The following is a 226,656-nucleotide window of genomic DNA, read 5'->3' on the forward strand; positions in this document are numbered from 1 at the left end:
ATGCACTTGGTAACTCACCATGGTCTGTACCTCCAGTCCCAGGGATTCAATCTCTTTAGCCCCTCTGCAGCTACTGCTCACATGGGGTGCTCAGCCATGCATGCAGGCAAAAGACCCATATACTTGAAATAACAATACAGTTAAATTTTTAAACGAACAATGCCCAAATTTTGATGCCTCCACATTTCTGCCGACTGAGAATACACATTTTTGAAAGGTCTACAATGTAAAATAACACCCAAACAACTCAGATCATCGTGGAACTACAAATCGCCTCCTCACACAGTATTCTTTCTTGTCACCTTCAGTTGTTAAAGGTATTAGGCAGTTTCAAGAACTTGAGTTTTGATCTGGGTAACTGGTTGCTATTAACAATGGATATATTAGTAGATGCCAATTTTCCCAGTTTCCCATCTTTATTTATCATGATTCAGAAATATAGCTTTTTCCCTGAGCAAAAGGATACTTATTTATTTTTATTTTTTTTAAAAAGAAACAAACTATCTTTTTTCATTTTACATATCAATACCAGTTCCCACTCCCTCCTGTCCTCCCATTTCTACTCCCCATCCACTCCTCAGAGAGGGTAAGGCACATTGCTTTGAGGAAGGACCAAGGCCCTCGCTACTATATCTAGGCTGAGCAAGGTATCCATCCAAAAGGAATGGATTACCAAAAAGTCAGTACAAGCAGTAGGGATAAATCCTAGTGTCATTGCCAGTAGCCTCTCAGTCTGCCCCAGCCATATAACTGTCACCCATACTCAGAGGATCTAGCTTGATCCTCTGCTGGTTCCTTCCCTGTCTGGCTGGAGTTGGTGAGCTCCCATTAGTTCAGGTAAACTGTTTCAGTGGGTGTCCCCATCATGGTCTAGACCTCTTTGCTCATATTCTCACTCCTTGCATTCTTCAACTGGATTTTGGGAGCTCAGTCCAGTTCTCTGACGTGGGTCTCTGCCTCTGTTTCCATCAGTTGCTGGATGAAGCTTCTATGATGACATTTAAGATATTCATCAATATGCCTATAGGGCAAGGTCAGCTTGGGCACCCTCTCCTCTGTTGCTTAGAGTCTTAGCTGAGGTCATCCTTGTGGATTCCTGGTAATTTCTCTAGTGCCTGGTTTCTTGCTAGCCCCACAATGCCTCCCTCAATCAAGATATCTCTTTCCTTGCTCTCGGTCTCTGTCCTTCCCCCATCTCCACTATCCCATTCCCTCAAGTTCTCCTTACTCCTCCTTTTCTCCCCTCCTCTTCCCCTTCCACCCTTCCTTCTCCCGCAATCCCAATGCTCCCAATTTTGTCAGGTGAAAAGATACTTATTTTAACACACAGATATTGCTATAAAACATATGACCACCCAGGCAAACTATTTCACTTTTGCTAAAGTGAATGTTCAGTTGAACATATTTGTATGCCTCTTTCATATGTAATTGTGCTAAATGCAGCACAGATAAAATTACAAGAAGCATTTAGTTCATGTTTACAAGAAGCAAACAAATGGAGAATAGTAAATGAATGAGTCCATCTGAGCAAGTCATGAAATAATGCCTTCAACTAGCACTGAGAAAGATAAGAGGGACGTGGCAATGAATGCCTGCATTGGGAATATGAACAGTGTAGTTCAGCAAGCAACAGAAGACCAGGCCTTATTGCTCCAATCCAATTGCAGCTTTGTGAGTCACGTCGTACACCTCTGGGCATAATCCAACTTAAATCTAGATCAGTGGTTCTTATCCCATGGGTCGCAACCCTCAACCCTTTCACGGGGGTTGCTAAAGACCATCAGAAATCACAGATATTTACAATGCAATTCATAAAAGTTGCAAAATTATAGCGATGAAGTAGCAATGAGAATAATTTTATGGTTGGGCTCACCACAACTTGAGGAATTGTATTAAAGGGTCACAGCAAGAAAGTTGAGAACCTCTGGTCTAGACAGAGATGATATAGCAGGAAATGTATCTTTTGTAATTCAAGTTCAACAGGCCATGAGGGGTTATAAAACAAATCAGTGATATTATCAGAGCTACGAATGAGGAGCATAAATATGACAACAAACTATAGAATTTACAAGGTAAACAATATGCTTTGTTTAGGACCAAACATATTTTGAAAGAAGCAGCAAAGAATAGAACGAATAATTAACTAGGTATCTGCATACAAAGGGTGGCACTGACCATGTGATGCAATCTAATTACGTAGATGATCACAGACAATACCCAGGAGCATCTGTTTTGAGGATGGGTTTAGTGTCCATGTGAATGTACTAAGTTCAGGCCAGTAAGAACAGAGGTGTAATCATCTACCTGATGGGTCTTAATGGAATACAGCAGGATATGGTCAAAACAATGGCCTCCTGTGACCCAGGAGCCTTTTAGGAGTCTGTAAAAGGCCAATAATAGCATCACATCCTAAGAATTGTCACAAGTCAAATGAATTCATAAAAATGTCCGAGAAAACTTCCTGGGACTTGGTATTGGTTCAGTAATGTTACTTAAAGCAAATAGTCTGTTTTATGCATAGTTGCTTATCAACACCTAAGTATATTCTTTAAAAATACACAATTTCTGATCTAACAGATCAGGGCATCAGTAATAATCTTCCTACTGTCCATTAACTTTATAAGTAAACTACATTCTGATTCAACTCTGTTTGTGAGAGTCCAGCAAGCAAATGTTCAGTCTCAGCCATGGAAACTCAGACTTTCTAGATATTCTGTAGCAGTCGAATGGTCTCTCTGTAAAGTATGTGGACTATGTCAAGCACTGTATTTAATATTTAAAATATCAGTTGTTTAGCAGACATTTGTATGGGAGGAATAAGTAAATAACAAATGCAAGTTAATAATTGTCTTTGTATTTAACTTATGTAAGCAGGTGAGGATGAAACGATAATAGGTTTGTGGAAATAAATCCACAGATATTTCATATAGCTTATTCCAAAAAGTTAATAAGGTAGAAATTCTATTCATTTTGATAATTATAAGGTAGTTCTATTACTTGAAATTTTCTAAAACAATACCTTTATTAACTGAAAAATAAAATTGTGTGAAATCAAATTGCACACAATGTTCTTGGATACGTGTACACTGTAAAATGCTTACATAGAATTAATTACCAAACACAATACCTCGCATGGCTACTTTTGTGGTGATAATAGCAAACCTTTCCCTGTAAGGAGGAGGTGGGTATGGTGGGAGACGTGAGTGCAATCAGAATTCACTCTATACACATGTAAATTGACAAGGAACAAATTAAATCAATAAAAAGGAAAAAAAATACTAACTGTACAAAAAGAGTCTCCTCATAGTATTTTTGCATTTCCAATCACATTTATCTTCACTGTCCTCTAACATCACATTTAATCACATTTTATCTTAACTATACATCTTTGATCATTGGCATTAGAACTTTACAGGATCTAAAATCACCTAGGAACAAGCCTCTAGCCACCGTCTTCGTCAGTTCTCCATTGCTGTGAAGAGACACCATAACCAAGGTAACTCTTACAAAGGAAAATATTTAGGCTGGGCTGTGGTAGTGCACACCTTTAATCCCAGCACTCGGGAGGCAGAGGCAGGTGGATCTTTGTGAATTTGAGGTCAGCTTGGTCTGCAAGAGCTAGTTCCAGGACAGGCATCAAAGCTACAGAGAAACCCTATCTCAAAAAACAAAACAAAACAAACAAAAACCAACTAAAACAAAATCAAAACAAACACAAACAAAAAAACAACCAAACGAAAAACAAAATCAAAGGAAAATGTTTAATTGGGGCTGGCTTACAGTTCAGAGGTTCACTCCACTATCATCATGGCAGGGACATGGCGGCATGCAGGAAGACATGATACTGGAAAGGTAACTGAGAGTTCTACATCTGGATCCACAAGCAACAAGAAACGACCGAGCTATTGGGCCTAGCTTGAACTTCTGAGACCTCGTAACTCCCACCCCTAGTAACCCACTTCCTCCAACCTACTCCAACAAGGCCGTATATCCTAATGGTGCCACTTCCCTATGAGCCTATGGGGCCATTGTCTTTCAAACCACAACAATCATATTTTTGAGTAGGTTCATGGAAGTGGGAAGATTAATCCTAAAAGTGGGCATTATCATTCTTGGGCCCTGGACTGAATACCAAAGTCAATCGAGTATTCACCATTCTTTGCTTCCTTTGGGTGCAATGTCACCAACTGACTTCTCAAGTTCTTGCTGCCATGATTTAACCCACTGAGATTGACTGTCCCCTCAAACTGTAAGCCAAAGCAAGTTCTTTCTCCCTAAAATTGTGTGTCGTGGTATTTTATCACAGAAAAGGAAAAGTAGCTAATATAGCATGTTCTCTTTAAGACTTATTATTTTTATGTATGTGTATGCATGCTTGTCTCTCTGTAGATGTGTGCACATGAATACAGGTGCTAAGAGATGCCTGAGGCATTGGGTTCCTCAAGCCAAAGGATTATGAGTCTCCTTATAATAAAGGTTCTGGCAATCAAACTCAGATCCTCTGCAAGACAAACAAGCATTCTTATTAAGAATTCTCAGCGATATTATAGGCAGGCCTGCAGCACCTGTTTTATTAATGTGTCTTAATTCTGGTTATGGGTGACATGAATTTTCATATGCTCAGTAATTCATAGTTAGATGCGGTGTGTTGTGAATGAGACATTTGAAAGCGTGCTTCCGTGGCTTCTTAATTTAAAAGGGATTGAGGGGTTTTCAGTGCAATGCATTTTGTTGAGATATTTCAAACCTTATAGTTTTGTTGGGGAAGTCTGGCTAACTAAGGGCTCTGGAGATTTCTAGTCAAGCCTCTGGTGACTTCTACTCTTTCATTTAAGCAACAATCTTGGAATTATTTGGAAAACAACTATAATATTTCCCAAATTAATTTAGAAGGAATTGTTATATTTCTATTATAGTCTTTTCCCCTAAAATATGATATAATTTTTCATTAACATGGATGTTATGTTTTATCCTAGAGTGATATATTTTCTCAAAAAAATGACTCATGACCACAATTATTCTTGTGTTGTTTGGCTGCGATTAGCAGAAAGTCTCTAGCTAATTGGAAACTGGGAAAGAGCATAGTTATGGTTTTCCTTTATGAAGAACATGTCATACCATTCAAAGCATCCCATCTATGTGACTCAAGGGGATACTTGCATAGGGCAACAGAACATTTTTTCATCTTTGAGAGAAACTTGGCTTTAAATTTAATGCTTACACTTACCTGTAAATTAAGGCACAACAATTAATATTTTATTTTCTTTAACTATTGCAGAGGGAGTCAGGCGATGGTGGTACACACCTTTAATCCCAGCACTCGGGAGGCAGAGGCAGGCGGATCTCTGTAAATTTAAGGCCAGCCTGGACTATAAAAGCTAGTACAGGCTCCAAAGTTACTAGAGAAACCCTGTCTCCAAAAAGAAATACAAATACAAAAACAAAAACTATTGCGTAGGACCTTGAAACATTTAAACGATTTTGTAAGGATTAAGTAGAATGACAGCATAAATATGGTAAGAAGACCTGTAACACCATCCAAATGACTTTTTAATCTACAAATAACTTCAGTGAATATGAAGCTAAATTAAATAGGATGTGTCTTTACAAACATAATCTTATTAATAGAGAAATAATATACTTTGAGACTTTCTACTACATTAGTTTTCTTTTCAAAGGACAATATTTCAGGCATTGTTCAGCATGTCAAGTTGAGTCATCTAAAATAAAAATTTTCTCAACTTCTTTTCCTAATCACGTTTTATGCTGTGTATTTATCTATATCAACATTTAAATCCAAACATTCCTTTAGCATGTTTTTTGACTTCTCTTTGACAAAGGTACCCATGATTTTATGTAGCAGAAGTAAATATAGCAGATAATGTCTTTTCTTCAGTGTGTCCATGTGAAACATACAAACAAATATAAAACCATGATCATAAAATTCAATGAAGTCCTTAAATGGGATATTTAGGCTTATTGATTACATTTGCAGTTTCTGTTGATGGATAATTTTCCTGGTTATGGGTTATAAACATGTTACATGTTCATCATTTTGTGTTTCTACATTAGCTATTGTCAATGTGACATTGTTAAACTTTTTCTTGGCTTATTAATTAAAATAAATGATGAAAGTTTTATTTTGTCCATTATACCTTGCTTTATTTTTATATTACATCTAGGTAGAAGCCTGGATATAAGACCATTCTAACTCTATCAGGTTTATTTTACTTTTCAAAACATTTTTTATATGTGTGATCCTAAGTGTTTCTTAGAATATCTCCAGTAGTAGATACGTTAAACTGGACTCCACCTAGGAACTCTGTCCACATTCATGAAATCATTTGTCTTGAAATGTTATTTATTCTAAGAAGACAAGCTGTTTTGCTGAGATTAAGCATAATAACCTTCAGTTTTCAAATATCAGTATCATTCAGTTGAATAATTCAAGTTATTGTGTGTTCCAAGTCTCTTAAAAATATTTACTAGGAAGTTTCTGATAGACCTTGGAAATAGACTTAGTTATCCCAATGACTGCATCGGTTTAGAGAATACTCAGTTGAACATAAATTCCATTTTAAAATTCAAGGTTTTGGTATAGTATGTGGAGTGTGATACACTCTTCTATCTAGAGGTCAAAGTTAAATTAATGTTTTTGCAAACGATTGACACACATTTCCTATAAAGCTCCAGAAGCTGCGTGTGCACTAAAGTGCAGCATGAAAGAAGAGGCCGTGCCCACAGCTGCTCTGGTCTCTGGCGAACTATTCAGAGAGGCTCCAGTTTCATTTGGCTCCTCCAAAACACATGTTGCTCATTTATTGTACATGGGCTCCAATGAACTTTGACAAATTGGATCTGAGAAGCTACAGGTGTTCTTCATTTTAATTCTCACTTATTAGCCACCAGCAGAACTTAAATAGACATGGGTCCTTTCATAATCTCATTAGGAGTCCATTTGCCTAACATTAATCTGAGAGTTTCTATCCACGTTCAGTTAAGGTTTCTTGATACATCACAATGCTGTGCATATTTAACAATGGACATATCGCTTTCTGATGAAGAATTCAAGTTCTTTTGAAAACTTGTCTTCATTTGTTTCTGAGCTAAAACTTTTCTGACCCCAATGTCTTCTATAGATTCAATATTATTTAGCATATAGTTTGATATCAGACAGTGATATAATTGGAGTATATGCACACATGTTTCTCAAGGCTATCCTACTTCCATCAAAGCAGCTTTTTTATTTTAAAGTAATCTGTAGGTGACTTAATTTTTTTAAAAAAGCAGAACAAAAAACCAAACCAAAAAAAAAAAAAAAAAAAAAAAAACCACTAGAGCTCGGTCAGGGCTGTCTTACAACGGAGCTGACATTATTCATTTGCATTACAGACATTTACATGTAAACACCCTGGGCAACCCTGAAAAACTCTTTTCTGTGAATGTAATATCTCCAGTGCAGATATTAGAGACAATGATCTTCCCTTTGAATCAAACTATAGTTTTGTCTTTATTTTTATGTACTATGATAAAAAGTAAATCCAATCAGCACTTTCCAGAGACTGTTTTCTGTCTTCCAGGAACACAAAATCCTGCTGGCTGCCAAACATTTTCAATAAAGAGTGGTTAGCTAAAACCCGAGCCTATTAGACTTCTCATCTGTTGTTACTGGTGTTTTTAGTACTCGCGATAGCATAAATATGCTGATTGGATTTGTAGATGGTATTTTTTATATATCCTTCCTATAAAAAATGATATGCAGCCTTTAAACTCTTTCTGAGACTGTGTTTAAGAATAAAAGATTTCAATTTTTTGGCTAGTGTGTTCCATATGAATACTAACTTTTGAGGATGCTTTTGGAAATAATCTTGAATGAATTATATATAGCATATAAATTACAACTGTTACACAAATATAGAAAAGGTTTTATACTAGCATTTATTATCTATGATATAATTAATATACTTGTTGGTATCTTAATATATATAACATCTAATTAATATTTCAATCATGTTTCAATTTAACTCAATTCCTTAATATTCACTTTTACCAGCCATCACATTTTATACATGTATACTTCGACAGAAATAAGCATAATCTATAGTTCCTATCATAGAAGCAAAATAATGAATACTATTCATTTGTTATGACTTTGACTCTGTGAAAAACAATTTCATACAGTTCAGTTAATTACTCAGAGAAAAAGGAGTTAAACTGATTTTACTTCTTTAAAAGTAATCTCTTATTTGCTCAAACTTGTTAATTTTTTTTTTTGCTGTTGTTGTTTTTTCTTTTCTGTTTTTTTTTTTTCCAAGATAGGTTTTCTCTGTAGCTTTGGAGCCTGTCCTGGAACGAGCTCTTGTAGACCAGGCTGGCCTTGAATTTACAGAGATCCACCTGCTTCTGTCTCTCTAGTGCTGGGATTAAAGGTGTGTGCCACTACCACCCGACATTGTTAATTCCTTTAAATTCTATTAATTGCTATTCTATATACTCAACCCTTGGGCATGAAGTCAAGGCTGTGCAATGTCATCTACATAGAAGGTTCTGTTGGCACCACGGTAGCATGTCGCTCACCAGTTTGCAAGATTGCAACACACCATATGCTTTTATTGTCATCTTTATTCATTTATATTCAGAAAGTCTTTAAAACTGTTAGTGTTGAGTGTAAACCTAGTGGACAAATACTCTAATTCTCTTAATTATGTATTTCAAAATAACAGAGGGACACAACCTATGCCTGGTGGTCTGCCTGGCCTGGCCAATGTAGACAGGCTAGAAAGAGTCCCTATAACTTCACATGGGAACATGCACTTTGCAATCTTCCTTTTATTTTTGCAAACTGAAGAACACAGTGCAGTTTCAATAGCCTGACGTTTTCTCAGAGTGCTACTGTGTGCTGAATGACCACTGCAGTGTCAGGGGGTTACTGTTCAGCTGTTCGGGCTCAAGAGATGGTATCTTCACACTCATAAAACAGGAGATTCAAAACATGGGGCCGTGCATGGAAGTACAGATCATTATGACAGTCTTGGAAGTCATCCACAAGAAACGTCAGCCCCCGGAGGCCAAAATAACACTGCCAAATTAACATTTACAGCTTTTGTTCAAAATGAAATCCAATACGTAGGGGAAAAGCACACTGAAACACGTACGCTAACCTAATAAGAATTTTATATTTGGCTTGTTCCAAAAAGTATTGAGGACCTCAAAAAACTTGCAGTATGTGTTTTCTTAAACATTTTAATTCCATAATATTTAATTTTATACAGAACAAATAGCTATCTTATGCGAGCATTTCCTACAACGGTCCCCAAAATGGTCAATCCAGTTAGGAAAGTTAGGGAAGCATGAAGATTTCCTCTGCCCAGTTCAATTCCAAAGCAGGGGGAATAATTTTGGCTGCTGGGATCTGCAAGGTGTATCTTCCAGCTGCAACTCTGGTCAAAATTTTACATGGTAGTTTCTTCCCACTCAAGTTCAACATCACCTATAGAAGATAGCAAGATACCAAAGACTATTGAAGTGAACAGTCTAAAAGGTTTAAATCCTTTTTTTAAATTTTTGACATAATATACTTATACCATCTCCCCCTTCTCTATCCTCCATCAAAACCCTCCCACATATTCTTCCCTGTTCTTTTTAAAATTTATGGCCTCATTTCCCTCCTCTTAATTATTGTTGAGTTTTTAATGAAAAAACATGATCAAGACAGGAAGGCTATTATCCCAACTTAGATAACAGAGAAATGAAATATACAGTATAGGCACTATACTAGCCTCTCTGGCATTTTGAAATTATAATTATCATGAGGTTAATCGTCCTGCAGTAGATAGTAAGCTAATGAATTGGGTGTGAATTGTGTCTGCTTACCTTCCATGGCATCCAAAGAGTCCATCTTCTGGAGTGTGGAGTAGTTAACAAAGCAGATAGGTTGGTGATTTCCTTTATTTGATAAAAGATCCAGAATGCACTGGTGTAAGAAGACATACTGTGCCTAGGCAGCAAAGGAAGAAAGTTGAAACAAATGGCAGGGTGGGTATTTTTCTTGTAAAGAGGATTATTTCGTTACTGAGAAAGATGCATTGACTCTTGACAAATATGAATTATCTAACTTAGAGAAAGAATATAGTTTCTTTCTGTAGTTTATCAGTGATTTTCTCCCATTTCCATCGTAAGATTTGCTAAACTCTTGTGGTTTCTTGCTGGTTTAAGGGCTCGCTTTACAAAATATTTGCCATTAAGTGACAAATATTAATATATTCTTACTTGTATAAAAAGTAGCAAATACTACTGAATGTATACGTGAGCTTCCTTTTTTCTGCATGACATAATTCAGGAATTTCTACTTATTAAAGATAACCTTTCAAAAACACAGATGCTATATATATATATATATATATATATATATGTGTGTGTGTGTGTGTGTGTGTGTGTGTGATATTTATGAGTGAGCATGTTAATATAACAAGTAGCACTTTTTGAATATATTTAGCAATTTTGCTAATCACTGGGACATTTGACTAATTCAGTGTCAAAGATCTGCTCTTAGTTTGTCAACAAAATTAGTTGCTATTGAGGTATCTTAACATGCAAGTGCTGAGCAAAGACTTCTAATATTCCATCTACATATTTAAATTGAACTAGTACCATCCACATTGCTAATGTTAATGCCAACCTGCATGCATTGCTGGAAAGTTTTTCAGACTATGAAAATGTCTATTTTTAACCATCCTTTTTCACGCCTCCAGAACATACCTGGCTTTAAAGGAATATCATTGAATGGTTTATATAAACATATGTATGTAATGGGTTTTAAGAAAATTCTGAAGAATGGCCATATTAAATGGTTATGTTTATAGTTATTAGTATAATGCTTTTAGACTTTTTTGAGAATTCTCCGACTGAAATTGTCTCCTGGGACAGCTTATCATTACTAGCAGGATTTATTTCTTTTTGGGCTCAAAAACCTTTCCTGTCATGCTTCACCATGAGAGTTGAACTCTTTCCTATTCAGCGCTACATTCCAATTGGCCAAAACAGGGCCCGACACACAGCAATTGCATAATAAATATTTGTTTACTTCACTTCGTTTAATTTTCACAACTACCCAGCCTTTCCCAATTGAGGGAAGATGTAAATAGAGAGCATGAACAAGTCACCAGAGAACAGGCTTTGTGTTCAGCTTTAGTACTCACAGATGATCAAATTACAGCCTTTGCGTCTGTTAAAACATGAAGTGGAGTCAGGAAATAGCAATTCTATGGAAATTTCCAATATGTTCCTTGTCACAATAACTGTGTTTCCTCTAATTCACATCATGCGGTCAACAACATTATTAATAGAAATACACTCAATTATTGGAAAATAATTTACACTTAGGAATTTTGGTGTCTTTCAAAAACACATTTGAACTTGAAGTCACATTTGATATTTGAGGCTTTGAGCTGAGGATCTCATCCTCCCTGTTGGAAAGAATGACGGGTATAAAATCTGCCAGGAGTGCAAGCTGAGCTGTGAGAGATAGCCTGTGGGCTCCAAGATCCTTCTGCCATCATGTGTTATTGCCAAGCAGGCTGTAGGATGTCATGAAAACTGCAGTTTCTACCTTAGACAAGCATACCACCTTCAGAATTCATTTCTTTTTCTGATGCTTACTTCCCTGGTCCCGGAAAACCCAAGACTTGTGCTGGGAGATTTAAAGGATATAATATACATAAAATATGTGGCAAAATATGATTAGTTATTTTTCTTCTACCACGTGAGCTTATGCCAGCTGACTTCCAGCAGAACCCAAAGCAGGACAGGAACTAATCCAGACCATAATCAAAGCATCAGTTATATTTCACGATGTAATAGCACTTCGGAGCTTTCTCTCAGAATGGCCATTCAGATCTCTCTTCCTCCTAGTTATGATCTGTGTCCCCTTGATGTCTTCCAGCAGCAGGATGGTGCTGGGCTTCCTGCCTTCTCACTCTTGTTTTGTTACTGCAGCAGGAGCTGAGACAGGGACATTCCTCATAGAAACTGAAATCATGCCTCTGTGTAACTGAAGAAAATAAGCCATGCCTCGTCTGCAGGACAACACCAGTTTATAAGGACTGGATTCAGGATATAGTCATTTTTCCTTATTATTATTATTATTATTATTATTATTACATAGAAACACTAGATAGGGCAGAATGTCGTGGAACTAAGACAGAAAAAAGAGCTTCAGAACACTTGTTTTCTTGCAAAAGAGGGGATGCAGGGAAACCTTGTGGGACACGTACAGTATCCTGGACATGATTCTTGGTTTTCTTTAACATTTGCTTTTCTTTAACGCTGATAACATGCTTGCGTAAATGATAAAGTTCACTAAAGAAAAATAGTCCGAAGTTTCATAGCCAAAAATAATCAGATCTTGATACTTATTTCAGTTCTGACTTTGGATCCTTGAACATGGCAGTCCCCTATCCAACCTGAAATATTTTGCTCCAGCTGGCTAACATATATGTTATAAGAAGTTTGTAACAAATATCAAGTACTAAGCTGGGCACATTTATTAATTGGTGCTGCTGAATTATAAATGTCTTTATACATATCACTTCTACAAAGTTGCAAAGCCTCACAAGTGATTCAACTTTTCTTATTTGAAGATGGAATTTGAACTCTAAGACACCATCAGTTCTGTTTTGTCTTAGATAAGAGAGCCAAATCTAATTCTGTGGATGCTACTGGAAGTCAGTGTTTATCCTTAAGGTTTTGAGAAGAAAATGTTAGCTTTCCTTTTATCCTTATTTCTATTTTAAACTAAAATTAGGAAGGAATTTGAATTTTTCTAATGTTTAAGAGTTGGATAGATAGTGGAGTTCTTGTAAGACCCCAGGATAAGAAGCAGCTATCTGATTTGCAGAACCTACCACAGAAGGCAGATGTGGTCTTTTATCATGCTATCATGGATGCAGGAAATGGCCCAGAAGGCCCCACCTCTGCTTCAGGAGCTACAGACAGTCAATAACTGCAGAGGGAAGGACAGCCTGTTTTCTTAAGGACTACCAAAGTTTGAGTGGTTAGCCCTAAACCCATGTACATACAGACAACACTAATTGGACTCAGTAGTGTATATGTGTGCATGAATAATAATTATAGCAAAAGAGGACATAAATTTAAGAGGAGGATATCGTGGTGGGAATTTTGTATATTTAATATATTAAAATTTATAATAATGATGACTTTAGATTAAGCTTGGCAAAAGTTTCTTTATCAAAAATAATGAAATGAGTGATGTAAAAATTAAATTAAGCTCAAAAGCAGTAGGTTGCTTTTGAGTTTAGGGATATGTAAACTACTTAGGTTGTATATCTGTGAAGGACACACGTCATATTCCATTTCTGAAGCACTTTGAGGGAAGAGTGATACTTCACCCACTTGTTCCTGTCAGCACGGAAGGGAATGGTCATGGACGTGATATAGCTAGATAATCCTTCTAGAACTGGAGGGGCTGTGAAAGATTCCTACAAAGAAACTAGAGGTTGAAAGTCTACATGCAAGCTGCAATGAATGAGAAGAAATTGGTATGCTTAGCAATCTTCATGCTTCTAAAGTAAGATTCTATCAAATCATAAGGTAAAAAGTAACAACATTATTAATAATTATGTTATAATAAGACATGACAAAAAACTTATTACTCTTTTTTAAGCCTTTATTTTATTTGATGTGTGTGTGTGTGTGATTGTGACTTCTTGCCTGAATGTCTGCACAGCATGGCTTGTAGTGCCTGTGGAAGACAGAATAAGGTGTTGGGTTCTCTGGAACTGGAATTACAAAAGATTGTGGGTGCTTAGAACTGAGTTGATGTTTTCTGGAAGAGCAGTCAATGCTCTTAACTGCTGAGCTACCTCATCTTAAAAATTATAACTAATTTAAAATATGCTTAAACAATTTTATCCTCCATGTAGCTTCTTTTAAGGAAACATGTAATAATATGAAGTCCAAACAATTGCCACAAGCTTTAAATAAGTGTCCCTTACTTATTCTTCCATGTTTTCTATTTTCTCACTTTGCTTATGTTTCATAATTTACATACTCATATGATATGGAATTTCAGTCTGTATTCTGTGAATATTTTTATTATCATTGGTTAATTAAGAAGGGCAGAATATAAGTGATGGAGGTGGGTCTTCTATCAATCTGTTGATTTCATTGGTTAATTAATAAAGAAAACTGCTTGGCCTAATAGGTTAGAAAATAGGTGGGTGGAGTAGACAGAACAGGAAGAAAGAAGTGAGGTAGATGGCTCAGACAATTGCCCTGCCTCTGCAACCAGATGCGATGAAGCTCCAGCCCAAGATGGACGTACGCTAGAAACTTCCCGGTAAGACACCGCTCATGGTGTTACATATATTATTAGATACAGGTCAGTCAAGATGTGAATAAGAGGCTGAAAATAATGGGCCAGGCAGTGTTTAAAAGAATACAATTTGTGTGTTGTTATTTTGGATAAAGCTAGCTGGGCGGCCAGGAGCCAGGCAGCGGGAAGCCGGCCCACAGCTCATCACTACATATAAGTAGGTGGGACAACTAAAATGAATGAAGGGAGAAAGAAGGAGGAGTCAGGCAGATGCCATTTGTTGCTGAAAAAGAAAGATGCCAGAAACTTACTGGTAAATTACAGCCTTGTAGCAATACATAGGTTAATAGAAATGGGTTAATTTAAGATGTAAGAGCTAGAAAGAAATACTCCTAAGCCATTGGTCAAACAATGTTGCAACTAATATCGTTTCTGTGTGATTATTCCTGTCTGGGTAGTTGGAAAACAAAGCATAGTCACTGCTTACACTCATACAATTTATTGGCAAAAAATAAATAATTTGTGTTGGAGTTAAATACTTAAATATTTTTCTCAATAAGATTGGACATCTGAAGCCTGTAGCATCATATACTTAAGATGGTATCACAGATTTGGAGTGCAAAATATTGAGAGACTCCTCAAGTGTGAAACACGCTACTGAGAGATACACTATTTGTTATTGTTATTGTCAATGCACAATCACTTAAGGGTTCAAAGAAATGCCACATTCAAAAGGTGGTTTCTTTCTCACGTGAAGCACCAGTTCTGCTTTCTCAGATTTTAATAAGTGTAGACAGAGACTTTGATGAAAGTTTCTGTCCTACCTGGTCCTACTGTCATTCAGTCTTAAAGAAACACACAGAGGCTTATATTAATTATAAACTGTTTGATCTATTAGCTCAGGCTAATTATTAACTATCTCTTACAACTCAAATTAACCCATAATTCTTATCTATGATTAGCCACATGACTTGGTACTTTTTCTCACTGCAGCATTTCCTTCTTCCTTCCTCTGAATCTGGCTGGTGCCTACAGACTGAGGCTTTACTCTTCCCAGAATTCTTCCAGTTTGGTTGCCCTGTCTATACTTCCTGCCTGGCTACTGGCCAATCAGCATTTTATTAAATCAATACAAGTGAAAAATCTTTATGGAGTACAAAATCATTACCCCACAGCAACGGTGCCACTTGGATTTCAGAGTATACTTGGGAAAATGCTAATGCAACAGATCTTTGTGTTTGCTGGAAGACAATCTGTATTTTTATAGTGCACAGAGCTCTTGAAAAGAAATAGACAGGAAGAACTTATATATTTTAGTTAAAGAGATGAGAGTTTTTGGCTCTTACCCTATAAAATATCCTTTCTATCTGGGAACGTCTGATTCTTTTCTGGTAAAGTAGAGCCAGTAAGACCTAGATGGATGCTTGGTTTCCTGGCCCCTGATCTACCAGTAAGAATTATACCAGGACTACACAAGACAACATATGTAAAGGAACTGATATTTTACTAGGACACAGTAAACATCAGATGACTGTTAGTCTCATTTCCATTGTACTGTATAGTTTATTAACAAAGAAGAAATATATATAACCCAAAGTAATAAATAAAAATTTTTAGTTATTTAGCTAATAACATGCTGCAATAATCATTGATAGTAATATATAATAGACATACATTCAGACAAAGTAAATACACAGAAACTCATTAAAGTCAATATTTTAGTCAGTTTTTTCCAACTACAGCTTTTAACACATTCTATAGAGGTGGCTTTGAATTTATTTTCTGTGTTTTTCAAAGTTGCTAAATATTAAATGCTAATCTGTGTTGTAAATTGTCTTCTACATGTCCACAAGAAACAATTAATAGGATGAACAGTCTGTGTCCGCACTCAGTTATATCTTTAGTCCTCCCACAATCTGCATGTGTTTCCCCTGGCTCAATATTTATCATAAAGCAAAACAGGTTTCTCACACTGCAGGCTGCGGCACCAAGATGTTCCCATGGAGAAATTCTGGAGCTGGCAAAAATGAATTGAGTGTAAGCTCAGATATCTTACCAGGTTCTGCACCATACACATTCTCTCACTCCTTAGTTCAGCCACCAGTCCATATATGTCCACAAAGTCATGGTCATTTACATGTTGTGTTAAGTGGTCCAGAGCAATGAACACTCCAGTTCTTCCAACCCCAGCGCTGGAACGAAGATGAAATCACAGGGGCTGTTTTCAGTGAAGGTTTAGTTGTGTTGAGGATGATGACAGTGAAGTATGGTACAGACATATTCTGAGAAGTTTCTTGTGCTTAGCTGGAGATAGATTCTCTTTTTATTTGGAGACTCTCTGCATATTGATTTTACCAAAACTGTGTATAAACACAGAAGGATGCTTTGCCTTATTACTATTCTACTTTTATCAGAAATAAACACAAAGGGCAAGTGTTGGGCTGTGATTTTTAAATGATTTAGGAGCCTCTGAGAAGTATCATCCAACCAAGAGATTAAAATCGCAAAGCCTGTGCTGATCAAGATTTTTTTAATTTTTTTAGAGTTTTAATTAAATTAACATTTTTCATTTATTTTACATACCAACTGCAGGTTCCCCTCCCTCCTCTCATCCTGTTCCCCCAATTCCCATCTACCCCTCGTCCCAATCTATTCCTCCTCCATCTCCATTCAGAAAGGGTCAGGCAACCTCTTTATAACGTGTTAAAAGCTGTAGTTGGAAAAAACTGACTAAAATATTGACTTTAATGAATTTCTGTGTATTTAATTTGTCTGAATTTATGTCTATGACATATTACTATCAGTGATTATTGCAGGATGTTATTAGCTAAATAACTAGGAATTTTTATTTATTACTTTGGATTATACATATTTTCTTTGTTAGTAAATGGGCTTGAACAAAGCATGGCACACGAAACTGAGATGATTTAACTTTGTGTTGTCACACATTGACTCAGCAGCCACCTATCTTTGCCATTTAGACTTTTCGAAATCTACCTTCTGGTTTATCACAACCAATAAAATTCTTAGAAATGATGAGCTGAAATGAATCTAAATCCATCTTCTATAAGAAAATAAAATACTCATCGTGATTTTAACAAGTCCTCATCAGATTAAAGGCCATCTCAAGCGTATCATGGGCTCTACAGTCACCTTACTCACCTGCAGTGTACAACCATAGGGGTCGTGTCGTGGGCTCTGCTTGTTCGCACCAACTTCACAAAGTGAATCAGAGGGGTGGTGTTCTCAGGAACCCCATGCTCAGGCCAGCCAGTGAAGTTACACTGTCGGACAGTCATGCAGTCTCCATGCTAGACAAAGTGGCAGATTAGAAGTGATAAAATTCCTTAGAAGGATATGCTGGGCAAAGATAACTGATGTCTTAGCTTTCACCAGTGACTTTAGAAAGATATCTTCTACCAGGCAAAACAAATTTTGTTTATATAACTACTAATGAAATCTTTTACTGCTACAACTAACAGGATTGAGGCCGCCAATGAAGATCAGGGGCAGAGCTTTTGCTTAGCACACAGAAATCTCTGTTCAAAGCCCAACACAAAGCAAAAGGAGAAGGGAACTTGCATGTCATTGTGAATGGTATCAATAAAAGATAGATCTTCAAATATATCTGAAGGTGAATCACAAAATATATTGTAATGTAGCGGGACATTCTGCAGAGCTTAGGTTTTGAAACGATTTGACATAAAACAAAATACTTGAATTCCTTATCTATAGAAAACAAGGGTATTGAGTATCTAGTATATCAGAGAGGGAAAAGACCATACAAAAAGGGGAAGCTATATAATAATATAGTGGTAGCCAGTACTGTCTCTTCTGTGGAAGTTCTGGATTCAAATGAAAATGCAGGGGAAGGAGATATGGCTGCCGTGAGAACCAGCTTTCAGATCCCCACACCTATGAGACAGCTGTAAACCCTATGCTGTACCGGAGAGGCAGGGTCAAAGCCAAGTGGACCATTGAAACTCATTGGCCATCCAGCATAAACAGTATACTGAGCCGGAACCTATATGCTTCCGGTTCAGTGTGAGTGTCTGGGAATGCAAAGGTGATGAACAATCAAAGAAAGACTTCCAACATTGACCATCAACCGCCACATGCATACGTACCCGCATGTACAGATGAACCTGTGCTCACACCACACATAAACCTGCACATAAATATATGAAGCACACATGACACACACATACATACACATCAGATCTTCAGGACTCAGGGATGAATGGTGTTGAAACCACTGTCTTAAAATAGTTTCTTCACATAGAATAAACACAGTGGTTCTTGTGTGGTACCTTGATCCCATTGTAACAGAAAGTTTGCTTTGGATCAGAGGGTGGAGCTAGATATTGGTTGACCAAAATTAACCACAGAGGTTTTGGAGGACTGAGGACAGTAGAGAGCTAGGAATTAGTAGGGCGGGGTCTAGAGGGGATCTCAGCCTTTTGAATGGAGACACAAAAGGGACAGTAGGTCACTGGTTGCTTCTCTGCTGCTTGTCTTATTGTTCAGGTTTCTTACTGTAATATCTGATTCCCGAGTTTCTATTCATAAAGAATAATTAGTTAATGTATCAAGTGCTCTAGTAATTTCTTTTTTCTTCTATTTATTTTTTAGCCCATGAGTTTCATGACAATTGAGTAATATATACTGTAATCACATGATTTGGAATGAGACAGTTACATGCATACCTCAGTTTACATTTACAAAACAGTGCAAAAACATGGTCAAATACATAGCCTATGTACAAGGGATAATTCTGGTATTAATTTCACTTTATGCATTTAAGCCAGTCATATTTTATACCATATTCACTTTCCCTCTTTTTTTCCTTTATTTTACCCTTTCGATTTTCAGATCCCTGATGGTCCAGTCGATCTGAATGTCTTCCATAAGCTTTGTAATCACGATGTCTCCAAAGACAGTCACAGGCTTGTTGTCCTCTGGCCAGTACTGATGGCACCTGATCTGCATCCAGAGAAAAATCAGCAGTCATGAACCGTCATAGCGCTGCTCTTTAGAACCATCAGTGCCACTAAGGCAAAGCTACTTTATAGATCGCAACCTCTTTGATGATCTATACACAGCACCAGTTGGAACATTCATGAATATCAATATCATTATAAAAAGAACACACTGTTGGGGGTATTTCATATAACTCACCCGCCCTTTTTCGAAACACTGTGTGAGCATTACTAATGTTTTTGCTCTGGTTTCCCATACCATTCTCCAAAAATCTCCAACTGTTCCTGGTAATGGGCCTTGGGTAGCAATAAACTCATTTGGACATAAGTATCCCTAGAAGGAAGCAATTTCGTACACAGCATCAGCAAATTTTTATTTCTGATCAATAGTGGGAATGTATTAGCTGTAAATGATGGGATTATTTAAAAATATTGCCTACTTTTGAGTAGTAAATAATCTTAGACACTGCAAACTTCCAACATCAACTCGAAACCACACAATCCAATGAAGTTTAGTGGAATTTGATAATGGGGGAACATAATAAATGTGTAGAGGGCATGAGGTATACAGATGGAACAACAATGACTCCAAAGGAAGAAGACAAAGTCTTAAAGATAAGGGAATTTGTATGGAAAATTAGGGACTCAAATTGTTATGTGTTGAATGTGAACTATTAGCTATCCCAGTTGAAGTGTTATACAACCAGGCATGTGCATTTGGATTAAAGGGAAGAAGCTCTATGTAGAAAGATAATTTGACATAAAGCCACCAGATCACCAGGAACATGAATTTAGGAGGAGGCTGTAAGCTCAAGGATTATGATTTAGATCATTTCAAGACTCACAGGTCAAACTAATGAGCGACAATCAGTGCAGTACAGATGAAAAAAATCCGAACTTCATATCCGATGAAAAGGCAGAGGGGCTGATATTTGATTCAAATTTCCTAAGTGGTTAACCAGTCATCTCAAAAGGAAAAAGGAGCAGTGTGTGCGTGCTTGTGTGTGTGTGTGTGTGTGTGTGTGTGTGTGTTTAGTTTCAAATCAAAGCATGATTTGAACAGTCTGAATAACAGATAAGGAAGGAGAAGAATAGAAGGTGAGCACAGAGAGTTTCTTAAGGGACTTCAGTGTGCATGGGTCATGGTACTGCAGGGAAAAGTTGGGTGTGATGGTATTGGCAGCAGTTGAGGTATAGAGGCAGGAGGATGAGGAGTTCAAGGTCATCCTCAGTTACACAGGGAGTTCCAGGCCATCTTGAAGTTCAAGAAACCCTGTCTCAAAAAATTGGATAGGGAAGAAGGTTGGAGAGATGTCTCAACAGTTAAGAGAGCTTTAATCTCTCCCAGAGAGACAGAGTTTAGTTTCTAACACCCACATCAGGCTTCTCACAGGCATCTGTAATTCTAGCTCTAGGGTATTCTAGGCTCCTTTTCTAACCACCATGGGCAGACCCCAAATCCCAACTCAGGCACACGTGGTCATACACACATACATATAAAATTAAAAAAAAAATCTTTAATAACAGAAGAAAGCTACATTAGGATGAGCATGTAGATAGTTAAAAAGTGCTAATGTAATATTATGATATTTGGTTTTGTAAGATGAAGGAAATTAAAATATGTTTGCTTGTTTTTTTCAAAGACTAACACTAATGGGGCAGAAGAGAGAAAAAAGTCCCCAGCCAATGCTCTTAGAGAGGAGGGAATAGCTACTTAGGGACCAGGAGAATTTGTCTTGGACACAGAAGGAAGAGTGAGTCAGACTATGGCTGCAGTTGAAGATGAACAGGAGGTCTTCCCACTGCATTCACTGTATCAGTGAGGTGGTACAGACATCAGATACAGGTGGACATGTGGGACAGGACTTGGGGCTGGGAGAAAGAATGAAATAATTCCCATAGCAGGCACTCAAATGGATTACGGGACTGTGATATGATCAAAAATCTCTGGTTAGGGGCAGAAGTTAAGTGAGTAGTCAACAGATGACTGGCCCAACTTGAGACCCATACCATGAGTGGGAGCCCACCCCTGACACTGCCTGGAGGGCCAGGACTCAGAGGCTGCATAGCCCAGCGACCTAGGATAGAACTAAACATGGCTGGCAAAAAAGTCAATGAAATAAATCCTAATGATATCCTGCTATACTCATAGATTGTCACTTATCCCAATTGTCATCAGAGAGCCTTCACCCCATAACTGATGGAAACAGATGCAAAGATCCACAGCCAAACATTAGGCATAGTTAGGAGAATCCTGTTGAAGAGAGGGATTGCAGGAGCCAGAGGGATTAAGGATACCACAGCGAAACCCACAGAATCAACTACCTTGGGCTCCTAGGGGCTCACAGAGACTGAACCACCAACCGGAGAGCCTGCATGGGACTGAGCTAGTCCCTCTGCACATATGTTACAGTTGTATAGCTTGGACTTCTAGTGACAGTCCTAACTATAGCAACAGGGGCTGTCTCTGACTCTGCTATCTGCTTTTAGGACCCTTCCTTCCTGCTGGGTTGCCTTGTCCAGCCTTAATAGCAGAAGTGCCTCTTACTCCAGTTTGATGTGCCATGTCTGACTGATATGCCATGGGAGGTCTGCCCTTTTCTGAAGAGAAAGGAAGGGGAGTGGATGGGGGTGGGGTTTGGGCAGAGGGACTAGAAGAAGAGGAGGGAAGGAGGAAAAACTGTGATCAGGATAGAATTAATTAGTTCAAAAAATTCTGGTTAGCAAAGCTGAGTGCAAAGTAGCATACATTGGTGTGGTTAAGCATATTTCTCCAATCATATCTAGGGGAACAGAGAATTCATTGAGTTTTCTGTAAACAAGATGGGATAGTCATAAAAGCTACAGACTGAGAGAAGAAAAAAATCATTAAAGAAATCGAAAACGAAAGAAACAAAAAAATGGACTATGAAATAGAAACTATGGGAGAAGCTGAAGTATCGATCGGAATGGAAGACTCAAATTCTGAAAAGGTTTTCGGCTACAGGTTACAGCAGAGAGGGAGAACTGTCAGATTCCAGGGATCCGGGAAGAGAGATTTTGAAGACTGTGGAGAGGCTGCAAGGCTTCACTGCAAGTGATGACGAGGTCTGTGCTGTGAACCCTGCGATGATGTCAAGCAGAGGGCTAGTAACCAGAAGAGATCAATAAAATAGTGAGAATAGCAGCAAATCCACATTCTAAACGGATTTTGACATCATCAGGAGTTAGGAGAGAGGTAATGTTGAGTGAGCAGTAGTGACCCTGGAGTTAAAGCTAAGAACATTTGAAACAGTAGTTAAAACACAAAAGGACAGGTAATGTGTTCTGTACTTAATACCATGAACTCAATTTGGTGGCTTCAGTGAGGAGGGAGAGAGATGGGCAAGGAGGAACAAGGAAGCTTTGCCCTTCTTTAGGTTTAATGTCTATGGTCGATGATGCAGACTCAGTGGTGAGCCAGGTTTGGAAGAAAGCATTCAGGCTTAGAAAGGAACCAGTTTGGATGCTAATTAATATCACACATGATCAACTATACTTCATTCTGCAAGGAACTTGAGCATAAACACATAAAATATTATTTCTTTGAAACCTTTAGCAAGTATTTATAAAAATAACATTAAATGATCCTTATTTTACTGGATGATAAATACACTTTGTACAGCATTATTTTTGTTGTCTTCTTTCTCTTCTTCTTTGGTCAAAGAGTAAATGTAATTAATTATTTTTCTTTTTAAAAAAGAAAAGTGTTAGAGAAGGCAAAGTCCTATGCTGATCCATGAAAGCTTTGTATTCAAATGACCCATGTTCTAAATGGTTCTCCATTGCCAGGATGAGTTTTAAATGTATAAACCTTGTTTTAAATTCTTCCTTAATACACATAATATACAGCCCCATTACACTTTGCTTTTCATATAGAGAGGACAATTAGATTTAAGCTTTTCTCTGGGTAAGGTGACTCGATTTTAAAGGAAGGCTAAGGAACAGTGAAATGTCTCACAGGAGGAAAGGCTGGAGACACTTCCTCCATATTTTCTTAGAGCTGGGGAAGCACGCCATTTCTTTTTACTACTTAGCCTCTAGTAGTGAGTATCGGCATATAAAATTCACTTCCTCCAAGAAGAGACCTACCAGCTAGAAAGCTTTCCCTGAATTGAAATATGCAATTTAAATGGTTTTAAAGCTCTATAATAGTTAGGAAAAAAAAGTGTGAGTTTCATGGCACGTTTCAAGTCTGATCATCATCACTGAGCCTACATGGCAGTTTTTACAGCTATCCTTAAGTTAGTTTCTAAGATTTGCCTCTGGGTTACTAGCCAAGAAGTATAAAATCTACTCTAGCTAAACACCCATTACAATAAAAGTAACATGCATTCATTGGGTGCTTCTGAGGTGACATAAAGTGTGATTAGCTGCTTGCACACATTGGCCTCTTTAAGCCTGCTGCAGCCTTTAGGGAAGGTGTTTTTGTTCCTCATTCATAGAGTTAGAAACTTGGAATACCTAGGGTCACAGACACAAAAGGGCAGAGAAAGTAGGCACACCCAAGTTTTGAATCATTAAAAGTACTTCTCTTAGTGAACCCATTTGCTTACTTAGTGCTATGTCCCAGACATTGTAGAACATGTAAAAAAAATAATTTGTTGCCAACAAGACAGTATTTTTTCTATCGAATTCCAATACATAATTGTTTAATTATTCATATTAGTAATTCCCAGCCTGGCTAACTCTGAGGTTATTGTTAATATTTCACACAAACGCACACGGGGTGAAAAGCTGTTGATAGAGAATTTCTAGTGTTCATGCTTGGTGACAGAGTCTTTCTCTTGTCCATAAAATCTCAGTTCCACTGTTGGTTCTGAATTCTTCGAGATATTCAACTTGCTACCTCTGAGACTACAACCTCTCATCTTCTTTCTTTCTCATGGTACATCCTTTATCAAAATGTTATAGCCTCTCACTAAGTGCTGGCTAAAGAAATACAATTTGATGGGGTAGCTGACCAATTCCTTGTCTGAGGGGCATGACCCCTCCAGGGCACAAAATACCTTTAAAAGATCTGTATTTTAAAGGACATCGAGCCTATACTTCGTGATCCTAGAGAAGCTAAATAAGAAGGTGAATCCAAAGAAAAACATATAGTTATCCTCCTGGATATTGGAAGTAGACAAGATTTCCAGGCAAAAATGGGAACTTGGGGGTGGGGTGGGATGGGGAGATGGGGGGATGGGGAGAGAAAAGCGTGAAGTGGAGGATGGGGAGAGCTTGGGGGAATAGAATGGTTGGGATACAGGAAGGGTGGATGTGGGAACAGGGAATTATATATCTTAATTAAGGGAGCCATTTAGGGTTGGCAGAGACTTGACTCTAGAGGGGTTCCCAGGTGTCCAGGAAGATGCCCCCAGCTAGTTCCTTGGACAGCTGAGGAGAGGGAGCCAGAAATGTCCAGATTCTATTGCCATACTCATGAATATCTTGTATATCACCATAGAACCTTCACCTGGCGATGGATGGAGAAAATGACAGAGCCCCACATTGGAGCACCGGACTGAGCTCCCAAGGTCCTGATGAGGAGCAAAAGAAGGGAGATCATGAGCAAGGAAGTCAGGACCGTGAGGGGTGTGTTCACCCATTGAGACGGTCGGACAGAACTAACTGGAGACCACCAAGTCCAGTTGGAATGGGACTGATGGAACAGGGGACCAAACTGGACTCTCTGAATGTGGCTGACGGTGGAGGAGGACTGAGAAACCAAGGACAATGGTGATGGGCTTGGACTCTACAGCATGGACAGGCTCACTGTGAGCCTTGTCAGTTTGGTTGCTCACCTTCCTGGACTTAGGGGGAGTCGGGAGGACCTTGGACTTAACATAGTTAAGGGAACCCTGATGGCTCTTTGGCCTGGAGAGGGAGGGAGTGGAAGGTATGGGTGGAAGGGAGGGGAGGAAAGGGGGAGGAGGAGGGGAGGAGATGGAAATTTTTAATAAAAAAAGAAAAAAAAAGATAAAAAAGATCCGTATTTTGATGATTTGCTCTCTTCGTTCCCTGCTCTTTGCTGGAACTCTGGCTCTGTAAGTTTTTTCCATTTTCTCCTTTTATTAAAGCAGAGTATTTCATATAAGGCTAGTTTTGTTATTTCCCATTGCTGGCCGACCACGCCTGCTACAACAATTCCCCAGCCTGGTCCAGGACAGAGAAACATAGGTACGTACTATCACACAAGCCTAGTGGTAGGTCCTGTTTTCAGTAACTCCTGACTGCCACCCTCTTCTATTTCCCTTTCCTGGAGCTTGCTTTTCTTCACACAGAAAAACTCTTTTAATACCTCCTTTTAGTTCTCTTCCCTTTGCTCCCAGATTCAAAGAAATAAGAACCCCAGTGCCACTCTAGCCTCTGTCTTTTGCTTTTGGGGATACTTCATCAACTTTCCACTGAAAGTCAGCTGGGTGATAATAATGTTGCATACCTTTAATCCCAGTACTCAAGCAACACCCAGGCAGAGGCAGCAGAAATTCTGAGTTCAAGACCAACCTGGTCTACAAAGTGAGTTCCAGGACAGCCAGGTCTACACAGAGAAACCCTGTCTCCAAGGGAAAAACAAAACAAAACAAAAACCCTCCAAACAAAACAAAACTAAAAGAAGGTGTCACATAACAAAACTGGTAAATTGGGGGGAACTGAAGGGTCACATGTGTTTTCTGATGTAAAGCATACGCCAGTTAGAGATAGAGAAGTAAAGAACACTATGGTATCATCGCTATATGTTTCCCTCTTGTTTTTGGTTTCTACAGTAAGGGATCTTTCCTGACGAGTATTAGCAATGCAGAACACTGCTCACAGTGCTGCACAAACCTGCTTCCACACGGAGTTCCTTCTCCTATTCCTGCTTACCATGTAAATCACAGGATTTTTTTTTAAAAAAAAAGATTTCATACATTTTAACATCACTTGATTGTAACAGAATATATGTCCCCAGGCTTCCTACTTTATTGCATGAAGTACCTTGTTTTAAGTATGTGCTTATGTATGTAAGTGTTTTGTTTGAATGCGTAAATGTGCACCATGTGTACAGCTGGTGCCCTCTGAGCCAAACGAGAGTGTCAGATAATTATGAGGTACCCTGTGGGTGCTGGAATAGAACCTGAGTCTTCTACAAGTGCCACAGGTGCTCTTAACTAATGAGCCATCAGCCCAATCCCTGCTTAAACTACCTCATCCCTTGCAATATTGCCTTCTTGCCTGCTGACAACTTTAACATTTAGAGAGACCACTTAGAGGTTCATAGATAATACTTTGCTGTCTCATCTGTTTGCTCGTCATGCTTACTAGAATGAACTGCTTTCCTTTTTTTTAAAACCGAAAATAGATTCTCCACTCATCCAAAACATTCCAACCACACTTTCCCCTCCCTGCACTCCTCCAGCTTCCTCCTTCAACCTCCCCTTCTCTCACAGATCCACTCAAAAAAGAGCTTGACTCTAAGAGACAACACAAACCAAACAAAACAAACAAAAAATAAAGATATAATAACACAAGGCAAAAGCCCCCATATCAAGACTGAACAATGCAACCCGATAGTAGGAAGAGTCCCAAGAGCAGGCAAAAGAGTCAGAGACACACCTGCTCCTACTGCTAGGAGTTCCACAAAAACATCAAACTAACAGTCATAAAATATATGCAGAGGACCAGGAGCAGACCCCTGCGGGCCCTGTGCTTGCTGCTTTAGTCTCTGTGAGCCTATATCCTATCCTATTTGACCATTTGTCCCACATTTGATACCACATTGCAGAAATTAGGTATTGATTTGAATCTACTTATCAGGCATTGAAAATAGTACAATAATTTAACTTTGTCACATTCTGTAACATTGCAAGAAATTTGAATAATTGGACAGTGTATATATTTAAAATCTAGATATCTAGGAATTATTGCAAAAGTGGGACTTCAACAGGCTCTAAGACCTAGCCTACTGTTAAAATTAGTACGTATAAAACTCCTGTATATTTAGAGATGAATGGCATACCCCAAGGACTCAATCATTTGGTGGATGAATAAAACCTTACAATAGTAAATTCATATGGTCAATTCAATAAAGACCTACAGATATAGCGTCAAAATGGGATAAAATCCATATCATCTTTAGACCATCCCTAATATGATATGTGAAGGAGTTTTCACTTCTCCATTATCTATGCCACTGAACTGACAATAAGACCCAATAAGGGACTGTAATTTCAGAGTAATATTGACTAGTAAGGAATAATAATGAAGTCTACACATACAGCACTTCACAGAAGCGTGGAAAAAATGAATACAATGTTTGTATGTAGGAAATGTTTGATATAGGAAAAAGGATGAGGAATCATAGAAGGACCTCAAATCAATTGAAATAAACTGAAGGAAGTGGCAAGTCAGTGAGTAGGAAAATACCTAAGAATAAGAAAATAATGGAAAACTGGAGAATGTGCTCAGCAGCAGAAATCTTTGAGTGTCATAAGATGACAATGATTAATCTCCCCACTCCAGCTGAAGCCAGTAGGAAAAAAATGCATAATAGAGTTGTTTAGAGATAAAGCCATCTACGCTGGGAGAAAATTAATGAGTTGATGCCTGGAAACACTACAAATTAATTCTCAAGGCTATTTAGAAAACATTCCAAGATGATTGTCACATTAAATGACCAAAGGGGCTTTCTTCCCACTATAAAGTTGTAAGAATGTGTCAGCCAAGCTGTGGCCCTGGATGAATAGAGGTTTCTAAGTATCGGGATGGGGAAGAATATTGGCAGAACAAAGAAACAAAGAGAAAAAGAGGGATAGAGACCAAATTGGCTTCATTCGGTTTTCCGTTTGACTCAGTAAGATTGATTATCTCTGATACACCAGAGACTACACTGAGTACATCACAATTATCTCCATGTTGACTCATTGATGTGTGCCGAGTGGCTAGATGGAGTACACATTTTACATCAACATCATCCCTTTGATGGACTCCATATCTCAAAGGGAAAGGCATGTAACAAGTTTTTACATTGTATGAACATGACTGTCATTTTGACTGATACTCCACTGATGGAGAGATTAGTTGACCTTGTGTTCAGAGAATATATTAACAAAGGCTGTGAAATGGTGCAAAGGTCAGGGATAGTGAGAAGAAATGTTCTATCTGCACAAGCCGGTAAAATAAATAATGAATTAAAAGCTGACATATTCCTATCTCTGAAATATGCGTGCATCAAGTTGTTATTGGGAGAAATGGCATTTTCTATTCCATAGTGTTTGGGTGAGTTTGTTGTTTTCAGTATTTGAAAATTATAGTATTCGTGCTCTATCAAAATATGCTATCTATGAAATTAGTAACTTACAGAAACATAGCTGGCATTGATGTAATCTGATCCTGGAATGCTGACATCAGCTATCAGCTTCACTCTGTTATTATTATCTGAGAAAAGAAGAAATCATAATAGGATTTTCAAATTGCTAGGACCTCTGGACTATGAAAGTACTATAAAAGTTCATGATCTAAGAATCCCAATCTATATATGAGTATAACACTTAAAAGCATTCCCTCATTTCCCATATTTCTACTCTGCAAAATACCAATTAATATGATCTTGCACATATTTCTAAAATTCTTACACTTATCATTACAAAACTAGCTACAAATGTTGTGCCAAACACTCTCTTCTGAAAATTGTTTTTATTTATTTAATCTTTCGACACAATCTTAAGTATATATCTAGCATGTGTTCTTAAGAAGAAATACAGCATTTTTAATATAGCATATTCTCTTTAATTATGGATTGAACTGATACCACTTACTATTCAACATGCTGGAAAACATAATAGGGCTAATCACATAGCTGGAAAACTGCATTTGTACAGCATATTACTAGAAGTAAGAATCCCCAAATCACAGGCCCACCTTTCATGTCTTGAAGATACTGTCTAATTATCTCATAATTTTATCAGGACACACAGTGCACACTCTGAGGATTAGTTGAACATTTCTTAGGGCATTCTTTATATGAATATTCTCATTTTTCACAAGTTTATCCATAGACTCCTCTGAAACTTGATTTTTTTAAAGAAGTGAGATGTAAGTTTACCTTTCTTTATTTATTGTTACCTGAAACATAATAGTTCCATTTAAAAATATTCCACTCTTTTTCCCTTGATTTAAAATATTACTTTTCTCATATACTAGATTATCCATATATTTAGGTCCAGTTTTAAGCCATTTATTCTTTTCCATTACCTATTCTTTCTTTAATATAAAATTCCTAGTTATTCTTCTTGAACACCATCATCAAGTAGATATTCTGTGCCCAGTAATTTTTTTTTCAAGAAGTAGTGCCAAAAAAGTTCTTGGGAATTTCTACCAAGTTTATTTTATTACTGTCTTCTGCTAACTTTTAACACAGGAATCACTAAAGATCTTTGACTGAATAATTCAGAGGTTTGGCTGGCTTGTGTGCCTAAGTGGTTTCTGGACATGGTTAGCCTTTGCAGAGATCTGGGTTGTCAGCACAGGGAAAAAAGAAAGGCTCACTGTTTTCCGAAAAGATACATAAGAAGAGGCCTGACTGTGAATTCTAACACAATCCTGAGTGAACCACTTAGCTTCTCTTCTTTTTTTTTTTTTGGTTTTTTGAGACAGGGTTTCTCTGTGGCTTTGGAGCCTGTCCTGGAACTAGCTCTTGTAGACCAGGCTGGTCTCGAACTCACAGAGATCCGCCTGCCTCTGCCTCCCGAGTGCTGGGATTAAAGGCGTGCGCCACCACTGCCCGGCTTAGCTTCTCTTCTTATACTCTTCTCAACTCTACCATGCAATTATAATATTTATTTTGCATAAATCGTGAAAAAAAATATGAAAGCTTACAGGAAGTATTCAATACTGTTCTCTGGTTCTCCAAGTTATTAATCTTCAATTAATATATCAATATTAATTATTTAAGATGTTTTAATTATTTTGTGGGAAATTATGATCAATGCATGGAAACTTAGAGATTCCTAGTGTTTAAATAAATTTTTACAAATTCTTTGTGTCCGCTATTGAGACTTTTAAGATCTGCCTAATGACATTGTAGCTGGTCTTTTAGTTCAGGAGGGGAAGCAGTCAGACTGCCATTCACTCAGTATGCCTGTTTATAACAGGCCGAGTCAGCAACACCCTAAACTTTTTCTCATGGTGCTGGGATGTTAAGGTCATCATGTCTTGACAGACCCAGATTTGGAAATCACTTCTGCAAGTATTTGCTGCTAATTCTACTATCCTAAAGCCCTGTAAGCTAATATCTTTCAAAAGCCTCTGTGATATTTGAAATCTTTCTGACATTACTCAGGAGAAATACAGCACTACTCAAACCTGGCTTAAGCAAAACTTCAGTCTATTGAAATTTATTTATTCGCTATGACAAAAGACTCAGTTTCTCAGTTTTATGGGTCCTGTTCAAGCATAATGGCAACACACAGTCACAAAATCTTGGTTGTTCTCCTAGTGTTTATATCTCTGTTTCTGTGTGGGTCTGTATATGAAAATATGTTGTCTTTCCTACAGACACAGCTATGGCATAACAGATGGAATTCTAGTCTTCACTAGGGATGGGGTCTTGCCACCTTCAGAATTTAGTTCTGGAATGGATCACAGTCTTATCCATTCAGAAAGTTATCAGCATTTAAAAGGAAATGATCTGTTGGTTACTAACTATGAGGGATAACGTTTGCTGAGTGGTTTCTGTGTCCCTGTACTGGCAAAGTGATTTACGTGACTACTTTACCAAATCCTCCTGTGAGCTTTACGAGGAATGGGCAGACAAATAGTGTGTTGGAAATCAAAGACAGATAGCAACAAAACAGAACTGGGTCTCAGAGAGTCTCATTATTTTTTGTCTTAATTTCAGTATGAAGGTTTCAGACATTTATTCTCCTTGCTCCTTTTGATAGTTTCAAGTCTGATCATTTACTCCCATTAACCACTCTTGTTCCCTTCTCAGAATAAAAGCAATAAGCTGATGATGTGTGCTTTCTTTCAGTCAAAACGGGGACTATTATTAACGAAGATCTTCATTAGAAAAGAAGAAAATTTTGCAACAAACCATCAAAGAACTCAAATTTTTCATACTTTAATCATCTTAGAATTAGTTAGACTTATTTGAGCTACTTTATATGTGTTGGTATATTATAATTACTCCAAACTTTATAATGTAACTAGAACTAAATATTAATGATTTCATGGTAGTTGCCTTTTGATAAGAGAAGAGTATACTTATTTACACAGAATGCCGCTTAAATAAGCATGTTGCAAGCAGTATAGGAGAAACGAAGTGCAAATACATCCCACAACATGGGCGTTCCAACTTAAACTTAAGTTGTATCCAATTTAAGTTAATTTTCTTAAAGTTAGAATAAAGAGCATGTCAAAAAAGTTCTGACTGGAGACAGGTAGAGATTATCAGTTATCTTCTTCATACATCACAGATTGGTCATCTTACTGCTGAAGTCATTTTCTTTTGATGTCATTTTGTTGCAGAATGACTCTCCAGGAGATAATGCTGTTTCTTTCTCACTATGTTCTACTTCCTAGACTCTGCAGATTGTATGGATTATAACCTCTGATATCACAACCTTCTAAATTCGGCTTCATTCGGCTTCCTTTGTGAATAATTAATGCTCTAATATCAGCCTGTGTGCTGCTTCTTCCTATTTAAATTCTTTATGGGATTATGGTCTGCTCTAAATTAACACATCCCTGGCTGAAAGGGCTGTAGGAATTTCCTCAATATGTTTATTTATTTGTTTACTTGTTTATCGCAACACTAAGCATGTGCCCATTGGGAAGCATTTTATCAAATGAACTAAATTCCCAGCTCTTAGCAAAACCCTTTTAAAGATCTAGGCAGGGTCTCATTGTGTTGCTCAGGTGGATCTTGAATTCCTTAGGTAGAGAGAGCTGTTCTTGAACTTTCAGTCTCCCTGCTCAAGGCTCCTTTTTACTTGAGATTACAGGGCTGTGTCGCCTGTCCTGCTTTCTGGTATATAGTGGAACAAAGTTTCAGGGCATCAGAAGTTTCAGTTTCTTAATAGAAAATGCCTTGGCTCAAAATTCTATTAAGCAGGGACATGTATTCAAAGACTATAATAACAGACATGTTAGCAACATAGGGCTATCAAATCATCAATATTTCTTAAAACAGTAACACTTTATATCCCTTGAATCGAAAAATGGAGTTGACCTACAGCAAGGTACACTTCTACCTCTCTGCAGAAACAATTCCAGTGGTGGAGGGGGGAACATGGACTCTGATCATCAACTACTATTTTGCAAGGCATTTTAATGTTCCATAAGACTACTATACTCTTAAGGAAATCTAATACACAAAGCTAAGTGTGAATTTCCCTTCCCTTTGAGACATGCTCAGTAGGAAGATGTTAAAAGAGTTAAATTACAAAGCTGAGAAGCAGGTCAAGCTACAGTTTCTTGCACCTGCATAAATGAACCTTGTGTGAGCAAACTGAAAAGCCATCTAAATTAACTTCAGTAATTAGGAACAAAGCAAATGCGATACAGCTTGAAAGCCACCATTAATGAAGTGTATTATTGCCATTCAGTTAATGCGGAAGGAAACCTTCAACAAATGCAAAAAGTTGAGATGATGGGCATTTAAAAACACTTCACAGTTAGAACAGAGATGGAAATGGAACATACATGGTTTTATGTTTGGAAAGCGATTTTTTGCTCTATTCCATGGGAGGTCAGCATCTGTTGAAGAAAGATCTTGAAGAAATTTTGGTAATTCCTGTGGGGGAAAAAAGTTGTTGAGAAGTTTAACTTTGGTAAATATGAAATTCTGCTTAGTAAAGCACAATTCTTTATTCTAAACACTTCATTTGTTTGGTGTGTGTGTGTCTATTCATTCACACGTGTATGTACATCTACATGTTGGAGGATAAGGGGCCTTGAGTATTATTCCTCAGTGCCACAGGCCAATTTAATTTTATTTCTTTTTCAAAAAACAAAACAAAACAAAGCATCTTTTATTGGCCTGGGGCTTAGCAAGTAGGTTATACTGTCTGGTCAACTAGCCTCAGTAGTCTATCTGGGCCCATGTCCCTGATGCTGGTCTAACAAATGCCTGCCACCATAGGCAGCTTTTATATATGTTCCAGGTATCCAATTTGTGTTTTCAGGCTTTCAGGGTTGGCCTACTGAGCTATCATTCCAGTCGTAAATGTTTTTGGTTTTTATTTATTTATTTGCAATTTATCTATTGCAGAGCTATTCTTCCAGGCCATACTTTCTTATTATTTTTAACTAAAAATTCCCATCATAGATATGGGAACAAGGTCAAATGAATAGCAATGATTTTCCCTGAATGTCCCCATTACTATTCTGAATGATTTTGATCGGCCAGATTATGGCTTTCCCTTGAGATAATTTCATTGACCTCTGGAGAGCACTAAGGTGCCACATGCTACCCATGGCTTCATCAGGCGCACACAACTGTTATTTAATATGTTAATGCCTCTTTAGAGGGAAGAAGGGAGTTGAATGATTTATTTTTTGTTTTTTCTCCCCAGACAGTGTGATTTCATGCCTATTAATTGGCACAACCCTGGTCATTTTGAGAAGATGTCAAAGGTCAATACCGCACTCCGTGGGCCTTGTTAAATTGATAGTGGAATGCGAAGGTATGATTTAGAATGATCTGGCACAGCTGAAGAGTGGGGAAGAAAAAGGCTGCATCTGTCTGTCTTGCTCTTTCTAATGCATCTTTAAGGAAGCTGGTGGAAGAAAATGTATTGATTGTTTGGTTGGGCCAAATGAATGATTGCCATTCATGAAATTATTTCACCTTCTGTAAAGATAATAGACTCTATTTTCCATTTTAATGTAATTATAAATTATTTCTTTTAATTCAACACTTCTCCTTTCTCCCTTCTACTAAAAATAAAACAGATACTGAAGAGTTCTTTTCATATATGTATATATTATGGGCAAGTTAGGGTATAAGCAACAAGGCTTATTAAAGAAATGAACAAAATTAGAAAACCCAAAATAGCTTCACTGTGTCAATGTTTTAGAAGAACTGAAAGGGGAGGGGGAAGAAAAGATGTTGGAAATTGACTTGAAAATGATACAGTTTGGAATTAATCCACATACAAGTTTCCATTTATAGTCTTAAATGACTGTGGCTTTGTTAACCCACATTCAGTCACCAGGATGGTAGTTTGAATAGCATCTTGATACTGGGGGTTCTTATTCGTATTAGGCCATAGAGCCTCAGTGGTCTTCCCTAGGTGGGTCTTTCTGCACTATTTGATGTCCTCTCCCTGGGAACAAGATGAACAGATTCCTTGGCCCTCCTCCTGCTTTTGTATTTATTCTCCCTCTCTGGAGTACTTCCCTCTTTATCTTCTCATTGGGATTCGGCTCATGCTACTGTTTGTTTGAGACATCACCATGTGTATTCATCTTTCCTAACCTGCATTTAACGTGAATTCCCACATCTTTATGCACATTTCAATTACGATCCATTCGTCCTGTTTGAAACATGCCTCTCATGGCTACAGATCCTACTCTAATCTGAGTTTATGTGTGGTAGAAATGGTTCAGCTTTTAAAGGCTCACAACCAAAAATCTAAGAGATTATCATCCGTGATATTTGTGACAAGCCCTTTCTACACATTCTGTACATAGTAACTTTAGTATTCCCAGTTCAATGAGTTAGATATTATCCTTTTATGGATGAAGACATTGGGGGCAGAGAAATTAGGCAATTTGTCGGAAGTCATTCAGCTTGTAAAGGCTAAACTGTAAATGTGCATTGCATGCCATACAACAAAACCTAATAAATAAGGAAAAGATAAGAAAATAAAACATGAGGTCAAAGACTAGAAAAATTTGTGCATTCAATATATATGTTTATTATGATGTAATAATTTTGATTTTTTAAAAGACTTCATAAAGCCTTAGGATAAGAATGATTTGAGTTTTTTGTTTGTTTGTTTTTACAAAAGAATAACATGGCCCCCCTTCCCCCAAAGCTAAAACTTTTCTGAATACATGAAGATGTATTTGCTAATAAAACTGTTTATCTACTTAGTCATGAATAATTAATATATGCTTGCTACTAGTCTAATAAAATTACATTTTTGCTTGTGAAAAATTAAAATTTCTTTCTGTGTAAATGCTAAGGGAACTTCATGGCTCCTGTGGTCTTGCTAAGCCCAGCCCAGTATTACTTCAGAAGCATAACCAACAAGCAGCAGGGGACTCCATTCATCTTCTCACATTCTTGTTATTCTTGTTATTGCTCCCTGAGAAACTGAAATTTTATAATCCTGAATTATTTAAGCCAATTGTCTGCCTCTTTGTTTCAGAAGTTCACACACTAAGAAATTCATGAATAAAAGGTAAAAGTAGAGTTTTGGGGTACAATATAAAATCTGCTTCACAATGTAAAATAATCATGTCAACTAGATAAGGTACTTATGACTCTTAAAATAGATTGTTTACAGCTCTAACCTTTATGTGTTTAAACAATTTCAATTTTATTGATACATGATACTTGGCTAATTAATAAAAATACTATATCAAAGAAACATGATAAAACTGTTTAAAAAGTAAAATGATTTTCAACTTTAGAATAACCTAAGCAAGGAGGTCTTAGTTTGACAACTCTCCATGTAAGATAGAGCATTTAATTAATAATAACTTAGAAACAGACCATATTGAATGTAGGTATTACTTATCTGTATTGTGGTTGTTCTAGAAGTCATAGTATCTGCAGTGTCTACAAATGTCCAGCTCTGTTCCCTGATCATTTTACACCACAAATGCACTTTAAGTTACCCTCATTATTCAATGTCCTTATAATAAATGCAACATGTAATCAGTAAGCACCTAAATCTAACACAAATATTTCAGTGTCAACCTACATTTACAGCACAATCTAAAGCTCACCCACAAATATAAACTAAGGAATCCATCACTCTGCGTTTCCAGCTCCAGCAGGGTGAACGAGCAGGGAGCTGGGCCAGCCTGCCGTTGCAGGGAGGCCCAAAGAAGATCACCTTCTCCTAACGCAGTAGGTGAATCCTCCGAGGAGGTTGCACCAAAGGCCACCCAGGGTAACATTACTATCTAAACAATCAACCTGGTAATTGGGTATTGATTATCAAGGCCAGAGTCCTTCAGGGCCTGGCATGCTTAAAATGGACATGAAATGTGACACGGGAAACTACCGGAGGTCTGGCAATGTTGTGACAACTGCTGGCAACATACCGAAAATTCCTCCTGAAACTTTAGGTTGTTGTTTGTGCAGAGCTCCTCGACGTGTTGCAGGAAGGATTTCTTGCTTATTGGCCTCCAAGGAAAGAAAGGTATTGAACGGAACCATGTTAGCTTGTGCTCTGTAGCTGAAGGGAAAGCATGGGCACTGCTTGCCCTGCTAACATCTAAGCAACAAGGACACTGGAAAACCCTTCACACCGTCCTTCAAAGTCACCCTGTCCTGTTTACGAAGGAGCTCTTCCTCACTTTAAACTTTCTTTGCATTCATCACACAAAATTCTTTCAATGTCTCAGTGACTTCAAAGGAAAGAGTTAGCGTTTTCATGAACAAAGGCTTTCACATAAATGTGAGGGCATAAAGTTATCATTGACTTAAATGCACATAATAGCTCTTTGTCATACGGAAGAATTTTACACATTACAAGGTTTTAGAAGATATAAAATATTGCAATGACCTCATTCTCATAATGATATGGCTTTTAAGCCCAAAGGGGTTTAAATATCCCCCATATTACTTGCCAAGTTAAAATACAGACATGCAGGCTTCACCCCAGAGAGAGAGAAAGCATTTCTCCAGTTACCATGCAATTAGTCATGCTTTTATGATTTATATCCAGCTTTAAGGTTTTCCAACAAGCATTTAGAAAGAGAGCCACACATTAAGAGTCATCGAGTCAGTGAATCTAAAGCTGATATTCAGAAGGTAGGGGAAAGACTTACTTGATGGATTTTCTATAACTAAGTAACCTGCAACAGAGACCATGTTAGATGCATTGTGAGTGGGAGTGGATGGCTCATTCTGAAAGAGTTCTAGATTAAAATCAGAAAATCATCGTAAATCAATAATGTATAAGTACATTATGGTTTCAACAAACATGCAAGTATTAATTTCATTTTCAAAAATTATATTAATTGAAACTATTTTAGCTTCTCTTCCAAGCTATAAAGGTAACATTATCATTTGAGACAGATCACTAAAAGCAGGCCAACTTTAAATATATTGCATAGAAGAAAGAGTTAATACAGATTCAAGAAACATTTTCTTTATTTATAAAGAGTGGCAAATATGGGAAACAGAAGTTGTTCAGAATTATACTATGTTGCTCAAATCTTGTTTCATGACCGAGTTTTGGTTAATATACAGTCATAACAATCACATTTCAGGCATTTCAACAACTTTATGTACATTTTTGTGATATGTTATTGACAAAGTTAAACTCTGAAGCATGAAATATTTTAACAGAAAAAATAGATAATGCAACACACACTTAGAGATATGTTCCCTGTTAAAAAATATCATGCACAACAAATTTGCACTGCAAAAAAGCACAAAAGGCACAAATATATACACAAACAAAATGCAGAAGGGAGCTTTTTCAAAGTTTTACAATTTGGATGATATTACAAATTATTTTACAATAAACTTCAAGAAAAATTTTAAATATGTATTTTTAAAGTTACAAATACATGAAATGAAATAATTAGATTGAAGTACAAGACATGATGATTAACTATTATGAAAAGGATTCCAATGATGTATGTCTAATGGAGAATACTTGAATCAAAAAGGAATATATTTTATGACAGAAAAAGATTATTGGAACTTTTGGGGATGAAGCATCAGGTATTATGAACCCGGATATTAGAATTCTAAGTCGGTTATGCCAAAGAGAAAATAGCCTGCTACTTTTCCCAGTGCTAGCTGGTAGAACATTCTATCGTCATCCTAGCATCAAACGTGGAAGAGACAAAGCTGCAAGGGCTGAGCTGTGAGTAGCAGGATAAGCTCAAGAGTTTCCTACAGCAGCCTAAAGTGCGTCCAAGACGCCAACAGAGAGCTTCCTACCATAGCTCCAGGGATTCAGAAACAGCTGATCTGGTTGTTCAATCAGAAAAGCTTTGGTTTAAATGGAGAATGCAACACAAAAACTGTGAGGCACTGGAGCCAATAGATATATGCTATAGAGACAGGCACAATAATCCATGCCTGTTGGAAATGCCTACCATCAGCAAAGACCAGCAAGAAGAACAGAGAGAAATGACCTTGCCTCAGATAAGTGCCTCGGCTCCCGGGACTACAGTTGGCACACCTTCCGAGCTGCCTGGTTCTTTAAAAATAGCGAAAGGAAAATGTGTTAGGCTAGGCAAATCTTGATTACCTGTGCTTGAGAAATGACTTGGATCTTTGCATTTTGAGACACCATTTCACGCGACTGCGTGGAAATGAAAGGTTTTGATCTCGGTGTAGATGACAGATGATCTACCTGGCAGATTCAGGATTACTAAGGCTGTACTAGAGAAATTTATTTTACTTGGATAATTGAACTCTGAGATGGACGCTTCTTTTTGGGAAGTCATGAACAAGGGATTATCAAACTCAATGCATGTTTGTGAAAGAGATGTAAAATATGAATAACATTAAGTGCAAATAAGTAAGACCTAGAAAAATGTCATATTATTCACATTTTGACTTTTTCAGTAATGAACTCTGTCCTTCACTTACAACTTATAAATAGTAAAAATATTATTTTTCTAAGATCATTTTTCCTCGGTGAAAAATTAGAAATTTGTCTTAATTTTACTTTTTTAATATTTTACTCTTTATTTTACAAGAAATATTCCTCTATAGATTCTAATTAAAAATTTCAGCTACCTAACTATGAGAGTGGTTAGATATTTGTGCATTCATGCCTCATAAAGTAAGATGGCCTTACTGACTTGAAATATTCTCCATTATCAGCTATGCTATTGTGAGCAGGTTTCTTCCTCACCCCTCAGCCCCCATTTCTCTCTTCGGTTTTTTTGAAACAGCATTTCTCTGTGTTTCCCTGGCTGTCCTGGGAATCACTCTGTAGAGCAGGCTGCCCTTGAACTCAGAGATCCTCCTGCCTCTGCCTCCCCAGTGCAGGGATTAAAGGTGTAATAGATCACCACTCCATTAGCAGATTTCTAAAAATATTTGCTACTGACCTTAACTACAGAGCCCCTCACATGCCCTCCTCTGATCCTCATATTCTTCTAAGGGCCCTTCATTTTAATTCTATGCATTTGATCTACATCCAATTTCTACTTATTTCTTTTAATTGATTTCTATTGAGCTCTACAATTTTTCTTTGCTCCCTCCTTGCCTCTCCCCTCCCCTTCAGCCCTCTTAATCCTATTCAAAAGTTAACTCCCAGTGAGCCTCACCTAATGGCATAGACAAGAAAATAATGTCTTCTTTCTGTTTAAATTGATTTCTAAGAATAAAAAACGTTCGACGGTGTGACATAGATATTTCAATTTATATACTAAGCATGCATTTTTATGTTTATATATATATATATTTGTCATTCATGAAAGGACTAACGCTCTTCACAATCTTATAATAATAATGAATTCTTTATTAATATTATTGTGGAATGATACTGAAATTAAGTGGGTTTTCTCACCCAGTTCTTAGGAAACTATGAATTTTTAGGAGGCCAAAAACTAACACATGAAATAAGTGCAATCATTAGATTTACTAATAAAAAATAATCAATTCTAAATAAAGCCCTTATATTTTTATATTAAGTCTCCTAATGTATACAGTGTAACAACTGCTAGCCACTTAGAAAGTTAGACATGGAGCAACAAATTGTGTTTGCCTTCTCAAATAAAAAGAAAAGGAAAGAAAAGAAAAGAAAATTTCCCAGGTATGGTGGAACACCCCTGCCATAACAGCACTTCGGAGGCTGCTGCAGGAGAATCTCAGGAAACTTCCACAGCCCCACAAATGAAAGAAAGGAAGAAAGAAAGGAAAGAAGAAAGAAAGAAAGAAAAAAAAAAAGAAAGAAAGAAAAAAAAAAAAAAAGAAAGAAAAAAAAAAAGAAAGAAAGAAAGAAAGGGAGGGAGGGAAAAGAAAAAGGGAAGAAGGAAAGAAGGAAGGTAGGGAAAGGAAAGGAGGAGGGAGGGAGAAAGGAAAATAAGAAAGGAAAAAAATGAAGGAAGAAAGAAAAGGGAAGGGATAAAAGGGAAGGGAGGGAGGGAGGGAAGAAAGAAGGGAAAAAGGGAGAAGAGAAGGAAGAAAGGAAGCAAGGAAGAAAAAAAGAGGGGGAGGGAAGGAAGGAAAGAAAGAAAGAGGGAGAGAGGGAGGAAGGGAGGAAGGAAGGAAGGAAGGAAGGAAGGAAGGGAGAAAGGAAGGAAGACGATGGGCTTTTATCTGTCTTTATTTCCTTTTCTATCACTTTATCTAAAGTCAAACTTTCTGTAATTATTTTTCATAATTATCTTTATGTAACATAAGAAATAAAGGTTCTAAACTCCTAAATTTTGGTATATTTTAGCCTATGTTTATATCATACTTATGTATAAATTAAATTTTGAAATCTTTTTATATGACAACAGAAATGGAGATGGTATTTTAGAATATGTTTCCAGCTATCTCAAGTAGAAATCTAAGTTCTCCCTCTTTTGCTTGTGTTCTTCCCACCCCATTGCTCTGATTCCTTAGCTTCATGCCATATGGCTGTATTTGATTCTTGTGGGCTGTATAGCTATATTCCTAAGTCACATGCCATTTACATAATAAATCATGTTAATAATACTAATTATTAATAAATAATCAAAATAAGTGAATAATTTATTTCTTTTTAAAATTCTGAACTTTTATGTTTACTCAAAAACATTAAATTGGAAAATGCATGGCCAGAAAAGGAGGTGTGACCCACTGTGAGAACAATGCTCTCAGATGTTTGTCACTGGGAGAACAGTTGAATTCCTTGAAGGGAAGACTAGTTATATATATATTCCCTAAGCAACTCACTGATGGGCTGGGGAGATGGCTCAGTGGTTAAGAGTACTGGTTGCTCTTCCAGATGTTCGATTCCCAGCAACCACATGATGGCTAGTAACCATCTAGAATTGGATCTGATGCTCAGAAAGACAGACCACTCATACATAGAAATTAAAAAATTAAAAAAAAAAACTCACCGAATTGATGAGCAAAAACCAAGAAAGTCAGTTCAGTAGTAATGCTTTCAAATAACGTGATCTAAGGGGGCATCCACCCGCAATCAAAAAGTTTCTTTCCATTAAAAAATTTAAAACTTTTTAAACACTGTTGAGTGGAACTCATTTTCACATTGGGACAGCACTCGTATTCACTTCTGACAATGAAGATAACTGTCAAATTATATTCAGCTCATTTAGCTGATAAATCAAGTTTGGAATTGACCGTATTTTTGTAAGATTACTGACCAGTTTTCAATATAAAGGGCTAAATACTTTTATTACATAAATCTCTTCATTACATAAATTCTAGTTGGCTTAAATCCTGCGTCTTTGGGTAGAAAGAGTATTATTTCACTGCTGAACTCATTGCTTGAAAGTCTATCAAAAACTTAAATTCCACTCAGATGACTCCTATGGACCCAGGGAGGAACCATTTATTTACGTTGGCAGAGGTGATGAAAGACCATATTGTCAGGGAGTCTGCTTTCCCCCAAGGCCAATTAGAGGGAATCTACAGGGAATTAAAATATCATCTTTATAGAGATAAGTCCACAGTGGAAGTAGAGAGGCAGCTCAAATCAGCATTAACAGTGGTACAGGACAAACAGAGTAACTTTGTCTTTTCCCCTTAAACAGCTCGATAAGGTTAAAATAAAGTAAAATAAAATACTGATTTGATAAAATACATGGATTGTACACCAGATCATGTCCTGGCTATTCAAATAATGAATCAGAGAAGACTCTTCCCAGTAAAATGTGCAAGTTAATTTTTTTAGGTTTTGAGAAATACAAAGTTTTTGTGAAATAATAAGTTTTTTGAATAAGTTTTTATATTATGTATTTGACCATTCCTAGTTATTCCTAGGGTTTTATCTGCCTCATTAATGATATTTGGTCACCTGTCCACCGTCAGTCATAATTATAGATATTTCTTAATTCCTTCCTACCCTAATGTTTTAAATCTGCTTTGGGCATTGAAACTGTTCTTTCAAATCCCTTCCGTCTTTTGTCACATCAACCCAGTAATTGTTCTGTGGGTCCCAACAAAAATTAAAAAGATTCTAAAAGAGTAATTCTGATTCTAAAGCATCATTTCCTAAGGGAGACATAGCCGTAATCACGGAGCAATCAGTGACAGACAGGTTCCTCTCATTCAGGCAAGGGGAATAGCTTCCAGATGAGATAAGAAGGCAGTATTCACCCTGCTGCCAACCAGTGAAGTGGAGACTCCCTGCGTGGCAGGCATTGCATTTTCCTTGTTACAAAGCCTCTCTCCATTAGCACAGTTGCAAACAAACCCTTGACAGATGTTTTATTTCACTAACTGTGGGCACAGATTATTTATCTCAGGGGCAACTAGACAGGAACAGAGAGTTGTGAGGCTGCAGACAGCTGTGTTAAGAGGTGTGAGTGCCCTCGGTGCAGATGTATTGGAAAGGCCTCACATGCTGTATGGGAAATCTGGCCTGAGCTATCTGTGAAGGTTGCAAGCAAGCGATGGAAGCCCTGTGTAAGAACTTAGGAAGCACCACAGAAATCATATGTAGGTCAGGTCAGCTAGCATCACATATGGATGGGAAGGAGTTAGGTGAAAACTGATACCCAAATATCAAGCTCATCTTTTTGATGGGCAGGCCAAGTCTTCACCGATTCTGGGAGAACCCGTGAGGCACTTATTGCAAGAAAGGAAAACAACATTAAAACTATTCTATTTTATGCTGATGGCAAACATTAACTGGAGTTAAATTAAGCAACCAATACACCAGGAATCAACAATTCCCAAAGGTCAGCTTATAATGCTGGCTGGAAATGGATGGTTTATGTGTAAGAAAATCAATAAAATCTTTAGTCTAAGGGCTTCCTACATTGACAGGTATTATGCCATCAGGGAAGTTCTCTGAAAATAAAGTGTTTCATAAAATTTCTAATTCTGTCCATGTTAATCTGCTCTCTGTTTAAACTAAAATAAAACAGGGTTAGTTTTAATTATAAAATATCAAGTGTGCCTAGAATAGAAAATGCATATTCCCTTTTACTTTAATCACTAGGTGTATTATACACTGTCAAATAGAATGGTAGGAATCCTAGCTCATATTGCCCTGTGGGTTATGGATACTAGCTCCTCTTTAATAGGTTTGTGATTTTGAAATCAAATGCTGTTTCATCCACTGCCTCCATCCAAACGATTTACCTCTAAACATTTATTATCTTTAGACCTCTAATTTAGATGTGGGCCATCCCTGCTATTATTAATAATATTATTAATCACTTCACACTGCTATACTTGTGCCATGATGCAAATGGAATCGCCAAGCATTAGGGTAGTTCCTGGAAGGGCACAGTTGGCTACCTACTGGTCAGGACAGAAATTTAAGTTTCATAAATCATAGTTAAAAACAGAAGACAGGAAAAGCCATTGCGTTGCTTCTTACAGATTGACACCTGCACTCGGAGAAACGGGCTTTTGTGAATTATTCTCCATCATCATATGGAAAATTAAACTCTTGTGTCACAGAGGGTGGTTGGTAAAAATGGTAAGCTTGTGAAAAAAATCTAGATGAGAACCCAATTTACGATCAAAACTATACCAACGTAAGAACACAACATAGTCTCAATACACACACATTGTAAGTCAATGTGCATTTTGGTAAAAGTTTACCATAGCAACAGCATGCAGTCGAAGAGAGAACACAGCACAGGAAGAAAATGCTTTCTTTTCTTTCTGGCCTTGGAAAGAATGGCATACTAAGCAACAAAATGCTCAATATCATGTATTGTAAAATAGACAGCACAGCACCTGGCAAAATCAAAATAATCACAGCAGAACTCTGCATTCCCACGCCACTTACTGGATGACAAAAATCTCCTTGCGTCTAAAGAAAAATGAAGAGTATCTGGAAGCAAAGATTCATTATTCATTGAGTGCACAATACCACATTATCTTCTATTTGCCACTATGGGAACATGAGCATTGTTGTCTTACAGTTCATTCTGCTGGCGAGGAATTGTACTACAGATTCAGATATTTTCTGCCACTGTTTACAAAGAGATCGTAAATTTAGAAGAGATGTAAAATTAATAATCAGAATCTATCAAGCAGTGAACGCAATCTATGTGCAAATGATCCTACATTTAGTTTCTTGTGTCAATTATTGTTTATTTTATTTTTAAGTGGCATCCAACTATGTAGGTCTAGCTCACATCGAATGCACTATGTAGACTGGATTAGCTTCCGATTCAGAGGTTTGCCTGGTCTGGCCTCACAGGTCCCAGGATTAAAGGCTTGCACCACCAAACCCAACAGAGACTTACTCAAGCCAGAATGAGAACTGCACTTCCACAGTTTTCTAGGTTCTAGTTTCTGCAAGTAATAATAAGTAAAACTTGCTTGTAATACTAGTAACTATTATGTTGTTAATTTCTATGTATGATAGTGAAGAGGAATAGTTTTTAATTTTACAAATACAAATAACAGTAATAATACCCCATGCATGTTGATATACAGCTTGCAAAGCATACTCATACAATTACATTATTTATTAAATTATATTTTTAAGTAATGGAGGAGACTTCAAGATAGGTTAGATACGCAGTATTTGACTTAGTTATTTGTCCAGAAGTTTTACTTTCTTCTACTTTTTCCCTTTCTTTCTTTCTTTCTTTCTTTCTTTCTTTCTTTCTTTCTTTCTTTCTTCTTTCCTTCCTTCCTTCCTTCATTCATTCTTTGTTGTCTTCCTTCCTTCCTTTCTTTTTTTTCCTTCTATTTTTTGTTTTTTGTTTGTTTGTTGGTTTTGTTTCGAGACAAGATCTTAGTAAGCTGTACTTGCTGGCCTTGGATTCTGACTAAGGATTTAAAACATTTTCTTGGCACATCTCCTAAAATTCTCATAGAATTGGTAAGAACTATTTGTATATTTTTTTTGACTTCTTTGGGAAAGAAATGTACAGTGTGGAGAATGAATCCTCAAACTCGTTGCAATGCAGAGTGGAATGTAATTAAAGAATGAACATTTATACAACGAGTTTTCAAACAGCAGTCCACAGTAGAATGCATAAATATTAAATGACTTCATAATATAAACACTCAAGCCTACAGCATTATGCACTACTAAGCATCTTGACTTTGTTTATATCAACCATGTAACTCCTTAGAATTAATGCAATCTTTACTAACTAGTGCTTTCTCTTGCACAGGTGAAGAGATAACAGCACAAAGGGTAGGTGCAAACTCATATGAACAAGAAAATTCTGGCAGTTTGGAAGGATGCACCCATGACCTGACAGCAAACCCATGAGAACTGGATAGGTTTCAAGGAAACCTGAGTTCCTTCCTGCACACAGTTGGCAATTGGTATAAGGTAGTCAGCAATTTTGGGAGAAAACCTAATCTCTTTGACTCTTCATTTCCAGAATGAAACTTGCATTTCTGACTTGGAATATACTTAGATTGTGAAGCCCCTCAAAGACTGCCAAGGTTATCAGCCCTCCACTGATGACCAGCGCCCACACAAATGTGTCTAAGCCACTCATTTTCTGTTATGATTTTTAACCTTGTCTAATGTATTAGTGACTTTACTAACATGAAAATTTTAATGATTTTCTGTACTAAATCCAGCAAATCATATGTGTTATAGGTCTTTAGTACATATAACTCAGAATGGAAGAGACCCAACCCTGTGAAGGACACACAGCAATGAATAAAGGAAAAGAAGATGGTAATTACAGAAGCTCAGTTGATCCCCAGGGAGGATTTTTATAAGATAAACTCTGTAGTTCTACACACAATATGGTAAAATGGGATGAATGGAAATTAATATTTTCAATTTCATTATTATTCAAATAATGATTTTTCTGTGATGCAGAAATCAAACACACTTAAAATATTATTTTGATCTTTTATGTCGTAACAAATAGCATGATATATAGATAAAATAGCAGGAAGCAGGAAGATCAATAAAGAACCAGAGGAAAATAAGCAGACACTTGAATTAAAAATGCCCACTAACAAAGAACTGGTAGAGACCTGGCCTACATTTTTATGACTCAAAACCTCTCTGTAACTTCCAAGTAGGTCCTTACCAGAATAAAAAGTCAACAAGAAAACCACACAGTGTTCTAGCTGTGTTGAATGCTAAGAAGTAGAGAATAGTTATGCTCTGCAAACACACCACGTTCAGGAAAGCAACCCCAGCACCCACATCCATGAGGAAAAGTCACCTCAATGGTGCTTTTTCTCATGTTAACTTTGCCCCACGCCACACTTGGTACTGTACTGAACATCTCCAGATCTGCCTAACTGTGGATTTCTACCGGTTCAATAAAGATGCTTCAGGACAAAATAAAACTGGTCATAAACAATTGTTGTGGCATTCCTGTGATTCACAGCAGGATGGCAGGATTCCCCTATATATTTTCAAGCCACTCTAATTAATATCTCTGAGAGACTTGAGGTTATTCCTTTATACACATTCAGAAGGACTGTGGCCAGCCTGGCTTCGTGGGAGAGACACAGGAATTGAGAAAAGAGTGCAGGAAGAAAGAGAACAACTGTTGAAGTTTGGTTGGTCCTCAAGAGAGCCAGGAGGTGAGCTGGAGCTGAGGATGCTCTAGCGTTCTGATAATACGGTTTACTGTGGCGGCTGTGTTGGGAATCCATTGTTCTTCCACATACAGTTTTGTTTATATAAAAGCAAACAAACCAGCTACATACTACTAGGTAATACACAGTTCCATACATAAGTCTTTAGAGCGCCCTACTTTGATTGTAGTAGAATACAAAGAGTGATCAGTATCTAAAAGTTAAAAGGTTATCACACACACGAGCAGTGATACCCAATAACTTTCATTTCCTAGGGTTTTGGAGGACCTCCCAAGGTAGCACACCTTCTAGACATGAGAACCGTATGATCACATAAATGAAGACCAAGTTTGAAAGGTAGTAACCACACATTGCTTTTGGTGCTCAACATTTCAATGCTCCCTTGTAAAAATTAACTATAACTTTTAAAATGTCAAGAGGGCTTTGCCAAGGCCTTGGAACAATCATGTCCTTATAAGAACCTCGTCGTATTGGAGCTCACATTAGTATACATTTAAGAAAGTCTCATGACAGTTTTTGTTAAGTACTTGGGGAATTGTCTTGTTAGATAAGTTTTTTAAATGTGCTAATATTTATGAACAGGATGAATGCTTTTTAAAAGGTTTAAACTTACCATTATTTTTTAAAAAGTTAAGCTACAATGTCACTCATTCAGCACACATGTTGACATTTCTTTTTTCTAAAAGTAATATGCTTTTATTTTTCATTGGTTTCTAAATTCTAAAAAGGTTTAGAAATATAAATGGCATGTGCAGTTTGGACATTCATATAGTTTTATGCTGAAATAAGGCACTATGAGTAGAGCTCTCGTGAATGGAATTAAATGGTATAAACAGCAGCAAGCTTTTAGAAAGCATAATTAAATTAAGCTTATGGTAAATATTTGTGGACATTTCTAGAAAAAAATCCAAGCTAGAAAATCTTTTATATGAGAAGAATTATGAAATAAAATGTTAAAGATTTAAAGCATAGAATAGTTCATCTCAGGGAAAACGTCTCGTTTCAGTACCATAGTCCAAGCAAGGTTCACACTGAACTCAAATAAAACTGAGTCTCTGCATAGCAGGGAGAAGTGTGTAGAAGATGGAGGTTAGCCTTTGAAAGAAGATCTCTGTGACCTGTGTAAACTGGAGCCCCACAAACACTTCCAACAAGCATAGGTCAGAAGAGGGTCATGGCTCCAGGCCCTCTGAACCACGGCTTGCCCAGAGGAGTGTGCTCACCGCGTTAATCTCTCGTCCTTCAGTTCCAAGTCTGCCACCGTGATGAGCTGGTCCAGCTTGAATTTAGTATCAATGATCTCTGCCTCCCGAGGAGAGTATGTACCACCTTCTTTCTGCTTCTGTCTAATTCTGAAACAAGGGCAGGGCTATCAGTGCAGGAACTATCACAGAAAGCACGGCAGATTAGGTACAGTGTTTTCTTTCCTTCTTTCCTTCTTTCTTTCTTTCTTTCTTTCTTTCTTTCTTTCTTCTTTCTCTCTTTTTTTGTTTTTTTAACAAAACCATTTAGGCAAATAATTCTTTTGCTCCCTATAACCTACCCCTTCCCTCTTTATTTTCTCCTCATTTTGTCACAAAAGGAAAATAAAATGGAAATATATAAGACTCTACCAGTACTAAAAATCAGTTAGCTATTGTTTCTTATAATGGAATATTTACATGCATCAAATATATAAATTGGCTTTTAAATTGTCTCATTTAATTTTTATGGGAATATGAGGTGCAAAATATTATCTCTATTTTATAATCAGAAAACTCAAGTTTAGGTTCAGAACTGGGTAATATGACCCTGAACACCTAAATGAATCATGGATTTTTTGTTTGTTTGCTTGTTCTGGGTTTTTTTTTTAAGACAGAGTTTTATTTTATTATATAATTCTGCCTGGTTTGAAACTCTCTATTTAAACCCAACTGGCCTTGAACTCCAAGAAGTCTTCCTGTGTCTGCATCAAGAGTGCTAGGATTAAAGCAATGAGCTCCCTCCAGCCCAAAGTCTTTTTAATTTAAGGGCTTTCGCTATTCATTTGTCTAAGGTGTAGTGTGATACATTACAAGACACTATTTTGGATCTGTGTTAATCATTAATATTTTCATGGGTTGTGTATGAAAAATATTGATATCTAAGATAATATCAAGAGCATAAAATGTAGTCCTATCCTCAAAGGCACTATATATTTGAGAAGTAAGTTCAAAATGTATAAAGAGTGAAGAAAAAATATTGAAAACTCATGAGGCAGTGCTTGACTCCTTGATAAGGTATTTTGCGTGATTATTATTAGTAATATTTGGAGAACATAGAGAAATCCAGTTTGACTGAGATGCTCTGGAGCCAGAGGGGGGGGAAGAGAGCACACTTCAGATGAGATGAACTAAAACAGAGTTTCAGAAATTGTAACACTTGGTGTTCACCCAAGAACAGATGCCCTTTGGCTGAAAGAAGATGCTGGGAAGCTGTATTGAATAGGAGAACCCTTTCTGCCCATACAAGGGTTCACCTTGTAAGAAGTCAGGAGGTCAAATGAAGTTTTGGAGCAAATGATTTGAACACTGACGATGAGTACTTCTTATTGGCAAGGCCCATAACTTGTACAACATACTTTCTGCGTTTTCCTGTTGTCTGAAGGTTTTCCTTCATATTGAGGCATTTGATAATGTTCCAAAACTCTTACTAAAATGTAAATTCTTTCTAATTGTCTAGAATAATGGCTTCCCCTTGTTATCATCTGGAAGAATCAAAAACCAGCCTCTGTTACAAAGAAGATACTTTTTAAAGGAGATTTTAAAATCATACATTAAAATGCTGACTTGACTCAAGGTGAAAATGATGTTAGTGTGTGACTCCCAAACTACATGGGCAATGTCTTTAGTTAAAAATTAAGCCCATGGAGCTATTTAGAAAGGTAGTAGGCTAGTTATTTTCACAAATAAAAACTCTTATCTTGGCAGTTTCTCGGATGAACCTCCATTGTAGGGGACTGAAGAGAGATCGCCCCTGAGGTTTTATGGGAGAAGGATGGCGCTAAAAGTGCTGAGAATCGGAAGAGAGACATTGAAAAGCAAATATAGGCATGCAGCTTAAGAGAAGGGAAGGATGTGAAAAAAAACCTAATAGGAAAGGACGTCTTTAACAGTTGTTTCTTAGGTTTATAACGTATGCACCTGATTGAAACACCTTAACCCTACTCGGACTCACTTTGTGAGTCTCTCTCTCTCTCTCTCTCTCTCTCTCTGTGTGTGTGTGTGTGTGTGTGTGTGTGTGTCTGTGTGTGTGTGTCTGTGTGTGTGTGTCTGTGTGTGTGTGTCTGTGTGTGTGTCTGTCTGTGTGTGTGTGTCTGTGTGTGTGTCTGTCTGTGTGTGTGTCTGTGTGTGTGTATCTGTGTGTGTGTGTCTGTGTGTGTGTCTGTGTGTGTGTCTGTGTGTGTGTTTGTGTGTGTGTTTGTGTGTGTGTGTGTCTGTGTGTGTATCTGTGTGTGTGTCTGTGTGTGTGTGTTTGTGTGTGTGTGTCTGTGTGTGTGTGTCTGTGTGTGTGTCTGTGTGTGTGTGTCTGTGTGTGTGTGTCTGTGTGTGTGTGTCTGTGTGTGTGTGTCTGTGTGTGTGTGTGTGTGTGTGTGTGTGGCCTGAAACCACCACGTTGTTTCATTTACCTTATAGTCTCCAAATTACAAACTGACCTGCTGTGGAATAATTCTCCTGTACACTGTGAAGATGTGCTGCTCTCATTGTTAATAAAAAGGCTGGTTGGTCGATAGCTAGACAGGATTTTCAGGGCAGAGAGAACGCTCAGAAGAAGGAGTGAGGATCAGGGGAGATTTGAGTCGGAGGGGGAAGAAACACCGTGGAAAGTTCATAGATGAGGTCAGCAAGTCTTAGGGCAGCGGAGAGATGAGTAGAAATGCGTTCATTTAGGTTATAAGAGCGGACTGGAAACAAGCCTAAGCTAGCTGAGCTTTTACAATTAACAATAAGTCTCTGTGTGGTTACTTGGGGGAGCGTCTGGTGGGACAAAGCTGATTCGTGGTCTAGATGGAAAACTTCACCTTTGCCAACCTCCATTTGCCTTCTGTGATAACCGACTGGACCTTGATTGCTTTTTCTTCTTTGCCACCTGCCAGGATGCTAAACTTTGTCCAGAGTGGCAAAGTAAACTGAACAGGCAATGGGTCGGGGAGTTGCTGTTTTTCTGGCCCCTAGTACTAAATGTTTTATTTGATTTGATTTGATTTGATTTTTGAGACAGGGTTTCACGTTTCAGCCTTCGTTTGCTTAGAATTCACTATATAGATCAGGTTGGTTTCAAACAAACAAAGATCGCCTCTGCTTCGCAAGTGCTCAGATTAAAGGCGCGCACCAACATACCTGACAGGTGCTGAAATTTTAATGCTCCATGTGGGGACCCAGCAGCCCAGCTGAGGAGTTCTCAATGCCCCTCTGCCCATCTCATTAGTCAATCATTCCACAAAGCCCTCGTCTGCCCAAACCATTCTGTATAAATGAGGTATGTTGATAACCAGTTCTAACCTTCCCGCCCTTCAATAAGGAGGGGTAACTTCTGCAAAGAGCCACTTTCCCTCTGACATGCTTCTTTACCACGGAAAGGTTGCATATGCTTGTAATAGTCATCCCATGACAACGTTGGAAGAAGACCTCATGGCTCTTAGTTTCCCCGTTCTGTCTCCCTAGTCTAACGAGACTCACTACTCAACTGTGCTTTCAGCTCTTGATTCCTTTTAGTTCTCTTTCACTCCTGTTCTCAGGCATTTATATCGAACATTTCCTATCAAGATAGCAGAATTTACTTCTTTAAGGCTAGATGTGTTTAATTCATAATGCATTGCATACTTCAAAACATTGTAATATATATTCCAGGCAGGTTGGGTGCTTTATAAATTTAAGAAAAATTAAACGTAAGTGTTTCCCATTTGGATAATTGCTGTGGTTCCTTGATTGGACTGTGACAGATATAATGCCCACGGAGCATTTGGGACACATCTCACCTTGCAAAGGCAAAAATAGCTGTTCCAAGGAGGATTATTGAAAGGATACACAAGGTGACTGACAGGATGATCTCGACAGTTCTTTCTGAAAGTCCTTCACCTGTAAAAGATCAAACACGATGGTTAACACTATACTGGAGTTCTATCTTGAGTCTCAAACCATACGGACTGCTTCTCAGCCTAGTACTTAAGAGAACCAACGAAACAAATTGCAATGGCTGTCTCCTCCTTTCCTTTCCCTCTTCTTCCTTTTAATTTGGAGGGTCAATTCTTAAAATTTTTCTTTCCCCATACAATGGTTTGTTTTACCTCTGTGAGCTCAGACAGGCTCATGGATTTATAATTTCATCTAAATTATAATTGCTTATTTTTTTACTAATAAACTCCAGACTTCTATTTACCTACCAGATTTTTTTTTTACTGAGACTTATGGTTATAATTTCAACATCAGTACGTACACACTGTGCTATTTTCTCTTTTTAACTGAATCCTACCCTCAGTTGAAGAAAACTCCATTACTGTAGTTGCTCTGATAAAAAAGAAACCTTCATGTCACATTTGACTCTCTTGCCTTGATAATTTACTTCCCATTGGTACTGTCGTGTGTGTGTGTGTGTGTGTGTGTGTGTGTGTGTGTGTGTGTGTGTATGTATGTATGTATGGTAACACGTGTGCTTTTTAATAAATAAAATCATAGTCTCAATGTGAGAGAAAGAAAAATAAAGTAATTTCCAAGAATCATTGGAATGGAATTATAGGCACTGTAAGCATCCTGATGCATTTGCTGGTTATCTAATTCTTCTCTATAATGTAGCAGGCACTTTAAAAACCACCGAACCTACTCTACAGCCCCTGGACACATCATTTTTTTTGCAGGGGATTGTTCAATAATATCTCTATGGTTCATTATAGAATGAATACATATATCTCTCTCACTCATATGGGAAAGTTTTTACATTCATATGCTGTATTGGGGGAAATTTTAATTGATATGATTTATAATTTTGCTATAAAAATGTTTCAGTTCAATGACAAAATAAGTTCAAGATCTTTAAAATAAACCAAGATTCATGTTTTATCTCTCTCCTCTAAACTGGTGATTATAAAATGCTGATAAGTTCCTATGGCTACTGGTAGAGTTGAATGAATACTGAGTTTTAAATAGTCATCAGAATTTCATAGTCCCTAGTATATCAAGCTCCATTTAAAGGATGCTATAAGAGAAAGTGTTTCATATGATATTAACTGTACCTCCTCATTTATTAAAGCCCCAGTGCTTTGTTTTATGAATTTTTAGCATGCTACATATAACGAGATATTTTTTTAAAATTTATTTATTTATTCTTTAAAAACTATTTTTTTTCTCATTTTACACGCCAATCCCAGTTCCCACTCCCTCCCCTCCTCCCATACCCTCCACTTTCCTCCCAACCCCTCACTCCACCTACTACTCAGAGAGGGTAAGGCTTCTTATGGAGCTATTCTTGTCAAAGGAAACAAGAAGGTAAATAAGGAACCTCGTTGATCGGGTGATGGTAAGACACGGAGCCTTAGGACAGTTTTCAGAAAACACAAAATGAAATTTCAGACTAGATTGCCATTTCAAAGCACTGGCCTAAGGGAGGAAATGACATGTAATATATTAATAAACAGCATGTAATCCTCTGAGCACATGTAGCAAGTGCCCTCAGGAGGAGACACAATGTACCGTGATTGTAGGGCACACTTTCTGATTCACCGCTATGCAGGAATGAGGTCATTTCTCCAAATCCTGTCATACAAAGTGGGATTCTTTTATGTGGTATTACTCATAATGTGGTATTACTCATAATATACAAAAGCCATTTCCTCCCTCATCTTGGCCTCTGTTAATTAAATGCTTCATATCAGTAATATATTCTTCCACTGTAGTTTAGCAATGTTTAATAAAAAGCGCACATTTTTCATAACTTATTTTCTGACTTAAATTAGTATCACTTAATTTTAGCACAGGGATTCAACGTTTTAAAATGAAGACTTTGAGTTAAATGAAAGGTATTACTCTCACGCTTCCATATTGGCTTTGTCATTCTAGGCTCTTCATTCTGTGTATATGCTCTGAGAGTTAACATTCGGGGAGACTGTCCTTTCTCTTAAGAAATGACTAGTCTTTTAGGATATTAAAAAAACAACATGAAGAATTAGCTACAGTTAATTTTATTATTTTATAATTTTTAAAGCACGTGCCCACAGTGTGTGTGTGTGTGTGTGTGTGTGTGTGTGTGTATGTGTGTGTAAGAATGGGCAAGTGTGAAGACAAGCCAGCAGAAGTAGGAGGACAGTTTCTGAAAATTGACCCTACTGTGGGTTATGTATCACACTGAGGTAGTCAGGCTTGCCCAGTAAGCTAATATACTCAGACCTATCTTGCCCAAACTAATATCAATATTTTTGAAATATGGTTATATAGGAGGGAAACATGATAAGGGTTTGAGGTGATGCATCTGTTAATTGGCATGATTCAGAATCCTATTCAGTATTCTCTACATACACCATGGCATCATTGTAAAGCACAAATAGGTATTGTTCTAATGGTCAATCAATTCATTTAAAAATAAGAATGCCCTAAAATGCTCTACAAGAACATGTTCCTCCAGTCAGACAGACAAAATTTTGAAAGGAGATAAACAGTGCCCACCAGAATGTGAGAAAACAGTCATTTATTCATTGTTGAAAAAATTAAAAGCTATTGTCAAATCTTTGTTCAGAAACCAAAAAAGAATGAAACTCACTTCCAAAACATGCTTACTCCTGAAATGCTAACCTTAAAAGCCAAGACACAATGGTAAAGAAACGAGAACAGCTAGAAATATCTTAAAACGCTGAGATGAGAAAGTGGCCCAGCACAGCAAGCAAGCAGATGCATCCATCTCTGGCACAAGGAAATTGGAGGCAGCATCAGGACGTGTTGGGTTTTTTGTGTTTGTTTATTTTGTCTTCCCCCGTGATGTTGTACAGTAGTTAGTAGCATGACACTGGCCAGAGTCACACTGCCTGGATCGGACAGCTGATGCCGCCTATGCCTTTGCCTGGTTAAAACCTACTGCATCAGGTTTCTTGCTTATGGGTTAGTATTATCTGTAACAACGCATGCTACAGAGTTCAGAGTGGACACAGGGTTTGATTTCTAAGGCCACTTCCCAGGTTTTAATTTAAGCAACAGTGTCAGGTTTCCTCACTAGTAATCATTTCGTACTCACACAGCCATTCCTTAATCTGAACAAATCTCTTGGTTGATTTATAAAGTAGGTGTTAATTAGCATTGCCATTGTAGAAATAGGATTTCCAAAGTTAAATACTTTAAGCATGTTCATAGCTGTCTTGGTGTATCTAAAGTCAACATACCAACAACATGAAAAGCATAGTAAATATATCTGTTTGACTGCAGAGTTTGTGAGGTTTGTCCCACATCAACACTGTCTTACTAAGTAGATAAACATTCCCTCTGCTTATCGGTGACCTTGGAAAATGTGATCAATGGTTCAGATGGCATAGTAATTCTCTCTTTCTCTCTTACACACACACACACACACACACACACACACACAATCTCCCTCCGCCTTCTTTCTCAGCTTGAATACACCATGGCATGTTTTGCACAGTAATTAAATGGGAAGCGTTATGACAGCAGAAAGCCACCAGAGAGTCCCTTTGCCATGGGCTTTAGGGTGTCTTCTTGCTCTGCTCTGACAAGGGCCCTGCTAGGTACAGAAAGGGATGTCTGGTTTTCAAGTCACAGAAATCTTCTGCTATTAAATCTTAGAAACCACACATTTGCCTACACACAGTCTCCCCAAACTCATATGCCTTAGGAAGAAAATTGAAAAAGCTGGAGAGAGTACATGATGTAAAAGTAAAATCATGTAAACGTTGAAAATGAGAATTCTAGCACTCAATCTAAAGTAAAATCAAAATCAATTAAGTACAATTAAAGTAAGGTGTATGTCATTTCCCAGTTACTACTACATGTTATAAAAAGTTCTCTCAATGCAAGATTTTCACTAAGTTTTAACCCTTTTAGTAGGTTGGTATAACATGATTTTTCTTGGCCCTTATTGTCAGTCCTATATGCTAACACCCATGAGAAGGACAACTACCTCAAGGGTGATCTGCTGAAGCACAGCCTTGGCAAATCTTTCAAAATTGAATTATTAGTTGATAGGCTATTCAGTTCAGCGTTTGTTGCCAACGGTATGCAAATATTACTAAATGAATGCTTATCTGCCCATGATTGGACAACCTTGATGGGACCTATCCTCCCTCCATGAAGTCTAGAATTACATTCATGCGCACATCTTCAGCAGGCTTGTCGGCAGCACTGGGTTCCACTGGTCTGCTGTAAGTGATGCCATCTGTCCTGACTGACACGGCATACCTGGGAAAGAAAATGACTCATGCTTCCGTTGTCATAATCTGGTGACACAAAGATATTCTTGCAAGTCCATGTCTCTTTGCTTGCCCCCAGGTGCTCAGGGATCCATTCCATTCGTGGGCATTTTCTTACCACTGAGACAATCAATGTTATTTCCATTCCGAGTCCTTCTACTTCATCTTCTCTGCCGGGCTCTTTTGCCAGGCATCCTTTTTCTATTCCATGGCCTCTGTTAATGGCCTCCTCTCGCATCTGTCACTGTTCCGATAGCCATTTAAACATTACAGGGCAAAAGCCAATTACAAAACCACTATTCATCAAGAGGGAGTCCCCAAAAAGGTCAGTCTAAGAAAGCATCCAAAAGGCTTTCCTTACATGGCTGATATATGAATATTACACTGAACTTTGAGTTAGTGGATAATGGGACCCTTCTTGGACACTGCCAGCCCATTGGGACTCAGTTTGCTCTGTCTGGTCTGCTTTTGTGGCCTTTGTGAAAGCCTCATCTTTCATCCCGTATCATTCACAGGCTGAAGGTGCCCTCCATTTACAGGGCACAGAGGAATTAGTTCTGAATGATTTGGTGATAGCAGTCACCTTTCCAAACACAAACAGTATGTGTTTCTAAAACTGGGGCTTGTTTAGTCTCTTCCTTTGGTTGCAAGTATAGGAAATGAAGAGAAAGCCATCACTGACAAGTATTTTTTTAATTTTAATTGTTTTTATGGAGTTATACATTTTTCTCTGCTCCCTCCCTTCCTCTCTTCTCTCCTTCTGCCCTCTCCCATTGTCCCCATGCTCCCAATTTACTCAGGAAATCTTGTCTTTTCCTACTTTCCATGTAGATTAGATCCATGTATATCTCTCTTAGGGTCCTCATTATTGTCTAGGTTCTCTGGGATTGTGAATTATACACTGGGTTTTTTTTTTTTTTGCTTTATGTCTAAAAACCAAATATGAGTGAGTACATATGATATTTGTCTTTCTGGGTCTGGGTTAACTCACTCAATATGATGTTTTCTAGATCCATCCATTTGCCCATATATTTCAAGATGTCATTATTTTTTTCTGCTGTGAGGTACTCCATTGGGCAAATATACCACATTTTCCTTATCCATTTTTTGGTCAAGGGGCATTTAGGTTGTTTCCTGGTTCTGGCTATGACAAACAATGCTGCTATGAACATAGTTGAGCATATGTCCTTGTGGCACAATTGAGCATCCTTTGGATATATGCCCAAAAGTGGTATTGCTGGGTCTTAAGGAAGGTTGTTTCCTAATTTTCAGAGAAATCGTCATACTGATATCCAAAGGTGGTGTACCAGTTTACACTCCCACCAGCAATGCAGGTGGTGTTCCCTTTACTCCACATCCTCTACAGTATAAATTGTCATCAGTGTTTTTGATCTTAGCCATTCTTACAGGTGTAAGATGGAATCCCCAGCAAAATTCTTCACAGACCTCGAAAGAACAGTACTTAACTTCTAACGAAAAGCAAAAAAACCTAGGATAGCCAAAACAATCCTATACAATAAAGGAACTTCTGGAGGCATCACAATCCTTGACTTCAAACTCTACTATAGAGCTACAGTACTGAAAACAGCCTGGTATTGGCATAAAAATAGACAGGAGGACTAATAGAACTAAATCAAAGACACAGATATTAATTCATACATCTATGAACACCTGATTTTTTACAAAGAAGCAAAAAATATAAAATAGAAAAAAGAAAGCTTATTTAACAAATTGTGCTGGCATAACTGGATATCAACATGTAGAAGAATGAAAATAGACCCGTATCTATCACCATGCACAGAACTCAAGTCCAAGTGGATCAAAGACCTCAACATAAGGCCAGCCACACTGAACTTCATAAAAGAGAAAGTGGGAAGTACACTTGAACACATTCGTACAACAGACCACTTCCTAAATATAACCCCCAATAGCACAGACACTGAGATAAATAATTAATAAATAGGACCTCCTGAAGCTGAAAAACCTCTGTAAAGCAAAGGACATGGTCAACAAGACAAAACGGCAGCCTACAAAATGGGAATAGATCTCCACCAATCCCACATCAGAGCAAGGGCTGTTTTCCAAAATATACAAAGGACTCAAGAAACTGGTCATCAAAAGAACAAATAAAAAAATAAACAGAGAACTCTCAACAGAAGCATCCATAATGGCTAAAAGATACTTAAGGAAAAGCTCAACGTCCTTAGCCATCAGAGAAATGCAAATCAAAAGACTGCCAAGTATCTTGAAACTGTGTTCTATATTACGTCTTTTAGAAAAATGTAAGAAACCATGTCTTCGGACTCCATGGTTCCTGATTTTTTGACTGCCCCCCTTTGTGGGGCAGCTCTTATCCATGATGATGTAACTTTTCCTTACAGCCAGACAGTAAACCTAGCTCCCCTCATCTCTTCTTCATAAAGAATGCTTTTGAGTTCTGCATCTTGTCTATCGTCTATCTTCCATCAAAAAATACACCAGAACCATTAAATTTTAGCTGCCAGAATTGCTGCTAAATTCTGATTATGTTGCTGTTCACAGTGCACACAGTTTGCTTTTTGTGATATCAGGGCACGATAAGATTAGCTCTCAAGTGAGGAAATGCTCACACAATTTCATATCCACAAGTCCAATCATCTTGTTTCTCATGATTGTATTTATTAGGTACAGTTAACCGAAACGATGGCTTTATACCCAAACTCTCTAACATAACACATTTGTTATTCAAACAAGCCTGTCAGTAGCACATCTCTTGGTTGAATTATTCAGTATGCATTTTTTTCTACATAGAAGTGACAGAGGCTGGCTCTTTAGCCAGGGAATACTCCCATACCTGAGTCAGACTGAAAGGTGTGGAACAATCCACTGTTACACACCGACAGTTCTCACTGAACTGTGTTGTATCTCATGATGTGTTGATAGATCAAGATCAGCACCATACATAAACTTCATGCATTTTCCAGTAATTTTCCAGAGATAAACCTACCTGAGTATTTTGTTAGGTAATGTATAAATTTTAAGCCTTGCTACAATAATTTAAAAATTTGTGATTCTTTCTGTGAAATTCTAGGGAGTTGATGAAGTAAAAATCCTTTAAAAGTCTTTGATTATGACCCATCAAAAGAAGCCATTAGGGGCTAGAGCGACAGCTCAGTGGCCAAGACCTTTTTTTTAACTGCAGAGAACCCTGGTTTGGTTCCCTGCACCCGCATAATGGTGCACAGGCATCTGCAATGCCAATTCCATCAAGTCTGATTTTCTCTTTTGATCTCCCTGGGCACCAGGCACGCATGTTGTACACATACATACATGTAGATGAAACACTCTCTCACACACACATAAAAAAAAATCTAAAATTTTATAAGTCATTAAACTTTGAATAACTTAAGAATTACAATTGTAATCTCTACACTTTTTTTGAATTTTTAAAAAATCTTCATATATCCTCAGAATTTTTTTAACCAAAAACATACTTACAAAAGTTATTAAATCAAGTCTCGGAGCTAAGATTTAAATTCAGGTCTTAAACCTACTTTCATCACCTGGGAGTTATGGAATGCTGAGCTGAAACACTGGAATTCTGGCCAAACACCTAATGACTTAAGCAATGTGAGCTTTGGTTTCCTCATATGTAAATTGGAGTGAAGGTTGACACTTAAACCAGGGCATCTTATTCTGGATACAATTGACATCGTGGATTGCTTTGGGCAGTGTGCAAATTCAGATGCCATGAATAGCAACACTGTGTATGCAACAGCAACAGCAGCAACAGCACCGCCACCTACCACCCTTCCCAGTTCCTTATTTCAACGCAAAGTGCTTCCAAACATTGTTAAATATCTCTTAAGATATATAATCACACTGATAGAGAAACACAAATCCAAACTGAAACATAATTTTGAAGGATTTGACAGCTATTGCATGAAATGAGTCTAGGAGGTATGCTTGATACAGAATCTCTAAGTTGGGATATCATTATTGTAATGATCCAGAGGGGTTCATATAACTGAACTGTGTTTGTTAGGTCCAGTTTGTGTGGATGTGATTGAGGGCACTAATGAAAATACAATGAATAAAAAGAAAAGCTTGTAGTTTTGAGAATTTTTCAAGGTAAAACATTATTATGTGATTTCTCTCTTATGAAGAACTTTACAGTGTAAGCTATATATTTAAAGAACAAAATGCTTTTTTATTTAGAATATCATCAAGAAATGAACACTTTGGCCTGGCGGTGGTGGCTCACGCCTTTAATCCCAGCACTCGGGAGGCAGAGGCAGACAGATCTCTGTGAGTTCGAGGCCAGCCTGGTCTACAAGAGCTAGCTCCAGGACAGGCTTCAAAGCCACAGAGAAACTCTGTCTCGAAAAACCAAAAAAAAAATAAAAATAATAATAAAAAAGAAATGAACACTTTAACAAAATTTATAACCATATTTGAATAGTTGAAGCATCTATAGTTTAAAAGGATGTTGTAAATATTAGTTTTCCTTAAAAAAGGTTAATTATCTTTAAGATGCATTTGTAACCAAAGACTCTGCAGCCACGGATTAGTTATTTACCAAACATTTAATAACTGTTACCATCATATAAATACATTGAAATCATAGGTAAAGCCTAGAAGGATAGCTTGGTGGATAATGTGTCTGACTTGCATGGAAGAGAACCAGATTTCAGATCCCAGAGTTTATATTAAAAGATTAGTGGGCATGGTGACGGTCTGTAATCCCAACAAAAGACCCCTGGAGGTAACAAGATAGCTACTATCGGCAAAATCTATAGGCTCTGAATTCATCAAGAGGTTCTTTCTCAATAAATAGAGCAGATAATGATGGAAAGAGACAAGACATCAACTTCCAGCCTGCACATGCAAATGAACACAAATGCATGCTCACCTGCATATACATTTGCACCCCCACACAAGCAAACATGCATATCTGCATGCACAGATGCTACACATGTATACCCATAAAAAAGAAAAACTAGCGATAAGTTAAACTACAAAATCTTACCTAAAGTTTTAATAGGGTCAGAGTAATCCGAGTCAGTAAATTGTCCCATGACATTTGTGGCTCTAAATTTAAACCTATAAAAGAAAAAGATTCATTCTAAGATAATTTTCAGGCAATAGTGAGTGGTATTGTTTTTAGATTTCTTTATGAACATGTTTGTCATTTGTATATAGAAAAGCTACTAATTTACACGTGCTAATTTTATATTCTGGTACTTTGATGATGTTTTTGCTGGTGTGTACCAGACTTAGGAGTTTTCTAGAGGAGCAGTAAAGGTTACATACATATATACATACATACATACATATCATATTATATGCAAATTATGATACTTTGACGTCTTTTCCGATTTTTATTCCTTTTAACACCTTCACTTGTCTTATTGTATGAGCTAAGACATTAAGCACTTTGTTGAATAGGTATGGAGAAAGTGGAAAACCTTGTCATAGTCCTAATTTTGATGAAAATGCTTTGAGTTTTGTTTTGGATGACATTGGTTGTAGGTTTCTTGTATATTGCTTTTATTATGCTGAAGTTTATCTCTTGTACCTCTAGTTCCACTAGAACTTTAACATGAATGGATGCTTGATTTTGTCAAAGGTCTTTTTCTATAACAAATGAGATGACAATGTGGTTTCTATGCTGAATCTATGTTTTAAATTATGTTTATTGATTTACCTATGTTGAACTTCTCCTACATTTCTGGGATGAAGCCTATTTCATCAGGGGAGATAACATCTTTGATGTTTTATTTAACTCATTTTGAAAGTATTCTATTGAGAACTTTTGTGTTTATGTTCATCAAAGATATTGTTCTAAAATTATACAAGAAAAACAATTTTCATATCCCATTATCTTTTTAAGGAATTATTTTGACAAATAATTATTGAAAATTAATAGTTTATTCATAAAAAATAAATTACAAGACATGAGCTTAAGACTAAGTTATAATAAGGAAAAGTCTATACTTTAATCTAATCAAATAAATAATTATCTTGCTCTCAGGCTCATTGACTTTGATGGGACAATGAGTTGTGATTTGACCAAATTCATGAAGCAGCAGTAGTCGAAGACCATTAAGCTGATAATCTCACTCACAGATATGTTTAGGTGGAACAATTTAATATGAGTAACAATGTGGCTACTGTAATTAAAATATAAAGCATAGTAACTTGTGTATCTTATTTTTGGAAATACTGCAGAGTCAAAGAACAAAGATTAAGTAGAATTGTCTTGTTCACATATACACAAATTAAAAACAATAATTGCTATTTTCATTATGTGTCTAATTGTGCTTACCCATTTTTTACAAATATAAAAGACAAACAATGCAGATGATCTTCCTTGAAAACACCTGAAATTACCTAACTTGAAAACTAAAACACACCAGCCATTAAAGTTTATAAAAGAAATTACAGTGCATGACTTTTTTCTAGCATGATCAAACTCGTATGATAGCATCTGTTATGAAAGGAATCTGTTTAGAAAACAATATGCAGAAAACCATTGAATAAGAGTAAATATGAAATTTTATCATTTTAAAAATTATGTTTAGTTCAAATAACAACCAAAATTTAAACTAATTGCCTTTGATAATAAAAGATAGATCATTATTTCTCCTTTTTATTTTAATTTTAAAACAATCTTATTTTACATACAAGTCTCAGTTCCCTCTCTCTCCCATCCTCCCACTCCCCGACCTTCTCTCCACCCCACACTCAGAGAGGGTGAGGCCTCCCATGGGGAATTAGCAAAGTCTGTCACATCACTCAAGGCAGCACCAGAGCCCTCCCCTCTGTATCTAGGCTAAGCACAGTATTCCTCTATAGGGAATGGGTTCCAAAGAGCCAGTTCATGCACTAAGGATAAATAAACTGGTTCTACTGCTAGTCGCCCCACAAACTGTTCAAGACACAAAACTGTCCCCCACGTTTGGAGGGTCTAGTTCAGTCTTTTGCAAGTTCCCCAGCTGTCAGTTCCACTAGCTTGGGTCAGCTGTTTCTGTGGGTTTACCCATCATGTTCTTGGCCCCTTTGTTTTTAATATTGCTCCTCCCTTTCTATGAATAGACTCCAGGAGTTTGGCCCAGTGTGTAGCTGTGAATCTCTGCATCTGCTTCCATCAGATACTGGATGAAGGTTCTATGATTACAATTAAGGTATTCATCAATCTGATTACAGAAAAAGCATATTTTGGGTACCCTCTCTACTATTGCTTAGATTCTTAGCTGGGGTCATCCTTGTAGGTTCCTGGGAAGTTCCCTAGTACTGGTTTCCCGCTAATCCCATAATGGCTCCCTTTTATAAGGTATCTGTTCCCTTGTTCTCCCTTTCGGTCCTTCACACAACTGGATTTTCATAATCTCTCATGTTTTCCCTCCACTCCCATTCTTTCTTCCCCACTCCCCTACCATCCTTTCCCGACACAGAAAGACACAGAAAGACAAACACAGTATGTACTAACTCATAAGTGGATATTAGAGATAAAACAAAGGATAACCAGCCTACAGTCCACACCCCCAGAGAAGACAGGAAATAAAAAGAACCCTAAGAGAGATATATGAATTACCCTGGGAAGAGGAAATAAACAAGATATCTTCAGTAATGTGGCATGGGGGGGAGAATATATTTTTCACTTGCCAAATTATTCTAAATTTTCTAATTCTAATTCAGTCAAAAGCATTCATAAGGAATTTAATATCATTTTAACTAGCATGCTGAAGTGTGAGCACCTACTTTTAAAAATTAGTAATAACAATAAGATTTGGAAAAATCAAGGCTAAGATAATTATCTTCTAAACTGCCAAATTTTATAAAATAATATCTACATTAAATAGCAAATAATATCAACGAATTCAACAAAAATTAATAAAGCAATCATTCATATGTTGGATGGTTTGATGGGATAAAAGAGAGAGATTGGTATTCATATCATAAAAGGAAACCTTAATTAATTGAAAGACCACAAGACTGTTTCTAAAAGCCTATATACATCATTGTCTATGGTTAAAAAAAAAAGCAAAACACTGAGTTCCAACACACCAACCACACTATTAATTACAGAGATAACTAACTTCTCCCACATTGTGTGTTCTCTAGTGCCATATGCTTCAAACTGATTTTAGACAACTTATCACATCTAATCATACTTTCTTTCAGGATTGTGTATCTTTCCCGTAAATCTGTATGTCTTTGCAATGAATAGACAATGCCTCGACTGGCTCTTCATTTCCAGTGCATGCACAATCAGGCCCAGTATCCAAGGGAGATTCCATCACTCATCAGAAGGATGAGAGGATGGATGGGTTGACAGATAGGTGACATACATTAATGAACTTGTAGTGTAGTGCACAGTTGATATAAACTATACTTACAAATATTGCTTTTTCGGTTTCAGAGGGCCATTGCAAATCTTCTCTTCATTGCCAGGGATCATACAGGCATTATCAGCGCCTATCACATAGATGTCTTCATTACCGCTGAACTTCGTCTTTCCCTCTATACACGGGGGATTAGGGAATCCTTCGTTTGTAAAATACGGCCTCGCTTTGTTGAAGTATGCATCATACCATTTTGTCACGTTTCCATCTTGCTGAGCTAGTAGAAAGGAAAAAAAGAACGCCCACCACAAGTGACACTGAAGGTATCTTCACATCAACACAGCATTTTACGATTCCATTAGAGAATTCTAGATGCAGCAAGAGTCATGCCATGAACCATCGGGACCATTCAGTTTATGAACTTGGGCAGTCCTCCATCACACAGGGATCTGAAGTGCTATAGTTGTGCTGATGTAGCAAGTAGAACAGTGGTTCCTAACCTATGAGTTGAGAAGCCCATGGAGGTTGAATGACCCTTTAACAGGGGTCGCATATCAGATATCCCACACCTTGGATATTAATATCACTATTCATAACAGTAGCAAAATTACAATTATTATGTAGCAGCAAAAGTAATTTTATGATGGGGCGTGTTCTCTGACACATAAAAATGATATTAAAGGGTCACAACATTAAGAAGGGTGAGAATCACTAAAGTACAAAAAAAAGTTCATCAGTCATGTGTCACTAATGTTCATATTTCTAAAGAAACTATCAAGATTCTCTCTTGGCTCCATCCATTTTTCTGCAAATTTCAAGATGTCATTTTTATTATTATTTTGGCTATTTGTACTACATTGTGTAAATGCATCACATTTTCTTTCCCCATTCTTTGGTTGAGGGGCATTTGGGTTGAGTGAGGTAACCCAGATCCAGAAAGATAAATATAATATATACTTACTCATAAGTGGCTTTTAGACCTAAAGCAAAGAAAAGCCAGCCTACAATTTATAACCCCTGAGAACCTAGATAACAAAGAGGACTCTAAGAGAGACATACATGGGTCTAATCTACATAGGAAGTAGAAAAGGCCAGATCTCCTGAGTAAATTGGAAGCATGGGGAACACGGGAGATGGTAGAAGGGGAGGGCTGAGGAAGAATGGGGAGCAGAGAAAAATATGTAACTCGATAAAAATTATATATATAAAAAAATGACAGGCAAAAGCTAAAAATAAAAGGTTCTATCTTGGCCAGATCAAATTACTCCAACCAATATGCACAATAAATAGATCACATATCATAATTAGGCCTTTTCTCGTTTGAGAACAGCATTTTTGATGTTAAGTTATTAATATAATTACTGATAATATTAATAGTCTATTTATAACCTTAAATTAGTTAGATTATTGATAACTTTAAATTACTTAGAATCCTGAGTCAACTTTACTTGATAATTTTGAGTCAAACTTCCTTAGCATTTAGAAATTCACATTCCCCAGTCTCCCAAGGTAGACTGAATCTAAGCTACCTCCTGTTTCGGCCACAAGCACTTGGACATTTTTGATTGGCCCATGATCATCATTGTAGTAGCATATCGGCATTCTGATTGTAATTGTTGTTGACGTCACGAGCAGTTTTCCTGTGGCATCATGAATAGGGATTGGCTTGGTCTTGGGTCGTGCTGGAGCTAAAAACAGTAAAATATGATTAATATTTTTTCTGAACATAAAAGAATAAACTTCACATTCTCATTTCATGCAAGTATCTGACAGAGAAAGTGACAGCACCTGCAAACTACACAGTTGTCTTTGGGTACAGTAGATAAACAATAATTATTATCTCATAAAGGTGTAATTATGTATTTGAGACTTTTCTCAGAAACTGGAGTCCAGGTGCAATTTTCCAGACATGCAACTCTTCTTCAAGCGATAAAAACAATCCATAAATGCTGTCACAAATAATTTTCAAAAATTATTTATATCTCAATAACATTTTTGTGTGTTTTTTTCTTCACTTTTGTTATTTGGTTGATTAATCTCTACCCTCTTCATAGTAACTTCTTTTTTACTGGTAATCCATGTCAAAACCTGGCTAACAGACTCCCTTCTTTTTGGTAATGTCCATATTATCTGGTACAATTTCAGATTGATATGTAACAGACTGTTTACTATTGAGTTTTTTTTAATACAATTACACCAGGCATTAGACTTACCCTGCAAATTGATTTCTTGTGTGAGTCTTACCCAGACAGAGATACAATGCTAACTCTTGCTTCTTAATGGCTATAGTATGTGGTACACCTGTATAGTATTTCTTCAATATTATTTCTTCAATAAGATTTCTTTATCCAAGAGCAAAAATTTACTTTTTAAAAATTGTTTTCAGCATTTTCTATAATAATTAACCTCAAACAGTTGACTTTAGTTGCCCTATTATTTTTATAGAAAATATTCCAAATCGTAGAATTAAAGAAATGTGCATTTTATGGGTGTATTGATGTGGTATATATGTAATGCATTGCATAGGTGCACAGCTGTACAGATGGGTACACATAAGTATGTACACTCTTGAGGTGGACTGAATTTGATATTTCATGTCTGTTTTGATCACTCTTGACTTTATTTCACTTGAACCATAAAGAATCCAGCTAGTGTAGGTAGCCAGCTTATGCTAGAGATCCTGAACCTCTGCCACCATAGTGCTGGCTGACAAGCAATCACTATGCCTGCTTCAGTTTTACATGAGATCTGGGAGTTTGAACCCTGGTCATCACATTTGTGTGATAAAACATTTTATCTTTAACATTAGTAGATATTTTAGGATCGCTTAAAAGATACCATAATATTTAATATTTTGCCATCAATAAACACAAAAATTCCCAAACCAATATTTTTTGGGTTTTTGCTGTTTTCAGTTCTTCTAACAGCTGTGTATGTGCTTACATGTGTGTATACATATGCATATTTAGTGTATGAAAGTTACATACCCAGACTTCAATCTTTAAAAAAACTGAAGTAAAGAATCTCTGAACATTTTCACAATATTTGCAATATTTTTTTCCTTTTAATAGGTGAGAATTGAGCTAACAGATGTAAAATCTGAATATCAAGGTTTGAATAAAACCTTTTGAGTTGAGTATTTGACTCACTCTTTCTTGTGCATTGGGTTCAAAAGCAAATCTCTTATGTGATACACCACTTTGTTATTCTGACAAGTCAAGGTTGGAATGAGACTGAGTACGTGTGCGGTTCATTGAGAGTAAAATCTGTGACAAACGAAGAGGCAAAGCACAGGAGTAGGTTGCAAGAGCCTTCAGATACAAATGCCTGATGTAGCAGTCACAGAATAGAGAGAGGGGTTTAGTAGGAAGAGGCCTGGGGCTTTTTCTTGTCTGAACTCTCAATGAGGTCACCAGCAGTCCTCAAGGACCATTATCAGGGTGCCACAATCCAACTGTGTATTATCTGTCAGATAAAAATATCATGACTGCTACTAATTCAATGCACCATGTAGCTAAAAATCACAGGTAGCTCTAAAGACAAGTTTTCTCTAGAGGACTCCAACACAGCCCCACACCCTTGCATCTCTCTGCGGGCTTTAGATGAAGATGGCGGCCAGAAGCATTTTGGCATGGAGATGGGTGAAACATGCAAAATGGGAAATTTTGGTAAAACAAAAAAATTGTATACACTGTGTTTGTATATATGTGTGTATATACAAAGGGATGCAAAAAATTCTGATGGTATGGTTCCACCTCTCCTTTGTGCTCTCTAAAGTCATTCTGTGAAAAAATTACAGCTGAAACAACTCATGTGCTTGTATATTCCAAGATGGAGAGTTACTGATCAAAAAACTTAATGTGTATGTGTATATGTGCCCGCCTGTCTGTATATGCACAGTGTGCATGAAGGGGCCTGCCCAGTTCGAAGAGAGCAAGGGCTTTGGAACCCAGAACTGAAGTGAATAGGCCATTGTCTGTCACCCAAAGCAGGTGCTGAGACCTGAATCTAAGGGCTTTGACGGAGCATCAAGTACTTTTAACTACTGAAACACTCCTCCAGAATTTATCAAATAAAATAAATGAGGCTTATAAATAAGAACATACCTATACTTATTAGTCATTATTAAAAGATTAATTATAAAATTGCAACTGACAATAACTATCTCATACTCTTGATAATAACAATTTTCAGGTATTGTTTACAGGATTTTTTCAAATGCTCTTACTCTTAATCCTTAGAATTAGCAATCTACAAGGTAAAAAATAATAGCATCTGCACTTTCTAGAGTTATGTATACTGAGAAGATCTTCCAAAGTCAAACGGCTATCAAATGACCAATCCAGGATTCAGTCTCAAGAGTTACCTAAATAGCCCGTAAGGCTTGTACACCAGCCACTGTACTCTGCTGTTCCTTCCAAAGAAGGGGACATTATACATCCATTAGAAAGACATGCTTGGTGGGATTCTACTACAGGTACCCTGGAACAAATTCTTATGGGTTTTTTTTGTTTTTGCTTTCATTTTCTTTCCTCTGCCCACTCCTCCCAACCTCCACTCCACTCCCCTCTTCCCTAGATCCATTCCTCTTATATTTCCCTTCAGGAAAAAAGCAGGCCTCCCAGGGATACCAACTGAACACAGCATAGTAAGTTACAAGAAGACTAGGCACAGACCCTCTTATTAGGGCTAGACAAAGGTTTTCTTAAACATCTTGGGACCTTTTGTTTTCTTTCATTATTAGTATTCCCTTATGTGATAGAGGTAGCAAAAAACACTTGATTTCAATATCTAGGCAGGCATTTTCTCGTCAAATGGACTTAAATTCCTCTTTGGGATCTTATGGTTATTTACTAGAGGAGAACTTTACTAAAATACCTCCCAAAATAATAAAATGGTAGATCTAGGTTAAAGTTAATATTACAAGGTTGGTTATGTGGGAGTTTGTTAATCACCTGAGCAGAATCCAACTCCTAACACAAACAGAGATTTAAAAAACTCTCTTTCCAATAAAAAAAAGTTTAGGTGACAACCTTTAAGACAGACATTCTCTTCAACAGTAATTCATGTCTTCATTTTGATGTTTAAACCATACTTTTAATATGCACACACTATTGCTTAATATACATGCACATCACATGCATACGCATCAAGCGAAGGTTAGCCTCCTGCATGTGATTCAGATTACAATCACCATCTGGTTAAAAAAAAAAAACAACAGTTTAATGGAAGGCAGTTCATTTGTACCTTTAATATCCATGGTTATTCGCATCTGCACTTTTGGCCCAGCGCCAGCACTGTTGATAGCATAAACCTGAAACAAAGAAAGGCTTTATCACGACTCCAAGCCTTCTGTCTATGCATGTGCGAGTGAGCATGGCTAAAAACAATTAAAAAAATGATCCCCTTTAAAAAGAAAAACAATTGTTTCTGCCTGTGGATTATATTTTCTCAAACCTGCTTACTACCATAAAGATCAGAAGAACATGAACGATCAAGAGTTTCTTACAATTAATATTCTGGAACTAAATCGTGAGACTAAATGCTGACACAAAGGTCTCAGCACCAAGACCAGGATGGCTGGCTGCCATTTGAACCCATGGGAGGAAAAGAGTAGACAACCCCTGTGCTTATCCTACCTCGCCCTCGACTCTAACATCTGTTACTTCTCTCTGTAGCTAGCACATTTTGCCCTCCTTTAAATCCATATTCAAGATCTTCTTCTTGTGTTGGAGATGAAACCCAACCCCTCCCGCCTCCCCATTTTCCTGTATTAAATCATCCTCCTGAAAGTTGGCCTTTATGCCCTTCTTCACCCCTGCCCCAAAGTATCCGATGCATAGCCTACATAATGCAGCATATACTCATAAAACATTTCTGTTTGTGTACACAGAGGGTGATTTACACAAATGGGAATCCTTTCAATTAGCTTTGCGCTCAGGAAGCTGAAGACCCAGAGTCCCTGCTTTCACCTCATCTAGCTGAAGAAAACAAAGACCACAAGAGTAGTCCAACTTCCTTGAAATTAGTAAATACAATTTGGCATATGTAATATAATCTCTGGAATGAACTCATTATATATATTAATGGTCCATCCTTTCCCTATGTCAATATTTTGGAAATATTTTTGTGAAAATGAACTTATAATAATACATGGTATATGGTAACTATATTAAAGAGATCAATCCTGTGAACTTCGGTTACAATAACTGAAAAAAAATTAGGATCATTTGTAACTTTCAATAAGGAACTATTCAAAATAAATGATTTATTTCTTTATATGACTTAAACTCTGGTGATGAGTAAAAGAATGGTGAGAAAAGAGAAAGCACTTCTTACATGGTAGGATGCATAGAAGTTACTTAGAAATCGTTTTAAATACATTATTGATGATAAACCTCAATATCCTAAGATGCTAACATTGAAATTTGCCAAGAGATACATTTTTTCCTTTAGAATCCAGCTGTGTTTTGTTTTATTTCTTCTTTGCTATTCTTTTCAGCAGCCACATTGGTATAGAATTTCTTTCTCTACTATCACTGCAAATATCGGTTCCTCTCAACATCTTCTGCAAAAGTTTCCATTCCTATCCCCAAGTTTTAACGTGTAAAAGGGGACTGTGAATCAACTTTTGAAGAAGTTTCCCAGATGGATATAGAAACCAGGATTTGAACTTGGGTTCAAATGACCACTCATTTTTCTAATAGATATTTCATTGAACTTAACTGGAATTGCAACGAGAACCTCAGGAAGATACATAATTATCTATTACGTACAATATTCTTATAACTAAATTGATAATTACTAAGAATTGCTTTGATGGAGGGAAACTATCCTAGGGACTGTTCTAATGGATGATAGGTTACTGAAATGTGATGTTTCTTAACCAAAACAATTCTGCTGACAATCCCTAAGGGGTGACACAAAATAAGTCTAGGCAAAAGTGATTTGGGTATATGCTCATACATGTGAACTTGCACACATGTTTGTGCATGTTTCACATCCTTTGTAAAATTATTATTAACATACAGCAGAATCAAAGGCTTTAGAGAAAGGAAATGACAAAAATGGCCTGTTCCAGCGATTTTCCTCAAAATTCCCTTTTACGTGTTCCATTTCTAGTTTTCTTTAGGGCAGCTGTCATTCTGCATGTCACTACTCCTTTATGTTTAATGTTCACTTCCTTTCTTTATTTTGCATCTTCACTATTCCTAGAAAAGGTTCTTAGCTAATAGTATGTTCTGTATTTTATAAGGAAATAGGCTGAAATGTGGTATGCAGACATATTTTACAGTGCTGACTTTACAAACTGGCTAGGCAGCGCCAAGCTGTGGCTGCTTACGCTGATGTTGTACGTATGTCCACCTTTGAGCCCTTCTAACACTGCAATGACAGACGTGTCTGTCTTCTGGATAATGCTGAGGTTATGAATCTGGACAGCAGTAGGGTCATCTTCTCTGTAAACCAATGCTTGGTATACTTGGATATTTCCGTTGGGTTGAGAAGGCGGAAGGAATGTTAACTGAAACTTTGTTACTTCATCTGGTATCTTCTGAAATGTCATATTGTTAGGTGGGTCCTTGGGCACTAGAAATGAGAAGTTGACAATTATAATTTTTAAGTCTCAATATAAAAAGTATTTTCTTCACACTTCTGTTTAGAAAGACAAATTACACATATTACCAATGTCATGTATTCTGGAAACTAGAAAAATGACCAGGCACACTGACTTTATTTCCTAGAAATTCCACTGGTACTTCGTTTGTTTATTTGCCTTGTGCAGGCGGTCTATGTGTACTACTGGAGATTAAAGCCAGAACCCCCTATTTCATCAGCAGGCCAACTTCCACAGGGCATCCCTCCTCAACTCTTCAATCACTTTATTCAAAAATAAAACAGATTCATAGGAAGTTGTCACCAAGAGGATCAGAGCCCTGTGTAACCTTCCTGCAGTTCCCCGTGGTGACACTGCTTATGGCTCTATTCAGCTTTATTTATATATGCCAGAGAAGGGCATATATGTAATACTATTACCTAGATGACAGTCCTTGTGCTATTATCATCAATGTTTTCATGGGTTTGTGTGTGATTCACTTTTATGGAATTGTAAGCCATATAGAGATTCCTGCAATTACTAACATGGAAAAGATAGAACTAGCCCATCACTTAAGAACTCTTACCTTGCATGCCTTTGTATTTTAGTAGATGCCTAGCTGTAATAGCAATCATCCGTCTCTCATGTCTTGTCATTCAGCATATCAATACTGTGATGCTTTGAGGTTCACTGGGATTTATATATCCCAGCTTTTTCAAAAAGCTATTTGATATGGGATTTCCCTCTATATGCTGTAAATGTGTTTTATTACCAATGGTTAATAAGGAATCTACTTTGGCCTATGGCAGGGCAGACTATAGCAAGGTGGGAAATCCAAGCAGAGATGGAGGAAGAAAGAAGGCAGAGTCATGCAGATGCCACTTTGCTGCCGAAGTGGAGAGACATAGCCAACCACCAAAGAAACAGGATGTACAAAATGAGGTAACACCACAGTCACATAGCAATACATAGACTACTAAAAGTGGGTTAATTCAATATGTAAGAGATAGCTAGAAATACTCCTGAGCCATCGGCCAAATAGTGTAATTTGTAATTAATATAGTTTTCATGTGATTATTCGGGTCTGGGTGGCTGGGAAAAAAGGCATAGTCTCCCCCTATAGTTATTTCTCTATTTTTTTTGGATGGGGGATCACATGGGTGCTATGTTGAGCATGTGGAAGGCAGAAAACAGCTTACAGGATTTTGTTCACTCCTTGCAACACGTGGATCCCTGGGATGGAGTTCTGGTCATTAGTCTTGGTGACAAATATCTGTACCCTCTGAGTCATCTTCTCAGATGTAGTCTCCAACAATAGGAGAAAGGAAGTGTTCCATTTTGTGGCTTAATTGATTTGTTTAACAATGGAAAGACATCTGCACTGTTTGTAGCTTTTGTCATTCCTAGTAAGGCTGACATTACTACCCATGCATATATAAACAGAAGTTTTAGATTCTTTCTGATCATTGTTGACTATTAATTGCTTGACCATATGGGAAGTACATGTTTAGTTTTACAAGAGATTGCCAAATATTTTTCCATGTGTTTTTCACGCTTTATATTCTCGCTGACAAGTGTCAGAGTTCAGCTTACATATTTGCCATCATTTGATATTATCACTACTTTTAAAATTATTATGCAATTCCGTTTCAGTAGATACATAGTTCATGATGTCGGTTTAATTTGCCTTTATGCTAGGGCTAATGGTCTGGAAATTTTATCTTACTATGTGTTTATTTCCTAACCATACCTTCTGATGGATGAAATATCTTTTTATGTCTTTTAACATGTTTGTAATTGGATTTTTTAATTGCTAGAATTTATAAAATTCCAGTTCATTATACTAAAATAAAAACACAGCAGGACAGTTGCACATATAAATGTGTTCTAGCTGTGATAGCGTGCACAATGCTTGTGAAAGCCCAAGTCAGACAAAATTTCAGCATGAAACGGGATTGGGCACAACGTCCCATTCCTAGCCAAGGGGCTATCGACAACAATTAGCTGCTCAGAAAGAAAGGATCAGTTTTCTGTAAAGTTGAGGGCCATGATAAGTTGAACGCATTCCTGTAGAAGGACTGACAATCCAAGAATATTTGTGCAACATAAATTGGCGTTGATAAGATGGGGACAGAAGAATGGCGTCCAAGGGAAAGAGGTGTGCCTAGGAAGAGTTGAGGTATGGAATCAAATATGATCAAAACTCATTGCTTGGAATCGTTAAAGAAATAATTAAAATTTAAAGATGCTTTTCTTTTAGAAGACTATTATAGAAAGGAGGACCATCATGAAGAGGAGTAGTAGATGACCAATGTATAAACATGTGAGAAACTGTCACCATGACACTCATTACTCTGTATAATTGATACACCATGCCAATAAAACACTCCCTTATTAAAACAAAGCAAATCACCCTCAAAAAACAGTTTAGTATGTCACCAGTCATAATAAATTATAAAATAAAAAGATCCATGAAAAAACATTAGGATTACAGAGTACTGTTCTATACATCACATCATCAAAATGAATTTCTACATCTACTGTCATCTGAATGATATGGAAATGTTTCCTTTCAGCCAAAGCTGCCTGTGAGGAAGGCATAAGATGTGGCCTCACAGTCCAGACGCTCAAACTTTGTCAACTTGACATTTCTTTGTAGATAGAATCTTGTAGCACCCCTCAAATGAGGACAAATAAAAGAGAGTAAAAAAGACAAGCAGGAAAATTCAACACTTTGTGAAATATCCCATGTTAAGTAGAAAGCTTTACAGACAAACTAAAGCTTAGTTTGCTTTAAACGGATATTTTTTTGTACTTGTTTTTACATATTTACATTACTTAAGAATTTTATCCTTTTTTATATAGAAAGTGTTTCTGCAAATTGAGAATCAGGCTTAAAGCTAGATGAGGCATGGAATTCTCTCAATGTTGGCAACACTTTCTTATCCCAAAACTACTCAAGACTTTACATCATAAATTCTATTCTCAGACGCTTAGCTTTGCTTTTTTTTTTTTTTCTGGTAGTGGCACTATTAACTACCTCCTGGTGCAGTGGATCTCAACCTTCCTAACGCTTTGAGCCTTTAATGTGGTTCCTCGTGTTGTGGTGACCACCAACGATAACATAATTTTGTTGCTATTTCATAGCTACAATTTTGCTACTGTTATGAATCATAATGTAAATATCTGATATGCAACCTGTGGGGATCGTGACCCACAGGTTGAGAACCACTGTTAGGATAAGATTGATGAGCCCTATTTTGTGGTATACATGTGAGTGTATTCACCAGCTTTGCTCACAAAGAAACATGAGGAAGAAACGTGAAAAGACACAATCAAAATATAGATCCAAATATAGACAGTTGGCAGTAAAACAGAAACACATGGGATCTTAGCACGAGAGAAGAGAAAGGACCTTGCAAATTAGAGTCCTCGCTTTGCAGGAACTATTGGAAAACAGCATAGTAAAGAAACAAGCAAAAAATATTTTTACCTCCTCTGTGTACCTTAGAGACAGCAACAAATAGACCATAGTGACACAATACTTCACCTGATATTTCCCAAGATATATCTAGTGGCAAAGAACCTCGGGAGTCTGGAGAAGGTGGGCAAGCAGGCCCTGGGAGATTCACTCTTCACATTCAATTCCTACTGACTTTTATGGTCTTTTTATTCATTCAGACCCTGATTACAGAACTAGAGGAAATCATCATGGATTTTAACATTTATAAAACAATCACATAATAAGGTACGTCACTTGACTAAGAAAATGATTATATGTGACCTAATTCTAATATCAGATTATTTAATAGTATCAGTCAATTTTCATTAAAAAATCAGAACCAACATAATCAAAGTGAAATTTTTAGATGGAACGCTGCTAGCTCAAACATTTAGATGGTAGGTACAATAATTCAATTTCTAAAACAGTAGATTTGATAAATATAAAAAAACTACAGAGGGAACGCATTTAATTTGGTTCCATATTTACAAGGACTGAATCTTCTACATATCCCGCTTTGCCTCCAAAGTGTAAACAAACTTTACTTTTCTCCATTACAACATCATTGATTTTGATTTTCTTAGGCTCTGCCAGTGTCTCGTAGCACATATCTTTTCTCCAGAAGAGTGAGAGGAACTGTAAGAAAGACCAGCAGCCAATCCACAGTTAACTGTTAGGAATGGTGAGAAATATTCCTTACCCGATTCGAGAGTAGTAACGATCACTTCCGCGCTTGGCTTCCCTTCTGCATATGCCTCACTAATGTTTCCAACAAATGCTGTGATCACCACGGAATACCTCGTGAATACTTGTAAGTCATTTATTTCTATTGTTTTGTTTTCGTCATTTGATTTCACGAAGGAAATATTAAAGTCATCATTATCTACCTATGGACAAAAGTAGTTAGTGATTAAGATAGATAACAGTCCAAAGGTACAGGTATATATTAATCTGGCCAATATTTATTCATTCGCTTTGAAATCAGATCACTCTCAGGAATCCAAAGTACTATGACAACAGTTAATCCATTTGCAATTATTTTAATAGTTGAAAGTCAGAGAATGTAATCAACCCACCACAGTCAACCGACCTACCAATTGAATAAGCAAAAGTTACTTTTAGAGCCAATGAAACTGTTGTCTGCTTCAATAGTGTATGGAAGAAAACATGTAGGTTTTGGTGCCCAATTATTACCCAGCATTCAAATTCCAAATTGGTCAGTTAACTCCATTTGGGAAGCTACTCGTGCACTTTCACTTCCTACTGGGGTTATTCTATCTTCTTGAGAATTTATAAAGATCAGATATAAAATGGTTGGCATGGGGATTTTGATGTTTGTTTAATTACTCTGTAAATTATGCTTTGAACAAAAGAAGGTATGGATAGTAAAATCACATTCATTTACTTTCCAACTGAATAATAACTGTGAGAGGACAACTTTCTGAAATACTCATTGACATTTTCTGCCCTTTTAACGCTTTCTTTTTCTTATTTTACTTTTTAAATATTTAAATATTGTAAGATTATAATATAATTACAACAGTTCTCCCTTGCCTTCCCTTCCACATACCCCTCCCTCATGCTCAAGATTCGTGCTCCTGCACCTCTTTTTTTTTTCAGTAATTGCATGCATATTCATTTAAAAAATTGTGGTCATAATTACAGATCGAAAAGCTTCTAGCCTACCACTGTTAGATATAACAGTGGTGATGGAACACAGCTAACTATAAATACAATAAATGAAGCATGCACAAATGTGGTATCTTTAGGTATATTAAGTGTGGCTACATGCTTTTTTCTAATATAGTTTCTCTTTGATGGAAGTTTTTGCCCATCACTCTGGATATTAAACATGGCTAAAGCTTTTAGTACTATATAGGAAGTCTTTGGGTAAATGGTTTAGTATGTAAGTGCTTGCTATACAATCATGGGAACCTGAGTGTGGATCCATAGCATCTATATAAAAGGCAGATGGGGGAACCACATCTGTTCTTCTACCACTGGGGTAGAGGAGCAAACATAGATCTCTATAGTCCATTTGCCAGCCAGTCCAACCACACTGCAAGATGCAAGTTCAGTGCAATATGTCTCAAATGATAAGGTGGAAAGCGGCTAAAGAAGACACTAACCAATGTAGATCTATGACCTCCACAAATGTATACATACGTACGTAGACATGCACGCACACAAACACACACACACGGAGCCGGGAGGACACACACACACACACACACACACACACACACACCATGTACACATATAACAAATTTAGAAGGGATTTTCCTGACACAAATTTGAGAAAATGCATAACCCATTAAGGCATATTATTCATAGGTAGCCACACTGAGTATTTCAGGTTTTAAGTATAGTTATGGATATAGAGATACTTTTTAACTTGCCCATCCTTTGAAACACTGGGAAACGAATTTTGGAATTACTCAATCATTTCTTTAAATTTTGGTTTGTAAGAGCTTTTAACTTAAAGAAGATGCTGCTATGATAAACACACTAAAAGGCTAATAAATAACCAGCATCACAGTCAAAAAGTTCATTTACTACACAAAGCAGAGGAGGGAGATAGCCCACTTCTCTAAAACGATAGAAAAACCTTTCAACATACAAATTCTATTGGTCAAGCACAAGAACCATGGCACAAAATATTTGAGAATTTCATTAGTTATCAACACTTATTCTCATAAAATATGGATTTTTATTTTTTCCTTACGATTAGGCTCATTCATGTTGAATAATAATTACCTAGAGATAACAGTCAATCATTGTGTGGAATAATAACTATCTAGAGATAACAGTCAATCACTGCATTGAATAATAACTATCTAGAGATAACAGTCAATCACTGTGAAGGAGTATGAGGCTCCCATACTCCTGCTTACTACAGAGTGAATTTTCTAGCACTAGGTAAATTCACTGAGTTCCAGTGACTCCCTCAATCTCTATAGCCACAGGGCCAATGAGATAGAATTTCAGTTTAGGTCCCTTATGAATACAAAACTATCTATCATGGAATATGATGAGGGAGCTCTGATCATATAAAATACTTTCTTTATATCATAAACTATGCAATGTTTCCACAATATCAGCTAGTAGGAGCATATCATGACGTATGTGTCCTACTGCCTATTTATGTTCCACTTCTGGATCCACTGCTGCCCTTCCTTTTTGCTGTAATGCTGTCCAATCCCCCAGTTTCTCCATGGGTTTGATTTGCTCTGTAGAACCTCCACTATATTCTGTTCTCACCACGGAAGTTATAATTACCTCATTCTCTCCCCCACAGCTTCAAGCCTTTCCCTATTATTGTTTATACTGCCGTGTGGACTGCTAGAGTGTGAGCTGTGTGAAGCTAAATTTTCATTCCCTGTTCTTCTCCTAGTGTATAAAACACGGAGAATAAAGGTACTAAGAAATCACAATATACATTAACTTCTAGTGGAATTAGCCGAGTTGCTCTCTGTGCCTCTCCATCTTCCTACCCTTCTTTCCCTTATCCTACTTGCTTGCTTTTAAAGTCAGGAAGAAGGCTGTAGCAATGAGATCATAAAATCCTCCTCAAACGTCTTTCTTTTCTTTAAGCACAACCAAATTCTAAAGGATAATTTCCCTCTTTAATGAGGAGTCTTTCATAATTATCTTTTTATAATTTGCATTAAATAAATACTCCCAGGGCACTGACATTATTTGTTTTTATCTATTAGTGCACCAAGATGTTCCTAAATGTACAATTTTAAAAAAGGAAGAAACAGAAGAATGTGTGGGAGAAGACACTAAAATCTCATTTGATTTTGACATTAGCAGGGCTTTTGAGACAGAAGTATCTCCTTTAAAGAATTAATATATTTACCTGTTCCCCAGCTAGGCTTTTCTGCCCCTAGAGTATAAGCTACACTTATAATACTTATAATAAGTAACAATCATTTCTCTCCCATGAGCTCCACACATGTATGCAGCTAATGCAGCTGCAGGCAGAAGATTCGCTCCCAGGCTTCTCAAACTCATATCTATGCTCACTCATTGCGTCCCTTCTCAGATTGGTTCCTCTTGTTTCCAAGTAATACCGCCCCATCATCCTTGAATCATGTTCTCACTCACCACCATGAGCTTAGTTGAGTTTTCAACAATAGCACACATACTTACAATTATTTCTCATCTGGCTCCTTTGCTGTACTTCCTCCTCTGTTTATCTTTTATCTTTATTTTTCCTATTTATTCTTACAGTTTCCTGACCCTGACCTAGACTGCATCCCAAATACAGACAGAATACAAAATCTCTAAACAAGCAACCAGCCTGCCAGTGTGATAAAAATCTTATCACGTCACTGTTTTAGTTCTGCAAGCGGCACTAAGACCATGAAAGTCAGTATCTACAAATTGGGTCTAGGTTCATGTCTCAGTACACCAAGTTTTAAATGCCGGGCCATGGAATGGTTGTATTATTTGTTTTTGAAAGTGATTCTTTTTCTTTGGCATCTCTCTTCTCAGTTCCCTTTCGTGCTCTCCAAAAGTCTTCCAGGATACACCTCTTTATACCTTAATCTGGAGATTGTTTCTTGAATGCCTCTTCCTTCTCATTCTATCCTAAAAGACCCCCTTTTACTGTATTTTAAATGTCACCACTTTTCAATATATGCACAGTCTTTACCCTGAGAAAATATGCAACAAACATTGAACTAAAGCAATGGTTTTTTGAGCAGTTGGTAACTACAGAGTCAGTGCCTACACTAATAAAATCTATGAAGGTCTAAGAACCATGGTGCAAAATCAAAAACTCTGAATAAATAATCTGCATCACGAACTGTGTTTTATATGGTCTTTCAGAGTAAGTAAGACAAGCCTTACCGATTTGACATCAATCAAGTAGAGCGTTGGTCCAGTTATGACAGCAGGTTCACTCCAACTGATACTGATACCAAAGGGGGATGTTGCAACCACATGCACATTTTCAGGAGGACCATCGGGAGCTGCAACAATAGGAAATCAATTACTCTGGCACATTAGTTAGTGCTTGCTACAGTATAAAAGGAAAGACCATGGAAAATGGATAGTCACAATGAATTAATTTTACATTCATTTACAGATCACAAGCATGCCAAAGGTTAACTACAAGACCAGATTTGTAAAAACTAGTTACCATACATAAATTACTTCCACATAAAATAAAGTTATAATACATGATATTTAAATTTGGCATAATGTGTTTAAAAGAAAGCATAATTATGTCATTTGTATAAAGAAATATTTCATTTAAAAGTAAATAACTTGGCACAATAGTCTTAAGATGACTCAGAAATATTTGATTATCGAAAGAGGCCAAAGTCATAGTTGAAGATGGGAACTAGTATAAAATGCTGGTGTTGTTTAAAATATCATCATGTGATTGGGTCAGGTTTATGTTTTCACTGAGGGGTAGAGTAATATATAATTATGCAGTCATTCTGGTCTTTATTAGACATGTAAGCATCAGTTATATTCATGATCAACCATGATTTAGGAAATTTATTGAAAGCCATGTGGGTTTTCAGTTTGTGGAAAAACTAAAATTAGAAGGATGTTGATGTAGACGCCATGGAGGGGTGTTGTTTATTGTCTGGTTCCTTGTGGCTTCTCAGCCTGCTTTCTTATAGAACCCAAGACCACCAGTCCAGGGATGGCACTACCCAAAATGGGCTTCACTACCTGTAAATCACTAACTAAGAAAATGTCCTACAGCAGGAACTTATAAAAGCCTTTTCTTAACTGACATTCCCTCCTCGCAGATGATGTCATCCTATGCCAAGCTGACATGAAATTAGCCAACACATTAAATATGATTTAATATTCTTCTCCATTCCTGTACAGTACAAGAGCAAAATGTTGTTTTTGTGAGGAGATGGCTTCTTGGTTCCTGGCTGCTCAGCCCTGAAATAATCACACAGAAACTATATTATTTAAATCACTGTTGGGCCCATTAGCTCTAGCTTCTTACTGGCTAACTCTTATATCTTAATTAAACCCATTTCCATTAATCTGTGTATCACCACAAAGTCGTGGCCTACCAGCAAAGTTTCAACACATCTGTCTCTGGCAGCAGCTTCATGGCTTCCCCTTGACTCCATCTCCTTTCTCTTAGCGTTCAATTTCGTTTTCCAGGCCTACCTATCCTTTCTGGCCAAACCAGTTTCTTTATTAAGCAGTGGTATTCACCGCATATAGAGGGGAATCCTACATCATGTTGTTGATCAGGATCTCGTTCTAAAGACTACAGAGCTATAACTCTGGAAATTAGCTCCCAAAGGCTACCAGGCTGCCGGAGGGTCACACAGTACAGAAACAATCCAGAACCTCTAAATTCAGTAAATATAGATATCACAGGAAGAACAATGCTCATGAAATTAAATAGCAGAAATAATGCTCAAAGAGTAACTTTGGAATCTAGTTATCTAGTTATGATCTCTATGCTAAAGAATGCAGAGCTCATTCCTTAAATATCGGGATGGCACAGCCGAGAAAAGGAGCGTTTGCTCAGCATTTAGGAAGAAGACTCACGTAGCTGAGGAACAAGTAGATATTTTTATATGAATTAAATCAAGGCACTATTAACTGCCAAAAAATCTAGTTATTGTCATGATGCTGGATTTCACAACCTCTGAAAATGACTTAAAATTTCGGAAATTCATTATGTATTGAGATGCCATCAATAAAGCCGGGGCATGTCATATAAATAGATAGATAGATAGATAGATAGATAGATAGATAGATAGATAGATAGATAGATAGATAGATAAATCATGCCCTGAAGAAACCCACATTTATTTCACTAGATAAGTATTTATAACATTGCTATTCTTTTTATGTGTCCCCCTTAAATTTAGGTGTTGAAATATTACATTCAAAACGATGATATTAAGGTGCATGCCCTTAAGAGGTGATGAGGTCATGAGAAATCCGCATACAGGGAGTAAGTTTAAGGACCATATACAAGTTTAATAGGGTATTCAGTTAATTTGCCCTTCAGCCTTCCGTCTTGTGAGGATATAGCATGTCTCCTCCTCAGGGACTGCAATCCTCACATGGTGACCAAATATTCTGGTGCTTTTATCTTTCACTTCCTATCTTCTAGATTACTATAAGTAAACAAATACAAATTATTTATTAGTTATCTAGTCTCAGAGACAGCAACATACAGCATAGTGTGGAATTTGAGTGGCAAATTTAGTCCATGTATATATCATAAATATATTGATATAATTTAATAATACCATGGAAATGCAAATTTATTTCTGCTTATACATTGAGTAGAAAATGAAAGAAAGTGAGGCAATGAAGATTCAGTGTCTTCAAGGCTAATGCTAGAGTCTCCTGGGCAAAAAAATCCTGGGCAAAAATAATAACAATAAATTATTATCATGAAGGAGAAAGGGCCACTGTAGATTAAGGCTCCTGATGCCTACTTCATACTTGAAGTGTTCTATCATTACATGCTAGGAAGCAGAAGGGCAAGCTAGCCAAATGCTCTATGAGGTCTCCTTTATGGGAACCTTAATCTCACTTAGGAAGGGAGAAGCCTTCATGTCCCGCTTACCCCATGAATCACCTAGATGGAAGGAGAAAAGAATCTCTCGAACCTAGCTGATTCTTCTCCATGAAATGATCAAGCTCAGAGCTGCTGGGATTGCAGTTAAAGACAAATTCTTCTTCCTGCTATTGTCCTGACACCATGAACAATTATTGAGAATTGTTCTGACTCAAGAGTGGCAAACTGAGCCGGGCAGTGGTGGCGCACGCCTTTAATCCCAGCACTCGGGACACAGAGGCAGGCGGATCTCTGAGTTTGAGGCCAGCCTGGTCTACAAGAGCTAGTTCCAGGACAGGCTCTAGAAACTACAGGGAAACCCTGTCTCGAAAAAGCAAAAAAAAAAAAAAAATTAATTAATTAATTAATTAATTAATTAAAAATAAAAAAAAGAGTGGCAAATTGAGTTTTGTGTCTTTATTGAGGGTAGTTTGGTTTGGGAAATCTTTTCAAGAGACTACATCTACACCTTCTTGGTCTTGAGTATGCATCTTTAAATCTCAGCTGAGGACAGATCCCCATCTCTCTCCCAGGAAGACCTGGATTTGCCAGTACATCTGTATACCAGCTCAGAAAGAAGCAAAATGCCTTGCTTAACTTTTTTTTTATCTCTTACTGTAAAATGCCAACCCTGCAAGCATTCCTTCAATGCAAGCAATCAAAGCACCCATCGGGGAGTGCCAGCTACCCCAAGCAGAGCGGAGAGAAACATGACATTCAGAAATCACTCGTGATACATCCACCCTCCCAGGCAACTAAATATTTTATGTTCCATACACTGATCAAACATTTTTTTCTTTAAAGCAAGCTATCCAGCCCCTTGCTGATTTGTGCAAAATGTCATTTCTGAGCTCTCTGCAGTTGTTCTTCTTTCATAGTTTCTTTCTTTTAAGAAATAATCTCTCTAAACTACATTTTCATTTTCAGCAAATTTAATGATCGAATTGCCCGCTTTACAAAAAAGTAGCCTGTGTCAACTGCTTCTGTGAAAAATTTCATATTTCATCAACTAGAGCTACAAAAGATTAGACCTCCTAAATTGAGACTATGAAAAGCAGATAAATATACTAACAAATATAAGTATAGTATTTGTGCATGACAATATGCATTCTATCTGAAGAAATGAAAAATAATTATCTCAATCATAGTAAATTTAAAAGAAATATTTAAAATATCAAAAGACCATCCTTTATGATTAAGCATTTAATTATTTCACCACCTTTAAAATTATGTAAGCACTCAGGCATCTCAGAGGCTTCTGGGTAACTTTTGTGTGGAAATTATCAAAATTCCAAGAATGCCTAATAAAGTATGCCAGCATTATCTTCTTACTTGGCTACAGTGTGTGATAATCTATTACTACAAACACATAAAAAGAAAATACAAAAATATTTAGCTAAATTCTAAAATAAAGGAAGCTAAGGGAAGCAAACCTACGAGGCGCTCAGACTTTAACAGTTTCAAAGCTCAGTAAGCTCTAAGCATCTTTGGGAGACATTCATTGTTTGTCTCCCCGTCAACTGTCACATTCTGATTTAGGATTGTTTGTGAAATGAATCTAGTCACTAATGGGCCAAGATACCGCTATACCCTTTTCTTATAAATCACAGCAATTTTCTCAGTAGGCATGATCTATCCTTATTCTCTCATTCCCCATAATCCAATCACTTCCTCTCGTGAGCACTTCCCCCCCCCCCCGGCTTTCACAATAATGCATTTTCTGCAGCTAATAACCATCATTTCCTGATTTTCATGCTTCTATCCTTGCACAGGAATGCGGGTCTCATGCGGGTCAGGGTCATCTTTCCCATCCATCTGTGTCTCCATGCTAAGTGTGTTAGCTGAAAGGTGAGTCTGGATACGCCATCATTTTGCCTGGTCCATATAAAAGTTTGACTACCCCCAAGCCTGATCCACTTTAAGAACCAATGTGCATTGGTGTGTCTGATATTACACTATCAGTAGTGTAACATTCAAAGACTTGTTTGGAGTGTTACTGTTTACCCATCCCTGTAAATTAAGGTTGAAACCTTTATACTAAATATTCAATAATTTTTAAGTGTATCACTCTGTGGGTGGATTTCCTAAATAAATACATGTTAAATAAAAATAAGAAGTGATAGCAATTCACAAGGTTGAAAATCCTGAGATCTATGAATAGTAACTTAATTTTTCTGTATGTGTATTTTCATTCAAGTTCGGTTTAAACGTTATTTAAAAATACCTCCTAGTCAGGTTATGGGAATTCAGAACCTGACACACTGGATCAAGTGATTTCTAACAACCATCATCACTAAGTGAAGGGTTCTATGATTTCTGTGTTGCAAAGTCATTAACAACCCCTAGAATTGTGAGCTGGACCTGGAGGAATTAGCTTTATGCTTCAGGTATCTCTAAAGACTAGAGAAAATCTAGTCCAGGCTGGGTATCTTAAAGGACCTGAGGCATCAAAGGCTTCTAAAGAAACACAGCATTAGATTTACAATGTTTCCACACAGGGAGAGCATCTCAGTGCATGCCTTCTTCCAGTAGTGCAGGAATGTGATAATTGGTTGTCTTTCCCTGGTTTCCTTGGCTGGATTGTTAGTACACTATTAGTACATAACATATTTCTACAATTTTACAAACCATAATCTTGCTCTATAGTTATCACAACAACATATTAGCACCATGAAGAGCAGGTAATGCGAACCTAAATGTCAAATTACACCATATAATAAGTAGGAAAAATGATTAATGGATGCTCACACCATTAGACTTTATCATGTAGTTAGTTCATTTGATTCTTAAAGGCATCATCTATTATTATTTCAGACAAGTTTACTATAGAAATGTAATGAAAGAAATACAAAATATGAACAAAATCCCTTCTAACACTAGCACTGCCAGATTAGAATTAAAACATTCCAATATTGTATTAATTTAGAATGACATATCGTTTTCTAAAATTGTATCATAGTTTCAAAATAACTTTGCAGTAGCTACTATATCATCCTCAATATTTATAAGAGTGCGACTACCATACTTCATACTCAATGATTTGAACCCTGGGGAAAGGCACAATTAATTAATATGCACCCAGGACAGCTATTTATTGTACACGTGTAAGCAACATTGCTTTCTAATGTCAGCATACCTTTGGAAATGTGGTAACAGCGGTAGACAAGGGGATAGATTAGTTGTTTCCTGCTTCTGTGAAGGCTGGGAAGATAGCTATGCAGGTTTATGGGAGCTAGTGATCACCTGGGGATGCACACCCCTGGACAGTCACTCCGCCAACTGATCTACTGCCATGTTGTCTTGGTTCTCGATAAACTATGAAGTAAACTTACTGCTACCATTGCTTCTTCCAGTCTCCAAAGTTTCTAGAGCATAATTGGTCATCATGTTCCATAAAGGCATCAAGAAATATAGCGAAGTCCATCTTGTCTTTGAAAGGGACACATAAAGAATGAAAAACAGCTCAAGTAAGACCAGAAGCAGAATCGAACATTAGGAGAAAAATAAACATGGCTGTTTTGCTCTGTTCCTCATTTGTTAAAGGGCATAATTTAGGTAATATAATTATTTGGACATCATTAAGGATAACTCAAAAACAAAGGATTAAAATAACCTCCAAAGTATTCTTTGAGGGTGTGGTGTTACAGAAAGCCCCAACCCATTCATTCGTGATTGGATATGCTTGGATTATTTGCTAAAAATGTGAATAAATATATTCAGATATTTATTATATCAATTAGTTAAAGCTAATAATATCACACACTGATATTTCTTATAATTTCATGTAAATTTTATTTCTAATATTGTAGAAAAAGGCATACAATTTGCTCATACATATATAAGATTTTTTTTTTTTTTTTGGTTTTTCGAGACAGGGTTTCTCTGTAGCTTTTTTAGAGCCTGTCCTGGAACTAGCTCTTGTAGACCAGGCTGGTCTCGAACTCACAGAGATCCGCCTGCCTCTGCCTCCCGAGTGCTGGGATTAAAGGCGTGCGCCACCACCGCCCGGCTCATATATAAGATTTTAAAAACACTTTTAGTTATATTTTGAAAACATTAAAACTGTAAAAATCCTTTTCTAACAATATATTTGAATGTTTTTAATGGATTAATTTTATAACCTTGCTGATATTTCTTGTCAATTATCATCTTGGCAGATGTTCTTGGCAATAATACTTGGCACTATTCCACTCTTGATAATGCCTATACTGTTACTGAACTGCCTTCCCCACTCTAGAAAATGTCCCTCAGTGCATTACAGGCTGCTTTGGAAGTCAGTGTAGGGCCTAGAATGACCTCAAACTCATTGTCTCTCACCTCTACTTCCAAGTGCGGAAATTTCACATGTCCACAGCCATGCTTGGTCTACTAGTACATTTATACCCACTCAGAGGATTTTCCCAGTCCTGCTAAGGTATGAGAATCCAGGCTCAATGCTACAGATGAACACGGTACATGACTGTACAGGTGTGCAGTCATTAGGGCTGTATGAGTACAACACATGACCATCCCTTAAGATTACTGCTGCTGCCGGGTGGTGGTGGTGGTGCACGCCTTTAAATCCCATCACTTGGAGGTAGAGGCAGGTGGATCTCTGTGAGTTTGAGGCCGCCTGGTCTAGAAGAGCTAGTTCCAGGACAGCTAGGACTGTTACACAGAGAAACACTGTATCTAAAAAGAAAAAGAAAAGATTACTGTTGCTATCATTGTTCTGAATAATGGATAATGGAGCCTACAGCTCTCCATTCAGTTACCAGCCTGAGAAAAGTAATTATTTATATTGCCCAACTAGAAACCCTGAAACCCATAACTGAGACCACACTGTAAGATACACTGATGCAACCATAGCACAAATGTTATGATTTCATTTAAGGCCATTCCATAAGACGGAACCCATACCTCACATTGTTACACTGGCAAAGAACCTGAGACAACATAGGGCAGGGGTCCTAAAGGAAAATCTGCTACTGTTATTCTGTTAAAGGGTCACAGCAATAAAAATGACTCTTAATAGCATAATGCTATACCTGTAGATCAATACACCACTCAACTCTCATCAGAAGAGCTTCTTCTTGGAGTAGGCAGGAATTAACAGAGGCACCCAAGTGGACAATGTGCCGAGACATTTTGAATATCTTTATCAAACTTTTCCTCGCAAAGCACAGATATTTATATGAGCAATGAGCCAAAGGATTGTAAGAGTCAGAGGTCAGAATGAGTCTCAGAATCTGTCCCATCCAGACACAGCAGGGCTGGTGGACATGTGATCTCACAGAGTCTTGGAGAGTAGGCTCAAGGCCTGCACATGTTCAAACCAGATAACAATACCAACAAGGAGAAGGGGAAGTGTGTGCAAAATCACACCCCTAACCATGAAGCTAGTTGCCATTTATAACTGTGAGAAAAAGGAAAATCCCTTTTCTCCAATGGGGTGTCACTGGCACACCAACTATACTTAGAGGGTGGGCCCTATTCCCAAAAGTACTTGGTCAACACAAAATAGATTCCATATCCTTTGTGTGCCCTTTACTTTGTTTTAGAATTTTTTTGTTTTATTAATTTTTGCCTGTTTATTCTAATTTTTGACTTTTATTCTTTGTGTGGTTTTTCTTTTTCCTTTGAGAGAAAGAGAGGAAGAAAGAAAGAGAGAGAGAATGGAACTGTGGGTAAGGAGGTAGAGAGGGAGGATCTGATCACAGTCGAGAGAGAGAAGAAAGAATATTATCAAGATATATTTGATGAAAATAAATAAAAAACATTTTCATTAACACTCCAGAGGTACAGCAACCATGTTTTTTATTTACAGTTTTCCATAGTCAACTATGAGTTTTTATTATATCTTAAAGATGAAAAAATACCTGAATTTTTGATGATTTAGTTACTGAGGCTGCTGAGGTAGTTACAAACCCAAACTCCCAACATACTAATCTTCCTTTATAGATCCTTCTAAATCAAATGAAAGATTATTCTCTGTAGAGTGAAAGCAAATCCAACTAGAAATGAGATTTGAAGTTTGTGCTGAGAAAGGAGGCGATTGTTTTAATTATGAAAAGAGAAACTAGGGTTGAACCATAAATAGGACAGTAGGAGTCTCCTTCCTACTCTGTGAAGAGTGGCCTAAAAGCCAAATTTTTTTTTAAAAAAAAAAAAAACATGGTGATAACCTTTATAATTTATTTTGTAGGATTTAATAAATTTATTGCAAAACAGTCTTTTTGTTTATGTTAATGAAATTTCAATAAAATATATTTTGAATTCTGGGACATTGGTTTAATAATCTGAAACAGCTCATTTGACACTATTTATTAAATGATATCATGAAACGTTATATGTTTACTGTCTGTCTCTTCAGACTACCAACTATCTTTTACTTGTGCGGTAGCACCCTAGGTGTAACACAGTGTACTTCCCTTTTGTGCCCTATGTGAGTAATTTTCCTTCACACTGTACATTTATTATATCTCATTATTTCAACAAGTTGTTTATGTACTTTGAATTATTCAGTCATTCTAAAATGTATGAAATATGATGAATGTTTAGATTCATTTTAGAAAGTTATTTCTTCACTGTTTGAAGCCCTGACAGAAATATTAGGTACATACTTCTTTCCTGTAAAAAAATTCAGATATATGCTTATTATTAAAAAGAAAACTCAAAATTCTAAAAAGTATTAAGTAGACCAATTCTTAAAAAGAAGCTAAATCTATTCAACATGAACAGTAACTCGCTGGATGGATTTTACTTATAACAACACCTATACAAATATTTCAAGGACAAAATTCAAAAAACTAAGAAAATTTACATGAATTATTTTGAAACATAGATTTGGATTTGAAATGTTTGTTCATCAAATCACATCTTTCTTCAATATCTATAGTACATCATAGGTACTAATGCATAAAGGATGGAAGAATTAATGAGTAATGGTTACCTGATTATTTCTGCCTTTAAGGTACTCAAAGTCCCATCAAAGAACAAAATAAATTATGATGTAATTTGTTTAATATTTTAGAAACACATTTTTGGAGGCAAAAGCAAAAAGGGAAATGTCTAGAAGTTTTTTTTTTTTAAATACAAATTGAAAAGAAAAGGTAGCTGGTCTTCACAAGAGTATGGAAAGGACACTAAGAACAGAAGAAATACAGGAGTACAAAGGAGCAAATGGTTGTCTAAAGAATACTGAAGGGTATGGTTTACACATACACATACAAAAGCATCAAAAAATTTTCATCATAGAAATGGTGTGGTTAAAAATTAGAAAACAGAACAGATGTTAAAGTATTTTTTGTTCTAATCCAGAAGACAGATATGAAGAATATTCTTGGAAACTTTAACAAAAGAAAAATAAATACAAAAACAAGAACGATTTAAACAGAAAATTTCATGGATGGTGCAAATAGACAAAAACAAGAACTAGGAATGATTCCTCTGTTGCTACATTGACAACTACACAATTAGTTGCTTAGTATGTTGAGCCAGGAAACAAAAGGAAGGAAAAGACTGACCATGGCACAGAGGGGTCTGGCAATTGAATCTTTGGAAATCTAAAATGGTGGGCCAACAACATCAACATACAGGTCTAAAGGAGAAATGTTATTAAGAGGCAGATTTGATAGTTCTAGGCAACTAATATAGAGAAGTTTCAACAGCGTCTGGCTGATTTCATATAGAATGAATTATAATTGGTCTATTTTCCCTAGTGACAGGAGGGTAGAACTATTCTAACAGAGTATTTCTTGTATCCAGGCAGTGGATTTTTGTGTGTCCTGGATTCAATTTCCTATTTATGGCTAACATCACTTTGACATTGTCTCTCTATAATTGTGTTGCTCTAACATTGCTTGTAAGTGTATTTTACAAATTTAATTAAGAAAAGACAAGACATGGCAATGCATTAACAACTTTTAAAAACACGTTAAGCTGCACTCAGTCCTCTGCTTGTCTTTTCTTCTTTTTTAGTTTGTTAAAGTTACATTCCTTAGAAACTTCTTTGATGAGGCATGTTTTGTTGAATTTTTTTAACCTGACAGATGTTTGGGTAGTTAAAATTCCTCATGAGTATGGTATCCTGTGGTTTTCACAACCTAAGCTCTACCCCAGGAATTTTCCTTTCTTACAGTCCCTCTGTCCTGGTGGTCTATACGAGATGCACGTAATGAGATTCCCTCTTCATTCCATACTAATTTCACACCCACACTTCTTTAATGTTATCTGTTTCCTTATTATTATGCATGCCTGTTGTACAACACAAAGATTTAACCAATTTCTATGCTATACTCTCAGACCACACAGCGCAAACTGAGGCTAAGGATAATTAGAAACAAAAGGATGGATATAATAATCTGTAAGTTGATGCTTTAAGTTAAATCACTCTCTCTGCCTTGTAATTTTGTGCTTTGTGTCTATATCCATACAGAACAAAATACAGATATAATTTCTATAGAGCTGATTTAAGGAGAAAACATTTTGCTTCAGTTATGGAGACCACAGAACAAGGGAGAAAGAAGCATAGTTTGAATTGCCTGGGTATCATTTCTTCTCTTCATTCTGGTTTATATTTGCAGATTCACATTCAAAGACAATTTAGCTCCCAACTTGCATTCTAACCCAGAGAGATTCTGTCCTGTTGCTCTTCTTTATGAGCGCAGAGAGATTCAATAATAAAACTTTCTGATGCTGTAAACCAGCCTTTACACTTGTGAGTCACACTTTGACATTTTTTGATGTTCAACTTTTGAACAGTTTAATTTCAGACTAATCATCAAGCACGATCCCTGTCTTAAAGGCACCCAAGTGCTAGTAAGTTGTTGTATTAATAGATGCTTAGGGACAACTTCTCACAAGCTAAACAAAACACACACTTACATGAAACATTATTTTATTTCATTGCTTCAGTTTTCTTCTCATATAATGCAGGTATGTGATTAAATACTTTGTCTTAAATTGTATGATGAAACAGCACACCATTTTCCAATTGTAGAGAGTAATCTAAAACATTAACTATTTTCATCTGGAGTATAAGATTTTATAAAATGTTTATTAATTTTTGACATAAGGAAACCTGTGCATTATTTAAGTGCTGAAAACATGACTGTTTTTAAAGAGATTTTTGTTTGGTTATTTTAATTCATTTTCATTGTCTGTTTTCTCTGATTGTCCTGGAACTCACTATATAGACCTCACTGGCCTTGATCTCATAGAGATCCACCTGCCTCTCCCTCCCAGATGCTGGGATTAAAGTGTGCACCACATGTCCACCTATAATTACTTTTTATTTTAAATGTCAGTTCACCATGCAAGCATACATGTAGCACATGTATACATATGTTTATTATCATATAATAATATATGTAGCATCTTTTAGTCTTTTATATAAAATAAAATCAGGTTTCATAAAATTAACAAAATAGTGTTTTACTGCACATATATGTAGTTCAGAAATTAAAATATTTATCATTAGAAAAAATGTTTCTTCTATTAGATTAAGAAGTTGCCATACTCCTTAGAATAAAAGATAAGTAAACAAACTCTTCATTAGTTAAAGAATTAATTTATTATACTCACACAAAAGACTCCTGCTTTTAAGAGGTATGGCTTTATGAATGCTAAAAACATAATATACTTTCATAAAGCTAAAATATGCACCGATACACATATATAAATGATTATTTGCAAAAAATAATCTATCTCCAGTTTTGAGTTAACTGACTAGACTAGTTAAACATAACTGCTCTTTAAGAATTTTAATATTTGACTGTTTGAATGCTTTTTATTTTTAAATATCATTTCATGTATGTATGACACATGTAGCAAAGGTACACATGTGCTAAATATATAATACATGAAGTATATTTTCATTTTCTATACCATATATGTATATGTTATTATATGTATATTATATATCATTACACTATAACTGGAAAAATAGTTGCATAGCAAACAGAACAATATATATAATTTTTAAATGACCTATTAATATATTATTGTATAGTATATGATGTAATAATATACAATAAACATATATAATATATACACACATATATTTTCTATTCACTATGCAACTATTTTTTCCCAGTTATTAAGATTAGAATAGTTATTTCTTTTCCACCCCAGAAGGGGTTGAAAATACCCATGCATCTTGACTGACTGATCTCAAACTGAATGTAATTTAGTCATCTGTTTCTGCAAACAATATGATAGTAAAGTCTTAACAATGGGTAAGAAGTGTCAGAAAGCAGTGTAAGGAATAGTGTTCAACTAGCAATTCAAGCACATGACATGTCAAGAATCCAACTTCTTCACTTTATTTGTTAGATTCTGAATTGATGTGATACGTTGTTATGCTAATTAAACAAATCTATGGTAGCCTTAAGTGTCTCTTTAAGAGTCAGCGCATTTAGAGAGCTTACTTCCTGAGGCAGTGTGTGGGTAGAAGTAGACACTTCATGAGCAAGCCCCTCACAGGATGCAGGATGGAACTCTTCATAGAAGACACTGAGAAACAGGCATATCCTATCCCAAAGTTGCAAATGAACAGGCCAGATGTGATGTGTTTGAGATACACAACCAAACATGTTTTTTTTTTCATTGCAGAATTCTTTTTTTTCCCCATGGTTTATTTTTTTTATATTTAAAAATTTCCATCTCCTCCACTCCTCCTCCCCCTTCCCTCCCCTCCCGTCTACCCATACCCCCCTCCCTCCCTCCCTCTCTCTTGCATATCACCATAGAAACATGTTTTTTTTTAATTTTTAAAAATTACCTGCAAGTTAAAAGGTAAGTGTGTTCACTTAAAAATACCTAACCTTGCTGTTTTCTACCAAACATCAAATTTTTTCATTTGTATTTTAGTAAATAAAGCTTGCCTGAAAATCAGAGAGTAAAACAGCCCCACTGGTCAGCCTTACAGACCAGGCAATGGTGACACACACTTTAATCCCAATAGCCACACTAGTTTGTCACAGAAACCTTTAATCCCAGCCCTAGAGAGGAATGTAAGGCAGGAGGGGACAGCTCTCACACACAGTCTCATTCTGAGATTCCTGGAGGCAGGATCGCCATTACGTACTGAAGTCGAGGTAAGAGCCAGTGGCTGGCTGCTTTGCTTTTCTGACCTTCAAGTTGAACCCCAATTTCTGTCTCTGGGTTTTTATTAACCATGCTACACAAGAAAACCAAATAGTTGGGCAGGAGGAAACTGGCCTGTAGATAATACATTATCTGTTAATTTTCCATTGTTCCTATCATTCAATTGTCTCATATCAGTCAGCTTTATTCATTGTGATACTCTTTCCAATCACATATAGATTCCTGGGCTTTAAAGTTTGTTCTTTTAGTTACAAGTCCCACTTTGTCATTTTGCCTACTGCTGTCAGGAGCCCCTCCTGCCCCTCCTGCCCCTCCTGCCCCTCCTGCCCCTCCTGCCCCTCCTGCCCCTCCTGCCCCTCCTGCCCCTCCTGCCCCTCCTGCTTTGCCCACGCTTTCATATTTACATGTCAGTTTCTTTACGGTTTCAGCTTCCTGTGCCTGCAGAGGACATAGACCTGAGAGGGGAGCCCACTGTTGCCGTTTTCCTAAGCCAAAAGACCTTCTAACAGTATTTTGAACACTGATCCCTATACCCATAGTCGCTGTACTTCTCCTCTCAAAAAAAAAGAAGTTTCTTTTTGCCCCAGATGGAGATTATTACAGACATCCAAAACTAGCCCAAATGCTAAGAACAGGTGAGAATGGGCTGCCCAAACCCAACGGGTTAAATTTACAGTGCAACCCTAAACTCGCGGGTCAAGAAACACCACGAGAGAGGGGTGGGAAAGGTTGTAAGAGCCAGTGGACTAGGATGCCTTATAGGTGTGATAGCGCCTTGTAGGTGTGATAGGAAGGCTACGTCAATGATCTCAGCAATATGGTTGTCTAAGCAAGATTTGGCAACCAGTGGGCCTGCCAATGAGGATGGGGGAGTTTCACCAGGTGTCACCTCTAAATAAAGAACTATAGGCAATCAACAACTGCTCAGAGAGAGTTAATCAGTTTTCTCCAGAGATGAGCATTTTGATAGGTTATCTAATCCCAAGAGGTCAACCCTAAACACATAAGAGCAACTGCAAATGGAATCAGCGGTGTGTGTGTGTGTGTGTGTGTGTGTGTGTGTGTGTGTGTGTGTGTTACAATAATTATGGAAGAAGAGGCCATGGATTTGAAAGGAAATTAGGCAGAATGCTGCAGGAGCTGAAGGGAGAAGAAGGAGGAGTAAAAGTGACACAAATTTAGTACTTGTATACAAAATTTTCCAAAAAAATAAAAAGAATAGCAATGTTTTCTCAAATAATAGCATTTAAAATGACTATCCTTATTGACTTATCCCAACTGAATCAAATGTTTTTTTTTTACATTTTCTCTCTCTCTCTCTCTCTCTCTCTCTCTCTCTCTCTCTCTCTCTCTCTCTCTCTCTCTCTCAGCATTGGCATCCTAATTGTCACCCACACTGGAAAACAACTCCTTCTCCCTTATCAACTATAGTTCTATAGTTTATTCAGTCAACTTTTCATTTATTTGAGAAATTCCTATAGAGTATCCACTATTATCAGAAATTATCCCAGCTAATTAGGTTCCAGTAACAACCAACAAAAACTTTAAAAATAACTAGGTAATTATTTATTCACTGTAAGATGGTGTTATAAAAATAACTACACGGCTATTTTAGATGGAGATGTCATAAATGATTCTAAACATAAATCATTAAATAGAAGGTTATATAAATACTTTCTTCTGATCAGGCTAAGAAAGACAGGGTATAACATTTCAGCCAAAAAAAAAAGCAGGAATTTTAGCACTAAAAATACTATAGCATAAACAGGAGGTGGAAGTAAGGAAAAGGTGGTTACAAGTCAGCAATAAAAAGTCAAGTTAATTCACTTAGTTGAAGCTAATCCTAGACATATAGAAGAGGAAAAGAACACTGTCTATATTTTCTTTTTCTGTAAGTAAATAATAGTGTATACAAAGATAACTAAGGGAAGGCTATGGGGAGATTTTGTGTTTAGATTTTACTTATTTCAAAAGGTTTATCAGACATACCTGTCTAATGCTATCAAGTCATATAGATATACAGTTCCTGGGAGCACTGAGCATTTGGGACTATACAGATTCAAGTATAATCAATATGTAAGTAGACATAAAGTCAGAGGACAGAAGAAATCTAATTAATGTAAGATCTCCTGATGCTATGCAATATTAAAGAAAAAGACATGTATGAGTTTCTGGATATTCCAACATTTAGAATTAAAAAAAAAACAGGGCAGGAAAAATAAGCAAGAGTAACTAAGAAAGGACTGACCGGAAAGTCAGGGGGGGGGGACAAGAAAACTAAGGGGGAATATTTTCCAGAAAAGCCAAAGTATTAAAGAAAAGGACTCGGATAAGCAATGTGCTGAAAACTGAATGTGGGGGATTCTATGTTCAGTATAGAATTACACTAAACGACATTTGTTAATCGCTATGATAAAAATGACCCAGGCACTCCAGGGAACGGCAACAAAAGATATGGTCAAGGGACCAGACAAAGCGTCTAGATGAAAGCTTATTTTATTAGCTAGTAGGTCCCACAACAGAATCCATTTGTCAATAAAAATCGTGTGTGTGTGTGTGTGTGTGTGTGTGTGTGTGTGTGTGTGTGTGTGTGTGTCAGTCAGTCTTTGTCTGTCTGCTAATAAGAACAAAATTTTTTTTTGGAAAATATTATTTTAATTTGAAAGGAATCTCTGAATAAGAGCCTTGATTAAGAGAGGACCAGTTTAAACTCTGTACTCAGAGGGTGTTGTCTTTTATATAAAATGTCCCCGACAGGTTCGTGTTTGAATATTTCACCCCCAGCTACTGGAAATTTGGGGAAGATTGTGGAATTTTTAGTGGAAGGAGGCTTTCTGGAGGAAGCACCCCACTGAAGGGCCGGTGGAGAGGTTTTATAGACTGGTCTACTTCTGGTTCTTGCTCTGCTTCATGACTACGGGTGCAAAGTGTCGAGTGGTGGGCATGCTCCCGATACCATGCCCTCCCCCCCAATTGTGGACTAATCTCTGTGGAATTATAAGATAAAATAAGTCCCTCTTTCTTAAGTCCCTTTGACCAGGTATTTGTATTTTGTTGTTGTGTATAAGTTAACACAGAAGGGGGGTAGTGCTGGCATGAGCAGCTATGTTGACTCAGAAGGGTTAGGCCTGGGTCAAAGATGGGTTTTCAGAGACCATCTACATAAATCTGGCATTCAGAATTTGACTTGCAAATCATTTACATTTCATGGAAATTCCCACACTTCTATGAAGACAGGACCCAAACATGGCTATTAATGTTTCTTAAGTAAATGGGGAGACCAGTTATTTTAAATTATGAAACTTAAACTTAAGAGTAATCTTTACCTATACTCAATTATTTCCAAAAAGAAATGTATTTTCAGGACTTTTCCCTAAATTTGAACTGTAAATATTATTATGACAGATTATGCTTCTTTATATTATTTTTTCTTCTCCCTATCTTAAGGTGTTTATCAGATGCTTAGTAATAATTTTCCCAGGAACTGACATCTATTAGGGTCATCACATTTACAGTGTTTGTGTTATGTATGCTTGTGTGGGTTTCAATAAAAAAAAAAGTTGAAAATTCTACATAAAAGTCACAAAACTGACAGACGGTGGTGGTACACAATTTGATCCCTGCACTTGGGAGGCAGAGGCAAGTGGATCTCTGTGAGTTCAAGGCCAGCCTGGTCTACCAGAGCTAGTTCCAGGACAGGATCCAAAACTGGAGAGAAACCCCATTTCAGAAAACCAAAAAAAAGTCACGAAAACAATATATATGAAGTGAATGTTCAGGTATCGTTCTAGGTCAGCATATGGCTAATCAATATGGCTTAATGGTATTCCATAAGAGAGTGTCCCCATAATTCCTTGTTGTAATATAAGACTCTAAGATGTTGACACAGTTCTAGGTGTATATAAAAAGTTCTAACAATCACTGCAATTTAGTTTTACACTTAGTTTTGTTTAAATTAAAAGCAAATATGTTGCTGCATACGTTAGTTTGCATAATAACTCATTTTCACATTTGGTGATTTTGTACACAGTAAAAACCATTAGCATAACAGAAGCAGTAGGAATAAATATGTCAAGACAATACTCACGGCCCGGCAGGGTTTGTGTAGAAATCCAACTGGAAGCATTTCCATAACCAGCGTTGGTGCTGGCAGCCACTTGGAATCTGTACCACCTAAATTTCTTTAGTCCATACACCGTTTCTTCTGTTATGTTCACTTCATAGAGGAATTGAACCTTCTGGTGTTCAACACACTCGTCAGATGACCATTCACTGCATCTTTGAACACGGAGCTGAGTGGTGATCTTGTAGTTTTGGAAGTAGCCAAGGATAGTGTCGGGTTTAATCCATGTTAGCGTTGCACTAGTTGACTGAACATTAGTAAAAGCTATATTTGTGGGAACACTGGGAACTGAAACGTAAAGGGAAAAGTTACAAACACTATAATGCAACCTGCGAAGACAAGTCACATGATAACGCTCAACTCGTTATTGTCACCCTTAATGAGCAGAATCTCATGTTGATCCTTTGGGGGCCATCATTTCCAACATTTTGGTTATTCTTCATTTCTAATGTGACTGTAAACCCCACTCTGAAGTGGTTGTAGAGAAACACTCTGGATTTGCATAGAAAAATTTATGGAGACAAAGATAATCATATGCTTACATCATCCTTAGAACTTCCCTAGATACAGCCTGAATTTTTATTGTTCTGTTCCTAAGGAGGATTTTAATTATTTAGGTATCTAGTAAGCAATAAGCACATTCTTTTTATTAGAAGTTTTGATTAAAAACTGTTTTAAGTAAGCAAGCTTACTTAATAAATTCATGTAATTAATTGAACTCCATTGATATTGTGTATAATGAAAGTTAACCCTTTCTGAAACATCCCCAGCCACACTAGTATTACCATACAGACTAACATAACAATATATTGTCACAACCGTGTGCTTTTAGTAGGAGCCCTACAACACTTTACTTTAATAACTGGGAACTTTCTATCAGACTCTGAGCCCACTGTTGGGCAGTCAGTATACACTAAAGCTCATGTTTTTAAAGAAAATTTAAAGTAATAAAAGCATATTATAGTTAGAAATATGAAAGATCAATAGGCTAAGTAGTATTGAAACTGTACTCAACCATGAATGCTTATCCATACCTTTAATGCCCTTTTTTAAATGACATAAAAATGATTTTGACTTTTAAAAATTGAAATATTAATGAAAATTATGCCAATACTCAGATTAACAGTGAAGTTAATAAATGTTCAGAAAACTCACTCATTCCTAAATATGTGAAATTAGTAAAATCCTTAATAAATATGTAAAGATCATCTACTAGTATGGATAATACTGTAGGTACCAAATCTACAGTAAACAAATCCAGATCTTTGCTTGGTGAAATTTATATTTTAAAAAATTATTTAATTAAATAAATTTATATTAAAGTATAATAAAAATATACATAATATGGGCAATGGAGAGACGGCTCCATGGTTAAAAGACCTTGCTTTCCCCACAGAAGACCCTAAGCTCTCTTCCCAGCACCCACAGGGTTGCTTACCACCTTCCCTGACTACAGTTCCTGGAGATCTGGTGCCCTCTCCTGGTCTCTGTACACACAAGAGACACATGCAGTGTACATAAAACATGCACACAAAACATTCATACACATAGAAAAGCTTAAAATATACAGATAGTGTTGTATATAGTGAATTGGAAGGTAATTGTTGATGTAGAAGAAAAGGTAAAGTGGGAATGGAAGAAGGGCTTCTTGGAAAATAATACCTTAAATGAGAAGACATTAACTTCCTGATAAAGGAGAGGGAGGAAGCTGTATAAATACTTCCAAGAGGTCTAACTCTGGTAGAGGAAACCGTAATTCAAGTGACGATTATAGGATGATGCTTTGCTTTGCTGCAAAATAACAAGGAGTGAGGAGTGATTAGCAGGAGCGGAGGCTCGAGAGTTGCAGCCCAGATTGTGCGCATTATCAGAGTGTTGTTATGGCTGTCCCATCAGCAAAGGTAAGGCGGGCTCCAGCATGAGTCTGCAGAACCATTCCTGCTACTGAGTTAAGACAGACTGAAGGGAGACAAGGATGAGAATGGGGAAAGGAATGTGTAGGGTTTGTCATGTCAGTGCGAAGGGCCCCAGTGGTCTGGACTCAGATGGTGGCAAGAGAAGGGAAAAGACCTTTCAAACCCCAAATATGTCTTGTAGAGGAGATGGCAGGGTTAACTTCTGTGCTACTTGGAGGGTGAGAGGAAGGGGAGGGGAACTGAATGTGCCCAGGCCATGAGACTGAGCAAACTGAAAGATGAGAACCAATCAAAAGATCGGAGCTCTGTGGATGGAGAGGAAGGTCTGGAAGAAAGGATAAGGTTTTATTTTTAGTATGGTAATTCTGAAATGCCTTTCAGATACTCAGTAGAAATTAGAAATAATAGATGTCTATGTGTGCCTGGAATTCTGTGGAAGAGGTAGGCTTCATGTCTTAAAATTTTGAATTACCCCTGGGAATTTCTCTAATGCTGGGTTTCTTACTAGCCCCACAATGGCTCCCTCAATCAGGATATCTCCTTCCTTGCTCTGTCCTTCTCCATCTTGACCATCCATCCCCTCATGTTCTCCTCCTCCCTCCCCATATCCTCTCCTCATCCTTTTCTACCATCCCCACCACCACACTCCCATTTTTTTCAGGAGATCTTGTCTAGTTCCCCTTTCCAGGGGGATGGATATATATATATATATATATATATATATATATATATATATATATATATATATATATATATGTCTCTCTTAGGGTTCTCCTTCTTACCTAGATTCTCTAGGATCATGTACTATAGACTCGTTTCCTTTGCTTTGCAGCTAGTATCCACAAGGATGACCCTAAGCAACAGAGGAGAGGGTGCCTGAACTGGCCTTGTCCTGTAGTCAGATTGATGACTCTTAAATGCCATCATAGAACTTTCATCCAGCAACTGATGGCAGCAGAGACAGAGATTCATAGCGGAACTCTGGGCTGAGCTACCAAAGTCCAGTCAAAGAGAGGGAGGAGTGAGAATAAGAACAAAGAGGTCAAGACCGTGATGGGGATACCCACGGAAACAGTGATACCTGACCTAATGGGAGCTCACTGACTCTGGACTGGCAAAGGGGGAACGAGCATAGGACTAAATTAGGACCTCTGAATGTGGGTGACAGTTGTATGACTGGGGCAGACTGTGAGGCCCCTGGCAGTGAGACCAGGATTCATCCCTACTGCATGTACTGGCATTTTGGAACCAATTCTCTTTGGGGGGATACTTTGTTCAGCCTAGATATAGTGGAGAGGGACTTGATCCTGCCTCAAAGCAATGTGCTAGACTTTGTTGACACCCTGGTTTGAATTCACAACTAAATGAATACATACCATGGGGTTTTATTTAGATGACTCGAGCAAGCTCTGCAGCTGAGAGAGCAGACAATGAGAAATAGCTAGTCAGATGAACAACCTCAACTTAGAGTCAGACCAAAAGGAACAGGGTGGTGGTGGGGAGGGGAACAGAATCACCTGTGACACCATCTAGACTGATTTAAGATTTTAGTTTTAGCCTAAGTGCAGTGAAGAGATGACGTTTTGTTTTTATTTAATTCATTCAGATTTACTTTGTTCTTTTTCAAATTCATTGCCTCTTTCCCTTGAGAGCCAAGTAGGCCAGGACACTTTTCTTTTAAGTATACCTCCACTCCTTCCATCTTATGACCCCAAGTTTTTCAAACCACCAGGGGTGAAGCCAACCAAGAAGGTGGAGCCTTGCAAGGACCAAGTAGCTGCAGCCTTCCAGCGCAAGAAATTAAACTCTGCCACAACTGTGTGTTTTGCGGGAGGATGTTGAGGTGTGTATAAAACCATACACGGGAGAGCAGATGCTAGTTAATGAACTACAAAAGGCAGAGGTACTGGTTCTTCCTCATCTTATCAGGAGACACAATTGTTATCTGTGGCTGGGGGAGCAACGTTGTCTTTCAACTATGATATTAGCAAATGAGACTTCAATAAAAAATTGATGCAGAATAATTTTTCAGTCAATTACTGGTTCACAGAATCCAGTTTTTCCCAAGTAAGTATTCCAAAGAAGGAAACTGTAAATAAAGTCATACTTTTGCCTGAGAAAGCCAGATATACAATTTCCTTACTGTTGATAGTGGAAACATATGCTTATGTGCAGCAAACTCTTCTGTTTCATACCATGGGACAAACACACAAAATCAACAATTGGAGACTGTGGTTCCCCAGCAAGTATTTGTGTGAATGAATTCTAATTCAGTGAAACAGACCTTTGATTTTGATGTGGCATCAAATACAGCACACATTTTTCCATTCAACGTATCTAGAAAGATGAACTAGAAATGATGAGACCCCCCAATAGATGCTGTTATGCATGGATAATCTATAACAGGGCAACTTCACAAGTATTCCTAAGTGACCAGCAATAACCCTCATCTAGACCCAATATCTTCACTTTTGATGAACTGTATGCGGAACTGGACCATTTCAAGTCAACCGCCCTATTGAATTACAGATACAAAGAGGATTACTCCCACTTTAGCATGGAGAATCAGATTTCCATTCTTTAAGAATGACTAAAAATTTCAAACTTTTTTTTTAACCCACAGATGGTACTAATTTGAACACATCATTCCATGTTTCCTGGAGTAATCACACAGCTTGCTTGAATTTTCTAAACATGACTGAACTATGATGAAGCGATCAACATTAATGGCCAAAGCATTTAGGAAATTACATTTTTATTCATAAATTATTTGTATCAGCAAAAACATGCTCATCACAGTTGAACTCAAGAGCCTGTAGTACTATGTTAAACTTGCTAGAGATTTAAATATTCCCCAATTTCCATGGACTAAATTACAGTATCTACTTTGAAGATGGATATATATATATATATATATATATATAATTTAAATATTATGTTAATTTATGAGCGTCACGTTTTAGAAATTGCCGGCCCTTTACCACAGGAGGCTGATGGGTCACATGGTTTGCTTTCTCACCTCACCTGGTTAAGTACACAAATATGCAAAACAAGTTTTGAAACTTCTTTTCTTGTAACTAAGCATTTCAGATACATTGTGTGTCTTCTTGCATGGATGTTTAGCCATCTGATAATTTTTAATTATATTTACAAAAACTAAAAATAATCAAAACAATTTTTCAGACTTTGTTAGAAAACGTTTAGTATTTAAAACGTTTGTGTGATCTATTTTTAAAAAGTGTTACAGAAATATAAGCACACACAAGTATCATGTAGCTTGGTCCTCTTGTGGGACTCCTAACAGTGGGAACAGAGGCTATGTCTTACTCCTTTGCTGGATTTTGGGACCCTATTCCTCATACTAGACTGCTTTGTCCACAAAGTGAAGTGCTTATTCTTACTTTAACTTGGTATGCTATGTTTTGTTGATATCCTTCAGGGTCATGCCCTTTTCTGAATAGAAATAGAGGATGAGTGGATGGGTAGGGGAGACAGAGGAGAGGTGGTAGAGAGGGTCTGGGAAGACAGGAAGGAGCAGAAATTGTAGTCAAAATGTAAATAAATAAATAATACATATACATGCATATATGTATACATACAAATATATGTATGTAAGTATGTGTACATATGTGTCATGCCTCCTTACATGACTGACTCAACCTGAAGCTGGAATAAGATCTTCCTTCTGTATGTTTCCTTGGTCCTGGTGCTTTATCATAATAATAGAAAAGTGACAAAAACAGACAGTTAAAATTATTATAAAAAATGCAGTAAAGATCAAAGGTCAGTTATAGTTATCTCCATTTACTACTTAAGTTCCCTTTTTTTGGTGGCCAGGGATATCTTTAATCCTAGCACTCTGTTAACAGAGAAAGTGAATGTCTGTGAGTTCAAGGCTGGCTTATTCTACACAAAGAGTTCAAAGTTAGCCATGGTTATATAGTATATACTGCAAGGGCTATATAATAAGAGTCTTTTTAAAAAGAAAGACTACAAAACATTGAGGACAGCCTGGTCCAAGTATCAAGTTAAGGCCAATCAGAGTAACAGTGACCCTATCTCAGACAAGGAATCAAGCAAAGCTATAATATATATTAGAAAGAAAAATATCTACAACTATTTGATTTAAGATTCCCCTTTGTATGCTGTGAATATCATTGATGAATAAAGAAACTGCTTTGGGTTGTTGATAGCAAAGAACTTAGGTAAGTGGGAAAACTAAACTGAATGCTGGGAGAAAAAAGGAGTCAGGGAGAAGCCATGTAACCCCACCTGAGACAGATGTCAGAACTTTACCTGGTAAGCCACAGCCTGTGGCAATGCACAGATTAATGGGTTAAGTTAATAGGTAAGAGCTAGCCAATAAGAAACTAGAGCTAATAGGTCAATCTTTATTTTAAATAATACAGTTTTGTTTGATTATTTCAGGGCTGAGCTGCCAGTCAGCTCGGAAACAAACAAGCAGCCTTCCTTACTACAAATTGGTACCCAAAGTAGGACAACTAAATCAACTTAAAACCTGAGAGAGCTTAAAAAGGAATCCTTGACACAAAAGAACAGAGTTAAACATGGTTTGGTAGTGACATTTTTGGGGTGGGCTCTGTTTGCCAGAAGCAAGCAGAGGCATGGGTTCTTTTATGAGAGGTTTTCCTGATTCAGCAGTAGCATAAAAAAAAAAAAAAGCCATGCCATTTTTTTAAATGCCGGCTTTCTGGGCATGTTGCCAGTGTGAACTCTGACTCTTTCTGGAAGTATGGATATGGAGCATTTAAATGGGGTTTGTGAACAGAGGGCTACAACTTGCTTAATGGCAACATAGACTGACTGTGTGCTTAAAAATGGGGCTGTGAGCATGGTTCTAGAAGCAGCAAACATTTCTGTCATGCTGGACTTGATGGGGCAAGCAGGCAGGGCCATATTTCCCCTAGCAATGGAACTGCTTAAGTTCATAAGAAGGGTTTAACATTTTAAGAAAAACATTTGATCAGAAATGAATTACAGATATACAATAAAGACAAATTCAGATGAAAAAGACCTCTAAATGAAACACAATGTATGTAGGCTTGGGAGAGAGAAAAAGAATATAGAGAGTTATTAAATGTCCAGTTTCTATTGCCATACTCATGAATATCTTGCATATCACCATAGAACCTTCACCTGGCATTAGATGGAGAAAATGACAGAGCCCCACATAGAAGCACCGGATTGAGCTCCCAAGGTCCTGATGAGGAGCAAAAGAAGGGAAATCATGAGCAAGGAAGTCAGGACCGTGAGGAGTGTGTTTACTCATTGAGACGGTGGGACAGATCTAACGGGAGACCACCAAGTCCAGTTGGAATGGGACTGATGGAACAGGGACCAAACCGGACTCTCTGAATGTGGCTGACGGTGGAGGAGGACTGAGAAACCAAGGACAACGGCGATGAGCATGAACTCTACAGCGTGGACGGGCTCACTGTGAGCCTTGTCAGTTTGGTTGCTCAACTTCCTGGACTTAGGGGGAGCTGGGAGGACCTTGGACTTAACATAGTGAAGGGAACCCTGATGGCTCTTTGGCTTGGAGAGGGGCGGAGTGGGGGTATGGGTGGAAGGGAGGAGAGGGAAGGGGGAGGAGGAGGGGAGGAGATGGAAATTTTTAATAAAAAAATGAGGAAAAAAAAGAATTAAATGGTTTATTAGAAAAACAAAGTCTGTAAAGAGTCAGAGTACAGACAGTCATAGATTAAAGGAGTATAATAAGCCACATAAAAATGAAAAATATAAAGAAAGTCTGAATAATGCATATTATTGTGTTTTCTTTGAATTTTTATGACTGTGAAGGAGCTAAGTATAGACATTTCATTGTATGGGCTGCTAAGCTAAACCAGCTTGTATATTATAAAGATATCTTGACTTCAGAATTTGGGTCTAAGACTATGTTTCTTTGGAAAAGAGGTCTTCTTTTGTTTCCACAGAGGATGAGAACCTGTGGATTCATTCCAGGCTAATATGGTTTGATGGATGAAGAGTCCCTGAAGGTAGCCATGAACACTCCCAAAAAATTGCTTCGCCCAACAAAACGCAGGAAGTAGTTTGAAGAGAACTATGCCCATACTCCCAAATATTGTTTATAAATGTTTGTTTACAAATTTAAGGTCAATTTTATTAGATGTCTATTTCTGATCTTGAGTAAGGTATTGTGTTTGTGTAGCTCATTTGAAAATGTAATATATAATTAAAAAATATAGGTAAATAGAGAGTCATCTATAATAGCCAAGCTTGTAGTCATGTTGTTTGGATTTTCTACATTACAGAGATGTATTTCAGATGGATAGGGATTCTTCAAATCTTTCAAAGGCTACAGAATACAGTATTTAAAATATTTTAAGATGATAGGACTTTCCATGACAGTAAAAGACATCTGTTTCTGTCAGGACCAATTACTTAAAGAAGGTGATGGGCATTTAAAAAGTAAGCTCCTTTTGGACTTTGTTAGCCATTTGGGCAAGAAACTGTTCTTGCCTGGACTACTTGATGGTATGCTATGTGAACTGGACATGCAAGACCCACAGAGAAATGACTGCTAAACTTGTCTCAGGGTCAGATGATACTTCGGGTTTCTGCTTCATGAAAGAGTCTGCTAGACATTCTTCAGGACACAGAAAGAAAGTGACTGAAAAACTGCTAAAATAGGTAGAATTGTCTTTGAAATTTCCTGCTTCATAAAAAAGTCTGGATACTATGGGCCTATAGGCTGAAGATGGATGCCCCAATGTTACAGAAGAACTTTGGGTGACTGTCCAGGTAGTGATATGTCTCTGTCATTTCTAGAGTTTTGGAAGTTGCTTACAATTCACTTCCTGTTTACTTAGATAATATTATCTCCTTCTGGAATCTTTGATGGAGTTGAAGATTTTATAGTTATAGTCATAGTCTTCCTTAGTTGGAATAAAACATAAAGTAGATATAAATATTGTAACTATAATTCTTACTTGATAACTGTTTTTATATGCAATTTTACTATGTTAAAGTTAAAATCTTCCTCTTCATTTAAACAGAAAAGGGGAGGTATGTGGGATTCCCCTCTCTATGCTGTGAATACCATTGGTGAATAAAGAAACTGTCTTGGCCTATTGATAGGGAAGAACTTAGGTAGGTGGGGAAAACTAAACTGCAAGTTTTAATGTAGTAACTCTTTATAACAAGATATCTAATCACAGAACTAATACAAGATTTATTCAACATTGTGGTAAATATATGGTGAAATTCATATTACAATTATAATTCACTAATATACTAAGAAATGAGATTTTATTCTATTTGAATTCCAAAAGAACCTTATTGTGAATAGTATTTATTGTCTTATTAAAAAATAAGATTCTTCCTCAAATTTGTATTTTTATAAGCCAAGGAGCTTTAGTGTTTTAAATTTACTAAGTTGTGATTAATAGTATTTGTATGACATATACAATCAAAAATTTATAAAGCATTGATTTTAAATTAAGTCAAAATTAATATATTCCTTTTGAAACATGGTTTTTCTCAATTCATTTATTGAATATTTCAGAGTATTTATACTTCTGTTAAGTGTTGTCTACACAGTTTACAATCTCATAAAAACAAGTACTAAATTTACTAGAAAGAAAAAGAACAATTTTGCACATACACATAACTTCCTTAACACTGGAAAGAAAAAGAACAAGGGGAAAATGAGGGAGGCGGTTATTATGTCAAGGCTGTTCCAAAGAGAATCAGCTACATAGAGGAGGAATGGAATAAAAGGTAATAAGATATGCCCTGATTCCTAAATACATCTTAAAAAACTGTGTGAGGAACAGCTGGCTTTAGCTGGAGCTTGGGTGAAGCCAAGAATGCCTGCCTAGAGGTCACTTAATGAAAGATATTAGAGCAACAAGGAGGTCAAGGAGAATTATACATGGAAACCCAAATTCATTTTTTTAAAAAATGTGTCTAAAAGAACTTTTAAATTTAGAATTTGATACCTAAGACTGTTTGAATATACCAAACATTACCTTTTTGGAACTGGTCCAAGCTAAAGATAATGCAAAACAAGTTTAGGAATGTTAAAAACATTTCCCACAATGCCTCTGTGGTTTATAGCTTTCAGCATGCCAGCTTGTAGCACTTTTTCTTTTGTAAATCAAGCACAGGTTTGAGGTTATAAATTGTTTTCCTACATTTTTCAATCCATGTTTTTGCAACATTTTATTTACCCCCATCTGTATAACGATTATTATAGATTTTTAATGATAAAATTCTCATGATAGGACCAAAGTTTTCTATTTTATTTTGTTAAATGGTGAGTGGAAAAATTCCAATAAATACAGATAATATTCTTAATTTCTAAAGCGGGGAAATCACGAGGCAGGAGGGGCATTCTGGACCAGATACTATCTCTGCTCAGAATCAGTCACAGAAAGCCAATATACATCAAACCTCCTTCCCTTGGCTTTGTTTCTCATGCTTTGAAAGCAAAATTGTTGAAGTTCTTCTTAAGATCCATTGATGGTCAAGTCTTGTATCATTAAACCTTAAAGCATAATAAATATATATGCTTTTTCATTCTTCTCTATAGACCCTGATACTGTACCATATGCCCTTAAGCTAAGTAGACATGCTCATTTCAGGGCATAAAGAGGAACACGAATGAGTTTAAAAGGACACACTTGACCAAACATGAAAGATGGAAGATTTGTACTTTTTCATTTTCCCCACTACCTACAACTGCAAACAGTGAAGAAGAACAGAGTTGACAAAAGGCTACATGGACATTTATGAAGAAAAGGGGCTGGGAAATCAAGGAGATGGGAAGACTGGGGTAGTCTAAACAGCAATTTTTGAAATAAAATTCCATACTGATATAACTTATATGCTACTTTAAAACCTCAGTAAAAACATGCTCTGCCAAAACAGGGTGGTCTTATAATCATAGCACCGAGAGACAGGGACAGGAAGATGGACACACTAGATAGTTAACCTGGTCTACTGGGAAATTTCCATACTAGTAAGTAGTCCTGGCTCATAAAATAAAGTAGATATCATCTGCTGAATGATACCCGAGATTGCCCAATGTTGACTTATACAAATGCATGTGTGTTTATGTATACACACACAAACACACACACAGAGAGAGAGAGAGGAGAAAGAGAGAGACAAAGAGGAGAGAGAAGAGAGAGAGAGAGAGAGAGAGAGAGGGGAGAGAGAGGAGAGAGGAGAGGAGAAAGAGGAGAGAGGAGAGGAGAGGAGAGGAGAGGAGGGAGAGGAGAGGAGAGGAGAGGAGAGGAGAGGAGAGGAGAGAAGAGAAGAGAGAAGAGATCCCTGAAAGTGCATATGTCAAGGTCAAACACCAGACTGTAGGAGTGTGAGCCAAATTTGATTTCTTCTTAGGACAGGAATAAGAGCACTGTCTATGACTCAGGGCTAGCTTGTACACCATGACTAATTTTCCACCATAAATTAGAAGCTTGCGGCAGCTATAAAACTGCTTCCATCTGAACAATGAGTTCCCAACTCTCACTACCATTTCATCAACAAGCAATTTGTGTGAATCCTGATAAAAAATTAGATACCTAATGAGGATTGTAATCATAAAAATAATTATATACTAGACTCAACACCTAATTTTAAAGATGAAAAATACTTCTGAAGCAGAAATTAATATTTCATCTGAATGATTCATTTTAATTAAAAGAAATTTTATATTTGACTGGGAGGAGAAAACAGGTCTACTTTTGTCTGATGGGTATGTGGAAATAATATACAGAAATGGAGAAAAAGCCCTGATATAAAATAGCTACCAGGAAAGATGAATCTTCTCTTACTTCGACAAACTTGTGAGTGCCCCGAATGACAAATTCCTTCTGACTTGGAACTTTCTGCCAGGAATTTTAAGTAAACAGAAACAAAACTACATGGTCACTCTAAGAGCAAAAGTAGAATTAAGTATATTTTATCCATATCATCTCATTTAAAGAAAATGATGTGGTAATATATAGAATTCTGACTCTGGAAATCTAGACTAAGGCTATTTGGTTGTTCATTCTGAGACAGAAGTCCAGAAGAGCAAAACTGTGTGGGTACACAAGAAGCCATCCAAAGTGTCAACAACTAACTAAGTCTTATTTTCCTATCCCTCCACTAACCATCTAGGTAGACCCCCAAACTGAATTAAGATCCATTCAAACTCTTGAACAAATAATTGTGACAAAGATCTGGACTCTGAAGTCAGGTGGCTGCATATCTAATGTACTATGAACTCATGCTCTATCTTGGCTCTATTAACTGAATTTCTGCTTTGTTCTCTTGACTGGACTTCAACTCAAAGCACAACGTATACTTAAAATAGTAACACGTACTCTATCTTCTTTTTTAGAAGTCTGAACTTCTCCACTTATTTGAAGTTATTATCCTGTGTGGCCCGCTTATGACTTTTTTTTTTTAAACCTTGTGCTCCCTGACAAAGACCAACCTCTGTGGAATTGAAAATAGTTCCTTCTAGTAATGATCTGCTTTCCTCCACTGATTAAATTAGGTTGTCACCCTTGTTGGTCCTGTATGAAGCTATTCATTTGTCCCAGACACACCTGTATGCTCTAGTCTGATACTTCAACAAGTTACAGGTGTTGGGACATGTCTGTGGTGTGCTTCAATGTACGGAGTAGCAGGCACTTCCCCACTTGAGGCTTTGAGGAAACAAGATTGGATGATAGTTCAGGAATCTGTGGCCATCAAACTTGGGGTGTTGGTGCCATTGAAGCTCTACTACAGATCCCACATTGGAACTGAACTTACTAGTCGTGTAGGGCGGTGCTGCTGTCATGTACTGTCTCCTAGGCTTGAATAGATGAAGTCTATTGTGCTGAATAATAAAGTTAGGCTGGAGACAGCCACTAATGAGGAGGAATGGGGAAGCATATAGGTAATAGTACAAGTAGAGATGACAAATTCTAACTGTGATAAGTTCTGGGTAGAGTTTCTGGAGTGGGAGATAGATGAAGCACTTGGAAAAGGGGGGTTACTGACACAGGTTACCACCACACCCCTGTGCCTTCAATATCACCTCTATGTTTCAAATAGCCAAGTCTGTTCTTCAGAGAACAGATCTAAACTGGCAGAACATAGGAGATCTAAAGAGTATCCTAGAGCTGATTCAACTGAAGTCCTTACTTGGAAAGACAAGACTGAAGAGCAGGCTGGATAACTGTGGGCAGTAAGACCTCTGCAGAGACACTACAGGAAGCAGTAAAAAACACAGCATAAAGAACTATTTGTTTTGTTTTGCTGTTTTTCTTTTTTTGGAACCTGACTGCTGCCATTGATCCTCATTCCTACCTCTCCTATAGGTAAATATGTTCCTCCATAGCAAAACTGCTATGTTTCAACCCAAGACGTATCAAAGATGACAAAGCAGCTGCCACCTTCATCAAAGGGGAATTTATAGCCAGACATCTATTATTCCCAACAGTGTTCATCAATTTGAATGTTGGGTAAGTTTTCAGACTTCAGGATTTTCCTGGGAGAAAGATCACAACATGGTTTGAAAGCTACAAAGCAATTGCAATACGGCCATTCTAACCGACAAAGGAAGAATATTGCGAGCTCGGGGGAACATTGAATTAGAAAGATGAGTGGGAACTGAATGGATGCTGACACCAAAGAGGAAGGTAGACCTTTCAAATTTCTAAACTTTGTATCCTCAGGGACATAAATATGAAGTTAAATTAGGTGGTGTGACTTTCACCGGGGGCTGGAACTCAGAAGATAGTCCGCTGAAGAGGAAAAACGTGTGAAGTGGTACAGAGTTATGGCTCGACCACGGATCTCATTAGGGCTGACAGCCAGGGAAGTGGTGTTATCAAGAGTGAGTCCAGGCTTTCTTATGTAACCGGTAGAATGTGGGAAAAGGTAGAAAAAAGGCAACAACCCAAAGAAACACCGCTGAGAGGTTGTGACGCCTCTTCTTATAGACTGAAGCTGAGTGACCTTTTTCTTCTACTCGGATGGTCTAAAAGACAGTTCTGAGGGTTTAGAAAAGAAAATGGATGCACAGGGCTCTGATACTGCAAGTCTTAAGACTCCACAGAGGCAACCAGAATGCAAAAAAAAAAACAATTATTAAGAAAATATAGTCTGAAAGGTTTGTATGTTAATTAGTTCCTTTAAGTAATGATAAAATACAGTCAATACGTTAGAGGATTTTATATTTGTATAACCGTCTTTGTTTCTTCTTTTCAATCTCCCATCAAAGCAAAGAAGGTTAAATATGCACTCAGTTGGTGCTCAGGGATCACATGCGTATGCTAAGGAAGCACTTGTTGCCTTTCCGAACTAAACTTTAGTATCTTCATATAAGTGTGCTATTGTGATTGTGGAGTAGCTGAGGGTGTAAATCACCTATCATTCAAGTGTTAGGAGCAAACTTTCGATCCCTTGAACCTACATAAATGCTGGCTGGCTGTGCAGCCTACTTGTAACTCCAGAGCTTGGAAGGAGGAGGAGATGTGGGATCCCTAGGGCAAGCTGGTTAGCTACAGTAGCCATATCAATGAGTTCTTCGTTCAACTGAGAGACTCAACTTTGACTCAACTTAGAAGGTGGACATGGGTCAAAAAGACTCTCAGGTTGGCTTCAGTTGTCCATAACCAAACATAAATGTGCATGTATATGTTTGAACTCATACACACATCCCCAGACACATACAAACACACATACACATTGGCACATACCTACTACATACATACATATACCAATAAAAACAAGTGTCATGTAAGTACTATGATAAATGTACAATATTATTTATGAATAACTAAATGTTTGAGATTAGTTATCTGCTTCATACTAGTTGCCATTAGATCTATCAGGCTAGTTATCAGGTTAGTCTCATACCAATGAACTACTCACATTAGTTACCTATTTTACACTACTTACCTGAAGCTTAGATACCTGTTTCAGGTTATTTTCCCATTTCATACTAGCTATTGGTTTAAAACTAGTAAACTGTTTTATATTACTAATAGTCACCTGTTTCATATTTATTACTCCATACAAGTTACTGCATTTAAGTTAGTCATCTACTCGAGGTCAGCTACCCATTTTGTAATACTTCATGCTATTGACAACCTATTTCGGCTTAGTTAATTATGTTACACCCATTACCTGCTTCAGGTCAGTTGTGTGCTCCATACTAGTTACCTGTCTCGGGGAGTGTGCTGACATTACACGTGCTTTCCTTCCCTTCACCAGCTGACGTTGATGCTCTTACTTCAAAGACGTATGATGTATTGGCAAGAAGTTTTGTGAAAGCATACATGTGGTTTTGGGGAGAAAGTTTTGTAGAATTCCTTTCAACTGTTATCACATAGTGGATAATTATTCCGTTCGTTTTCCTGGGCGGATCCCACATCACTACCACAGACTGCCAGTTACGTGCCATACACTCTATATTCTGTACGACATCTGGAACTTAAGAGAAGAATATTTGCTCCAAGTTAACATTTTTACACACATAGTAAATTATTAAACTATGCGACCAAGACCTAAGGTGAGATTTCACAAAGATAAAATAAAAATTTAATATGTCAACTTTTCTAATATGTGTGCAACAAGTTCTTAACATAAATGGCTAATGCAAACTTTTGTCTCCTATCTTGCTAACGCTTACAAGTTTGAGCCGTTAATGGAATGTCTTTCTAGGCCCAAGCAGCAAATGCGTTCTCACATAGTATCAGAAATGCACTGGCCGCAAGTCTGGGCAGTCACAGATGCCAGCTTTCTTAGTCAGATTGGTGCAACCTTCTCAGTGTTCTCACTGAACATTTTTGCAATACAAAATTGTCTACTATCACTGTTCCAGGTTCAACAGGGCTGGGAAGTTCATAAGAAAAGCAGAGACATTCTATTAAGGTTCTTTGGAAGAACAGGGATGATTTCAATATATAAACCTGGAGATAGTGTTTAAAGGGTCTTAGGTTTTTCTGCTAGAACTTCTCTCAGTTAATTTGATAATGGCTTCTTTTCTCTGGGGTCCATTCTATGCAGTTGACATGAACGAAGACTAATATCCTATGTGTGAGAGTGATTATGGGTTAGAGACACTGGCTATTTTCAGTGGACATATCCAATAATGTCCCCTAGTTTTAGATATTTTAGCATAACTTCATTATTATGGTAAAATGAGGATGGTGGAAGAAAATTATCATGTGGTTAATTCACAGATTACAAACTGTTCACAACAATAAAAAAAGGATGTTGCTATTATAGAAACTTGATTTAAAGAAAGTTCATGATCTATGACTTCTCAACAGTTGTTCTCTGGTCCTAAATGTGACCCTTATAAACCTTTCTTCTGTAGGATCAATGCAGAAATATGTCTAAAATAAACAAATTAAACATTTTGGGAACATCTACTTAACTGACTCACTGAACTCCCAACAAATAATAAACAACTAATATATAAAAAATGAGTTGGGTGGTAGTGGTCCACACCTTTAATCCCAGGACTTGGGATACAGAGGCAGGTGGGATCTAGAGTTTAAGGAAAACCTACTGTGTGTGTGTGTGTGTGCAAATTTTCTATTATTTTTATAATCAGAGCATTATGTTTCGTGACATAACTTTGTTACTGAAAAATGCTAGTTTATGAAGCAGTTTATGTAAGATGATCCTCAACCTTTATTCATTTTGTGAATACTATTAAATATTTTATAGGTTGAAAATCTTTAGATATTTTCCATCAATTTGATTCCCACTTCCCCCAGTCATTTCCATCATTTCCAACAACAACAACAACAACAAAACAAGGATGGTTTTCCACTTGGGTTACTCACTAAGTCTGGAAGGCATGTTCCACCTATTCTGCCTGGATCGTGGCTTCTTCATGCAAAGGATGGGATACTTATGATAATATGTATACTGCATTTATTGCATGATAAACTTGCCAGTAAGTAAGGTTTAATAAATATTTTCAAATTTGGGGCAACTCCTACAGTGTACGTGGCTAATGTGTGTTTCTTTTCAGTGGAAGATGCAGAGCTGGAAGAAATCTTGAGCCTTTGTCAAGGTCACACAACCAACAAGCCATGGAGCTAGAATTCTAATCCAGACATTGATTGCACAGCTCCAACTCCAAATACTAGGGATTTGATTTGTCTGTGGGCATGCTGGGAGAGAAGACCTCAAGTGTCTGTGAGTTCATGGGGAAATTATTGATTTCACATCTTTAACCTCCCATCTTAATGCGGAGGTTCATTAATACAAGTACATCCAGAACTGTGATGATTAACTAGAAAAGGAATTTTCAGTCATTCATTAATCATTCTTAAAAAGAAAAGATGAAGAGGGGTGTCTTCAAATATATGACCTAGTTAGTAGGGCAAAAGGGGGGCATATTTAACCCACAATTAACTAATTCACATACGAAAGCTATTTAACGCCTACACAGAGTCTAGATGTGGCCCATGCCATTGTGTTACAGTAGTTTAGTTACTGGGAAACCAGGCCAGTGGCCCTTTATAGTACTCTATGTTATTAGGGGACTGTATGAAGTACAAAAGATAACACTGACTCCTGCCTCTCAAGCCCTTATAGCTTACCTTCCTGAAGAACAATTCTAGTCAAAACTCATGAAAATCTGAACAGTTATGTTAGAAGTGCTGGTTCAGTTACCTGCTCTTCCCAGCCCCACAGGCAATCCTAAGAATTGTGACATTTTACAGTCTAGAAGCCTGCCTTGTCACCTCTTTGAAAAAAAACAGTAGCCTTTTATTTTGTCTTTCTCAGTTACCGAGGAAAAGTTGTATGTAAATATGCACGTATCAATACATATAGATGATTTCAGAAATGACCCAGCCTAACCTTTAAGCCCTGGAATTTATTTCTCCTTTGAGGGAATACTAAATGACATTTTATTAAAGCAAGGGATGGTGAGAGTCTTGATTAAATATGAGAGCAAACATTGCAGAGACAGAAACTGTGACTAACCCGACTCCCGAGTTGTGAATTTCACGACATTACTGAATTGATTGCCATTTCCGACTTTGGTAAATGCAGACACACTGATGGAATAGGTCCTGACAGGCTCCAGCCCAAACAGTTTGGCATCAGTTTGAAAACCTGAAATATTCTGAAAAGAAAAAGATGCTTAGTCATAAGGCATCTTCAAATATGTTTTTGTCATACCAGATATATTTAAACATAATGATATATTTCTCTTCTATTTAACATAGGAGTTGATGAATATTAATAACTAAAACAATCATTAACATTCTGTCCTTCAGGGCATGCTGAGCTTATGATACAAGGATGAACTGTGTACCATTTTGGTCTTGAAGAATCTCATAATTTTGGTTTTTGAACTGTTTTTTAGACTCATGTATTTATGATAATTCCTTTTCAATTTGCTAAGTGAAAGTTTCAAATTTAAGTACAGTTTATGGGCAGTCAGCAGTAGTCATTTCTTCCAAATTCACATTCAACTACTTGCTAAAACCCACCATATCTATGTTTACTGATCTACCAGCAACTGCAGTATAGCCAGTGTAAAGAAAGCCATAGATAAAACAAAGTCTGTCTCCATGGAACTTAAGTTGGAGATTCCAAACAACTCCTAAATTTCCATTTTGACAACTTTCTTAGGAAAATACAGGAAAAAACCTAAAAAGCCCTGATAGCTGACCAGAGAAGAATATGCTTTCTTATAGAAAACTTCCCTGCCAATAAAATAATTATTAGGAAATGTATCCCAAGCTGAAGCACTTATATAACACTCAAACAAACCCCCAACTGTAAATCTCAAAGTATAAACTATACTGCTTATTGCATATTTCCCTAGTGGATATTTACCAAGAACACTAATCTACTCATTTGTTTGGAGGGAGCGCCAGGGCATTTGTGTGGTGGTCAAAAGACAACCTGTGAGAGTAGGTTCTCTCCTTTTATCATGTGGTTTTGGGGAATGGGCTCAAGTGGTCAGGCTTTGTGGCGAGAGCCTTTCCTAGCTGAGCCATTGTGACATCCAAAGAGCATTAAGTCTTAAGGTACCTACATTAATAATAATGCTAGATCGCATTTCAAATTCATCTCCATGAAAACCGGGTGTATTTGGGAATAGATAGGTATATGCATATACACATATGCATACATTAATAATTAATGAGAAAAGCATTCATGACTTTGTAAGAGAACAGAAAGACACAAGGAAGGGCTTGCAAGAAGGAAGGAATGTTGTCATTATCATATCAAATTTGTTCTTATAAAGAAAATAATCTCCAGGAAGACACTAACAGATAGGAGGACTTGATCTACCACCTCTTTCTTATTCCACACTTTCTATTTATAAACCATTCTGGGAGAAGATCTGCAGATTATACCAGTTAATAAACAGAACATGGTCCCCATCGGCAAGAAAACATTATATTAGCTATTAAAATCCACATTAAAAAATTAAGCACAATAAAAATCCATTTTGATTTTGGCTCAGAAGAACTAGTGACCAGGGAAATGACTGCACTTGAGAGTTTAATCATTCACTGCAATAAATTAGCTTATTAGCTGTTGAATATATTCACACAGAAGTGAGTCTTTAAAATTTTTCTACTAAATAAATGACTTGTTGCAGCATTTTCGACTGACCCAAATTTCTCAGGAATGTCAATGTCTCAGCGTGCGCTGATGAGGAGCTAGTGACAACTAGAGTGGCCCCAATGCTATGTTGCCTCAACAGAGTTACAGGTAATTGAGAACAGAAAAAGAACAAAATGGAACATAAAATGATCCTGGCAGGAAAAGCTGAAAAAGCCAGAAGCTATAACAGTCAGATATACGGAAAACAACCAGCACGGTAAACTAAATATTTAGAGGTGGGCACGACGTGAGAAGAGACTTAAAGAAATTTGAAGAAAAATATAATCATTAAGAAGGATTGAAAATAGTGGCAAATACAAGTAATCAAATGTAGTAGATCTTTAAAAAGAAAACTACTTCCTCTAAAATTATATATTTAACATCGTGTGGCATAAAATTGTATGTTTGCTACTAGTGAAATATTAATGGGAAACACATAGTAGAAAAAAAGAATGTTTAAAGATACTGAAACCATATTCAGGTAACAGTACAACGTTCTTTTATGTTCAAAGCTACCATGACACTAGAGAGAATTTTTGTTCTTCTCTGTGCAATGAACACTAATGCATTTAGTATATTTCTGGAATTGCCCAAGGTGTTTTATATGGATTTGCCTATACTGTCTTCATTGACATAGTAAGCTTTTTAATTCTTATTTTATATTTGAAAAAATAATTTTAAGAGGACAAGTAACTTCTATAATGCATCCCTGTAAATCTCAATGGAAAGATTTGAACCAGGTAATTTGATTTCAGAGCCTTTGCTTTACCATTCTGTTAAGGGTGTTTATATTAAAGACCATCATTCTATGAAAATTAGGTCATATATATGCATGCACACTCCGATGCATATACAAGGTAATCTTAAGAATGGGACTGTTCCAAAGAAACTATGTCTCTCCTGTGAATATTTTCTGTAGCCCATACAGGCAATCCAAAATTATGAGAAAACACTGAGATTAAACTTGGGATAGATAATAAAGGGCTAGACACTTGGGTCACTAATACAAGTTTTATTGTTCTGGGAACCAGTCCACATTTTGAAAGTTACATAATGCAAATTCTACTCAGCCTATCAGATATTAAAGCAATATATTAATTTCCAGGAGAGAAGATGTTGTTCATGATGATGATAACAAACAAACCTGTCACTCTTGATTTTCTACAATTGTCTTTGTAAGCTGCACATGCTAGAAAATGGATTTATCAGAGAAATAAATTATAGTATTCACAACATTGAATGTTTACTCTGCATTTTGTACTCTTCTTGCAAATAAAAATATCCTAGGAGTTTTATTTGCCATTGGAAGAGAGAGAGAGAGAGAGAGAGAGAGAGAGAGAGAATATTTTCTGAAGTAAATATTAATATTAGCTACTTGTAACATGTTTTGGCATTCAAATGCTAGAACTCTAAGTTTCAGGTATATTATTCTATTGGTTCTTTGCATATTTTTCACCTGATTGTATGTCCTAAAAAGTGGAAGAAGGAAGAGACACTGAGGGTTGCAAATGAGTTACCATTAAAATTCACAGAATAAGAGTTTGTCATAGAGGACACGGGGGTTGGCATCACTTGCCTTCTGGAACAATTACCACTAGACCAGTGTAAATACTTTGTGAAATGGCTAAAATGATTCATTTGATACTTATTTAATCAATAAAAAGAACTATAGTATATATTAGATTTTAAATAAAGCATACTAATTACTGTATATTTCCTAGCATTAAATAAATGATAGTTAGTTCTTGAAATGTAGAAACTGTGAGAATAGGTAAAATGTTCTCAGAAGCTTTCGGTTCTCATCTGAAAAATGGTTTCCTATATTTTCCACGAACATCCATATTTTAGGATAAAGGAGTTTTATGTAAATATTTTCATTGTTCAATTAATCACTGTGGTACCTGGAATCAAGTTCAGAGCTTTGTACATAAGAGGCAAATATCAAACACCATCCCCTTCCCTTGTTTAATATGAAGCAGCCCATTTTCTTCCAGCCCAAAACATTTTAATATACTTTCTGTGTGTCTGAAATAAATATATGCCATTACAATCAACCTACCTTATAAAATATAGTATCAGTGTCATGCTCATGAATTTTAAAACTATAGACTTTAACAATACCGCCCGGAAGAGGACTTGGGCTCCATGTCAGCCATACAAAGTCTGAAGTGTAGTTGATTAAAGTCAGATTCTGGGGAGGTGCTAAAGGCGCTGCAGGGAAACACATTATAAAACTTGTGTTCATAAATCATGTATCACAGACATACTGTCTCGATTCTAACTTCTTGAAGAAACAAATTCAGAGAGATTTATAAAAACGACCACATGTTGTAATTCTCAAAATAAATACCACAAATAATTTTGCTTCTATATTTATGACCCTATGCTCCAAAACAGTTTAAAACAGAACAGGCAATTCTGAAGGCTGAGCTGGGGGATAAAAGGAAAAGAAAAGAGATCAGCAAAGTAGAAGGATGATACTAAGTTGGCTACCAACAGGATCTAATAGTCTTCGTTGTTCCGGCTGTTCCTTCGAAACAGAGTGTGCAAGGTGAACAGGGAAATCACTTGGCGCAGCATTATCTTCCAGCTTACCTGATTCATCTGTGTAGAAGAAAAGAATGCTAGAAGGACCAAGTCCTTTCACCGTTCTTGCAGCAGCGAAAAAACTATACAAGGTAAATGGCGAGAGTTCTTCCAGGACTATGTGGTTACTGGAAGTGACGAAAGAATGGTTTGCGTGCGGTCCTTGTAAAGTTAAATGATAACTTAGAATTACACCGTTTGGCTTTAATGGGGGATCCCATGATAAAAGAACTGAGGTAGAAGAAAGGTTTTTAAAGGTGTTGATTATTGGTGGAGTTTCTGGAACTATAAAAGAAAAAGAGCGTGTTACATGAGGTAGCAAATTTTTATGAGTAAAGAAGACGCTTCAAACATAATTGGGCTTAATTTTATTAGTAGACTGGTTTAATTGTAAGTCACTTAGGACTGACTATGTCTATTGAAAAGATAATTACTTGAGAACATAATTATAAATAATGTCTTCTGTAAAAATTAAAAGCAATGCAAACAAAGAGGACATTAATAATCTGCAAAATAAGCAACAACTGGGTCTTCCTACCGTCTTCTTCGGTTTTGATGTGTAGCCGGGCAGTATAGGACTCAGAGAACCCCTTTTCTGTTGATGGTGTAATTTTAAATATATAATCGGCATATTTTTCCAGATTATCAAAATGTATGCTGTTGTCACGTGTTATGAGAGGTGGCCTCGTGCCGTCAGGACTCTGCTGGGGAGTCAGTGAGACATAGTAGAAGACAAGACCATTTGGTTGAGAAGGTGGCGTCCAGCTCACATTTACTGCCGTTGATGAAATGAACTCAAAAGTCAGGTTTCCAACAAACCCTTCAGGTACTGAGGTAGGCAGTGATCAGAACATGAAAGCCATTCGTTATTCCAGCGGTAACAATTTACAAATTGAATGTAGCTATTGAAACACCATCACCAGCTCATACATGTACATTCTTTAAATACAAACATGCATATTCATATATATGAAAATTATTAAAAATAAGCCTTTTCATTCTGAACACATGGAAGAGCTGTGTTTCTATCATATTCTTCTGACTTACCTTTCTTACCATGTGGGGATTCCATGTGTTTATATGCAACACATTTCTAAGTAGAACCAATAATTTCTTAATTTTCTAAATAATACGTTTGATTTCCTTATTCCAATGATTTTCTGAATATGCAGGGACTGATCTTTAGAGTCCATAAGAGACTTAGTCAAAGTCATGTTTGTGGTATGAATGTTTAACTCTAAACTTTTCTGACCCCAGGAACAAGATATCTCCAGCCAACAAAACACTAATCTGCATTTGTACTTTAAGAAATTATTCCACTTATAAAATTTTAATTTTCAGATATCAACTAGACTCAGTGTGAATTTGAAAGTCTCACAAGACACAATGCACAGCCAATAGTTATTACTGTGGTGCTTGCAATTGTGACTGATAAACTATTATGGGTTGCAATTATCCTGGGAGAGATCTACAATTAAGAGAGTCTGAAATGATATTGACCACAGTATACTAAAAGGTTTTGTTAAACATTCCTTAACTATACATTTTCACATGTTGATTATATTCTATGGGTGAACCTGTCCTCTACTCAAGTTATTTTTGCCAAAAACAAGGCAAAGTTTTTCATATTTATATTGGCAAATTAATGATTTTTTTTTCAAACAGTGCACATTGGGATTTAACTCAGTAAAACTTTAAGTCAAAGTCATTCTCAATAGGACAGTAATCTTTATAAAAATAAACAAGGGGGCAGGAGGGATGACTCAGCAGTTAAGAGAGCACTTGCTGCTCTTCCTGAGGATCTGGATTGGATTCGCAGAGCCTACATGATGACTCACACACTCTTTAACTCTGGTTGTGGGGGCAGGGGAGTTTCATGTCCTTTTCTGGACTTCAAAGGAGCTCCAATCCCCTGATGCACTCACAAACATGCAGGCAAAACACCCATACACATACAAATACATCCTTAATATTAAGCAAAATGGAACAGAAACCACACGGGAAATGGACAGCGATCCACCTTCCTTTTCATTTTAGAAACTGAAACAAACAAACAAAAAAAATTCAAAATCAAGGGTTTGTTCATCACAGTTGTGTAAATGGCCTGTGTGAACAGCATTCTGATGAAGCTGTAAATAAGAAATTTCTCTTAACTGCAAATAGACATTTTTATTATGTTTGTCACAAGGACAATAGAAAACGCTTCATGAAGTCCTGTTTGTATTCAAAACCAGAAAAAAATAGTTAGCCGCTGGGGATTCAAAGCAACTTCTGAAACAAATGAGCTGGTGTCCTAACTATCCCAAAAATTATCCATGCTTGCAGGAGTACTCTTCTATGTTCATTCCGGATGACTGGGACATCGCTCAAAGCAACAGAAACAAAAGGATTTTAGTGGATTGATGAGAAGAAAGCCTGTGTTGAGCCTGTCCATTATTCAAAAGTGATTTTTACCAAGAACAAGCAATATATTACTCATATTATATTTTTTCAATCTATATATGTTCAAATGTTATAAAGTATGAAAGGCAGAAACTATGGTACTTCTTATAGATAAGGCTGTAATAGAACAGCTTGGTAAAATGAGATCTAGTGAACATTAGAAGTCATAGAAAGAATGTTCGATTTCCATGTGTTTATGAAGAAACATATAGAGAACCCTCAGCTCATTCACAGTACAGTGCTAAAATAAAAATAGAGTAAAATAAAAACCATCAACCATGTGAAAATAATACGCAGGAAAAATAGAAGAAGCTGTTGTAGCTGTAGTAGTCAGAACTGCATTAGATACATTTAAAGTCCTAGGACAAGTAGTTAAATGCCTAACAGATTTTAATACCAATGTACACAAACAGAAGTTCCTGACAAATTATGAGATTTTTTTTTAAGTTTCCTGAATAAAGATAAAATCACATGTTCATTTACATACTGTCTTGGTCTGTGTATACAGGAATTACGTCACTGCTTTTATTCCCATTTCCGACAGAAGTGCTTGCTGTGACCCAGAATGTATAGTAGCTGAATATGGCCAGTCTGTATATTTTTGCAGACACTGTTACATTGTCAGGCTCATTGGTTACTTCAAGGAGGGTAAAATTCTGAAAAATAAGCACATCATTGTAATAGTTCAGAGTGTGTTTTAGTAGGTACGGCTGTTGCAAAATAGTTATTGACCAGTAACTGTCTGCTATGGTTTTAATATTTTAATCTTTAGGAGAAATAGCATAAAACAATGTTATCATAAAAATTAAACTGGGCTGGGCAGTGGTTGCACACACCTTTAATCTCAGCACTCAGGAAGCAGAGACAGGAGGATCTCTGTGAGTTTGAGGCCAGCCTGGTAAACAGGAGTTAGTTCCAGGACAGGTTCCAAAGCTACAGAGAAATCCTGTCTCAAAACTAAAAATTAAACTGGAACTATGTTTGTACTAAAAGTAAACTAGGTGGTAGCAGTTTTTCTTTTTAGATCAATCCATCAAATATTAAAGAGAAACACACTAGCGTTATATCCAGTAGAAAATGTCGAATGGCCAAGAGAAAACTCTGTGGCTATGCTGGCCAAGCTCAGTTTCCCTTAGGAAATTTTTACACATTTTTCAAAGTATTAGATATTTTTCCAACAGATTTGAAAGAAAAAATTAAAACAGCTTTTCATTTTCTTTTTTCCATTAATATTAATAGAAGTGTTGAAGTATTTGCCTGATCTACAAATTCAAAGCGTTTCTACCATTCATCTCCAGTGACTCTTTATTATGCTGTGTACTGAACAATGAAAAGGCAGTTAACACACTGATATACAGAGTAAAAATAATATTCATTATTTTTTCAGTATTTAAGAATTTTGTGCTGCAACTTCCTTTCCACACATAATTTAAAATAAAATATATAATCAAACAAAGAGAATTCTAAAATAAAGCAGAACCAAAATGTTAGTCAAGAGTCATGCATCTAGTAATTTCAACACCTGGAAGATTGAGTCAAGGGGATCCCTAGTTCAAGATCAGTCTGTACTATATAGTGACTTCACTAATACAAAGTGGACCCTGTTTCAACAAAAGTGTATCAGTAGCCATACTTTTATTAAAAAAATGCACTATACAATGTACACAAGTTACTTTAAATCTTGCAGACCTTAACTCAAGTACAACAGGGAAAGGCTGCACCAAAATTTAATCTCAAAGGTTCTTGGCCCTTAACAATAAAATAGGAATAGCTCTTCCTACTTTAGAGGGACTTACTAAGGATTAGACTCCATTGACACACACAAACCAATTAACACTGTGCTTAACTACAATAAAAGCAAGAATAATTTGCTTAAGTAATTAATGTAGGATACTCCATTTGATTAAGTCTACAGTCAAGATGATTCTAAAATTCACTGACTTAAAAATTTGCCTAGTTTTATGGTTCTTTTGACATTATCTATCAGTACAATAAAAGATTTGCTTTGGTTTTTGTGGTGCCTTATTTGAGAATAGAGATGTTAAAAACATCTAACAATTTCTCAGAAAATGTGATATATGAGCTTGGATGCCTTCCAATACAGTTGTACCCATAGAATATCTGTACACATAGAATCACTGCCTGATATAACCAGAACTTAAAAATATTAATACTGGAAGGTTATTAGAATAAATTTTAGCTTTTCTTTGAAATAAAATTCATTCTAATTATCTACAAACATCATAAATAAACAATGAATATTTTGAATCACCCAATATTCTTTCCTGTTGGGTATACGTCTTAGCATACATAGACATCAAACAAATTCATAAAATCTTAGACATTATCCAGGTGATTATTTCATTAATTTCCTCACCTTGTATTTCTTATTTTTGTCTCATACTGTCTTGGGGCTCAAATTATATAATTAAACCTTCCTTATATTTTGCTCACATAAATACAGCCAGAAGGTATCCTACAAATGCTTTCAAAGTTGATTATCAAGCAAACTTATTTTAACACTTTTAAATGTATGTCACATTCTGTCAGACATGCTAAGAAAGCATGACACATGTTAGTAGAAATAATAACATAAGAGGTAATTTCCTCTACTAAAAACAATGTATGATAACGGAAAAGGTGGATCTTTGAGCTTACACTCCTCAAGAAAGCATGGCAAGATGGGTGCAGTTCATGCTCAAATGCTTCTGAATCATAGAGCTAAGTGCTACAAATCTTGTTCCATGCCAACAATTTTATGCTATATCAATTAAAATATTTCCAGGAATGTAGAAGAAATATGAATGCCATATGTTCCATTTATATTCATTGTGTTAGCTATAACAGAAGAATCCTAAGACATGAACCAGATATCTGGAATAGGAGGTAAATAAAACATGCTAAGGATGGGGGTGTTTCACAAAGTTCTATGAGAAGGAGATAGAAGAAGATAAAAACTATATACATAATCTGCTGTGTAATTTTTCATTCCAAGTATTTTCTCTACAAAAGTATAAAACGATAGAGAAGATATGCCACTTTGAACATTAATTTTAGAGATACATTAAAGCCTGAGTGACTGTCAAGCAACATGAGACTGTGCTTCTGAAATGTTTGAGCATCACTCGCCTATGCCCTCATGAAGAACACTTTAAAGCGTTCTTCAGATTACTTAATAGGAGATAACCTATTCTAACACTGACGAGTTAAAAATGGGATTATATTCTATACGCAGATTTGAATATATAGACTTAGACGATTGTGCTGAAACCGGAGGTAGATGCTCAAAACTGAGGGGTAGTTGTAGACAAAGAGAACCAAACTGCAATTTTGCACAAACTGCAAGTATATTGGATAAAAGTTAAACCGCTGTTAAGATCTCAAACTGCACAAAACATTTTGTATTGCTTCTTTTAAAGGCAGAATAAAGGGGGAAATCTTTGTGGTGAACACTTCCTATGCATACTGATATAATGTTAAGTCTGAGAGTGCCTTGGTGGGAAGAAGTAATTGTCTTGCTTCTTTTCAGTTTTCAAAAAGGGGTAGAAGGTTCTGCTTGATGTACAGAACAAAAATAATCAGACCTTTCTTTTGTTTTTTGTTCTTAAGGCATTTGTTTAAAAATACCTTCACCTTCAATTACACATATATCTATATCTGTACAACTTTTATAAAGTAGTCTGCTTACAAGGCGTGAAGCTTAACAACTCCATTTAGAGGATAGAATGTGTGCACTGACCTGACCTCTGGACACTGTGTTCTGCTGCCTTTGCCTGAGGTGGTTTGCAAAGCCCTGCCCTTTTCCTACTAAGGCAGCAAGTCATAGAGCAACCTATCCTTAGAGACAGTCAGTCAATCACAAGTCCTGACTCTAAGCTAAGTGTCCTGAGTAACAAATGAAACTCAGCCTTTGCAAAGTACAGTGTACAGCCTTCTCTTTTAATTAGAAAGACACCCAGAAATAGGAATTACCAAGTCACAGCCAATTCAGTCATTTTACCCAGGAAAAACCTTATTCAAATTAGAGCATTTCTTTTAAATTCGTGTTTCCGAAATTATATTCTAACTCCCCTGTCTTTGATTGAACCAAGCCACCATAATTTTCTCTTTTTTATGTATAATAAATCTGATAAATACTTAATTTTCAGAAGTAATATAACCGTGCTGGACATAATTGAAAACATTTCTCTAAATTAAATCCATCTTGGCGTTTTCATTACTACTATATTCATATCCCTTCTGCAAACCACAGTCCCATGACCTACATTTTGCAAACTAATAGCCATATGCCTACCGGTCCTTTTGATAGCTGATGCTAAGCAATAAGAATATCACTGCAACTATAAAAACTATCTTTCCAATAATAAAAAATTTCAATTGAGGAAAAATACTATATTATAAATATGTGTCCTTAAACCCACAGGTAAGTGTAGTCCTCAACCTTCATCCCTGAAACTTCTCTTTTGACAGAGACTATTAAAGAAAAAACCAACCAACCAACATGCAAATCAGTGAAGCCATTTCCAATGGACACGTCTACAATGGGAGTGAAGATTTGTAAAAACCAGAGGATCAAAGAGTTTACTATGATATTGTGTCTCTTAGTAATGACAGAAGACATACACACAAAGTCTCATCCACATGGCTTCCCAAATGGGAGCAGAACACAGACAACATCAACGGACATGGCAAAGTGAATGGGGAAGTCGGCAAGGCCTCCACCCTACATAGAGAACTATAGGTAAATAAGAATGCAGGAAGTGGGAGAACTAGTCTTCTCCGGGGAAGAACACACCAATTAGTTACCTACAACCAAATAGTCAGCCCTGAAAATATGTCTATGAGTAACATTATACAGACTATGCAGGTTGTATTTATGTATTTAGGAATATATACAGATATACATATATGTATTCAACAATAATTAATGAAAAACAGAGATCATAAATTTGAAAGAGAGCAAGGAGAGATATATGGGAAGCTTTGGGGAGGGAAGAAAATTGTGTAGTGTAATTATATCAATCTCAAAAACTGAAATAAATAATTGAAAATATGCAAGAATATTTAATCACTGAAATTCTATTGCATATAAACAAAATTAAAATCTGTTTTCAACTAAGAAGGAAATGATAGCAAATGAAACCATTATTGTTAAAAGAGAAAAGTTATCGGAAAAATTAAATTGAAGTCTCTTTATATGGTGTCAGCTTCACTGCTGCAAACGTGTGTAAAGCTGATACAGAATAGAGGGGAGAGAGAGTGAGGGGGCAGAAGATGTAAAAGAACCTGACTTTTCTCCACCACTATTTTATACATCAATGAGACTTTTAAAATATATCTCTATATAATTATCAATATAAATAGTCCACAATATCAAGAATATTAATAATATATTATTATATTATATATATTAATAATATTAAGGACATAAAAGGTAATACTCAGCTCTTACCTGCACAAAAGTACCTGACGTATTTTGGTAGTGAACTGAATAATATTGTATGATTCCATTAGGTTTTATGGGAGGCATCCAAAAGAGAACTATTGATGAAGAAGTGAGATTCACATAATGGACATCTTTGGGAGGATCACTGGGTGCTATAAAACAAGCAATTCAAAAACTTAAAAGTCATGACTACAAGTTAAGCTGAAGTGTCTAAATTTTGCAACAGTTCAAAATGGGAATAATCATTTTTGAAAAATCTTAATTAGGGATAGTATCGGTGTGAATGTCAGAAATCAAATCCATGCCATGGGATGGGCTTTCCTTCTACTCTTAATATATGGTATCTACAGACGGAGCTTTCTTGCTCATACAATACTATCTTGGCTCTAAAAGATTACCACTGTTCTTGATTTGCAGACAGTAACATTGCCAATTTCTGGTACAGAGTACGTGAATATGAAATTCTATTTTAATGTATAGTCTTGGAATAGCAAAAGCTAAAAGCAAACAGAAAGTCAATATCACATAGTTTACTTTGATATATTTAGCCTACAGATAAAATGTTGGTGATGGGTGCTAAATCCATCCCCGGATCTTACTCCTATACTCATCAGAACCCTATGCCGTCATACACTGTTTCCACCTTAGCAAATGGGAAATGCAAGCATAGACAGAGTACTTAGATTTCCCAACCTCACACAGGAAGTGGATGCAGTTTTGTATCCAGCTAATGATGGCTATTAGGCTTAGTAATAACATTGATATCTGATACTATTTTTGAGCTGACTAGTCTTCAGATTGATTAAGATCCCTAAGGACTCACCTCCCTCTGGTGTTCGAAAGTTAATAATACTGCTTCTTGTCTTCCCATCACCAAATCTGGTGCTAGCTGTGACATAGGCACTGTAGTCCATGTTATAGTCTAAGTCTGGCAACTCCAGTGATACTTCAGTTGCATTAATAGCTTTTAATGATGATTTATCCCTAAGAGAGACAGAGGAAAAGTAAAACCGACATTTGTTTTAAATGCCACCACATAATTTTGAGAATAACTACATCAAAAATATGTGTCACTCCTACACAGTAATTTATTGGCTTAACTTGATAAAGCTGCCACTTATCTGAAATATCAAAAATATTTCAGAATAATTCAATAAATTAACTTCATTATTTTTCAAGTATATTTAGTAATTCAATAAAATGTTAAGTGTTAATAATTACAATTGGCTTGGGCCAATTTAAGTGAATTATTACTTAATATGGACGTACCAGGAATAATACTCAGCCATTGTTCTCTTAATTATCCTTCAGATTATCTGGCTTTCTCTTTCCTTAGTTATTATTAACAATAAGCCAATGGTCACATTGAACAGAAATCTTTTCATTCATGGTTCTTTTATTTCTGCTTTTGAAATTTCGTGATCATTAAGTCAAATGGGTTTAATACTTGTCTTAGTGATTGTTGCTTCTCAATAACTACCATTCCAATCTTTAAATCACTGTTAAGTTATACCAAGAATATCAGAGAGTTACATTGGGTAAACTATTAGTTTCTCAACTTCTTCAAGCTTTAACTGACAAAAACTTCTAATTTTGTTTGCATGTCCCTGATCAAGCATGATATGATATGTGTGTTTGTGTGTTTAATCATGATATGAGGTTCACTTTTAGAGTAAGCTAGTCACACATCTTACCTGTCTCCTATTATAGTCTTTCAAGAGGTGAATAGTGTATCTCTTTGGATAGTGTCCCAAACATAGATGTCTTTGTTAATTTAGAGATGTATGTAGGAAACCAACATTCAAGACAAGTTACCCATGCTCACTTAGCATCTACTTTATATGAGGCACTGTGGTAGACATCAATATGACAAGAAATAGATTTGTATCCTCAACTCAGACAGAAAGCAGCAATTTACACATAAAACATTTCATTGGTAATAATGTGATTTCCTAAAGACAGGACAGTAATCTTTCCCCACAAACACTGTAAGAAAACATTTAAGGTGATGAGTAATTAAATTAATTATGACTGTAGCATGGGAAAGGAAGAGATGTTAAAGTCAGAGGGGGAGTAAACTGTTCACCTGAAAAATCGCTGCATAGTTTATGAGTGGACCCAGAAGCTAAGGATGATGTGGAGGGAAAAGATTAGAGAGGCTTATCTAACCTTTATCTATCCAAAGTCATGAGCACATCATATTTAAAGACTATGAATGTTACCCAACACTGAATCCCTAAAATAGACAAATTTATATCATTCAATTTTAAAATTATGAAAAAATGTAAAAGTAGTCTTCTGTAATTGTTTTACTAAGTTTAATTCTAAACTTGGCAGAATGTTTTAAAACCGTTTTTGATTTTGTATCTCAAAAGGATCTTAATTTCCTTTGGAATCATTCTGAAAAAAAAATATGCCATGTCGTTTTCTTGTTTTCTGTCACGACCTATTTAAAGAAAATGTCTCGAATTAGCATTAGTGCAGTCTTAGAGATAAAGTTATTAATTATTTTTACTTGCAAATTGTCTGACTGAATTATGGCACCTAGGTCAAAAGACAAATCCAGGGCAGTGGTTCTCATTCTTCTTAATGCTGTGACCATTTAATACAGTTACTTATGTTGTGGTGACCCCAACCATAAAATTATTGCATTGCTACTTTGTAACTGTAATTTGCTAGTTATGAATTATAATGTTAATATATCATATATTGGATATCTGATATGTGACCCCTGCGAAAGAGTGATTTGAATCCAATCGGGGTCACAATCCACAGGTTGAGAACCACCATTCTAATAGATGAGACCAATCTCCCTTGTTTACCAATTTCATATGCCTTGGAACATCAAGCCCATGGTAAACAATAATTTCCTTCAAAAGAAGCAAACATCTGTAATACTAAAATTACATGGCCAGACCTAAACAAATTTCCCCACTTCTTTAAATATGGAAAGGCATCCTTTACTAATCAAGGTTGAGAGTTAATAAAAGGTGGCAGTCTTCACTCTCATCTTCATCATTTGATATTTTAGATCATGTAGGTAGTCGTAACTTGATTCTTCTTTTTCTGAATTCGTTTTCTAAACTATTTCTACTATTTAAACATTCTAAACTCATTCCTTTCTCACAAGTACTGTAACCCACTGATTTAACATTCACGATTTGGTTACTTACAAAATTGCTTTCTTCCTCCTATACACTGGTGTTTACTATTTCATTTCCCCACACACTGGAATCCCACGAGAGCGCCTGCTTGATCGTATACTCAGTTACCTCATCTCTCCAAGCTTGTTTCTCTCATTCACTCAACACAGCACTATAGTACATCCCATAATGCTTAACGTATCCAACCTCCTAGAGAGTCATGGTGACTTCATCCTTCATAGCTGCCTCTGCTGAAATACTCTCTGACTCATTAACCTGTCATTACTACCACATTCCAAAATGAGAACTCTAGTCAGAAATACTCCAATACTTGGTTTGATTTATATTGAGTGTTTTTTAACTTTAGGTAATATTTTCTTGAGATATGATATCACTATGCATCCCAGGGCTGACCTTGAAACTCCAGTGTTCTTCCTGCTTCAATGTCCCAAGAATTGGTATTACTTAATTATTTCATTAGGACATGATGTGGGATTCACCTCTGTATGGTGTGAATACTGCCGTGGCCTGTTGATATGGCAGAATTTAAGTAGGTGGGAAAAATCTGAATGCTGAGAGAAAGATGGGCAGAATAAGAGAGAAGCCATGTAGCCCTACTGAAACAGATGCCAAAAACTGGTAGGCCACAACGTTGTGGGTGATGCACAGATAATGGAGATGGGGTTAAATTAAGATGTAAGAGTTAGCAAATAAGAATCTAGAGCTAATGTGCCAAGCAGTGATTTAAACAATATGGTTTCCATGTGATTATTTGGGGGCTGAGCAGCTGGGAACCAACAAGTGAACTCTCCTCCAACAAGAACATTTTCTTTTTTTAATTTTTAGGGTTTTTTTGACAGGGCTTCTTTGTGTAGTCTTTACTCTCCTAGAACTAACTCTGTAGACCAAGCTGGCATCAAACTCACAGATATCTGCTTGCCTCTCCCTCCCAAATGCTAGGATTAAAGGCATGAGCCACCACCATCCAGCAAGGACATTTTTAATAGGATGAAAATCTTGTAACATTGCAAAAATGGTACTATGCATAATTTTTTATCATACAAACAGTCATGTATAAAGATTAGCTTTTATAGCACCCTGGAAATTTTTAGACTCATAAATTTAATTAAGATCTGTATTAGAATTGCTTTAAAACCCCAATCAAAGACCAACAGCAAATCCTTTAAAATTATTTTACATTGGCATATTATTGCATATTTAATTAATATATAACCACTTTAATGTTCTACACATTTTTATTTCTGTACATGTGTTGATATACATCTGTCAAACTGTGAATCAGTATTTCTTCTCATAGTATTTGGCAAAGAAAAATTTTTACACAAGATTTATATATAAGCTAGAATCACAGATTCACTATTTCTCTATTGTCTGTTACCTATACCTTCAGAGTATTCCTTCAGCAATTTTGAAAAAACATTACTCTCAGTTTTACTGACACATGGCTGACAATGCAGAGACAATATTGTTAGAAATTCAAGGCGGCATTCAAGAATACAGCAAGTAAATTAGCTTTATATGACTTTACAAAAACATCATGTCTCAATTCAAAGTGAATTTAAAGAATAAATGTACAGTGTTTTAATAAAACTATTTAACTAATGTATTTGCCCTCACAAAGACTGTGTATCATTGAAAACATATAATTTATTGACATAAATGAAGGAAAAATGTTACTTTATCATCTTGATATGATGAGCACTATTCATGATGAAAAGTTAGAGGAACAAATTATTTTAAACTGTACAAGATGAAAGACAGATTTCTGAATAAATCATACTACAAACTGTGACTAACATGGTCAGGAAACCAATGATTACACATCAATCCTCATGAGCAATTTTGTAGAGAAATATTCATGACAAGGAGAAGAAGCACCCAGAATGCTAGATTAAAATTCCTTTATCTCAAAAAACACAATGAAAGAAAGACTACTCAAATGGATTGTTTTATGCGATTTTTTAATTATCAGAAGAACTGGAATGACCAAAACTTAGAATCATGGGAGATACAGGAAATCTGGAATAGAGATGCGGTTCTATACAGCAGACATCACTTATCAAGATTCTAAGAGAACACAGATAATGCGCAATCAGAACCAGGTGACTTGACCTTTGTCTCACTAACGTGAAATCCATGAGTAGGGAATGGTGATGCCTGCACCACAACCTTCTCAATTAAACTGATAATAGCAAAAGTTCCCCTGAAAGGTTAGTTATCAGGAAGCAAAAATCAAAACCTATGACCTTTTCATAGCAACTCTAAGTTTACAAGAAATATCTTATTAAAAAATTGCTGGAGACTAAAAAAATACATTTTAGCTACATATCGACACTCAAATATATTTCATTATATGGATTATCTTCTTGACTATATGGTATTTTTGCTTCTTATTGTGAAAAATAATCACCCCACTAAAGTAATCATTAGCTGTATAAAGGGTATTATCAATAATGACAAAACCCTAAGAGAGTGACAAAAAGATGGGGGCCGGGAGGGGTGTGATCTGGCAGGCACCTCACAATTGCAGACTAGGCTAAGGAAACAACAGAAAGAGTCTAATATCAGAGGTTCATTGGGGCCTGGGGATTTGGATGAGTCTTGAGAAAATCAAGGATAAAACGAAAATAAGAACTTTCAGACCAGGAACTATAATTGTTTTTTTTTTTTTGGTTTTTCGAGACAGGGTTTCCCTGTAGTTTCTAGAGCCTGTCCTGGAGCTAGCTCTTGTAGACCAGGCTGGCCTCGAACTCAGAGATCCGCCTGCCTCTGCCTCCCGAGTGCTGGGATTAAAGGTGTGCGCCACCACCGCCCGGCCAGGAACTATAATTGTAAAGTCGGTGTAAGGTCGGTGTCAGATAAATTCTAAACTGAGGTTAGGCTCAGTGAGCTACAGTAGCACACACTAGGGACCCTGGCTTCCGGCTTTCACCAAACGCCCCTTGGGCTCAGGTCTATCTCGACATAGATCAGAGAAGAAATACCTCTTCAAAGTTAAGAAAATAAGTATTCTTAGGGAGGAATTGAACTTTGAATTTATTGTTTACCCAAGAAAAATTGAACTAAATCCATGGAATGAAAAAGGTATGAGTTGCCTGAAATATCTCCACAGTACTCAACATTATTACAAAAAGCATAAAAAACAACTTACTGAGAATAAATGTCTTGTTTGATACATGTGACTCTAGCCTTGCTAGAATGCTAAGTATCTGACACTTTGTTTTCACAAAAAGTCCTCCTACTTTTATGCACTTCCATATTGAAGATAGACAGCTAGAATGATTGCAATGCTCCCATTTGGGTGATTAGTATGGATCATCATTGTGCGAGCCCAGAAAGAGATAAACCTGGTACAGCCATACCCCTTGGTATACTCTCCAGGCTCGTGTGTGCTGAACATTACGCTGAGATTCCTGGATGCTCGTGAAGAGAGGCATGGTCACAGCACAGAAGAACAAGATGTTTTATTTACATTTTACTGAAACACCAAAAACCCAGGATACAACGTGCATGGTTCAAACATCCAGAAGCCATTATAGATTGATCTCTTTTATTTTTTGATTTATACCCCTGTAACCAACCAATGCATCACCAGATACACTGGGTTCTTCTTCCTAAATTTAGGACAAAGCTGCCCACTCCTTCCTTTACTGATAATATCATCTTTGCCTACACTGTTGAATAACCTACTTCCTGGCATCCCACTAGCCATTTAATCCCCTACAACTCATCCTCTATAAAGAGCTCAGAGTGCTGGGAAAGCTCGGGCAACTCTGAGGGAAAATGCACAACCAGATTGTCCTCATGACTTGGCACCTGAGCTTCAGCAGCGCTCTGTTAAATTTTATTCTGCTCTGACTCCATAATCCTGATCAAATCTGACATTCTGGTCTTCAAAATGACAAATCATGTTTTCCCATGGTGGGGTAGGGGGTGTGGAGTCGATATCATCTCCTGTTGGAAAGTTCTCTATGGATCAATGCAAGACAAGAGGAGCCTTGTTCTTACTCAGGTCATAAAGAATGACAGTTTTATGAAGTCTGCTTCTTTCTTCTGATTGTTTATAAGTATTGCGTATACAATCCAGCTTTCTCTTCACAGTGTAGACTCTCTGAGGATGGGTCTTTATGGTGTCTTTCTCCCAGGGACAGAGGTATTCTACCAATATTGATGAATGAATGAATGAATGAATGAATGAATGAATGAATGCATAAACTAAGTGGAAAGATGAATGGAGTAGAATTCCTTCTTCCTTTTCACTAATATCGCTCGTGATGTTCCTAGTGTAACCAAAACTACCCAAAGCCACCAGAAATCAAGTATTTATGCAATAAAGGTAAACTTTAAGGAATAGTATAGTAAGATCTATGGAGGAATTAGAGGAAATATTACATTGGGAAAGGAAAGGAAAGCTTTGGAAACAGGGCAATCTCTCTAATGCTGGTCCTTCTCAAATCAGAAATGTAAATGTGAGGAAGAATCTGTTTTTAAGAAAATCTCATATAAATTTCATTATCTGAGTTGAAATAATTTAAACTGTCTTTAAAATGTGTTACATGGGTAGTGGATTCTGTTTAATGAACGTAAATCAGATCCAAACGAGAATTCTAGTGTCCTGTGTTGTCATAGAGCAGTATAACTGTTTGCTAACTCCTATGAGACACTTTGGGATGTCATCATTTTCAGAACTGAAGGATAAATAAGTAACTAATGTTAAAATGATCAATAAGTCACTACTTACCATCAGTGGAAGTTGACCTTAATATACCTAAAAGCATTTCTTTGAGTTAAATTTCAAAAGAAATTATTTTATGTAAGCAACTTGAAAAGAGTTGTGTAGAGCATTTGTTTTAAGAGTTTCAAATATTTTAAATCATATACTTATAATCATGTATGTTAATTATTCAGATCTCCAGGAGTATACATTTAGTATAATTTTTCCATAACATAATTTTCTGTTTTAGATGCAAAGGTTTTTATTTGCTGACCTACTGCATAATATGAGCTGAACCGATTTCTTAGTTAAAAAGGATTTTAGCCCACCTATTAATAACCAGGGCCTAATGCAGCATCACATTCTGAAATAAACACTACATTCCTATTATATTACAAATTAATATTTGTTCTCAGAACTACTCCCAAAAATTTCTTACCAGACATAAACTGTGTAATAGAGGATAATTCCATTTGGCTCCAAGGGTGGTTGCCATGACAACATCACAGTGACACCAGACAACTGTTTCACAGAGAAGTTCTGAGGAGGAGAATCAGGAGCTAGAAATTTGTGACAAAGAATGACACATTTCACTAAATATTTATGAAAAATGTAAATTGAAAGCATATAGGGCTTTTTTCTGATAAACTCTATGGTAAACGAATCAGGTTCAGGGCTTCTCTCCACAGATGGGAGGGCCTGATTGTTTACGTTCAGACGAAACGATGAAAGAAGATTTTCATGGTGCTCTTGGAACATCTGCTCCTGTGATTCAATGGAAAAAAAAGTATTTCGTGAGAAAATACAACTCGGGTCTGTCACAGTGGCTCACTGACTGTTCAAGAACATTTTGGTAAATTATCATCCTCTAATAGAAGCCAATGTTTTAATGGGGGTGATTAAAGATATTGAACAATCAAACTCTCCCCAGATAGTGAAGAGTTGAGAGGAAAAGGTGTCACACACTCAAAAAACAACAAGAATAAGATTGTGAAGGAAGTTAGAATGACTGACCACCCCCAGACCAATAGCGTTTCTCAACCTTAGACATGTCGGAAAACGCTATGTAAGATCAAAACCTAATCAATGAATCTTTATAATTGAACAGGTCCCATAAAAAACACCAGTGCAGCAGTATAGCACATAAATAAGAAAATGGGTTAGCATCACCCTCAATGTTCTTCTAGCAGAGAATGGCTTATTTAACGGATGAGTTAATGAAGTGGCAGCTCTGGTTGGTATTTCTGCTTTGCTGTTTGCAATGGCACCACCCTGGAAAATGCTGCTGACTACTGATTACTGCAGGAGTCTGCATATCACTTAGAGACATATATTTCCTGTGCTATAAATCATTTCTAAGAGAGAACATTCTCTCACTTATTCAAAGCAAACCTCATAAATAACCCTTTAGCATGATGGTATAATTTGTGTTTACTTTAGGAAGAAGGATGCCAGTCAGAAAACTGAAGTAATTTAGATACAAATATGCAGACATCCATAGTTTTATTCTATAACAATCTGTAATATTCTCTGAAAGAAGTACTAGAATATATACATATCTATGACCTAAGTGTTAATATATCATACAGAATATATAATAAATATTATTCCAAATAATATATATAATACATTTTGGGCATTTTTATTATCAAACACAATCCAGAGAAACTAAACTTTACTCCAGCAAGAGTGGCCAGCAGGTAAAGTCACTAGCTGCTAAGCTTAACGTCCTGAGTTCAATCCCCAGAACCTACATGGTAACATGAGAGAACCCATTCCCTAGAGTTAACCTCTGACTTTCAATGAGCACAACACATACAGATGTGAATACACACACATACACACACTAAATGTAGTAAAACTTGAAATAGGTGAATTTTTAAAAACTAAATTCTTTTACCACATAATCAATTCAGCCTCTCAGAGCAGCAGTACACACGAAGAGTCTCCCTCTGGCATGAGCTTGCCTCACCCACTCCCTCTTCACCTAGCTCCCCTCAGGTCCCAGCTTAGACATAATGCTCTGCTCCATTTTCCCCAATGTCATGGAGTAAATAATTTTTGGAAGCATTTCTACCAGTAACTAAAGTTATACAAATTGCTTGTTTACACACTTGTCATCCATAGGTTACTTCTACACGGAAAGCTCTCTGAGCCAAGGGTTCTAATTCTGCAAAGTTGACTTCCCCAGGCCGTTCCATATTTGCTAAGAATTTTCAGGAAAGGCAGAAGGGAATTTTTGTTCTGATGGAGGCGGGTCTTCTATCAATCTGTTGATTTCATTGGTTAATTAATAAAGAAAACTGCTTGGCCTAATAGGTTAGAAAATAGGTGGGCGGAGTAGACAGAACAGGAAGAAGGAAGTGAGGTAGATGGCTCAGACAATTGCCCTGCCTCTACATCCAGATGCGATGAAGCCAGCTGCCAGGTCAGACATGCTGAATATTTCCTGGTAAGACACTGCTCGTGGTGTTACATAGATTATTAGATATGGGTTAGTCAAGATATGAGTAAGAGGCTGAACCTAATGGGCCAGGCAGTATTTAAAAAAATACAGTTTGTGTGTTGTTATTTCGGGGCATAAGCTAGCCGGTGGCTGGGAGCCTGGTGGCGGGAAGCCGGCCCACAGCTAATCACTACATTGTTCTCTTCATTCCTCAGTGAATTCAGATGAACACTTGCCTTGACAACCTATCTTTTAATGACCTAAGTGACCCAACATGATAATAAGAATTCCTTTTTCATAGAAAGCCAATTGCTGGGCTGGAGAGATGGCTTAGCAATTAAGAGCACTAGCTGGTCTACCAGAAGTAGTGCCATTCCTAGCAACCACAGTGGCTCAGAGCCATCTATAGTAAGATCTGAGTCCCCTTCTGGCATAAAGGCTTACATGCAAATGGAGTACTCATATTCATAATATAAATTTTTTTTCAAAAGTCAATTGTTTCAAAACATATAATATATAAACCATAAACTCCAAATACCAAAGCATATCCCTCAGAGTGATTTTCTAGTACAATATATGCCTGTGGTTTGCTGAGGTATCAATACAGAATGATCTCTGCAGTAAGGTTGATTTTACCTAGGTTCAGAAAATGCATGAGCAAATGACACCATCCTAACAACAAAACCTTTGATCTACAGTCTGTCCTGCCTACAAGATATGCTGGAGCAGTGGTGGCATAGAACTTATGGAAGTGGCCAACCAATGTCTAGTTTAACTTGAGGGCCATGCCATGATTGGGAGCCCATGGCCTACACTGCTTGAATGTCCAGTAACTAGAGACTGGACAGCCCAAAGAACTAGGGTAGGAGTTTTTGCCTTGTCTTATTGTGTCTCATTTTGTCATGTTTTAGTTGTTGTCTCTTGGAGGCCTACTCTTTCCTAAAGGGAAATGGAAGAGAAGTTGACCCCAGGGATAGGGAAAGTGGGGGAGGGGCGGGGTTAGAGGAGTAGAGGGAGGGAAAACTGTGGTCAGGATGTATTGTATGAGAGAAGAATCTATTTTCAACTAAAAAAGAGTATTAATATTTATTGGTAGTATATTGGCTGATAACTAGAGAAATCTAAAACAATAGCCTGACTATATTAATAAGCTAATCTTAATACTTTAAGACTTTGAAAGTTACATAAATTCTACTGCAAAAAATGGCTATAAATATCATTAAAAATATTGAGCACTGTTTGGTTAAAATATTCACATTATTCAGTCTAGAACCTGTGCCTTAAAAACTCCCATAAAACTATTACTTATATTTACATAGTACAGCTTAGGTGAAAGGAAATTTTACACTAGGTTTTATCCTGTCTAGATCTCCAGTCTATGGTCCTGTTACCCCAATCTCATCTCTACAGGTTCTGTGGAATGTTCACAAACAAAGCCTGTCGGTATGTATGGCAGTCTTACCGTCTTCCTCTGTCAGTATGCTTACTGGTCTACTTCTAACTCCTTCACCTTTGAGTGTACTCGCAGACACCTCGATCACGTAGTGGGTGTATTTCTTCAGTCCTAAGTAGAAACAAAATAGATACGCTGGCACAAAGAGTAATATATCCTTTATGTGCAGTAGGTAAACAATGAAATGACTCTCAATTCGGTACTCTTCCAAAAGTGAAAGCCCAATAAACTAGGATTGATTAGCAGGCTCGAAGTACTAAAATAGGGCTGTGGGGATGGCTCAGTGGGCAGAGCAGTAGCCGTGCAATCCTGGGGACCTTAGCTCAAATCTCCAGAATCCATGGAAAGCCAGGTGCAGTACTGTGTAACTGGAACCCCCGTGTTCCCACAACGACATGGGAGCGACACACGGGAGAATGCACAGAAGCTCACCGGCTGTCTAACCTGGTACATTCTGGTCAGAGGCGAATGACAAAGAGATCCTACCCCAAATGAGGAGGAAGATGAGCACGAACACACAGGATAGTCTTCTAACCTCCACACGTGTGCAGTCTCACACACACACACACACACACACACACACACACACCATGCCCCCCAAAAATCCTTTCTGTTAATGAACACAAGATATAAGACACTGTGGAAAATACCAGATGGAGAGTGTTTTCACAAACAACTATCATAAATTCCCACATTGTTTTGCAAAAAAAGAATTCTTATTTTTAGTATATAAATCGTCACGATTAAGTTATTTTAACATGTTAGGTTAATATTTTCTGGCCATGCTGTCAATATAAAGGTAAATATAAAACAGAAGAATTGTGTTTTACCTCTAATGTTCTGAGTCAGGGAGGTCGTATTTATAGTTCTTGCTTCATTGCCATTACTTCTCCGAAGGTAAATTGTGTACTTTTGTATAATGCCATTCGGGCTGCTTGGAGGAAGGAAGGATAGCTCAATCTCTTGCGAGGAAATGTTTTTGTAGGTAATATTTTCTGGTGCACTATCAGGCACTGGTGGGGAGAAATCAAAGATGGAATTTTATGAAAAACAAATGCACCCTAAAACTTCACCAACTAAAAGTTTCACACGATTGCCAGAAGATATTTAAATGCACACATTAGACCCAGAGTGACAGACAGTGCTGTGCCTCCTAAACAGAGTGAGGTGTACAGGAAACATTGCAACTAACAGCTATAGGGGACCAAAAGCCATCTCAAAGGAACGTACACTCTATGATTCTGGAGTTTCTAATTGATATTTATTCAAACCATGAATGCATTAACGAATCTCAAGATAACTTGAGTCATTCCAACATGAGGGAGAAAATTTCAAGATCTTCTATATGTGCAAATACATATGAGGTGAAAGCAGAAAATTGGGTTCCTGGTTAAACATCAATGGAGAAAAGATACATTTTAAATTAAAACCCATGTTCTGGTTCAGTTTGCCACTCGGTGGGTCACTTCTTGGGGGGGGGGGTGGCGTCAACAACCTCATATTTTAAAGGGGAATTGATTTAAGTACGTTGTTCTAATACTTAATAGTAAATTGATGGTAAGGATTTTTTTGTTAAAAGACTTTGGCCTGTACTAAGCTAAACACTGATGCAAAAAGGAGAAGCAAAAACAGCTTTTAAATGATTTTGGCTTTCACCCACAATACCATTTCAAAAGATCAATAAGCTAGTTTGGCCCAAAACAGAAACAATGCAAAAAACAATGCAAGAAACTGTCTTGATCTTGATTGTTTTCAGGTTCTGGAGGGCATGCCTAAACTGGCCATTTTCTGTAATCAGATTGGTGACGACCCTAATGGTCATCAGAGTGTCTGCATCCAGTAACTGATGGAAACAGATGCAGAGATCCACAGCCAAGACCTGGGCCAAGCTCCAGGACTCCTGCTGAAGTGAGGGATGCAGGGAGGAGGGGAGTTGGTCAAGGTCATGACAGAGGAACCCACAGAGACAGCTGACCTGAACTAGTGGGAGCTCAAGGACTCTGGACTGACAGCTAGGGAGGCTACATGAGACTGACGTAGGCCCCCCTGCATGTCGGTGACAGTTATGTTGCTTGATATGTTTGTGGGACTGCTAGCAATGGGATCAGGACCTGTCCCTGGTGCTTGAGCTGACTTTTGTAAACCTATTCTTCATGCTAAGTTGCCTTGCTCAGCCTTGGAGGGTAAGCTTGGTTCTGCCTAAACTTGAAGTGCCATGCTTTATTGACTCCCATGGGAGGCCTGCCTCCATTTCTGAACCAAGATGGAGGAGGAGTGGATGGTGGCACAGGGTAGAGAGGGGAATTAGGGGGAAGGGAGTGGGAGGAGAGGAAGAAGGGAAAACTGTGGCCAGTATGTAAAACTAAATAAAATAATTTTAATTAATTAAATAAAAATCCCCAAAAAGAAAAGAAAAAGAATAAAAGAATTGTCTTGGATCTATGGCTGAGTAATAGCCCCTGAGAATAAAAGCATCTCCTAAGAATATAAAGTATTCCTAAATAAAAGGCTGGTTTTCTATAGGCAGTGGTCCCATTGTGTTGAAGGCAGTGTTGAAGGAATCCTATGTATGGGATTCTAATTCTGGCCATGGAGAAGATTGACAGCACCGAATGAATACTTCACCTTCAATAACTAAAACTCATTGTGACATAAAAGCAATTACCAAAAGCAGCTGGCAAGCTGCAGCAGGAAGATGGCTCAGCAAGTGAGTGTGCTCCTTACATGCCACATAACTCACACTAGAGCCCAGAACCCGTGTAAAGAATCCTTGCTTGATACTACACACCTATGATCCCAGCACTGCTGCAGTAGTGTAGGAGGTATAAAGAGAAAAACAGCATCCTGTGGGCAGCCAACAGGTTGACAAAGGACAAAACAAACTGTGACAAAGGTCCCACCTCTACGAGATAGAAGCAAAATCCAGCTCCTGACTGTTGTCTTCTAACCCCACAAACTTGTTATGTCATACATATATCCATTCTCACATACATCCATGTATGCACACACACAGAGATAGAGGGGAGAGGGAGAGGAAGAAGGAAAGGGAGAGGGAGAGGGGAGAGAAGAGGGAGAGAGAGAGAGAGAGAGAGAGTGAGCGAGCTGGATGGGGGAGGAATCTGGTACAATATCCAGCTTGCCCATGATTATAATGTGTTGGAACAACCCCTACATGAGGAGTTCGGGCCCCCAGCAATGCAATTACACAAGGACATGGTACAGGAAGTCCAGGAACACACTGAGCTCCTCCTGGAGCATCTCAGGCTTAAGTGAGCAGTGGTTCCTGCACTCAGGCAACTGGTGGACAGTGACAGGGAGGGAAAACCCAGTCACCAGTCCAAGTAGAGAGGGCAGAAGAAATGCGATCCTTCTTGCTATTCCTCTGAGTGAAGAACTAGAAAGGATGCCTGTTCTGCTTCCTCTTTGTTGGATAGAAGGAGAGTGGTCTCAAAGGGGGTGGGGTAAGAGGGTAGGGATAGGAACATGAGGGATCCAGTTGGGGGGAGGATGGAGGGAGAGAGTACTGGGAGAAACAACTGGAGTCAGAGCTATATCTAGAAAGATCTAGAAACCCAGTACAAAGGAAAATCTCAGGAATCTACAAGGGATATCCCAGCTAAGATTCCTAACAATAGGGGATACGAAGACTGAACTGGCTTTCTTCTGTAACCAGGCAAGACTCTTCCAGTGGAGGGATGGGACATCAACCCAGCCACAAAACCTTCAACCTACAATTTGTCCAGCCTATAAGGTGTGCTGGAGTAAAGCTGGCACAGAAGTTGTGAAATTGCTGTCTAATGACAGGTCCTTCTTGAGACCTTCACAAGAGGGAGCTCACCCCTGATACTGCCTGGAGGGCCAGGACCCAGAGGCTGGCTAGCACAGAGACCTAGGTTAGAGCCAAACAGGACTGGGCAAAAGGCAATAAAATGAGTCCTAGTGATATTCTGCTGTGAGAAGGGTATTTTGTGTGTGAGTGTGTGTGTTTAATTTTAAGTGTTAGGGAAGAGGTAATAATGTAGCTTATTATAATTTTAAAAATATTTGTACCCACAGATATACATATCATATGTGTGTGTGCATGTGCGCACGTGCACATATGCGTGTTCCTAAATAAATAAATATAACCAGCTTACTCTGTATAATGTGATGTGCATGTATATAAACGCATGGTAGCCATCACTATATTCTCGACATTTATCCTTATATTCACAGACAAGTGGTCTCCCTGCCCCTCATAAAAGGAACATTGTTTTGCCACAAATGGGAACATTTTGAAAGGAAGAGAGGAAATCTCACGGTCACAATAATGGTAGGATAACAGTTTCCTCACCCAGCAGTAACAATAAAGACTTCAAGGGAGCAATTCACCAATGTAAATTAAGATTCTGAACATTATTACGTTTTATGGTCCTATTATGAGATTGTTTTCCCCTCTCCAAAGAAAGGAATTTAATCTTTTATTATTGGTATTCTAAATATACAGACAAAATTACTACTTACAAGCACAGTAAAGTAATAAAATTCAGAAACCCCTGAAAGCATAGATACCATGTCCTTATTACAGTTAAGGCATTAGGAGAAAACCTGATGCAAGAATGCAAAGCATTAATAAAAAATAATAATTTAATACATAGATATAATAGCAATGTCTAGCAATATAAACCTATTTTCCCTTCCTAAGAACTTTAGTTCTATCCCAAGCATGTACAGCAGTGACAGAAATCCTCAGCAGCTGCCTTAACTGCTTCTGTTACCCTCTGTCACTGACTGAAAATCTGGATCGACCGAGGACTTGAGCCCAAGGGGTCTCAGAAACTGGACTTGTTTTTCCTTCATAATCCTGGTAACACTAGGGCCTAAGACCTGGGAAGCTATATTTATGTCCCCTCTCTTCTGTATACAGACGTTTTCTACTTTCTTCTTCCCGAAGAATCACAGACTTTACGATCTTATCCCATCAGGCATCAATTTATTCTTTAATCACATTCCTTAAATAGGCTGTACCATTTTTCTAAATAACTTCTCCAAAAATCTTAAGGACTTGAATAGCCCAGGAAACTAGCCTTTTCTCTGCCACCCTTTTCGAGATCAATATCCATACAAATGATACATATAATCCCCTGAACTTTGCATCCCTTGATCTCTTTAACACTAATAATATTTTCTTCCACTTCATCATAAACCTGGCTTTTATAGCAACACCTGAGACTTGATGATTACCAATGATAGCCAATGTTCTTCCATTTGTCTATCTCCTACCTTTACAGTCTACTGACTCTTGTAACCCCAATTCAAAAACTCCCTTTCATCAAGTTCCCATTGTCCATTGTCCCTTATTTCCCTACAGTGAGGCTAGTTCCCAGCAGCTACTGTAATCACAACTCAGCTGTAATAGGAGGCTGCTTGTTCATTACCGGCTGCTCAGAACCAAAGTAATCACTCAGAAACTGTATTAATTAAATCACTGCTTAGCCAATCACTTAAACATATTGCTAGCTAGCTCTTACATCTAGAATTAACCTATTTCTATTATTTTAGATTTTACCACGAGGCTCGTGGCCTACCAGCAAGATTCTAGCTACCAGCTCCATGACTCTGCCTTCTTTCTCCCAGCATTCAGTTTAGTTTTCCCCACCTAACTCTACTCTGTCCTATCACAGACCAAGCTGGCTTATTTATTCATTAACCAACACATATAAAAGCAACACATATACAGAAGATTTCCCACAACACTCAGCCATCTTCATCATCTCCAGCTTCTACCTTACTTTCTTGGCCAAGTCTCTATTGATGTGTAACCCAACTCTCTCTCATATGAACATTGCCAGTGTAACAGGAAAATGGCTACATGAAATATCTCTCCACGTGGAACAGCCTCACTTGAATTTCTAACCTGAAATTACAGGGAGGTTTTTTTTTTCATTACTGGTTGCCTACATTTCTTTTAGTTAGTTCAATCTTCTACTGTTTTATGTGCATTTTCACCCTTCCTTATCTGACCCAAAAGGCCAATAAACTTTCCCTTCCTTATTCTAACTTTATAAGCATGTATCCCATTTCATTGATTAAAAAAATAATAAGACTTCTTCCTACCATAAATCTGTATAAACTTCCTACCCTCATTACTGCTTTCCAAGGCCTTCATTCTTCTAGATTACATTCCCCTGGCTGTTCAGACCTCATACTTCAAATGACCTAGAAATGAATGTTAGCACACATGCATTGTAATACATATCTAGGTAAGTGTATAAAGTCAGCCTCCATAAAAACTTGTCCCCTCAAACATGGTTTCATTCTATCTTTCACTGAATATCAAAATTTCTTGAAATTCTACCCTCTCTTACCCATCACACTCTCTAAATCATAACTCCAATCAGGCATTTTCTCCACGAATTCTATTCCATTTAAGTCACTAATGCCAGCCGTCCCTTACCACAGCATCCATCAAATACATGTCTTCATCCCTCTTCATTCATCAAGAGCATTTGACCTTGTAAGTGGCTTCTAACTGCGAATAACTGGCCATGGGTTTTTCTCCTACTTCGTGGGTGACAACTGCTTAGGTTTTCATTGATTCATCCTCAACCCCCCAATATCACATAGCCCAAGGTATTCTATGCTCCTTATCTTATCTTGTGTGGCTCATCCTTATGAGAAATATTATCCTTTGACTTTGTGTAACAGACATGTTATGATCAATGCCTTCAAACTTACAAATTCTTTGAGATTTAATTGCCCTTTGACAGCTACCTACCTGAAAAGAGAACTGAACTTTCTCTAAATGACTGCTTCCTTGAACTTCTCCCATCACGGTAAATGCCACTACCCTTCATGCAGATGCTCAGATGACACCAGCCCAGGAGTCATACTTACTTTTCTCTCTTCCCATGTGCAATGTATTCAGCAGAGACATGCCAAAAGTGTGAATCAGATGATGTTCTTGTGCCACCATTCCCCAACGTTTCACCTTAGCAAGACTCACCAGACTTCCTAGATTGGTACCCTGAATCAGCTCCACTTAATTCTGCCTGTCTCACAGAGCTTGAATGAGACAAGTATTCAGTTCTTCAAACACACAGAATTTCTTCCTACTTCCAACTTTGGCAATTTCTCCATGTGAATATTTTTTGTATTGATTTTTCCTCCTCATTTATCCCACACATAGAATATATAAATGTCTCTGGATAAATAAAACCTCCAGTGGGAACTGTTCTCTCTGCCTACCATTTAAAATTAGCAGGATATCCTGTTTGTGGGTCTTTCTCTCAAGTTCTTCCTCTCATTCCAGGGGACTAAGCAATCCTGGTGGAAACACCCTGCGTTTTTTTCCCTCCTGTGGACCTCTTCAGACTATACTCTTCCTCCTAACCCCTCCTACACACCCCATTCCTAAGTGCACTACCAAAAACCCAGAAACACATTTGCCTGGAATCGCTCAAATGGCCACACCCAAGTAGTATTGCAAGACAAATTTCCTGACCAGGCAACCACACAGCCAACCACAACTTCCTAGGAAATGAGAAAGGGCAACAGAAACAATGGGAAAAATCGACCCAACAAAGACAAAACCAGATATTAGAACCTAGAATTGCAATCTCTCGCCAAAACCAGGATGCCTTAGAAGGTCCGGCATAAAAACACAATCAGTAACAATAAGGACATAATGTCTCCCCACTAGAGGCCAGCCAAACCCTACCGACCACAGTAGGAGCCCTAAGGATTGCAAACAATAGCTGAACCATTGCAACAAACAACTTAAAAAAAAAAGAGCCTTATGGATATAATAGTGGTCCTGAAAGGGGAATTAAATAAATCCCTTAAAGAAATCTATGAAAACACAAAAGTGAAGGAATAAATACACAGCTCAAGAGCTGAAAATGGAAAATAGAATTCAAAAAAATGAAACTGAGGAAGATCTGGGAAATAAAAAGTTAGGAACTTGAACAGAACCTCATAGATAAACTTCACAAACAGAATATAACAGAAGAAGAAATGGAAGAGAAAATACCGGGGCATTGAAAACCCAATAGAAAAGTGGATACCTTGGTCAAAGAAAATGTCAAATCTAAAAAATAAAACCTTGCACAAACATTCAGACATTGGTACACTAAGAAAATACCAAATCTAAGAATAATAGAGGAAGGAGAGGGAATCCCAGTTCAAAAGTAAAGAAAGTGTTTTTTCATAAAAATTACAGAAGAAATTTTAACTAACCTAAGAAGAGCTACCTGTCAAGGTACAAGAAGCAATAGAAAACCAAGATGAACTGAACTATAAAATTAAGTCACACCACCATATAATAATCAAAACACTACATGTGCAGGACAAGAGAGAATGTTAAATGCTGGAACAGGGAAAAAACAAATAACATGTAAAGGTTAGATCAATTATCATTACACCTGATTGCCAGTGTAGACTTTAAAAGCCAAAAGGTCTTGGACAGATGTTACACTACAAACTCCAAGAGACCACAATGTCAGGCCAGACTATTATACCCAGCAAAACTTCAATCACAATAGATGGAGAAAATAGGAGATGCAAGGATTAACCAAATTTAAGTAATATCTGTTTACAAATCCAGTCCTACAGAAGGTACCAGAAAGAAAATACTAACCTAAGGAGGTTAACCTCATCCAAGAAAAACACAATGAATAAATAACCCCAGACCAGCAATCAAAAGAGAGGACCACACACACACACACACAGACACATACCAAAACAGAAAACATAACAAGAATCAACAAGCATTACTAAATGATATTTCTTAATATCAAAAGTGCCCAATAAAAAGGCAGAATAACAGAATGGATATGAAAATAAGATCAATACTTCAGCTGCAATCAAAGAAATACAACTCAATATCAAGGATAGACAGTTCTCTTTCCAGGTAAAAAGGTGGAAAAAGCTATTCCAAGCAACTACAACTAAGAAGCAAGCTTTTGTGGCCATTTCAAAATCTGACACATAGATTTCAGGGGGCTGGAGAGATGGGTCAGCAGTTAAGAGCATTGGCTGCCCTTCCAGAGGTCGTTAAGTTCAAGTCCCAGCAGCCACATGGTGCCTCACAACCATCTGTAATGGGATCTGATGCCCTACATGGTGTTATCCAGGTGTATGTGCAGACATAGCACCATGTACATACCTCTCATGGGTACCCAAGATCATAAAAGAAACACTACTACAGCTTATATATCATATATTGATCCTTACATATGATAGTGGGAGACTTCACTATCTTGGCTCTCACTGATAGACAGGGTCATCCAGAGTCAAATTAAGCAGACATGCTGGAACTAACTGAAATTATAGACCAAATGGACCTAATAGGTATCTACAGAACATTTCACCTGAACACAACATAGTATAGTTTTTTCTTAGCATCTCATGGAATGTTCTCCAAATATTGACTACATATTCAGGCACAAAGCAATTCTCAACCAATATGAGAAAATTTAAAATACTTCCTTACATACTATCAGAACACTACAGATTAAAGCTGGATATCAGCAACAACAGAAAAACAGCTCATTACTCAATGAAAACTGAATGAAATTAAGATAGAAATTAAATTTTTTGAAATAAATTAAATGAATTCACAGGCACATGCAAACTCGTGGGACAGACACATTGAAGGTGGGTCTAAGAGGGAAGTTCATAGCAATATCTAAGTGCTTATATAAAGAAAAATAGAGAGATCTCATATTAGTAACTTAACAGCACACTTGAAAGCCTCTAGACAGAAAGAAGACAACACCAAAAGGGGTAGATGGCAAAGAAGAAGATCAGCCTAAAATCAATATAACAGAAAACATAGCAAAGACAAAAAAATCAATGAAGCAAAGAGTTGGTTCTTTGAGAAAATCAGTGTGATTGGAAAATCCTTATCCAAATTCACTAAAAGGAAGAGAAAGAATGTCCAAATTAACAAAATTAGAAATGAAAACGGGAACATAACAACGGACATCAGGGAAACCCAGTGAATCAAAGGATGATACTTTAAAAATCCCAAACTTCACCAAATTGGAAAGCTAAAAAATAAAGAAAAAAAGATAGAAAAAAGATAATTTTCTCAATACAGACCACTTACTAAAAATTAAAATCAATATCAGACAAACAATTTAAACAGACATATAGCCCCTATTTAATAGAAGCCATAATTAAAGTCTCCCATCCCAAACCTGGTGTCACATGGTTTAGCACAGAATTCTAAACCAGACTTTCAAAGAAAAGTTCAATGCCAATACTATTTAATTATTCCACAAAATTGAAACAGAAGGAACCTTGTCCAATTTGTTTGGCAGGGCCATAGTCATACTGGTAGCCACACCACATAAAAACCCAACAACAACAACAAAAAAAAACAAATTATGGATTAATTTCTTGTACAAACATAGATGAAAACATTCAACACAATATTTGCAAACCAAATCCAAGTACACATGAAAAAGATCATCTACCATCTATCATCAAGGAGGTGTCATCTCAGAGAAGCAGGGACAGTTCAATGTATGAAAATCTGCAAATGTAAACCAAACTATTAAAAAAAATAACTGAAAGAAAAAAACACATGATCATCTCACTAGAAGCAGAAAAGGGCTTTGACAAAATCGAACACCCCTTCATAATAAAAGCGCTAGAAACATTAGGGATACAAGGACATACCAAAACATAATAAAAGCAGTTTACAGAAAGTCCATAGCCAGCATTAACTTAAATAGAAACTCAAAACACTTCTACTAAAATCAGGAATAAGACAAGATTGTTTACTCTTCCATACTAATTCAATACAGTAGTTGTAAGTCTTAGCTAAGCATAAGACAAACTAAAGGAGACCAAGAGGATATAAGTAGGAATGAAGAAATTCAAATTCTATTATTGAAGATGCTATGATAATATGCATAAATAAACCCTAAAAATTTCACTAATGGTTTTTTCAGCAACTAATGGCTGCAGAGAGGAGGAAAAATTAATCTTCCCCAAAAATGACTCCCTTAATTGATTATCCAATGTTAAGTGCTCATTTCTGAAATCAACCATTATACAAGCAACACTAAATAGACTCAGCTGGTTATATTTATTACATTTATGTGTGATTGTGTTTGTGTGTTTGCTCATACGTGGTGCATATAAAACAATAACAATAAAAGGAAAATAATCTATTAATCTGAGAAAAATAATGGGCTGGTGTATGGTTGGAGTAGGAAGGAAGGGAATGGAACAGTTTTCAAGTAGTAAAAGGAAGGGGAAAATGATGTAATCATGTATTTTTTTCTTCTAACTATATTTCTCTCTTCCCCTTTTCCCCTTCTACCGAATATGTATCCCTCCACTCTTCTTCAATCCATTGCCTCTTGTGTCACTAATGCCTGTATGATTAATAAATGGATATATAATATAATCACATGAATATATAATAACAGTGTACACATATATACATATATGTATTTCATACACACAGCACACACACACACACACACACACATTATATATATTCCTAACCCATTACATTTAATTCTATCTGTATGGATATTTTCAGGACTGACCATTTTGGCACTGGACAACAACAAATCAGTACGGTCCTTCCTACAGAATACTACCACCTCAACAACTCTCAGCTTTCCTTGGTTTCCTGTAGTTCTTTAGGTAGAGTTGAGGCCTCATGGGCATTCTTTCTCCACCCAGATTGGTACTAGGCAGTCATGTTGGTGAGACATTATGGGTGTAATTTCTGTTAATACCAGGAGATGCAATCTCATAGTAAACATCCTGATCCTCTGACTCTGATAATATTTCTTCCTCATCAACAGTGTCCCCTGTACCTTAGGTATGGGAGGTATATATATATATATATATATATATATATATATATATATATATATATTCATGGGACTAGATCCAGAAGGCACCATGCAAAGGTTAGAAGCAACCAACTGTCCTACCCAACTATGATGCCTATGAAGCATATCAACAACCATCATGGCGCAACAACCTTACCAATGCAATAGTGGCACAAATACCTTGGTGGTAACCAACAACACTTTTAAATGGACTTAAGATCCATTCAACAGGAGGGATACCATGCCTGGTATATTCCCTACCAACAATCTATAAACGTTTGTCCGTATGCCCACAGATAAGTGTACCCTTGACCTCTAATCAAGGAAAGTTCTCTTTGAAGCAGGTTGAGATTACTACAGAAAGCTGCCACCAATCAATACACAAATTTGGCAGAGCCTTGTCCCTGATGTAATTATATTTTAACTAAAATTATTACTTTTTAAGTAATAATTTAGTTAAAATATAATTAACATCATTCCTCTTCCATTTTTAAAAAAAAGTGGAAAAAAGTCCTCTGATTATAAGGAGGGAGAAAATCTATTTAGAATGCTATGGAAATAAGGACTTTAATGTAGTATAACTTGTGACTTTGAAGGAAGTTTTGCAAAGGTGTCCCTCTGGTATTGCTTGCCCTGCCATCAGCAATCAGGGACAAAAAATATATCCCTGAGCTCAGCATGACAAGCCTTTATAATTTTATTCATTTATTCTCAGGAGATAACCAGAGCTGAGTCTTCAGGGCAGAGCAATGGCTCGCTGATTTTAGAGAGTGAAGATACACTGAGAATTTTCTCAGCTAGTTACTCAGAGTGGTACTCCCAATGGTATCAATCGCACAATGACGCTTAACTGTTGGAATAAACTGATTCTATTCAAGATCTAAAAACAAAAGCTAAAATTTGACTCATGATTACAATAAAGGATGTTATTACAAAGATGCTGTAAGACAGTATGCTTGGCATATAAAATTGTGAAGTACATAGACAAACTTAAAGATGTGATTAGTACATTAATGCAAAAAACAATTCATAGAGTTCTGCTTACTGTTTAGTATACATCTGTGTCAAATTGTTTAGTGGTTATTTCTCCAATCAGAGAAGTTAAAAAATATTTACTTAAAGGATGACCATAGAGAAAGTTATGTGTTAAGAAGGAAAGAGACTCTGTCTTTGTCATCAAAGGAGTCATCCTTAGTGATTCCTTGTTATTCTGTCGATTACTGTACACTGGGTATAAAAAACGAACCTCATTTGTAAACTGCCCATTCTGTACCAAAAGCACACCTACACAACACCCAAACTCATTCACTCACACAAACCCAAAATCAGCCTGAATTGACCACCCCCTACTGGAACCCTCTGGGTTACTTCCAAACATAAATCAACTCAAGTTCTTTAAATATGATAAGGATCTTGAACAGATAATGAATTTTCTTACTTTTTTCTTTTTTAAGATTTATTTATTTATTATGTATACAGTGTTCTGCCTGCATGTATGCCTGAAGGCCAGAAAAGGGCACCAGACCTCATGACAGATGGTTGTGAGCCACCATAGGGTTGCTGGGAATTGAACTCAGGACCTTTGGAAGATCAGGCAGTGCTCTTAACACCCAAGCGTTCTGCAGCCCCTAATTCTCATATCTGTAATTAGCAGCATTATCATATCAATGAGTTTCCGCCACAATAATAGTACATGGAGCTTAACTGAAAGTGTGGATCTTTTATAAGGAGAAGATCTATGTTTAATACTATTATTACATTGAGGAGTAGACAGCTGTTTTGAGCTCATTCATCTTCAGGTGATATCTTAGAATCCTTCAGACCCCCTCCTTTTCCTTCTGTCAAAGGAGCCAAAGTTGGTAGCTCAACAGGAGCCAGGAAATCTCACCAGAGTCAATCCCGCTGCCTTCTTCTATACACATGGAGACTGTGCAAGAGGCCTTGAGACTACTCCCACAGGGGAAGTGGGCCTTTCGAGCATTAAACATGATCCTCCATGAGCGGGCCTCCTGCTCCTCAGCAGACTGTCAAGCCAGCCCTGTGACCCACCAGAACAGGTGGGCCAGGAAGCTCAGGGGTAGGTTTCCCATTCATGTTGTTATTTCATAGCTTGATACGAGAGCCTAATCAATGAACCCTGAAATGGGCCCAGGAGACCCTACCATCAAGCCTGTGCTTTACCTTATCTTCTGTGATTTATTGGTTATTTTATTAAAATAATCCTACCATCGCTTTGTCTATAGAAAGTTGAACGTGTTTTCTTATATAATTCCTGAAACTAAAGATTCTCATTTGAAATTATATCTTAAGTTAAATTCTAGTATTTACTTATCCCTGCCTTAGAAATAAGTTCATAAGACAGATAATGGAAAGGAAATCGGTGTACTTTACCAATATAAAGTAAATGTCACAAATCTGCAGTGCTAAACTGCGGTGTCCTTGGTATGCTACATAAGAAGTAAAACATCTTATAAGCATCCCACTTCTTCAAAAATCGCAATAGAATGAAGCTTGATCATTTTCTTCCCTGCGCCATGCGAAGCTCAGATAGGCAACCACCACTGTGAACTGAGAGATCCTCCATACATTTTATATTTTTTTCCAGCATGTGCTTTGAGAGCAAAATGGGCTTTATATGACTAATGGGGTTGGCTTCAATTCTAGCTTCAATACTTGCCAGCTGGCTAGCCTTAAGCAATTAAATTTCCAACAATTAATATGAACCTTGGAAGGAAGTGCAACCACTTTCTTCTACCTTCTATATTCAAATTAGGTTCGTGGAACACTGTATACATTTGCCGAACAACGGACCCTGGGAGCCCCAGTTCTCATGATAGCTTAGTGCTGCACTCTAACTCTAGATTAAGATGATAACTTACTTGAAGGTCATGAACAGAAACTGTGATGCATAACGGGCATTCAGAAAAAAGTTTGGCTCAATGCAAATAAACAGAATCACAAAAATCAATTATTCTTCTAAGAAAAGTCTGCCTCTAGCCTCAATATTCATAAATGGAACATAGCATGGCAATATGTAATTTGATATCAATTATGTTTTGTTAAAGGGTGTGACAGTCCTTGATGCTACAAAGGACTGCTTTGTCACTCTTGCTTCTGCAGTGCTATCCACAATGTTGTGACATCTCATTATACTGAATCTGCACAACAATCTCAAGAGATCACGCTCAGTGTGGTATGCTGTCTTGCTAGATTTTTAGAACTTCAAAACCAAGGAAAAAAAACTTCACCTTTGTATCTGGCTAACCTAAATGGGTCTGCCGGTATTTGGCTCTTTGTGACCTCCCAAATGAGAGCTTATGGAGGTCAGACAGTAGCCAGTCAGTATAAATTGATTGATTAAACACGTAGATGAAGCAGTAACTTTCGCAACTAGATCTCATTTAGCCTACATTACAGACTTGCCCTAATAGTAACATGTCAATATGTGTCCATATCACAATGGAAACAACAAACCAAGCTTATCAGGCAAAATATTTATTTTGTGCTAATTGCTCATACACCACTGAAACTGAGATACAAATGACGTTTTGCTTATGTTATTTTGGTTAGCTGGGATATCCCCTACCACACACACACACGCACACACACACACACACACACACACACACACACACACACACACCTCTGCCTGTTTATTATTCGCCAACCTCTACAGAATCCTTCTTCCCTGTTCTAATTTCATTATTAAGACACAGGCTGAACTTAGCCTGCTCCATAAGAACTGTCTTGTCATAAGATTTGGTGCACCAACTTTACATCGCTAACCTTTAATGCTACCTTTATATCCCTCTAGAATACAGGAATCTAGTCCTTCTTAGTGTGCCACTGAGTTTTATCTAAGCTGAAAAGCAAGAAGCTACTCAGCCTAAGTCTGCAAGAAACATGGATGAGTCTTTGGTATTTCTAATTGCCTTTTGTTTAAACAATTCACTGATTTTTATTAAAGATCATTTATATAGAAAATTAGCTTATAAATTTTAAAACAGCTAAGAGTGTCCCTACATTTTTGCCAGAAAAAAATGAATAAATTTCTTTAATGCAAAATATAACAATGAGAGGTTTTTGGCTCATAAAAATACAGACAGCAAGGAAATTGAGAGCTGTGTTACTACATAAGTGAGAAGTAATCATTAAGCAAGCAAACAAAAACACTTACCAGTCCTCTGATGTCCGTACAGAGAGGAATGAGGATGACTGGTTACCATGGCCAAGTCTGGTATATGACCGGACAGAAACATATAGAGGGTGTAAGGTTTTAGGTCACTTAAGACTATGTTTGTTGTGGAGGTGTTCTTGACAAACAAACTCTCTGCATCTCGGTAAAGCACCTCATAGGCAATAATGATCCCGTTAGGTTTTTCAGGTGGAGACCAGTTCAATCTCATTTCACTGGGAGACACATCGGTTACTTTGACCTCTTGAGGCGAGGATTCTGGCACTGGGAGTGATAGAACAAAGGGTTAAAACGTAATTTTTCACGTTTATTGTTTAGACACTGAATTTTCCATGAGGTAGAGGTTATTATTCAAGAGAAAATACCCTTCCCTCCCTCCCTTCCCTTCCCTTCCCTTCTCTTCTCTTCCCTTCCCTTCCCTTCCCTTCCCTTCCCTCCCTCCCTCCCTCCCTCCTTCCTCCCTCCCTCCCTCCCTCCTTCCTTCCTTCCTTCCTTCCTTCCTTCTTCCCTCCCTCCTTCCCTTTGTTCATTCCTTCCTTTCCTAATTAAAAATACACTCTACATTCTTACCATCTTCTGGAGTTCTTACAAAGATGTCATTTTCATCTGACAAAGAACCTTCTCCAACATGAGTTGAGGCAGCCACTCTCATTTTGTATCTTGTATATTTTTTTAACCCTAAAGGATAGAAGAATAATTGATTAAAATCTTCAAAATATAACATATTTAGATTAGTGTCCTTTACCATGGGGCTAATGAGAATTATTTATTAGAAGGACTGGTTCTCTCAATCAGCTTCCATGTACCCCTTGTCCCCAAATTCCTTGGGCTTCAAGGTTTTCCATGCAGATGATATCAGAGATCTTTCCTGTAATGTTAAGGCAGTAACTTAAAGCTGAGGAAAAAAAAGAGCTTTTGGCACACAGCAAGGAGAATTGTCACACACCCCCTGTCAACTGAGTTGTTTCAGCTGATTCTCATGTGAGTCCATTTGCTCAAGTCCTCCATAATGAATTATCTCCATGCCCTAAGTACAATGTTTCTTAGGTTACATGTATTTCTGTGTAAGTGGTGATGGCACTCTTTTTTATATTTTGTGGTAGATGTTGTTGAAGAAATAGGTTGTATCATTATTTCCATAAATGTTTCTAAGATATCCAAGAAGCACATGTCAACAGAATCTGGACTGCGTCCTGCAGCATTTAAGAGGCGTAGAAGAGCACATTTCTATCAGAGGAGGAGGAGTGCAAAAAGAAACACGACGTTTCCTTCTACCTGTGATGAGAAAGCTGGTATCTACAGTAGTCATCTGGAAAGCTCTGTGTGTATCCAGTTCCGTGGCATAGATTGTATAATGAGTGATTTTCCCATTGGGGTATTCTGGAGGATCCCAATACAGCAAGATAGATGAAGAGCTAATGTTTTTATAGTTTATAGTTTGGATGGAGCTTGGCACTTGAAAAGAAGAATGAACAGTTAATAGGAATGAAGAAGTCAAAGAATTAATAGCACGAATAATATTTGCAAGTGTTTGTTTCGAAGGAAAGGCGTTTGTACCTTGTTCTCGAGTCCTAACCGTGAGAACGGTTGGTGGCCCTTCGCCCATGATGGTGAAAGCAGACACACTAATCGCGTGTTCGGTGTACGGTACAAGCCGCCTGATAACATAAGACAGCTGTTCAGCGGTGATGTCAGTTACGTACTGATTCTTGGTGGTTACTATTTGAAATAAACAAGAAAAAAAAGACATTTGGCTCTGCAATCAAAATTATTTTTCTCAATGAAACCTAATAAGATATATTAATATCTTCATACCCTCTCAAATACAGAACAGTAGACAAACAATATATAATAAATGTAAACATTTTATGAATTCTAAAGACTCTCCAATACCTATAAAAATCTGGTGCTCATAATATAGACTTGTAAGTTGCTATATAATATTTAGAACATGATAGGCAGTGTTTTAAAGAAAAAATATATAACTTTCCAGGAAAGACTGGCTGAGATTTTTGTTCCTGAAAGCAAACACTAGGAAGTCATATAAGAAGGTAACATTAAAAATCAACACTAAACTTTAATTGTAGACTTCAAGAAATGGATGTTTCATTTGGATTCTAAATTCATCATGCATTAGCTAGTCCCAGTGATTGCTTACAGCAAACATTCTTGCTTAACACTTAACTGAAACATGCATGTGCCTACAAAAAGGTCTAAGAGGTTTATTTTTAATTTTTGCATATGTACTTTTAATTAGGAACTACTAAATTTGAAATATATATAAGGAGACAGCTATACAAGAACTTGTGTATCTTTTAGTACTTAATATTGTTCCAATTGGCTCTGCACAAGAAACATAAATCCATAAAAGAAAGACGTATTGATTGAAATGTTATTTTTCTTTACAAATTCTACCATAAATAGAAGACCAAAAAAAAAAAAAACCCTTTCATTTTGTTATGAGGCAAATACCAGAGTATAGAAAAGGCAGTGAAATAGCACACTATTCCTACCGAAAATTTTATAAAAACATAAGAAGCAGGGTGGTCCTGTGTTATCTAATCACATACCTTCAATTTGCCATATATTACATTCTCCTTTTAGAAACAATAAGCCTCACTGACCCCCAAAGAGCAAGTATGCACAGTAATGACATCACCACATCCCAGGGACACCTACACCTGTTTATCACACCGTGCACTGGAGCTGTAACTTTCTGACCTATTTACCTTTAGTGACATTTGAAAACCTATTCGTCAAAAGCTGCAGAGAATGTGGAGCCTGTAAATGATTTGAAGATATATTAATCCCTCCCCATCACACCTGCTTTGGCAACTGTAATAACTGATTGTCTATGCAGCTTGGCTAGAGACTCTGGGGTACTACTTTCTCTAGGAAGAAGGTCAAATGGGTTAGAGAGGGCCAGTCACTGCTTGGGTGGCATTTCCATTTGTTTCGTGAGGCTATCTGACAGTTAAAAAGATATAGTTGACTCCAGTCCATGGACCATTAATAACATGGTTGAACTCTAAGCTCAGGTTCATACCTCTGTTAGCTATTGATTTCAATGGCTTCAGAGAGAATTAAATTTTTACCTACCAACTGGTGAACTCTGGTCTTCAGCTCTCGTCCTGCCAGGAAAGTCACTGTATGGGGGGCTGTTATATATGAATGAAGCGAGAGAGTGCAGGTCTGAAGACATCTCGGCAGAACCCTCATAAAATCCTATCATTGGTTCCACTAGGTTCATCATCTCTGGAGACATGGGATTGTTTATATACTGTAATAAAAAGTCAGCATTTACAAACAATGAAAACTCAATGCTTCATGACTTAAAATTTGGTCACTTTGGAATTATGCATCTTGAAAGAAAATAACATTTCTATAAGTATTATGTTCTTTACTTTTCAAGGTTTTGTTCTCAACTAAATCCCTGTACCATGGTAACAAAAGATGATCACTCTAGTTGCTATTAGATTGATACTGTATTTTGGGGGGAAAGGAGGTATAAGTTTCAAACATGTATTGTTTTTCTGCATGGTATAATTAGATATTTTCATGCTAAGGTTTTGTAACTGAAATAATTTAACTTGTCATCCACAAATAGTATTTTGAGCATATTATTAAATGTGTTTTTCTTCCTTATCTAAAAATCCTCATTTGTATACTACTTTATGAGTGGTTGGATGTCTGCTTACTATCAGTACTAGTGATACTTGAATTTCTCTTTAATCAAATGAATTGCAGACAAATAGGAACTTTTAATGCATAGGTTTGAAGCAGTGTTCACAGCACACTTGGCCATGGTTCTAAGATATATTCTCAGTAACTGTCCTTGTTCTTATATTCCACAATGTAATCCATATATGTCAAATCTACCATGGTAACAGATACTGAAGTGAAAAGATCAGAAGCAGATAACAGATGTATGTAGTGAAGGTGGGGGCAGGGATTGTTTGATGTCACTTCCTTTGTTGTTCCCAAACCACTATAACTAACCACAGTAGAATGGATGAAAGGCTCTAATCAAATGCTTGTATAGAATGCTTACTTTAAAATGAATATTAACCATTAATTTAAAAAGTATTCTCTCAAGAAGGTTAAAAATCACAGCAACATGTGGACTTTGGATTCTAATCTGAGCACACTGGTTGACATAGGCGTTAGAGATAAACAGAAACGATTGTAATCTAGATTAGATGATGCCAAGACAATATAAGTAATATTCCTAGTTACAACCATGCGATAATTAAATGGATGAAAATGCCGATTCTCGTAAGATCCATAGCGAGCAAGACTGCCATGAAGTCTGGAGTTCATTTTTAAGCCCATCCGGTGCTGCAACAATGGGAGCCAGCTGAGGGAGTAAGCATTCAGAATGATGCTAGCTGCTGAATGTAGGTAGTGGGTTGATGGGGTCTTACCACACATTTTTCTCCACCCTACCTCCATACCTATTTGAAACTTCCCAAAATAAAACTTTCTACAGAGAAAAAAAAAGTCTCTTTTGCTTCCAAACTTACTTCTTAAAACCTCCTTTAAAAGAATGTATTCTGTTTTTACAAACTAAACACTCTGATGCTTTTAAAATTGATAATCAATTAATTATGTGTGTTCTGATTATTCCTATGTTCTGGGACACCTGACTCATAGTTACCTTACATACTTTGGGTTGTCATTACTGCTGGAGCTAATACTAGACATTCTTATCCTTGTTAGCACTAATATGTTCAGTGTTTTCAAAGTTATAGTAATAATAGATGCCCAAGAGAAAAAACTCTGAAGGTGAAAAATTCTTAAAATAGTTCAATTAATGGAAATATCTACAAAACATGTTATTTAAATGCCATTTTTTCTGTGAGATTAAAAAATGGGGAAATGATTTAAGAAAACTCCTAGACTCCAAAATAATATTACTAAAATAAAATCACCCAGAAGCTAGGAAGGTGACCAAGGCAGTGAAATGCTTGATGTGGGATTCCCCTCTGTATGCTATGAATATGTTTTATTGCTGTTGGTTAATAAAGAAGCTGCTTTCAGCCAGTGGCTTAACAGAGTAAAACCAGGTGGAAAATCCAAACAGAGATGTAGAGAGAGTCTAGGTAAGATGCCATGTAACTGCCAAAGAAGACAGGCATGCCCCAGAACCTTGCTGGTATACCACGAGCCTTGTGGTAGAGATGGGTTAAGTTAAGATGTAAGAGCTAGCTAGAAATATGCTTACACTATTGGCCAAACATTATTGTAATTAATATAGTTTCTGTGTGATTATTTCAGGTCTGGGTGGCTGGGAAAAGAATGAGTACTCTTCGCCTACAAATGCTTATTGCATAATCATGAGAACATGAGTTCAGATCCCTCCAGCAGCTGCATAAATGCCAGGCAGCATGGTAGCCTCATTGCAGACTCAGTACTCAGAAGGCTGAGACAGGAAGCCCTGAGACAAGTTGCCTCGCTAGACCAGCTTTCTGAGAAGGCACTGGGATCTTTAAAAAAGATCCTATCTCAATTAAAAGAGAAAAAGAGATTGAGGAGAATACCACCTATCAACCTTGGACCTCAACAAGCTTGTGAACATAAACATGATCCCATATACATGAGAGCATGCATTCTCACATGCACATGATAAAAGTAAAAATCATAATAGACAGGTGGGTGTAGTATGTCCACTGAACAGCAATCATGGCCAAAATTATGAGTTATGGTCTGTGAGAGACCCTGCCTCAAAAGCCAGGGTGATGGCTCCTACAGAAGAGAGTCAGTTTAAGGATGGGACCCCTAGTAGGTAGACAACACTCCGGTAGATGTCATCACATCTGAAATATATGGACAGTATGAACAGGAGTTAATGGGTTATTAAATGTAAATAACTAAATTATAGACATGATGTTGGGCATGGTAGGGAGGTGGGGGTGAAATTGGGAGGAATAAAAAGAGAGAATTGGGGTCAATATGATCAAAACACATGGAAAATCTCTAAGAATTAATAAAAATGTTTTAGAACTAAATGAAGCAGTAGGGAAGTAATCCTGATATCAGCCTTTAAGTGAGCACACATGGGAAGATTCACTCATAGCATGTGAATACATTCTCACACACACATATACACATGCATATACATAGAGAGAGATTCACACACACACAAAGATGCACACACACACACACACACACACACACACAAATCATTCTTAATCTTGGCCAGGAAAACATTTTGGGAAAAGATGGAGGATGCCCATAAGACCATCTTTCATAATGGTATAAAGAACCTAGGAAAGAGAATCTACAGTAGGACAAAGTAAAGCTTTTCTATCTTCTTACAACTCATTTGAGCTCTGACTCCACTGGGAAATGGGGAAGGACATGAATCACAAAGATATAATTCAGAAACACTCTGGTATTCCAGCCAATAGGTGCTGCTGGAACCACACAGCTGCTCCCACATCAATCATTTGCTCTTTGAAAGTCTACCATATACGAAGCTCTGTGGATGACATCATGAGGTAGCACAAAGGAGCTTCCCGTTAAACAGTGATTTTGCATTAAATCTCTTGATAGTTTCAACCACATGTCAAATAAATCTTGGCGAGGCAACCATAGCATTCCGACAATTAACTAAGTTGAACAGACCTGTTGACAAACTGCCATCTTGACATCAGAGTTGACTTGAATGCTTTTGACTCCGAACCTTACCCCAATTCTAATTTTCGTTGGAAAATTGCCCATCTCAAACCAGAGCAATGAATTGAACTCTGGTTTCCTATCAAGCCAGAGTGTTACAGATGATCATGGATTGCCCCCTGCTGAGAATAGTTCTCGCACGTTGTCTCTTTCAAAATGGCATTAGGTTAGTTGTTAGGCTTTTCCAGTGAGAAAAGAGTGGATTTTAATAGCTAAAGATGACTATATGGATTTAAACTTTAAAAAGAATGGCAGGGGGACAGAGGGAAAGAGGTGGAACTAAAGGAACTAGACTGGAAAAGGAAAGCCCAGGGCAACGCTGACAGTTTTGACACCTGCTGAGTGCAAATGACTGGACATGAGAATTGTTGACTTGTTGACTTTCCACATTAAGTAAATTTGTGACTAGTCTTACGTCCTGAGCACAAAGGATGTTTAGTAGCATCCCTGGCCCATACCCACTAAAAGTGCATCCCCAGTTGTCACAAAGACAATGTCTTTAGAGGTTACCCTATGTTTAAAAAAAAAAAGCAAAGTTGCTCCTAGTTGAAAACCCCTGAATTAGGGATTGTCACAATGCATCAACATGAAAGGCCTAGCATATGTTACAGAGGAATCCTTGGAATTTTCGTGAAAGAGCTAGAAGTCTGCAGAGTTAAATTCCTAATCCACCTGAATAAACCAACTTGATTTTACATGTAGTAACCTTCACTGCAACAAGTGGGATTTCTATCAGCTCAGACTCAGTGGCGTTCTGCTGAATTGGATTAGTGGGATGTCTGAGTTATTCTTAAAAGATACTCCTATTTTGATATGTCATTTGTATTGCTCTCAAAAACAAGGAGTAAAAGGAAAGTTTATAGTTAACATGTTTGAAAGCATCCTAAGGGATGCTGCCTCTGGGCATTACCTAGGTTAGGAAATGTTTCAGGCTTTAATCAGGTTTCGCTCCATCTGTGCTCAATATACTCTCGATAAAACATTCCTGCCTATTCAGCCTCCTCTGGACCAACTAACCAGGCTCTTTCCTCTGGTTCACCAGGTGAAGTCATTGATGTACTTGAGAAACGTGTAGGGTGAAAAAAACATCAATATTGATCTCTGAAGTCTGTGATGCTAGCAGTCAAGTAGATGACTACCGGGAAAAAACTGCCTCCGGCAATATCAAAATGTGATTTCCAACTAGACATCATTTCATAGAGCAATGACAACGACGATCTTTAGGCTTCAGTCCCAAATGAATAAAGTTTACAAAAGTTGAATTTTAATCTTTGTTTTAATAGGAGAAATTTGCACTGATGGAGAAATTAGTTCTGCTCAGCATGGATCTAATTTAACTCACTATAGAACACTATGCAGAGTTAGGTGAAAGGATCACAGTCACACTACAAAATGCCCACAGCAAGGGGACTCTTATAAAGGAAAAATGTTTAATTGGGGTGGCTTACATTTTCAAAAGTTTAGTCCATTATCATCATGGTACAGCATGGTGGCATGCAGGTATACATGGTGCTGGAGAAGTAGCTGAAGGTCTTATATCTTTACTTGGGGGCAACAGTAAGTGGTCTGTCTTACTGGATGTGGCTTTGGCAAGTATGAGATCTTAAAGCCAACCTCTTCAGTGACATGCTTCCTCCAACAAGGCCATATCTACCCCAACAAAATCATAACTCCCAAGAGTGCCACTCTCTCCCTTTGAGAGTCATTTTCTTTTAGACCAACACACATAGATATACAGATCACTGGAAACTCCTGGGCCAGCCATCCTTGCCCAGGTAGCAAAGTTCTGGGCCAATGAAAGATTCTGCCTCAAAAGAAAATAAAAAATAAGAAGTCACATAAGGACTTCCATATGAGTACATGGCATATGTATACTTCCAACCACACATACACCCCCCCCACACACACACACACTTTTTTAAAAAAAAATGAAGCTAGAAATTCTTTATAGTTTTACTTGACCAAGATCACAGTGTAAAAGCACAGCAGAGACAGGCCAAAGACCCAAGGCCCCTTGGTTAAGACCTTATGCTATATCTACCACCCATATCAATGTTCTAAATTGAACACAGCGATCATTCACACGAGAAAGTAGAACACCTGAAATGAATTTGGTGTAAGAAGAAATGATCCCTTTACAGACATAAGAATGAGTGACTCTTCTTAAGAGGAGTTTAGAAATTGAATGTCCAGTAGAGGGAAAGCTCTAATGCCAAGATTAATTCCAGTAAGTCACAAAATATCAACACAGAATTTACTACAATGTCAGCTGCATTGTTAAACTCTTGATACACATCATCCATGAAGTCCTCATAACTGACCCTTTATCATAGAAAATCGTGTAATTCCTAACTTAAATCTCAAGTCGTTGGAGTTAAGCCTCCTTTCCCATAATTAAACCATCACTATTGGCAGAACCAGGCACTAAGCCCTAACCATTTGCCTTTTGCACCTACACGCTTAACCATTTTATCTTGTAATAGCCAGGTCCACATTTAAATACACATTTGAGGACTCTAATAATAATGTTCTTCCTACTATGTTGCAGAATCTCCACCTGGTCCTTGCAGAACCTTTTAACTTCTAGAGGGAAACAAGTGTGTCTGGCCATTCCACAAATGCTATTAGCCCACTTGGGAAACCTGTCACCTGGTTCAAAGAAAACCGTGTATCTATTTTAAGATGTCTTCAGCAGCAACAAATGTTTAAGCTTCTGCTCTTTGATGAGACGCCAACTAGAATATCAGAAAACATATAACTCGCGATCCATTACACAGAAGAAAGAACACAACATACGACTGAAGTTTAACCTGGGGATGGAGGTGGCCAACAACTTCGAGCGAAAAGTACTGAATAGCTACATAGCATTGAGGACCGCAGTGAAATCAATACCAGAGTTAAAGGAAGTCATCTGGTACCAGAAATAGTGGGAGTAGGGAGACAGAGAATGCTACTAGAGTATAGGAATAGAAATTCTGAACTAAAACCAGCAGAAGCCAGTTTCTTAATAAGCATCACGTACATTTCTAATGGCCCACTGATTGCTACTTTGTTTCTAAGTACACTCAGCCTTAGAGTGCCCTGGGGAGGCTATGAGAAGTCTGGGGACTTCAAGGGTTCTCACAGGTGAGTGGCTGGCTGGACTGGAGAGTAGCCAGTGCCACACATCAGCCACCTGCACTTCCTAACAACAAGAGAAGAAAATAAGACAACCACTGTGCTGAAATGCAATGGATTAAGAAGTCTGAAGCCTCTCATGTTGAATGGAACACTTGGCTTTCTTTGTATTTAGTTACATGTTTTCATTAATAAAAGGTAACGCTGAGGCTGTTAGATTCTTGGGTCCAAAAGGACAGAATCACTTGTGGACAGTAGTCTTTTTCTTTTTCTTTTATTTTTTTTCTTTCTTGGCAACTGTTCTAAGTTATAAGCCTCCGAGAGAGCATTTAAATCACAATCTTTGTCTCCAAACCAGTCAATAGCCAGATTAGAGTCATAAAACCCCCATACACAAAAACGTTTAGTCTTGTGTGAGGGTTCCATGAACATTTTTCATATGAAAGAGACTAGCGACACTTAACTGACAGGTCCTAAAATAGACTATGAGCTAGTTAATATCTCAATGTACTTTACTTCCTGGTCTAGCAAGTTTGTCAAGTTTTTATGTAGAAGGCTGGCAAACCCACCAAGTCATCAGGATGAGAAACAACAGAACCAACCAACATTTTGCCTTGGCAAAGTTGGAAATGAAAGTGCAGTACCTCATCTTGTCCTGTAAGCAGTGTGTTTTCCAAAACGACTCCTGTCTCCTGGACTGAGACTCTCACACGATATTGGTTGATGATTCCGTTTGGTTGTCGAGGTTTCTTCCAAGTAATTCCTATTTCTGTGGCTTCTACCTCTGTGATTTGTAAATCGAACACTGCACCTGGAACTAAAAAGTGTTTTGAAATAGAATTAGAAAGAGAAAATACAGTTTCCAATGCAAAATATTCCCTAAATCCTTAGCCCATGATATTAGATACATAAATAGCTCTGGGGAAATTGACTAGAATAATTACTAACATATTTAAAAGTTTAGTGTGGCAAAAAGATTCCTTAAATGCGTGGAAATTTAAAACTAGCTTTATGTGCATGCCTCTCAAAATGTGAGCAACAGGGTCACATGAAATCATTTCCCCAAAACAAAATGTCATACCATTTGATCAGACCGCATCACTAAAATAATCTCCAGACTGGCAAGATGCTCAGGAGCTGAAAGCGCTTGCCTCTGAGCCTAACAACTTGAGCTTGAGTCTCTCAGCTGGATAGACAGAACTCCCAATGAAAGGAAAGACAGAACAGGCTCCCCAGTGCTGCTCCCTAACCTCCACGATCACACCATGGCAAGTTCAGGCCTCTAACAGTTCACAAACACAGTAATGATAGTGAGGAGGGGGGGGGGGAGGAAGAGGAGCAGGAGGAAGAGGGGGAGGAAGAGAAGGGAGAGGAGGAGGAGGAGGGGGAGGAGGGGGAGGAGGAGGGGAAGAAACAATTTCCAAAGAAGCTCTTATGAATAATTAATGCCTAGTCAAAACCTTGAAGTCTTTATAAAAAAAATTAATAACATACCCCCAAACAGTCTCTCTGGCACAACCAGGATGCAATGAGATATAGTTGACAATGGCAATTTGCTATCTCTTAGTTTATTACATGAGCATGTGTGAAGACTCAGTGGAATTAATTTGTCTGCTGAGTTTATACATTAACCATGTAGGACCAAAGTTTAGGTCCTCGCTTTTTGAAATGGGAAAAAATATAGGACAAGCAAACAACGGTTTGCATACGGCACCAAGTAGTTAAAACAAGAGTTAGGTATAAAATGGTCGAGTGATATCTGGGAAATCTCCCAAGGTCTTGAAGACAATGAAGCAAGATAAATAAGGGTGGGTGTTACATCATGTTTGTGAATGACCTGACAACCGAATCCCTTTCCTTACCTATAGAACAGACAGACAGACAGACAGACAGACACACACACACACACACACACACACACACACACATGCCTTCTCTTTAATTGCCATAAGGTTACTGTATGGATCAAAACTCAAAGGAACTTCTAGACTACAGGTTCAAGAAAAAGAAAATATGACATGAGAACATCACTCTTTATGCTTTATGGTCAAGATGTAATAGCACACTTAGCTTATGCCCCTTTGCCATCTCTGAATGGTCTGGGGTTAGTAAAATCCAGTTACAAGAGAATCACATCACCTCAGGAAAACACAGAGAAGAATCCCCCTTCCCTTTCCAAAGCAATAGAAAGAAACTGAAAATAATATCACAACTCCCATAAGTATCATTGCAGTTAGAGAACATATTTATAACTAATCCAAACATGTAGTATGCTATAACTGTGTAGACTTTGCTTCCAATAGATTGTTTTTCCTTTGTCTTCAAAAAACTTCAGTACGGAAACCATCTAGATAATGTAATGATATAAATATTCTTAATGACATGGATACTTATGACTGAAAAATCATTCTGGTGGTTAAGATTTTAGTGTCTAGCATGGGCAAATGCCATAATGGAAAGGGGGACTAAGCTCAATTTAATGAGCTTCAAATTTTGAGTCTTTAATGAAGGGTAACTCTTTAGACTCCTCTCCCCATTGATGTTCTGATCTGAGGAGAGGGCATGGTTTGGTCTAAGAAAGTAAAGAGTTCTAGCAAAGGGCCACACAATCAGTGAGTCCTTCATTCATCATTGAACAGACTCATGGTACTGAAAACACAAGGACAAAAGAGGCAGAAAGCCTTCTACAGCAGCTCACCTCTTTTATTTCAATGAAATTATCATTTTATGTAGAAGCGAAGTTTTATTTTTATTATAGAATTAAATAAAAGGAAGTTCTATTCTGCTGCAAGCATTGTTTCTAGCTATTATGTTGCTATCGCCGTGTTACCCCTTTGTGTTATCCAAGAGCAGAAAAATTTCTCAAGTTACTGTATGATCGCAAAGAGCAGCAGACACAGCAAACCTCTTTTTACCTTTCTTTCACACCCTTTTATGGAGCTGCTGTGCAGCACAGACCTTAAACAGCATTGTGTAATATAGATCACAGAAGAGATCAGCCACTTTTCCATTAGTTTAAATTAACATATAACTCATAACTCAACTTTTTATTTAACCAGACAATAAGTCTTCTAGTTGAAAAATAAATGAATTGTCCTTTTCTTCTTTGTGAAAGCATAGTAGGAACACATCGAAAATATCAATATCATAGAAAAATACACGTCTACTATAACTATTAGCATGTAAGCCAAATTCATAAATAAATTTTAGGTATTTTTACTATATTTATATTCCCTTTTACATATATTTATCCACAAAACTAAAAATTACATCATGACACTAATGCCAGCGATTGTAATTCAAGTAAAGATTAAGAGGCTACATTCATTGTACCGACCATAAAAAAAAAAAAAAACTTAGTTGATGAAGGAAGTGGAGCAGACAGTCCTGTTTTCTCTTTAGAAAGACACTTATCTGGTATCCCACATGCTCTTATGGAGAAACCAGAGAAGCGTGGATTAGGTTGATCCCTTTAATATCGATACAAAATTAAAGAAAACCAAGCACACAGGGCGATTATTCACAGTGCAGAATCAATTCTGATGGTGTTAGCCACAGAAAATGAGTCATTCTCAACACAACATATTTTGAAGTTTTATGAAAAATGAGAAGTAGAATAGGAACAAAATTAATACAAGTAAATTCTGGTAAATTTCAAATTTTGAGATGAAAAGCTATTAGAAGAAATGAAATGGGGCAATGATATTGAAGCAAAGAAAATACATGAGAGTAACCTTTCTGCATAATTTAATACAGCTAGATAAAACTTCTATTCAAAGATTATAAGGAGACACTAAAATTGAAATCCAAAGAGATTCGTGAAAAACATGAGGGGATGAGGTTCTCAGTGGTTTTCCAACAATTGTGTGACATTTGGAACATTGGACATTATTAAATTACCATTCCCTCCTCTGTCATCTCCATGCCTAAGTAGATATGTGCTCAGTAAAATAGTAAGTGATGTATGCATAAAAACCATAGGAAAGAATCCTGGAGAACTACTATAGAGGTAGCATCCTTTCTCTGATAACCAAATAGACTACTGATCGTAAGTGTCTTGGTGTTGATGAACTTGGTCGCCCTGGAATGTGGTAGCACACGCCATTCTCTATAAGAAGTCAACTCAGCATTTGCCTATGAATTTCTGCACACTGGTCAGAACCCTATTTAGGAGAAGTAAGTTAGTTCTAATTATTCTAATTAAAGCAGAAAATTGAGTACTTTAAGATATGGGGCAGTGAATAAATAATGTTAATTAAAATACAACAAACCTTGTTATAATGATAAATGATATAGAATAATATTCAGATCTTAATTTTCTTGACAGTAGCTAGTGCAGTGAGTTATTAGGTTGCCTCACGTAGTTTCGGGATTCTTTTATGGCTCGATTTCATTATTGGGAGGAGGATTATCTAAAGTCAGAAACTGAAAACATTTTACAGTTGCTAAAGCCCACGAAAACTTCCTGAAGCAGAATGGTCATGATTCCCAATGAAGGAAGGCAGGCTTGGGTAGGTAAGATCCATGCCTTTCCAGCCTTTGTAGGTTTTGCTGTAGCCAGTGGAGACCCCATAAGTGTCTCCAGGATACAGTCTCTAAGATAGGAAGCTGTTGGAGATGGTAAAATGAAATTCAGGACAAACTGTTTTTCATGTTCAACAAAAGAGTCATCCATTCAAGATAATTCAGTGTGAAACACAGTCCGTGTGAAAATTCTGAGTGAGGGTCCTTAGGATTCTGTGTATTTTGTGAAGAAAACACATAAAAATAAAGGGAATGCAATTTTAAGTGACAACAAATTCAGACAAGGTAGCCTTGTCTGCAGCAGCGTATTATCTTGGCCAAATAATTCCTTATCTTGGCCAAATACTGAAGATCAAGACTGATGATAAAAAATAATAATTTTGTTGGGTTTTAAAATTTGTCTTGCTTTGATTGTTTCCATTTTGCAGACTGAACCTAAGTTCCTAACACATGCTAAATATGAACTCTACCACTGAGCACGAGCAGATAAAGAGGATCACCCAGGTTTGACCCTGGACACAAAAGGTAAAAAGAAAGAACCAGAGTCCACACAAGAAAGCTGTTCCTTGATCATCTCCACACATGCCCCTTGGCATAGAGGTATGCAACACACACACACACACACACACACACTCACACACACACACACACCTACACACACACACACACACTCACACACACACACTCACACACACACATACACACACACACACACACACTAAATGTTTAATAAAGGAAAAAAATTAGTGGGTCAAATAGATTTTAGAAAAATCTCCACTGTGTTTTATAACCAACCCAAAATCCTCTTAACTTTCTGAGAAATGCTGAAGAGCCCTGTTTGGATTGAGTTAGAGAAAACTTTAGGAAAAGCATGCAAAGCGAAGGCTCTTTGAATGGGGCAAAACCTTAAAGTCTCAACATCAACAAATGAAATATTTTTCCTCTTGACTATACATTCCCATTTTAATCTTCATAGTCACCTATACAAATGTATAACATATACATAGATTTTCATCTTAAGTCAATAAATACTATATTCTTTTACATTATTCAACAAACAAATAGTATTAAGGTTAAATTTTTTTCTTTAAAAAGAGAGAGATGATTAGGATTTCCTGACACGTGCTGCCCTCTTATGGTCTAACCCATGAGTAATAACAGTGAAGATGTGCCCAGTTCAACTGTGTAGGCAGGTGAGTGTGTGTGTGTATTACCAGTTATTGTATGTTTGTTACCACACAAACTGCAAACTTTCTCAAGTGTTAGTTTATTCTGAACCACAATTGCCTTCATGCCAATTATTATATCTAAGCAGAAATGAAGCCATTGAGCAAGCTGAGGATGAACTATCAAAATGGTTCTTTATAATAATATAAAAAATAATACTTGAACAATAGATTTCACCAAAAATATTGATGCTTAATAAGCACACATATGATAATTTCTTGAGATACATTATTCTCATAACTTCTGTAAACTCTGAAATCTCTGTATTTTGTTCCCACTGGGAATCCTTACTAGTTCAGAAAACCCTTTGATTATCAAAATATGTTGTTCTGGGTGATAGAAATATAGTGATTCCTTCGGAAATGACTTTTGTGAGAAAATACATTCTATGTCTGCCTAATACTGCCATCAAGCAATATTAAAAATGTCAGATTAATTTATGACTTCTTGGTGTTTATAAAAAGCCATTTTGACTCCTTGTCACCTTCGGTGCACACAGTCTTCTCCAGTCCTTGCTGGTGGGTCCTTTTCTCTGCGAGGCATGCTAAAGGTTTAGTATTCTAGAGAACACAGATTCACAACAAAGTAGGCAGCAATTTAACAAGGAAAATTATGGTATTTAAGTAGACATAAACCAAATTCCTTCTAAAACTGTTTTACCAGTTCAATAAAATTCCCAAGCATTTGAAAACTGATCGCATTAACTTTGCATGAGAGAAAGTTCTTACCATCTGGAGGGGTAAATACTGAAAGATTCGACTTGGGTCCCACCCCTGCACTGGTTTCTGCAGCAACATAGACATCATACATTGTAAATGGTGTCAGGTGCGTAAATGCAAATCTGAGGTCTTTCGTGCTATTATCCAAAATCCGCCCTGCACAAAGCAGACCAGACCAATGGGTTATTTTTATAAATATGTAATCATTTCATATATTGTGTAGGAGCAAGGACAATAACCAGACTGCTAAACTAAAATCTTATTATTATGAGTGAATATATTTTAAATATTTGGTTTAGTTTGATGCAAATTTGAACAGTAGAAACAACATAAGATATTCTATTGCTTAACATAATTTTCTTATGTTAAAGAGTTCTGTTGAGTTTCTATGTTACTTTTTAATATACTTAAATGGAAAACAGAAGCTAGAAACATAGTTCCTTTAGGATACTGCTTGCCTAGCACACTCAAAGCTCTGGGTTAGGTCCCCAGCATATAATGCTGGTGAGCATGACGGTGTGTGATATAATTCAAGATCTCAGAGCTTTGAGGAGAAACAGGAGGGTCAAAGATCACTATTGCCCTGCCTCCTGATAGAAAGTCCACAGTTTTCAAACCCACGTCAACATGATATCCATTAGCTTGGGCCATGCACTTCCATTCTACTCATGGTGTATAACTCTACGCTGCCAGTTCAGTGTGTGCTGATCTTATTATCCTGAGAGATAAGCATTAAATTATAAAGCCTTCTTAAGGAATTTTCTGATCACAGATATCATTATCAGTACCTACAAAAGAAGTATTATCTCATGTTTATGCAACTTCCTCCTGCCATATTAGTCTACCTGAACTCTACTTATTTATTAAATTAGTGAGGAAACACTAACTTCACTGAACCTCCCATTCAAGAGTCGTACATAGTCTATGCTTTTGCTTCGTCTGGACCCTCATCCCTGGTGCTCTCTCCACTCAATATCATTGTCAATAACAATTGCCTCACACAAACCTTCAGTGCTCTTCAGTTGCTCTTGTTGAAGGAGGGAGGGAAAAGCACAAACCCATTCCAACTTCCATGACTTGGACCTTGACCACATTCCAAATAAGTCCTAAAAGGGTGCCTTGCATTTTCTCAACTTCCATAGGTGAGTGGTCTTGCCTTCTCAGTGATTGTTTTATGCTTTCTCTTCAGACCTCTAAAACCCCCTGTCTCCCTTCAGTCTCAGGTAGTGGCCTTGTTCTAATTACATTGAAATACTTAAATCAATAAGAAAAATGTCTGCACAATCCCACCAGCGACCCTTTTCCTCCCACCATTCTCTGCTTTACTACAAACCAATGGTTCTCAACCTGTGGGTCAACAACACCGTTGGCAAACCTCCAAAATATTTTTAATCTCCAAAAATTTTTACATTATGATTCATAACAGTAGCAAAAGTACAATTAGAAAGGAGCAATGAAACTAACTGTATGCCGGGGGGGTCACATAACTTGAGGAACTCTTTAAAAGTGAATTTTTATTTTCGCTTTGTTTTAATGAGCATTTGTCATTCAGAAGAGGATTGTGTGATAATGTTTAAATGGCAAAAACAAAACATGATTTTGTGCAATTAACAAAGCAACTGCAAAAAAAAAAAGAAAAAGAAAACATTTCTTGGTACCACAAAAAAAGGTTGCAGTATTAGGAATGTTATGATCCACTTCTATAGACAAGCCATATTTGTATCTTAGTTCAATCCCTGTATTTAAGGAGATCTTACCTCTACCATCAGAAACACCTTAATTCTCAGCTCTCTTATGTCAATTTTCCTTTTGTTTCTCATTTTTAGCAACCCAACACTATTTATTCCCAATAAAAATAAATTTGTCAACTCTGCTTATTCTCATGCCTATTTCCTCCTCCTTTGAATTTTTCAACATTCAAACTTCTAATTAAAAGAATGTATATGCAATTCAAGAGCTGAAAAAATACCAAATAGAAAAGATATGTGTGAGAGGGTACCTATGAACTCAGTGGGGGGAGGGCGCACACACACGCACATGTGAGCACACTGGGGCCAATTATAGGAAATGAGCTTTCTTTTACTTTTATAAACTTTATGTACTAGATTTTCAGAAGTTACTTAGAAATAAGTCTACTCATGCATTGCCTACCACAGACACTGCACAAGGAAAGAATTTGCAACTTTAAGGCTTTTTTTAGTGCTTCAAATAAACAGCAGTGTGAGAGTTTATGTTGTTTGATCACTGCCAGAATTAAACTTTCACAGAAACTACGAGATCACATATTCTGTAAAAATTAATGTTTAATTTACTGCCTGTAGTATATCTGAATTCGTCTAGTTCCCCTGGTAAGATAATACTCAAGTCCCACTTGTTTAAAGGTGGGGAATTTGTCGCCATTTAAAATCACCAGTATCACTTTGATAACCTTTTCATAGCGGATTTAGGGTCACAATAACACTGCACAGAATACAGGAATTCCCTGTAGAATATCCAGAGAGCTCTGGTGATTAGAAGTGAATGCCTGTTATACATGGGAACCTGATTTGTCATAGTCTAAACTTAATGTTCTTTTAAATATAAGTCAAGATCTGGATCAAGTGCTTGAAGGTGTAGGTCAAGTCAAACATTTTCCCGAGAGTCCTTCTCTAGTTCTTTCTTCCCTGTTGAGAACATGAGCAGCACGGTAGCCCACCTTTCATGATTGTGGTTTTCATAGAAGATCTAAAGGACTTGATTTCCTCATTAATTTTCAACTATTTACCTCAATTTAGGGTCCTTTCAAGAATTTGTGTTTTTTAAAAAATAGAAATGATCCATTGTTTTATAGGTTTTATTCTAAAGTGTAAAGGCAAAATGGACTAAGCCGTACCTGTTGGTCCAAATAATTCAACTCTGTAGCTAAATTTCCCTGTTACAATAGTCGGTGGGTCCCATGAAATGGAAAAGGCTTTTCCTGTGACATTGCCTGTTATACAGTTTTGTGGTGGTCCTTCAGGCACTGAAATTAATATAAAGAAAATAATTATATATATATACATATATACATATATATATAATAAAGAGATGCCCTGTTAAAAACAGTGCAATATAAAGTAAAAAAATAAAACACACTAAAAGCAAAGTCTGTTAAACTTGAAGGAAAATTACAAAAGCCTAGAAATGAAGAATTTGAGTAAGACACATGAAATGATTAGGTTTACCTCTTCTCACAGTTTTCATTTAGCATATGATGATGCAATGTACTTTATTCTTAAAATTATTGTAAACTAGTCCTTCTAATGTAATCACGTGCATATTAGTTGTACAAAGACATATATAACATATATAATACATCCATTAATCATTAATATCTCTCTCTGTCTCTCTCTCATACACACACACACACACAGTCACACACACACACACACACACACACACACACACACATAAATACTTCCAACCAATGTGGATATTTGGCTTGATAAACTCTTTCTCATGGACATACAGATAAAATAGAAAAGTTAAGGGGGGAAAACCCTCAGACATAGGCACAATGAACTTTATTTTTCATATCAGAATTTATCTTTGTTCTAATGAATAACTCTGAGTATTTACTCAAAATTCTTGTCCAATAAATTTTATTTTATATAATTTTTATGAAATTAATTTATAATGTATACAGGGAATTAAGAGAAGTACATACTATGATTCAAATATAGCTATTTAAATAGAGACTATAATAATTTCAAAGTAACAGGTGAAGGAAAATAATAGGACCCGACATGTATGCCTTTGAACTAAAAGATAAAATTGCCTTATCAATAATTTCCAGTATCCTTAAAACTACTAATCAGATCTGATGCCTGATGCTATATTACAATATACTTATCAGACATCTATTTGGTGTTAAGATGTGTAATATATATTTTGTGTTAATATCAGGTAAATATTATGTTCATAATATCTACACTACTTGTTATGATACTGTATCAGTATCCACATAAATATATGCATAAGTAAATAATACCTATAAATATGACTTTCCAAAATGAATAGTGTTAATGATGTCAAGAAGGGCCTATTACTGCCTCTGTTTTTCAATCAAGAAAAATGCTGTGCATAAAGATATGTGTGGTTATATATTCAATCTCTGTTATATTGACCCTGAAATGTTGATCAACATTAGCTCTGCTGTTTCAGATAGTGTCTTTGTACATCTGGTAATAATGGTCCAGTGGGAAGACTACAGATAACTAAGATGCTTTGGAAGAGTAAAGAAAATTAGGAAGAATTACAGAGGGCGTAGATTGATAGTTGTCATTAACACTAACTAATGAATTTCCTCTTTCAAACCTATTTTCCTTTTAGATGTTGTTTAGCACTGAAGACATTCCCAAAGGATGCCTATTTTCTAATATGGGAGAAAGAGTTCCTTGAAGAAAGTGAGATTAACAGTAAAACAAAAATTCTATGAACAGAATGAAAGATTCATCCTATATATATGACTTCAGGTCATTTTTTTTCTTTTTTCTAACAAAATTAAATCTTACCTGATTCTGGTGTCCTAACAATGGTACTATCAATATACCCTGCTTCCGTTGTAACAGCTGAAACTTCAAACAGATATGTCGTATATGGTCTCAGGTGTGTCACCACAAAACTAACAGGCTCTTTCCACACAGAGCTGATCTTACTCCTGGCCAATGTGCTGGATGGATGTGTGGTACGAAGGGGAGGCGTAACTCTGCCGAGGGTTGGAGATGGGCTGGTGGTACTCCACAGAAAAGACTCACTGTTCTCCTAATGAGTAAAGGAAACAGCAGGAGGAATAACCAGAGGATAAGTCTAGGTAAACATAAGGAGCACAACCCATTTAGTATTCTTTGTACTATAAACATTATTTCTCAATGTGTGTGTGAAATTTAATGAATTTAGTTACAGAAAAAAAATGCTGATTTTAATTATAGTCATTGATGTCTATAATATTAGGACAGAATGTATTTATTATATCCATTATATTATATCCATCTCTAAATTCTCTGTTGAATTTAAAGTAGCATAAAATGAAGGTAAAGAAAGAGTTAAACCATCAATAAGAATTTTTAAAATTCATGATAAGTCAATAGACCAAAAGCCCTAAGAAAATAACTACATTCTTAACTATTCCTACCATTTTTTAAACCATACGTATTCAAATAAAGGAAAACAACAATAAAAAGTTATGTCTCCATATGTTAGGGTTCACATGTAGATCCATATTGTGTGTATTCAAAATAGATTGGAATTTGAAACAAAAGTTTTTTGAGACCTGACTGAACTATTTAAAGCAAAGTAACTCTGCTTGGCTGTTTCTCCATCAGTGATAATACAATAAAAATACCGAAGATAATTTGGGGGAAAGCATTAACACAGTATTTCCATAGGTTTAGCATCAATAAAAATGGCAATATTTTCACAAAGATTAACCACCAAACAGCCCACCAGTTTAATCTAACATTGTCTGTCTCTTCCCCTACAGGTATCTTCTCCTATGACACATGGACTTATGGGCTCTACTCCAGGAGAAACTACACTATCATACCTCAATTGGAACACCAAGCCCACCACACACCTATCTCTATCTGTTCTTTCTCCACTACTGGTGTGGGCAGTCCTTTTGTATATGTGTTGCTTTTATTGGTTAATGAATAAAGAATCTGCCTTGAGCTGTGATAGGGTAGAGTAGAGCTAGGTGGGGAAAAACTAAACTGAATGCTGGGAGAAAGAAGGAGGAATCGAGAAACACCATTTATCCACCAGAGTTGAAAGACGGGAGCTGCCAGATGGAACCTTGCCCATAGGCTACGAGCCTCGTGGTAAAATATATGGAAATGGATTAATGTAAGAGCTAACCAACAAGAAGCTAGAGCTAATAGGCCACGTAGTGATTTAATTAATATAGTTTCTGAGTAATTATTTCAGGTCTTAGCAGCCTGGAACAAACAAGCAGACTCTTACAACACACTACTGAACCAAATGCTGTCCCATTAATGAAATCTTTTAAGATATGCTTCAGAGATGTTATTTTCCAATCTTTAATGCATACCCCTAAAATAGAGTCAGTGTCACATAACATGACACTCATGGCCTAAGAGTATAATTTTGCAAAATATGAAAACTTGAAGATGTAGGCTTAATCAAAATCTTGATGTGAGGAAATATGCTATAGAACACTTACATTACATTCTGGCAATTTCCCAGTCAAAATATCCTCCACTTTGATGGAGACATCCTTCACCACTATGCCGCTTCTGGCGTGTTTGACACTAATCTTGAAGCTGGTGATTTTGCCATTTGGTTGCCGAGGTAAATACCAAATCAAGTTTACTGCAGAATAGTTAAGAGCTTCAACTGTGAGATTGACCACTTTACCCGGAGCTGGGGATAGTACAGGGGTAAGAGAAGAGGGGAAACCATTGTAAAATTTAAAATGCTCTTTACGTTTTTTAAAAGTATTAGATTTCCACATAATTTGAAACTAAATATGTAATACCTTGATAAAATCATCTTTCTACCTAAATATATATTTATTTTAAATTATTTTAAAAAAGGAATTTGAGCCATATCTGCATATTTCAGAATTATTGGTCAACCATATCCATTCATTCAATAAAGCATTTCAAATACACTTGCAAACTATTCAAAATAAATAGCTCTTTGTGAATATACAAGTACAGACTGAAATTTTACTTCCTTAAATATTTTGTAATTATATAGGTAATGTAGAAGTAGCCAAAATACACAAAATTCATATCTAAAAGTTCATAAGTATTTAATGTCTAATGTCAAGTGGATAGCTATCCAAACAATAGTTGATGATTTTTTATTTTGAGTTTTAAATATGCTGAAAATTAACCTTTCCTCCAAATGTCTTACTATCAATTATTAATTATCTATAACAATAATCTGAATGTTTAGTTTCAGTGACAACTATATGATATCAGAGTGAAAATAAACTATGTACATTAGTTTGTACGCAAATAAATAATCAAGGTCTTTCAGATTATAGAATAAAACAAAAATGCTTGGGGTAAGACTCCATCTGATAATAATGATGACTGGGAGTAAGTTGCCAAATGCTAGGGTTTAGGTTTTCACTGTATCAAGAGATGCCAAAATCTGATTTGTAAAAGAAGGCTGTGTAAATCCTGCAAGAAGTTTAGTCTGAGATTCAAAACAAGTTAGACAAATAGAATGAAGAAATTCTAAGCTGACTGTATTTTAATGACAAAAATAAATTACCAGATTTATTGAGAATAATTTCTAAGAGATAAAATAATATGTAGAAAGCTCCTGCAGGAGAATTAATGAAATGGAGTTGAAATTTAAGAAGTTTGTTGAGCATTTAATGTTCAATTTTTAGAGATATACAAAATACAATAAAACAAGGGAGCAGAGATTGTTAAAGGCATGATATTGTACAACTGTAATATTAAGGTTTTTCATGAATATTAATCGTAAAAATTCTCTCATTGTAGTTATATATTTTCTGAGTATTCTTGAAGTATTTATATGTTAACAAAAGATTGCACACAAACTGAAATATTTCCAACTGGGCCTTAAAAGAAATGAGCGAATGCAAAGAAGTGGAATTTGTAGGGTAACTGCACCTTTATTACAATCTGAAACTTTGTTTCCAAAATGTAAGTAATAAACATTAATCAAATACCAATCTGCCCAATGTGGTTAAAAACAAAACAAAACAAAACAAAAACAAAAAACAGAAACAAAAAAAAAAACTTCCCAGAAGGAGGATGTTTATATTATCTTGTTTTAACATTATTTTGCTTCAAGTGAAATATTTCTGATGTACTTTTTTGAGGTTTCATTGTGTTTGAAAATTAATTATCCTCTCTGTGGTTGAAGTGTCCTTCTCTAAAGATTCTGCTTCTTGATTGCATGCACCAGCATCCCGTTTGTAGATTATATATGGAGCAAAGTCATACATTGACGTAGGAAGTCCTTCTGCATATATGTTGCTTTTATTGGTTAATGAATAATGAAACTGGCTTGGCCTGATAGGGCAGAGCAGACCTAGTAGGGGAAAACTAAACTGAATGCTGGGAGAAAGACAGAGGAGTCAGAGAGTAGCCATGGAGCCACCAGAGACAGACATGCCTAAACTTTGCTGGTAAGCCAGTCATGTGGTGATACACAGATTAATGGAGGTGGGTTAGTTTAGGCTATAAGAGTTAGCCAGAAATATGCTTAAGCTATTGACCAAACAGTATTGTAAATAATATGGGTTCTGCGTGATTAATTTTGGAGTCTGGGTAGCTGGGAAATGAACAAGCAGCCTCCTACAACAATACATCTTGACCCAACTACAGGTTTACTATAAAGTACCCAAAGTCCCATAAATCGAGATTTGTATACTGCCTGTGTACACAGAATTCCATTTTTCTAAATTCCTTTTTAAACATCAAGCTGTAAGTTCCTCCTTTAATATTTAAATCTGAAATAAATTTTACATTTTCTTGAAAAAAGAAATAAAGAACAAAGCTCTTTAGGGGGTTAAGTGCTAGGCTTTTAATGTTAGTAGACAGACTACAATATCATTCAGCACAATATCGTTGGTTAATTTGTCTTTTAGAACTACTGTTTTCATAGAAAAAGTTTCTCCTCTCTCAGTAATTATACATCCCATGTATTCCATAGAATTCAATATATGTTAAACCAGTAACTTGATTGCTGAATGTACTACACACTTTTTCTATACTGACTGTTGTAAATTCTTTATATACCAGGAACCATGCTAAACTACGCTTATCATTGGGAAATTTTGCACACACACACACACACACACACACACACACACACACATACAAATGCATACATGTATGTATGTACAGATATATATCATCCATAATTTGAAAAATCATAGAAATTATTGCATAGCCTTATAATCTACCTGTCATATTAATTAACATATTCATTTTTCTTATCCCATTAGAATATAAGATTCATGGCAAATATTTCTTAATTGGTGATAATATTGTCTATTTTTCCATTTATTTTTTGATTCTAATTGGATGAGATGGCCATTTTGGTAATCTAAGGAGGAAATGAAAATGGACAGGGCACCAAGGCTTGCAGTGTGGGTTAAGACCCTGGATATGTTTTATTAAAGTACACACAGGAGTTGCTGGTAGATTTCAACATTACTTGGAAGGAGGCACTGAAGATGACGTCAAGATTCCTCTCGGTCACAGGAAGAAAGACGATGTGTGAACTGGTTTGGTAATGACTGAGTGCTACAGAACAATCACTAAAGTCCATATTTTCTTGTTTAATGTCCCAAAATGCTTTTCACTGGAGCTTATAGGAAAAGACGTATAGACGCCCACTTGGCAAAAGCCTATTTACATCACTAAATGCTAAATATGAGGCCAACCTGGATGATATAAGACTTCAAGGCTGGCCTAGTCTGCAGAGAAAGAACTTTTCTTAAAATAAACAAATTAAAATAAACCTGTTTTGCCTAACACGACAGTAAATAATTTTTTATTCTATTTTTCTTGTACTTTCAAATACTCTGCTCCCAACGTTATAGTAAATACCTGTTATGATTAGAAAGAACAATTTTGGTTTTCAGAATGTTTTTACTGCCCCAAATAACTAATAGGTATTAAAAGGGCATCATTCCATAATTTTATACATGTTGCATAATATTTTCACTGCATTTTATTTTTTAAATGATAAGAACTCATGATTAAATTAATTTAGAATTAATGACTTAGTAAAATTACCGCTTTCTGCAGTTTGGAAAAGAAATGGGTCACTAAACACTCCGATGCCAGCACTGTTTTCTGCAGCAACCTGAAACAGATCAAGGGTTTGAGATTCAAATTCTTCCTGAATACACAGATTCTGAAGTGATACAGCCTTCACTTCCCACAAGGTAAGCTCTAAAGGAACTATTAACAATATTCCCAAAATAAAAAGCGACGTTGGTGGGAAGTGTGGGGTGGGGGAGGGTTCATATATCCAAACTAAGAACTAGTCCTGCCAACATGCTTCACATGAGAAGTGGATGAGGGAGAAGTCAGAAGGCTTAGCCATGTTCATAAAAGACATAATGGTAGAACATGAACCCAGTTGAAATATTTTTTCCAAAGCTCAGTCTTTACCCACTACATATACATACATAAGATGGACTCCCCATATATCATCAGACATTAAGACTCACACTATACAATGGGGCATATGAGTACTCGCGAAAAGGTATTAGCAATAAATAAATAAGTCAGCTTAATTAACAACATAGAGTACAAAGTCAAAATTTAACAGGGACCCAAACTATTTTTTACTTGCACGATTTAGTGACATAGACCAATGGGCAGAAAAGACACTGGAAATGGCAGCCAGACTCCTAAGCCACGAGTGAACAGGGCAATCTTGTGTAGTTCTTCCGCTTGCCAGACAGGGAACTTCAGGTAATTTGCTTAACTCTTTTAGAGGCATATGTTTTTCTCATACTTAACTGGGCATAATAATTTACCTATGTCACCAGGTTTTTCTGAAACTCACTGAAATAATATACAGAAACCACTTTACAGACTTTCCCCATAGGTGTTACTTATACCGAAGATATCAAATGTACCATGCCAAATTCCCTTTGGAATTTATCAGTGGCTAGCATTTATTTGAAGAGAGCAAATGTCACAACAGTGATTTATGAAGTGTGAGATGAAATGTAGACTACCGGCTTCTTAATCAGACTGAAATGAGAGAATTCAGAGAAATCAAGTACAAAGTCATAAAAATAGATCTAAGCAGAACTAGCCAGGGCAAACCATCTTGCTCTTAACAATAATTTCTTACATGCCGTTAAATTTATTATTTACTGATTACACTCAGAAGTGTATGTGGTGTGTGCTCCTTAACCTAAATATGTATATGTTTCTCGAAAATACATTTTGCAGCTTTCAGATGTCAAAAACCTTTCTTACAACATCTTTTCTGCTGTGTTTTATCATCAAGGAAGGCTGCCACAGCTTGTAAGGTCACACACTTAACTCTTACACAGTTTTCTTTTCCGTACTCATTTTTTTCAAAACCCTATTAGAAGAGAAGCATGTCAGGGCCGGTAAGGTGGCTCAGAAGGTAAAGATTTTTGCCACCAAGCCCGACAACCTGTGTCAGAGCTCAAGGACCCAGAGGTAGAAGGAAAGAGTCAACTCTTGCCATTAGTCCCTTGACCTCAACACATGGGTCACTTGTACCATGACATGCACATCCCCTGGAATACACACCCCATACAACACAATAAATAAATAATAAATATTAATGTGTTCAAAAAGAGGACAAGGTGTGTCCATTAAGTTAAAAATAGCAAGGAGCCAAGAAAATGCCTCTGTTCTTTCCTTTCTCATCCACAAATCCACAATGATCCCTAGTTGCAAACATTTCTATTTAATCTAATATAGTACTGCTTTGTGTAAGCTCATATTTATTTAGTATTCAAGTAAACATTAAATCACAAAGCTTTAATGTTGTAAAGTATCAGACAATTTGAGAAAGCTCAAAGTGAGAGCTCAATAAAATTTCTTGAGTGAAACAGAACTGAACTCACTATTTTTAGTAAAACTGTATCTTCAGTTGTTTTCAGTCCATCATCCAAAAGTACATTCAAGATCAACAGGGTTAGAAGAAAATACAAACACGAAACGTAAGCCTGATTGGAAAGAACTATATTTCAGGTTGGGCATGTGGATTGGTGATTGAGCATTTGCCTTCCTTCCTTGCACGGCAAAATATAAAAATAAAATAATAAACAAGTAGAACGTAGTATTTTCATTTGGAAACCTAAAGTACTTAATTTAAACTTAATTTGCTTTCCCTAGCAGATATTAAGCTAAAGCTTTTCAAAATGGATTAATATGTAAATATTCATCTAGGTAGAGATGAAGAAAGATTACAACTACCTCAGCAGGTTTTACATTTGCAGTTGGGTGTTGAGCACCTCTTCAGTGACTCCGTGTATTTGCCTAGCAGATGTACAAGGTGAACAAACGTTCTTGCACTTGTCTCGTGGATTTACTATTTAACACTAAGTATCCACTCACACGATATTTACCTTAATCTCATACGTTGTTCCAGGGTTAAGGTTAGTGAGCAGAACCTCCAAACTGTCAGGCTTTGCTCTTGCACGGGTGTATGCCGTCTGCATCCATGGGCACACTTCCTTGTATTTAACAACATAAGATAGGATCCTTCCGTTCGGGTTGGGTGGAGTGTTCCAGGAAAGAAGAATCCCAGCAGATCCAACTCTTTCCCCAGCAAGGAAGACTGGAGGCCCTGGTTCTATTATTTAAAATATAGATTATTAAATTATCTATTTACACCAAAAATAGTAAAAATATATATATTTATAAACATAAATTTTTGAAGTTCCCAGAAACCAGTATGAATGTCTTCTCCTTAGAGTTTTGCTTAAAAAAAAAAAGGCTAAGAAATAAATTCTTTGAGGTAATACTACAAACATTCTTTTGTAAAAATGTAGAATGTGGAATGCTACCTAACGCTGCATGCTAAATATACTTTTGACAAGTCATTTTTTGAAAGAATTTGTTAATACAAGGTTTACCTGCAAGAATTAAGAAAAGAGAAAACAGTCCAACAAACTGAATAATCTTTCCCTAACCAGAATGGTGAGTTTGTTTGCTTGGCTCTAAGAATTCGAATGTGTCTGTTACCAGTCGTTCTGATACACTTCACAGGCAAATACAATAGAAGACACCTTTTCTCTTTGAAACAAAAGAGCCCAGAGAAAGCACGTTCTAAACTTTTTCTCAACTTCCCATTTGATTTTAATGACTCTGTACTGATCTCGTACGTAAAACGCAAAGGCTGCCCGTGTAAGCATCTCTATCCAACAGAGCTGTGATGCGTAAACACACTGTGAAGAGGAATTGAAAGCATGCACCTACTTGTCACATTTGTTGCTGCTGTTCTGCTCATGGGCGAGCTGTATGTTGTAGTCGAAATCGAAGAGAGCGTTATATCATACCCAGTGCCGTAAACAGCATTGAAAACATCAACCTGGAATGCAAAGAGTTAAGTAAATACCATATTATTTCTGAAAAGCAAGTTAAAATAATAAATCTTTCATCATTTAAAGAGCTAACATTTTTCTACATAGCTATACTGTTCAAAATTTCAAAAACAAAGTTCCATATTATTACAAACTATAAATTTGCTGTATCACGTAACTGTTTACTAAGTAACATAAAAAACATAAAACAAGATGAAACTTACAAAACGCCCTGTGTTATCAAAGTGTACATCAGTATTTCTACAGATGCCAGCTCTTTGTCAGTAAGGCAACAATGACATCTTCAAAACATTTCCAGCCTTTTACTTAGTCCCCCCTTCTAAGAGTACATATAAAATACCTGTGCCTCTGAAGTTCCAATAAAAAGGAAAAGAAAAAAGAAAAACAAATCCATCATTATTACATTTTTTCATGCGGCAGAATCACATTGATGGCTCTGAAGAGAAATGTTGCCTGCATTAATGATTTAAAGTCAGATCCTCCTGGCGAGTACACAATTAATGAGCCTGGATTACTGAATAGCTCTGCCCTTTCTTTGTTAAACTATTCATGAACTCTTGGATGGATGGCTGTAGGTTCAGTGCACACACACACACACACACACACACAGAGAGAGAGAGAGAGAGAGAGAGAGAGAGAGAGAGAGAGAGAGAGAGAGAGAGAGAAGACAGAAGAGACATCACTAAGACAAAACCTCAGGATGTTGAAACTTATTCATTTTTGTCTACATCTTCATGCTTTTGAAAGCCACTCAAGGAAAAGAGTTTTCATAGTTTGTGAGGAGTTTCTCACAGAAATACCCTGCCAGGACCAAATATAAATATGCACGCAAGCAGGCCAAGGGCAAGAATGAAAACTATACCTGATATGCTCCACCTCCAAGATCTGTGATAGCAACAAAGGCGTGGCAGGAACGAGATCCACTGGAAACATCTCCCCACGGCTCACGGCAGACTCCAGCACAGAGAAAAGCATCTTGAAGGCATTGTCAAGCCTTTGCTATGTTTTCCTCTCAGCTTTTTTGCTTTTGTCTCAGCTTTTTCCAGTTCTGAGACTGAAAAATGGAGGTTCACGTACAATTATTTTCATAAATGTTCCAATTTTTTTAAAAGAATCAAAAAAGAATCAATAGTCTACAGTGGGATTTTTAAATAATCAAATTGTTAGAAAACAGTGACCCCCTAAACAGCCTTTATACATGGATGTATATATTCAGTGACATTTCGTTTCTTAATTTTTAAATGCAATTATGAGGAATAATATGAATTTATGTTTGTTCCTGGGATATGCCTTAGTTCATATAATCTACTGGTTAATCTGCTTATTTTAAAGGTTATGTTCTGTTTGAGCATTAAAATCATTTTAAAATTCAGTGTAGGTTCCCTGATTGACTAGGGGAGTTATCACAGAAAATAACTGAGAAAAGTGTGACAAAAATTCTCATATTTCTGATTAGGATTGACATCCATATTTCTTTTAAAAACTCAGTTTTCATACTAGAAATGAAATATGAGTTTTTAAGTGATGAGTGCCCATTGGCCTCACCATTTCTGGCTTACTATATTCCCCCTTTGCTTCCAGTGTTGTTTCTGCTGCCTGGAATCCTTAGCCAGGGCTTCCACAATCAGGGTGTGGCCAATGACTTAAGCTTGCATTCTTTAGAGTGGATCTCAAACAATATCAGTGGAGGGAAGGAGGTGATGATGCAGCGCCTGTCGAAACACACCTGATACAGAGACAATCCAACACCAAAAGAATGGGGTTTGGAATGAATCCCGGGTTTCCATTTTTCATTTCAAAACTCCACTCCTAGGGATGATTTGACAGGGATATAATAAAAATTATGTACACTTCTCTACAAAAGTGTTATGCGCTCACATAAATTCTATAGTAACCTAACATGATATTTTTTAGTATTTTAAAGACAACATTTTTATGACATCTTTCTTGCTATTTATTTATTTTGTGTGCACGTGTACAGTGGTTTGTTCCCCATCATCTCAGACACTTGAATATTTGGTCCCGAGAAAAGATGGCAACTAACATAGGAATCCTGACACCACACTTGGGAGGCTGATCTAGTTTCATTCAGTTGCCTTGATAAACACTCTAACGAAAAGCAACTTGAGGAGGAACAAGCTCGTGTGACTTATATTTCCATGGCACGATCCCTCACCCAGCGATGTTGCAGAAGGAATGCAAGGCGGGAACAGAAAGCAGAAACTGTGAAGGAATGCTGCGTGCTGACTTATTCCTTAGTTCCCTCACTTGCTTATGGTTGGTTAGTATTCTTTTACAACCCAGGACTACCTGCCCAGAAAATAGCACTACCCATGGTAATCATAGCCAACTTAACATCAGTTAAGACAACCGCTCATAGACAAAACCATGGATGAGCCTGATAAAGACAAGTCCTAAGTTCAAGCGACTCTAGGCTGTCAAGTTGAGAGTTAGCGTTAACTAGGACAGCAGTGGGGGCAGAAGAATCAGGAATTCAAGGTTGCTGTGACTTCTAGGTCAGTCTGGACTGCAGGAAACCATACCCCAAACAAAGAACAAGAAAAGATAAAGGGAATGAGAGATGGTGACAAAGGGAGAGAGATGTTTTACTCTTCTTCAGAGCTTGTGTCAAAACATGTTAAAATACACAAAGCACACACAGCTGATCCATCCACCAACTAGTACTCACAAGCACTTATTCTTACATAAATATCTTTTTCAAATTTCTCAGAAAAAGAGTAAAGTCTATGAAACTTTTTTCAAGAAAGAAAAAGTTACTTAGTATGATCCTTGGGAAGCTCAAGGAAGGGTTGGTGAATGGATGGTTTTGATTGTGGATGTGGCTTCTTAGGCTCAGTTTAATATAATATACCGAGAGTCTCTTGGCTAGGAGTAAAATAAATCCCATGAAGATGAAAAGAATTTATTTGTCTGGAAATTAGCCAGTCAATAAAAACAAAAGGCCTGGATGCTCCAGAGGAATTAAGCACAAACCTTCCCAAAAATAGCAGATGAACATGCTAGACATAGAACAATGGTATATCCAAGAAAGGACAGACTGCTTCTGGCATTGAGTCTGATGGTCATGTAAGCCATATAAGAAAACTTAAATCTATTTTTCCCTAATTCAATGGTGGCAGTTTTAAGTAGAAAAGCAACAGCCTAACTTGCTTTGATTGTTTTAAAGACTGCTTTAGAATACGGCACACGCACTATCAAAAGTAGAGATGGGAGATTACGTATCCGAGCTCTGTGGGAATCTGAGTAGAGACAAGAGGAATCTGGAGGAATACTGCAGACTGCAATATCCAAAGACAGGATTCGCTGAGACGGCTCTGCCATAATAAGTGTATGAGTAGCTATCTATGGAACGTAATCTTCCAGACGCAGAAAAAAAAATACAGAGACTCTCACAACTTCATTTTAGAAACAATATTGAAAAAAATCAAAGAGTAAAATTATCTGGAATTTTAAGAAAAAAAAAGCAACTCCATGTTAAATTTGGTTGGAGCTAGCTTTTTATCCGGAATGATAATAAACAAAGATTTAATCCTCAATGTCTTTGCACATGGAGTGATCAGATTATTTGATCATATAAGTCCTTAAAAGTTAGTTTTTCTTTTATTATAGTAACCGGGACCTAAATATGTCCCTGCATCCTATAACTCTTGAAGGCAACTCTGACCAGTTAACCTACAATTTGAGTTACAAGAGGAATTTTTTATTTTCTTGTGACTGTATTTAAAGTTAAAGAAAAACTTGTAAAATGAATTTTAATATTCATTTAACCTAATCTATCAGAACCATTACTTTATATGTATCAACATAGAGCTATTAATGATTTCATTAATTTTTGCATTAACTCTGAAATTGTGTGCGGGTTTGACATTTATGGTGCATCTAAACTTGTCTGGCCATTTGTCAAGATTTAATGGCAGCAAGTCACTAATTGCCACTTGTTAGACAATGTAGTCAGCTGTACCCCTTAAATGTTTTGGCTTGCATAGATCTAATCTATGGGAAGTAGAAAAAGACAAGATCTCCTGAGTAAATTGGGAGTATGGGGACCTTGGGAGAAGGTTGAAGGGGAGAGAGAGGCAGGGAGGGGAGCAGAAAAAATGTAAAGCTAAATAAAAATCAATTTAAAAAAGAATCTATGGGAAATACTAGGATTATATTTACAGTGGCTCTAACTTTAAGTCACAATGGAACACTCTGGTGGGAAATAAAAAAGAAACCCATCTTGGCTCTGTTCAAAAATATGTTTTGGTATGGAATTTTAAAGCTGGAGGACAACAGAAGCTTGGTCAGTGTCTATGAAGAAGATAACTCAAAGGTGTTAAGAGTTTGAAAACAAATGGCAAACAACCTTGCAGAAAAATATGAAATACAAAATGGAAGTGATTCGCCCCATTGCCAGGGCCTTGGCAAATTCTAACTTCAAAAGAATATATGCAAAGCAAAATAAAGCATGGCATACTTCAAGAGTACTATAAAAGATTCACACAAGTCTATCAAAGCATATTAAAAATGAACACTATCAAGTTTCATTTATATTTACAATGTAACTAAACTATCTGATAAGTTTCGAATACCACATTTAAATACTTCTGTGGGTAAGCCATAGGTTGGGCATAATATATTTTATGTCTGATAAGTAATATATCTAGCCTTAAGAAATACAAAAAAGAATAACTGAATAACTCTTGGAAAGATTATGCTGCACCATGAACTTTTTTACACTTGCAACAGTTCAAGAAACAAGCCAGGCTGTGTTGACACATGCCTTTAATCCCAGCACTTGGGAGGCAGATGCAGAGGAAGACAGATCTCTGTGAGTTCGAGGTCAACCTAGTCTATAGAATGAATTCCGGGAGAGTCAGGGCTACACAGAGAAACCCTGTCTCAAAGAAACAAAACAGTTCAAGGAGCAGTATCAGTGGATACTATTTCCATGAAAAATAATAAATGAATTTAGGTATTTTAACCAAATCTCATTTAAATGAGTAAATAACAGAATCAATAATTTAGACCCAGGGCAATGACTTCAAAATTTAATTAACTTGATAGCTACCTTTTCTAATCTTCACATAGTGGTTAACATATAGCAACAACCCCCCCCCCAAGAAAAAAAGTCTTGAACAAGGGCACATTTAGGGGAGACTTAAGCACAAAATAGATTGATCTATCATCCCCTTTCAAGTTTAATGTCATCATTTAAGCATAAGAGACATAATCTAAATATGTTTTATGACAAAGTATCATATATTCACTAGTTCCTTTAGCATCCTGAGTGGTTGGACTTGAATTTTGCTATCAATTCCCTACCTCCAAGGACTTTCCAGGAAACCCCAGCAGCACAAGGAGTAGAACACAATACCACAAGAAAAAGGTAATAAGAGACAGCAAAGGTGAAGCCAGAGCCAGGTCTGGCTTGTCAATAGAATGGACAGTCAGAACAATGGTTTACAGAGCCCTCCAGCAAATGTTCCTAAGGAGAGAGCTACATGTGGATATTATGAAACACAAGTCACTGAAAACCATTCCATGTGTTAAAAACAACAGAGAGTTACTAAACTGCACAGCTGAAATACAGAAGATACCACAAATATTATGAAGAGAATCAAAAAATGCTAAACGACAGACCTCATACAGTCTCTCTTTCTCATAATCTGGGCCAGGTCATTAAATTGTTCATTAAAACTTTGAGAATCACCACTGACTCTAGATATTTCCAGTTCTATAACCTACGCATTCTAATAACCTGGATTTTAAAAAAACTCACTGGAGGCTAATCATCATTCTATTTTTTCTTCCCTCCATGCTTCTGTGTCTAAATAAAGCCAATTATATTGATTTTATAAATTATTTAGACTTTATTTGCTTTGATAAATATTAAGCTGCATGGTAGGAGCAAAAACATGGTTTCTTAGGCAGACACACTCATCCATCTTCTGGAAATACAGCTTTCTTTCTGAGAGGGGAAAGTCACAAAATTTAGCTGTGTTTCTGTGCTTACTGACACACAGGTGTCACTGACAGTATTCCTTGTTTGTCTGGCATGGAAGATCAGAGGAATTAGTAGGATGCTGGGAACCTGAGGTATGAGCAGAAGAAGCAGAAAGTAGCACACAATTGCACATGGATATTATCTTAATGGAGTGCTACATTCAGTCACAGTGAGTCACAGTAACGCATTAATGAAAGGTAAAAGGAAAAGCAGTTCACATGCTCTAAACATAAAATTTTTAAGTTTATGTATAACTTTTTAATTGAATAAAAACATACGGAGTTCTCCTCTCCAAATAGAGCATATAACGAATGCAGGCACATCAGAACCCTATTGAGGGAAGTGTAATTTGTGCCTCATTTGAACTTTCAAAGGGTGCTTGGAGACCTGGGATGATAAATTTTATATGAAGAGAGAAACGATCCCAATTATACAAGTGCACTCCACTGAGCAACTGGGATAGTGTTGCCCGATTCATTAAACTTTAACAAATAATCCCATTGATTGCGAATGACTCAGATAGCCATTAGTAACACAATGTTATCAATAACAATAATATGAATTCTAAAGATCGATATGCTTCTAAAAATTAATCTTTACTTGATAATGATTATATAATTTTCAGTCTCTAAAGAACGTATAGTGAGACACTATTGTGTGGTTATATATTCCATCTTACAATGAATTATTTTAATGGTCTCAGTGTAACACATGAAAAGATCATTTCCATATGGCACCTGCCTTAAAATGTAAAATTTAGGACAGATATGTAGGATAAGAAGTGAATATTCTTTACAGTTAAAATTAAAAATTCTTGAATATTTACCTCTGAATACCTGCACTGAATATAGGAATGAATTGAATCATTCTAGAAAGGACAGAATTTTTCATGAATGATCTATTATTTAGGATGTCTCTGTCTTGAATGACATTTACAAATGACAAATAGGATGCTCACTCCTGACTCTATGACCTTGCTAATAATATAGAATGTCCTGCCCTCTTTTCCAGGAGTCTGATGCTATGGCTTTAGCAAAAGTTCATCTCAAGTTCAACTCTTCTCCAATACTGTCATTCAGAATTAATATCTGCTTTTCACAATCACCCCAAATATAGATGGAAATTACTTTGTATGTGGGGTTTAGTTATCCAGCAAAAGCATATTGAACACTTACTGAAAGGACAGTGTGATTTCAGGAATGAACTTGTTTTGGTAAAACAGAAAGGCTTCTGGTTGAAGGGAAGTTACTTCCAGCATTGGAGCCTGCTGACAAATGACTATGTAAATAAACAAATAAGATAATCAAATCACAGATGCACTAGATGACAACCAGTGGGGAAGATAAAATTATATTTGAACTGAGAGAGCAATGAGGGGAAAATAGTTAATCCAATCCGGATGTGGAATGCCCAAGCAGAGTGAATGTGCTTGTCATGGAGTGGGGATGTGGTTGGATATTTGAGGAACAAAGAGACATAAACAGCTGCTACACAGTAACTCAGTGGACTGGAAAATTAAATAAAGATCAGCTGGGAGAGGCCTCCAAGACCATCGCTCAGGTTGTATTCGAAAAACGAGTGGGCAAATGTTAAAACCCAATGCTAGATGAATGGCAAGGAAGTCTAAAATGATTCTTAGCCATTGGAAGGGAGGTTCATGTGTCATCTGGGTTGTCTTGGTGAGAAAATACAGAGAACTGCAGAGGAGATGGGAAGAAATGGACAGTCTCAGGGTGTGCTTTCTAAGATGAATGTCATGCTCCTGGAACTGAGCAGAAGACTAAATAGGTTCTTTTCAGGTGCTGGGAAGATATAGATAACTCACTAAAATATTCTTTTTCTGGTCGTGCATAGACGCAGGACTTGTAATCATACAAAACAGTGAGAAAAGGAGAAGAAAGTCCTGTCCTAGACTTGCAGAACAGACTGAGCATCATCTTGCTGAGTTTTCTCAACGAATGAATAGAAAACCCTTTCAGAAGTGGAGAAGTGGGAATAGAGAATGACAAAGTCTGCAATGGGCATGAAATCAGAATTCAAAATGTTTAATCTCTGGCCTGCGACTCTTCCACACAGTCTACCCTTCCGTATAAAATCACACGTAAACTGACCAAAGAGTAGCATATCAAAATTGCATCAAATGACAGCATTTTTTAAGCTGTCGCCTGGGGTCTTGAAAGTACAAGCTGTGTAGAAAAGTAAATTACTGTGTTATTCAGGACACAACGCTGGAACTGTATCGCCAAACAGGAGAAAGTTTCCTCAAGAAACTAGCGTGAGGAGGTCAGCATTTGAACATCAATAGTAACAAAAGACATGCTCAAGGAACTCAGTAGGAGATAAAATATGATGAGAGACTGTACAAGAAAATATCATTTCCTATTGATAATATCAGACAGCCTTCAAAGATGTAGGATTTGAGCTGGCCATCAAAGAGAGGTTTTTGACATACTTCCATTTTATTATTAAAAATGCATGACAATAGCTACTCTCCGTGGCTATTCTGTCAGTGATTGCTTCTTGCCACCCATGGCTATTGAGTGCCTCAAATGTACATAGTGAAGATGTGAAATGTGTTTCAGGCACAAAATACATTTCAGGTTTGGGGTAGATAATATGAAAATAATGATGTAAAATGCCTCAATAATTTTTATGTTTGTTACCAATTAGAAATTTGAATGCATATTAGGGTAAAATATGTTGCTTAAATTATCTGTATTTCCTTTTACTTTTGAACTTTCTACTACAAAATTTAAAGTTTATCATCTCCTATTTCTGAATCACGTCATAATTCTATTGCACAGTACTGATCTAATGGACTGTAGATTTACTCCAGGTTCATAAAATCCAGCTGAAGGATGAAAAAAAACCGGAATGGCAAAGTTCTGTAAATATTTTGTGTCAACTGCTTGCTCTTTTGTCTAAATTCACAGGGAATTCTTTCTGGTCTTAAAGATGGAAGCAATTTTTTTTCATGCTTAGAATAAATATTCCCTCCCCTTCCATCATAGTGCTGAGATTCCTTCAGGGATATAAATCTTATTTCACTCCCCATGCTCAGAGAAAGAATACCAGAAAGCTAATAGTTTCAAAAAGCTACTAAGTAAGACAAATATTTGTTGCTTAATAAATTTCAGTTTATCTATATTAATAAATATTACTTATCCTTTAAATTTCTAGCATTCTAAGCAAAAGAAAATAGCAATTTAAAGTTCTGCTTTATAATAAGCTGCAGTATAAGACTGTTCTTAAAATGAGTCTTATCTGATCCTCATAAAGCTAAAGATGTTGCCTCGCCTCCCCCTATCTTTCTTGAGCTGTTGCTATAGTCAGCATCCTCCCCCAAATCTGCAGCTCTGCCAAAACACAGCCACCATGAAGACAAGAACGTGCTGTTAGGAAATGACCTCTTCCAACATTGCATAATGAAGTTGTTGAGTGATTGAACTCCGTCCCAAAGGCCACTCTACATTTTGGTCTAAATGCATACATCATAACAATATCCTCTTCAAAAGACCTCATTTTTTGCCTTTCTTAAGTGTCTGCTTAAACCACAGTTCACTAAAGCATTGTAAGATAGAGGCCAATTCCATTTTCTGTCTGATTAGATCAAGATTGGGTATCTACTTCAGTCTAGAGTAATATATTCCACTCCTCGGAGATTTAGGTAGGAAATGCCCCTGAGGCTGACCATATACTATCTATACCTGGAAGCTGAGAAGGACAATCTTCTACTTACCATTTGGACTGTTAGCAGAGAAATCTGGTCTTCAGGAAAGCTAATAAAAACTAAATAGTTTACACAAATGAGCAGCAAGAAGTAGAAGTACAGAAAGGAAAATTGTCTAGACTCTCAGTGACCTTTTACCTAAGTACAGTTCTTCTAATAATACCCGGGCCTTGTTTACTGCTTGGCACCATGGGTTAAAGTAATCAAATTTCCTCTATTGCTTCAGCTTACCAGGTTGTTGTAGGTTATTTGCAGCTGACTCTATAGGACAGGATTGCAGAAGCCCTTGTGCATTACCCTGGTGTCTCTGGGCTAGCCTGCACTCACACCAGCTTAGTTTTTGTTTTCTCTGAGTTAGCCTGCAACCACACCATCTTAGCCTCTGTTGTCTCTGGGCTTGTCTGCACTCACACAGCGGAGTGGTCCCTGCTCCACAACACATAATTCATATTTCCTGTTTGTCTTGAATTTTTGAAAGTCGGGTAAAAACTTTTACCTCCTTTTGAATGCCAACCAAAACATTTTTCTTTTGTTGGTGTTTTTTTTTTTTTAATTTTCATGAAAACTGTGAGTGTAGATCATGCTAGTCCCAGATTCCCTAGGTAGTGAAATAGGAGAAGATGACCTTGAGCTTCTGAACTTTCTGCCTCCATCCTTCCAGTACGGGAGTGGCAGATATATGCCTAGTTATGCCATTTTGGGATTAGAACCTAGGACTTCATGCACAGTAGACAAGCACTCTACCAACTGAGCTACTGTCCTACTTACAAGTTACTTTTCTGTTGTGACAAAAACACTATCTCAAACCAACTTTGGAAAGAAAGGGTTTATTTGGGTTACAAGTTATAATTTATTATTGAGGGAAGCTGAGTCTGTAACCTAAAGCAGGAGCTAAAGCCTTATCCAAAAAAAAAAAAAGCGTCTAAACTATAGGCTTTCATTTTTAATTTTTCATAGAAGAATTCTAAAAACGTTATTAGCGTTATGTTTTCTAACTTAATTTATGCATTGGATTAAATCAGAAGAGAAGGAAGAGAATTCCTTTTCCCCTTCCCGGAACTGCCATTCGGGAGATCGGAAGTTTGCCTGTTAAATTGCTGCGACATCAATATTTCTGCCTTATGTTTCCATGTAACATAGGTCATTTCTCAACAGGAAGAAATCTAATGTTAAGTTTTCAGTGGAATAATTATGCCACTAAAAGTCTATTTTTATATGAAATTGTTTGTCTCTATAAATACACTGATTGGTTTAAGCTTATTAGAATTCAGCTTGCTGGTATATTTAAACCTGTTCACCCATTTTTACTGTCTTAGATCCTAATTTCTGTGATGCACTTTCTTAACTGAAAATTAATTTGTATTTCCATAATATATTTTAGTTCCATTTGTTTATTTATTAGTACCATTTCTATTTCTAAATATATTTAAGAAGTATCGTAAAAAATAAATATATAAAAATTATTAATATTCTGTAGAAAACAAAAGACAGACTGCAAAATGAGGCAGATGAAAACAAAAGCTTCACACCCGCTCTTAGAGTCAGGTAACTAGATTAAAATTACACATTTAATGAGTTCTGAGCCACTCCGAGCCTTACCTACACTTGGGAAATCTGCACCTGTTCGGCGCAGCTACTTAAATGCACAATTCCGTGCCGACATGTAATAATTGTTCAGACTATCTTATTTTCCACAATTGATGTGACTATCGTTGCATTTATAAGTCCTTCCTTTCCCCAGACATGTCAAGTTCTACGCTGAAATCGCCTCTCGCAGCTAAGCAAACAAGGACACTCAAACAAGCTTTATTAGAACCGGGAGTCCCACAACTAAAAGGATATTATAACACATATTCTGATTGCTATTAGTAAATAAAACCCGGAGTCAGATATTGGGGGGAGAAAGTTGAAGGATCAGAGAAACAGTGCGTCCAGTCTCTAGAGAACCCTTTTCCTCTTCCAATGCTCAGACCAACAGGGTGATCCTGTCCTCAGACTGCAGGGGTGATCCCCAGACTGCAGCTGTCTCCCCCAAACCTCAGACTGCTCTAGCTCCTGCCTCCCCCTGCCTTATGCTCCTCTCTCTACCCAGCCACATCACTCCTGTCTCCATCTCCCCAGTGCTGGGATTAAAGCCATGGGATCCCAAATTTGGGGATCACCTTTCTGTTTCTCTTTTAGACAGATTCCATTTAGTGTAGCCCAGAGTGGCCTTGAACTAACAGAGATCCCTCTGCCTCTGCCTCCCACGCCCTGGGATTAAAGGTGTGTACCACCACTCCCTGGCCTCTAGTGGCTTAACTCCACACTCTGATCTTCAGACAAGCATTGTTTGTTAAAACATAAAGAAAATATCACTACAGGACATTTTACTTGATTCTGTATGTTTGGAGCAGGTGTATATGTAAATGATATTTATAATGTTGAAAAGGCTAATTGGATCCAAATACTGCAATTAAAAGACAGCATCTTCCATTTTTCACATCCCAGGACATCTTCTTTCAAAAAATATTAATAGGCATACACAACCAAAGCATTCAGAAGACGTTGGGTATTTCATCATAATAGTGCCTTGGGCTTTGAGTACTTTGCATTTTCCCAAATAGTTTTGCATTGTATTTTAATAAGGTTTACTTATCTAGGTAGGAATAATTCTCCTTTTTTTCCAAGTGGGAGCTTAATGGTTTTGCCCAGGATTGTCTAACAGACCATGGTGGGGATATTACTCAGACATTCCCCATGCAAACCACTGCTCCTTCTCAAGCTGTCAGCACCCACGTCTGAGTCATTCATTTTTAACACAATTTTGGCTCTAAACATAGTTATACCCTTGCTTTTAATCCTGTAGATTTTAATTAACTATAAACTGAATTTACCAGTGCTGACCATGATGACAATTAAGACAGCTCCCTTTTAGCTTCTCTTAGTCATAGCACTAATTTAAAAGTCCATCCATGGAGGAAGGCTATTAGATGTGAATGCTCCTCCAGTTAATGAAAAGCCACTTCTTCAAACATTTATCTCAGAAACATTTGGAAAACTATTTTCTCATTCCACCTGTAGAAAGAACGTTATTCGAGCTTTGGCTTTTTTCATTTTCTATTGTAGAAATAAATTTTTGTGCCTAAGCACAAATGGTTAAACTGTATTTTCTGCATAGAGAAAGTTCACTTAGATTAAACCTTCATATTATCTGCATGAACAAGGAAATGCCTAGAGTTATTACTTCTCTGCACTAACAATACTGCTGTGTGCTGCTATCAGCTGTTCTAATTTAGTCCAATAAAGGCATCTTGAGTTTGTTCTAACTTCTGCTTATTTAAATGCATTGGCATGGCTTTCGTGTGCACATTCACACATGCAATCTTGATATTGCAGTCTAAGGAACTTAGTACTATTACTTTTCCATATTGTCGTATATTTTAGTGGAAGGCAAACTATTTTCATTTATCAAGCCTTCACAGGAACTATTGTCTTCATCCAGAGAATTGTTGTACGCTTGCTAACAGTTTCTATCTTCAGTTTCTACTACGTCTCATAAATTCAATTTCACTTGGGACCACATCATTTAGGACACAAACAATAAAATCAAACTCTTGTAGCGTGAACTACCTGTTTTCAAATAGCCCTGAAACCCACTCATCATTTGTACTTTCTGCAAACTCAGAGGGTAACAAAAACATCTCTTTTGCTGTGCCTAGCGGATGTGAGACGTTAAAAGTCGAAAGAGTAAAACCTCATCAAAGGTCATTTTAAACGTTGAACCAGTTGAAGAGTGGGAGGAGTGAGAATATGAGCAAAGTGGTCAAGACCATGATGGGGACACCCACTGAAATAGTCTACCTGAGCTAGTGGGAGCTCACCAACTCCAGCTGGACTGGGAAGGAACAAGCATAAGACAAAACTAGTCCCTCTGAATGTGGTTGACAGTTGCTTGACAGGGGCAGACTGAGGGGCCCCTGGAATTGGCACCAAGATTTATCCCTATTGCTTGTACTCGCTTTTTGGGAATGCATTCTCTTTGGATGGATACCTTGCTCAGCCTAGATATAGTAAAGAGGGCCTTGGACCTTCCCCAAAGCAATGTGCCTTTCTGAGGAGTGGATGGGAGGTGAGGAGGAGGTGGGGTAAGTGGAAGGAATGGAAGGAAGTCAGGGATTGGGAACTTGAAAAAAAAATGGTTTGCTTTCTTCTTTAAAAAAATTAAAAAAAAAAACTTTGAACTAAAGGTGATACATTTCTCAGTAGTGTTGTATCCAAATATTTCCAATCTCCTAAAGTGTGGGGAGTGCACTGCATCTTGGTTTTGTGCAAAGGCAACCTCAAAAAAATACATAATTATTAGTACATAACGTAAGTAGATATCAAACTGTGACAAAGTTAATCGTCAAGAAAAGTAGTGGAAATTTAAATAAAATGTCACCCTTCTTTCATCAAAAAAATCTTTAAATCACATAATGCATATATTCTCTGTGTTGTTGTTTTTTAAAATCATCTTCTATTTCCTGTGGCTTCCGCAATGTAAGCCGCCATCTGCTGCTGGAATGCTTGCTTGTGCTGGAAACATAGTGCTTCATTCTTTGTTTAATGGAACAATAGAGAAATTAAAGCACAATTGGAAAATCTGGCAGACAGCAGGCAGTTAGCAACTCTATCGTCTGGCAGCACTCGCACAAGAATGAGAAGGATATGCAGATCCGTAGCAGAGAAGCAGAAAAAAATCAGAGTCAATGTCCACAACCTAAAGCTGAGAATAGTCTAATAAATTATCCTTACAGAACCAAAGAAGCATTTGAATTTTGAAATAGGAAATATGCTTACAACTTTTCGTTCTGTCTGTATTTCTTGTGTGTTTGAAGGACTGTTATTGAAACCATTTTCAACCCTAATAGAAACGATGTGGAAGTTGGCCAGAACCAAGGTGGAGAACTGGGCTGTTTCTTGCATATCTGTCTGGACCTATCGATTAAAAGAATCAGCTACTGGGTGTTCTCTAAAGCAGGACTCCACATCTTACATGAGCAAATAAAGTTCAGACATATTTAGTTTCATTCCTGTCTGATGTCAGAATGCAACAGTATAGGTTTCAGCACGAACAAATCAAGTTTAATTCCTCCAAGCGCCCCTAATAACATACCGTAAAAGCAGAAGCTCAGTGTATGTGTCTGATTCCATAATGCTGAACATTTCCATCAGCGGCCTCCAGACAATGTCTGTGAAGAGTCGTCGCTCTCCCCTTAAGATATTCACTGACACGCCAGACACATAACACCCTAATAACAAATTACTCTTGGATATTTCCTAGTTACTGGTTTCCTTCTTTTATCTTGTTAAAGAAAATTAAATACATGGCAAGGAAAAGATGATGTAGTTTACTAATCAAGCTATCCTTATATCCAGATTGAAAAGTATTTTTTATATATTCAATACCAGTTCCTGAAATGTTCTAATCAGTTACCGTAAATGGGAGCCATGCTAAATGCCATGGCAAACATCTCATTTCGATGTGACAGCTAAATTACGTAGAAGAAAATACAAAGTAATAAAGCTAATACTCAAAGGATAAGAAATAGGTTAAAGTTTCACGAAAGTATGAGCATAGCCTAAAGCAGTGATTCTCAATCTGTGGGTCATGACCCCTTTGCCATCGAATGACCCTTTCACAAGGGTCATCTAAGACCTTTGGAAAACATAGATACTGGCATTACAACTCATAGCATTAGCAAAATGACAGTTACACAGTAGCAACAAAAATAAATTTATGGATGAGGGTCACCATAGCATGATGAACTCTGTCAAAGGGTTGCATCATTAGGAAGGTTGAGAACCACTGAAGTAAAAGGACAGATGCATAAAGCATAGACAAAGAAAAAAAGGATTGCCTCTGCATTCGATATTCACCGAAGAAGAAAGAAGCAACATTGTTAGAAAATGTAATCTGCTTTTCCACCATTTTGGAGTTCCCATCTATCTTTTAAACAACCAGAATTATCAGGGCTGGCCACTGGGTGTTAAACCATGCTCCAGTGAGTATATGGGCAACACAAATTGGACTTGTCGGTTTTTTTCCTTCCTTTTTCTTTCTCTTATTTTATTTTGGAGAAGGCCACAAGTTGGGGGTGCACCTGGGAGGACTAAGAAATGCATTATGTGAAATCTCCAAATAATCAATAATAAAAAATCAGAATTATCTAGGAAACCTCTATACCCTAGATTACCATTTTAGATATTTATTTTGCCAATTCATATCACCTATTGATGTTTACATAATCAAGAATTAAATAATTTGATATTTTCTATTCAAGATAATTTATAACATGAATAAAGGAAATAGAGAACACCAATATTAAAGGAGCATTAAAGCTGTGAGCAAAAATAATATCTAAAAAATGTTGTGAGGAGTCTAGCAAGATGCCCCAGGGGATAAATGTGCTTGTCATCAATCTTGATGACCTGAGTTTTAGCCTCAGAACTGCCACAAGAGAAGTTGCATTTGATATTCACCTGCATGCTGTAGCATGCATGCTTGCACACACACACACACACACACACACACACATTATATATAATATATACAATGCAATGTAGCATGCAATGAGCTGACAATAAATATACTAAAATACAATCAAAATAATGAGGTTTTGTGACACTGAATTGTGTTTTATCATGGAAGAGTAATTTAAACAGAAACGGGGAAAAGTCATGGTTTTAAGGAGATTGACAAATGGCGACAACATGGCGCAAGCAAATGGAAAATCTTAAAAGAAAATAATAAAGAAACTGACTATTTTCAGACTTACGCTTCTAGGACATTTTGAGATTTGACTAAGGCATTACTGTTTATCATTCATTTGTAGAACGACTCAAAGGTGACTTTATATAAACTTCATGCATCTCAAATCCTCAAAATTAGTATTTGCAAAAATTCAAGTGAGTTAAAGAGATAATAAATCAATATGAATTTCAATATGCAATTACTTGATAGGTAAAAACCGCTACATAACAACAAAGACAAATTTCAAATAACCAGAGAACTAAAAATAAATAAATAAAACCTGTGTACTAGTTCTCTATGAACAAACTGCAGCATGGCGAGTGAGTGCAGCCTTAGATATTTAAAAAGTGCAGATGTATAATTGCGTAAGATGCTAAAAAGAGGTCCAGGACTCAAGAATACAACCTAGTTTTAATATTACCACTTAAAATCAGTTACTTTCCTCACTCTTGGGTTAAATCCCTGGAAAGCTCTTAAAAGGTAAACTGTGTTTTGTTAATGGACAGAAAAAAAATCCTTTCTTCAGTCTTGTTTTGGGGGTAGCTCCACCTGCATACCACAACAATGGAAGTTCCTGCTCTCCAGTGAGATCTTAAAATTACTGTAAAAGAAAAATATTGAAGAGGACTGCAGTTACATGTGTAGAAACTACTCATTTGACCCTACACAAATCAAAATCAAGAAAACGTTTGGGTGGTTGGACATAATGGCGTACACCTGTATTACGAGCAATCAAGCTGGTGAGGCAGGGGGATCCTTGTGTGTTCAAAACCCACCTGGGCTATACAGTGAAACCATGTCTCAAAGAAAGTTGGTGCAAGTCATAAAAGAGATATTGTTCCTCTAAGCACACGATACATGATTCTTTAACTTAGTTCCACTGATATGGGAACAAACTGTGTTCTGTTTCTGATGTTAAATGTCAACCCTCATTATCTTGCTTTATAAACACAGTTGTAATCAGCCTGGCATCGAATTGTCCAGCTCTGGGCATTTGAACAAATGATAAAATAGTTACTACCACTTTCATAGGGAATAACAACCTGAAGACAGTTGGGATCTGAAAGATTAAAACGAGACATTTATGATGAACATTTTGGGAAGAGGAGGATTTATTTGGCTTACGCTTCCACATTACTGGTCATCGTTGAAGGAAGTACAGACAGGAACTCAAACAGGGCAGGATGCTGGAGGCAAGGAGCTGATGTGTAGTCCATGAAGGGGAGCTGCTTACTGGCTTGCTTCCCCTGGCTTGCTCAGCCTGCTTTTTTTTTATTTTAAATTTTTTATTCATTTTGCATACCAACTTCCCCTCCTCTCACGCCCCCTTATCTCTTCCCATTCTGTTTGCATGAGAAGCAAATAGTTGTGGGCTTGGAAGTATCACTTCTGCAGCAACTGTCCATCAGAAGCTCTGCATGCCAGCAAGCTCAGACTGTGTCCTGAAGGCAACAGAGGTTTTTGAACAAGCATGTCATTTCAGGTTTTTGTTTGTTTGTTTGTTTGTTTGTTTGTTTTAGAAACATGGCCCTGGCAACAGTCTCAAGGAAGAATTTGTTCATCTCTCACACTCTCCCTAACCTCTGCTAAAGAGCTGCTGTACTTTAATTCTCTGCCTTGCTATTTAGAACAGGTTTGAATCTTTAGATGATTTCGGTTCCTATTATTTTCCTTCAGGCCAAGTTTGATTTCGATTCTATTTATGGATAAGTGGGATATATCACCTCATGGTTCCTTAAGTCTGTCTTTCTTATTTAGTTGGCAGATACCTTCTTCTAAAACACACACTTTGGAAAGCATCTCCTTCCTCTAGAGAACAGTCTTACTATTCCAGTTCTCTTTGTAACATCTGGTTTGGAACAATGGAATTTACTCTAAGTTGTTAAGTAGCCGCAAATGCTCTTCTGCCACTTTACCCGGGGCCCATACTGTGTGGAAATTCCACACAGTCTGCAATTAGCATTCTCAGACATGAAATCGATGCACTATCTCCATCCGTTCGTCCAGCTGTAACTTGGAACCTTTCTGCCTTTTCCATCCCGGGTGGTAATGAGGAAGTAAGTATTCAGTAAACTTCCCATAACAGATTCCAGATGGTACCTGCTGGGTTTCAAGGTGCATTTGCCAGACTTTCTCCTCTCCAATTATATTTTATTCTGTCATCACTTGCACATGGGTAGGTTTCCTCTTTGAATTCCATACAACCCTCTTCAGTTACAAAGGCCTTGTGAGAACTATGGTTAATTTCAAGGCTTACAACCAGAAGCAACCAATCCATTTGGATTGGAGGACAAAACTCTGAGAAAGCTTCCAAATGTATCTTTATCAGGGATTAAAGGACCCGGGGATGGGAAAAAGGTAACCAGTATAGTCTTTGGGACCTAATGTCTACATGCTCTGGGTGCTAAAGAAATTCTCTAAAAGAAACCACAAGTAGGCATAGTCAGAGATAAAAGTATATGAAAGGAGTGTCCCTACCTCCGGTGGATTAGCATGGGACTTTCCATAGTCCTATTTATTCCTGGAATGGAACAGACAAACTGAAAAAAACACCAAATGGAAATAGAGTTCTGTCTCATCTTCAAAACGCCTGGCAATTCACATGATGTATTTGAAAATAATAATAAGCATTAGGAAACTTCTCATTGATTTCTGTCTCTCCTGGTTATGGTATCTATTCTAATGCATCTATATTAAGACAGGTGAAGACATCAAGAATTTTATGGGTTTTTCAATCTGAGGTAAATGGAACTAGACTAACCTGAAATAATTTTAATTATAGGCAATATAGAATGAATCTGAGGGACACCTGGTCTACCAGAAAAGTAATTCTACACAAAGGTGGCAAAAAAATGAAGCCCAAGCATGAGTTCTTTCATAGTTTGCTCACCCTCTAAAAAACCTGACTATAGTCAGTTACATGGGTGGAGACCTACAGACGCTGCGATGTCATTACTTCCCACCTGGCACATCCATTGCTCCCCAAGGTTTCCACTCCTGTCTGCTTGAGAAATAAAAATAAGAAGCACTCTTACGGGGCTTACCTATTTCAATCAATGTCAACGTTAATTACATTTACTTCACAATGCTCATAAGATTTGTCATCCCCATTCTAGAGGGAAGAGAAGTACCTATGCATTTTGCCAAAGGTGTGTGGTAGTTTGAATGCATTGGCCCCATAAGCTCACAGGGAGTGGCACTATTAGGGATGTGGCTTTGTTGGAGTAGGTGTAGTCTGTTGGAGGAAGTACGTCACTTAAGGTTGGGCTTTGGGTCTCATATATATTAGTGTGGGAGGTTCTTCTATCTCTGTGTGTTGCTTTTCTTGGTTAATGAATAAAGAAACTGCCTTGGCCTGCTGATAGGGCAGAACTTAGGTAGGCAGGGAAATGGAACTGAATGCTGGGAGAAAGAATGGCAGAGTTAGGAGAGACGCCATGGATCAGCTTCCAGAGTAAGACATGCTGTCAAAATTTAGCCAGTAAGCCACTGCCATGTAGACTACACATATTAATAGAAATGGGTTAAATTAAGATGTAAGAGTTAGCCAATGAGAAGTTAGAGCTAATGGGCCAAGCAGTGTTTAAATTAATATAGTTTCTGTGTGATTATTTTGGGGCTAAGCTATCTGGGTGGCCGGGATGAACAAGCAGGCCCTCCTCCTGCAACAATATATGCTCAAGCCATGCCCAGTATGTGAACGCCTTCCTGCTGCCTTCTGCCTTCTGATCAAGATGTAGCCAGCACCACATCTGCCAGCACACCACTATGCTCCCTACCATGATGATGATGGACTGAACCTCTGAAACTGTAAGCCATATTTTCCTTATAAGAGTTGCTGTGGTCATGGTATCTCTTCACAGCAATAGAAATCCTAACTAAGACTAGCTGTAAGCTAGTAGATCATGGGGCTGGAATTTTAACCCATGCAATCTAGCTTCAAGGTCTATGCTCACAAGCACTTTATCATAATAATACATTTTAAGATGTTCACAATCACAGCTGGAGATCAAGTTCTGTTGGCTATTTTCAATACAAATTAGAGATACATGCAGGCCAGTATATTTAAAAGAGAAAAATACATAACACATAAATGTGAAAACTACATTTTTTGTATGACTATACCAATTCATTAAAAGAAAAAATTCTTTTCCATGTTTGGTTGCTTCAAAATGTGGAGAAGAGAGAAAAATACAATGTCCTAGAGGAGAGCTGGATGTGTATCAAATACTCTTTGAATGACTACAAGGGAAATACTTTGCTCCTTAACTTTACCTATGCAATTTGGAAAGATGGATATTTTCCTTATGACCTTAAATGATGAAGCCAATGCGGTGATTGAAAAAAATCCAGTGCTGAAAGCGATTATCAAGCTTAAGGGCAAAGCAATAACACCCAGGGTGAGACATATTGGGATTCCTGAAGTACATGTGGATAATTTCCCAAGAGCAACAACAGTGCAGGAGCCAAGGCCAGCAAGTGGGTGTGTAAACATTTACCAGACTCTCAGCTGAACGGGGGCAGGGGGGAGGGGTTACAGGTGAGGCTTGCTCAGCAGTGCACTGAAAGGAGGCTTGGGATGATGTGGGCAACAATGAAGGTAAATCGTGAACATCCCAAAGGAGCAGACACAACACTTGAAACTACATCTAAGGTGAAAACATGGACAAGATCTCTGCCCTAAATCAAAAATTCTACTAATAATGTTATTGTAACTGCTATTGCTAATACCAATAAGCAAATGTTAATCTATTCCAGGCTACAAAGATTAAAAGAAAGATACCTTCCCCTGTTCACCCATTGCCACCTGTGGCAGGCAAGAGAGCTACTCCCCATGGTCTCAAAAGTGGGAAACTACTCCTGCCCTTCACGGGCTGCAGCATACCAAAACATGAGTTTTGCACCCCATCTGGGAAGCACACTGGAGCTAACCCTGTTGTTGGGATGCAGGTGAGCCATCTCTGAGGGTGTGAGAGCAGGAGAGCTGACCTTGCTCCCCATCGTGTGCCCCCTACAGCAATCAGAAGAGGGGGCCCTGCACCTCCGCTGGGCAAAATAGTAGAACTGGCCCTGGTGGTGGGTGAGTGGGCCAGATATGGGGACCTGAGAGCAGGAGAAGAGCCCCGCCCTTTGCTGCAGGCTGTTTGCCAAGACAGTACTTGAGAGCTCGCCCAGGTAGCAAACCTTAAGGGAAAGGTGGCTGCCCGACCAACCCAGCTACCCAGAACCAGGGCCATGAGTTAGTCCACCATAACACCCACCTCATCTCTAAATTGTTGGGGCATGTGAAGGGATGGAAGCTACATATCCAAAACAACAGTATCTTCCATGACACAGGACAACAGAGTATCCAAGAGGAGCCCCAGAGAGTGCCCATTTATGGATAATGTATCAGAGCCAGAGGCCTGGAATCAGACCAATGACTCATAGCAATGAACATTTGCAAGTGAAGATTAATAGGCTAAAGGTCAAACTGTGTGGCTCAGTGGGTCACACTACAGCTACCACAATTTTATTTATTTATTTATTTGCGTGCTTTCTTTCTTGCTTGCTTGGTTTTGGTTTTGACTTTTCAGTTTTGTTTTGGTTTTGATGGGAGGTTGCATGGGCAAAGGGCAGAAGCGAGGGGACAAGGGAGATAAGTGGAATTGGGATGCATGATGTGAAATCCACAGAGAATCAATAATGTTGGGGGGAAAAAGAAATACGTGTGCAAAGTCTTAAAACTGAAGATTCCCTACGGCGTTTGGGGATGAAGGAAAGCCAGAGCAAATGGAGGAGGATGCAATAGAAGGGCAGAGGCTCACAGAAAGCCATACTCTGTAAAGCCAGAAATGCACAGCTTCTGAGTCAATAGTACCTCAAGGCATGATGGTTCCTGAGATTTAATCATTAGTTGCAGGGACAGTCAGCCAAGCCAAGGCTGAGTACGAGGAGCAAGCCCACTAACCTAAGGTGGGATGGAGAGGAGGCCTGGAAGGAAGGGTACTTAGGGAGGTGGGGAGAAGTGGTGTGGTTCTGGAGGTATTCTGAAGACAGGAGAGACCTGATTTCCTCTGCAAAGGGCTGTGGACTGTGGGAGAAATAATACTCAGGGGAAATTCAAACTTTTTTATTTTAGTCTAAGCAGTCAGATGAATGGGATCATCACACACTGAAATGAGAAGGGCTTTTGGGAAAGCAGATTAGGGAAAACACCAGAAATTCAGTTTAGAATGTACTGAATTCAAGATGCTATTAGCATCCCTCCAAGACAGCCAAGGAGATGCCTAAAGAGTTAGATGCTGTAATTGAAGGTCCCGGGTAGAGATCTGTGCTGGGGATGTGACATAAGGACTCATTGGGATGGTGGGCATTCTCAACCTGTGGATCTCGACCCCTTTTGGAGGTGGAACAACCCTTTCATAGGTGTTGCATGTCAGATATCCTGCATATCAGATATTTACATTACGATTCACAACAGTAGCAAAATTACACTTATGAAGTAGCAATGGAGTAATTTTATGGTTGGGGGTCACCACACCATGAGGAACCGTATTAAAAGGTCACAGCTTTAGGAAGGTTGAGAACCACTGGGGTAGATGGATATTTCTAAGGTTTTAGAATTCATATTCATTATAAAGAAAGGTCTATTTTCTCTATATGGTTTCTCTGACTTTCAAAGGTATAAAACATTTGGAAATAGATGAGATTAGCAGGTTATGTATCATTCGGGAAAATTATCATTATATTTCATCATAAAAACCAAAGAATGCTATTTTAGTATTTTTCCTCATCCAATTTATCTGAATAATAAGCCTTGTGGTTTTTGTGGGGTCATACTTCTAATAAAATTGTTAATATCTTCCTTCTTGTCTTCATTGCCTTGTATCATACCCCACTGGGTTTTCTGTGTTTGGACACAACGATAAATGACCAGCTCATCCATATAAGGGCAGTTACGTGATTTTAAATTGCTTAACATTTTTCTATAAATAACTTTTAAAGAATTATTTGTGGTTCTTATAACAAGCTTCAGAAACTGTTATTTGATCTTGCATCTATAATGAAGCATGTTGATTTCTTTATCAATATAAGCGCCACACTTGCTAGTGGTCATGGCACACACCAGTAGGATTTACTAAAGGAGCGAGAGGCAGGAGGATCACAAGCTTGGGGCCAGCCTGGGCTCCATATTTTAACTTCTCTGGAAACTGTGATTCGAAGCAGGCTACCCAGTCTGCTTACCTCCATATCACGATGCCACCTTCATAGTCAAAGTTTAAATTGGTGATTTACATAAAATTACGAGAAAATCACAGGCTAATCCAATTAGAAAACTTATCCAACAAAATGTCCAGGATGAAATAACTTCCGATCTTTCTGTTTATAAACATGTTGTTGCCTGAAACAACACTAAACACGGCATGCAGAGATTGAAGAAGAGACCTTAAATTAGTCACAGAATTTTCTGTATATACATTTGTGCTTTTAGGTCAAAGAGTTGAATCTTTCTATGGTCTCAAAACCTCCATGACTCTCTAGTAATGATTCCCAAGGCCCTATGTGTCTGTGCTACTTCATCTTGCTAGGCTCTGCCTGTGCGCGGTTCGAACTCTTAGCCTGCCGGTTCCCATGTCAGTGTCTTTATGAAACCCGCTATGGCTTTCCCAAATAGGGATAGATATGTTTACTGTCTTCAGTTCTCTTCAGTTCTCTCTGACCTTGCGCTCGCTCCTGTTCGGCTCGCAGCATCCTTCTTCCGTCCTCTTTCTTTGTGACCTAGCATGCCATTCCTGAAGTCTTCAGCGATGCACCTGACCTCTGGCACTGGGCTATTTGCTTCTCCTCTGTGCTCCCAGCGTGTCCAGGGTGAAACCCGTGTGACAGTGATTAGGATGCGGTGTCCGCACTACGTGGAACGGCTCTGTGCCGCTGACGTTCAGTCTTTCCTATCTTCCCATCGCTAGTGCCTATCTCAGTCCTGATACTGAAAAACAACTCTCCGGGTGAATGATAAAGGATCAAAGCTTGTTTTCTCAACCTTAAGAGAGGAAAACAGCGCTGGATTCCTTAATCTTGGACACATGCCAGTATATAAGACTACAGTCACTACTAAACACAGCAAATGACCCAAAAATTAAACACACAGACCCGTCTGCGTCTTTCTTTTGTTCCACCATTAGTCAAACCATTAGCACCTGGCAGCTAGAGAGAAGGCACCTTCCGAAAATGTAAGAGTTCCAACCACGTCTTTGGCAATTGAAGGGTTCTTTGTCTTAAGTCCCAAGAAGAGAAAACACCTGCTGCCTAGTACCCAGTTGGGAAAATGTTTTCTTTGGTATTTGGTACATGGAACATGTGCGTTTGCTTTGGATAAACATTAAGCTGAACCTTTTACTGTTTTCAAAGAATATCAATTATTTCCGGTGAATATAGGATGTGTGCTATGTATGTGCATAGACAGTGTGTTGATTCCTCCTATTTCAACTGTAGAGTGTATGCATTTTTGAAGTGAAATTCTCTTCTTAATAAAGTAACTACAGAGAGCACGTTCAATATGGACGCACAAATACCCCCTTCACTCAGGATATGTGCTTCATGATGCTTTGCTTCTAAAAAAAAAAGTAGTGTTTTATAGTCTACAAATACATGATATACTAAATGGTATAAATGTAAATATTAATAACACAATAGATTAATAATTGTGATCCACACAAAGACTCAAAAATTTCCTTGTGATAGACTGGAAGTGAATCTTCCAAAACTCCTGTGATGAGTCTGCCCCCTAGAGGTCATATAACCACATTGCATGAGAAACTAAAGGGCTGATTAAAGGTGGCAACTTATTCTTCAGATCTAATTACTACTATAGAGAAGTAGTATTCACATCAATTGTTTCTCTTATGAAAATTTTGTGATAGATTTATTTTACAGTCAAGGTTGATATAAAGTATTAACCTTTCTCTAGAAGCACTAGGAGGAAAAAGTGGAGATTAAACAATGTAAGAGTTCAAGTGGGCTAAATGGATTCGGATTTAGAATCCATGTCTACAATTGTGATTTGATAGTCAAATCCATGTTCGACCCTGAGAATTAATACCCTTGAATAACCAACATAAGCTTCAACAAAGTAATATTTTTAAATATGCAGTCAATATTTTAAAAACGGAAATAGACACTCACTCATGCTCACCCGCCCATGCTGACACACCCATGCTGACACACCCATGCTAACCGGCCCATGCTCACCCACCCATGTGCACCAATCAAGCTTGCCTGTGGCAACCACAACAGATTTCTCAGGACAACTTACCATTCCTCTTTCTGTTACACTGAGGTGATCCTCTGAGTGAAAAAAAAAAAAAAAAAAAAAAAAAAAAAAAAAAAAAAAAAGTAGAAGGATCAGTAGAAGGATCACGAAGAAAGGAGCCATCTGGCTGCGGTGATTGTGCTAGGGGTAAGGGAAATCACAGACCAGAATGAAAGTTTTCAAGACATCCCACGCTTTTAGGAAAACTGAAGGAAAATGCCGTGCACAAGCTCCATTTCACTGAGGCTAAACAAAACCTCCAGATCTTTTAGGAAAACCTAGCATCATAACATTAGGTGTATGGAGAGAAAAGAATGAAAGAGAACAAATGTCCACACTGGGTTATTATATTTGTCGAAGAGGTGACAAATGCATGTTTGGCATGAGGGATAGCAAGCATTGAGCATGGCAGTGTTGAACTATCTATGAGAAAGACTAACCACTCATTAAGGATATAACATGCATGTCTGAATCTCATAGGAGAGAGGTGAGTTATTAACTGAGATGGATAAGGTTGCAAGTTATGAAATCGATGAGATGATCTCACCCATGTGAATTCTAGACTGATCAAGGAAAGGCCATAATGAAAAGGTAATCAGCCCAAGACCCTGATGCCTACCAAAGAGGGTGATGGAAATATTCTATAGATACAGAAGCTATGTCTAGTATATGAAATTATAAACATTTGTTGAATTAATGAAATCAGGACTAAATAGCAATGAATGAACATAGACGAAAGTTCCATTTATCACAATAGTTAACATTTATTGACTTCACAACATTGAGACCAGTCCATATAATTACTTGATTCTTTGACCTAAGATGTGAAGATACAAATGTACTTTTCTCTCCATTTTTTTTTCTTTTTAAATGTCTACAAGAGGTAAAAGACTTGAAGGTGTTACGGTGTTGCTGGCCTATCTTTCATGACTTACTGACACCAGTCATTTTATGATAGCTGTTTCTCCTTGTGAACATGATTGTACCGAAACACGCCATGTTAAAGAGCAGTTCAGCAATGTAATTGTTGTATAACCACCCTCATTAACATATTTAGAGGTTTCACAGTGCGAACCTCCTGGTTTTCCGTGTGTTTTACTCATACATCTCCCAAGCCAATAAAAATGTTAATGTTTCTATTAATCAAGTAGGAAATGAGTTGTCACCAATTAAAAACCATTTGAAAGTAGCTGCTAGAATTACTTGTGCAGAATTAGTGTGCAATTATAACTCCATTAGAAGAAGACACAGATGTTTTTCTTTCTAAAGGAAACCCAACTTTAGATTTATTTTTCTTGCACTTTTAAAGGCTTCCGCATTCTTCTTATTCCAGAGGACCAGACAATCTTGCAAAGAATTCTATTCTTGGTCTCCTGGTTTCAAAAGTTTTCACCTTCTAGAAAAAGTTGGAATAACTGCTTCATTTTGGTTTTTGTGATCTGCATCAAGAAAACCTGGAGAGAATGGCCAGTTCGGAGGAGATAATGCATCAGTTCTTGCTGGTTGATGCCTCAACCCTACAAATCAGGAGTTCTAAAGAAAGTCCTTAGGCATTGCTTATAGTCAATAGAAAGATGAAGGAGAAAAGAAATATTTTACATTGTTGATTAGAACTTGTGAGCTACCATAAAAATATGCCAGATAATAATTCTCTATCCTTCAGAAAGTATAGGAGTATAACTGGCTATTTATTGTTTTCTTTGAATTTATTTTGATTGATACACAAAGATGTGGGGATTACACATATCTATTAAGTATTCTATATGTCATTACATGTTTACCTTACATAATCAGGTTAAATGTGTCTGCCTCAAACACTACTTCTCTTGGGTGAAGTATTCAAAATCCTGTGTCCTTTATGAGAATGCAGTGCATAACCCTCATCTGTGGACACTTTCCTATAAGGCAGAACACTAGACTATTCCTGCTTAATTGCAACTTGGTACCTGTTGGTCAATCTTTCTCCACCTCTCCCTCTTTCCTGCCTCCCAAGCCTTTGTTTGCCACCATTCTACTTTCAATACCTAGGAGAGCAATGATGTGTGCTCCACAGATGAGTCACATAATGGGACATCTGGGTGCAGAATGGTTGACTTTGAGTCATTTTAGTTCTTTGGCTGATTTATACATTATGAAACTGGTTGATAAACTAGAGAATCCAATATGACTTATTTTCATTTAATTGCAAAAAATAAAAATAAAAAAGGATTTCAAGTTTTAAGAGACTGATACTGGATCAGCCCTCCAGACTTCTGGGTTCCGTATTTGTGGACCCAACAAACCTCAGGCCAAAAATATTTGGGAAACGTTGCTTTGTTCCTTAGACAATAAAGTATAATAACTATTGTGTAATGTTCATAGTGTCTGGAATATCCTAAATAGTCTAGACCTGGTTCAAAGTCAGGATACACATGGGTTATGTGCAAATACCATGTCATTTTATATAAGGAACTTGAGCCTCAAACACTTGAGCAACCATAGCATTGCTGGAGTGACTCCCCACAGACACTGAGACAGACCTGTGCTTATCACAGTAGAAAAACCAGCCCTGAAATGCTTCATCTATCAGACCCTTTCCCAAATTCTGCTCCCTTCCCTGCTGGCCAGTCTCATATTTGTTAGGAATGGAAACAGGTGTTATTTATGTACATAGTTATGTACATAGCTGCAACACCTACCAAAGGAAAATGTTCTTAGGAATTGAATTTGATATTATTATTTCCCTTCAATGCATCCCCCATTGTCCAAAGTGACAGACTCAAGTCAGATGCATCTTGACTGTTAATGACTGTCAAAGGGCCTCGCTGAGAGCTGTCTTATCTTAATACAGTGAACCAGAGCAGTAGAATAATTGATTTTCCACTCTGAAAGTGAAGTGTGTACAGCTCAACCAAAGATGTGTATTTTTAGCTTCAAAACTGCATCGCACAATGGCTGTCTACGCACTACCATGTGTTCTATGCACTACCATGCAGTGCGTGAACTTCGGGCAAGGGGGCTGGAGATTGAAACATACAACGACACACAGACAGTGAGACCGAGACACGGACCTCTAGTCACTGGTAAGAAGCCCTTTATTCAATAGCACCACGGAGGCTTATATACCCAACAGTCAGGTGGGCCAACAGGTGAAAACCTTATCCTCTGATCTCAAGGCCAAGGCAACACATGCTCGTGAAGCAGAGCTGGTAAACAACTTTGACACAGCCTTTAGTAACTCAAATCAGAAGGAAAGTAAAGATCACTAGCAGGAAAGAGCAGCTGGAGGCCAGGAGGCCAGGAGGCCAGGACTCCACATGGTCCCAACAAAAACTAAAGTACCTGGCTGTGTGTGTGTGTGTGTGTGTGTATGTGTGAGGGGGGGGGGGGGGGGGGGGAGGAGAGAGAAAGGTTAGTTCAATATTCTGTTTTTTCAGTTTAAATTGATTGCTCATCCAGGTGAGTGCAAAGGCATTGATGAGTTATATGGTGCCTAATACTCACCATGTAATAAAATTAGAAGCTTCAGTACTTTTCGACACGTAGGACAATAATTTGCTTCAAGAAATCATTTTAATTGAATATGAAGAAAGTGTTAGAAATAAACTGAATTAGCAGACAATTACACAAAATTACATCTCATTGTGCAGAACTGTTTAACCTCAAGAGAAGAACAATTGGAACGCCCACGCATGGGTACAGGTAATCCCTCACAGTTTAAAATGACACCATCATTATGAAAACTATTGCAAATACTGTTGATAAAATTGAGATTTAAACAGAAAAATATGCAAGGGTAGTTTCAACTCAATTTACTTTTAAAACACCTTTGCCTAAAAGCTCGTGGGGCAGTCTTTAGGAACCCAGCTCTCATGTCAAACTTAAAAAATATGCCCTCCTGAATTATCAGCTATAGAATATATAGCTGTGTCAAGGCCTCGATTAAAAAAAAGGAAAGGAGGGGGAAGCAAAAAAAATTCAAAAAAAAAAGGAATCAATACAAAAAGAATGAGAGGGGGGGGGAGGGAGGACGGAAGGAGTGTCTGTGTTTTACATATTTATTTCTATCCATTCAAGTGGTCACCCTAAAGCAAGTTCCTTCCTACAAAATCCTCCTCGCTTCCTATCAAGCAGGTGTGTTTGCCTTAGAGAAAACACAGCCCAGTTAAAAAGAACTCGCCAACCTTCAATCGTTCAAACCCTGCCACAAAACCACAGAGCTTTCCCAGCGCTCGTTTTAATGGCGATCTGACCTGAGCGTTCTGTTCTGAGTATCCATCCCCAAGTGTACAGGTAAATTAGAAAGTGAAAGACGTGTGCTGGTAAGGATTAGAAAGATAGAGTGGAGAGACTTTGCCGTCCCTTGTGGTGCAGACCCTGATTAACTGTAAATCGCGGTGTTTGCCCCTGTGGTGGAAAAGAAAGAGTCTGGCTGTTCTCAAGTGCAGTTTTCTAAATTGCTTAATCTAGCCTAGGCGGTCAGGCACCCCGCACGCAGGCAGGAAAAGAGCTGAAACCTTTGCTAGGGTTAGCTATTCAAAGTGCAGGGCCTGCAAGGTAGGGATGCCTGCAGGCACCTCCATGCCCTGCAGCCTACCCAGACCCCCGACCCTGCGCATGGGAGGTCCGCGGAATCACAAACCACAATCCAGGAGCCACCTAGCGCCCTTCCTCCTGCTCCCGGAGCTCTACCCTTTCCTGGCTGTGCTGGTGCTTTGTCCGCCCACCACGCTGTCTCCCGGGGTTGGATTGAGTGAAAGGTCTCCATGGAGACGCGGAACTGAGGAGGGGGGAGAGTGGGAGGCAGTCCCCAAACACCAGTGGAGAATTGTGCTCAGAATTTACCAGGCGAGGGAGGCGGAGGCGATGAAGGGTAAGAACCTGGCATCTCATGAAAGGCGGGAAACAGAACCAGGTCACATGGGTATAAACAGCCTTAGCTTGGGGTTAAGGTTATACAAGTGACTTCGTACGTGCAAGCAAGGGAGCAGTGAAACCACCGAATTAGACTGCCCCCTGGATGTAAAGAAAGGTTTATTCCGGGGGAAGTCACAAATGTCATGGCTAGCTCTCCAGCAAGAACAGTGAGAAAGTCTTGGCAGTTGTGAGGGGTTACAGAAGGAGGAAGGGAAGTCAGCTGGAAAAGCCTGGGAAGCGGTGTGGGGCTTTGATCTGCGCGAGTTTAGAGAGAACTAGGTGCCCTTTGCAGAGGTGGGGGGATGTGGGGCGAATAGGAAAGTAATGGCTTTCCCTGGCATACAGAAACCTACTTTACAAGGTTTTCTAGGAACGCTGAGTAAAATTTATCAGGTCAGAGTCCGGCCTGAGCTGAGACCAGTCTGTCATCTACAATATTGTCAGCAGCATTGATATTTGGGGTTTGGGACCTCACAGAATGGAACCCTAGTCTTTTCTAACATGCTTGACAAGTGGCCTGCACATGCATTTTTAATTTCGTCATCTTCCTCAGCGACCTGCCCTGACTTCAACCTTCCTCGATTTTATTTTTGTTTCTGTGAGGGTTTTGTTTGTTTGCCATCTTTTAGTAACTTCACTGAAGTTTCTGGCCTTGCAGCTTAAAAGCAAACTTGATCAGGACTATCTCATTCATTCATCTTCATGATTTCAGCCATATTCAAGATTTCTAGTCAATTGAACTCCACTCTCCAGGTGGAAAGCAAACAGAGTTACAAAAGAGCTACAACAGGATACAGTTTGTATTCCTAATGGATCCTACTGACTGCTGTGCTGAAAACAGATTAAAGGTAAAAGGACGGTAGAAGCTGCAGAACCAGTTTGGAGGCAATTGTAATAATACAGCCGTATGATAACAGTGGCTTGCACCAGACCGGAGCCGTGGGGGTGGTGCCGGACAGCAGAATTACAGATTCTCCTGGAAGCGGGACAGCTGCAATTCTATCCCTTCAGATTTCAAACCTTGTGCCACAATCTGACTTCCAATAGAAGTAAGGAACAACTTTGCCTCCTATGAAATCACAACCCAGACGCATGTCATCTACAAATGTCTTAGCTCTATGCTAAATGATGTGGCAGCCCAGTTGCTGAGTTTCAGACATTGACTGTCCAAGATGTTGACCAAAGCAACTGGAAGATGGAGATGTCACATACAGACACGAAGTCAACAGACAGAAAACAGTGAGACAATTGTGTTAGAATGAGACAGGATAGCAAGAGTTCTGTTTTGATGCAGGCTTGAAAAGCACAATCACATTTGCATATGTAAAGAATATATATGCGTGTGTAGATCAGAGAGACATTCTTTATGAAAGCTACGTGACTCTGCTCCATTTTTAAGATAGAAAGACTGAGGTGGAGACACTTGAACACCTGATATTTGGAGGAGCTACTTTCAGTTGGAACCCACAGAAAAGTATAAAACATGGGAGAGAGCAATGGACGCCTACACAATACACAAGGCATTTACATAGTCAGTATCCTTTCTCTCTGATCCTGTTTGCTACAGACTGAACTACAAAGCCTGTCTCACACAAAAATATGGAAACTGTACTGTCTTCATCCTACACCACACAGCCATTACCACAGATCCTCACAAGGAAGGTTGAGAGAAAAGCTCCTAGAAGACTCCTTCAGGTAAAGCAGTTCCAACAAACCAAAAGCAAATCACCTCAGCAGTGAGGTAATGGTAGTGATGAGTCCATCAACTTGTGCAGAGAGCTGGGAAAGGGGGAGGATGCTTGAAGGGTAGCCTACCCCTTAAACCATCCAGTTTTGCCTGACACTCTCAGTGGGTCCACTCCATTTCCTCACAGCTTCCCCGTGACTCGGGTTGGTTGACATTTCTGGAGAAACTTGCAAAGAGTTTTAATGAAGCCAACTATGGGTGTCTTCCACTCTGAAGTTACATGTAAGTATAAACCATTCTCAGTTCTTCATCTCTCAGGGGTCCAAGACTTTATTTGTAGTCAATTGTACTTGCCCAGGTACAATAGATACTATAGTGATATTTTGTTTGTAATCTAACAAATAAAGCTTGCCTGGAGATCAGAATGCAGAGCTAAGGCAGTAGTTAGCCTTAGAGGCCGGACAGTGGTGGCACACACCTTTAATCCCAGCACACAGGAAACAGAGGCAGATGGATCTTAGTGAGTTTAAGTCCACCCTGGGCTAACACGAGATTGAGCCTGTCTAAAAGAGAAAGAAAGCTCATCACATAACCCAAGCACTAGGGAGGTGAGGACAGGACTGATATGGTTGGGTGGACAGAGGAATTTAAGGCAGGAGGAGACAGGAACTTGGATGCAGTCTGAGGATTCATTCTGAGCATGAGTCTGAGGTTTCGTAGAAACAGCATTCAGTCTGAGGAGTCATAGAAACAGGATCACCTTTTCGGTCTGAGCATTGGTAGAGGTAAAAACTCTCTAATAGTTGGCAGTTCTGCTTCTCTGATCTTCCAGCCTTAACCCCCATATTTGACTCTGGGTTTTTATTAAAATGACCAATTAGAATTCGTGCTACAACATACAGCTTCAAAAGTCCCAGGGGTTAGCTCAGTGGTCCCAAGAATGTGGCACATATTCCTCATAGCTCCTTTTCCACATGATAATCATGGTCAAATATTCATATCAAAAGGAAACTTTCCCCTTGCTGCCTGATCTTCTGAGACCAGGAACAGAAAATAACTAGGTGGAAGCCATAGAAATTTTAGGACTCTTGTGTCACTCTTTGGTAGTGTCCTTGAACCTGCGAAGCAAGACTTGCAAGCTCACAAACTCTAATCCTAATGTGGATGGGAAGCGTAGATTCTCAGAGTGGGTCTCTTGGAAATATTGTCAGAAAAATCATTCTCAAAAACTTCCTGACTCCTGGGTATTTTATTTGCTGAAGATAGTGTGCAAATTAATGGCCATTACTTTAGGGTATATTCACCCATTTTAAGGGAAGCAGCCTACATGCCCCCTCCCAGTCACCTCAAAGCTAGCACATCTGCAGCATGCTCTGCATTCTTGTGCTCTCTAGGTAGACAGCTCCCAGAAGGCAAGGCTGTGACCGTGCTAGAGAATGTGGCAAAAAGAAAACAATGAGTATAGGACTTGGAAAGTCCAACACAAGATCCAGGTAAAGAGCCAGAAAGCCTGCCTGTCACATACAACAACAACAATAATAATAATAATAATAATAATAATAATAATAATGATAATAATAATAAATCTCTTTTCACATGTGATTCTAAAGCCTGAAATTTCTGAGAAACAAAACAGGAATCCACAGAGTGAGTGACTGAGATGTGGTAAAATGTTAATTCTCTGAAAAACTTAGGACACCAATCTGGGCAAAGCGGGACCCAGAAAACTGAGATGGAGACACATGGGTATATTCCAATAAAGGCAGCAATATAGACCCCTAGGTTCTGCCGGGTCTTCTGAAGCAACAGAGACAGCTCTTCCTGCCAATGCTGTATAGTAGACCACTCTTTCTCTGCAGATCCTGCAATGGACTCCTTACAAAACACTGGCAGGCCTGCTCACAGCCAGGCTCCTCCCCTTTCGCTGCTGATTTGAGTCGCAGCAGGTCTGAGAGGGTGAGGTACCAATTGCAGCCCACATAGAGGCGTGTTCCACACCAGACTCTCAAGGAGGATTGCTGAATCAAAGGGTGCAATTTTATATTGCCAAATTACCCTCTGTATGTATTGTACCAATTTATACTCTTATCAGCAATGTACGGAGTGCAATGTTTTCTTGACAACTCAGCATTTTGGTGAATGTTTAGAAAGTTTGACAAATGGGTACCTATTAAGTGATAGGACTACAGTATTCTTAAGTGTGTATTTCCCCAACTATAAATCATATTTAAATATATTTCTTTTGTTTCTTTCCCTTTCTGTGAATTTTATGCTCAGATTCTTAAGGGGTTTTTTTCTTATTTTTGTTCATTTTCCTTTTATTTCTAGTATCCGTTTATATGTTGAAGAATAAAGCTTTTATGATACAGAAAAAAAAAGATTTCTAGTCAAACTGCTTAGGATTTCATTTCTCTCCAATGACTCAAAACTGTATTTATAGCTCCGGGAGGGGTATGTGTCAGTCTGAATTACTCCCACGGGCAATTCAGCATCATCTTTCCCAGGTAACATTTGTGATCTTTCCTCTTTGAGTTGGCCTTGGCTCGCTGATCTTTCCTCCCTGGGTCAGTCTTGGCTTACTGCAGTTACTTCCAAATAACAACAACAACAACAATAATAATAATAATACATTGATCTTGTCTCCTTTTAGATTCTACAAGTTTTGGGGGGTTAATCAGAAGGATATTAGTTAAGTAAACAAATGATCTTTGTGCAGAGCGCTTACTGAGAAGCCCGTCCATCCATGACCTACAATGCCCCTCATCACGTTCACTCTTCAGCATCCTCTTCTCTCTGTCATGGAGCCCTGCCACATCACTCACTGAAAGCGACAGAGCATCAACATCTGAACTTCTGTTTTCTAGAACTTCTTTCTGTTCTAGTAGAAACACTTACCTTTCACGTGTTTATGTCCGTACCCAGATTACGAGCTCTGAGATGGGAAAGCCACCTGAAATGAGGGTTTGCAAATGAACAAATGAACTCTACTCAGATTGCTAAATTCCCAGGTGGATGGAGGGTTCTACGTTGAGGAAAATTGCTCTAACTATGTAAGGGTGTGTCACATTTGCTTATGCTGCATTTGTTTAACGATGTACAGATGTGTTGCTTTGCCTGCCTAAAGCACCCAGTTGCTCTAACAAAAGCTGACCGGTCAAGAGCTAGGCAGCAGAGGGATAGGCAGGACAGGTGGGCAGAGAGAATAAGCAGGAGGAGGCATCTAGGTTAGGGAGGAGAGAGGCAGGCAACAGCCAGTCCGAAATGGAGGAAGCCATGAAAGCAGGATGTACAGAATGAAAGAAAGGTGAGAAGCCCCAAAGCAAGACATGTATGAAGAGAAACAGGTTAAAATAAGGTATAGGAGCTGACAAGCATAAGATAAGGCATCACAAACAAACAAAAAATAAATAAGATTAACAGTGCATGAGAATTTCATTCCCATTCTTCTCAAAATGGCATAGGATATAGCTAAATAAAATAAGCAAAAAACCTTATTGATTTAATATGCTAAAAATTGTATCTTATCATATTCCCTAGCTAATCGGGAAATACTGGTACAAAATGTATGTGTATGTACTGAAGGGAAGACTCCATGAAATCAAGCACAAGTCATTGCTGTGAGCAAGCCACACCTTCCAGGAAACACGGAAGTAACCCAAAGGCCAAACGGAAGCCCTGCACCTTAGGAGAGCATGGATAAGAGAAGCAAGTTTACCTGCTGGTTCTCTGCCTGTCACTCACAGGTTCATCTGACAGGAAGTGAATTCCCTTTTGTCACCTCGGGCTCTGGGTCATTCACAAGCTATGCTTGGGGGGGGAGAGGGGGGGCAGGGTTACAAGGAGCCAGGAAGCAGAGTTGACTGGGCACACTAGATCTGGGCTATGAGGTATCTGCCTAAGCTCCGCAGCAGCCAGGTAGAAAAGCAAGCACTAAGGTCCAAGAGTATCCAGTGCCGCCAGGTGTAGAAGGATAAGCGTGAGGTGTGAGCAGTGTGAACGGTGTAATGGGCACACTGAGAATTCTCTACCTGCCAGTCACTCTTCTGCCTCCTCTATGTGGTTTTTAATAATAATAATAATAATAATAATAATAATAATAATAATAATAATAATAGATTATAATGAACTCTGCTTCTACAAATTGGTTTCCCCGTTAACCTTTAACAGATAACTCCAGTCTCTTGCATTCTCTGGATTTCTGTGACTTCCCCATTACTATTCCAAGCTTTACTTTAATCTCTCCCCGTTCTTTCCCACCTCCTACTTTTGCTGTTTTGATATGGCCTCCAAGTGGCAGAGGTCTTTTTACTTAACTAGGTCCTGTTGCTTTCCTTTCTCTATACTCTTGCCCCCACTAGCTTCAACCTCATCCTGTTGTACAGTTTCTTGGTTAACAACTAACAGGAATCTCTCTTCTTGCCTCTACCTAGATCAATGGAAATAGGTATATACTAACAATTCCACTCAGCCCTTTCATAGACCAGCCAGCAGGATAGAAAGTGAATTCTCCATCTTTTCCCTACCTGCCCAGCAAATTCCCATCAGTTACCCACCGATTTCATCACCAATTGCAGAGGGATTCTCACAACTCTGCACTATACATAATAGCATTACATCATAGATTTACAAAATTTATTGTTTGTGTTAGTTTGATTACAAGGTTTTCTAGTAAAAATTGATAGTCTTGGGAAAATACCAGTTTGTGTTTGGACAGATGCACTGCTTAGGATCTATTTCTATCATAGGCTGGTCAGACCAAAACACCTTTTTAATATAAATACATATTTCTAAAACTTCCTTAAGATTTCTGTTTTTTAGTCATCAGAAATAATATCAGAGAGATTTATCTTCACACAGACTTTTTAAAAAGTATAATTAACCTTATAATTAAATATATTAATTAATATATATTTAATTAATTATAATTAACTAATTTTACCAGCTTGGTGGGAAATTGACTGTACCTCAGCATTTATTTTAAAGCTCCACCAGTACTGTTTGTTCCTCCTTGAACAAGCTGGATATGGCCCACTCTTCTTTGGTTAGTCATTTTATCCCATGGTTTTTCCAGAGCTCTTTGCACGCAGGAATGTTAGCCTTGTCTGTGAAATATCACCATTCTTGTTTCAACTTTCTTTTGACATTTCTTATTTTCAAGCAGATTTTGCTCATGTCATTTTCCTATTAAAGTTATTTATTTGTGTGCGGAGGCTGCAATATATTGAGTCAAATGTAGAATGATTTTTTTCCCTTGTACAAGATGACAATTAAGCTCTTTCCTATTTTTCTGTTAGAACATCTATTGGTTCATTTCACGTAGAAATTATGGATTCATATTTAGTTCATTCTGATGTCAGTGAATATATAAGCCCAAATAATTTTTGTTCAAGTGACTATTGGACTATTCTGATGGCCATCATTAAAAGTCCATCTTTAAAATCAGAGAAACATCACCCTTCACAATAGCCACAAATAGCATAAAATATCTAACCAAACAAGTGGAAGACCTGTATGACAAGGACTTTAAATCTTGGAAGAAAGAAATTGAAGAAGACACCAGAAAGTTGAAAGATCTCCTATGCTCTTGGATAGATACAATTAACATAGTAAAAATGTTAATCTTACCAAAAGCAATCTACAGATTCAATGCAATGCCCATCAAAAGCCCAGCAAAATTCTTCACAGACCTCAAAAGAACAGTACTCAACTTCATATGGAAAAACAAAAGAACCCAGGGTAGCCAGAACAATCCTAATACAATAAAAAAAAAGTTCTGGAGGCATCACAATCCCTGACTTCAAACTCTACTACAGAGCTACAGTACTGAACACAGCATGGTATTGACATAAGAATAGACAGGAGGACCAATGGAACTGAATAGAAGACCCAGATATTAACTCACACACCTACAAACACCTGATTTTTGACAAAGAAGGGAAAAAAAGAAAGCATCTTTAACAAATGGTACTGGCATAACTGGATGTCAACCTGTAGAAGAATGAAAATAGATCCATATCTATCACGATGCACAAAACTCAAGTCCAAATGGATTAAAGACCTCAACATAAAGCCAGCCACACTGAACCTTATAGAAGAGAAAGTGGGAAGTACACTTGAACAAATTGGCACAGGAGACCACTTCCTAAATATAACTCCAGCAGCACAGACATGAGAGAAACAATTAATAAATGGGACCTCCTGGAACTGAAAAGCTTCTGTAAAGCAAGGAACATAGTTAACAAGACAAAACAGCAGCCTACAGAATGGGAAAGATCTTCACCAACCCCACATCAGACAGAGGGATGATCTCCAAAATATACAAAGAACTCAAGAAATCGGTCATCAAAAGAACAAATAATCCAACAATAAAAATGGAATACAGAGCTAAACAGAGAATTCTCAACAGAAGAATTTAAAATGGCTGAAAGACACTTAAGGAAATGCTCAACATCCTTAGCCATCAGAGAAATGCAAATCAAAACAACTCTGAAATTCCATCTTACACCTGTAAGAATGGCCAAGAGCAAAAACTCTGAAGACAACTTATGCTGGTGAACTTGTAGGGTAAAAGGAACACTTCTGCATTGCTGTTGTGAATGTAAGCTGGTACAGCATTTTTGGATGTCAGTATGGCGATGTCTCAGAAAATTAGGAAACAACCTTCCTCAAGACTCAGTAATACCACTTTTGGGTATATGCCCAAAGGATGCTCAATTGTGCCACAAGGATGTGGACTCAACTATGTTAATAGTAGCATTGTTTGTCATAGCCAGAACCTGGAAATAATCCAAATGCCCCTTGACTAAAGAATGGATGAGGAAAATGTGGTACACTTACACAATGGAGTACTACACAGCAGAAAAAAATAATGACACTGAAATTTGCAGGCAAATGGATGAATCTAGAAAACATCATATTGAGTGAGGTAACCCAGCCCAGATTGACAATTATCACATATACTCACTCATAAGTGGTTTTTTAGACATAAAGCAAAGAAACCTAGCCTACAAATCACAATCCCAAGATTATGATTTAATCTACAAGGATCTAATCTACAAGGGAAATTGGTAAAAGACAAGATCTCCTGAGTAAATTGGGAGCATGGGGACCATGGAAGAGGGCTGAAGGGGAGAAAAGCAGAGAAAAATGGATAGCTCAATAAAATCAATTTTCAAAAAAAAAGTTCATCTTTACATTTCTGCTGACTTGAAAGATAGCCAACACGATATTCCTGTAAGTTTTTAGGTCTCCATCTAGATTTCCTCATCTATGTAACTAGTTGAATACTGAATTCCTTTTAAACTTTAAGTTGTACAGACGCAAAGAGCACATATGTTTTGCTTTGCCTCTGTTCTTATTGTTTAGAACGGCACCAAAGACATCATAGAACTTCAACATGTGTTTATTTGCTGTTGATAAAATACAGGGAGAGTACTTCTTTTCCCACTCTATTTAATAATAGAGTGGAATTTAAAAGAAAGTGGTAGATGACATATATTACATACTTCTGCTTGACATCCATAACATTTTATGTAAAATTTTAACATATTTAAACAAAGGCATTTAATTCAATCTTTATGCTAATAATCACAGATACAGAAATGTTTATATCTAAAGAAAACACTGATATTAAAACAAACAAGTTAAATCATTTTTCATACACAGTAGACATTGGGACTTTCCAGATAACACTCACCCATTTCTTAGCAAGCCTGGAGATCCAAACACTTCATAATCACAGCATTTCTTGGAAGCATAATTTTTAAATGGAAACAGTAATGTCTGAAAACAAGTCACTCAGCTCAAGTCGACCCTAGCTTATTAAGCCCCAAGCAACGGCTTTTCAATGAAACTAATGTCCGTTTATTGACATTGAACTTCATTGGCATTCAGAATCACACTGAGGCATTCTCTTTTAAGTCAGGAAGAAACTCAAATAATTATATACTTTGTGCCAGAAAGAATTGGGGAGTTTGCAAAGATCTCCGAGCAGATTATTTGCAAATGTCAACGATTCATGGTCGTTTCAAAGAACAGCATCGCATCCTAACGTTATGAATACATTCAGATAATGTTACGTCACTCTTCACTGGCAAAGCAGCTGCTTTAATGGCAAAGATAGGTCTCAGGTTTCAGAGATTACAGATATATTTAGAAATAGTCCCCGGTTATAAATAAAGGAACTAAACATTAAATAAGAACAATATAATTAATAATTTTAATGGTATAAAAATATAGCTCCAAGTCTTCCTCTATGTCGTGACTGATGCTATGTTCCCCTGTTCCTTATTATTGAAATAACTATTATTGCAGGTGTGC

The 226,656-nt window shown here is 37.3% G+C and overlaps 1 protein-coding gene across 1 annotated transcript; it reads right to left on the reverse strand.

Annotated features, from left to right (window-relative positions):
- Nucleotides 1–9,452: 9,452 nt before the first annotated feature.
- Ptprq (protein tyrosine phosphatase receptor type Q) lies at nucleotides 9,453–186,344 on the reverse strand. The gene is given in 46 exon segments (XM_038314879.1): nucleotides 9,453–9,490; nucleotides 9,874–9,997; nucleotides 16,389–16,524; nucleotides 17,495–17,643; nucleotides 19,190–19,315; nucleotides 19,511–19,645; nucleotides 28,655–28,731; nucleotides 32,998–33,088; nucleotides 36,577–36,658; nucleotides 37,306–37,332; nucleotides 48,382–48,510; nucleotides 52,155–52,254; nucleotides 61,588–61,661; nucleotides 64,961–65,183; nucleotides 66,436–66,594; nucleotides 70,154–70,220; nucleotides 72,249–72,493; nucleotides 76,703–76,889; nucleotides 80,860–80,981; nucleotides 98,748–99,071; nucleotides 113,891–114,160; nucleotides 116,678–116,819; nucleotides 120,378–120,529; nucleotides 120,914–121,189; nucleotides 121,443–121,733; nucleotides 123,834–124,002; nucleotides 128,799–128,944; nucleotides 129,616–129,776; nucleotides 137,110–137,230; nucleotides 140,579–140,680; nucleotides 141,400–141,585; nucleotides 156,591–156,668; nucleotides 156,671–156,868; nucleotides 157,175–157,282; nucleotides 157,880–158,059; nucleotides 158,162–158,323; nucleotides 159,704–159,884; nucleotides 167,044–167,216; nucleotides 172,879–173,025; nucleotides 175,742–175,870; nucleotides 177,402–177,651; nucleotides 179,069–179,268; nucleotides 182,640–182,709; nucleotides 184,970–185,196; nucleotides 185,823–185,934; nucleotides 186,288–186,344. Coding segments are annotated over 46 exon segments (6,903 nt in total).
- Between the last annotated feature and the right edge of the window lie 40,312 nt (nucleotides 186,345–226,656).

Source organism: Arvicola amphibius, chromosome 17 (genome assembly GCF_903992535.2).
Source record: "Arvicola amphibius chromosome 17, mArvAmp1.2, whole genome shotgun sequence".
NCBI classification, from domain to species: domain Eukaryota; kingdom Metazoa; phylum Chordata; class Mammalia; order Rodentia; family Cricetidae; genus Arvicola; species Arvicola amphibius.